General features: G+C 38.4%; 3 protein-coding genes and 1 long non-coding RNA gene across 15 annotated transcripts; 2 read left to right on the forward strand and 2 right to left on the reverse strand.

Annotated features, from left to right (window-relative positions):
• Window positions 1-3,898: 3,898 nt before the first annotated feature.
• Window positions 3,899-16,039, reverse strand: LOC117403403 (exonuclease 1-like). Its single transcript, XM_034005523.3, has 15 exons — window positions 15,910-16,039; window positions 15,588-15,719; window positions 14,375-14,539; window positions 13,787-13,906; window positions 12,795-12,918; window positions 11,945-12,082; window positions 11,491-11,703; window positions 10,988-11,175; window positions 10,662-10,758; window positions 9,770-9,998; window positions 8,920-9,190; window positions 7,997-8,555; window positions 6,917-7,009; window positions 6,381-6,571; window positions 3,899-4,108 (listed from the first exon to the last, which is right to left on the reverse strand). The coding sequence occupies exons 3-15, from the start codon at window positions 14,533-14,535 to the stop codon at window positions 3,964-3,966; spliced, it is 2,529 nt and encodes an 842-aa protein (XP_033861414.2). The 5' UTR covers window positions 14,536-14,539; window positions 15,588-15,719; window positions 15,910-16,039; the 3' UTR covers window positions 3,899-3,963.
• Window positions 16,040-17,475: 1,436 nt separating this feature from the next.
• LOC117402415 (protein YIPF4) lies at window positions 17,476-29,553 on the forward strand. The gene is made up of 6 exons (XM_034003526.3): window positions 17,476-17,774; window positions 21,409-21,559; window positions 23,774-23,945; window positions 25,902-25,979; window positions 26,466-26,579; window positions 28,565-29,553. Exons 1-6 carry the CDS (start codon window positions 17,702-17,704, stop codon window positions 28,700-28,702), a joined length of 726 nt encoding a protein of 241 aa, XP_033859417.1. The 5' UTR covers window positions 17,476-17,701; the 3' UTR covers window positions 28,703-29,553.
• Window positions 29,554-33,457: 3,904 nt separating this feature from the next.
• On the forward strand, window positions 33,458-216,933 carry LOC117402834 (baculoviral IAP repeat-containing protein 6). 12 transcript variants are annotated; one of them, XM_059023827.1, is made up of 76 exons: window positions 33,458-33,746; window positions 34,144-34,638; window positions 50,641-50,822; window positions 51,456-51,593; window positions 53,356-53,549; window positions 53,701-53,821; window positions 54,240-54,322; window positions 54,745-54,967; window positions 55,160-55,323; window positions 58,441-58,499; window positions 58,838-60,232; window positions 71,590-71,739; window positions 72,176-72,404; window positions 72,638-72,798; window positions 73,606-73,737; window positions 75,456-75,587; window positions 75,981-76,147; window positions 76,481-76,611; window positions 77,103-77,264; window positions 77,685-77,816; window positions 80,139-80,236; window positions 80,753-80,900; window positions 81,506-81,639; window positions 82,091-82,237; window positions 82,627-82,814; window positions 83,268-83,570; window positions 84,159-84,258; window positions 84,504-84,718; window positions 85,052-85,260; window positions 93,108-93,454; window positions 93,801-94,020; window positions 94,621-94,754; window positions 95,128-95,265; window positions 95,573-95,700; window positions 95,987-96,118; window positions 96,404-96,619; window positions 96,859-97,042; window positions 99,697-99,855; window positions 100,722-100,855; window positions 103,194-103,347; window positions 103,434-103,550; window positions 105,754-105,908; window positions 106,248-106,374; window positions 106,591-106,701; window positions 107,130-107,263; window positions 109,084-109,211; window positions 109,693-110,246; window positions 110,697-110,872; window positions 111,210-111,306; window positions 111,445-111,639; window positions 115,818-116,018; window positions 116,385-116,664; window positions 116,911-117,167; window positions 119,852-119,960; window positions 120,301-120,522; window positions 120,677-121,460; window positions 122,385-122,528; window positions 123,882-123,947; window positions 127,695-127,824; window positions 129,664-129,795; window positions 130,104-130,268; window positions 131,242-131,415; window positions 138,857-139,053; window positions 139,634-139,934; window positions 140,302-140,519; window positions 144,540-144,704; window positions 145,068-145,218; window positions 180,728-180,938; window positions 184,477-184,622; window positions 189,752-189,862; window positions 191,647-191,864; window positions 196,138-196,299; window positions 196,838-196,915; window positions 198,339-198,527; window positions 213,981-214,115; window positions 215,429-216,933. In XM_059023827.1, the coding sequence occupies exons 2-76, from the start codon at window positions 34,431-34,433 to the stop codon at window positions 215,612-215,614; spliced, it is 14,577 nt and encodes a 4,858-aa protein (XP_058879810.1). In that variant the 5' UTR covers window positions 33,458-33,746; window positions 34,144-34,430; the 3' UTR covers window positions 215,615-216,933. The 12 variants fall into 12 exon arrangements, with proteins under 12 accessions (XP_058879810.1, XP_058879816.1, XP_058879819.1 ...); XM_059023833.1 differs by having other exon boundaries at window positions 110,748-110,872; XM_059023836.1 differs by having other exon boundaries at window positions 100,812-100,855.
• Window positions 154,377-157,256, reverse strand: LOC117972434 (uncharacterized). Its single transcript, XR_004663486.2, has 2 exons — window positions 156,157-157,256; window positions 154,377-155,529 (listed from the first exon to the last, which is right to left on the reverse strand). It is a non-coding gene; the product is annotated as an uncharacterized LOC117972434 (long non-coding RNA).
• Window positions 216,934-220,210: the final 3,277 nt, after the last annotated feature.

The raw sequence follows: 220,210 nt of genomic DNA on the forward strand, positions 1-220,210 counted from the left end.
GATCTAAACAATGACCATTAATGTTTTTTTGGTTGTACACTGTTACAGCCTATAACAATGTACTGTATTTATTTAAATTGGCACAGAGAGAAAGTAAAATGAGAATATGGGGTTCAAATGAATGTTACAGCACAGTTAAACATAAACATTCATTCTCTGAATTCAGCTCAAACAGCAATCACTTCATTTTCTTTATTGTAAAACAGTTTCCCCAGATCTAAAATCAGTCTTCTCACCAAAGCTGCAGTCTATTAAAAAGGTGGTACCATGTGAAACTCACCACGCCTAATAATAGGGATTGATTCTCCATGTCTGCAAAGCAGCCATTGTTGTTTCTCTACACAAAGGATATACTATATCAAGTATACTCTTTCACTCCTTCCCAGTAAAAAAATAAGATTCTATGTAGCATTAGTGCCAGTAAATGCATTTGTGAGAATATGGGATTGTATCAGCCAACTGATCGTTGGCCACCTCCTTGGTGTTAGCCTGGTAGGAATACTGAACGCACAGGCTTGGTGTTTCTAAGCTTCCCTTCAGAGCCAGTGCTACCATTGGCCCTTAGTACAGAGCCATTGCATTGCCATGTTGTGTCAATACTTTTTTCTTCATGCCTTTCAAGGGTGTTTCAGGTATGGTGACAGTCACCTTGTATTAGCTAAGTGAAATCAGTATACAATTATTAAAGCATTGTACTATAAATGGCAGATTAACACTTAACCAGGTGTTGGCTGGGCTGTATACCGGTATGTACAAGTGCTGATGAGGAAACAAAGTAAGTTATAAAATAACAAGTACTTACTCTGCTCTCATATTCTTGCCTGCAGTGTGGGTGGGTAGGATTTGCATTCTGTTGATACTCAATGTACAGGGAGGCAATTAATTGTGACATGAGGAATTAACCAACTGAAACTTCTCCACAGTGTTTATGCCTACTTCATCTTATGTGTCTTTTAGTATTATTGAAGTTTGAATGTGACATATATAGTGTATACATGTAAGTATTGTGCTGTTGAGTTACTAGAGTGTAGGTGATGTCAACAGAACTGAAAGGTTGCAACCTCACATGAATGGTGTGATGAGGATTCTACAGCAGCACTTAATGCAGGTGAAAGCTACTATGAGACAGCGCTAGGGAGAATCAGGAGTCTTTCCAACTGCTCGCATGCACATCAGTTTTATATGCAAACAAAAGGCTCGATGAACGAAAGGATAAGAGGCATTAGCACAACTCGTAACTGATAGCTCATTCGAACAAAATAACACCAGAAAATATTTCCCACTTAAGACCTCACAGAATCAACAATCCCCTCCTCCCCCATTCTCTCAACTTTTATTTTATTCCCCTCTTCTACCAAACATTTTATTTCTCATGTCTTTGTTATTTATATCTGCTTTTACCTTCTGTCACTCTTGCCAACGTGATTAACCAGCCCCTCAGATCTCTGCAAGCTTAATGTCCCATTCTGAACTAATTAGCACACACCCACCTATCTTAATGTGACCATGAAGAGACCATTCACACCACTATCACTCAGGGGTGGGGTCCACACTCCAAAATAATACACACAGTGAATCTCCAACAATTCCAACATTTACAGACATTGAGACTTCTAGTCAAGATGTTTGTCTATTTAATTTTTTTTTTTTTCAATTTCTCAAATTTATATTTTATAACACTTTGAAAGTTTTTTCTTAAATTGGAAAATAACATCTATTAGCTAGTTTGGAACATTAAAAAATAGATACCATTACAACCCTGGAAAATAATTAGCAGAATAATCAACATTACTATACCAAGAAAAGCAGCAAAGTGGATTTGAAATTACATTTTGTAGTGGTCATACTGTAGCACGCTGGTATTGACACACTACCATGGTACTACAATTAATTGTCAATGTGCATTGGTTTATGACATTTACAAAACCATGGCCTCTTCTGCATTTTTAATACATCAGAAAAAGTGAGTGCTGTAAAAACTAGAATACACATGTACTGGATTCCTGTTGGAATGTTATACATTGGCAGACTATAATATCCCAGGGCAGGATTTACACAAACTAGATCAGTTCATGAGAACACATACAAATGATTACAGCCACAAAGAGTAGACTATCCAGTGTTAAAACATGAATGCTGAGACCATTAATGCATTACATTAAGTGCACCCATGTACTTTATACAGTCTATATATTCAGAAATCTGTCACTCACTCAAATGAAGTGACAAATATGAAAAGACTCCACTGATATCTGTTTCTTGCCCTTACGGCATATATCAGATATGAGTGTACCTTTATATAAGTTTACCACAGTACACACAATCATTCAAATTAGTCACTCTCATTTATCCATCAAAAATGGTTTCCTGTAAGGATATCTGAATATACAGTCGTGGCCAAAACGTTTTGCATCACCTAGAATTTTATAATTGAGACGTAATAAAAAAAATGAAAAAAAAGATATCTATATATATATATATATATATATATATATATATATATATATGAACATAATTAAGATATTTTATTTGACATCACATCATAAAAGAAACTACAAAATGATACCACAAAAGTCTACCAGAAGCCATAATAGTAGTACGGTAACAGTATTTAGACTGTAATAATACAGAAATTTGGTCATTTGAGAACCCATTTGTTTAAACAGTATGTTTCAAAAGCACTGTAATTGCAGCAATATGTAGACTATTTGAGGCAGAAAAAGCAAGTTCTGTGATAAGTGTACAATGTCTACCACAGAAACACCCAGGCCATTCCAAGTCCTTGTTCAGTGTTGTTTTTGTCTTTAAATCAATGGAACGTGAACTAGTCTGGTGATATATGTTTCCAAGTACCATCATCATCACCCTCACTATTCTGGCAGCCTATAGCTGTGGGCTCCCCACATCCATTCTGACAGCCAGACCCTGACTCAGCAGGGTATATCTATGTTTGATGAAATCCGCTGCAGAGGGGATATCGTGGAGGCAAGCACAAGTCACTCTTCACATATTTTTGCATGTATCTGGAGAGCCAGTAAGCCAACCGTCATGAAACTTAATATTAACATTATTTAGCATTATTGAAAATATCCGATTCTGGATATATATGAGGGTCTTAGTCTGTCCATACAGCTATCCAACTGTGTGCGTCGCATACATTTTTTCATAAATCTGGAAAACCACTTATACATTTGCCAGAAAACTTGGTAGTAACATTATTATCTTTATTATAAGTTATGGCAGGGATGTATGTATGACATACTTGTTTACAGTTATTAAACCAGTTTCAGTTATTTAATTTAAAACTCTGATACAGATAACTGAAACTACAATTATGCAAGAATATGAAAGACAAACTAGAAGAAACCTTACTTAAACACGAGCAACACTGTACGACAGACTCCAATGCCAATACACTACTCCTGTGCTCTTAGGATCCCCCAGAATCAGGTTTTAATTACAACCAGTTATCTTAAACTAGGTTTCGGGAGATATGTGTTCAGTAAAAGATCAAATCAGCTCTAATTTTTATACTTGTAGACGCTAGGAGAGAATTCCTTCTGCATTTCACTTGCTGGAATCTATTGTTCTCTTTACTGCTGTAGGTTTCAACCAACTACATTCAATTCCCCGCCTGTTACTGATTGTGATGAGGTGTAGTCTTGGAGAGGACAGGCAGGCGTTGTTTTGGATACCATTAGATACAGCAGACAGAATGAGGAGGAACCTGCAGCAAGCTTAGTATCATGGTATAGTATAACAATTCTACAAGCTTCCCATGGGGAAATACTGACCCAGTCTGCAGAAATAGAAGAACAGAATACCCATTCAGTAAAATAACCAGAAGGAATAAAGAACGTACATTTACTATTTTCATCAGTAAATACAGTAGCAAATATATACGAAAACATGTTTAATACAAAACATTGCATTTAACAAGGAATGCTGTATCAAGGATGACTGTCAGCATAAAATGGCTCTCTGAACATTCAAACACTCTGGGTTGTTGAAGATGTCCTCGTCAGTGTTTGGACTGAGTGCTTGACAATTGTTCTTAACTGGGGACATGGGCTCTGCTTTCTTCAAAGGACTAATCTTTTCTTTTCCTCTGCAAAAATGCATTAAAGAAAAAAAAAAATACACAGTTGTAAAATATGTTCAGTTGTATCTGATCATTTCTTTGAAATTGTTTGTCAAAAAGGTACAATCCAGGCCCTTATAATTTCCTAGTTTTACAAAAATGCATATAAATGATTGTTTTCGGTGCACTAAGTCTGTCTGATTAATGTGTCGTAGTACTGATGCAGGTTAACGTAAACAGCTTTACATTGTCACTCAGGCAGTTTGTGTTTTCCACAGCAAAAACTGTTGAGCCGAGTTCCCAATTTACATTTTTTTTTTTTTCCTGGGAAATGTTATATAAAATAAAAGCTAAGTAAAGGGCCTTGGGTATCTTATCAAAACTACCGTAGAGAATCAACTCATTGCTGTTTGGTTTTACAGACTCTGGTTAGCACAAGTCTTGGACTACCTAATGTTTTTAGGATCAGGTAGCCCAAGATTAGTACAAATCCAGGTCTGTGAAGCCAGCCTTATACATTTCCTCCACTGCACTTTACAAAAAAATACTAGTACTAATATGGCAGTTTTTTGCAGACACAGTACTGCCTATCCAGAATTTTCATTTTACTACATTCAAATTTCTGTCAAGGACATACCTTCATGATAACGTAACACAACGAAGCACAATAAAAGATACTGTTTTGACGGTGGGATTTGTAAGTTATGCCAAACTGCATTTAAGCAATACTCACAATACTAAAAGTATTTGTCAGAATCTGGAGGTGCATATCTAGCAAGAGACAATACAGTAAGTAACATTTCAAATAAACCATTTTTACTCTTGTTTAAAAAGAATGCAGAATAGCTGCTCTTTAAAATGTCAGATTATTGTTGGTATTTATTTAACTAACAAGATTTTCTATGAAAGTACAAGCTTGATTGATTTATTACATAGCCCCACCTACTGGGTAATGTGGGAAGTGCACAGAGAAGTTTCTTCATTGTTCATAAAGCTCTAAATTACTGTCTCCAAAATACAATTTGCTCCATAAACACTGGAGTATAATTTTTAAAAAGGTTACGTGCAGGGGTTAATTTGTAAACAACAACGTACCAGATCTTACAATGAAGAGGGATAGCATTTTTGTTTCTAGGCCTAATGTATTGACCTTGATTTACAGTAGCTTCCATATATGCATGAAATTCTCATCTGCTTGTGGATTTTGTGCCTTCTTGTTGGTGCTGGTAGCTGTACGCTGACCTTAGCCTAGTTAAGTTTTAACATCATCTTCAGTTTTGAACAATACCAGTGGCAGGTCGACTAATCTCACGAGTAGGAGCAACGACACCATTGTTGTTAAGAATGATTGTTTTTTGCAGTTGTAATAAAATAGTACATTTTCTAACTTGCATCATAAAACAATTCATTGCAGTACACTTTTTTCGTTCAATTCATAGGACCGGAAAGCATTTTTAAAAATTGTACAAGTTACATATAGTTTGTTTTTCGCAAAATAAATACATTTTTTGTTTTTTTCTTTTCATACGGTTCACCATTTGCAAACTGCAGAATTCTCGCCTGTCAAACAAAAGGTACTGGATCTGGGATGTAGTGCAATCCGGTACAAATTAACCCCTTGTTATGTGTTCCTGCAATCTTTTTCAACACAGTAACACTATTTATTTGTAGATAAGCTTTAGATAAGCTGGGGAATGCAGTGAAACACATTCCATACATATTATTTGCAGGGTCTTGGTTCCCTATACAACCATTGCTACAGTCAGTCAGTCCTACATATTGCGTTTCTGTCAATGACATGATGACATAACACAACGAAGCACAATAAAAGATAATGTTTTGATGGTGGAATTTGTAAGTTATGCCAAACTGCATTTGAGCAATACTCACAATACAGTAAGTAACATTTCAAATAAACCATAAATGCTGTTTTTACTCTTGTTTAAAAAGAATGCAGAATAGCTGCTCTTTAAATGTCAGATTATTGTTGGTATTTATTTAAATAACCAGATTTTCCATGAAAGTACAATCTTGAGCGATTTATTACATAGCCCCACCTACTGGGTAATGTGGGAAGTGCACAGAGAAGTTTCTTCATTGTTCATAAAGCTCTATTAAATGTAAGCCCAGGAGCCAAGCACAAACCTCTTTTATGGGACTTGATTTTATTTTTTAAAACAGGATACATCATAAATATCAGTAATACAATACTGTACTTGTCTAGATTTTGAGACAATAAACCCTTATTGCTAGTGCAGTGAGGCCCTGCTGTACTCCAGTACAGCAATACAATACTCACTTTTTAAATCCAAAATTCTTCCACAAATCACGGATTGTGACCTGCAAGGCCGGTTGGTTCTCGTCACTGACCCCGACTTTCTTCTTCTGAGAGGACCTCTTACTGAGCCCGCTTGCTTTGGCTGGTCCGGAGAGCTTGATTTTACTGGTCTTTCCTGAACCTGCAGGACTTACTCTGAGCAACCCCGAGACCTGAAACAGTGCAAGCAGATACATCAGCGCTACCTCCAATTGAACTTCCTTTGTCTGTCGTTATTCATACAATCATTTAATCCAATAGAAAAAAAGAAAGATGCATTTCCAATAATCTACATCAACAACACTAATTTTGGGCTTTGGCTTGTTCCAAGTTAGTACCAGAACTCAGCACTCAACTCAGCTAGACAGCCATGTACTACAACATACAGTATTGTACATTTACTGCTATCTTTTAAAAAGTTACTTTCTTTCATAAACATTTTATTTCCGGTCAAGTGCAAGAATGAATTCTCTCCACATAATGTCAGCTGTAGCCCTGAAAAATCCAGAGGTACATACCTTAGTTCTGGTACCGCTATGCCTTTTTTCATTCAGTTCAGGGGAGCAACTGGCATGTTCACTAGCATTTGATTCTTGACAACTCCTGATTTCCTGAAAAGCATGTGAAATTACATTTACATCCTATTGCATCAGAAAAAGCGATATACTACATACTGTTATTCACTTTCTTTTAAATAGGTTGGACATTAATTAGAATACTGCAGAAAACACTTTTGCACGAATGGTCTGTCTCTATGTTTATTTGTTATGCAAAAGCCTTCCCTGTTATGTTTTCTGGGAATAATAAAAGCTCTGTAGTTGATGCTCGGTTGCCAGGTACACAGAAAAAGATCTCTGCACTGTGTAAAAAGATTACAGATATGTTTCAAGTGACATAGAAGATTCTGTCTACGCTACCTGAAGCCGGAATGAGGCAAGCTAGTAAATGCCAAGCAAAATAATGTTGTCTTGTGTAACAGGTTTTGCATACCTCTTAGTCGGGTTTCACTTTAAAAAGTATGAAAACACATTCTAAAAAACATATCTGGACAAAATAAAAAAAATAAAAACAAACAAAGAAATAAATATTCAGCATTAACATGGAGCATCAAATCAGCAGTATTATTCAGTAGATTGTTAATCATTGTTAAAACGTTGATCAATAATCCGCAAATACAATTGGTTTGATTTGTGACTGAGTTGCCGTCGACAATGTGGGTGCGTGCATTTGCTATCAGTGACAGGCAGGAGTTTGAGACGGAGGTTAAAGTTGATACGCCCCGCAGGCAAACAGGATTTATTTACAAATCAACACGCTGAACAGCTCACATGACACTACCAGCAATGGCAGCGCACGGAGCACATACAAAAACAGTGTACGAAAACTTTGGTAGGATCTACAATACCTGAACTAATGTTCTCTGTTCAATAATAAACTAACGTTGCTGAAGAGGTTGCTCATGACAGACAAACGGTTAGGGCGGATATGTGATGGGCGGATACACAGGGTGGGTTTTTCATGCAGTGAGCATGTAGCCACATTGTCAGGCACATTCTTTTTACACACTCCATGTAGGTTAAATAAACAAATTTGCTTACAATAAAATCCATCTTCCTTTGGGATGTCTGGGAAAACAGAGGTACCCCACTGGAGCTCAGGCTGTCCCGAGATGGGTAGCCTGTACCCTGAGATTGAGGGAAGCTTCCCCGTTCGCTCCTGGGATGGTCATCATTGTCCGATTCTTCTGCTTCCTGGCATGGGCAATCCTCTTCACTCAGTTTATTTAATAATGCAGAGGGTTCTGTATGTGGTTTGCCCCAGTAGGGGCTGCTGTCCTTCATCCTATGGAACTGCTGCAGTGAAAAGATACCAGAAGAAGAGCGAGCCTCTGCTTTCACAGCTAGACTTCCTGACCAGCCAAAGACACCTGTACCTCTCCCTGAGGGAGGAGACGGAGAGCTTTGGGGAATGAGGCTAGTGACAGCAGGTGTCCTGGATTCCTCCTCTTTATTGTCAGTGTCTATCAATGTCAGTAAGTCAGGTGTCTCATTAGACTGACTGGAATTCCCCTTCTCTGGAACTAGCAGCTCCTCAGATTTTACTGCACTTTCCTGTTTGACTGCAGAACCTCCACTAGAACTTGAGTTACTGAAGAACCTGATAACAACAGAGGACAGGAAAAGGATTAATAAAAATGCGTTACCAACAGGAGTTTAAAATGGCACAAAATTTGGCAAATATGGACCATTTCAGCCTAGGGATTTGTTCCATGCTGTGCTTAAACTTCCCATTTCTAAATGTATATCTGCATGACCTGCTTGCATGTAGCTTTGTTTTTCACTGTTGTCTTTGCTGTAGGAAGTACTACTGAATTACTGTAATTCAAATCCCTGTGGAATTGGAATTACTGTAATTCAAATCCCTGTGGAATTTAATCAGCAGTGACGTCACAATGCCATGGATAAGAGAACTTGGGTTACTAACATATAGCAGTTTGTTATATAGAAAGCCTGTACTGTACCTGCTCTGTGTCCCTGGCACTCCAGTGGCCCCTTCTTCCTGGTTCCTCCTTTGCAGCAGCGTGGCAAACCTGTTTCGCACCATGGGCTGTGAGCCAGGCTTCCCAGCTGAAGGAGAGACGCTCTCGACTGGAGAGCTCGTTCCAGTCATAGAGCCTGTGCCTTGTCCAGGGGACTTAGTACTTAATGGAACTTCAGCCTCTTCTTTCTTAAACCTTTTCATGCACGAGAATGAATACTGACTAAGCAGGTCTGTCTCAGAAATACCATTTTCTGTAGAAATAATAAAGAAAACATAAAACACAGTGTTCTACTCGTTCTCAATGCTATACTAGTAATCAGCAGTTAGGGGCTCCCGAGTGGCGCATCCAGTGAAGGCGGTCCGCGTGGAGTGCAGGATCCGCCCTATAGCCTGGAGATCGCAGGTTCAAATCCAGGCTATGTCACTGCCGACAATTAGCCGAGCGCCACCCAGGTAGGAACGGCTTCGGTCAGCAGGGCAATCCACGGTTCACCGCACACCAGCGACCAGCCATTCAGATCTGTGTTGTCCTCCGGCACTATAAGTCTGATGGCTTCGCTGTGGATCCGCAGTGCAAAAGAAGACGGCTTGGCAGGGACACGTTTCAGAGGACGTGTGTGTCAGCCGCCATTTCCCAAGTCGCTAGGGGGTTGCAGCGGTGAACTGGGATTAATAATAACACAATTGCCGATTCCAAATTGGGGAGAAAAATGGGGTGAAAATCATTGGCAACGACTACATTTATTATAAAAAAAAAAAGAAAAATCTGCAGTTATAAATGCAGACAGGTTGGTGTGCAGAAGCGTATAGATACAAAGTCTAAAACTTACCCTCCCTTGTCCTCTTGGCCAGATTCTCCCTGCTTGGAAGCTTTAATCCCTTGGTGCTGATCACCTTCGCTAGTCCTTTGGTAGAGGGTTTCTCTGGAGATGCCTCCATTTTTGACTGAGATTGGAAGCTCTTTAGGAGGCTGCCAGTAGGTAAATAACCCCGACTCCATATACTGAGCTCACAAGGAGCACTCCAGTCATTCCAACCACGGCTCTTTGGTTTCACAGGCTGCAAATAAATATTTAATCGCACTTAAAAAAAACACAAGCAACAGGAGAGCATTTTGATTTATTTACCTGTAGAAAAATGTAATTTACATACATCTCCACAAATACAAAATTTGAGCCATCGGTGTCAATATATCACCACGACTTGCATCTACCGAATGCACGTGTAAAAGGTAAGTTTGACATGCAGACAGGACGATAGATGCATTAATAGCACCCTTGATTCCGATATCAAAATCCATTTTATTTTTTTTATAGTTCCTTTCATAGTGGACCACCATCACAAAGCGCTTTACAAGATACAAGACTAGGGTGTGTGAACTATGCATCAGCTGCAGAGTCACTTACAACAACGTCTCACCCGAAAGACAGAGCACAAGGAGGTTAAGGGACTTGCTCAGGGTCACACAATGAGTCAGTGGCTGAGCTGGGATTTGACCTCCTGGTTATAAGCCCGTTTCTTTAACCACTGGACCACACAGCCTCCTAAATTGCTAAAGAATGTCCTAACCATAACAATTGAATATACACTTAAGAGTGACAGAGATGGATGGACAGACAAACAGGACACCTCCATATACTCTCCAATCCTGACACTAACCAAAAAACATTCTTAACAAGTTTCATATAACTTAAGATACAAACAGACAGACAGCCACCCTACCTTCGCAGTATCTGGGTTATAATCATCAATCATTTCCATGTTGTTGATATCCACATTCCCAAGAGCAATTTGAAAAGCATCCTTATCCCCAATATGGCTAAGAATAGTGAATTAAGGAAAACGTACAAACCAAAACGTGCATACAATAGTATTCAAACAGGTACTGCAGCAATATAATTTAGCATGGTTTATTTTTTAAAAAGCACATAGCTGCCAAATTGAACAGTACACCACATGCAATACTAGCAAAGCACAGATTTTTGGAGCTAAAATTATACAATATATTAATAGAAAAACAGCCACATAAATTGCATTTCAAAGGATACTGCCCTGCATAGCTTAGTGTTTTAGGGTCCATATCATCTGGGTATGGGTTCAAAGGAACAAGTCGTCTGCTGATTGGGTCAAAGACCAGCTGGTAAAGGAAAGTGTTATTTGCCCTGGTGAAGCCTTCAATGTACTCATCTGGCACAGTTACATTCATCTTTAGGTACTGACCAGTTTTCTTAATCACCTAAGCAAAGAAAAACAGCAACAATTTTACTACTTCAACATAAATGCAAAAAAATGCCTGCATAACAAATGCAACTTGGAAATCATTGTTCTTAATTCCTATCTTAATATGAGGTAGGAACACATGCCAGAAAGATAACTACCATGTGGTAAGGTATTATCAGATTAAGGAGGCAGTATATCTTATAATACAAGTTACACGATTACATGACTTCAATGATTTTAAGAAAGCAAGAATGAGACAAACATTAAATAGAATATCGCACTGACTTTTTAAGGTAAGATTGACTAAATTAATCAGGCTGACCATAGTTACCTTTATTATGTCAGGGTTGTTGGCCATCTTCAGTAGCTTGCAGGCTTTGGCCAAACCGATACCAGAGATAGATGCCAGGTAGTCACAGCCTGAGAGGATGCACATGTATCTGAACTTTTCCTCAGTAAACATGTCTCCCAGCTGTTTGCATTTCCCAAGACAGGCCTGGTCAATCTCCAGTCCGTTTCCAAATTTGTCCATTTTCAAGAGCACCTAAAAAAAAAAAAAAAAAAAAAAGGAACAGGTCCTGTTAAATTACAGTTAGTCAGAAAGATATTGATTATGTCCTGAATTATTCATCTGTTCAGTGATCTAGACAGCAGCTAATATACTTGTTTCTCAAGCCCATCATAGTTCTATGATAGAAAATTAAAACAAACATATATTTGCAAGATTCAAAGAAGAAAACCGTGTCTCTTCCAAGACCTTTAAAAAACAAGTACAGTTTCAGTACCTTCTTGCAGCCGAAAGCCAGTAGGTCAGAGTCTTCAGTAATCACTACCTGTGCGATCCCGCTCTTGTTTAGGAAGGCCAGCTGAGAGTCTGCCTCATAAGGAGCAACAACGCAGTCCACACCACGAGCCCTGGCAACCTGTGAGAGAAAACACAAATCCCTATAGTCTACTACATTGTAAAAGCCAACAACGTTTGTGGGAAATAATTTTTTGCTGCAAATATACATCTAGTGTCATCCTAGGATGACTTTTTTGTCTTCGTGTTTTACAGAACCTAAGAGTTGAATGCAATCGCTGCGGACAATGTCTGAAAGTGAGGGAGAGGCTGGTCCACAAAGGAACAATATTAGGAAGTCCTGAAAAATTGCACCTGCAAGACAGTGGTCAAGCCTTAAGGTCAGTATTATCAAAAGCAAAGGTCCACATGAATGTTCAACAGAATAGCCTTTTTTTTTTTTGCTTGTACATCAATTACAAAATAGCATCAGAACAACATGTTTAATGATTAACATTCAACAGGTTGGTAATAATAATAATAATAATAATAATAATAATAATAATAATAATAATAATATCTTTATTTTTATATAGCGGATCTTTCATAGTGGATCTCCATCACAAAGCCCTTTACAGAGGTAGGCTTTGAACTGTGCATTATATGCAGAGTCACTTACAATAGGACATTGATTTAACATCTCATCCGAAGGATGGAGCACAAGGAGGTTAAGTGACTTGCTCAGGGTCACACAGTGACTCAGTCAGTGGCAGAGGTGGGATTTGAACCAGTTACCTTCTGGTTACAAGCCCTGGACTTTAACCACTGAATTACATGAATAAAAAGGTACTTGCTTTGATAACATCATGGGCCATGGTTGGCGTGACGTTGATGCAGCGTGTGAAGCACTCGCGGGCCTCAGACAGCTTTCCCTCTCGAAGCAGCTGCTTCCCCTTCTGCAGGTTCATCTGCCGACGCCTACAACAAGGGCGGTACCAATCACACGTCTGGCATTTCACAGAGCAGTGAACAGAAAGCAGGTGCAAGTCTGCAAACCCTTTCACTGCTTTGCATACTCAATGTTAAACAAACAGGACACAGCCCTTCACTAGTTATTTATTTATATTATAAATTAATCATTTAGCAGACGCTTTTACCCAAAGCGACTTACAGAGATTGGGGGGTGAATTATGCACCAACAACTTCTGTAGCAGAGTCACTTACAATAAGACTCATTCGAAGGACAGATCGGGTCTGTTTTATTGATCTCTAACCATACCATGATGTTTGGGTGTATATACATTTAAATTGTCACTTTTGCAGCACGGATACTGTTTTTATACTTGTATAGATGGATGTTTGTTTTACAGGAATGGGTTTTAACACAAGCTATGTGCCACAGTGTATTGATATCAAGCTCAAGTGTGTATTATTAAACTCCATCTCTATTTCTATACTTTTTGGAACAATTATAAAAGTTCTGCATTTTCTGATCTCAATGAACGACTAGGAACATATTGAGTTAGTAGTTCTTGGAGATAGGATGGCCCTAATCCACAAAGGGCCTTACAAGTTATTACACCAACTTCAAAATCAATTCGACAGATCACTGGTAACCAATGTAAGCACTGGAGTAATGTGTTGAGAACGACAGCTGCGTTCTGAACCAGCTGAGTTTAGTGGCAGGTCTACCAACAAAAAAAGAATTGCAATAATCAAGACGAGAAGTTATATATCATGTATCAACAAATCTGAATCCCTCACATCCAATACGGATTTTAATTTGGCAACATTTCTCAAATGATAAAAAGCTATTTTGACAAAACAACTCGGTTTCAGCACGTACTCTCTGCGTGACTTCTCCACTTCTTGTTTCGAAGGTAAATTGCATCCATCGAAAACCAAGATGGGTTTCACACCAGAAGTGAGGAGCATATCCACAAATTTCATGCAATAAGTTACATATCTGAAACAAGAGAAGATTACATTACCTTTTTTTAAAAATCTTTCAAGACAAAGGAACTGTTGTTTTTCTAAGACAACCGTTACAATATAAAGCAAATACAAGCTTGATAAATGTACTACAGGTACTTTTTAAAGTTGTAGTCCCACTGTAATATTAAATTTAACAGTAAAAATATAATTTATGGGTGTACTATATTCATCCAAAATTTAGCCTTCAGTAAAATCAACTATGATAACCCAGTTTTTGACCAACACCTACACATATAAAATATTCTCGCATGTACAGACAAGGCAACCTATTCATTTTCTTGTCATTTTTAAGACCTAGGGTTTTTTGGTTTTAACAATTTGAAAACTTGATAAAAAGTTTGATAGACTTAGATAGGTTGCAAAAAGGCTTATTACGGAAAAATATCAGAGGCCTAATTGATTGACTATTTCTGAAGTACCAGCAGACCCCCACACTTACTGATCTGTGGGTTCTCCTTTGGCTAACTTCTCTGCACAAGAAAAGGCTCCCTTGTGCAGCCAGCAGTAAGTATCCACAGCGACAGTCTGGCCTTTATACTTCTTCACATTGACCGACTCTGAGGCTTCACTGATAAACTGCAGCAGACCTGGAATTCCCATGTTCCTGTAAATAATCAACGAGGGATTAAATTGATCCAATGAGAGGTAAAATAATTGATGTGAAGATAATGTACATTTTTTCAACACTGCGGATCAGTAAACCCATCATGGGTTTGTTCCTGTATGCAGTATATTCATTTGCTTTGCACCCCCTTAATACAAATGTTTTTGAAAATTTAAAAAAATACTTTTCAACATTATAGAGTCCATTTTTATATAATTGTACATATTTAACACTCTCCATAAGTGAACCAGAAACTGTAACTATCTCCTTTTTTTTATCACAGAGGATGTTGTGTTTCTGTCATCTATGCAAATATGTATTGGATGGGTATGATTGAAAATGTCTAACAAATTTGGGGACTTTTATATCCAATTCATGCATCCTGGTGGGAAATCACAACAGTACTGCTGGCCAGAGAAAGGTGACAAAAGCTGTGAACCCCATGGCAACAATCTTTGCAGTGTTATAGGCCCTAGTCCCATTTCTTCAAGAGGCTACAAGTTTGAGAATCAAGGAGAGAGAGAGAGAGAGAGAGAGAGAGAGAGAGAGAGAGATTGACTGGTGTGACACCCCCACTAACTAACTAACTGGTGGTTAGCTGTTTATCTGCAGATGCACCCAATCAATTAATGTTTCGCTAGATTAACGGGATACATAATGGAGCGGAGTAATGTCTACATTGACCCCTTGACCATAAAAAGCGCCGATGTGGATTGCAAGGCCACTCTGTTAGTTTAAATTGTTAGTCAGTTCCAAAATGTGTATATTTCATTTTATGTAATATTATTAAACTGTTAATTAGCATTATTACAGGACGTTGCCACTGTTATAAAATAAAGAATATTACTGAAGTGAGGAAGCGTTTCCCGGCTGTGTTTTTAAAGCGGTTTATATTCTCAGCACATTCGATCTACAGTTTGTATTAAATTAAAAGGTATGCTATGAGGCATATATTTAAATAGCCAAATTGTATACTACATTGTGTTTAAATTCTGAATAGTGTAAATGGCAGGGTCTACATTAAATATTGTGTTTTTGAGTATCTTACCTCTACTTCTCCTATCCTTACTGCAGCCTTTTCTTGCTGTGCATTCAATTTGGCCTTCGCGCAAATTTCCAGCGACTGTAAAGAACTTTTGATTGGCTAGGTCGGTTTTTCTCATCACAGCCAACCACAGTCCTGGAGAGGGAACAAAAGGAAGAATTGGTTACATGTGCTTCCGTTTCATTAATTCTGTATTTGCAACAAACAGCCGTTTTAATTATTTTTTCTTTTTCTGTAAATGCCAAACAAAATAAACACTTGTTTACTGCTTGTTATTTATTTCCTTGAACTGTGACGGACAAATTTTACGCTCCTCCGTACTGACCGACTGTTGGTGCCTTCCCTCCATCTTCCATTCTCCATTCATTCTCCTTTCTCCCGTGCCCGCGCCTTCTCTTCCCTAGCCCACCTCTGCGGTGGAACCACCTACCGGAGAGCTTCAGGACTCCTCCGTCTGACACTGTACTAGGATTTTTTTTACTGTAAAGGTTATGTATTTAATCGCACACAGATCAGTGTAAAGCTTCCAGATATGATAAATAACAAAAAGCAAGAAAATTATCAAAATTACAAAATGTGGCATGACACCGCCGACTCCTCAAGACCCAGGTGTTTAGACTCAACTTGCTCTTGATCCACCCCTCCTATGCACTGGACTTGCCTGACCTAAGCATCACGTTGCTGGATATTCAGCTAATGCACTATTGCACTACAATGTCTTTGTAGATATAGTTGTTGTAAACCTAACTTGTTCCATCCTAGTTCATATAGTATTCTAGTAGTATTACTGCACTCATTATAAACCATACTGTATTTAAATATGAGTCCTACATTGTAACTCTGTACTGCCTTGTAGCACCTGTAAGTCGCCTTGGATAAAGGCATTTGCCAAATAAATACCGAATAATAATCAGTAATTGAGACCAAAGTCTGAATTTCACACAGTATGAATTTCTGAAATTATAGTGTGATTATTCAATTTTAAATACCATGTAAACACATGGAATAAAGGTTCATAACACAGTCAAAATTGGGTCTGTGTAATTCATATTTAACAAGCACAACATAAATGGTGAATTAATTCAATTCAATAATAGTGTACTATTCAATGTTCTCACTTGTATTGCACGTCAATTAAACAAGCAGTGGTATTGTCAAGGAAAAGGACAGTGGAATTTAATGTGCACCACCTTTGGCAAAGAAGCAAAATCACCACAGGTGTGAATAATGGGGTGCTAGTAATGAATCACATGACCTGCCTTCTCACAGTAAACACATCTTTCTCATGTTGCTAGATACCACTGTTTCAGTATGCTAGAACTACGAATAAATTGCATACTTCCACTTGATGAACTGTCCTTTTTTATAATACAGTTCTCTAAAGTAGAAATCAGTCAAAACAAGGTGATAGCGCACATTTTACAGTATGTGAGGAGAATTGGGATCTGTCTTAATTCACTTGGGGCCCGGATTCTGTGGGGGGCTGGGGAGGGGAGGGGGCATTGGACCCATGCAGCTACTGAATGACCTTACTGGTGCCTTCTTGCTTTGCATTTGGTGGTTTTATCTCCGGCTGAGTTTCAAAGCTTTACTAAAAACGTTAAGCCCAGTGATATAATTTTTTAAGTCTGTTTACAGTGTGGGCGTACTGTACTGTGGCAAGCCCTTTAAACACGATTTCATCCTCAATTTCTGTTATCGGCAATTCTAACAGTGATATCATAATGTTTTGTTGATATCAAAAATAGAATATTTGATAACAACAATTCTCAATATTATTTTTTCATATCAAAAATAGAATTGTTGAAATCAAAAACTGAGGATTCAATGTTAAAAAGGCTTGCCATATTGTACTCTGTTAGCTTAAAAGTATTTTTTGCTGCTCTTTTTGGTTGGTCTTGACGTGTCGCCTTTCCCAGCTCCCCTCTCACTTCCTGCTTTCGATCCATGATCTGTTTACAGGTTCGTTTACACTGGGAGAGGCGATCTCAACCCCACAGGATGGAGTAGGCTGTTGGAACAGTACAGGGGGAAAGATCTTGTACAGGAGTTTGTTACCACTTGGTGTAAATGTCAGTCATCGTACAGTAAAGGCGGATATCTGTTAATTATTGACAATGCATCAGCAGGCGCAGCATTTCTCCCCTACCAACGGAGATTTTACCTTTGTCTCCTCCACTGACGCCGAAGGTACAGTAGCAGTAGGCCCTGCCTTGGAAAACGTCACCAGTGTTTCTGTTATTGTCAATATTATTTGTAAAATGAAGGGTTTTTCCAAGTTGAAGTGTTTTCGCAACACAGGGGGGTTCGGTAATATAACATAAAACGTCTTAAAGATGTTGATGTTGCATTATTATTATTAACATCAGAGTCTTATTTAATATATTAATATTTACTGGAACAAGAAGAAAGAACGGTACATACAGTATGTTTGGTTCTATTCATAATTAGAAATCCTACTCATTAATATTACACACTGTAAAGTACATTGTGTATTGACAAAGAACAATACCTTCTGATTTTATCGGTGTTGATCAGATTGTTTGTGGTGAAAATAATTATATCATGTTTAAAACCGCAGTGCCCCACAATAATGTACAATTTCATACAAAAAAATGTATTTCTTTGTGCCTCGCCACGTCTTCTGTATATCAGCTTTCTTGTGTCAGAGAAGCTGGACTGCGTCGGCAGTAGACTGTTTACACACCCACTCCCATTGCTGGAAATAAGACTCCCATTTAATTGCGTAGCGGTTTGATCCATTTCTGTTTTTACTATAAGTTTAACTAAGACACCCCTGAGCTTGTTACCTATAATTAAGCGCTTTGTAAAATCTATAATGGGTGACATTTATTTGGAATTATGACAACTTATAGTTAAGGAAACAAAACAAATATGAAGTATTTTGCCTTTTTTTTTCTCCAAAATCTACCCTTGTTAAATTTTACATTTTACTAGGATCACCTGTGTGGAGATAATCTATTCCATTTATAATGTCAAGTAACAATAAACAACATTTTGTATATAGGTCCATACTGGATGCAGTGCCTTTAAAAACAAATGTATGCATCATTATATAATATTTTTTGAAAAAATGATATTTAAGTACTTCTTAGGGTTGGGTTGGGTTAAACAGTTTTCCAAGTTGGAAATTGTGTCAAATCATCTTTGATCACAGATTTCTTGCCTAACCATCGCAGTTAAATTATTACATTTGTCGTCTAGAAATTGCACCAAACACTGCTTTTTTCTTTTGGTATATGAGGATATAATTTGGACTATGGAGAAAACGTTTTTTATTGAAAATAGTGCTACGATGTATGATTTTTTAAAATAGGAATACTGCTATAAAACATGGATTTGCCATGTCACTCACCCTTTTTATTTACGTAACATTAATAATAATAATAAAAAATGGTATTAAGTCCATAGCCTGAACAATTCAAGATATATGTATAGTGCCCTAGAGAGGGCGCTGGGGAAAGTATGATGGTATCATACCTCAGGAACAGTTTTGTTTCTTATGGACCCACACCATTACCATTTTTATTCAAACAAATCCCAGCCGGGACAGCTGCTGTAGTATGGGTGAGGCTAATGTGATCGGGACCAACAGTATTGTTGCAAGGGCAGTCGTTCATTCCAATCCCTGGGTCACTGCATTGACTGATATACAATGCAGCTTTAAACCTGTGTTTATGTCCACAGTCAAAAGTATTTGGGCAGTTAAAAAAAGAGACAAAAATCATTTCTAATTGTTCTATTGAAATATATAGAGATTCAGCTTTATAATAAAACAATAAATGATTACATAACATGCATAAAATGAAAAATAACATGCAAAAACTAATTTCATACTTTGTATTTGGGCACCCTTCCATTAGTATTTGATGTGCCCACCCTTTGCGTCCGTGTTGAGTGTTTGCTGTGTAAAGCCAGTATTATTATTTAATGGTGCCAAACCGTATTAAGAAAAATGAAAGAACTGTTTGGACCGTGAACTTTGTTGTCTGTCGTTGTTTGGAGCACTGCATCGGCTACACACCTGCACACTACTAACCACTTTGACACAGTCTTCCACACCTGGAGCTAGTTGCAGTAGTTTCTATTCTCCTGTATTGGTCAACAATAGCCCACACAGTGCTTTTCGGTAAACCAAGTAAGTCATTCTGCTATTTTTGTGGTAGTTTTTCGTTTAGTTGTATCACTGCCATTTTGAGATTGTTGCTGTACTCTTTAGTTGTAACCATTTTGTTGCTTTTTTGAATCACAAATTTCCAGTTTATTTTCAGCACTTGATGATTATGTATGTATTTATTCTATAATTATCATCAGGTGTTGGTTTTCAATCATGATAATTGTCATTAATTAGCAATGAATGGGTTTCATACAAAATATGTTGATTGCCCTAATTAAATGAGTTTTTACATGTTATTTTTCAATGTATGCATGTTATGTAATCATTTGTTGTTTTATTATAAAGCTGAATCTCTACTTTTAATTTATATCTTTCAATAGAACAAGTTGTAATGATTAAAGTCACTTTCTTTGTGTTTTTTCTCTTTTTTTTTTTTTACCGCCCAAATACTTTTGTCTGTCACTGTACATCTCGTAGTAAGGAAACCCAATTTGTCAGGAGCTACATTACAGCGAACCTTCTTACTGATGGAAGCATTTGTTTTGTTCATTGTCGAATGACAACTCTGAAAGCCTTGGATCAGACCATATACAGAAAAGTAACCCACAGCGTGCTTTACAGGTTGTTTACCTTTTGTGCTTGATTTTAACTTGGTAGATAGACTGATATTTGGCTAGCAACAGCAGGTGCAGCATCGCTAGTATTGTCACCAGAATCCTGCAGTGATGTTACATCTGTTAATAATATGCTTACGGGTGCTACAAAAAGTACTACTACCAATAATAATAATAATAATTACCATATCTGCCACAGTTTCAGGTTTGTAAGTTTCAGGTTTTCCACAGTTTCAGGTTTTCCTCCTTACTTGCAGGAGCTCAAAGACCAATGCAGTACTCCCTGTGGGCCCCCAGCCAAGATTGGAAAACTTTAAACCACGTTTAAACCATGTGTCACTCGGCCTGCAGGATAGTGCTTTTACTATACGAACCACTGGAAACCACATTTCTAATGAACTCTAATTATGTAAATTAATGTCCTAAAACGGAAACATCTAATGAAATGTGCTTAACACTCCCCCATGAATCATAAACATGAATGTGGGACACTAAAATGAATAGAGACTGTGCCTGCAAGTAATTTGTAGTTTCTATTTTTAAGTTTGGGGGATGAAGTGTAGCTGGGAAAAATTTGAACCTCAAGGCTCTGGCTATTGCTGATTTTTCACTATTTTTTTTATTCTTCAAAATCTGCAATGCCCATGACAGCAGAAATACAAATCAATAGAGCAATTCATATTTGTTACAAAGGGCAAGGAATATCCCACAGGCAAACAGATAATAATATAGTTGGAGTGCTGGGCTTCTGTTTGCGTGATAAAATAAAAAATAGAACATTCTTGTTTTTGTCAGGTGCACATAATTGGTTATTGGCCCCAATAGTTTTTTTTAATAATTTAAACAAGGTTAAGATATGATTGTGACAATAAATAAAACACAGTCCCAGCCTCTTAGTAAATTAAGGAATACAAACCCCAATCACTTAACAAAAGCAAAGGTGATTAACCTGGTTATCCTGTTTCTGTGCAGTACTGTTCTAGTGAAATCCATTTGTTATATAAAGTGAGGGGATAAGAACAGATGTTTTGTTCACACGTGTGATATCTCTCTCTTTCTGTGTGATTTCCAGAGCTCAGCGGTTCAATTGAATCTCCAGATGTTAAAGTGAACATGGGCGGTGACTCTAAGGATGCCTCTGCAACTACATTCCTGAGACAGAGAGGGTACGGCTGGCTGCTGGAAGTGGAGGAAGATGACCCCGAGGACACCAAGCCTCTCCTGTGCGTAATCCCAGCTCAAAACATATGTACACTCAAAATTGTGTGTTGTAAATTTGTAAGGATTTCGTTTAGTTGATTATGATTAACAGTTAGATAGGAACTGCATATTTACCCTGCCACTGAGAGTCAAAGGGGGTTGTCTGGTTCACAGAGCAGGAGCACCAGGGTCTGGAGTTTAGGATGGTTTGATGGATCGAAATGCCTGATGTTCCAGGTTCAGAGGGAATAATAATGTAATACAGACTCCGACAGGATAAGTCTTACAGATCTCAAAGGCAAAAGTCCCTGCTTTTTGAGTGCCTGAGCAAATTCCTAAAGTACAACTTTTAGTTTTTATTTTTACATTTTCAAACAGAGTTTATAATTTACATGGTAAAATTTCTACAAAAATTACAGCAACATAAGGAGGGAAAAACTGTTTTCCAACTAATGCCGATTCTACCGAGTAAATGGGTTTTCCCTGTGACGTTTAATGTCGTCATAGCCTAATTTGTATGTGTCGCAAAATTTTCGGCCTAAGGCCTCTACACACTGGACGCGATGTGAAAAGTGATTGTGTTTTGTATGACACACCGTACCACAACAAAAAAAAAAGCCGTTCACACTGCGACGGGCAACACTGAAGTGATATTCAAGCAATGCAAAAAAAAAGAATCGGTGTCTATTTTTGCGATTTTGTCGCATGGCAGCTAGGGAACTGACCAATGAGGAACAGCTTCCCTTGCGCGCCTTCAGTAAACAATGGCAGAAGAAAAGATAATTCTTGCAGCATCAAAATACCCGGAGCTGTACAATAAAGGACACAAAAATTATAAAGACATGGCAATGAGAGATAACATTTGGCAGTCCATTTCCAGGGAACTGGATATAGCTGGTGTGTATGATTTGTTTACCTTTACTGAAATAAGTATTCTGAAAAGCTATGATGTATTCTACATTTGTATTAGCCGTATAACAGGACTATCATACGTGTGAATTTTTTCCAGCTGAAGATACAATCAGAGAACAGTCGCCTATCCCATCGTGCTCACCTGTCGCCACTGGTGTGAAAGGTAGTGTCGGCAGCGAAAGTACCATTTTATCGCAGGAAAAATCACATCACGTCCAGTGTGTGGAGACCTTTACTTACTTAGATCCCCATATAGAAAAACATCTTGACTTTAAAGAAGCATCAGTACACACTCAGATAACTCATGCATGAGAACATTAAGTTTACACCACTTTATTCATTAATGGTCTAAACTTGTTACAAAAAATACATGAAAAATGTCTTTTACATTTTAATTCTTTTACATCTTCATAAATAAAATAACTACTAAAAACAACTATCTTCCACTTGTTCTTAGCGTGTTAGAAAAACATTTCTTTAATCAAATAGTAGTACAACATTTTTTTAAATAAACAAAAATAATAAATAACTTGAAATAAATAAAAACCAACAAATGGGTAGAAAAGTCGTAAACAAATCAAGGGACTTTTGTCATCATTATATGGCTAGTGGATACACAATATCTGCTATAGGTAATGCAAATGTAAAAAAAATAATAAAAAATTGAATATTGCAGCTTTACGCTGTCTATTCCTGTAAATGCAGAGGAAACATCATACTCATTTAATAATGTATGATCACATGGGCCAAGAGCATGCACATTAGACAGTTAGACGTCACTTGAAGGGCACTAGGACTAGAAATACGCTTGCTACAATTTTCCTTGCAAATGTCGATAAAATGTCGCAGCGAGCAAAAAATAAAACCACCTCTGCCGAGCGAACTTGTGAGTAACAAGTCGAATAAAATAAAAAATGTGCTTGTGCGCATAAGCTTTAGCTTGTTAAAAAGTTGGATGGAAAAAGGGCTACAGACTTGTTTGTCATCAACTTGCAGCAAGAATGGCAGACAAGACAACTAGTCTCGCTTGTAATTGCTGCAGTCAGACCTCACCAGGGACAGTAAATCAAAAGATTTTCCAGATGTAAAAGCACAGTCGATGAGTGCTGTTCAAAATTTGGGATGTTTGAACAAAAGTGCCTTGCTTTTAGCTATGCCAAAATACAATGTTACAGTACTTAAGTATTATTTACTGTAATAACCTGTCACCTATGCAGTGTCACTTCTTATCCCTAGCAACAGTGTGCAATGTTTCTCAACTTAATTATATACAGTACTTTATATGTGTGTTCATGTAGATGGATTTTTTTTGTGGTAAATCACAGGGAGGAACTTGACATAGACCTGAAAGACATTTACTACAAAATCCGCTGTGTGCTGATGCCAATGCCATCGCTGGGGTTCAACCGGCAAGTGGTGAGGGATAACCCTGATTTCTGGGGCCCCCTGGCTGTGGTTCTCTTCTTCTCAATGATCTCACTGTACGGACAGTTCAGGGTAAGTGGAAAAGGAACTAGAATTACACACAAATAGGGGTAATTTAAATCTAAATAGTATAACCACATTTTGAATTTATTTGGTTTATTCTTTGTACTTTTTTAGTATTTTTTTATTTAGAACTATTCAGTGTTTTATAGTTATGGATGATGGTAAATTTAAAAGAGATAGAGAGAGGCTGGTTTTCGTTCTTTGATTTTATATATAAATGATCATGTGTGCCCGCTTCCAGTCACATACTACTTGTATTCATTTTCTGCTTTGGGGTGTATGTTTCTTGACCCTGTAAACATCATATGTAGCAGAGGTGGCCAAGCCGTGGCTCGCAGTTCAAGTGCAGCTCCCAATCAAATGCCAGGTGACGCACGCTTTGTGGCTCAAATGAACTGAAGAAAGAATAATAAACAAAAACGAAAAGAGAAAAGTAAAAATAATCACGTTTATTATTTGTGTTCTCTGTATTCATTTGTGTTAATTATTATTTCTTCTCTCACGTTCTCTCTCCTGTTTCTTTGAGCCTGCATGATCACTCTCAAGGATATTTCGTCACTTGATGACTTAAGACACCGCTCGCTGGCGCATGCGTATTTCGATCACCTCGAGTGAAAGGCAGATATGCAGTTGAAAGTCAGTTTCATAATTTTGAATTAAGTGCTCGTTCGATTCATGGAGACAATGGCATTGAGCAAACCCTCCACGAGTAATAAGTGAAAGTATGAGGCTTTAAACCAGACTGGGAGAAAGAGTTTGCTTTCACTGTAAACAGTGGTAAACCTGTGTCTCATCTGCAACAAATTGCTTACACACTGTAGCCTGTACAAGGCGAGCAACCTCAAACGTCAAAAAAACACATTTTCATCTGAATATCCTCCTGGATGCTGCTTTCGGCGTTCAGTAAAGAAGCCGATTTAACGACTCAAGCGAGTGTTGTATGGCAAGCATGGAATGTCGCTCGTGGCAAACGTCCTTATTCAGATTAATGAATCTTTTTATAAAATTGGAGTGTTGGCGCTAGACTAGAGAATGCATGTTTAAATGTTATATTGCAGGTCTAAAATTAATATTATATTTACGTATCTTACGTCTCGTCATGAGCAGGTACTGTAATCCCTTTCAAAATAAATACAGTGCATTTGTCATCCACAAAGCAATATTTAATACTCGCAGCACCAAAAAAAAAACTTTTTATTTATTTATTTTTAAACCCAGCATTCAGATCTTCAAGGGAAGAGCTTGTCAAAAAGAATCCTTACAAAAAATTGTGTTTTTATGTGGTGTTTTTGGTGAAATCAGGTCAGTTATTGTATTATGCTTCATAATAACTGAATATATTGTATTTCAAGTGCGTAATACATACAGTATTAAAAGAAATAATGGAAAAATACCATAGTGTTACATTTAAAGTTTAATACACTGTAGATCTACAGCACAATACAAATTACACAAACTGTATAGGCAATGTTCTATCCCTTGTTGTTGTGTATTTTGCTGCCATCAAGAGATAGCCTAACAACTACTGTACTATACAACATTCTAGTATTTAAAATGTCTTGCTTGCACACATTTCATATGACTCTTGACCATGTGAAAATTTTGGTATGCGGTTCGTAGGGACAGGAAGTTTGGCCACCCCTGATATATAGTGTACTCTAGACTGGTACTTTGGTTAGTATCTTAAGGCTGCCATATATTCTCAATGGAAACACACGTTCTGGGAAGGGGTGTTTGTATATAGTTTCAGAAGTTTACTGCATTTTATATATATTTTTGGAAAAACCAAACAATTAACGGTTAAAGGTTCACCTTGAAACTGATTGGTTTTCTAATCTGGGTCCCACTGAAAGTACCGGTAGGTGCAAGAGAACGACTGTTTAATATGAATAATGTTTCATTTCTTTGATTGATTAAACTAAGATTTTTTTCTGTTGTGTTTTTTTTTTTGTTTTTTTTTTAAAGGTGGTGTCTTGGATAATAACTATTTGGATATTTGGATCCTTGACAATTTTCCTGCTGGCTAGAGTTTTGGGTGGTGAAGTAAGTATCGATTTATTAATAAATGTGTGAAGTTATGTATTACACTTACAAAGAGAAAACAGCAGTGTGGAGTAGTGGTTAGGGCTCTGAACTCTTGACCGAAGGGTCGTGAGATCAATCCCCGGTGGGGGACACTGCTGCTGTAGGAGGGTCTTCACTCAGTCCATTCATCCTTACGTATGTCACACTTACATTTTTATATGGTGATGGAGATATACCTTTTAATGATAGTGATTAGTGTAATTTACATATAATTTAAATGTATTTTTTAATTACAGCAGTGGCAGGGGAATACCTATTTAAAATCAGTAAGGAATTTTCTCAACTGGCCTGTAATATAACTGTGCATCTATCACTAAAAGAAATACAAAACAAATAGTATAATATAAACTTTAAAAAACTGTATCTAACTCTATCAACTTTTTTTCTGTTGTTTTTAGTGATGATCGTACACATGATAATCTTTCATGTCTTGATATTATCTAGGTTTCTTATGGCCAGGTTCTTGGAGTCATTGGCTATTCCTTGCTTCCACTAATAGTAATAGCTCCGTTGCTTTTGGTAATTGGGGGATTTGAAGTGGTATCTACGCTGATAAAGGTATGTTTAATTCCATATGCAGTTAGATATTTAACTATTTTTTTTTAGCCAATCTAACTTTACACTGAAGCACAGTAGAACCTTTCATATCTGATTTAATTGGTTCCAGGGGTTCATCGGATATGTAAAAAGGTTGCATCTCAGAGGGAGTCGTTATACTACATTGTAGTTGCTTTCTTAACATTGGGGCTGTGACAGGGTAGGGTCACGACCAAGGCTGGTTATCGGCAGGAATTGGACCCAGAGACAGAAAGCTGCAGTTTAAGTGCATATGCACACATTTATTAACACAATAGCACAAAAACAGTAACAAACAAAACATGGCACGAGGGCCAAAATAAAAGGTTCAAACAAAAGAACAAAGCACTTGTAGGCTGGGCATTAGTCTTCACTACCAAGTTACACAACACCCACAGCCACAGCCACAGCCATACCCACAGCCACAGCCAAACCCAACTCCTCCAACAAACAAAGGCTTTTGCTTTCTTTTTATACATGTGGCCACTCCCCAATTAGCACTCAATTACCTAATTGATTCCCCACGTGATTGTTGGCAGAGATGGATTTAACCTCATCCCTGCCAACTTACATTCAACTTACACTTACTTACAGAGACTAGGGTGTGTGAACTATGCATCAGCTGCAGAATCACTTACAACTACGTCTCACCCGAAAGTCCTATTCTTTTCAAATAAATTTATCTTTATCGCTCTCGTTCTCGTTCCTCCTCCGAACACACACCACCTGGAGTGCAGAGAGCTGCAGGTTTATATATTGTGACCGTGGGGTTTAACTGGCTAGTAATTATTCTGTTACCCCTCGGCCACAATCTGCACAAGTTTATTAATTACTCCTGGCAGAGGACGAGCACCAACCTTGTCTCTGTCAGAACACGTTTTAAATAAAAAAACAATAACAGACACGGTGCACGGCTCTCACCGTCATATTTACACATAACGATAATTATAATAATAATACAAATACAACAAATAAATCATACACCAAAACACACGGCTGTCGTCGTCATTTAAATAAATACTAAATCATAATACAAAAATATAAAATAACACGGGGCCGGAGGGGGAGACCCCGTTCTAAAAATAAATAAACAATACATTTAAACAGCAGGGCTTTCTACCGCCTTGCAACAGTCAGATACATCACTGTGTCTAAAACACCAAAGTATGGTACTGCAAATATACTATACAAAGAAAATCACTGCACATGATTGCAAAACAAAGCAGTTAAAAACAGTTTTTTTGTACCGTGCTTGCTAACCCAAGAGAGAAACAACAAGAAAGTGTGCACACAAATATAAACTGGCTTTAGAGGTTGGTGAAAAAAATCTTGTTTCAGCATTTTAACCATACAGAAATTTTATTTGAATCCCTTGCTTTCCTGTTTTGTTTGACAGACAGTTACATGAAGTGCCAGCATGTAAAAAGTGAAGCTGAATTCCTAAACACAGTGTCTTTCTTTTAATTTAATTTTTTATTTGTAACTGAATCCATTCTGTCCTGCTAAGAGCTGAATTTACTGTTTTAGACCCATAATAAAATGTGCATTGATCAGTTTCCATCAGTACCGCTCAGTTGGTAGTAGCATGTGTAAATGACCACCGGTTAACAGTGTGTATTGTATCTTACAGGATTGGATATGCTGCATTAGTAAATTATGTGAAGCCCTGTGACTGATACTACACATATTTTATGAATATGGCTCAGTGTGCCATGCTCCAAATTCTTTTTTTCAGGAGCTAGCCAACCCTGCAGATGATTTATTCATTTAACACAGTGACCTGCTTCAGCATCTGGTTTACAATGGAGTCTTATAGTGGCAGGGAATTATACTTGTTCATTAGATTTCAGTCCAACACAGGGATTCTCGCAGCGTGAACAACTCTTTTAAATAGTAAACCTGAAAGAGAAGGAAATAGTCAGTTAAATGTGTTACTATGATTTGCATTATCGTTTGTTGTTTTTCAGCTGTTCGGCGTGTTTTGGGCTGCGTACAGTGCTGCTTCCTTGCTAGTTGGGGACGAATTCAAGACCAAGAAGCCACTTCTGATATACCCCATTTTTCTCCTGTACATCTACTTCCTGTCTCTATACACTGGGGTTTGAAACAGGAAAGACTTGGTTTGAAACTGCGCAATAAACTAGTCAAGTGGTAAACACATCAGAAATTTGCTTTACACCTGTGAGGATGGCCTTGAAGAAGAAACATATTTGGTTGTCTTTCCTTTTGATTAACAAATCACGGTCAATATTGGATCATAAAGCAAATGTGTACAGTGTATTTAATTCTTAAATGTAGCCATGATCTTTGTACTAAAATGAAAGTTCTAGGATTTGTTTAAAACCTCTTTCAACTCTGATGAACAAGTATGTTTGATACAGAATTTAAGTGATCTTTTCAAGGTGCCAGTTATAAAATCATTGGTTAGATGCAACCGAAACTTTGAAAGCATCTGTACCCATTATGTTTAATAGGTGAGTTTTTTTGATAACCCTGGTTTATGTTGGAAATGCCATCCATATGATTGCTGGGAGGAATAATCCCTTTATTAAATGCCTGTGCCAAACAGCAATGGCTTGGCCAATGGCAAAAGATTTGCAGTCCAAATTCTGTGATGTTGTTTTTATTTTGAGTGTTAATGGCATTCCTTTTTTCATGTATCTTATTACTGCATTTAATTTTTTAATTTATAAATATTGGCCCAGCTAGTTAACGGGGTTTAGATGAGTTTATGTAAAGAGAAGGATTCATTATTTTAAATTGGGTGCCTTTATATAGATGTTATATGGCTGTTATATTAAAAATATTTTATAGATGTACATTTGTAAAAACAAAAAAGGAAAGAGGTTTTTTTTTAAATGCACAAACTGACATGCTCCTTTGTTTTCCAGTACTGCAAATATAGCTATTGTATGATGTAATTCAGATGCATAAAATCAATCAAATAGGGGCTAAATCAGCCATAATTTGTTTTATTTATGAACTTCAAATGAAACTGGAAACAGTTTCAGATAGGGATTGTTAGGGGAAGGTCTAGAGAACCCTAAGCACCACTAAGTTAACATGTGTTTTCTTCAGTTATATGAAAATAACATCTTGGGACCAGAATGCACTTTTTAAAATCATAAAAATACAACTTTGTTTCTTTACCTGTATACATTTCTACAAGTCTCCAATGTTTAGCAAACACTCATATGTAACATGTATTGTTTCCAATGTTCTTGTATATTAAAGGAAAACCTTATATGCATTTATTTGCCCCTGAGTTTATCATCAAAAAAAAAAAAAAACACTAAATTATGTATGGTCAGGGTCATGCATAACAGGTATAGTCACAAATTACATGCTTTTTAAATCAGCATTTTCTTTAACTTAAATGTGTAGTGCACACCATGTCCCATGCAGTTTTAAAAATATTGTCTGCATATTTAAGAAGGATTTTCTCTTATAAGCCCATGCGAAGATCAGTAGGCATTTACTGTAAAATGTTATCCGCAAAATAAAAACATAATTTGGGATATGGGACACAAGGACACACCCCATTCCCCTTTTCTTGTTTACTTATTGTTTAACTTTCCACAGCTACAGTGGGAATTTCAGATAACCTCCCGATGCTGCAGATAGAAGCAGGAGCTGTTTAGTTGACAGGGTGTTAAGAGAGCTTCAAGGAGGAAGGAACCTTGTGTTCCTGCACCTGCAAATACCTGTAAGGAATGCAAACAAACTGAACACTGGTTTCTCATGAAGTAAAATGCACTGTAAATAAGAATATAGTAAACAGTTGACCAAATATATTTTATTATAAACCTCACTTCTCAGCCAATCAGGCTTAGGTTAGAGTGGACCCACATGTAGAAGACAGCGAACAGGACTTGAAACTTGCTTTAAACAGCGACCTACATTTCACATAGCAGATTTGTATAACTCACCCTTTATTTGCATGATCCTTTTTACTGTCCCTAATATTTGTCAGTACAACTTTCCATTCTGGTAGGTTCACTTTCAAACACCTTTGAAGGTGGTCTTCTGGTCTGCATTATAGTTCCCATATAGACTGTGCTGGAATCAGAAGATACAATGTACTGCCTTCAACTACAGTACAAGAAGTCAACTATACAGTACAACATTTTATTAAGTATATTAGAAAAGAAAAAAGAAACCAAACTGAAAACAAAGCAGAGATAAAACATAAACCTTGCACTGAGACATGCGCAGACACGTCAATAATCTTTGAAATATATTCACAAACATGTCCACAGAGGAGCTAGTGGTGATATCTCTTTCTGTTTTTTTGCGATCCAAGACTTCCCATATGGTACTGGATTCCACTGCTCCAGAGGTGGCCCATTGTTGGATAAAACAATCTGCACTTTTGGTCTGCTGTGAGCAGTGATCTCAAAGGGGAGCAAATAATGTTTGTCCTGCTGAATTCTCTTTCACATTCGGTAGTGTTGACTAGAGCTCACCATTGATGACTTCTGAGTCTCTGAAGTCTCTGCAAGAATTCTTCATAGCTGAGAACGAAAGTCCAAGATGTTCACAAATAATGTGAGGTTATGTTACTTGCGTCCTGTTTTATTTAAATGACAGTTGTTAAGATGATCCCACACAATGACAATTTAACTGTACAGTTACGTGCATTATGGTGTACTCCTCATTGTAGTTTCTCCACAAACTTTCAATGAACCTATAATATTGTTTCAAATATATTTTTTTGATACACACATTTTGCTAATGCTTAATTTATGGGTGACCTCAGAAAATATACCTTAAACTCACCAGGTGAATATGTTTCCAAATATTGCAGAGGTCACAGGTATAGTAGGTTACCTTAATACCTTATGTTGTGTATTTCCAGTTCTCAGTGGTGATCTATGCTGGGAGAGTACACAGGAGTAGTTGGAAAACTACATGTAAAATTGCCTTCAATGGCCAATACTGTGTCTTTCAATCAACTGTGGAAAACTTGACAAGAGTCTGGGGCATGACTTCTGTCTCCAAACAGAAAGTCTGCAGATTATCCAAAAAAAAAAAAAAAAAGATATCCCTAATAACATATCTAATGTTGAAAGAGATGCTATATTATCATTAAAGAATAACCACAATATAGTAATTCAACAAGCAGATATGGGAGGTGTTGTAGTCATACTAAACACCACAGATTACATTGCTGAACAAGACCATCAACTCTCTGATGTACTCCATTATAAAGAACTTTTAGATCCTACTAAAGAATATATTTTAAAAAACTAAATACCATCATAAATACCATCATAAAAGTTAATATACTTTCAAAATCTCATACCTGAAACAACTAAGCCAGGTACTTTTTACTTACTTCCCAAAATCCACAAACCTGGTAATCCTGGATGACCCATTGTGTCTGGCATAGGAACACTCACAGGAGGAATCTCAGAATTTATAAAATCCTTACTTAAGCCTAAGTACTCTTAGTTGTTACGTACAATCCATCCCTTTGACCTCTCCGCAAAATCATCCGAGAATTACACCCCATTTTAGCTGAAGATTTCACTCTCTCCAATATTTTCTTGGAAACATCTTCTACCCTACAGACAACCACCTAACCTGTCCCAGCTTATCATCCGGAACAAACTACCAACTGACCTGAACAATGCACACACTGGAACTAAACCCTGCAATACCAACAGATGCAAAACCTGTCCTCATAGGAATAGAAAGAAGACAAGCGTTGAATTGACAACAGAACTGGCAGAAGGCACAGGTGTTGTTGTCCATCCACCAACAGTCCAAAGCACCTTTGACCATTGTTTCATAGTCCAAGTTCTGTGTTCTTGTGCATATTTTAGTCTTTTAGTCTTGTTCCCCTTTCTTAACAGAGGTATTCTTACTGCAACAAGTCCTGATTTCAAGAGTGACCATGTACTATTGATTTGATGGACAACGACACCTGTGCCTTCTGCCAGTTCTGTTATCAATTCAACGCTTGTCTTCTTTCTATTCCTTAAGGATATTATTTTCAAGTATTGCTCATCCTTGTTAGACATCTTTTTGGGTCTTCCAGTTCTGGGTTTGTCAATTACAGATGATGTTTCTCTGTACTTGTTGATTATGCTTCGGATACCACACCTTGAAAATCAAGTGATGCAGGCTATTTCACTCAATGTTTTTCCTTCTTTATGCAAGTCAAGGTTGTTATAATAGTAGAAAACACTAGTGGTAGCTTTGAATAAATTGTTGATGCTCATAATGCATCAGAGTAGAAAAATGAAACATGTCTGAGACTTTTGCACAGCAGTGATTATATATATATATATATATAGTATTTACTGTTACAATTTTGGCATTTTATTCATATAATTTATTTATTTTGTCTTTGTTACTGTAATTATTTATTGTGCAGCCACTCATCCTGTTTTTTTCCTTTGCATTAGAATTGCAGTGATTCAAAATTGGTTATTTTTGTTTAAGTTCTGATGCCACCTTTGAATGTAAACATCAATCTCTCTTTCCTACTTTCACCTGAAGAAGAGACCTTTAAGGTCTTAAAACCTTTTGATTCATTTTTGTTCAGTAAGTCCCATAAAAGGTATCACATATTCTTATCTTTGTCTACCATCTCAGGACTAATACAGCTACCGTTTCATCAGCGAGCAAAACAGTGAAATTCTTATTTTTTCCAAGTAACTGCAAGATATATAATAAATAAATAAATAAAAAACCAAAGCCTTTGGTGCAGAAATCCCACAACTGTGGGCAATGTAATTAATTTTTTTTGTGCGTGTACTGTACCTTTAAGAGCATTAAAAGCATGGTGATTGGTTTCAGCCCAGAATGCACTGTCGCCGTTGAGTATTTCCCCGGTCGGCTTTATACCTGCCCATTTAGTTAGACTGAGTGAATGCGTAGTGTCAGTTGTCCTTTTACAGTTGTTTTTTATCTTCTGTTTTTGGTGTGGTTTTTGAGTTAAATCGCACTAATAGTGCAATGGTATCCTTAATGTTACTCTTTAAAATCATGTGGTAACATACTTACAGTTCCATTCCACCAGTCTTCCGAACTATATGTTCTGACCTTGTTATTTTAATGGATTAAATGATGGGAACATTATTCTAAAATTCTGCATGATTTATTTATTTTTTTCACTTGAAGAGAAATTACATTTGTGAGGTACGTAAAACACCTTTATTATTATTATTATTATTATTATTATTATTATTATTATTATATAAATCCCCTTGATTGTCGAGTCCGTAGTATAAACTCATTTTTATGATAGTGATCAACTTACTAAAACATGACGTCTTGTTTTCAAGATAAAAATAAATAATTAGACTATTTTGAAACAGAAACAGAAAGATCAATCTCAAATTACGTTGTGTAAAATGATAAGTATACCAGCCAGTAAGATTTTTTGTCTAGGAAGAACACTTGGCTTAAGATACGTCATGTCAATAAAGCAACTGTCTTGCGTTTTACGTTTTGTTTTTTTATCAGATGCGCTTGTTTCAGTGATAGTGAATGATTCCTGTGTAGACATTTCATAATCGACTTATGTTCCTCCTAGGCTACATCGCCTCTAGTGGTGTGGAGTGCGCAGGTTCTGTGTCGCTAGTTCTGCTTGCCTGACATCTCCCTGCCGGTGAGCGAAGCCTAAAGCTACCCGAATACGAAGGGTGAATAGCTTCTGCGGTATCAGGAGGAGGAGCAGCAGCAACAGTAGCAGCAGCAGTAGTAGCCGCAGAAGGAGCGCCAGCAGTGGTAGTTTGGGATTTGGTCTATTTTATTTTTACACCCACTCTGGACATCAGATCTTACCGAGACGGAGAGGGGAAGGGAAAAAAATAAAGAAAGATGGCGGCCGCGGCCTCGCCGGGCTCCTGTTCCTCCACCTCCGACTGGATTGTACTGAGAGACGGCTGTCTGCGCTGCGACGAGGAGGGCCTGCGTAGCCTTTCGTACCACCCGGCCCTCAACGCCATTCTGGCCGTCACCAGCCGGGGCAGCATCAAAGTCATCGACGGCACTTCGGGGGCCATCCTCCAGGCCTCGGCACTGCATGGTTAGTTTCCGCCCGGGGCCCGACACTTGGGTTGCGGTCTGGGTGACATAACACAACGGGCGGTTGTAGAGAAACAAGTGAATATTCTGTGTTTAGCTTCAGTCTAGCCATTTTTAAATCTGGTCCATAACGAGGTGTGTTTTTAGGAGACCTCTCAGGGAATGTCAATTTCCCATTATGCAACTAAACGAAACAATAATATTGCGATGCAGAAGCCGATTGATTGTCGTCCAGAGGGGGCTGTGACAGGTTACCTCAGCAGACCAAAATTATTTATTTATGGCTTCTTAATGTTCACAAATAAAAAGTATGCGCAAAAACAATGAGGTAGATACTAATGAGTGTGTTTATATCTGTTATATTCTTTAAAATGAGAGTGTTTATATGTGTTTATATACTATTATATTCTTTAAAATCTTAGACTTAACAGTCAGGCCCGGAATGTTTATAATGCCAGTAGTATTAATACTACTAGCACGGTTTTATATCTGTCAGTTCCTCGATATCTAGAATAGTAGAAGGGTGTGCTATGAGTTAGTGCACTGTAACAATACGACGTTTGCATACATGATGGCTGTAATATTGTCTATCTGTACACTTCGTACATGTAGTGTTAATACATTGTAGGCCTGTGCTGTAATTGGGTTTTGCTTTATCTTTACACTTTGGTATACTTAACAGTGAGAATTCAAGAGATTGCGTTCTTTTAGGGCTGTAGTAGGATGCACAAATAACTACACCCTTACACCACACACAATTTATTAAAATGCTCAGTAATTATTGTAATTATCCTGTTGAAAACTAAATAAATAGGAATGGTGATAAAGTAAGTTGTGTAGCATTATACCAATTACCTTGCTTAGTGTGTGTAATATATATACACACACACTATTGTACTTTGGACTAAAATATTAAGTCTTTATTTTTAGACCAACAATTGGACATTTACCTTAATCAATAAACTAACCCTGTAGCCCTTCTGGTAAGCGTAATGGCAGTGGTAGTTTGATCGGTTCCAGGTTAGAACATAGACAAGGTCAGGAAGGGCCAGAGTTACCCATCCCTGATGTAGGTACTGCTTTTGCACAAACCGATTATTTACAAGCAGGTGATGATATCCAGGGGAGGGTTTATGATGTTGATTGGGATAACTTGCCATTCCAACTGAAACAGTTGAAGAATTTGTTTTGATTGCTGCTCCAAAGAGCTTTCTATAGCACTGTGAATTATTCCAATCAACACCATTAACCCTCACCTGGGTATCATCACTGGCTTGCTGTAGAAAGCTCAATCTGAATAATTGCTTTGTGCAGCGCTAGCCAGGGGATGTTACTATTATACCTAGTGTAACTGAACCTTCTTAGCTAGGCATAATATTAAATGAATGTTATTAAAAAAAAAAACCCCAGGAGGTTAAATTGGTCCAATGTGTGCTTGGAAATGATTATGCTTATATTGTAAGTGGATCTTGGAGTGTTTTGGGAGAATGGTTTTACATAAAAATCTGTTACAGCGCCTTTTTCATTTCCACACCATTATTAAGGGGTCCACAAGCTTTCATAGAAACTAACATCCAGACAAAACAAAAAAAATGTGCATGATTGTTGTGTTGTGACTACAGAGAAAGAAAAAACCAAAAACAATGGCAAGACCTGAAGTGATTACACTAGTGTTGTGTTCAAAATTATTTTAAAAATGTCATATTGGTGTAAAGACTAACTATAATGTTGAAAGTATTTTATTGTATGGTAACCATAGCATTACTATAGCACTTCAGAAATTGTGGTCATGTGAAAGTGCAGTGGTTAGTAGTAATTTAGAAACCCAATATAGTTAAGCCCAGTGCACACAGCCCGACTCATCTCATCTGAGTATGCACAGATTCCGCAATCAGTTGTGCTCAGTTTTGGTTTGACTTCACAATTGAGTTTTTCCCGACTGGGTGTCGCACATTGCTAAGACTGAATTAGACTGACCACAACTAGATCCTGGTGATTACTATGTATGCAAATTTAATTAATACTGCCCAGTACACATTTTTTTTATTAACTTAGCCCAACATAGCAACCCTAACATTATGCATGGCATCGTATGCTGATTAGACAGCGGAGACAGCGCCGCGAGGCAACCAAAAGAAGCACTTAGCCTATTAATTTAGCTATTGACCATTTACACCGTGCAAACGTTTCAGGCAGTGTTTGACTTTTTGTATAGTTTGTCTACTACACTAACGTGGTAAATAAAATCCAACCTGTTGATTTTTATTTGACTTTGTAGCTGTATCTTAGGGCTTTGTGATTTGTATTGAGTTATTGTTTTAGACATTGTGGGGAAGTAAAAATATAGGCTACTATTTCACTGATATTAAAACTAAATACCACTTAAACTCGCTTGTAGTTCCAAGTGCTTTTGCAATTTCTGTTGTCACGTAGGTTCTGGAATTACGATCGGAGTACACTTTAGCACTGCAGTCGTACAAACATGGACTGTTGGTCCACATTTGGACGAACTCATCTTCACAATCTTTTGTCCAGTATTCTGCCATCTTGTATGACAAGTCACATGACAAGCCACGTCACTTAAACCTGCTTCACCATTGGTTGACACCCTTATGACTAATTGGTCTCGGTCAGTTTTGGTCGGCAACCGCCGCACACAGACAGACTGATCACACCTGAACGAAACTGCGACTGAAAAAGATTCAACATGTTCAAACTTCAAATCTGAAGACATCCAGACTGAAATCTGGATAATCTTGGTGCACACTGCTAAGATTCATCCAGACTGTGTACGGCCAGTTGAGATGAGATGAGTCGGGATGGCTTGAGTCGGGCTGTGTGCGGCGGGCTTTACTCATTCCTGTTTGAATTCTCTGCATGCATAGGTAAGAGGGGCAAAAGGTTCAGATTATATTCTTTCCTTTAGGGTGCATTTTTATTAAAACAATCCTCACATGGTATATTCATTTGTTATTGGGTAATTTGGCTAAAGATAAGTGAATAGGATGTTTTTGTTAAGATGGCACCAAGTTTTTAAAACCTTATGTCAAAATGACCTCCTGTTTTTAAACACAGCACAAAGCAGATCATGCCTGACTGTGTTATTTCTCAGCCTTTGGAAAGTGAGTTGCTTTATGAAGTGTTTACTCAGGTTCCAAACAAATGTTCTCTGAAAATGCCTCCGTGAAAGCCATCTAAAATAGGCAGCATTGATGTAAATTGCTTTCATTAGTATCTCTTGATGGTACGTGAAATTAACCCATGAGTTTCCCATTCAATTCCAGATGTAAAATGAAGGTGCATGTTGGGTACCAGATTTTGAAGTAATTAATTGCTATTTTTATCCCTGAAATTGCTATAAAATACTGTCAAATCAATGATGTATGTAACATTGCCATTAACCTTTTAAGCCCCGTGTGCCAGTAAATCAGTCAGAAAAGTGAGCCACTTACATTTGGTATGTATTTTTTAAAAATATTTATTTCTGAAGAGAATAACACAAATCTGGTGTGAATTAAAGAAGGTTAGTATCTTGTGCACATGACATCATATCTCATGCTCACAGGATACTATCTTGGTGAATGCAGCAGACACCTGGTGAATAGGTTGGAGACAATCGCTGTATTTTCCTGCTCATGGCATAACAACTATGCAAAACTGGTGTGCTTTTAGACTATTTTAACGTAAATAAATTATTTATTGCATCCAATTCTCTTACTGTGGAACATTTCACCCGATTACAAAAGCAAATGCGAAAGGAGTAATTTGAGTCGTTTCAGGATTTGTGAGTTACTTATCTCGATTTATCATGAAAATTAGCCGTTATCAATTCCTGCAATGTCCCTCAAAATGTATGTCTATTCACGACAGCTATGGCCACAGTGCCTTTTCAGCTACAGCAATTAGAGACGCCTATATTAGGAATTGTTTGGATCAAAACAATAACATGATTACATGATTTGAGTGGTTAAGTTACACCAATTCCATACACACGTATCAATGTTTCTGAATGCGCTATGACATCGGTCTGTAAAGGAAAACAAGCCGGCATATCACATGTTTTAAACTGAAGAGAGGGACGTTAACAATCTGAACGAATGCAAATGCCTGGATATCCAGAGCTGCTGTATTAACACCAGCAGAATATGGTAACCCAAGTTTCATGCAGCAGTTGTGATAGTGACCAAACGTGTGCGAGTACTGTTGTCTAAAAATAACTGTAGCTTAAAATAAAACATTGCATTCAAGACATTTAGAACAAGAAAACCTAAAATAAACACACACTTAAGGTTTGTGTGTTGGACATTAACAAAATGCCCTGAAAACTTAAAGAGAATAATTATAATGAAGGGCTGAAACGCCGCAAAAAAAATAATAATAATAAAAACACGGAAGTGAAAAGTTTACTGTATCAAGCTGAAAGGTTTTTATTTGTGAACTACAATAAACCACTGTTGTCTTTTGCCACTTGGATCGTAGGGTGCCTACATAAAGTTTTGAGTTAACATGAACAGATTTGTATAGTTTGTTGCATCTTCTTTAGCAGCTACATCTGTCCCAGATATATTCGGTTACATTACCTTCAGGAGTCTGATGATAATTTAATTGACCTGGTTACATGACGAGCTGATAATATCTCTTGACTTCACCAATGAAGCAGGCATGGTAATTTAAGCCATTACCATAATAAAAAACAATAAATGTAGCTTAGTTTTTGTACTAAAGCAGGGTCAACTGTTGCAGGGAAAACTGAGTTTATTTCTCAAACTGACCGTTTTAAGAATGGTGACAGCAGAACGCATATAAGTACTTGGGACTGTAATTAGGAAGTGTATTCCTGAAAATAAAATAAATAAATAAAATAATATAATTGAGAATTAAAAGTGAAATGTACTGCAGCTTACTTGATTCATTCAACTTATACTTCAGATTGTGATAATGAAAAAAAATGGTTTGGAAATATCTAAAATATATGATACTGTGTTTACTGTGGTGTATTTCATATCAAAATAACAGAACAAACTCACTGAAATTTAAACTTGACATGGTCACATATACAGTAAAAAAAAAAAAAACAAACATAAGAGCTGTCTGTTACATGCTGTCCGATCAGGACTCCACTAACACTGAGCATGCAAGCTGCAGCATGCTATTACCCATATTACAAGTGGACACAACTAAAGGTGCAGTCACCAATTCCCTACACAACACTTGTTAAATATAAAATGCAGAGTTCATTGCAGTCATCAGCTGCATAGATTACCTATTCAACAGAATGAGGCAACACACAAGTGAGTACGAACATAAGTTACTGTTTTAGTATCTCTTTAGTGTCTTAACAAGTTGTTATATTTTAAGAAGTTGAATATGGTAGCAGCCAACTTGCTCTTAAAGTGGCACCCAACAATTGGATTTGGCGACTAGATTTTTTGGCCTAAGCCAATGGTACTTAATGCAAAAAGTTAGTCTGGAACCCTGTCTAGTTTGATGGTTGACAAAAAAAACCCAGCATTTTCTGAATAAATATATAGTTATTAAGTTTAACTGTGTTGTTTCTTTCTGTGGCCAATAATTAACTTTATGTATGAATCCTAAGAAAAATTACACAACATACTACACTTTGGCCTTGACTTAAGTTTAGGTGCATTGGTGCCCTGTACAAATGGATTGAACTGGCCATTTTGGCCTTGCTCGTCTTGTTGCCAATTTAGAGACCTGCAGTAGGCTACATCATACAACCGTTAATAGCTCCTGAAGACTTAACTCACTAGAGAAAGTCGTTTTACCCTATGAAAGGAGTAAATTGAGTCACGTGTGTCTCAGTGATTTGCAAGTTATTACTGGGACCGACACATTGATGATCAAGCCTGATCCTGCTTTTGTTCTCAGGAAGTGGGTGCAACTGCTAATCAAAATGATGGCTCATCTACCAAGATGACAGTGTTGCAAAGTCTGATAAATTACAAAAGAAGAGAAAATCACATGAGGTTACCATAATCTCTAACAAGTATTAAGCAGTAACTTGTACTCACAAGATTAATTCACACCATGTCCCTTTAGTTTTTTTTTTTTTTTTTTGTAAATAGCAACACATGCAATGGACAATAAAATAAAGCATTTATTTGTAAATGGTGTAATACATACAAAACACAACATTAAGGTAAAGTTTTTATAAACTGGAAAACATACATATGCAAGATTTGTGATTTAAAAATAAATATAATAATAATTCTGTAAACAATAACATGCATATTATTACTATATGACGCACGTTTGCTTGTTTGTTGTTGGTGCGATCACACAGAGGAATGTGAACACCTTGAAGGCATACAGAGATGAACGGCTGAGTGTATTCCTCTATTGCTGAACACTCCAGTGCAAAATCAAAGCATGGTTTCTGCTCCAGGTCTTCTTCATCATATTTTTCACAAAATAAAACTTTTCAAAGTGTTTTCGAAACACCTCAGTCATGCATCAAACTCTTCTTCACTTCCGGTGTCTGCATCAATCTTATATGTTGACGTATTTTGTTTGCAATAATAGCAAGCAAGTTATACCAATATAAAATAAGTGAACAAGTAATACTGCAAACAAACTACCAACATGAAAGTAAATACACATATAACAAGAAAGTGAATACACATATAACATGAAAGTAAATACACATATACACACCTTTAGTTTGCTGATGGTTTGCTGCTGTATCTTCCATTCTTCTCACTGCACACAGATGAAAGGGATGCATGAAATGTGATTGGATAAAAATGTCACCAGACAAGCCCCCAACCTGCAAAACAAACATCCCACCATGCCAACACAGACTTATAGCACACATAGTGACAGAACAGGCTGAAAGAAACCCCACAGAATAGACGGCAAACCTTGACGTACGGCATGGTACTGCAAGTGCTCAAAATGTTTCGTGTATTCGATTACCCAAACTCTTATGCTCCCAAGAATAAAAGTCAAATGTGTATGTGAACTACAAGCAGACAGTGTAAGGCGATAAAGATGAGCCGGGTTCACGAAGTGTACAAACAATGTCCAAGACGAGATTTCTTTGTTCAATACTCTATTTAGGCACTGGTTTTTCCTTTTGTTTATTGAATTCAGAACTCAATGAGCAGCAACATCACAGCGCGTATCTCTTCCAATTAAAGCAACAGTAGCACAATGCTGCGCAAATAACCAAAAATGTATTTTTGCTGTATTTAGAATAAAATAACACCCTATCATATAGCAACCTAAATATTCTACATCTGTTTAATTCTAACAAATAATAACATTCATAAAATAATCAGCCAAAACAATAGAAACCAGGCCAAAACAATAGAAAATACATTCCAACATTACAATAGTTTAACATTACTGCCAATTACAACTAGCCATTAAGTACTAACCTCAGATTAATCTAATTCAATTTACTTTGTTTATTTAATAACCCCTGTAAATAATTCAAAACAAGGAACATACCTAGTTGTACTGTTAATGGTCAGTGCAAATGTTGACATTACTATCCATTCAGAGAAAGTCAACAGTAGATGTTTTACATTGAACTGCAGTCCAGAGTTAAAAAAAAGAACTTTGTTCCAACTCCAAGTATCTTGCTTTTTCTTGGTCACTGCGTTGTTCTGCTTAGCATTTAGTATGTCTTTATATTCATCATAATGTTAAATTACCTTTCTAATTTCAATGTTACCCAAGTTTGGCTTCCTTCTTTCAGCACTTGCTCTATATTTATTTCAGTTCACACATTCAAAGTTTGCCGGTGCCATGTTCCTGGAAGTTGTTTCACGATTGCCTAGCAGAAGCTGCTGTCTGCAATCATTACAGGGGAATTTAAGCAGACATCTGGGCAATAGGCTCTGCCGTGGCGCTACGTAACATAAGTTGGCTCTTATTGAACGGTGTGTTATGGAGAGAGAACTTTCTAGATAGCGGAAAATACAGCACGCAATGTTTTTGGATGAATTTATGATTGTGCAGAAAATCTGCAGTTTTTAATGGCTCTATTGCACTTGCATCGAGAGCCAACACCATTTAGCGGCAGTGAATTCAAACACATGTAAGAGTCCTGTACGGATTGAAAACTACGTTGAGAGCATTGTTCCTCAGTACTGTGATTGCTGCATATTGCATGCTTTATTTACAGGTGGTTACAGTGCAGTTTACCCTTGCAATTAAGATGTTTCTATTGTATAAGTGTTGTACAGCAAAATAAAAAAAATAAACTTTCCAAAAATAGAACAATTTATTTTTTCAACAATTATTCAACCCAGTAACATTTTTATACAGCAAATCAAAAATAAAAACTTTTGAAAGAAATGTATTTATTTTTAATAATTTAGTTATTGCCAATTATTTTTTATTATTTTCTCCCCAATTTGAAATGACCAATTATTTTTAGGCTCAGCTCAGCTCACCGCTACCACTCCTTCGCTTACTTGGGAGGGCGAAGACGAACACACGCTGTCCTCCGAAGCGTGTGCCGTCAGCCGACCGTTTTTTTTCACACTACCGAAGTCCGCAGGCACCCGGCCATACTACAGGGGTCGCTGGTGCGTGGTGAGCCGAGGACACCCTGGCCGACCTAACCCTCTCTCCCCCCGGGCGGCGTGCGGCCAATTGAGAGCCGCACCCTGGAAGCTCCCGTCCTCGGTCGGCAAAGGAATAGCCTGGACTCTAACTCGCTACGTCCAGACTATAGGGCACATCCTGCACTCCACGTGGAGCGCCTTTGCTGGATGCGCCACTCGGGAGCCCCAGAAATTATTTCTTTAAAGATTCTTTAAATACACCTGTGAATGACTTTAGCAGTTAGTTTCTTTATTTTGCAACCTTCTGCATTTCCATGAGCTCCTGCATTTGACTTTTCTGTTCCTCTGCAAAGTCTTTCAATTTAAGTACTACTTTCTCTTACAATATATCATTTTGTTTATAATGTGCTCTTGGTTTGATAGAAATGTAACACTGCAAAAGTACCTCATTTTAGTAAAGTTCTCTTATTCTAACGTCCCCTTTCTGCCACTAAAGAAAAGGTTTAAAGTTTTTGGTGTAGCCTACTACGGTGCTTTTTCAGCCGAGATACACTGTGAAGCCTAATCTCGCAGAAATAGCAAAACTATATATATATATATAAAAAACAGCGTTACATATAGTTCACCTTTAACACAGTGCTATTTGTCCATTTTTTTTTAAAATGCAGTTAAGAAAATATTCCTAATGTAAGACTGACTGAACAAACAACAATAAACTGAGTGTTTAGAATGTTGCATGTGATGCTGCAGATTCAGTTAGTTTAAAAGGAAAAATACTCAAATAATTACGCTGTTAATTTAAATAAACTATAATTTTTATGAAAAAGAATGCACACCGATAGGTCCAATATGTGGGGAAATCACACCACAGTCGCTGCACTGGTATTTTACCTACGCCATTTTGAAATGCCCACCGAGTAAGCTCCTGGGAATGTTAGCTAACGTTATGAAGCGCTCTCGGTGTGCAGGTCGTTCAATAGAAAACACCACGTAATGCTCTGGAGCGCTCTGCCTATTGAACGCACCCCTGTTAACATTAGCTAAAAACAATGCAACAAAAGTGGCGACAATTTGAAGCAGAATACATTTACTGTAGAATGTTGCTGTTACAAGCATTTAATAATTAATTAGGGTCCTTACGTTTTTAATATGCAAATATGACTTTTAACACTTGTCAAGCGTCAGCATTAAAAAAAGAAAAGATGCGTTTGCCTCTACTAGTAGCTAATATATAAGGCCTTTTCGTGTATTCAAATATGTAATATGCTATTCGAATAGTTTATTTTCATGTAATCAACTTCACTAACCCATCCCTAGTAATCAGGAAAAACAAGTGCAAATTGCCTCTGTTTGTGAGCATTGATTTCCCACAGGTAACCTTTTCATGTTTTAGTGTCTTACAAATATCAGATGTCTTGGATTCTCATTTATTACAATCTCCCTAAAAAGTTTTAAGCCACAATCACACTTAAGCTAAGTTAAAAAATGACAATAAAATAAGACTTCAACGATTGCATTTTTGTTGCACTGTAAACAAAGATGCATTAAGAGGTACTGTAGTTCTAAATGACTTAATTTCAAGTCAACTATGGTAATATCTACTGGGCCTCTGTTACACCCAACTGCTGGAGAACTTTAACATTGCATGTTTTTGTTTTGAATGGTTTCCTATCTTACATAAAAAAAAGTTGTGTCAGTTGTGTCAGTCTTCACATATTCTGTTATATATGTGTTCAGTATTCAAGCTTGGAACCACTGGGGACATTACTTGCATAGAAATGCCAGCAGAAAAGCAGTTAGTGCACCTAAAAAAAATCTATAAAATGTTATCTTAATGGTAAGGCTTTTTTGCTTTGTGATTAGAGCATTAGTATACCACAGCAGAGATATTTTAAAACCACTCTGAGGGCAGCTGAGTGTTTAATGGGAGAGAAGGACACAAACATTCTTGGTTTAGTGAAGGAGATTAAAGGGGTTTGGATGGGTCTTTGCTACCGTAAAAATGGTTTTATAGGTCGCACTGGAGTAAAAGCCACTCCCCCTTTTTGAGACTTCAAGTTTAGGAAAACACAGTTTTTGTGTTGAAATTGCTTTTTTTACAAAAGATTCTCAACACCGATAACCCAACACAAATAAAGATACACAGGTTTAGTTTTGAAATAACCCTTGTTTGCAACATTTTATTCCATTATTTTTTTTTAGGTAAGCTGCTAGAAACTATTCCGTCTTTCAAAATGTCTAAATAATTGGTCAAAGTAAATTTAAATGCACTGTCAAAATGGATCAAATATAGATATTGTAGCGATCCGTGCATTTGTGTTTATGGACTGTATCCCCTGTCTGTTTGCATGCTGTGTGTTATTCCCTCCGCGCTGTATTCTGCCATTGCTTGTTTACCTTTTGTACATGTGTTCCCTCCTGTACCATAGACAATAGTTTCAGCTGCATTGGCTTTTACAAATTCAACTAAACAGTGCACCATCTAATAACCAGTTAACAAAACATACTAGTGTTGCACACAGTGAAGTACAATTGCATTACATGTCCATATATTAAAATATATTAATTTTGTATTGTTAATCTGAACCATACACATACTTTACAAGTGTACCACTGCATTGCACCAACATGTAGAACAAGTTACAGTATGTATTAAAGTCATTATAAGTACTGCATTCAAACAATGTTTTCTACATTGGGCCATAAACAAGTTCCTGCTCCATCGGCTTGTTTTTCGTCTCCAGTCACGTACTGCGATGCATTTCAACAACAACGCGCAATTTCAAACCTGTTGTGTAGCATTTTTGTTTTTTGTCCTACTTTATCCCGTGTAACCAAGCCTTTGGCTCTCGGGATCGTTGTGTACGAGTTATTTGACCAAACACAGGAATTTTTTTTTTTAAATCGCGTACTTGCACACTTTTATTCACACAATAAAATAAACAAACAAAACAAAAACCTAACTCCAACCGGGACTGCTAAACTAAAAAAAAAAGTTTTTTTCTTTCTGATTAATCCTAATCTGACACTACTTGACGGCAGTCCCAGGTCTCCACAGTACGTTACTGATTCTGACGATTCCGAGGTCTCCTCACGGCTGTACACAGCCTTCACCACAACAGCCCTCACTAAGGCGTTTCCCCTGCCTTTATGCAGGGCCCCATTAAAACAAATTGGAGCCAGGTGCTTCGCCAGACGACTCCCCCTATTCTGCCACACCAGTCTCAAAAAGCATTGCAGTTACAACACACTCAAACGTGATCAATTTACTCGGCTTTCTAACCAATAGCTGTTTGCTACAGATCCCAGGGGCGGGTTTAGTCTGAATGTTGACAAATCAATGGCTCGGGAGGGTGGGAATAAGGAAATTCATAGAGATTGACAGCTACTGTTAACAGAGAAGCAGTATAGCTATGACGTTTTCATTCTGAAAGAGTCTGAACTCTTACCTTTAACATTCAAAGTGACTTTGGGTATTGAGAGGAACAAATTAAAAATTTTAATTAGAACAGTGGTTTTGTGTAAGATCCTGAAAAAATAATCGGGATGTTGACAGTTAAGTCGCATATGTCGCACCGGTGTATTAGCCACTCCCCCCTTTTAAGGGCCTCGAGAAAATGCCTAGAAATCATCAGTTTTCCCAAATGTGACTCTAAAATTGAAGGGAACTGGATCTAGTGTACAGTATAGTATACTGTATGGATCTTACTGTAAGTTATTGCTTAAGGCAAGGTGGTGTGACGACGATAAAAACTTATTTTTCAATTATGACACTGTCTTGCACATTTAAAATGTAAAAGGTATGTCTTTTTTTCAGAATCAGATGCAAGTTTTTTATCTGCTTTCGGAGATTGGTTTTCTCAAGACTATAAATGTTCACTCTTGGGTTTTGACTGTATTGACAGCTGAGCTCTGAGTAAGACCAAACTGTATTGTCGCAAATCTCCACATGTGGAAGGCTTCCTTTGATATTTACTGTTTATGTACATTCCAACAAACCACTGTAGTACTGTAGAATGAAAAGCATTTGTAATTGAGGCTATCTGATGCACACCACCATATATATCTGTACATACAGGTAACAGTAAAGAGCCCTGAGCATTGTGTTCCTGTCTCTATTTCCCTCTCTAGTGCAGTACAATACCAAACCAATGAAGATAGTCTCTTTTTTGCTACCTGTCAGTAGAAACAGACTTGACCTTTAGTGCGTTAGGATGACTTGATGTGCTCGGAAATTTCAGCTGTAGCAGTAAGTTCTTGACGTAAGAGAATCTTTTTTGGCTTACACAATCACACTGTACTACGTTGGTAGGAATTTTCACTTTTATCCTCTCTGTAAAACTTAAATTATACTCCTGAGAAATTATTTTAACCTTGGAACTTGCAGAAATAATTCCAATTCAGCATTTTTCTCCACTTTGGAAAAACAGATTTGGCAGTGGGCTGATGCTTTGCCTGCATCGTCAGAGTTTATTTCAGGAATTTCGGTTTCTTAATGCAAAAATAGATGCATTGAACGCTTTTATTAGCGACTGTTGTGGACGAATCATTGCTAATTGCTCTCAGGACATTTCGCGGGGACCTTGTACTGTATACTGCAATCACATGAGTCTAATGGTTCGGTTGCATAACACTGGCTCATACTGCTATGAAATATCCTTGCTACTGTATGTAGCAACAATGACAGGCTCTTTTTATACAAGATAATAGAAGCAGCAATATGAAGAATAGGGAAAGCACAGTATTGTTGTTCATAGGGCGTAACCAGTGTTCTTTTCTCATCAGTGTTTCCAAAGACATGAGTAAAACCATACTGTATATAGCAAAACCATAACCAGCACTTTCTTGTGTGATGTTCACCTGGCCCCTGCAGTACCATGGTAACAGGTAAAGGTGCATACTGGATTGAATATGGGACTCACCGGTTCTTCCTGGACAGAGATAGGACAGTCTTGCAAAACTGACAAAACTCAACAAAACTTTGACCCCTTCTGACAATAAAAATATATACTAATTGAAAAAAGAAAAATACCAGAGGGAATACCTACAATAGCTTTGTGACAGAAAGCCCTGGTTGACCCTTGTTTCTTATGTCTGTAGTGCAGTTGGTAAGTAATGTTTTCCTTTGTTATGCCATGCTGCTGAGGAGCTGATATTTTGGTGATTTATCATTATTTTCCAGCCAGGATGCGCAGTTTTAAAAAAAAAAAAATATATATATATATATATATATAAAACCATAATTTTAAATATGCCACTGTATCTGATTCTACATGCATTAAACCATTAGAGAATTCCAGAGTATTTATTTTTTTCCCCTTAATTGAAGTTGTCAATCAGTCGGTGGTTCTGGATATTCACAATTCGCAAAGTTTCCACAGGGCTTCAGTACCATGGATAGCGTCCAGTGCTGAACAGGTATGTTAATGGATGACAGGCGCTGCCTTGTTGATAAATATCACCTCCATTGGACACTGCTGATTTTTTGGCAGCCATTGATAGTCTAGGCTTCACACCGCATGTTAACTTCTCAATGCATAGCCATGGCCATACTCTTGATTTGGTTTGCACATATAGTTTGGGGATTTCTGAATTAGAAGGCCCTCTCTGATCACAAGGCTATACTACTAAATACGGGTATTCCGTTACCTCCTTGTAATAGCAAACGTATCATAACATTTCACAATCTGTTACCCCAGCTAGTCAGTCTGAGGGTTTATAAAAATGCCTCTTTGCATGGAGCAACATTATTTACAATGACACGTTAATGTCTATTCTTGACTGTTTAGCTCCTGTTAAAACTAGGACAGTCTCCTTTTCTCATTCATCCCCCTGGTATACTACAGAACTTCACACCATGAAAGCAGCAGGACGCCGGCTTGAACGGTTGAGGAGGAACACTGGACTTGCTGTTCATGCACAGGCATATGGACAACATCTACTGGCATACAGGGATGCTCTCAATGCTGCTAGATCCATCTACTATGCTAATCAAATTGAGGGTAGCAGAAGTAATTATAGAACCTTGTTCTCCACCATTAATAAATGACTTGATCCAACAAAAAACTCTGTTCTGTCTTCCTACTGAACAGTGTAATGAATTCTTACTCTTCTTTCAGGAAAAAATTAGTAACATTAACAATCAAAATGTTTTGGGTGTCACTGGCACATCTCTTTGTTGGTTCAGGTCATATCTGTCTAATAGGAAGCAATTTGTTATCTGAGACAACTATAAATGTGATACTGCCCCAGTTACACAAGGTGTCCCCCAGGGCTCTGTTCTGGGACCGTATTATTTAGTATATACATGCTTCCACTTGGCCAGATTGTTCGTCATGGTGTTGGCTTTCATTTTTATGCCGACGACACCCAGATCTACCTACACACTAAACCCAAAACTGATGTGGCGAACACTCCTCTACTCAGTTGTCTGTCTGATATCAAGCACTGGATGCAGCTTAATTTCTTAAAGTTAAATTGTGACAAGACTGAGGTTATGCTAATTGGCTCCCAAAAACTGCTGCGCAAGGTCATTGATTTTAGTTTGGCTGTGGAAGGCACTGACATTAGAGCTTCACCTCAAGTGCGGAACTTGGGTATTATTTTTTATTCCACCTTATCGTTTGAAGCTCATGTTAGAAATGTCACTAAAGTGTCATTCTTTCATCTGCGTAACATTGCCCGGTTACGATCATTTTTGTCCATCTTCTGCTGAGAAATTGATTCATGCATTCATCTCCTCAAGATTGGACTACTGCAATTATCTTTTGACTGGGGTTACTGTTTAAAGTACTAAATAGTCTTCAGTATGTGCAGAATTCTGCAGACTGGGTTTTAACTCATACCTCTTCTTGTGAGCACATAACACCTGTACTGTATAAACTGCACTGGCTCCCTGTGAGGTATCGGGTTGACTACAAAATTCTGCTCTTACCTATAAGGCCTTAAATGGTGTTGCCCCCATTTATGAGAGATCATTACATTCCAACACGCAATTTAAGATCCATGGATGCCGGATATTTTATTCAACGTAGGACTAGGCACTGTACTATAGGAGACCAAGCTTTTTGTGGTGCCGCCCCGCGACTATGGAACATGCTGCCCAGATCTATTCGGGATTCTGAGTCTCTGGATATTTTTAAATCTTGCTTAGACACACCTTTTTAAGATAGCTTTTTTCTGATTTATTTTAACTTTTTTTTTTTTTTTATTGAACTGATATTTTATATGTACCTTTGTATATTGTATGTTTGTATTGTTGTTCTTGTACAGTGCTTTGAGTCTGAGAAAAGCGCTCTATAAATAAAATGTATTATTATTACTATGACACATATAAGAATAGGCCCTGCTTTATTATTGACAGTTACTAGTCTGTCAATAATGACTGCATTGGGCCATTCCAGGTTTTATTAGCAGCTTAGTACAGTAAAGAACTAGTCCGTCATCTTTCTTTATTTCTCTTTCAGCTAAACCAGGTGGACGGGTGAAATGTCAGTACTTCCCTGCAGTGGATAAAGTTCTCTTTGTGGACGATTATGCAGTGGGATGCAGAAAGGATCTCAATGGCATTCTGCTGTTGGATACAGCTCTCCAAGCGCCCGTCACAAAGCAGGAAGATGTGGTTCAGCTAGAGTTACCGGTTACAGAGGTGTGCTTCCTTATTTATTACGTTCTGTATGTCAAAAAGGGTGCAACCTTTTTTGTTATCTGATCAGTTCACTAATTAGGAACATGGTATAACTATGCATTTGTAGGTTGCTCATTGTATGGCTGGTAATATGCACATTTGTTGTTACATGATAAAAATGCCTTTTGAAGTTGTGATTGCTTGTCTTGTTGCTGTTTTTTCTGGGAGACAGAATCTTTCCTCACTATACAGATATAATTGCATACTCTTGTAGATTTGCATCCATGAAGTTGTTTATAATTTTTACACTGTCTACTAGGAATGCTCATTACAGGTTATTTACAGAATTTTAGTACAGACATGAATAAGTATGCATAATAACTGCTGACAAGTGAAATGTTATGTGTTCATCAGAAGAATTTCATTTTAGCTAGTGACTGACTTGTTTCATATTTTATCATGATAATACCATTGGAGTACTCCCATCATAATGATGATAATTGTGTTATTGTAATGTTGTTTTTTCCAGTTTTCACTTGGCTTCTGAAATTTTATTTTACAGTTTTAGTGGTGGTGTATTTTATATTGCTCACAAAAATGTGTGATATATTACTATTTACATTTTAAATGTTTTTAATTGTTTTGTCTTTTCAGGCCCAGCAAATGCTGTCAGCTTGTTTGGAAAAGGTAGATGTATCAAATGCAGAAGGTTACGACCAGTTCATCACACAGCTTAAAGATGGGTTGAAAAATACCTCCCATGAGACGGCAGCAAATCACAAAGTTGCAAAGGCAAGTTTAAAAAAATAAAATAAAATTATAATAATAAAAAAGGTTGTAATCTGTGTTTACACTGTATTGTAAACTAGTACAGTGGCTGAAAGTGGAAGCTTTGTATATACCCTGGATAGCAGTCAGCTGATTAAATGAAAATTAAATTGCTTCATGAATTGTTTCTTAAATATTGCACCAAGCCACTTAGTTTTTTAACAACCTACAAATCGATTACAAGCCCAGTTTAACTACCAAGCCTCAAAGAAGATTACTAACCCAAAGGGAAAGGTCAGTCTTTGCTGGGTTGTGATTAATGTGCTTGAACACCATGTTAGCCAGATTTTAACTTCTTAGGGGTCTATTCATAAAAGGTTGACATCTGTCGAAATGAGAAAACAGGAGTATGTGATCGAATTTCGTCCATAGCTGCCTATTTAACAACAGTTGCTATTAATAAGAGATCATTCAGATGCGTCGTTAAGCCCCAGCGATTTTCATCTATGAAGGCATGTTTTTAACGAATTGAGAGAAAGGTTAACAATTACCTCATTAGCATAACGTTTTCATCGCTCCTGAGCGTCAACCTGCTATTCATAAGAGTGAACGACAGCAAAATGCTGTTGATAGCTCACACAGGGTAGTGCTGCGTAAACATAAACCTAAGGTTCCTGGGGTATTATGGACTCGTGGCTCGTGGTAGGGGTGTTGAGTGTTAGTGAAGCACTACGTAAATTACAAGTTGCGCACGCAGACTACGCTGTGGGAGCTACTCTGTGGGCGCTACGCTGTGGGAGCCTTCTTTCTGCAGCTATATACTCAGTGTTCGAAAGTTTTTTTTTTTGCGCACCACAAAATGAACCATTTTGTGTACAGTGTGCAATACGGCGTGAAATGTTCACTGATTCATAAACATAAACTCGCCCCTGATTGGTTCCCTGCTTTAAGTGGGGTTTTAATAATAATAATAATAATAATAATAATAATAATAATTGAATTTGTAAGATTGACATTTAAAGTTTTTAAAATGATGATTATTATTATTATTATTATTATTATTGTTATTGTTATTATTGTAATAATTACAATATTATTCAAACATCCTTTTTTTTTTGGTCCTGCAGTTAGGAATGGAAATCTTATGTGTGCGTATGGAAATGTGTTTACCAGCGTTGCCAAACAAAACAAAAATACACATTTATTTAAAAAATCCTTTTTTTTTCCTAAATTATTACTTGTCCTGTTTTTTTGGCAGACGTGATGCATCGGAATCAGGTTTTACAAACTGCCTGTGACTGGCAGCTGCAGACTCTGGTTTTGCTAGTTCTGTCGTGGATTCCATTTTTCTTTTTGCAACAGCTACCAGTGCTGCCCAGGGTACATTAATAATGCGGATGATTTTCGTTCTTGGACGACAGTATACCCCTTCATAAAGTGCTTTGCGACAGTCGCACGTTTGCTCAGATCATTTTATGAATAGCAATATTGATGACTTTCATTAGTTTTAAACAGAATTTGTTTATTACGACAATCGGCAAGTACTTTTAACCTAGTCTCCACATGATTTTCAGCGATGTGTTTAGTTCATGGCGTTTTACAGAGCAAAAAAAGAGTTGTAAATGTCTTGATCACTGCTGAGCTGTGCTGGGAAGGGATTACATTCTTGATAAGTGTAATTAAAATGATCAGGTCCCAGTAATTTGATTGATATTTTCAGATTTGTGTGGGGGTTAAGTATGATTGATACCTTTTTAATGTTACCCTTTTCCTTTTTTCTTTACAGTGGGCAACAGTTACGTTCCATCTTCCACACCATGTGCTAAAATCCGTTGCCAGTGCCATTGTGAATGAATTGAAGAAGATCAATCAGAATGTTGCTGCCTTGACTGTAGCCTCGTCAATAATGGACAGGTTATCCTACCTCTTACCAAGTGCACGGCCTGAGCTAGGGGTGGGCCCTGGGCGCTCTGTAGATAGGTAAGAACTAGAAGATATTCTATTTGAACTTTTTGAAGGTGGTTAAGCCAGGAGTTACGAAACTTTCATTGTTAAAGACCCCCCCCCCATGAAAAGAAAACCACCTGTCTATACTGCCTGCTTTTAAAGTATTCTTCATTTTATTTTCTAGATCTCTTATGTACAGTGAGGCAAACAGGAGGGAAACGTTTACATCATGGCCTCACGTAGGGTACAGGTGGGCACAGCCTGATCCCATGGCTCAAGCGGGATTTTACCACCAGGTAGGCAGTGTAAGGACCCCCGATTTTTACTACTTTTTTAATTTACTAATTCATTTTTATTTGTTTGAAGCAGGGTAGCCCATCTGAGACACTAACTGCAGTGTCCTGCTTTCAACCAGTCTTTACAGCAGTGAGGCACATGGAGATGGAAAAGGTCACGCAGTGAGTCATGGAGTCAGCTGGGAGCCTGCGAGACTCTTTATATCTGAGTCCTCTTACCACTAGAACACAATGTTTTAATTGGACCAGTTGTAGTCAAGCTGTGTAAAACAAAACGTACACATATGTAATTGTTAAGATTTTGATGGGGGGGGCAGATATTTTAAATTAGTGGGGGTGGGGGTTAAGTCTCCCCTGTTTGTTTCTGGGCTTGCTATCTTTGCATCTGTATTATTGTATTGTAACAGCTTTTCTCTCTTCATTTTAGCCTGCTTCCACTGGTGATGATAGGGCGATGTGTTTTACATGTAGTGTGTGCCTGGTGTGCTGGGAGCCTACGGATGAACCTTGGTATGTGAAAACACAAAATGCACTTGTTAGGATTTCCAGCAGTGTGGAGTAGTGGTTAGGGCTCTGGACTCTTGACTGGAGGGTCGTGGGTTCAATCCCAGGTGGGGGACACTGCTGCTGTACCCTTGAGCAAGGTACTTTACCTAGATTGCTCCAGTAAAAACCCAACTGTATAAATGGGTAATTGTATGTAAAAAAAAAAATAAAAAAAATAATGTGATATCTGTATAATGTGAAATAATGTATAATGTGATATCTTTAACAATTGTAAGTCACCCTGGATAAGGGCATCTGCTAAGAAATAAATTATATATATATATATATATATATATATATATATATATATATATATATATATATATATATATATTTATTTTTTTTTTTTTTTATAACGTTGTTTTTAAATATTTGTTTACTTTTAGGTCAGAGCATGAGAGACATTCCCCAAACTGCCCCTTTGTGAAAGGTGAACACACCCAGAATGTGCCGCTTTCTGTGACCCTGGCAACCAGCCCAGCCCAGTTTCCCAGCAGCGATGGGTCAGATAAGATCGCCTGCTTTGGATTTGGGAACTGTCCTCACTTCCTAGCTGCTGCAACAAAACGAGGGAAGATTTGTACATGGGATGTATCAAAGCTGATGAAGGTAGGATTAATAAATGTTTGCTGGTAAAACTTAAGGAATGCTGGTCAGCATTGACCTTGTTCCCATTAAAAGCAGCTGCATTTGCAAACAGGACAAATTGTTGAACTGGCTATATGGAGTTAATCAGAATTGTGAAGGGTCTATGACATTAGCATGTGGAGGTTGCTTACATGCTGATTTCTGTATTCCTAGGTTCACTTGAAGTTTGAGATCAACCCTTATGATCCAGCAATTGTACAGCAGCTTATTTTGTCAGGAGGTGAGCAAGGGTCGGGGACGGAATCCCGAAGACCGACTCTAGCCTGGTTAGAAGATTCTTCCAGCTGCTCGGATATACCAAAACTAGAAGGAGACAGGTATGTTACTGTAGTTTATATTTTTATGCAAGCATACAATGAAAGTTTTGAGATCTTTTCTCAGTTTGTTTCATACAAGTTTGTTTCATAGAGAAGTGAAAATTAGGCAGGCTTTAACCGTTTGCGGTCCTATGTCGGACATTACAATTTTCCCTTTCCGGGCCAATGTCGGACCCTGTCCAACATCATCAAAAAGACATCAAAAACAGGTCTCTAGTCGTTTTTTTTCCGGAAAAAGCCAAGAAAACCATTCAATGGCCGAGTGAGACTGATAGGAGCTGAGAGAAGCTGAAAAAAAAGGGGTGGATCTGAGCAATACACATAGCCCCGGCACCACAGAGATAACACGGCCATAAACAAACAAGATAGCTGCTTCTGCATCCAGCGCTCAAAGAATATCGCGTACATTTGCAGAGCTTTTTGAGATGTTATAGTAATAAAATAAAGACTTGGATTGCATTATTGAGGACTTTGGTGATAAAAAAACGAGTGATCAGGAGATGATTTATCGGTATGCACGACTATGAAGTGGTATGTGAAAAATACAGTGAACAAGGGGTGGTGCGGGGCTGGAGATGCAGTACTGTGTGTCCTGTTGATATGCAGTGCCTTTTAAACCTGTTTTACTGTGAAAAAAGTACTGTGAAATACTGTGAAAATAAATTGGACCTGACGCGCCTGAGACGTGCTGAATAAAGGGTTAAAGAGGTTATCAGCATGTGTGCACAGTGATAACATCAGTCTGTGTCAAAACCTGCAAGTGTAGTAAGTCTGAAGATATGACATACAAAATGGCTGACTATTTTATGTTTATCTAAAATCCTGCAAATTTGAATTGGGGGGGAAAAAAAAATGTTGCTAAGCTTTGCAAAATAAGGTAACAAGGATTTAGCAAAGATGAGGGAGCCGAGTTTCTTTACTCCTTAGAAATAGTTTTTGGTGTAGAAGTATTGCAGCCTGTTTGTTATCATGCCTTATCAGACAAGCCCATGATCCTATCAAAAGTAATGGAATTCTACAGTTGTGTAAGTTTCATGTTTAGTTGGGTTTAATGTGTACACACATTATTGAAATAGTTTGTTTAAAGTTCCTAACAGCGCAATGAACAGTGGAAATTAATACAACAGCCATGCACTATATTTTATTTTAAAATAATGTGTTATGCCCCATATTAACAGGGGTCCATATTGCTATGAAATAAAACCAAGTATTTTGGAAAAAGTAAATGCGAACACACACACACACAAGTAGGGCTTGAAGTTTTTAGGTTTTATTTTTAATCAGATGACGTCCCTTTGAACAAATTTAGCTGATTCTGTTTCATAATTAAACTGTTAAAGCGGTTAATGACAAAATAATCTTTGCTTTTACCTTCATGTCTTGCCTGATCCCTTTTTAATTTAATTTCAAACAGAGCTGATAAATTACGTGAATTGTTCATCCCCAATCCTTCTTTTAACAAGCATTTCATTTTTGCAGTCGCTTAATTTAACGTTGTGTTTTTGTTATTTTCCACACTAGTTTAACAGGGATGTCCTGACAGATTTTTTTAAGCATAAAAATGGATACCTAGTGCAGAGTGTCCACTGATAGCAAGTCAGTTGTCAATCGGAAGTTTTTTTGCTAAGCAGTCGGCATCTTCAGGGGATTCTCATGAAGGTCACCGATTTGCATCTCAGCCATCTGATTGTACGAGTAGTACAGTGACCAAAGCAGTTGCAAGCAGCAGTTATGCAGAAAAACGCAAACGAAAAATACATTCTTATAATTTTGAATGGGAGATGAAGTATCTGTGGCTTGTTTATCGAGACGGCAAGATGTACTGTAGTGTGTGAAAGAGCTGCTGGGCAAAAAAAAAAATATATATATACACGTGAATGTACAGATTTTCAAGAATCTTTGCTTAACAGACACAGACATGGCGATGCTGTTGCTGTTATTGGAATGCAGAAAAATATGAAAACACAGGTAGATGAAGGCAACAAAAGGTGCCTAGAATCTGGTCTTGGTGTCACGCGAACGGTCTACTGTTAGTATATAACAAAAAAAAAACAAAGTGTGTCTTTGTTCATGTGTATATCTATAAACAGACAGAGATTGTTTAAACTACTATATGGTGTAGAGTTTAAACTTTCATAAAAATGTACCAAAATGCACATCCCTAGTAGCCTTTGTGTTAACAATAGTTTAGTATTTGATGATTTGATGGACGGCACGCCAAAAGCAGAAAAGCTAACTCAACCTGTGAACATATATGCCTATTATGGCAGTTAGATTTATTTTTTTCTAGTTGATTTACTTCATTAATATATATTTTAAAATCTCAGGAAAATGTGCTTGTAATGATACTGTTTGCTGTTCTTATCCTGGAAGTGGATGTTTTGTCATTATTAAATGATTGTATTCCGGGGGGCTCCTGAGTGGTGCATCCGGTAAAGGCGCTCCGTGTGGAGTGCAGGATGCGCTCTATAGCCTGGACGTCGCCGGTTTGAGTCCAGGCTATTCCACAGCCGACCGTGGACGGGAGCTCCCAGGGGGTGGCGCACAATTTGCTGAGCATCGCCCGGGGGGAGGGAGGACTAGGTAGGCCAGGGTGTCCTCGGCTCACCGCACACCAGCGACCCCTGTAGTATGGCCGGCGCCTGCGGGCTTGCCTGTAAGCTGCCCGAGAGCTGCGTTGTCCTCCGACACTGTAGCTCTTGGGTGGCTGCATGGTGAGTCCGCAGTGTGAAAAAAAGCGTTCGGCTGACAGCACACGCTTCGGAGGACAGCGTGTGTTTGTCTTCGCCCTCCCGAGTCAGCGCAGCAGTGAACTGAGCTTAAAAAATAATTGGCCATTCTAAATTGGGAGAAAAAAAAAAATAATAATTGGCAACGACTAAATTTATAAAAAAGAAAAATAAAAAAAAAAATAAAAAGTTTATTGTATTCCTTGAGTTTTGACTTTTCCTTGGTGAAGGGAAGTTTGGCTTCTCACTGCGACTATGATCTCATCTTTCAAAGTATCAGGAAATTTGAGGTTTACCTTACAAATGCCAAGTATTGTCTAATTGTATGGATTCAATTATTATAAATACATTTATATGTGGTGTGTGGTTTTTTTTTTTTTCTCTACAGTGATGATCAGCTGGAAGACTCGGACAGCGAAGAGCATTCCAGATCCGAATCTGTGACAGGTATAGCCTAATACACTTTTATACTTGATTGCAGTCAGATAGAGTTTTAAGAGTATTGATCTGAATTAGTTCCACTGCACTAGGTGTGTCTGACCACACTGTTTGTGGTCAGACACACGTAATCCAATCTTCTACAAATCAGATGCCTTTTTGTCATTGCAGTTTATTTTACATAGCTTACAAGTAAAAAAGGAAAAGTGCCTAATTCTGTCTCACTTTTTTAAAATTGTATTTTAAAATATTAAATTGAAATAAGTTTATTGTATGTCATTGTACAAAGATCTGGTTTTAAATGTTTTCCCATTTCCTGCCTTAAATTTCATTTGTGTGTCCACTAGGGCATACATCTCAGAAAGAGAGCATGGAGGTGAACCTTGGCATCACAGCATTGAGTATCCTCCAGCAACCTGAGAAGCTGCAGTGGGAGGTTGTAGCAAACGTCTTGGAGGACACGGTTAAGGATCTAGAGGAGTTGGGTGCAAATCTTTCACTGGCCAATGCCAAGAGCGAGAAAGTGAAAGAGAAGCACATGGAGCACCACAACATTCCCTTCCCTTGCCTACTAGCTGGGGGGCTGCTAAGCTACAGGTCAGCTGTGGCCTCTCCCCTTGGCAGCAACTCTCGGCGCTCGCTGGACGGTTTGTTGAGGACTCCGGGTGAGAATGCATTGGAACAGTGCTCGATGGACATCGAGTCCTGCAGTAACTCGGAGCTGAGCTTACCCTTGGTCAGGAGGACTATGCCTGTACTGCTGCTCTACAGTATCAAGGAGTCGGATGAGAAAACGGGTAAGGTTTTTGCACAAATGAACAACCTGATGAGCAAGAGCTTGCACGACGAGGGCTTCACGGTGCCCCAGATCATTGAGATGGAATTTGACACCCACGAGCAGCTGCTGCTCCAGGACCCCCCTGTCACTTACATCCAGCAGTTTGCAGACGCAGCAGCTAACCTCGTCTCCATGGACTCCGACAAGTGGAGCTCTATGGTACCAAAGCCTGGGACGTTGGTCCAGTGCCTGCGGCTGCCCAAGTTTGCAGAAAAGGAGAACTTGTACGTGGACTCCATCACTCCCTGTGCTGACGGAGTCCACCTGCTCGTAGGCCTGCAGTCCTGTTCTGTGGAGTCCCTCAGTGCAATAAATCAAGTGGAGGCCTTGAATAACTTAAACAAACTGAACTCCGCCCTTTGCAGTAGACGGAAAGGTAACTTTGAACCCATCCCTACCATAGCTAATGGTATAGGTATTAATGTCATGAAACAAGAGTCCCCGACGGGCACTCAGACTCCTCTTATTATCCCGCCAGAGCAGAGGACTGTGAGTGGAGGCTATCTAGTACTGTATAAAATGAACTACTCCACACGGATAGTGACTTTGGAGGAGGAGCCGGTGAAGATCCAGCATATCAGAGACCCCCAGGATGCCATTACCTCACTCATATTGCTTCCACCTGATATTTTGGATAACAGGGAGGACGATTGCGAGGAGTCCTTGGAGGAAGCACCTCCTGTCTTTAAAAACGGGAACGGAAAGGAAAAGAAAATGGATGTGTCTGGACTTGGGCACCTAGTGGTTACAACTCAGGGAGGATTCATCATGATTTTAGATTTATCCAGTCTGGAGGTTTTGGCCAAAGTGGAACCACCTAAGAAGGAGGGCACTGAGGAGCCGGATCCCTTTGTCTCTGTGACTTACTGCTCTGGGACGGACAGACTTTGTGCTTGCACTAAAGGTAAAAACATTTGACATTCAATTGCTATTTAATTAAACAAATTTAAATTCATATCAACAGAAGTTACTATCACTTTAAACTGTTTAAGAACCAGTGACTGAGCTAATTATCCCCTGATGGGGATGCAAAAGTATGTATGTCAGACTTCTGTATATATCTAGAGAACTTGTCCAATTGTGTATGTGCATATATCAATTTCCAATATTGGTACAGTGTACATTTAAAGTGCAGAGGCTCTAGGGCAAATGACAAGCTCCTGTAATACAATGGGCAAAAGTGGCCTTTATACTTTCAGACTACAGTAATTTGTCGCATATCTGACTGTGATGGGACCAGAGTAAGGGGGTTTATGTAAAAAGTCAGATGAATTAATCTGTTTTAAATCCCATTATATGCAGCTGTAATAATTTACTGTATTCACACAATTATTGTTTTGAGATTCAGCTTTTATTAGGGAGCTCCCCTAAATCCCTTGTTTAGAAAGATGCAGGGTATTAATGCTTGTGGCAGAGTAGCTGTCTGCCCTGTGGGAACGTGGATTCGCTGCTGAGTGACAGGCAGGAGATCGAGACGGAGGTTGAAGTTGATATGACCCGCAGGCGTACAGGATTTATTTACATAACACCCTGAACAGCTTACGTGACACTACCAGCAATGGCAGTGCACGGAGCACATACAACACAGTGTACGAAAACTTTGGTAGGATCTACAATACAGAGGTCACGTTAACGCAACATTTTGCGTCCTATTTTGTCTTGCGTTCATGGGACGCACAGAATGTTAAAGGGAGGCAGACATACATATTCGCGGTAATCTATTACACTGCAGCAAAATGATCGTGAAATACTTACTTGTTTAAAAACAACTGTTCTGCAATATAACAGTCTTGATTAAGGTACACTCCATTCTGTAGGTGGCAGCAATAAGTCTCATATTTGGCTTAAGCAGCACTGTATTAAAACGGATATTTACATTTAGACGTTTTTGGCGCCAGACCAGTGTCTGTGACAATATGGCGAAGCAGTTGTCAATCGGAAGTTTTTTTGCTAAGTAGTCAGCATCTTCTGACTGTACATGTACAGTAGACTCAGCGGTACCTCCTAAGAGAACACTTTGCCTAAGGAAACGCACATTGTAAATGCTCTGGCTAAAGGAACAGTAACTTTGCTTAAAAGAACACCTATAGTGATTTGTTCACAACAGAGAAAGTACTGTTTTGTAACCTGATAACTCATTATCATCAAATTTAAATTAATGGTTTATTCAGTCTTTTCAAAAGCGACTTGCCATCACGAGAGTGTGTTGTGGCGCACCGATTAGTTTATTAAATATTAAATCATATTGACTCGTTTTGTATGTTGATTTCCATGCGTGGACCTCATTGCTACAAAATGGCATGTAAACAAAATGGTGAAATGCGCCTCTTTTCTTGCTGCAAAAAGTTGAAAATTGTTTGAGCTCTTGAAAAAAATCTGAAATCAGACACAAGTTGCAGATATACAGATTTTTAAGAATCTTCGCTTAAAAGACACAGAAATGGCGATGATGTTATTGGAATACAGAAAAAGATGAAAACACACGAAGGTGAAGGCAACAAACACTGCTTAGAATCTCGTCTCGTTGTGATGGGAAGTGTGTCAGTATTCATATGCACATCTATACACAGACCGAGATTGTTTAAACTATGATATAGCATAGCTTTTAAACGTTCGTAAAAATGTACTCAAAATGCACATCCCTGGAGTTTATTAGCCTTTGTGTTAACCACTGGTCATTTAGTATCTGATGGATGGGACACAACATTTTGGGCATGTGCGTTTCAGGAATGCATGAACAGAAAAGCTAGTGCGCCCTCTATACAATACCTTAACTAATCTTCTCTGTTCAATAATAAACTAACGTTGCTGAAGAGGTTGATCATGGTGGATAAACGGTTAGGGTGGATATGTGATGGGTGGATACGCAATGGATTACTGTATTTTAAACTTAAATTTAGGTTTTAACAGCTAAACCTATTTAAAAGGACCGGCCTGGGGAGTATATGAAGGCAGCCAATCTGTCTAGCTGTCTTTTCTGTATTATACTTGGGGGCATTTATTTTTTCGGTTTTTATCAATGTCTTAATTTTTATATACTTTATGAAACTATTGATTTTGGTTACTTTCCAGAATGCTTGGGCATTTTTTTCTGTCACTAATAGTAACTCAACAGTACTTACACACTTAGTTGTACCTTTTTTCCTTTGCTGTCTTCCACAGGCACATTCTTCTGGGGTTTTTGTGTGTCTAGGCATTTTTTTTACATTTCGCCACAATTTGCAATTCTGTTTTAAATTCTCACTATCTAACCTGTAATACAGCTTTAAATCCCATGAACACAAGCCTTGTACTGTAATTGTAATCTTGTTTTTAAATCTTGCAAGCGGAGTCTCCCAATAGAAATGTAGAATTTGCTGCCACTCATTTGAATCAATGATAGATACAAGTCAGGAAGGAGGGACATTGCCCAACTGCACGGAAAGGTAATTTTTTTTTTTTTTTAATTTTTTTTTTTTTTTAAATGAGAAAGGGTTGAAGTCAATGTGAATTGACTAACCATTTCCAGTGTTTTCCGGTGATTTCATTTTTTTTGTATCGGGTGGGGGGGGTGGTGTTTTATCGGTTTCTATCGTTTTAAAACCGAAAATCAGAAGCCCTACTTCTACTGTACTGGTTATCTAATTATGATGACGTTTGAAAAGGACATTATTGGGCAAGTTATTAAGAGTATCATAATCTAGGCACCTGTGATGAAACTTGGTTTGTAGGGCTACTGATTTTCCACGATTGCGGAATCACGTACGCAATCGCGGAATTAGGCATTGGGAACGGAATTGGCATTTTGGGAATGAAATTCTGTTTTGCAACTGCACCTTTAAAAAATAAATAAATAAATAAACAAATAAATAAAAATACTGCGCAAACAGTCTTTTACCACTGTTATTCTCCTATAAAAAATAATGGATTGCTTTGAAAACTACAACAACCAGAAGCCCAGCGATGACGCTTGTATAAAACGTTTGTGTATGTTCATTTGGATCATTGGATAATGAGAAAACAGGTGGTTTTGTGGGCGTTACGGTGATGAACTTAATTGAATTTATGTATTCATTCACTTGGTTATTGCAAATCCGTTACTCCGTCACCCATTCAACACAAGGAAACGACCCGGTGGTTGAGGTAAAACCTTTAGTTTTATAACTTATTATTTCTAATTTATCATTAACTCCTTAATACTACGTACTCAGAGTGATTTTTAGTTTTTTGTACTCGGGTTGCTATGGCTCTCTCTACTCTAGCTGCTGTAGTAAGAACAGAAAATGGTGAAAATTGTAGATTCAGCAGTGAGTGGACCAATAAATACTAACTTATTTTACCAACTGTACCGAATGCAAAGCCAATGTGTTTATTGTGCAATGAATGTGTATCAGTAGTTAAGGAATACAATATGAAAAGGCATTTTGAAACCAAACAAGGAGCTTTTGGAAATATGTATCCAGAGGGCATAGTAGTTAGAAGCTCAAAAGTAGAAGCGCTGATCACTTCCTAACAGTTATTCTGTTAATATGTCACATACATTTTAAAATGTTTGTAATGATACTCTGTTAAATGTTCACACTCTTCTATTATTAAAGTACTATTCATATGGTAAAATGTGTAAGTCTTGTTCAATATATGAACATGAAGTTATGTAATATTTATTATTGCTTAAAAATGTGCAGAGTAAAATACTTTTTTCCAATCTGGCCACCCTTAAATTAAAAAAAAAAAAAACAAGTTGAAGAGCCCATCTCTAACTAAGGCAACTCTATCTGTTCAGGGTATAGAGAAACACATGCAAGCAGTTTTACATCAAGTACAGCATAAACCAGTCTGTGTTGTTGCAGATGAAACTACAGATGGGAGTGATGTGTCCTGAACATTGTATTTAATTTGTAATTTTATGAAAATTGGATATTTTTGTAATATTGCCCCTCTTTTCAAAACAAAACACCTTTATTTGTTGACTGACTGTGAACAGGATGTGAGTGGTGCAAATATAAGGCAATGTCCAGACAAGAGTTCTCCCAAAAGGTCAGTGCTTTTATTCTAAGAAAAAACAAAAATAATAACAATAAAAACCACCCCTTTACCAGTGATGGTATCGGTGGGAACACGGCAGGTTTTACAGTCCTGAACAACAAATAAATAACACTCCTAAACCACAATCCTCCGTGCACGATACTGTGCTCTTTTCCTCCGGGGTCGTGGTGAGTGCTGGTGCTGTACTGTGCTGTGTTGTGAGGGACGTGCTCCGGGTCTAGTGCTCGCTCCGCGGCTGCAGCTCCCGACTCTCACTCCTCCTCTGCTAAAGACAAAACACAAAATAACAAACACACAGGCTCCGGCTGGATATCGTCATCAGCGCAAGGGGCCGTACTGACGTAGTTGCTTCCCCTTTGTACCCAGAACCTCCTCCTTGCAAGCAACCCGTTGGCATGGTTTCTCCAATAGGGGCCCGCAATGGAATCCTTCCAGGTACGTGCAACTACGCGCTCCCCCTAATATGGTCACCTTCCGGTTTCCGCCTACTGTCAAGGCAGTCCATCTAGGAGGAAGCATACGATCAACCTTACCCAGCGCCTTTTTTGGTTGGGAGGGAGATTTACAGTTCGAATTCTTTCTCTCTCTGTCACACTGACCTACAGTACATTGTTACTAGTGGACTGCTTTAAGAAAGATCTCAGGGACTTAAAGAAAAAAAAGGAATTCAATAGATTTTTAATGTAAAAATGTTATTTATGTTTAAATTATGTTGTCAATTTTTAATAAATTGGTAAAAACAGAAAAAACAGAATTGGTCATTTTGAAAAACGGAATTTGCCATTCCCAAGAATGGAAAATCAGGAGCCCTAGCGATTCAGCAGTAAAAGATTAGTGTAAATGTGCCACCTGTTGTGGACAAATTCAGGCTTTCCAACCAGACCTGGGGTCAGTTATAATTACAATTACAGCAGAGATGTGTGCTGAAATTGCAATTCCAATTACAAGGCCATTTTGTTCAATTCCAATTACAGTTACAATTATGCTGCAGTAATTACAATCATAATTACAATTACACTTCCAGAAACACTATGTAAAAGTTTATTCAAACAAATGGGGTCACTAAAAGTGGTTGAAAATACAAGAAGAATGATTAAGGTTGGAAAGGTGTGTAATTGAACTGCAATTGATAAAATATATGGCAATTGCAAATACAATCACGCTGGTGTGCCAAAGTCCAACTACAATGTAATTGCAATTAATTACACAATTACAATTGTAATTGACCTTAACATTTATGTTGGCAACATCTTACATAAGCAAGTATTCAGTAATGCTGGGCAGATTGTAAGCAAGTGCCAGTCATCGCTTAAATTTAAAACAAAACATGGACACAATTCAAATATAAGCAACACTCTTGTTACTAAACTGCTGTGGACAGTGGTAACTTTTTTTTAATTTGTTTTTTTTCTCTTGATTTGGTTTACTATGACTAGTTATGGATTTAAATAGCATTTTATTTTATTTATTTATTTATTTGTTAATTTATTAATTTATTAATTTTGCTTTGACCCCCCCAACTGTTAAAAATCCACATGAATATGGTAAAGAAAAAAAAAGTAATATATTTAATTACCGTAAAAACCGTTGAATAAGTCGATTTTCTAGGCATTTTTGTGGGGCCCTTAAAAGGGGAGAGCGACTAATACACTGGTGCGACGTACGCGCCGGTGTGTCTAATATTAAACTACTATACCAGTGCCACAGTGGGATTACTACAGTCACTGTTATGGCTCACACAAACATAACTGTCAACAACCCAGTTTATTTGTTAAGGGTCTACGGCATTCAGGTCATGTTGCTAGGTAGAAACACAAAACCACTGTTCTAATTAAAAGTATTACTCTCAATACAGTTAGTCATTTTGAATGTTGAACGCAAGCGTCGAGACTCTTGACTGACCTCCTCTTGAAAACGGCTCAGCTTTACTGCTTCACTTATTGTTAACACAGTAGCTGTCAGTCTCTATGAATTTGCTTATTCCCACCCTCCCGATCCATTGATTTGTCAACATTGAAACTGAACCCGCCCCTGGGATCCATATCAAACAGCAAGTCTTCCGTTCGTTGTAACTGCAATGATATAATAATGCAGGTGACTGAGACTGGAGTAGGACAGTAAGAAAAAAAAAATGTTACTCAACAGGTTTAAAATTGCGTGTTGTTGAATTTGCCGAAATACATGTTTAATCGCAATGCTGAAAAAACAGTATGTGAACAGACGAAACAAAGACAAACTTAAAATGGTGAAAGAAAATCGAGCTGATAGGAGGAAAGAGTTAATGGCCCAAGGTAGAAAACATTTTGTTTGAATGACTTTAACACATACTGTAACTAGTTCTACATGTCAGTGCAACACAGTGGTATGCTTGTAAAGTATGTGTATGGTTATGGTTCTGATTAACAAAACAAAATGAATGTGTTTGTACAGATGGAAATTCTATGCAATTGTACTGCACCGTATGCAACACTAAAATGTTTTGTTTACTAGTTATTAGATGGTGCACTGTTAAGTTTACCGTTTTTTTGCATTTTAATTGATGAAGCAGCACTGTTTAATAATACAACAAATATGTAAAAGCCAGTGCAGCTGGAACTATTGTCTAAGTATGGTTTTGGAAAGAAATGTTCAATAAAGCAAAGAAGATATGTTCTTGAACTTGTTTGGATACTTGATAAGCTAAAATAAAATCTGGTAGTTTAATACAGATGTGATGTGCGATGTATAATTTGATTTTACACTCTGTTAATTATTACTTTTTAACTAAAAACAAAAAACAACACTGTAAAATTAATGGAATAAAATGTTGCAAACAAGGGTTATTTCGAAACTAAACCATTGTATCTTTCTTTATTTATCGGTGTTGCGCATGTAGGAAAAAAATCAATTAAGTATTTTAAACAAAAAAAGGTGTTTTCCTAAAATTGAAGTTTCAAAAAGTGGGGAGCGACTTATAAAACGATTTTTACGGTATTATATGCATAAGCTGATGGAATCAGTTTAATATGCATAATCGTTTTTAAAGCCGTCCGGCTTAAAAAAAAAACCCGATCCGCCCGTCTTTCAGATGCTACTGTGCCTTTAACAATAAGGATTGATTGCGCTTCTAGCAGACTAGATCATTTGCGCGTTTCTGGGTGAAAAACAAAATCTTGGAACCACATGACAGCTGTGTTACATCGTGACACAACATTTAACCAATCAGAGAGCTGAAGGGGCGGGTTTTCTGTGTTATGCACTTTGATTTACTGATTTATTTTCAAAGCGAATATAGTCACAATGCATGCAGGGTTTTCAAAATAAGCCGGCGATCGGCGCAATCCATCGCCTAATACTATATTTGTGCCAGCTACTTTATTAAAAAAATATAAAGGCTATTTTCGGGTATTATCATTTAGTCCATTTTTTGTCATATTATTGTACTCTAAGGTTATATATAGTACATAATAGCTATACATTTTGTTCTGATATCGTAAAAAATATGTACCCAGGTGCTTGTAAGAGATATTGGTGGTTCATGTATAGAGGCTGTACGCCTTTAAGAAGAAAGCATGATGGGATATCAGCTGAACACTTGTCAGCTGACATAAATGCTTAAGTGCAGAGGTGCTGGATTATTACACACTGGTTTCATGCAACAGTTATGATGGTGACCAAACGTGTGTGAGTACTGTTGTGTAAAAAAAATAAATAATAATAAATAAATAAATGGTTAAAATGAACAGTTGCATTAAAAAAATGTAGAACAGCAAAAAACAAAAATAGACATGCATTAACAAAATGCCCTGAAAAATTCAGATAAAGAAAACAATTTAAATGAAGCAATAAGCTCAATAATTAAGCTAAAAAGGAAGTAAAGAAGTTACAGTTTTCTTTTTTTGTGAACTCCAATAAACCTACGTTATCTTTCCCCAGTCAAATCGTAGAGTGCCTAAATAAGCACGGTAATTTACCATAATAAAAAACAGAAATGAAAAACAAAGTGTAGAACATAAAAAGCGCAACCAAAGTCAACGAAAGACAACACATTATTCAAATTCTTTGTCGTATTATATATTTAAGGTAAGGCAAGCTTATTTTTCCGTTAAAAGTGCTCCCGGCTATAATGTTCTGCCACCCGGCTGTACAGAATTCCTGGGGAGAACCCTGTTACTAGCAATGTTACACAGTAATCCACAGCTCCACATGTATTACTGCATTTTTTTTTTTTTTACCCTTTCATAACTTCGATGAATCGATGCATCGGCTTTTTTGGAGAACGATGTACTGATAGTGAAAAATTATGCATCGCCCCAGCCTTAATTCTTGCAAAGCATTAACATAAGCATATTTGCGTCTATCTTGCAGTTGGTTCTTTGATTTCCCTCTGTAAAAATGTATGTCACATCCGTGCAGCTCACTCGGGCACCAGCAAATCTACTGGTACAGGGCGGGCGAAGCAGGCGTCTGGTGATTCTACCTCTATGGAGAGTACTGCTCAGGAATTTTACAGTTGTTAACTTGTCATATAATTGAATACCAGTAAGTGAAACACAATATTTCTGCATTATTTAGAAGTATAAATACTATAAAAATCACAATACTCATATTTTGACGTTTTTTGTTTTATTTCCCTTTTAAAAAACGACCATATCAGAAATATCATCATCTCAGGCGTTTGAAACTGGTAAAAATGTAATCAAAATCTAAATTTAGGGTTGAAAGTACACATTTAAGTGTATAATATAGTAATTGAATTTTGTTTTTGCAAGTTGAGTTTATTCATCATGTGACTGCAATCACGTGTGTCTGCTGAAACAACGTGGCTGTTGCATCAACGAAGGAAAAAAAATGCAATGTTTGAGTAAAAGACAGAGCTAAAAAGCACTGCATTCTTCTATGCTGAAAAACTAAGGTACTGGACTGCGCTCAGGTGGGGCTTTTCCGAAGTGACTTAGTTAGCCAGATTAATTGCGTGTTTAATTATTGTTTCGTTTATTTCTTTCCATGCTCCCTGGCTTTAATGAATCTATAATTAGCAATATTAAACCATGGCAGTTTCTTAATTCCATTATATTATCTGATGATGAAGAAACAAGCTCAAAGCTATTTTTCTAGCTATACATTCCTTAAAGGAAATTGTTCGCTTTACTGTGTAAAGGATGTAGTCACTACACTACACACCGTTTGTTTCATAAATGTTTTTCTGTCCGGAGATACACCTCTTGTTGAATTTAGCAAATAACAAGGCAGAATTAGCAAAGAAACAATTGAGAGGATTCATTATGTGTTTACATTAAAAGGGGCACTATTTAAATTACAATCGGGTGATACACAGCACTGAACCTGTGTAGAGCAATGAGTCAGTAACATCAGTACTTTTTTTTATCAGTGTTTCATATTTTATCCAGGTTATTGTAATTTCAGCAATAAACTTAATTTGTATAGGATTACTCTCACATGACATTGCTGGAGTATTACTAAACTATTCCATAATTTTTTTTGTAATGCCAGCAATATGATAAACATGTATTTTAAAAACACCTTCATGTAAATATGATTCTCACAGCTGTGCTGGACGTTTGGTTTTCTGAAGTGTTGTAATATTATTCTTAGGTTTTCCTGCTTATTTTAATGCCCGCAATGAGCCAGATGTCTATAAACATTATTACAGGTTTGAAGTGTCTTCAGGTGTGTTAAAACTAACAGCAGTCTTATTAAAAAAAAAATATATATCTTAGCTTTAATAACAAATAAGGAATTGCGGTAATATTTATTAATGTACTTAATTTAACTATCAGCATTATATTTAAATTCAAATGCCATGTTTACTTATTAATACGTTGATAAAAAGTGGGTAAAAAACCCAGAAAAAACGGAATTCGCTGTTCCCAAAAATGGAAAGTCTGTAGCCGTGGAGATGGTTACAACTGAAGACAGAGCAGACGCCAGTGTTTTATACAGTAGTATAAAGCAGTTACATGCAGGTCACCAGTTAAGAATGCCTTCAACTGACAGGGCTGCATTTATGATATGATCTCAGACAGGCTTCATAAAGGTAAATATACGCTTCATAAAAATTCTCTTTTATTTTATATATATAATCGGAGGATGATTCAGAATGAGAGGCAGAGCCACAATAAATGTCTTGTTTAATTTACCCTTTCTAGTCAAAACAGCAAGTTTCTCAGTATCTAAAAAGCTTGGAGGGAATGCTGATCTTCAGTGTGTGTGTGTGTGGGGATAGTGTCTCTTTGTTTATTTAGCAGACGCCTTTATCCAAGGCAACTTACAGAGACTAGGCTGTGTGAACTATGCATCAGCTGCAGAGTCGCATACAATTACGTCTCACCCGAAAGACGGAGCACAAGGAGGTTAAGTGACTTGCTCAGGGTCACACAATGAGTCAGTGGCTGAAGTGGGATTTGAACCCAGGACCTCCTGATTACAAGCCCGTTTCTTTAACCACTGGACCACACAGCCTCCTCTGTTGCTGAGTACTGAAATTGAAAGCCTCTCAATCAATAACAGCTTCAGTTTAGCAGGCATCTCATGTCCTGGGGAAGTTACTGTATGACTTTGGCCAATACAGCCCTTATTTGGCAGAATCTAATAAGAATTTAGACTCCACTCCCACAGAACCCCCCCCCCCCCAAAAAAAAACTTTTTATGTAGCCTACATTGTTTATTCCCTACTGTAGCCCTCCAGTAGTTTGCATGTTGGATTACTATGCTGTAACGTTTTTCTTCACCCATGTGATCTTTGTAATCTCTTCATTCTGCCAGTGAATGTGTAACAGCTATTGTGACTATTTTGTTAACATGCACAGGAAACTTGTATTTTGCAGTAATTTATGGGAGTTTTGGAGTCTTACTTTTCCTCCTCACCAAGGAATACATTGTGAAGACCATACCATTTTATAAAATAGGTCTGTTATAAAATTATTTGCCACACTTAGATTTTAGCCAAATGCAAATAACATGTCATTCAATTTTTTACCACAATTTATTGTGTATTGTAATCTCTGTGCCTGTGTGTCAAATTTAGATGAATCCCGTGCTCAGAAAATATTGAGGAGACATTTGTACATTATCCTGAGAACAGCTTATCCAAAAGTGTTAACTTTTAAAGGACATTCTTTAGCACAATCTCAGCCTCAGAGAGTTGTAGATGTAAATAGTTACATTTCCTTATGCAAAGAACAATTCTAACAATTCCATCAAGGGCTTATTTTATTTTTTTTTATTATTTTGAAGGTGGAGAACTTCATTTCCTTCAAATTGGAGGAGCCTGTGATGATATTGATGAAGCCGATATCTTCGTTGACGGTCCCCTTTCTAAAGGGGCAGAAGAGCTGTGTGAAGGGACAAAGCTGCCCTCTAACCCTTCTAGTCCTGGAATTACAGGTGAGAGATCTGTAATACTTATGTCAACACTTGAAAAGTGAAACTAGACACTATTGAAATAAGATAACAAGACATTGCAAGCAGTAATCCCAAAAGTTAGTCATCCCTAATTTGTATTGTTCCCATAAACAACAATACAATGTTAAGTGGAAAAGTCCTTTTTGACTGTGGCCCGGTATGTATGTTTGTGCTCCCTGTCTGGTCTGTTTTCTACAGTGCATCAAAATAATACAAAAAGCTAGAGACATTTTTGTTATGTACTGATGTATTTGCTATTACTTTCCTCTCGGAGCATCCTTTACATTCTGCTAAAAAAAAAAAAAAAACATTTGGAGCTATTGCCCCAGTCAGGTACATTTTGCATAATCGTAGCAGAATGTTTTTATTTATTTTATTTTTTGTAACTACATTGGCACCGTTGTGTTTGTGTGAGCAGTAGGAGTTGATCTTCTGGTGGACCAAACCTTCTGTGCGGAGAGCTTGACTTCGCTGGTGGAGCTGACACGCTTCGAGACGCTGACCCCCCGCTTTTCTGCCACCGTCCCTCCCTGCTGGGTGGAGGTGCAGCAGGAGCAGCAGCAGAGGAGACACCCGCAGCACCTTCACCAGCAGCACCACGGAGACGCAGCCCAGCACACACGCACCTGGAAACTGCAGACCGATGGGTACATTTACATGAACGCGAGGCTCTCCGAGTTGAACCGGTCTCAGACCGATCTGAGGGTTAGTCTGAACAGGCAGATCGGTCTGGAATCAGTCTCAGAAGTCTTGGAAAGTTTTAAGTAAACTAATTTGAATGCATGGGCAACTGCGTACATATTTACATAAATTTAATTGAAATAATGCGTTCTTCACATCTGTTCTTATTGACCATAACAAGCTTTTCCCTCGCCAATAGCTCCAGCTGGGATGAACATGTCTTTGAACTGGTCCTACCCAAAGCATGCATGGTCGGACATGTGGACTTCAAATTCGTCATGAACTCAAACATCACAAACATTCCACAGATTCAAGTCACACTGCTTAAAAATAAGGCTCCGGGACTTGGGAAGGTGAATGGTAAGTAAACACATCCCTGAATGTTAATCTATATATTTTTTTTGTTCTTTTTATCTGGTAGCACTGTAGAGTAACAACTTTTCAAAGTCCACAAATTTGCAGCCAAACGCAGCCTCTTGAAGCAGGCTGCAATGATGGGATCTTGTGGCTTTATTCAGTTTATGCTGCAGTAGTTTATATTGCACTATCTAGGTGGAGAGTTGATTCCATATAAAGTATTTGTTCATTTTGGTGGTGATTCTGTCAGCGTGCCATCATTCCCCGTGACCCCTATCTTACTAGAAGAGCTGCATTTTCCTTACCAGTTGCATCTGAACTGAATCTCTCTGCACAGTTTTGAACGGACTGTGCTGGGGACTGAGCACATAATGCACAGAATATGCAGGCTGAATTACACATACAGGAGTGTAGATATTGAGTAAACGTGGAAAAGATGACATTGCTGTACCTTGACGATAAATGTGTCAACCATGCAAGGTCAACAATAGTGTGGTGTTTATATAAAAAAGAAAAAAAAAATTATATATATATATTTTTTTTATTTAAAAAAAAGCTTTTATGCTCTGTAGATACTATTTATATGAGAGATTACTTGGGGAGGAAAACAGACCAGAAATGTATAGACCTCTTTGGTAAGATACCCTATACTAGAAATAGACTCAAATACAATGCTATTTAAATACATAGTGAAACTTGGAAATCTTTGCTCTGACGTGGATGAAACTTTTGAGTAAATGGTTTTAAAGATCCCTGGCTTTTGTTATCTTGTAAAGACATTTCCTGAGAGTATGCATAATGTTTTTGCAGAGTCAGCAGTAGACAGGCAGATCTGCTTCCCTTTATTGCAAGACCTGCATGCTAATGGAGAGAGGAATGGGCCATCACCGTTTGCAGACTTCGGAGATGACATGCAGTTTATGGAAATGGAAGAGACGCAAGGTTTAATTCAAGCTCTTCCCTCGTTAAAAATCTGTTTAAAATGAGTTTAAAGTCAATAGTAATAGAAAATGTAAACAACTGTAATATTAACTGCAGAGGTCGTGTTAGTTTTTCTGTTCATGCGTTCCTGAAAAGCACATGCCCAGAATGCTGCATCCCATTCATCAGATACTAAACGTTCAGTTGTTCACACAAAGGCTAATAAACTCCAGGGATGTGCATTTTAGTAAATTTCTATGAACGTTTAAACTCTACGCTAGATCATAGTTTTAAAAAATCTCTGTCTGTGTATAGATATACATACGAATACAGGCACACTTTTCTTATGCTAGTAGTATATACTAACAGTAGACTGTTCCCATGACAACGAGATGGGATTATAAACAGTGTTTGTTGCCTTGATCTACATGTGTGCATCTTTTTCTGCATTCCAATAACATCAAAGCATCGCTGTCTGTGTCTTGAGATTCTTGAAACTCTGTACGTCTGAATGTATATGCATTTTTTTTGCCCAGCAGCTCTTTCACACACTACAGTACATCTTGCCGTCTCGATAAACAAGCCACAGATACTTCATCTCCCGTTCAGAATTATAAGAACGTATTTTCTGTTTGCATTTTTCTGAATTGCTACTGCTTGCAACTGCTTTGGTCACTGTAGTACAGTCGTGTCCGGATAAGAAACCCCCCCTCGGGAAGCAAGCAAAGTGTTCTCTAAGACAGAGTTGACCACCAGACCAGACACAATATGAATCAATCAATAAATAAGTATGTATTGTTTGTCCTAATGCACGTGCATCAACATACGAAATGAACTGAATACGTATGTGTATGTTAAACTATAATAATAAAGTAACAGACAAACTAACGTTAATAAACTAACTGTCAAACTAAATTGAAACATCACCTCTATACACGTTAAAAAAAAATGCAGCAGCAATATATAAAACATGCACATTATTTAATGGTGAAGCAGCTCACCAGAAAGAGGAAACATCAAATTGACTGGTGACTTTCAAGAGCTAGAACAATTTCCAACTTTTTGCAGCAAGAGAAACAGCGGCTCATTTCGCCGTTTCGTTTACTTGCCATTTTGTAGCAATGAGGTGCACTCATGTAAATCAAAATACAAAAGAGAGTCCATAATATGCCGGCTGTTGGATTTAATAAACCAATCGGTGTGCCACAAGACACTCGCGATGACAAGTCGCTTTTGAAAAGACTGAATAAACCATTTAAATTTCAGTTTGATGATAATGAGCATTACAAGCATCCAGTCTGCAGCAAATACTACAACCCATGATGCTATCTATTTTAAGTATGTCTTGAAAGTTCTGTTTGGAATCTCGATGGATGAGGAAGCCCTGGAAATGTGAAGGCAGCTGCAATTATAGAAATATTAATGAAATATACATACAGCTGTTTAAGGCAGTTTCTTTAGAAATTCTCATCCACTTAAAATAATGCTCATTAGTTATAATATAGGTAGCATTTGTACATAGTAAAACTGTTAATATAGCGGCACCAGCCGATTGCACAGCATGCATGTGCTGACAACCGGATGAGGTTCAGTGGTGTTGATCAGCTAATGTACTATTCTAATTGAAGACACATTGGCTTGAATTTGTGTACAGAATAATCTGTTTGTGTAGCTCTACTAAATATGTACCTAAATCAATGTCTTTCTTGCAAAAAAACATATTTCTGTTTGCTTTACAGGTTCGAGATTATGTTGGTTTTTAGAAGATCACAAGGAGGATATTTTATGTGGTCCGGTGTGGCTAGCTAGTGGTCTGGATCTCTCTGGGCATGCTGGGATGTTGACCCTAACAAGCCCAAAACTTGTTAAGGGTAAGGGGCTGTAATAACACCTTCAACATTTATTTGCAGTTTTTATTCAGGCAGAAAGACCAGATTTTTAATTTGTGTACAAAACAGGCCAAAGTCTACTGTAAATTGTAAATCTTAGGCAGCATTCATAAACTAAATTGAAGGATGGTCCATATGTAGTGGTACTATGGTAGTAAAATGTCAGTTTACACACAGGAATCAGTTAACCTGATTTTATATTTAAAAAAAAAAAAATGTATCTAGCAGTAATTAATTTGCTGTATTCTGTGATTAATATATAATATAAAACACTAATAATACTAAAAAAAAAGGTTTTATTGACAGACATTTTAGACTAGAAGTGTTAATCAGTATCTTCACTGTATGATATGACTGATTTGATGCGTTCTGCAGGAATGGCAGGTGGGAAGTATCGTTCTTTCTTGGTCCACATTAAAGCAGTGAGTGAGAAAGTGGCAGAGGAGAGCTCCAGGCCAGTTGTAAGGATGCCAGCAGCCAAACCACAAAGCAGCAAAGGGCACTCGCTTTCATCACTGCTGCAAAGAGCCCAGGCAAGCAAGGTACCTCTTAACATAACATTAACTTCATATTCACTAATGTATCAGTTCTAGGTTGACATAGTGTACAGCTCTCCCCCCAGCCCACACACCCTACACACACACACACACATCCTATACTATATAAGAAGTGCCAAACTTAAGATTTGGTATGAAAAACAGTGGATTAAACAACTAGATATACTCCTTTTTTGTAGTTTTTTTTAGATAGTAAAGAAGCCTGACTACCATACAGAGAAAGCTTTTTAATTGATAACTACTGATTTATTTTCTGTAGGAGGTTTGGGTTATGCACTGTATGCAATCTGTGATTATGTTTTTTGTTGGCAATTTTAGGAGAAACCATCTACCTCCAAAGAGCCTGGCATTTCTTCTAAAAAACCTGATAACCTTCGAGGATGTGATTTGCTGCAGGAGGTTTCTGTCACCATAAGGAGATTCAAAAAAACTTCCATACCCAAAGAGCGGTAGGTATCCTGGATAACATCATACATGCAATTCCTTAAAAACATACATGAAGTATTGTACACGTGCGTATATAGGTGTTGTAGCAAGTATGGGCAGCAGTGTGGAGTAGTGGTTAGGGCTTTGGACTCCTGACCCGGAGGTGGGGGACACTGCTGCTGTACCATTGAGCAAGGTACTTTACCTAGATTGCTCCAGTAAAAACCCAACTGTATAAATGGGTAATTGTATGTAAAAATAATGTGCAGAAAATAATGTAATTGTCTGTAAAAAATAATGTGACAATTGTAAGTCGCCCTGGATAAGGGCGTCTGCTAAGGAATAAATAAAAAAAGTAAAAATGTACATAGCTTTGAGTGGGTGTTAATCTTTAAAACTGAATTTGTTCTACTAAAATACAACCTTTAGTTCCTTGTGAAGCCCCACTCCTATCCAATGTTACTCTGTTAAACGAGACCAAGTAAAAGATTACCAGTACACATGCTTCTTTTAGAGTTCAAAGGTGCGCCATGTTGCAGTTCCCAGAGTTCCACGAGAAGCTCCTGAACAGTCTCTGCAAGAAGATGGATGTGAGCTCTGTGTCTGAGCATTCTCAGAGCCTAGTGTTAGACATCCTCTGCTGGTTAGCTGGAGTTTATTCAAATGGTACATGCAGGTAAGATGGCTATTTCAATCGGCACAACAAGAAGCCAAATTTAAATAGCCTTTCGACAATGGGTCTGTGTCCTTTCTTTTCATATAGTGGAGGCATACTTCATCTCTCTATTTAGAACGGATTATCCGATAGGGGTGAAACTTGGCATGAATATTTCTTTATATGTGAAGTACATTGTTACAGTTGCCACAGTTTCTCTAGCTTTAAATACCCATTACAGGATGCAGACCATGTAATTTCGATTGATGCAGATATGATGTGAATACTTTGCTGGCGTCTGTAGATTACTGTGTTTACAAGCTAGCGCCTAATGCCAACATTTGCATATGCGATACATTATGTGTCTTGGATAGAAACAAAAGGAAAGAATTGTAAAATGCCACGTGTATTTCTTATTTTTTATTTATTTTTTTTCTTCAGTTTGCAAGAAGGAAAGGAAGGCTTGCTAACAAAAACCAGAAAACAGCTCACTGATATTATACGGGTTTGCTTCTTTGAAGCTGGTCGAAGTATAGCTCACAAGTGTGCCCGGTTTCTGGCACTTTGTATAAGGTAAGCATTTAGTGCTGTGTTTCTGTCAAATGTACGTATGTAATATCTATTAATTATATTTATAAAAGTGCTGTTGGAATTTACCAAAGGGTTGCTGTGATCAACTTATATTCTGTCAGGATAAGCTACAGGTGGATTTATTTTTTGGCACTTTACAGCACCAGGGAATCTCCCTGATTTGAATCTCTGGATAACCGCTGACAGGTGGGGTATAGCCTAATGAAGTTATAAACATCTTTATACTTTTTTTGTACTATAGTGTTTTTTTTTATTTAAACACTTTATAACATAAAAGCTATTTCTTTAACTTGCCATAATCGCAATCTCGGTTTAAAAATGTGTATATATATATATATATATATATATATATATATATATATACACAGACGTGCTCAAATTTGTTGGTACCCCTCCACAAAAAACGAAGAATGCACAATTTTCTCTGAAATAACTTGAAACTGACAAAAGTAATTGGCATCCACCATTGTTTATTCCATATTTAATAGAAATCAGACTTTGCTTTTGATTTTTTATTCCACATAATATTGTAAATAATAAAACAAATGAAAATGGCATGGACAAAAATGATGGGACCGCTAACCTAATATTTTGTTGCACAACCTTTAGAGGCAATCACTGCAATCAAACGTTTTCTGTAGCTCTCAATGAGACTTCTGCACCTGTTAACAGGTAGTTTGGCCCACTCTTCCTGAGCAAACTGCTCCAGCTGTCTCAGGTTTGATGGGTGCCTTCTCCAGACTGCAAGTTTCAGCTCTTTCCATTGATGTTCGATAGGATTCAGATCAGGACTCATAGAAGGCCACTTCAGAATAGTCCAATGTTTTGTTCTTATCCATTCTTGGGTGCTTTTAGTTGTGTGTTTTGGGTCATTATCCTGTTGGAGGACCCATGATCTGCGACTGAGACAGAGCTTTCTGACACTGGGCAGTACATTTCGCTCCAGAATGACTTGATAGTCTTGAGATTTCATTGTGCCCTGCACAGATTCAAGGCACCCTGTGCCAGGCGCAGCAAAGCAGCCCCAAAACATATCCGAGCCTCCTCCATGTTTCACTGTAGGTACAGTGTTCTTTTCTTTGAAAGCTTCATTTTTTCGTCTGTGAACATAGAGCTGATGTGACTTGCCAAAAAGCTCCAGTTTTAACTCATCTGTCCAAAGGACATTCTCCCAGAAGGATTGTGGCTTGTCAATATGCATTTTAGCAAATTCCAGTCTGGCTTTTTTATGTTTTTCTGTCAAAAGTGGAGTCCTCCTGGGTGTTCTTCCATGGAGCCCACTTTCACTCAAAAAGCGACAGATGGTGCGATCAGAAACTGACGTACCTTCACCTTGGAGTTCAGCTTGTATCTCTTTGGCAGTTATCCTTGGTTCTTTTTCTACCATTCGCACTATCCTTCTGTTCAATCTGTGGTCGATTTTCCTCTTGCGGCTGTGCCCAGGGAGGTTGGCTACAGTTCCATGGACCTTAAACTTCTTAATAATATTTGCAACTGTTGTCACAGGAACATCAAGCTGCTTGGAGATGGTCTTGTAGCCTTTATACCTTTGCCATGCTTGTCTATTATTTTCTTTCTGATCTCCTCAGACAACTCTCTCCTTTGCTTTCTCTGGTCCATGTTCAGTGTGGTGCACACAATGATACCAAACAGCATAGTGACTACTTTTCTCCATTTAAATAGGCTGAATGACTGATTACAAGATTGGAGACGTGTGATACTAATTAAAGAAACTAATTAGTTTGAAATATCACTATAATCCAATTATTTATTATCTTTTCTAAGGGGTACCAACAAATGTGTCCAGGCCATTTTAGAATATTTTTGTAGAATAAGCAATAATTCATCTCTTTTCACAGCTTCTTTGCTTTATTCTATGACATACCAAAGGCATGCAAGTATACATGATAAAATAGCTTTTAATTTCATCACTTTTCAGGAGGAATGAAGCATTATTTCAATGAGCTGTAAGGGTACCAACAAATTAGAGCACGTCTGTGTGTATATATATATATATATATATATATATATATATATAGTAAATATATATTTTTCTTTTAGATTTAGGCTTTCAGATTATTTGTAGGTAGATGAATTGGTAGCCGTATCAGTCCTCAGGTGATAGACAAAGAGAAGGAGATGACTGACTAAACAATAAGGTCTCCTGAGGTCTTGAAAGCTTGTGATTAATTATTGTTTAGTTAGTCCAATAAAAGGTATCACAGCTCCTTCTCTTTGTCTATAAATTATTTGTAAAAAGGTACGCACAATAACAATTGACCTTTTTGTTTGCTTCTTTAATAGCAATGGAAAAGGTGACCCAAGTCAGCAGGCATTTGGAGCAGCTCTGCTGAAGGCTTTGCTGGACAATATGCCTTACTTGCCTGCAGCGGCAACTGGTGGTATGTGACTGATTTGTGTTAAAAGAAAATGTAATGTTTTTTTAAGCATATTAACCTGGGTAACAAGGTAGGCAATAAAATGGATGCATTTGCTCTTAATAGATTATTTGGATACATCCTAAAATACATTCACATGATGTGTGGTTGTAATGTGTAAAGCAGTTGCTTAGGGGGAACATTTGCAAGCTTAAAAAGAATGAAGTGGTGTAGCTTCTGCTGTTATCAACATTATATTACTTGTAATATAAACCATATTGAAACATGCTGCAGAGTAAACACTACCATACTTTTGTGAATCTGCAGGCATTGCTATTCACCTTTAATATCGTTATGGGAACCATTTTTATATAAATTAAAAAAAGGCAGCCGAGGGAATTATGTGCTTGTCTTGGAAACAGTAAATGGTTCACAACATAAATGCCTTAATTGGATTGGTGTGGTGTGGTGTGGCTCCAGAGTGCAGTCTTTTGACTGGAAATAAGTTTTTTTTGGTCCTCTCTTTCACGTGTGTTGCAGGGTCTGTATTTTGGTATTTTGTGTTGCTGAACTATGTGAAGGATGAAGATCTGGCCGGATGCAGCACAGCCTGTGCCTCTCTCCTCACTGCTGTATCGAGACAGTTACAGGACAGACTAACTCCCCTAGAAGCTTTACTACAAACCAGGTGAGTAGGACTTTACCCCTCTGGAAGCCAGTCAGGCAGTGTCACTGCAAAGACATTATAATCATTAAGCATCCCTGTGAGCTTACATGAATTTGGAAATCCATCACTTCGGCTGCTAATTACTCCTGATTCATTTAAGCTAGAAACTTCACATTTTCAGTCTTGCAAAAACTGAAAATCTAGTAGCACTCTTAACTTTGACCTATGACCTAAGATGGCTGCCACACTGGGGTCTCGTTACTTTTTGCTTTCCGGGTGATGAAGTCCCAACACTTCGAGATACTGTTGTCATACTTGGTACACACGTGCTTTCTGTGATACTCTTGATGAGGTTTGATTGTGGCTAATGAATAAGAAAAATTCAGTTTCATGCCTGTTTTTTTTTTTTTACAAAACTGCTGCTAAATTTGGGCCAACCATATAATTATGTACTGAAGTAAGAATTCCTATGTGTAATAAGTACATTAAATACTGTACATGCTTTAAGGCAATGAATAGTTTAACCGTTATCTGCACAGTCAAGCAAATACCACATGACATTTTACTTTATTGTTATTATCCCAACAGCTGCCTGTTCTATCTAAGCTTTCTTTTTTCCCCTTCAGATATGGCTTGTACAGCTCCCCTTTTGATCCAGTTCTGTTTGATTTGGAAGTCAGTGGCTCCTCCTGCAAGAATGCCTTTAACAGCAGTATTGGTGTGCAGTCGGATGAGATTGACCTCTCAGATGTACTCTCGGGTAAGGACAACAAAAAGTTATAAAGTAGTAAATATGTATTGCTTCTGGTTAAACTTGCATCGTCAGCGTATTTGTAGATCACATGTAATCTGGGTACCAGCATATGTTGCTTTTGCACTACTTGTCAATAAACCTATAATGGGTGAGGGTAGGGCAAGGAAATGTAGTGGTCTTGGATATGCTCTCTACCTTCCTAGCAATCTACTGGGTTAAGTTTATTCACCAAATTGTTGTCTTTCTGACCAGATTGCTGTAAAATCTGCTTGTTGAGTAAGTTTCCATTCATAGTAACTCATTTATATGACTTTTGTGTAGTAATTGAATTATTTTCATGTTCATCTTTGTGGCTTGTTTCTTCTTTAGTTATGTTTTTTTTTAGTATACTGATTGTATATATGCAGCTCAGTGCTGCAGTAAAATGTCAGTGTTAACTCTGGTTGGTGTGTTCCAGGGAATGGTAAGGTAAGCAGCTGTGCAGCAGCAGAGGGGAGCTTCACAGCCCTAACAGGACTTCTTGAAGTCGAGCCTCTACACTTTACTTGCGTTTCCACTAGTGATGGTACTAGGGTGGAAAGGGATGATGCAAGTATGTTTACCGGTATATAACATTTTACTTACTTCTTTTATTGTTTTTTTGCCAGTAGGGCTACTCGAGAAATTGTTCTGGTTATTTGTCTATCACAGACCCAAAAAGAGCGTGAAATTATGAAACAAATAGCACACATTCAAATTTCTGTCAACAGTTTTTATTGTACAATATATGGTCTTATTAGTAGAGCACCCTCTCTGTAGTATACTATCTGCAAGTGCTCTTGCTAAAACTGCAGTGCATTATTGCTGAGATACCATTATCTGATATTGGAAGGTCAGGTTCCAATATCTAATGATAGCATGGTGGCTTACCTGATGTATCTACTGGATCTGTTTCCAATTAAAGTCACAATTCTGTACTGATGTCTAAGCCATTCTGTTTCTTATTTGGTGCAGTGAGTACGTTTGGAGTGACGCCAGCGGTGGGCGGCCTGTCTGCCGGGACGGTGGGCGAGGCCTCGACGGCGCTGAGCTCTGCCGCTCAAGTGGCCTTGCAGTCTCTCTCACATGCCATGGTCTCTGCAGAGCAGCAGCTCCAGGTCCTTCAGGAGAAGCAGCAGCAACTCCTCAAGTTGCAGCAGCAGGTCAGTCCACACTCGGGAGGTCTACATTTCACTGTTACTTGATTTTAAATATAAAAATTCCCCTTGAATATTTTTAGGCATATTATGTCAGATTGCAGCTTGAAGCTAGACTACAAAAAAAACAAAACAAAATTATAAACTTAAATTCTCTACCAATTGGGTTCCAAGTAGAGCAGTCATTATTCCACAGGTAAGTGCCCTCTAAAGCTAACTTTACACGTTATACATTTTGAGCAGCCTATGTGATCCAGTCCGAAATAATATAAACAGAACACGTTTTAAAAAAAGTTGTCTGGTTTATTATTGAATTCATATCACCCAGGCCATTACCTGCTAGATAAGAATCGTAAAAGAAAAAAAAAATGAACTTGTCATGAAATGTATTCATAGATAGATGATGGTTCATCTCTAATCTTAATTACATTTAATGGCTTATACTTTTGTTTGGCACAGAAGGCCAAGCTGGAAGCCAAATTACATCAGACTACATCAGCAGCATCGGCAGTAGGACCCATCCACAACTCTGTGCCTTCTAATCCCTCTACTGCACCTGGATTCTTCATTCATCCCTCTGATGTTATTCCTCCCACTCCCAAGACCACCCCTCTGTTCATGACGCCCCCTTTGACGCCTCCCAATGAGTCTGTTTCTGCTGCAATCAGTGTGGAGCTGGCCCAACTCTTCCCTGGGTCTGTGATAGACCCCCCTCCAGTCAACTTAGCTGCTCATAACAAAAATGCACACAAAGCCAAAACGGTAAGATGGGGGGCAGCAGGATGATGGTCTTACATTACAGTTACCAAAGTAGTTTTAGCTTAAAATAAATATAAAAATAAATGTACATTTCAGTTCTTGGAAATCCCACTACCTCTGAACTCAGTCCTTGGTTTTAATTACCATACATTTAGAATATAATTCGATCAGAGTTTGAGCTGTCAGGCCCCTGTTTTAATACATCTGTTACTTCTGTATCCATACTGTGATAAGAGCGATCAGTTCAGAATATAGAACGGGCTCCTGGCACCTGGTCGTTTCACTGATAAACAAGGGACTTTTTTTCTTTCTTCAAATTAAAGTACAGTATTTAAACAGTGTTGTGTATATTATATATATTATTAAAAATGTGAAAATCAATGAGATTAATAATGCAGTATCTTTTTCAGTTTACTTATCAGTGTTTAAACTTTTAATCTTACTGTGTTTCTCTTAATGTCAGACTGAGTTATCCCACATCATAATACATTGAGTTATTGTGAAAATTAAACTGCTAATATTGTTGTTTTTTATTTATTTATTTATTTATTTATTTATTTATTTAATTAATTAATTTTGCTAATTTTATAGAATCCAATTGGAAGTGGTTTGGCACTTGCAATCTCCCATGCCTCTCACTTTCTACAACCTCCACCTCACCAGTCCATCATCATAGAGAGAATGCACTCTGGTAAGAAACAAGGCACTTGGATGTTTTTATATCACTGTTTGTTGGTTCTGAAATGTGGTTGTCTGTTCATAGTCTTTTGTAAAATAAATAATTATTAGGAGTTTTTCTACTTTATAAAATAAAATGCATATTTCCTAATAACCTAAACAGATATGTATACAATTGTCAAAGCATATCCAATGCAAAAGGCTTGTTTGATTTAGTCCTTATGTTTTTATTTATTTATTTAATTTTATTGTTTATAGGAGCCCGGCGGTTTGTGACTTTAGATTTTGGCAGGCCTGTCCTCCTCACAGACGTATTGATCCCAACATGTGGGGACCTGGCTTCTCTGTCTATTGACATCTGGACTCTAGGCGAAGAGGTTGATGGAAGACGTCTGGTGGTGGCCACGGATATTAGCACACATTCCCTCATTTTGCATGACTTGTTACCGCCTCCGGTCTGCAGGTTTATGAAGGTATGAATGTGTGCCATGTTATGATTCCATCTCTGCTTTACTTTTTTTTTTTTTACCTGCTCTGCTTATCTATTGTTATTGTAAAGCGTCACCATAGTCCTACTTTAGTGAGTAATCATACTAATTTTTGCAGGGGGTTACTGACTTTGTCTCTGAAGACAAATTGTACATTAGCTGTTTGCCTCAATCATATATCTTCATTGTTACATTTGTAGGACAAAAAAAAAGCATCTTGCACTTAATTCTCATATATTGTACCCAATATTTAATTAATTATACATTTTTGAAACTGTAAACTGTTCTTTTGAAAGTGTGTTTGTTTGTTTCTTTCAGATCACTGTTATTGGACGATATGGTAGTACTAATGCACGAGCAAAGATCCCCTTGGGATTTTACTATGGGCACACATACATCTTGCCGTGGGAGAGTGAACTAAAATTAATGCATGACCCATTGAGAGGAGAAAGTGACTCTGCTAATCAACCAGAGGTAGAACAACATCTAGCGATGATGGTGGCACTGCAGGAGGATATACAGTGCAGGTCAGTCATTAAAAAGAGCGATGATGATATATTGTAGCTGAATGCATCTGTTTCTCCTTTGAAGCAAGTGTGTCTCAGTTTTCTGCATGAACATGTGTGACATTAACAAGTGAAAGCAAGGTAAAAATGGATTAGTGGGCTGTAAGACATTGCTGTTATGGTAGTATGGAAGTTGGATACATTTGTGTTGCTTCTTTAGAATAAAGTAACTTGCATTTTAATTATTATTATTTTTATTTAAGGCATGTAAAAAAAAAAAAAAAGTTTCTAGTTGGTGGTTCTGGGCTGGGTTGTCTGTAAGTTAACACATAAAGCCTTCACTAAGTGCTTAGTAGTTACTAGTTAGTTGATAACTAAACAGTGTCCTATTTTTGGTTGCACCACACATACTTAAGGCAGATCTTGGCTAGTTTGTTACTAAGAGCAGAGACTCCAAGTCGATCGCGTGTTCCCTTTACAATAACCAATCGGCACTGAGGATGTTGGAGCACAGATGCTGCTGATCAAAACAACTCCAACATAATAAACTTGAACGTACAACCGACTAGTCATAGTGCCTGGCTTTAAACTGTTATTATTAGTAATATAGGTGACCGATTACAGGTACCAATAATACGCATATCATTTAGTTGGGAATGTTTTATATTAAAGATTAATTTATTTAAATTATTAAAATTAAATCAGTGCATTTTGAGTCGGGATATCGGCACTGTAGACTTTTCCTGTTCACACAGATAACACTGTAATGAACAGCTTACCTCTCCACTCAGTGTTGATGGTGGTTGTTGTGGTTATTAATGTTGAATACAGTATTTACATACACTGTATATATTTTCCAAATGTATTCAATTTTCAATGGAAACTGTTTAAAATACTGCCTAATCTAAGGTTAAAATATACACCGGTACCTACATTACAATATATGGAAGTACTTATTGTAATGAGTTGTACATTTCAGTAAATGAAATTGCATCCGCATTACACCTATTAGATGAAGCTTATAGTAATACCGGTCTGAGTGTGTTGTTACTTGCTGAAATTGTTTATGTGGTATTTGTTGAGAAAAGGGATAATTAACCACTTTCTTAATGGATAACCTGAATCTCTGAGTAATTTTCCTTTAAATCGACATACTTCAGATTCATCCCACAGATATGAATGCTTTAGAATAAAACTGTCATGTTTGGATCCGGGCCACTATAACACAATTCGTGATTAACAAATCTGCATTGCACACAATTTGTGTATATGAAGAGTGGAAACCCTTTCTATTCATGTATTCTGCTGCATGCATGGAAGGTGTTTTTATTTTTATATGCATCCCATCTATGCAGCCAACATCAGGAAAACCAGCGATCTGGAAAAACATCTGATGAGTTTCATCCAGTCTTTTGGTGTCAGTGGGGGGAAGTATACATACTTCTGCCACAGTTTACACAGAGAGAGTGCAATGAAACGGACTGTTCTGCAGACTGTGGATTTATGCACCTGTATCGAGTCGTCTACCAGGTTTTGAAAAGGTCCGGTAGCGAAATGCCTTAAAGCGAGGCAAACCTGTAGAGATGGAGGAAGTGCTCTATTTCTGGAAGATTAATGTTTTATGTTACTTTTGAGTTCATCAGTGATCTTCAGAATATGCTCATGTCTAAATCTAAAATGGGCACAAAGGTTAATATCATCGTAATTGTCAAGAGGATGTACAATTTTGGCTGACGCCTAAAACTTCGAACACAATTATCTTCAAACAGAAGTTCACGTAGTAACACTTGTCGTGCCATCTTGGAATGTGATTCTATGAACAGCTTACACCTACCCGAAGGTATGCGTAAAGTTTAAGTAACAACTAAGCCTTACGCTAATAACTATCTTACCTGGTGCAACCCATGTAAATTTAGTAATGTGTAAAACTAAAGTTAGTAAAGACTTATGTTATAAATAAGCTAAGTAAGAATAGCTGGTGCAAGCCAGCCCTGGTCTTTTAAGTTATTTTAATCTTCACTATGGCTACTGCATTATAATTATGTTGTACCACAGAATATAAGGGGTTTGCAATTCATATCGCCAGATGAACAGGACAACAAGATTTGTGTGGGGGACAACAAGTTTTACCATTATACTTTTCCCGTCGGACAAGTACTTTTTTTTTTTTTTTTTTCTTCTCCTAGAAAAACTCCCGTAGATTTCTAGGAAGTCACGCAAGGTCCTGAAAGCTCTAAACTGCAGAAGTCTTGCACATACAAATGAAAATGTGTAAAAAAAAAAAAAAAAAAAAAAAAAAAAAAATGCGTAACTCTAAACCTCAAAATTACAAAAACCTTTAAACTATTTTATATGTAACGGTTTAGCAAAAAAATACAACTTGGAAATGACTCCTCAGCATTGTACTAACTAAACTGCTACTTTCTTCGAATTCTGACTCGACTGTCTGCTGAGTACACTCAGTCGCTCACAACTCTTTATCCAGTGGCCATATAGGAAACCAAAACGTATTGAACAAGTGTCATCACTGTTCTTCTGGGTAATGTAGTTTAGAAACCAATCCTTTAACCCATTCTACCTGTTTAGCATGACTTTCGGCTTGTGTATCAGGACAAATATCCGCCCAAGTATTATTACCTTTTTAAACAGCTGAGAATCTGAAGATTATAAGGAGAATAACCACTTGAAAACCCCAGAGATGTACCCTACTTAGCTCAATCCAGACGGTTGTCATGCTGATGCGCTGGGGAGGCCGCACTTTGGTTGATCCCCGGAGCCAGCATCGCAGCCGTTGTGTGTGCTGATGCGCCAGGGAGGCAAAATAAGCTGATCCCTGGAGCCAGCATTACACTTCAGCCATTAACACCAGACAGAAGGATATCTACATCATCATATGGAAGGAAACGTAAATGGATGGAGACGCATATGGATCACATTAGTTTACTGTAAAGCTACGTCTTAGTTGGTGCTTATCTTGGCGAGAGCCGAGTTCAAATCAGCATGAAGTTTTAACATCTACTCTCGTGTAATGGAAATCATGAAGATCTGGATACGTCCAGTGACTGCTGTGAATAGTGCAGCTGGCAACAAGGGAAAGACCTTGTGACAGCCTGGAGAGACAGCTGACAGGAGGAAAGAGACCCCATTGGGGCTGGTAAGGGTTAGCTACCCTTGTCGGCAGTATCCAGCTCTGTGTTTACAGGATGCTGGAGACACCCGCCCAAGGCTTCTAAGAAATTAAAGAGAAAAATACCCCTAGAGTCTGCGAGAGCGGGGGCGGAAGATGACTCAACGTTGGACAACACGGTTAACGACTTAGGAACGGAAACGGATATGAGTATGGAGAGTACTTCACAAAAGACTAGTTCAAGATCTGCAGTTAACAAAGACATGGAACTCCAGGTTTGTGTCTGCGGCTGGAGCAAGGCGACAACGGTCAGGGGTTTGAAGATTCATCAAGGGAGAATGAAATGCTTGAGGGAGAAGGGACAAGGGCCTCGCATTGATCAGTACTTCTTACGAAGTCAGTCAAGTCAGTCGAATGAAATCCAGCGACAGGAAGCAAACCACAGTTCGCAGGATATCAGCACCTCTGTCATAGATGTGAGGAGGACTTGCATGGACACAGTTAGTGATGAACCTAATGATCCTTGTGAACCCGGTCAGACAAACCAGCATAAGAGAGAAAAGAACCTCAACGGGCACAAGCCTGGAGTTAAATGGCCAAGAGCTTGTGAGAAAACTGCATGGGACACAGTAAACACAGATCTCTGCGTTGCATTGGAAAGATTAAGTGGAACAGTTGAAAAGAAGCTGGATAAATTTGGGGACATCATCTACGCATATGGAAGTGAGAGGTTTGGAGTTGAAAAAAGGAAGGAAAAAGTACAAACTATTCCTGGAAAGTCTAGACGGCAGCAGGAGATTGAACGCTTAGTTAGAGAAAGGAGACAGCTGAGGAACCAATGGAGAAGAGCAGAACAAAGTCAGAAGGAGGGACTCAATCTCTTACAAAGGGTCATAAAAGATAAGCTTGCAACATTGCGCAGAGCTGAGCGCCTACGGAAACGCTACAAAAAGAAGGAGCGTGCGAGAGCTAACTTTTATAAAGACCCATTCAAATTTGTAAAGAAGTTATTCACCAGTGAGAAGAATGGCACACTAAAAGCATCTAAGGTTGAGCTGGAGAGATATTTGGAGGAAACACATACAGATTCAAAAAGGCAGGAGCCTATGTCAATTCCGTCAGACATCCCACCTATCAATCCACCAGAATACCAAATGGAGGACTGTGCACCTAAGTGGAAAGAAATAGAGCAAGCTGTGAAAAAAGCAAGGGCTTCATCATCTCCAGGGCCTAATGGAGTTCCGTACAGAGTGTACAAGAGTGCTTCAGGAGTTCTACGAATTCTGTGGAAATTGATGAAAGTGGCATGGGAAAAACAGGTTGTACCAAGAGCATGGCGCCGAGCAGGTGGAGTCTTTATACCTAAAGAAAAAGATTCTACAAGCATCAGTCAGTTTCGTCCCATTTCCCTATTAAACGTAGAAGGCAAGATTTTCTTCAGCATTATTGCTCAGAGATTGTCAGCTTACCTATTAAAGAACTGCTTCATTGACACTTCAATACAAAAAGCGGGCATTCCAGGTTTCCCAGGTTGCTTAGAACACATCAATGTGATCTGGCAACAAATTCAATCAGCTAAAAAGGAGAGGAAGGAGCTCCATGTGACATTCCTGGATTTGGCTAATGCATATGGTTCAGTGCCACATGAACTACTTTGGGCAGCATTTGATTTTTTCAGTGTACCGATGACAATAACAAATTTAGTGAAAGCCTATTTTGAAGATTTGCAATTCAGTTTTTCAACTTCAGAATTCAGCACTACATGGCAATGCCTAGAGGTTGGAATAATGGCAGGATGCACCATTTCTCCACTGGCTTTTACCATGGCAATGGAAGTAATCATTAGGGCATCAAAATGGGTAGTAGGAGGAGAGCGCTTGGCTTCTGGAATGCGACTACCACCAATTCGAGCATACATGGATGACATGACAACCATGACTACAACAGTAGCCTGCACTAATCGATTATTGGGCAAATTAACCAATAACATTGAATGGGCACGAATGCAATTCAAGCCCACTAAATCAAGGAGCATCTCTATAATTAAAGGCAAAGTAGTAGATAAAACATTCTTCATTAATGGTGAGGCAATACCAACAGTGTCTGAGAAGCCAGTGAAGAGTCTTGGGAGATGGTACGACGGGGATCTAAAGGACACAGTTCGTGTGGGAGAAGTTAGACAACAAGCAGTGGAAGGGTTGAAGAGCATAGACAGCTGCGCTCTACCAGGTAAACTAAAACTCTGGTGCTTTCAGTTTGGTCTACTGCCGAGGTTGCTGTGGCCACTGACTGTGTACGAGGTTTCTTTGACAACAGTAGAGAAGCTGGAAGCTTTAATCAGTTCATACATCAGGAAATGGTTGGGAGTTCCACGCTGCCTCAGCAGAGTGGGACTTTATGGTAAAGGAATACTGCAGCTACCAGTCTCTGCTCTAACCGAGGAGTTTAAGTGCGCCAAGGTCAGACTGGAAATGACATTAGTAGAGTCACGGGATAAATGCGTAAGGGAGGCAGCACCTGTGTTGAAAACTGGAAGAAAGTGGGCGGCAAAGAAAGCTGTGGAAGATGCAAAGGCTGCCCTTCGAATTGGTGATATCATGGGGCAAGTTCAGCATGGAAGAGGGGGTCTTGGTTTCAGTTCAACTCCTCCTACATGGCACAAGGCGGCCCCAGCTCAAAGAAGGAAGCTGGTAGTCAACGAGGTGCAAAAGCAGGAGGAGAGGATGAGGTGTATAAAGGCCATTTCCCAGGCCAAACAGGGAGAATGGATGAGATGGGAGAGTGTGGAACAACGCAAGATTGGCTGGCAAGACCTATGGTCAATGGAACAGAGCAGGATCAGTTTCCTCATCAGGTCAACATATGATGTTCTCCCATCACCACAGAACCTAAACCTCTGGGTAGGAGAGGATCCCTCATGTCCTTTGTGTTCATCACCTGCAACATTAAGGCACATTTTGACAGGATGTAAGGTGGCTCTTAGCCAAGGACGGTTTACTTGGCGCCAAGACCAGGTGCTGCGATGTTTGGCCTTAGCATTGGAAGACAAGCGTAACATGACCAATAAGTTGCCACCTGTTCCATCAAAACATTACACACAAAAGACAACATTCCTCCGCCCAGGAGAGCAACCACCAAGAAAAGGTGTTAAAACCAATCCTCGCCCAGGACAACTGGAAGCTGCTAGAGACTGGAATATGCTGGCAGATTTTGGTCAACGGCTTATTTTTCCACCTGAGATTGCCACCACTAACCTTCGACCAGATATTGTCTTGTGGTCTGGATCAGCACGCCTTGTTCACCTGGTAGAGTTAACAGTGCCATGGGAGGACGCTGTAGATGAGGCGTATGAGAGGAAGAAACTGCGGTATGCTCAACTAGCCACTGAAGCGGAACAGCGAGGATGGAGAGTTCGGGTTTACCCAGTGGAAGTGGGTTGTCGAGGATTTGTGGCACACTCTACAACCCGGTTTCTCAGAGACGTCGGATTCAGTGGCCAAGAGTTGCGTCGCACAGTGAAGAACTTATCTGAAGCAGCAGAGAGGAGCAGCAACTGGCTGTGGTTGAGACGGAAAGATTCTGGCTGGGGACAGGTAAGTAAGCTGGGCTGAGTTGAGTGGGGGACGGAGGGGGGTGATGCTGGGACGCCAGAATCACCGTCGAGCCCTCTTGAGGTGTCGTGGGCTAGTCGACGAAACACTGAGGATGGAAGGTGCCCACTTGAAAACCCCAGAGATGTACCCTACTTAGCTCAATCCAGACGGTTGTCATGCTGATGCGCTGGGGAGGCCGCACTGTGGTTGATCCCCGGAGCCAGCATCGCAGCCGTTGTGTGTGCTGATGCGCCAGGGAGGCAAAATAAGCTGATCCCTGGAGCCAGCATTACACTTCAGCCATTAACACCAGACAGAAGGATATCTACATCATCATATGGAAGGAAACGTAAATGGATGGAGACGCATATGGATCACATTAGTTTACTGTAAAGCTACGTCTTAGTTGGTGCTTATCTTGGCGAGAGCCGAGTTCAAATCAGCATGAAGTTTTAACATCTACTCTCGTGTAATGGAAATCATCATTTTTTCATTCTGTGATGAAATATATCCTAGGATTGCCTAGTTTTTAATGTAAAAAATAAGTTTTAAAATTTCTTTAGAATCATTTGTTTCATTATTTTTGTTTTGCCATGCACAAAAATGAGATGATCTCAGTTTTGGCAAGTGTATTTGGACTGACTTAAGTTTTCATTTTTTTATTTCATGAAGCCAAAATTATTATTAATCACTAATTGATTGTGTTCATTGTTTAATAAAAGGAAAATCCTAAGTTATATTTAGTGTGTTTTGTGTGATGGGAAGAGGGGGCAAATAGATTTTTAAGAAGGATAAGTAGATTTTTCTAGAATTGTGTCCCTTGGACAAGAATTTGTTTTAAAAAATTGCACACCCCTGAGCCCTACTGGTTGCGATTTGTATCTCTGAGCCAGTAAACACATTAAGTAGTCTGAATAAATCAGACCGGTCATGGAACTGGCTAACAGCCCATGTGCTTACTAAGGCTAAATTCTGAAGATTAAATGAAAATGCATAGAAATGGGTTCAGTAAGCTAAAAAACAGAATTGGCCCTGCCCGCCTGTAATTTTGTGTCATCTAACCAGGCACCTCGAAGGTATTAAGATGAGAATGGTCATCTGTTTTAATTTCGCTGAATTCGCTCTTTTTTTTTTCTTATTCTCTTTAGATATAACCTAGCGTGCCACAGGCTGGAGACCTTGTTGCAGAATATTGATCTCCCCCCACTGAACAGTGCCAACAACGCCCAGTACTTTCTGCGAAAGCCTGACAAAGCGGTGGAGGAGGACACCAGGGTCTTTTCAGCCTATCAAGACTGCATTCAACTGCAGCTCCAGCTGAACCTGGCCCACCATGCTGTGCAGAGGCTGCGCGTCTCCCTGGGAGCCAACAGGAAGGTGCTTCCCGAGGCATTCGACCCCAAGGAGCTGATCCAGAACTCCTCCACTGAACAGCTGCGTACCATCATCCGCTACCTGCTGGACACGCTGCTCAGTCTGCTACATTCATCCAATGGTAAGAGTGTCTTGGATACATTTGTACTGCATGTCTTCACGTACAGATGTCATTAATCACATATTGTATTGTTAGTTAGATCCTGGGGGTCACTATGTTTCACTGTATAAATACAGTTAATGCATATATCTACTTCCTGTACCAAACAATGTATTTCACATGAAAAAACATGTAAAGATTAATTTACAAGATTAAAAAATCATGTGCAAAGTTCGAAACTCACATTGCTGTATGTATTTATTCTTGTGAGAAATCATTATTTGTTAACATAGCTTTTGCATTAAGTTATGCCTGCATGTGCTGTAAATGCATTGTGACTCACATAGTTTATCACCATTGCTTTCAGGTCATTCTGTTCCATCTGTTCTTCAAAGCACATTTCATGCTCAGGCCTGCGAGGAGCTGTTCAAGCACTTGTGCATTAGTGGGACCCCCAAGATCCGGTTACATGCCGGGCTCCTGCTGGTCCAGTTGTGTGGGGGAGAGAGATGGTGGGGTCAGTTTCTCTCTAATGTCTTACAGGAACTGTACAATTCGGAACAACTCCTCATCTTCCCTCAGGACAGGTTTGTCATTCAGATCATATCTACAGTACCACTGTATCAAGATCACTAGTTAAGAGACGTCTTTTGCGTTCTGTCTTGCAGTGAGAATGCTAGTGCTGGCGGAATGAGAATCATAGCTTATAACAGATTCTGCTGTATAAAGGGTTGCCCTTCTAACGCAGTAATAGCTTGATGTAAGAAAAGCTGCATGCCTAAGCTTTGACAGATTAAAATGTACTCGCAATGCCCTAGATTGTCATTAGAACAGCGACCTTGAAAACAAGCCAGACATGCACTCTGATGAAATTAGGTTGTTCTATGATCTAATGCAGTTTGGAGTTAAAGTATTGTAATCACGGAGCAGAGAAGATGTTATAATAGAGGTGAAGGTACTGCAAAAAAAAAATGTTTCTTTGCATGCTGCTTTGAAGAGCAATCCTGTTATTTGTATTTAATTTATGAGAACTCCAACTGTAACTTACTGCCTGGATATTAAATATTATTGATGGCAGGGAGTAATTGAAATCATATGAATGAACAAAGGCAAACTGAGTTAAAGTATGGCAAACTGTGCTTAAGCCAGCATTGGAATTGGGACTGACTTATGTTTTTATATTTCAGGGTTTTCATGCTTTTGTCCTGCATTGGCCAAAGATCTCTCGGCAACAGTGGAGTGTTGGAAAGTTTGCTCAACCTTTTAGATAACTTGCTGTCTCCTCTTCAACAAGCAGCCGCAGTACAGAGGCGGAGAGAAGGTAGGTGTTTAGGATGTTGAGAATATAAACCTTGTTTTGGTCAAACACCACAACAAAGCATTTTAATATTGGTACAGCTTATTGAGCTCCATTTTTGGAACCTTATTAAAAGATATTTCCCATAACAACAACAAAATGGAACGGGTAATATAAGTACAATTTTAAAGTCTTTTTAATGGATTGATCTTGTACAACATGATATACCGTGGCTGGCCTATTTTATTGGCAAAGCTGTTCCACACTTGATGGTGGCGCAGTAATTTGTGACGTGTCAACTGCCATGTGTTCATCTATAACTTAAATACTCAGTAATAAGTTAAGATGTGTGTATTTAAAGAAAAAGTAATGTTCACAGTTATCGACTTGGTGTTAGGTGTGTTGGACATTCCCATGATCAGCTGGGTAGTGATGCTGGTGTCTCGGCTGTTGGACTATGTGGCGAGTGTAGAGGATGAGGTAGCCTCTGCCAAGAAACATCTGAATGGGAAGGACCGGGACAGGATAATGTCAGGTATTCATCTTCCTTAGAAATACTTTGCATTCTATCTTGAGGAAAATAAATTATACATGTATGTGTTGCACCTACATTTTTACATGTACGTATTGTGGATATAGGACTACTTTAGCCCTAACTTTGTTTGCACCTGTTGTTTGGGTATGTATGGTACTTAAATACTTGTTTTATGCACCCAAAATGTTTCTGCAGGCTACTGTGTTTATGTATTTATTAATTAAGATGTGTTTTACTTCATATGTAAGAAGAAAAAGACAGAAGGATATATGTATACTGACAATATATATTTTTTTTGTTCCAAAAGGAAACCAGTGGAGCTTTATTAATAACAGTCTTCAGTCCCAGAGCCAGAGTAGATCAACAAAAGGCAACAGCAGCTTAGATCGGTTATATTCAAGGAAAATCAGAAAACAGCTTGTTCATCATAAACAGGTAATGTGTGGTATTGAAATATTATTACTGACTAGATGAGATGCTAGTACGGATTTGATGTATGTTTTTTATTTTCTAGCTGTCTACATTGTAGCATTTTCCATGACTCTTTAAATATGAAAAAACAGGCATATACTGTTACTATAATACCGTTATATTACACATATATTTTGTTGTGTATCAGAATGCCCATGTGGTATATAGTGTACAATAGGCAGCTGCATGACAATGGTGTATGTTTGTCTGTAGAGTTCTCAGAACTTTTATACTTTCCTTTTCATTACAGCAGTTAAACTTGCTGAAAGCAAAGCAGAAAGCCCTAGTGGAGCAAATTGAGAAGGAGAAAATCCAGAGCAACAAAGGGTCATCATACAAACTGTTGGTGGAGCAGGCGAAGCTGAAGCAAGCCACATCAAAGGTAAAAATATTAGTCCTCTATTCTAGTCCTCCTGTGATTTACTCGCCCACACCAATATGGTATCGCTGTGTGCTGACCTGCCATCTAAACGTATGTAATTAAATCTGTATATTTGACTATTTTATAGTAATGTCTCAGATTAACTTTTGTTACTGTCAAATCAAATTTTTGGTCATGTTTAACTTAACCATAAAATAGCTGCAGTTTTAAATAACTTCTATTTGGTAAACATACTTGTAGTTTGTATGGTATAATAGTGATGCTAATTTAGAATTTTCTGTGCAGCACTTCAAAGACCTGATCCGGCTGCGTCGCACTGCTGAATGGCCCCGCTCCACGCTGGACACAGAGGCGTCGGCAGCCAAGGAGACCCCAGAAGTGGAGCCTCTGCCGTTCACTCTGGCACACGAGCGCTGCATCTCTGTAGTGCAGAAACTGTCTCTCTTCGTCCTCTCTATGGATTTCACCTGCCATGCAGACCTCTTGCTCTTTGTGTGCAAGGTAAAAATGCATTTACACAGTATATTGGAGTGTGGTCCAGTAGAAATGGAAAAACTGAGTGCTCTCTTGCTTCGTAACTTTGGATATTTGATGAGAAAAGTACAGCGATTTTTGTTGCACAAAGCTGATGTGCCTTAATTGGTGCTTACTGCTTGTGAGTAGATATTGTGATTTAATGTCTTTAAAAACGCGTGTGAAATAAAATAGAAATTTAACAGTACTTGACATTTATTTTGTAGGTTCTTGCAAGAATTGCAAATGCTACAAGGCCCACCATACATTTGTGTGAAATTGTGAATGAGCAGCAGCTGGAGAGACTGCTCCTCCTGCTGGTGGGAACAGACTTCAACCGGGGAGACATCTCCTGGGGAGGGGCCTGGGCTCAGTACTCTCTGACTTGTATGGTGCAGGATATCCTGGCAGGTAATGGAAACAACTTATTTAAATAAAGGATTTGTTTCCTTTTTGACTCCAAATTAAATAAGTAACTATAAGGAAAAAAAATCAACAACTTTGCTTTAAAGCTGTCATGGGCGGGCCACTATTTACTGGGCAAATTTGTTTACAAATGCATTCTGATAATTAGTGGAGACAATTCACTGCCAATTTAAAAAAAATGTTCTTGCCACACTCTGGAAGTGCCTCAACCATTGCACATTCTCATTCCTTACTTTGAATATTGTGGATTTTTCATAGCTTATTACAGGAGTATGTACAAGGTAAGTGGTGCACAACTTTTTTGCTGGCCAGGCCAGATTGAAAACTTAACTCACTTCTGTGGGCCAGTAATACGTGTTGTTGTATAACCCAGAGACCAACATATATGTGTTTGTTAACGGGTTAATTTATTTTAAGCTTCCTACAAAAACAAAATACAACTAGAACTGCCAGGCAGTTTTACAGCTTCCAAGCTCAGTACCAGTTGGAAATTTTGGCAAGCTGTAGCACTGCAGCACAAGTGTCCGCACAGATCATTTTTATGGAGCAGTTTCAATTCAAAATCCTGCATTAGTTCATTATCTCACGACTCTTTATAACTTTTAAACACTATAGTAACCATGACCCTATCTACTCACTGTAGGCGTTATAATCAAATTTTACATTTAACATTAAGGAGAGGTCAAAGGTCACGATCAAGGTAATTTGGATAGCGCATATATGGGTTCCTAAATGTGATATCTAGTAACCATAACTCTATGTGCACTATAAGGAGTTATAAGCTAGTTTTACATTTGATCTTAGAGAGGTCAAAGGTCACAGACAAGGTGATTTTTGGATAGAGCACATATGATTTCCTTTAGGTGTTCCATGGTAACCATTACCCTCTCTGCACTTTGTAAGGAGTTCTAAGCTAGTTTTACATTTGACCGAAGATTTTGAAAGGTTTTTAAAGAAATGCGTCAGGTGGCCATATTGGTTTACGCACAAACACAATTTTTGAAAAAGTCAATTGTGTTGACACAAGGATGATGCTTATCAACTTTAGAGTTAATCAAATAAACCATTTTTCAACTGAAGCAGATTTAAATTAAGAAGAAAATGTAGGTCTAGCAGCCATCTTGTTTTATAAAAGAACACCATTTTTCCCTATTTGAATTCCATTGTCCCCAGGATGATGCCTACCAAGTTAGCTGGTTAAACAGTTTGCAAACAAAAGCAGTTTGATGTTTGGGGCGCATTTTGGCAAATGTGGTGGCAGCCATTTTGATAGTAAAATTTATCCGCAGCAACTTCTGCTTCGCAAACTTGAAGCGAGTTTGGTTGCTGATGACATAAGCGAAGTTTCAGATCAATCGGTTCACCGGTTCCCAAGAAGATTTTGAAAGGTTTTTCCAAAAAATGCATCATGCCGCCATCTTGGTTTACACAGAAGCACAATATTTTTGCATCTGAACTGTAATCTACACGGGATGATGCATCCCAAGTGTCATGTTGATTGGCTACACCACCAGTTTAACGTTTTGGGAGGAACGACAATAAGAAAAAAATCTTTACAATAACAATAGGCTTCCCAAGCCAGCTTGGAAGCCTAATTATTCATATATTGTTATGTAACACAACATTCAGGAATGATTGTTTCATTTCAGAGAACCTGTGGGTGTTTGACAGCATGTATAAATAGCTTGACTAAACAAAACAAGGCGTTACTTACCACTTGGATGCTCTGTTAATGGGACATGTTGCACTGCTTCTGGGATACCAAATTAGGAATGTCAGGCTTTATTTTTGATGTTGACAGCCACATAACAGCTTGGACAGCTTGTGGATCATCTGAAAATTAATTAAGCTATTTCATAGCTTACCTTTGTGGCACTTTTAGTTTCTTTCTGCGCCTTTCAGAAGACATCTTTCTGGGCAGACAGCTGTCATCTAAGATCTGCAATTTTTTTGATTTCGCAGTTCTCCTGTGTACTCATTAAAACTTGAATGCTTTGTGTCGTAATGCCTCTTAAACGGTATATAAGGACCTTTTTATTGTTCCCATGTGTTGCTACAACTGTTTAAGTAAGGTGTGTGTGTGTTGTGTGATTTTTTTTTTTTTTTTTTTTTTTTACATTTTGACCACTTTAAACTTTTAAATTGCATTCCCTTGCCTCAAGATGGCTTCACATGTACTTGCATGGACCTCTCAGAACTACATTTCCCGTCCTCCTCCTGCTCACATATGTAACTGAGATGGATTTACCAATGAGCAGGAGGATGACAGGAAATGTAGTTCTGAGATGTCACAAATGTAAAAGTCTGAAAAGGAAAGACGGGCCCTTGCTACACAACTACAATGATTATTACAGTAGTCAGATTATAAATTGTGACCTTGTATAAACTCTGGATTGTTCTATTTCTACTTGCAGTTTGTAAAGGTTAATGTATAATTTATAAACCACATTATTTAGAATGCTGTGATGACATTCCTTTTTTTTTTAGGACTGGTTAGATTCCTTTTTCAGGCGCACGAACATCTGGCTTGTTCACATTTCTGTCTTTTTTTTGGTTTTGGTTTTTTTAGTTGCAGATTTTAAGGTTTTCCCATAATATCCTAATTGGCAGTGTTCCTTTGCAATTTGAACTATCCACAGGGGAGTTGCTGTCACCAGTGGCGTCAGAGGCTATGGAGGAAGGGGCGATGGGAGAGGAGGCTGGGGCCTCAGCAGGAGACTCTGACGATTCCCTTCAGCAGCCAGCTTCCATTCCACTAGTGGAAACCATAGATGATGCTCTGACTCCTGACATCGCAGGTACACCAGGGGTTTACTTTTCTCTAACAACAGTGTGGCACGTAATGATAATCTAGTGGAGAAACGGAGAACTGTTCTTAATAGTTATAACAAAAGGTCTGTTGCATGTTTTGAAACTCGCATTTCCTTAAGATAATTAAAAACATATCTATATATATTTTTCAAAGGTTTTTGGCATAAATGACTTGTGGATAAAGCAAATCAAGTAACTGCTAATAAGTTATTTCTGATAAAGATTATTGGGATTTAATTTTTTCAGTGTTCGTAATCTGTTAAACTGGAAAGGTTCTTAGAACATCAGTACACTTTTGTAGACTTTTTACAGAAATGTACAGTGGTTGTGAAACAAATATATACTGAGACTTATCATAAGTAAATAGACGTCCCATCTTGTTTAATTCTGTATATATTTAAAATGTGATTTAATGTTTAAGTATTGGCTGACTACACAATGGGCAATGTCTTTTTCCATGTATTAAGAATTAATTTGTGTTTATTATGGTAACATGCTTTAGGCTCTTAGATATTGTATGCCAGTTCAGAACAGCCAAATGAGTTGGGGGGGTCTAAGTGGTAGAAATAATGCCTGTTGGTAATTTTGGAAAAACCTGCTGTACTGCATCACATTTTAAACAGATTTAGATTAGATACCAGTGTGTGTTATTGGAAAGGGTTCAGTATTAAACCTGTGGTCACCCAAATCAGGTACTTGGCGAGAAAGTGGTGAACAGGCTATTGTTGGACCCCTTCCGCTGCTAAAAATAATGCACAGCCTTAAAATTGCCCAGTACACATCATTTGACTTTTTTGTTTGCTGCACTAGTTTGCTTGCTTGGCAATATTAAAGCTGTTTTCATTATCCAAAGGTGCTCCACCTCTATCATCTTTGGAAAAAGATAAAGACATAGACTTTGACTTGCTACAAGACCTCATGGATGTTGATATTGATCCTTTAGATATTGATTTGGAAAAAGATCCCCTTGCAGCCAAAGTGTTTAAGGTATGGTATGCATGACTTTTACAATCTATCTATCTATGTATGTATTTATTTATTTATATATACACATATATATATATATATAAACAAGTAGCTTTCGAGTTAAGGTGAGAGAAAGCAATAAATTCAAAAACAAATGGGTTGTAGGGAGATATGCAAATAAAGCATTACAAGAGCCAATTAAATCGCATGAAAGTTGCCCAACAGCTTCTACATTCACAGCGTTTTAAAAGTGAGCCCCAAAAAGGGCGACACGTGTATGCAGCTACTGTATTTTGACTTTTAAAACGCTGTGAATGTAGAAGCCGTTAGGCAACTTTCACGCGATTTGATTGGCTCTTGTAATGCTTTATTTGCATATCTCCCTACAACCCATTTGTGTGTGTGTGTGTGTGTATATATATATATATATATATATATATATATATATATATAATATAATATCAAATATATTGTTTTTGCATTAAACACTGTTCCCTAACCATTAAAGATACCTAGTTTATTTTCCTGTTTGGCGTTATTATATGCTTCACACTATTAGCAGACTATTTTTGTTTTCTAAGTTTATACTTATGTAGCTATCTAATATCTCTATCTGGACAATACTGTTTCAGTTTATTGCCTTGAAAATGTCAATTTTGTACAGAGTGAAGATGTTGTGAAATGTTACATTTTTTATTTCTTTAAGATTTGATGAAGGTAAGCCCTGTTTATATTGCAATGTGATTCTCAGCTGCTGCTTGTTGATACCCACCTTAAGGAATGAGTGTGTTCATATTTTCTGTGGACATTGTTTTCTTCAGCCCTGAACAATCCAGCCGCACACTTAAGTTATACGTATTGCATTTAGAACGGTTTGTAAAGAAGGAAATCTGTCTGTCCTGATTCCTCAGACCAGATCCCTGCTCTTTAACGAAGTGCTCCATGGTTCCTGGTTATCCAAGGCAGATGACCAATAGGTCTTCTTGGGGTGATATTTGTGTCACTGTAGCTCATTGTTGCTGCAGTAAAGTCACCATTGCCACAGACACAATCACACCTGTATGCAGCATCAGAGGATGGCTGCATTATCCAAACCCCTCCATTTTAGGCCAGCAAAATAGTTTTCATGTACTTTTGAGTTGTTTTATATGTGTGTAAATATATAAATAAGTAAATGTACCTTTCTGTATAAGCAGGGACCCATAAAATTTAGATCATTAAAGCATGTATCAGAAGATAAGTAGGCTTGCTACTATTCGATTTTTATTTTTTTGCCAAATCAACGATTAATATCGACGTTTATTTTAGAAAGAATTTACCGTTTTTTTCCCCGATCTTTATTTTTCAATTCAAGCAAGGAATGGGTGAAATCGACCTTTATGCTTTAAAAAAAAAAAAAACAACTTTTTATGCCACTGAAAAATGTCTCATTTAGCGAAACCCCTTTATCATATTCAACATGCAACAAAACCATGGTTACCAACATTCTAATTGAAATAATGTTTGGTCACAGCTGAGCTATACATTTAAAAATTGTTTCAAATAAACCGTAGTAAACACAGCATATAAAAATGTGTTACACATACCTGTACAGCATAAATTTATGAGTAAAAATAATATGCACAGAACAAAACATTAGATAGTTGAACAGAACTAACTTATTATTTGAAGTCTGCGCTCCCCCTATCCTGCTTTAGCACAGCCGGACACAGAGTCACAGGCAAGGCAGACGGGCCCGCTTCATCCTGCCGTGGAGACTTCAGCCGTCGGACAGGCTATTCGGCACAATATTCATTAAGTGTTTTTCTCTTGCGCCCCATTTTCAGATCAAACTAGTAACTGTCACCGTATACCTAAAGCAAAAGCTTATCTACACCTTAACCCGCTAATTTCAAAGTAGACGCTTGGAATGACAGGCGCTGTAGCTGGCAAATGAGAGCATTCTAGCACTGCTTCAGTCAGAACAGGGTGAAACTACGGTACTAACGGACCACTGAGATGACTGACAGCGACCCCCAGCCATTCAGAGCGGAATGGAGACGGGACAGACAGCAAGTATAAAAACTACACAAACTAGAGATGATTTCTAATGATTATTTTTGGTGAAAAATTAAAAATAGCGAGTGGTTTTATCGACGTTTATCGTATATATAAATTTATTTGAGTCAAACTCATATTTTTTGGGAATGCAACGTTTAACGAGCTTTACCGATTAATATCGAAAAGTAGCAAGCCTAAAGATAAGTTATAATTTGCATACAGGTGGTCGTGTTCTCCTGTCTAAAGATCTGCAGTACTGCAGTAGAAAACAAATGAATTAAAAATGTAATGATAACTTTATATGCTTCCTTTGGAAAAGCCCATAAGCAGTACCTGGTATGATTACTGGGGTGCTGACTATGGCACTTACAGTTACAACCCTTACATTGGTGGTGTTGGAATCCCTGTGTCAAAACCACCAGCTGCCACTGAGAAGCCTGGATCCCAAAGCGTCTCTGTTTCAGTGTCTCAAGGTATCAGCTTCCTTATTATTTGATAGAGTTGCCAGATATTTAGAAACTTTAAAGGACAATACAGAGCTAACTTTCTTTTGCTGCAGCACTGGATGCCCGTCTGGAGGTTGGACTGGAGCAGCAAGCTGAGCTGATGTTGAAAATGATGGCCACGTTGGAGGCAGACTCTGTCTTGCAGGCTCTGACCACAACATCCCCGACAGGTATGCAAGGAGATACACAAACAAATATCTTAGACATTTTTTGTTTCCTTGGTTCCTACTTTTTGACTTCGTGCTAAGGTTGCAAGATGGTCAGCATTTGTTTTCACAAATACATTGTTACAGTATCTGTTTTGAATCATTTAGACACAAAAATAACTTTGCTTTTTTAAAATCACGATGATTAAAAGTTTATATCAACCTAGTGCAATATTAAGATTCAGGGAGACAAAATACACCTTAAGCAAACAGTTTTTGATTCCTTTTAAACTTCAATGTTTAAAACAAAAAAGGCACTCTTGTATGTAGCAAGGAAAGCGGTAGTTTGCAGTGTTCTGTTTTGGCAGCTATGCTGTGTCTTTTGAAAGAAGTCTTTCTGGATCTGCATCTGAATAGGCTCCTTGCACAGCATACTTCCGTATTTAGCTATACCGGTAAAGCAGCTTCCAGTCACTGCAAATTCTGTGGTGTTTGCTGCTGCAACGGCTCAATCTTTCGATCTTTTATTTTCACCAGCGAGTTCAAATTTATCATTCAATATTATAATGGTCTTTTATACGAGATTTCTTCGAGACCTTCCGACATTAACAATAAATGACATGCACAGGATTGCAAAAGCCTCATGCAGAGCTCCATCAAACAAGTTAGAAAAGGGGTTCAAGTTGTATCTCCAGCTACCTCTGTGACTGAAGGGGGAGTTATTACATTTTTGTCGATTTTCATTTATTTTTTTCTTAAGATTTTTTTTTTTTTTTTTAATTCAACATTGCTCAACTGAATTTTAAACTGTTTCAGATAGCATGTGTTACTTCTTGTCTGTCATTATTTTTGTGGTGCATATTGTGTTTAACTAAATTGACAATCTGCAGGCCATTGAACACTTTTCCAAAAGACTCTGAAAATGTTGACATTTAAAAAAAAACAAAAAAAAAACAAACAAACAAACATTTAAACATTTTTTTTTAAAATTGGCATTCCAGCCTACTTAATTATGCATTTGTTGAACTTGTGTGTGCTGTGTTTAATATGCAACGTCTGCGGTGGTTATGTATGTTTTATATTGTAAAGCGCTTTGAGGTGTGCTACATAAATTGCGATATATAAAATAAAGATTATTATTATAAAAGTACTCTCCAAACTCGTCAAATTCCTTTTTCTGTTGGTGTCAAACAAAGACAAGGTGACAGCAGAAATCTGGATAAGGCCTCCCTGTTTTAAATCCTTGAAGAATGAGAAGCCGCACAGTTTAACAGTAGGGTCTAAAGTTCAAAGTTCCAGTTCGTGTAGCTTGCAAAACTGTTTTGTATATAAGAATAACAATGAATACAAAATTGTACAGTTTCACGACATTATCATTAAAAACAATCTACTGTGAGCATTTGTAAATATTTGCATGCTCCGAATTTAAATAGCGAACGCCCGGTACACAAATTTGTGCATATAAACATACTTGATCAAGACCATGCACATTATATAAATGTATAAACTCTGAATTAGTAGAAAATATTTTTCGCTTACATTAAGTGAATAATACTAACAGTGTGTACAATCGGACTCGTCCAGAGCCTGCAAACCTTTGGAGACCAAAACTTTTGACTCTGGGCTATCTCTACTAGATTGAGCTTTAAAACCTTGATCTCATTTGACAGCTCTTTGTTTTTAGAAATTGACAAATCAAGGGCTGATGGCTCGGGCTTCAAACAATAATCGTAACACTGCACTGCAGATGTACAGTCCATTTCTTCTTCTGGATCCTGTGCTGGCTTTTCTCTTCGGTCCCACACACCAAGCCTTTGGGCCGGCAAGGAGATTCCAGTAAAACAGAACTGGAACAGCTCCTAATGCAGTCTCCGACAGTCTCCTGGTGTTGGTTTAATTTAGGTCTTTCTTAACAAAATGCTTTTTGTTAACAAAAAACGAGAATAGTGATCACTACCATTTCCTTCTTATCGCTGAGAATTAAAGGTTTTCACAGTTGTGCCTGAAGTACAACTCATTCTCTTTCTCTCGGCACATAAAAAATCAAGTGATACATCTTTGTAAGTCATTCAGTGCAACAGACAAAATGTAAACAGAATTACACCCCGGTCACTCTCCGGAAGCTGAGATACTGGTATAGCTGAAACGTGATGTCGTTAGCTGCAAGTAGCCTATTATTTATCAGAAACAGTTGATTTTAATACAAATACATGTCATCTTTTTCCAGTATCTCCTGCTTCCAATGGAACTGACGATTCCTTACTTCAAGGGCTACATGCCTCTAATCAGGGCAGCCAGCTCATTGTGCAGTCCTCTTCCATCCCCATGTTGAGTGCCTGCTTCAATAAGCTCTTCTCCATGCTACAGGTCCATCATGTCCAGGTAGGAAATAATTACTTTCAAATTAGGCCTGTACATGCATACACTGTTTATGATTGGGATTTCTATAGAACACCATTGAGTTGTCCATGTCAAATACTTTACACGTTTTTTTTTTTACCTGGTAATTTGAAAGAATAAAAAAAACAAACTGATAATATTGTTCATTCATCCACCAGCTTTAGACTTCAAATACAAAATGGTTTTTCTTTTAAATTCAGCTGACCTGTTTTTTCATTAAATATATTCAAAACTATATTTGAGCATTTAAATTAGTAATGCATAGATTTCTAAATTGTATTGAATAAAGACCCTAATGAGTTATTATTCCCTTTTTTTTAGCTTGAATCTCTTCTTCAGTTGTGGCTCACTTTGAGCTTGAATTCTAGCTCTATGGGAAATGAAGAGTGTGGCTCTGATGTCTTCTTATTTAATGCAAGCAGAGTCCCCACCATTGCGCTCAATCAAGGTCAGAAATATCTAGGTTTAAAGGCCAGTTACTGTTGTAAAGTTTTAAATCAATGTGTGAAAACAATTACTGTCTTGGATGACAAATTACTCTGTCAAACAACGTATGTCAGTTATTATTTACTTAGTTCTAATCTTGTTTTAACTGTTTTCTTGTTTTATATGTATGCATATTGTGATCTGTTGTGTTTTATTGTTTCTTGTTCTCAATCCACAGCTTCAATAACTAGCTTTTTGACAGTCCTGGCCTGGTACCCAAACACCTCACTGCGGACATGGTGCCTTGTGCTTCATAGCCTGACTCTCATGACCAACATGCAACTTAATTGTGAGTTATTTAAAGTCAATGTATCTCTTGACTTGCTTATGTCTTCTCAAATCCCCCCCCCCAAAAAAAATAAAAATAAAAATAAAATAAATTTGGAGATTATTATTATTATTATTATTATTATTATTATTATTATTTATTTCTTAGCAGACGCCCTTATCTAGGGCGACTTACAATTGTTACAAGATCACATTATTTTTACATACAATTACATTATTTTTTACACATTATTTTTACATACAATTACCCATTTATACAGTTGGGTTTTTACTGGAGCAATCTAGTACCTTGCTAAAGGGTACAGCAGCCGTGTCCCCCACCTGGGATTGAACCCACGACCCTCCGGTCAAGAGTCCAGAGCACTAACCACTACTGCACACTGCTGCTCATAATTATCAGATTATGTAATCGTATACATTTTATTTCAGCTGCACTGAGCAATGCCATGGGGGGTCATGAGAGCACAGCCCAGTTGATGGTGTCGGATCCCAATTTGATTCACGTTCTTGTGAGATTCCTTTCAGGAACAAATCCACATGGAACCAGTCAGCACAGCCCACAGGTTTGAGAGCATTTTGTCCTTCATTCTTCTTTTGGATCGCTGCGTGCTCCTTTGCTGTTTCATAACCATACTGATGGAGGAAATTTGTGTTCTCTTTTACTGTAGGGCAGGGGTTCCCAAACTTTTTTACCTGAGGCCCACCTGTTCAGCTGCATTAGGCACTGCTGCCCACTATTAGCACTCCTTGGGGAAAATGTCAAATTAAAAACATTTTATATGTTTAATTAAACCTGTAACATTATAAATAAACCTAATCTAAACTGTCCTTTATTCATTTAAATAAATATAGTGAAAGATGGAAATCACATGGAATATGCACGGAGTGAAAAAAACATTTGAAACACTTTAGTTTTAGTAAATAAAATAAATTGAAAAAACTAAACAGATGTTTTTATCAAACCTTTAAATTAGGTACCTTTGTATAATTGAATGTTATTTTTCTTGGTCACCAAACAAGAAAAGTGCATGTCTCTTATTATTCCCATTCATAAATACCTGAACAGGAATCATGTTTTGAGTAAAACCAGTACAACGTGCACAAAAACATAACTCTGAAATCCTAATTTCTGAACACTGTTTAACTAAAACGTCCAGCCGTTACCACTCACGCTGAACTGCCATGCACAAAAAAGACGAATGTGCACAATACAGAAGGAAACGAGAGCCTTGCAGAAGTTACTTTTTTCGCCACTCCTCTGTACAACCAAATACAACTTGCAAAATCACATTCACTTCTGAAAATAAATCCATCTGCAGCGAAATTTGAATCAGTCAAAAAACGTTTATTATTATTATTATTATTATTATTATTATTATTATTATTATTATTATTATTATTATTATTATTATTATTATTATTTTCAAACAAAACAAATTTGAGCGTTATTTTAAGATGACTGTGAATGAGCCAGTAAGCAATAAAATAGCAGTATATCCAAACATTTTAATAAATCAATTACCGGTATGTAACAAGATTTATCAGTTTAATTAATAACTTGATTTTGTTAATATTGAAACATATATCAAAGTACTCAATATTTTAAATGTTAATAGCTACTTAGTCACAAAAACGTATTCACCATAGGCATCCAATTGAATTTTATCAAGTACAAAAGTTAGTATGAAAACGTTTCTACAAAAGAAAAAATCCATTCCAGCACCTCAAAAACTGAGCCACGGTACATATGCTTTAAAACTCCTCTAGCTGCCTTTTTTGTTCTTTTATACTTTGCAAAACTTATTCTTTGGCAGAGGATTCGACATATCGTAATTTTATTAATAGGCCTACTGAACACACTGTTTACATCTGCCAGCAGAGTGATCACATGACCTTAACGCTGCCCTATTGATCAGAGCTCTTGCTCTACTTCCCGCTTATACATGTAGGCAATCTGTTAGCTCTTATTTGTGAATTTCTGCTTTGATTGACAGTCCGCATATACTGCCTTGCTACACTTTATTTTCCTACGGTTACAGCGGACACCCGGCACCTGCTTTTCACTATTAACAGAAAAAAATACTGTACATAAAATGTCATTGCTCCCGTGGCCCACCCAGGACTGTGTCAGTTTGGGAACCCCTGCTGTAGGGAGTACGTTATCATAAAATAGTATTTTGTGGCATCACCTGAGCCTTTTTAGACATTACATGTACTGAATGTGTCTTCAGGAGCTTGGATGATAATAGGGGTACCCAGTGATTCAATTGTAATGCAAGGTGCTAATGTCTACAGTCTTCCTTTTAATTAATTGTGTGCTGTGTACAAGATATTCTGCTATAAAAATTATTCTAAGTGTGTATTTGTCATTGTGTTTTTTTAGGTTGGGCCAACAGCCACACAAGCTATGCAAGAATTTCTCACCAGATTGCAAGTGCACCTTTCTTCAACTTGTCCACAGATGTTCAGTGAATTCTTACTGAAGCTTATGCACATACTGTCAACAGAGAGGTATGTTCTGTAGTATTATGGATGTTGAAATGTCAATTGAAAGGCTACAGAAGATAGCATTTTGTCTTCTCAGCATAATAGTTTTACAAATTTGCAGCAAAAGGGGGCAGCATTGTCTGTACTATCACAAAACAGAGTAGAGGTTGCTGTGCAAATATCTAGTGACATCTAGTGGCAAAGATGCATAATTTTTAAGGCTTAACATTGCATTAGTTCACATTAGTATGTTGCATAATAAACCTAAGCAGTAATGTGTGTTTTTTAGTTTTGCTTTTTTTTTTGTTAACTGGGACATTATGGATATGGAGTTACTGATGGCTTTAATGTAAAAAAAAATGCTGTAAACCAAAAAATATATACATAATAAACAACACATAATAGAACTGTGCATGTCATTTACTAAGTTCATGGTATAGAACGTTGTTGGATCTTTCAGTAGTTTTTCAGTTATTTATTTGATCTTCTCTCATCTTTTTTCTAGGGGGCCTTTCCAGTCTGGGCAGGGTCCTCTGGACGCCCAGGTCAAGCTGCTGGAGTTCACACTGGAGCAGAACTTCGAGGTGGTGTCAGTCGGCACGATTTCCGCTGTCATAGAGTCCATCACCTTCCTGGTGCACCACTATATCACCTGCTCTGACAAGGTGGTGTCACGCAGCGGCTCCGACAGCACTGTGGGTGCGCGCGCTTGTTTCGGGGGCCTCTTTGCCAACATCATCCGTCCGGGTGATGCTAAAGCAGTATGTGGGGAGGTGACCCGCGACCAGCTCATGTTCGACCTGCTCAAGCTGGTCAACATCCTCGTGCAGCTGCCCCTTTCCAGCGACAGAGAGTTCAGTGCCAGGATGCCAGCTGTGGGCAGCAGTGCCTCCGATGAGGAGAAGGTCTGTGGGAGTAAGGAGAGCAATGGGGACACTTCGGCCAACCAGGGCCCAGCCGCCGGGGTGGCAGACTTTGTACTGGCCAACCAGCAAATTATGAGTCAGATCCTGTCTGCACTGGGGCAGTGCAATAGCAGTGCAATGGCCATGATAATAGGTGGGTGTTTTTTTTTTTTTTTTTCTTATTGATTTGAATTGTATATCGTCGACCTGATTTTGTTTTATTTTAGAAAACAAACTCAGGCTCTGCTTAAGGTTATGTTCTCAAGTAATCAAACAAAACTAAGTATTTCTGCAAATAAGAAGCGGTCAATTTTCTCTTGCTTTTGATCTTCTTTCCCTGTACAGAAAATAAGCATCTGACTTAACATTTAAGTGTCTGTTGTGTGAAAGGATTAAAATAAATTATTTGAGGTTAAACTATACAAATCCAGATCAGGCAACTGTTTCAGTGTTTTAATGAAATGTTCATCAGAAAAGTTTTATCTTGTGTTATGGAACAGACACATTTGTATCCATGTTAGTGCTGGTATGGATGCTCTGTTCTACACCTTATAGCATTTCAAATATTACCACCATAAATGGTCTTATGTGCACATATTTTAAGGCGCTAGTGGACTGCATCTAACCAAACATGAAAACTTTCACGGTGGATTAGATGCAATCTCAGTTGGGGATGGACTGTTCACTATCCTGACAACGCTGAGTAAGAAAGCCACTTCGGTTCAAGTGATGCTGCAACCCATTCTCACGTATATGGCATGTGGCTACATGGGAAGACAGGTGAGCATGTTTCCCTTGTTTTTGTTTTTTTTTGTCATTCAAATTAACTTTTCTAGTTTATTAGTCACCGATCCAGTGAAATCACAAGTTATTTATAAGATGTCTGCAGATTTTATATTTTTTCTTTTCATTATTGGGTTGTGTTTAAATTAAAAAAATAAAAAAAAAATCATGCATTTATACCTGATCTAGTTTTAAAATTCAATAGCAAACATCAATAGCAGGAGAATTGCTCAATTATTTTTGGTTTTAAATGAGCATATGTATGTTCCTTAAATGGCAAACTCTTATAATCTTTAGTCTGTAACCTATTTTTTTTTAATATTTCTGTATTCAGGGGTCACTGTCGACATGCCAGCTGTCTGAACCCCTCTTATGGTTTATCCTGAGAGTCTTGGACACAAGTGAGGCACTGAAAGCATTCCATGACATGGGTATGTAATATTTAATAAATTAACTATTTTTTTCTGTTTTACATTCTTGTTAAATGTTCAACTGTTTGTTTTTTTTTGTTTGTTTGTTTTATATTGCTCTGTCCTTTTAACCAATTGGTGTGGATTTCTGTGTTCCAGGAGGAGTTCAGCTCATCTGTAACAACATGGTGACCAGCACCAGAGCAATTGTGAACACAGCTCGGAGTATGGTGTCAACCATCATGAAATTCCTGGACTCTGGACCAGGCAAGTCTGCCGACGGCAGTCTAAAGTCAAGAGTGTTGACTTCCGAACCGGACAATGCAGAAGGACTTCACAACTTTGCACCATTAGGTATGTGTAATCTGGGGGATTTTGGTTTCTGGGGGCTTCAACTTAGATTTTTGTAATTTCATATTTTATATTCAGTGAAGGAATAGCACATGCATTTCTTAAGCTTGCCCTGTTGGGATCATCCTATTAGGGGGTGAAAGATGTCATGCCCATCTGACTCCCTTTCAAGTATGAAATGTAACCATTACCAAATGGATATTTACATCCTAAAGACCCGAATCCGGAATATTATATACAAAAGCTGCTCTATGAGCCTGTGACGCAGTTGTGGCCCGTCCCCAAAGGAACTAAAGTATTGCTCACAGATCTTGGCTGCATTTTACCTTTCAAGACTGACCTGATGGAGATCCTTGTTCAGATAAGTACAATTGTTGTTTATATCTGTATATATTTCACATGTTCTGTGTTTTTACACATTTTGTATGTGATAATTTAAACAAATCGCTGTAATAGTTTTTATATTTACGTGTATTGTGTGCACTACAGCCTGTTGCTAGTTAAGTTGCGCTGCGGCTTTGTGCCCCACATGAAACCAGCAGCTCGAGTCGCTCCTTCCCAGCGATCCAGCAACATAAGTCGACTGACTTTGTGCTCTCCCCCCAGGCTGCATAGCTCCGGCTGGATCTTATATATTTTTTTTAGTTTTACACCAAGTGTCTTACCATTTGGCCTTTCTCTAGCTCCACATGCCTCCTCAAAGTGCATTGACGCCATTTGGCCCCATTGAGACTCAAATGCATCAGAGTACTCAACTATCTGGACCACTGGCTATTATGCCTAGTCTCCACCTCAGGCAGAGGCCCACACGGAACTTGTCACTGGCCGCCTTCAGTGGTTGGGCCTTACGGTGAGTCGTGAAGAGCCAGCTCACACCATTCCGGACAGCCTCCCAGACCCAAATATTGTGTCTCCTGCATATGCGCCCTCTGTAGGCCTGGTTCAATCGCAGGGTCTTCCAGCCTATGTTGAACTGTGACCGCCTGTCTGTCTAAGGGCACTCTCTTGGTGGAAACAACCGGCCCATCTACACCTAGGCGTAGCTCTGGGCAGTGTCACCAGAGAGGAGGTATTCACCACGGACACATCCAGCCTGGGATGGGGCGCTGTGTGAAACCCCCCATTGAAGAGCTCCACGTCAGATTTTTAGGGCTGCAGGCAGTTTACCTGGTCCGCAACCACCAGGGCGGTCTGCAGTCACCCAGTATCAATCGCATGGCTCACAAGCTTTGCTGTTGGTGCACGAGAACCTCCTGTCACTTTGGGCAGTTCATCTGCCCAGGATGATGAAATGGGCTGCGGACCCCCCTTTTCACCTGGGGGAAGTTCAGGAGAGCAGAGATAAACCTCTTTGCCTCCCAGGAATCAACCCACTGTCTCCTCTGGTTCTCCATAATAGGTGGGGAACCGCTGGGAATAGATGCTTTGGCACACCAGTGGCCCAGGCATCTGTTCTACACCTTCCCATCGCTCGCGTTGCTCCAGCTGTGTTTGAAGGAAATCAGGCAGGACCGGGCCAAGGTGCTCTTAGTAGCCCTATACAGTTAAACTGTAATTTTGCAGAACCTTTTTGGACAAGGGGAAATCCCCCTTCACGTTAAAGGACCATCTGGCAGCTATTTCAACATGCCATGTCAAGATTGACTCTGTCTTCTCGGGTGCTAGCTTCCTCACAGGGCAATTTTTTAAAGGGGCTTGGCGGCTTCGTCAGCCTATGAAGGACGTTGTTCCTCGCATGGGGCTAAACTTGGTGCTTAATGCAGTCATGAAACCTCAGTTTGAACCCCTGCATTCAGCTGAGCTGAAATTACTATCTTTTAACACTAGAACCGCTGGGTTTATGCTACTACCTAGAACTGTTGGCAGCAGTCATTTTGACTGGTACATTTTAAACAGCTTCAATATGAAAGTGAGACAAACTATCAGATACAGCTTAAAAGATGTATTCATGAACATCATATCTAACATTTGCACAGCAGACACACCGTATTTAAATGAAAAAAATTAACATAAAAGGCTTTATTTTCAAAATTAGCACATATATAACGCATGACTTCAAAAAATGAAAAGCTATAATAAAATAAACATTTGAAAAGGAAATATTGTGTAAACAGGTGTAAACTGCTATATGTACATACAACATTGTAAAAACAAAGTAATTATTTACAAAAATAACAGAAGGCTTTTTTCCCCCCACATTACCACATAGAACGCGTGACTTATTACTAATTACAGTGAAATAAAAAAAATTATCATTGGGTAACAATGTGGTATTTAGGCTGATGTAACCATACTTAGGAAAAAGGATGAATGTTACCAGTCTCTGACCAGCTGGGCAAATTTGATCTTTGCACAGGTAGGGGTAGGGTCCGCTGTCAGCCAAAACTTGATCCCAAATTTGACAGGTTTGTCTGACATGTATTGTGTCCAGTGACACAGTGCTTATGTCGGAAACAGCTGCCTGTCCATGTAATGCTTTATGTTTAGCTTGAAACAGGCAATGCTGTTTTCAGTGAAGTCGTTCCAAATGTCTGATGCCAAGGCAAATATATCTGTAGTTGCTCTCAAACCAAACGCAAAAATATCAAGATTTGTCGAAAATATTTTGTAATAGTAATATTATAAGTCAGCAGACTATATATGCCAGATGGCAGTTCTCTAAGGAATTGATAAGATTACAATAGATATTTGGATAACATGTATCTAGACTTCAAGAGCAATATTCTATTCAAATACATACTGCTGTAAACTTAGTGGAGGTAGAGATAACGAACTGGCTTGTATACATATAAAAAGTAGCGTATTGTATATTAACAACAATAAAAGCAAGTATTGTGATAGTCAAAGTGACGGCTTTTGGCGGTACTAACGAAGTGCTAATAACATTTTTTTTATTTTTGCGATTCTGACTTTCAAACGCCGTTGGGGTATTTAATACATGTATTTAGGAAAAATCAAGAAGACAACCGCAGATCTTTAACACACTCAGAGTAATTTACATTTTAAAAGTTAAAAAAACGTCAAAATGACTGCCTTGACGGTTCTAGTGTTAAAGCAGCTTCTTGCTGACTCACCTCTGCAAAGCGGGTGAGTGAGATGCAGGCATTCTCTATTGCTAAAGCCTGCTTATTTTGTTACAGAGGCCAGGACAAAGGTCACGCTCAGTTACCAATCCTGCCTTCTTGCCGAAGACTCGGCTTTCCATGTCAACCAGTCTGTGGATTTGAAGGCTTGCATCCACCTTTCCAGTCTGACAGGGAGCGACAGCCCCATACTCTATGCCCAGTTGGGGCCCTGGCGTATTATGTAGACAGGACAAAAAAGTTGGAGGCAGTTTGAACAGTTTTTGTCTGCTATGGGGCAACGTCCTGTGGTCAAGCCCTGTCTAAGCAGCAGCTCCAAATGGAAAGCAGACACGGTCAAGACTGCCTATGAGCTGGCCAACTTGCTCCCTCCAGAAAAGCTGAAGGCCCATTCAGCCAGGGTCCTTGCAACTTCGTGGACTTTATTCTGTCAAGGACATATGCAATGCGGCGGTGTGGGCTACTCCCCATACCTTTACTAGGTTCTGCAGGCTAAATGTCGTGGAACCTCATTATACTGGTTTTGAAATAGTGTTAAAGACGGCTTCCCAGTCGACCCTTACAACACAGGCATTGAGGTGAAACTCCATCAGTTGTTTCACCCTAGCTACTTATTACTGGGGTTCTGAATGGTAACGCACAAGGCAACCTTTGGCTTAGCCTTGTAGCATTCCGGTCATTCCGCAATCTTGCCCTTGCGACAGCTTTGATACACTCACACATTCGGTAATGGTTACATTTTGTACTTGAAAGAGAACATTAGGTTATTATCATAACCCTGGTTCCCAAAAATAGAAATGTAACCATTAACCTTCAAGGGCACTGCGTCCATGATTTCAGCAGGCTTGGAAGGATAAATGATGGCGAGATTGGTGAGCACAGTCCTTTTGTTCCCTCGGGGGCGAGGCCATGACCGTCACAGGCTCAAAGAGCAGCTTTGGTATTCAGGATTCGGGCCTTTAGGAGGTAAATACCCATTTGGTAATGGTTACATTTCCATTTCAGGGAACGTGCGATCCAATAAAGTGCTCAGTGACATATCTACCAAATTTTGTGTTGGTTTAGTTAAGCTTGAAGTCTTCTGTTCTGCTCTTGCAGGTACCATCACATCCAGCAGTCCCACAGCCCAGCCAGCGGAGGTGCTGTTACAGGCTACTCCGCCCCATCGCAGGGCGCGCTCGGCAGCCTGGTCCTACATCTTCCTGCCAGAAGAGGCTTGGTGCGACCTCACCATCCATCTCCCTGCGGCCGTGCTGCTTAAAGAGATACACATCCAGCCTCATCTTGCGTCTCTGGCTAGTAAGTGCTGCTGTAGTCAGCCGCACCTCTAATAATGCAAATTTCTTCCAGTTTCCCTTACACCAACTTATACTGTATGACTTCATATTTGGAATCAATGATTCAAACAAAGACCTTAAGGGTTTCAATGAGTGATAACTGTTTTTAAACCTGTGAACCAGTTTATTTCTGGATACATTTGGCATCCTTTTTGTAATAACACCTTTTTAAGATGGAGTGGGATATTTGTAAGCCGGTATAGCTGAGAGGTTGGTAAAATCGCTTTGAGGAAAAAAAAAAAAAAAAAAAGAATCTGCAAAAGATTATAAATAGGATCCAATATGTACAATTGTGCAGGGTTTCATTCTAACTGCTTTCCCCTTGCAGCCTGCCCCTCTTCGGTGTCAGTGGAAATCAGTGCAGACGGAGTGAACATGCTGCCCCTGTCGACACCAGTGATCACCAGCGGCCTCACCTACATCAAGATCCAGCTGGTGAAGGCAGAGGTGGCGTCGGCGGTGTGCCTGCGCCTGCACCGGCCGCGGGATGCCAGCACCCTGGGGCTGTCCCAGATCAAACTGCTGGGCCTCACCGCCTTCGGTAACACCTCGTCCGCCACCGTCAACAACCCTTTCCTGCCCTCCGAGGACCAGGTCTCCAAAACAAGGTACCCAGCTCAGTTTCCTTCATGTTCATCCAAAACAGTAATTTTAGCGTGATTGTGATTATCAGATTTAAAATGAGTACAACATTACTATGTAACCACTTGTAATAGCAGTAACCATGCAAACACAATTTACAATATGAAGTTGTATGGGAACAGACCAGATCTTAGTTCAATTTAGAGCAGCACAAAGATAAATCTCTTTTGACTTTCCTGGGTGGTCTCCTTCATCTTTTCCTTGTATTTCAGTATCGGCTGGCTGAGGCTTCTCCACCACTGCCTGACTCACGTTGGTGACCTGGAGTCCATGATGGCTAGTGCAGCAGCCCCCACTGCCAATCTCTTGCAGACATGCGCAGCCCTGCTCATGTCCCCATACTGCGGGATGCACTCACCCAACATTGAGGCTGTGCTGGTGAAGATCGGGCTACAGTCTACACGCATAGGACTCAAACTGATTGACATTCTTCTGAGGAATTGTGCTGCATCTGGCACGGACCCTGCAGGTACTAGTTTGCATTATCGACGCTGAACAAGAGCATTTTAAAGCTGCTACTTTTGTTTATTGATGCATACTGTAGTTGTCTGCAGATGTGTACTACAGTAGACGCTCGTTAGTAGCAACATAACAATGCCCTTTGCTTGTTGCTTTTAAGTGGCGGTTGCTGTTATGGGGAGTGACGTCTGAACAAAGGCAGCCTGCTTTTTCTGATACTTAAAACGGCTACAGTACATGGTACATTCTTTTCAAGTATATTTGTAGCTGGGACACTTTCTAAAACATTTCTAAAAGATTTGATCCTCTACCGGTACATTTATTTTCTTTACTTTTTTAAATGTAGGTTACATGTTTACAGATAAAATATCATTGTCATTATGAAGGAAACAAAGCCCAATTGCACAAATAGATACTATGTAATAGCATACAATAAGTAAGCTTTGTACAGCATTTACATTCACTTCCCTTGCTCTTTTCTGTCTATTCTTTTGTATGATCCTTATTCAGATGTATTTTCTTCTAGTTGCCATCACGTCGAAGCAAACAGGTTTTTTGGAGTTTTCTTTTTTTTTACACATTGCTGGAAGTAAACGCTGGAATGATCAAGCAGAGAACGAATTTGCCTTGTAAAACAAACTGATAAGTGCACTGTACAGATTTTGTGCATTCGTGGGCGATTTAATGAAAGTTTTACGGTATCTGGATAAGGGCGACTGCTGAGGATGTGATGTCAAAACGACATAGTGGTTTGCAGAAGCATTCACCCCCCTGCAAAGTTTTCACATTTTGTTGGCACCTGAGCATCCTCGTGTAGAATCTACACAAACTCCTCCACATTGATAAAGTTAAAAAATGTATATATTATATAAATAAGTATGATTTACAGATAAAAACAGATTAATCTCAGTTGCATAAGTATTCAACCCCTTTGCTACTGCAGCCCTAAATTAACTCAGGTGTAAATGGTTTCAGTCTGTGTGTACTCAAAGTGGTTTAACTTGTAGATAATTTCCCTCAGGTATATAAAGACTTTCAAGCTGCAACTCACATAGTGATCCAACAAAGCAACCATGAAGAACAAGGAGTTTTTGAAACAAGTCAGGGATAAAGTGGTAGAGAGGCACAGAGCAGGAGAAGTGTACAAGAACATTTCAAAGGTGCTGTTTATCCCTCTCAGCACAGTGAGGTCCATCATTAAGAAGCGGAAGATGCATCATACCACCCAGACACTACCCAGATCAGGTCACCCTCCCAAACTGAGCAGCCGGGCAAACAGGAAACTGGTTCGGGGTGTCACTCTGAAGCCAACAATAACCTTGAGAGATCTGCAAAGTTCTGTGTCTGAAATGGGAGTCAGTGTTCACACATCAACAATAAGCCGGTCCCTACACAAAGCTGGCCTGTATGGACGGGGGGGAAGAAAGAAGCCATTACTCAAAAAGCCTCCTCTTAAAGCACGTATGGAGTTTGCGAAAAGGCATGTAGATGATACTGCAGACATGTGGAAAAAGGTTTTGTGGTCAGACAAGACAAAAATTGAACTTTTCGGTCTAAATTCCAAGCGTTACGTCTGGTGCAAGCCCAACAATGCACATCACCCAGTCAGCACCATCCCAACTGTCAAGCATGGTGGTGGCAGCATCATGTTATGAGGATACTTCTCTTCATCAGGGACTGGGAAACTTGTCAGGATAGAGGTAAGAATGGATGGTGCAAAGTACAGGCAAATCCTTGAGGAAAACCTGTTTGAGTGAGCCAAGACTCTGAAACTGGGGAGGAAGTTCACATTTCAGTAGAACAATGACCCGAAGCACAAAGCCAAAAACACAGTGATTGAACAAGATAATTAATGTTCTTGAGTGGCCCAGTCAAAGTCCTGACTTGAATCCAATCGGAAATTTATGGCGAGACTTGAAAATTGCAGTCCATTGCATATCCCCAACAAACTTATCAGAACTGGAGCAAATTTCCTGTGAAGAATGGGCAAAAATGTCACCATCCTACTGTGCAAAGCTAGTAGAGACCTATCCAAAAGACTCATAGCAGTAATTGCTGCAGAAGGTGCTTCTACCAAGTACTGTCTTAAGGGGCTAAATACTTATGCAACCAGTAAATTTCATTTTGTACATTTTCTTTGCAAGTTTTGCTGACATTTAACCTCCTCCTACAGCTTTGAATAAAAAAAGTTTGTTTGAAAAACTGTGCATAAATTATTTATAATTCAACAAAATGTGACATTATTGGAAGGGGGTGAATACTGTAAGTGTTGCTGTTAAGCGACGGCTATGTTGCTGTTACAGAGTGGATTTTTAATGGTAAGGAAAGTGTTCCCAGGGAAATGGTGCTCGTAAGCGGCGGTTGCTCTTACCATGTTTTGCTACTAACAGGCGTCTACTGTATTTGGTTTAATAAATATTAAATAACTCAATTCTCCAAAACCAACTTTAAAGAACTTTCTCTTGAATATGTATTAAGGTTTCTGGTAGTTTTATAATAATGTTCTTAAACCATCTATCTGTAGTATATTTTTAATTCGATATCTGTTTAATAAAATTCAGCGGTTTACAACCGACATATGAAGCATCACTAAAATATTAATTCATTCTCAACTAAATAATCTCAATTACAAAAAGAGAAAAGTAATTGGACATTATTAGGTAATGATCCCCCCCCCCCCTTTTTTTTTAATAGACTTAAACAGTCCCTTGCTCTTTGGAAGACTAAATGGCCTTTCTTCTGACTCTACAATTGATATCCTCTACCAGCTTGGAACAACTCAGGATCCTGGTACCAAGGACAGGTATAATCTTGTCTCCTGGAAATCAATCAGTACAGGGCTTACGATTTAAAGGAAGGTTTGCAAATAGTGTTTCTGAATGTATTGTAAACACTTTTTATTACTATTCCCACAGAAAATATTAGCATTTTCTGTAATTAAAGGTGTATCGGGCAATTACTGGGTTATTACATTTGAGACCCATTATTATTATTATTATTATGATTATGATCGTTGATCTAGTTTGATCTAAACCAAGTGGGTCATGTCAATTAATGTGCAAAAGGTGCAGTTGGTTATGAACTATATTCTTGTTATATTGGCATGTCATTTGACTAATTTCATCTATGTCTGTCTCCCATAGAATTCAGGCTTTGCTTCAGTGGGTACACGATTCATCGAGAGTGGCTGCCCTGAAAAGAGGTGGCCATATTAGTTACATCAATCCCAACAGCTCGCCCAGAGAGTATGGACTTCTCATGCCTTCACCTTCCCATTTGCACTGTGTAGCTGCAATCCTGTGGCACAGCTATGAACTGCCTGTGGATTATGACCTTCCGGTTTTGCTAAACAGGGACCTATTTGAGTAAGTGCTATGGTTTAACAAACAGATTATTTATGAACAATATAGTACAGCTCATCTCAGTTCTTGACCTCCATGAAAGCACCAGTTGCAGTAGTAGTTTGCAAATGCTTAGCCATGAGGTGACACTTTTCTGAAAATCTCTTCTCTCTTGCAGGTTGTTATACAACTGGTCCATGTCCCTCCCATGCAACATGGTGCTGAAGAAAGCTGTGGACAGTTTGCTGTGCTCTATGTGCCACATCCACCCCAACTACTTCTCCTTATTGATGGCCTGGATGGGCATCACAACCCTGCCTGTGCAGAGCCAGCACCGTCTCTCCATGACTGATGACAGTAAAAAGCAGGACCTGAGTGCTGGGCTGACGGATGACTCCAAGAATGCACAGGCCCCTATCACACTCACCGAATCCTACCTGGCCACCTTAGCGGCTGCCTCTCAGTCCCCGGAAGCTATAAAGCAATTGTTAGACTCTGGCCTGCCCTCCTTGCTTGTGAGAAGCTTGGCCAGCTTCTGTTTTGACCTCCTGTCCAATTCTGATTTCTCAGTGCCTTCTGTGGAGGTTCCTGCAGATAGAAACAGGAGGCAACACCCCCCGCAGCACCCGGCTAACAAAGTGCCCCTGACTGCGGACTTGGTGGCTCCGGTGCTCCGGTTCCTGACTGATGTCGGGAACAGCCACGCAATGAAAGACTGGCTGGGTGGGCCAGAGGTAAACCCCCTGTGGACAGCACTCCTGTTCCTGCTCTGCCACTCCAGTGCCAGTGCAGGAGGCCATCAGGCCAGAGCCCAACCCTCAGGCTCCAGATATTCTCTGGCATCTTCGATGAGTGGGAACGGTCTGACTACCCAGCAAAGAACAGCTACTGAGAATGCAACAGTGGCATTCTTCTTACAGTGCATCTCCTGTCATCCTTGTAATCAAAGGTTGATGGCTCAGGTTAGTCAAACTTTATTTTATTCCAGGAGGAATATTTTGCATTTTTTAAATTAAACTGTTGTTAAGTAGGGTAGCTTAACTAATATGTTTGTATTAGAGCTGAAAGGTACTGAGGCATGAGGATCTCCCCCACCAGGGCCACACAGTAAATGAGAGATTAAGCCAGGATTAGAAAATGTGGATCTCCTGCCTCCTAGTCCTCGGGTGATGCCACTGGGCTGTAGTGATAACTCGGAGAACCATTTTTACAGGATGACTTGCCAAAAAAGTAGCTTGTCAGGATGTCTTTGTATAAGCAATCGTATACAATGTGTTATTTCTTAAAAGTTGTAAGCAGCTGCTGATGGCAATGCACTGAATTCTTAAACAAATGTCTTTCCTTAAGGGCTTTCTTGGTTTCCTTTTATTTTTGAGAATTTTTTTTATTTTCATAGGGTTAACTTGTGCTTATTAGCAAAAGATAATTGGAGATATGCTGGGTGAAATTTAATGAGTTTAACTTGGCTCCCAATGGACAGATCCACAGGGATGGAAATAAGACCTATTATATAGCAGTTTCACCCATGCTAGGTTTTGCTACAAGCTTGATTAGCCACAGTGGATAGGTAGCAAGCCCAGGTATGTCTTATTAAACTTATAGTAAAACCAGGAATGGAAACTGTTATGCAATGGGAGTCTTATTTGCATCCCTGAATCCATTTATATAACCACCACAAATTCTGCACTATTGGCTTTTGACTGAATGGCAATACTGGCAGAAATACAAGGGAAAGCGAAGCCCATTGTACCAAAAAAAGGTACAATGTGTGTTTTTGGTTTGTTTTTTACATTCCTAGATTGTTTTTACTAGTGATTTTAGCAGTACAGTACCTTGTATTGTACAAATTAGGGTAGCCAGGTTGTAATCCCACTGTTTTATCACAGGTGCTTTGCGAGCTGTTCCAGTCAGCACCCCAGCGAGGAAACGTGCCCACATCCGGGAATATATCTGGGTTTATCCGAAGGCTCTTCTTGCAACTAATGCTGGAGGATGAGAAGGTCACTGTCTTCTTGCAGTCTCCCTGTCCGGTGAGTACTTCTTACTGTATCTCAGTAATTGACTACTTTGTGGAATTACAGGTTAATCCCAGTAAATCTCACATTTACTCCATCACTATGGACTGGTTACACAGACCCTGACTTTGCACTAATGTAACATTATGATGTATGGGTTACTCTGCAAAAACAGCTGTGAAGTTGAGTTAAAACTATTTTTGTGACAATTTCTTGAAACCACGTTCAATTTCCAAGAATCTGCAGGGTTTGCAATAATTATTTTTATTGGGCAGGATGGGACATGCCATTTAAAATGGCATTTAATTTGTAGAAGTGACCTTAATTAGGAGTTTTATTAGGTTTTTATGTACATGAATCTTATCCCTGAAATATGTATATAGATAGATCTATCTATGTAATTATATGTAAAAATAATGTGATATCTTGTAACAATTGTAAGTCGCCCTGGATAAGGGTGTCTGCTAAGAAATAAATAATAATGATAGATAGATAGATAGAAATGTAAACGGCAAATGTAAAAAAAAATAATAATAATAATCTAGTCTACAATGAATGTAATTACATGAAGCTTAAAGAATGTAATACATTCGATTGTGAGATTCAATCGATCTTACTCGTTATATTTTTGTTGGAAATGTACAGAATTTCACGTTGAGTAAATAGGCGAGTAACTGTAACTGAAAGCTAATCAGGTGATGCGAATTGTGACATCAGTCGTTCCTGATGCGCATGTGTGAACTCAGAGGGTCTCCACAAAGATTTCAATGAGGCTTACAGAAATCCCCCTGTAACAGCTGATCTGTTCAACAGATCCATAAACAAATCACAAGCACACCCCAGACATACTGTAGCTACCTAACCTGTAAATTTTCACGTTGATAGCATCAAAGCTACAGGACTAGAAGCAAGTTTCGACGGAAATGAGAATGAAGTAGAAGGAGAAAGATCCCAAACCTAGAACAGCATGTCTGCGTTGCCACGCTGACATAAATATGCAAATTGTATTTATGAGACATGCGTCATTGGTTAACCCTGTAATGCACATTTGTGTTTAGCCACCACTTCAACTCTTTCTATTATTATTAAAACATGTTTGATTTATTCATGTAAGACAAGTTGGGCATAATTTAAAAGGTTGTGCATTTCTCTTCAAAATAAAATAGATTGCAGAGTGGCACAAACGGGCATTCGTATTTACTGGCATACCGTGCGAATCCCCGTTTGTGCCGCTCTGCAATCTATTTTATTTTGAAGAGAAATGCACAACATTTTAAATTAACTTGTGGTGGCACATCCAGGCCATGAATGTGATTTCACCTGTAGAATACGATCATATTCAATTAGAAGTTTCTGGTGTTACGCTAGGACCCTGGGAATCGAAGCAGCAGCATTTTCAAAATGTCCACAGGAACTGTCAATGCATTAACAAAGGTAAGGCGTCTCCAAATAAACAAATATTAACAATACTACACAAAGACTGAAGAAACTGTCTTTTGCTTCTATGTTTTGTTGTTTTCCTGTTCATTTCGCAATGTGTAAATAGCTTTGCACAAAGACCGATGCAGCTTTCTATTTTCTCCGATTTGCTCTTTGATTGTCATTTTCCAATTCACAATTTGTTTAAATCACTTCATACAAAGACCGATGCAGATGTTTTTGTCTTCTGCTTCAATCTTTTCTTAGTCTGTATTTTACATTTCGCAATTTGAGCAAAATAATTTTCTCAAACACCGAAAAAACATTTCATTTATGTCTTTCCAAATTTGGTCATGTTTAAATAGCGAAATGGTTATTTTTTTCGGTCAATGCCAGAAATCGCTGATTTGAATGTACAGTGTCTTGCATAAGTATTCACCCCCTTGGACTTTTCCACATTTTGTAGTGTTACAAACTGGAATTACACATCTACACAAAATAGTCCATAATGTCGAAGTGGGGAAAAAAATCTACATATTTTTCAAAATTATTTACAAATAAAAAACTGAAAACTCTTGATTGCATAAGTATTCACCCCCTTTGCTGCGACACACCTAAATAAGCTCTGGTGCAACCAATTGCCTTCAGAAGTCACATAATTAGTTGAATGGAGTCCACCTATGTGCAATTAAAGTGTCACATGATCTCAGATTAAATATACCTGTTTCTGGAAGGAGTTTGTTAGAGAGCATATCTGAACAAACAGCATCATGAAGACCAAGGAGCTAGCAAAACAAGTCCGGGATAAAGTTCTGGAGAAGCACCAATCAGGGTTGGGTTATAAAACAATATCCCAAACTTTGAACCTCCCCCAGAGCACCGTTAAATCCATTATTAAATAATGGAAAGAATATGGCACAACCGCGACTCTGCCTAGAGAAGGCCGTCCACCAAAACTCAGTGACCAGGTAAGGAGGGCATTAGTCAGAGAAGCAACCAAGAGGCCAATGGTAACTCTGAAGGAGCTGGAGATGGGAGAAACCGTCCATTGGACAACTATAACCCAGACGTTCCACAAAGCTGGGCTTTATGGAAGAGTGGCGAGAAGAAAGCCATTGCTGAAAAAAAAACATATCAAATCCTGTTTGGATTTTGCCAAAAGGCATGTGGGAGACACAGCAAACATGTGGAAAAAGGTTCTCTGGTCTTGATGAGACCAAATTTGAACTTTTTGGCCTTAGCGCAAAACGCTATGTGTGGCGCAAAGCCAACACTGCTCATCAGCCTGAGAAGCATGGTGGAGGCAGCATAATGTTATGGGGATGCTTTTCATCGGCAGGGACTGGGAAACTGGTCAGGATTGAGGGCAAGATGGATGGAGCCAAATACAGGGAAATTCTAGAGGAAAACCTGTTTGTCTGCAAGAGACCTGGGACTGGGGCGGAGGTTCACCTTCCAGCAGGACAATGACCCTAAACACACAGCCAAAGCTACACTGGAGTGGTTTAAAAACAAGAACCTGAATGTCTTAATGGCCCAGTCAAAGCCCAGACCTCAATCCAATTGAGAATCTGTGGCAAGACTTGAAGATTGCTGTTCACCAACGGTCCCCATCCAACTTGACAGAGCTTGAGCAATTTTGCCAAGAAGAATGGGCAAAGATTGTAGGATCCAGATGTGCAAAGGTGGTAGAGACTTACCCAAAAAGACTCACAGCTGTAATTGCTGCCAAAGGTGCTTCTACCAAGTATTGACTCAGGGGAGTGAATTATGCAACCAACAAATGTCTTTTTTTTGTTTAATTAAGTTTTGTGTCACAATAAAAAATATTTTGCACCTTCAAAGTATGTTGTGTAAATCAAATGGTAAAAATCCCAATTAAATCCATTTTAATTCCAGGTTGTAACACAACAAAATGTGGTAAAGTCCAAGGGGGGTGAATACTTATGCAAGGCACTGTGTGTGTGTATGTGTATAATATATATATATATATATATATATGGGCAGCAGTGTGGAGTAGTGGTTAGGGCTTTAGACTCTTGACCGGAGGGTCATGGGTTCAATCCCAGGTGGGGGACACTGCTGCTGTACCCTTCACCTAGATTGCTCCAGTAAAAACCCAACTATATAAATGGGTAATTATATGTAAAAATAATGTGATATCTTGTAACAATTGTAAGTCACCCTTATATATATTGTAAGAATTGTTTTATAGGTCGCACAGGTGTAAAAGTTTCATCTCCCCCCCCCTTTTTTTGAGACTTCAGTTTTAGGAAAACCTTTTTGTGTGTGAAATACTTTTTTACAATTGATTTTTTCTTACGTGCTCAACACCGATAAATAAAGAGTTACACAGGCTTAGTTTAGAAATAACCCTTGTTTGCAACATTTTATTCCATTAATTTTACAGTGTTTTGTTTTTAGTTAAAAAACTAGAAACTATTCCGTTTTTCAAAATTTCTGAAATTGAAAAAGTAATAATTAACAGAGCGTAAAATCACATCTGTATTTAGCTTATCAAGTACCCAAACAAGTTCAAGAACATATCATCTTTGCTTTACTGAGCATTTCTTTCCAAAACCATACTTAGACCATAGTTTCCGCTGCATTGGCTTTTACAAATTAGTTGTATTAATTCAAATTTAAAAGAAAAGTATTAGACAGTGCTACTTGCATCAATTAAAAAAGAAAAAAAAACAATAAACTTAACAGTGCACCATCTAATAAACTGGTAAACAAAACATTTTAGTGTTGCATACGGTGCAGTACAATTGCATTCAATTTCCAGCTGTACAAATACATTCATTTTGTTTTGTTAATCAGAACCATAACCATACACATACTTTACAAGTGTACCACTAAGTTGCACTGACATGTAGAACAAGTTACAGTATGTATTAAAGTCATTCAAAGTACTCCATTCAACATAAACACTTTCGTCCTCGATCAGCTCGTTTTTCTTTTGCCATTTTAAGTTTGTCTTTGTTTCGTCTCCCAGTCATGTACTGTTTTTTCAGCATTGCGATTAACATGTATTTCGGCAAATTAAACAGCACGCAATTTCAAACCTGTGGAGTAGCATTTTAGTTTTTTGTCTGACTGTCCTACTTTATCCGCTCTCAAAGTCACCTGCATTATTATATTGCAATTCCAGTGAACGGAAGACTTGATAAGTTTACTCGGCTTTCTAATCAATAGCTGTTTGCTGCTGATCCCAGGGGCGGGTTCAGTCTGAATGTTAACAAATCAATGGCCCGTAGGTGGGAATAAGGAAATTCATAGAGATTGACAGCTATTGTGTTAACAGTGAAGCAGTATAGCTGTGACGTTTTCATATTCCGAAGATTGATAACTTTAACCACAGTGTTTTTTTGAGGTCAGTCATGAGTCTGACAGCTTGCGTTTAACATTCAAAATGACCAAGTGTATTGAGAGTAAGAAATTAATACTTTTAATTAGAACAGCGTTTTTGTGTTTCTACCTAGCAACATGACATTATATATATATATATATATATATATACATATATATATACATATATATATATATATATACATATACATATTTATATATACACATATATATTTATATATATATATGTATACATACATACATACAATTGTTAGTATTTTAATTGTTAATTAATGTTTTAATTTGTGCTTATTTTGTAAAGCACTTTGGGATGGCTTGCCATGAAAGGCACTATATAAAAGTAATTTAATTGAATTGATCTCAAATGTGATTTGTGTTAATTTTTTTCAGTTGTACAAAGGAAGAATTAATGCCACCAGCCATGTGATTCAACATCCAATGTATGGAGCTGGGCATAAATTCCGCACTCTTCACCTCCCTATTTCTACTACCCTAGCTGAGGTCCTTGACAGAGTGTCAGGTAAGTGTATGCCACATACAACATGAACTGGAACACACCAATGCAGTACTACAGCTATGTCTTGATTTATATATGTGGAAAAAAGGGGCGGATCTGAGCAATACACATAGCCCCGGCACCACAGAGATAACACGGCCATAAACAAACAAGATAGCTGCTTCTGCATCCAGCACTCAAAGAATATCACAGACATTTGCCAAGCTTTTTGAGATGTTATAATAATCAAATAATGACTTGGATCGCATTATTGAGGAGTTTGGTGATAAAACGAGTGATCATGAGATGATTTATCGGTATGCACAACTATGAAGAGGTATGTGAAAAATACAGCGAACAAGGGGTGGGCGGGGCTGGAGATGCATTACTGAGTGTCCTATTGATATGCAGTGCCTTTTAAACCTGTTTTACTGAGAAAAAATACTTTTAAACAACGAGTCTAAAATAAACTGCGCGTGTGAAAATAAATTGGACCTGACGCGCCTGAGACGCACTGAATAAATGGATCGCAAAGGGTTAAACAAAGCAATTACCTGATTAGTACTTTTAAGCACAGAGAGTGGGCTTCAAATTTGCCATTACACACTTACTGCTTTTGTGTGCGCATGACTCATTATGGGACAAAAATTCACAACATTTTCATTTAAATACCATTTCTCAATAAAGGAAGTCTCTGATCCTTTTTGTAAAGAATATAGATCTCCAATCTGTTATTTTGTAAAAGCACTGCCAAGCTGCCAATCTTGGCTGGGGGAACTTGTGGAGTGCTGCATCGACCTTTTTGCTTTCTAGAGGGATTTGGTAGGAAAATAGAACAGGCCAAGAGTAGTCTGACTTATGGCATTTCAACAACCACTACTGATCAGGTGCCAGATGAGTCCAGGTAAAGACTTCCAAGCAACAATTTAATTTAACATTTAACAAATAAAACGGTTCAATTGCAATGCAATTTGCCACTAGAGATGAGTGTTTGTTTACTGGAAAATAATGCTATCCGGTTCCTTTTGATAAATACACTGTGGCAATAAAGAAAGAAAAACCATTAGCACTTTAAGAAGCACCACTTCTTATCAGCATTATGACACTGGTGTTGATCTAAACACATTTGTCTGTTGCGAGTAGGAGAGTTGCTGATGTCAAGAGTATGTCTTCAGGGTCTTAAGATCTTGTGGCTCCTTTTATTTATCAAATACTCATTGATTTAACAAGCCTTGTTATAATTTTGAATCCCTTTTTTGTTATAGGGTAAGGGACCCATATCAATCTATGTCTAAACTGAAATGGTGCCATAATATACAGAGGCGATTTATAGAAGTAGCAGAGTGACGACAGCTCAGTCTGAAAAATATATTCGAGATGTTATCCAAAAGTCAAGGTCATTCTGTTTTAAAGGAAATGGTTTGTACTGCAGGCGCATGAAAGTAATAGATTTAGCAACTAATGTGTACAGTGATATCACTAAGAAGTCTGTTTTGTTGATGAATGGCTCTTTGTGCAGGACCTTGGAGAACGTGGTGTGGTGTTTAACCCTTCCCTCCTGAAACTGAAAGATCATAATGGGACCGCATGTGACCAGACAGAGAATGGGGTTTATTTATTTTATCTTAAGTGTTGTATCTTATTACCACCGCCATTACAAATGAATACAAAAACTACTACCTGAAGCTTGTTGCTGACACAAATATGCTACAAGAAACTAACATGTACTGTGAGAATTGTTAGTTGTCATTGAACAGTCCTTTTTTAATTATATCAGCAATGATGGTGTTATGATCAAACAGCTGAATACAGTGTCCCCATGATTGTTAAGGTTTCTTTCTAACATACACTCCAAACTTTTAGATACTCCAAGTATAACAGCAAAGCTGATCAGCGAGCAAAAGGAGGACAAGGAGAAGAAGAATCACGAGGAGAAGGAGAAGATGAAAGCAGACAATGGATTTCAGGACAATTACAGTGTTGTTGTTGCTTCAGGTAGGGTGGTGTTTTAGGATGAAATAATCAAAGACTAGATTGCTTTCAGTTCTTCTAGTTGTCTGCAGCCACAGAAAGCAAAGTATGCTAACATAAATGTACAGTTATGCAGTTAAGTAATATAGTGACCCATACACAGCATTTGCACTGTGCCTTAAGGAAGATAATACTTGTGTGTTGGAACCCTATTCATTACTGTGTTGTCTTGTGGAATTATTTTAGCAAATTACTTACTCAGTTACCTTTCTGAAAAGAGAAGCAAGTCTGCATGTAAAGTATTAAGCTGTTTTTGTGTTCATGTTTTACAGGTCTGAAATCTCAGTCAAAGAGAGCAGTATCCACTCCCCCCCGCCCCCCCTCCAGAAGAGGAAGGGTCATGACTGACAAGCTGACTACCTCTTCTGCCGGGGCGGAGTCATCTGGTAAAACTATCAGTGTTCCAGTCTTTTATCTGTATCATAAACTGCTACCAGGTAAGCTTCCAAGTGTGATTGCAGGTAAAAGCAGACCAGTCCAAATCAAAGTAATAAAAACAGATTCTAGATTTACAAAGTGTAGGGCACATCTATTTTCAAAGATTCTTGAGCTTAGTAAGAAAAATATCTGGCACATTTTTCTTTATGGACCTTGCAAACCTCTTGTATGATCTGTATGTGGGGGAAGATGCTCCATCCTCATCTCTATTGCCAGCACATGGGCCAGATGGTCTGTGTTGCCTGAAGCATTGGCAGTTGTATCAAATTTGAGAGGGCCGGTTTTACTTTGTTTAGCACTAAAGCACAAGGTTTGACTACTTATTTTTATTTATGCATTCTGGTGTGCAGGAGTTACCGATACAAATTGCCAACCACGCACAAGCTTAATGCATTTAGCTCAATTCTAGCAATAAAAAGAGTAATTTTATTTAAAGCAGCAGATGGCTGACTGACATTAACTGATTGTATGGCCTGTTTTTGACTTCATGCTGCCAGAGTACCAAAATTATGTGTATGAATTACAGCATAAATAATAGCTAACATCACAGCTTTCATTTTTTTTTTTATTCAACTGTGTACACTGAAAATCACATGATTTAAAAAAAAAAAAAGAACTTTGAATCGTCACTGTGTCAACCTGTACATCTTGGAGGCTGTGTGGTCCAGTGTTTAAAGAAAAGGGCTTGTAACCAGGAGGTCCCCGGTTCAAATCCCACCTCAGCCACTGGCTCATTGTGTGACCCTGAGCAAGTCACTTAACCTCCTTGTGCTCCGTCTTTCGGGTGAGATGTAATTGTAAGTGACTCTGCAGCTGATGCATAGTTCATACACCCTAGTCTCTGTAAGTCGCCTTGGATAAAGGTGTCTGCTAAATAAACAAATAATAATAATAATCTTGATTGGAAATAAGGTGCTGCTTTCTTATCATTGATTTTGCTGCCAGAAAGTGACCTGATGATGTTTTCCTCAGGCCAGCCTCTGCCAGCGGAGATGACACTTGCCCAGCTGCTAACTTTGCTGTATGACCGCAAGCTCCCTCAGGGTTACCGATCAATAGACTTGACAGTAAAGCTTGGTTCCAAAGTAATCTCTGACCCAAGTCTGTCGAAAACGGACTCGTTCAAGCGTCTCCGAACAGAAAAAGGTAACAGTTAATTTATTTAGACGGCTCTATTTTAATTAATTACTTCTTAAGTCACTTCTGTCTTCTTCCAAGCCCCTGATCTCTGATAACCTATTGGGGGAGGACAACACTTTATAGCCCTGTCTAGAAATGTTTATACTATCCTCATTCTGCAAAGATAAATACCACTAAATCAAGCACCTAGGGGAATGGGTTCCCTGACAGTCGGTATCCAGTGATTTTATAGAAAAGAAAAATAAGAAACTTTTTTTTTTTTTTAAGACTAGAAATGACACTACAGTTAACTTTTTCAGCTATGTGAATGCAGAATAGCTATATAGCCACTCTGTCTTCTGTGTGTGTGTGTGTGTGTGTTTTGCACTGCAGTCTAGAGGGTTCTACAGGATGCACATTGCAGCTTCATACTAACTTAAATACCAGTCTCAATATCTTGCAGACTGCAGGTTATTTCTCTTTTGCCTTCCCACTGCACCCTTGCTACAGACCGTTCAAATTCACGGCCAAGTAAACAATTAGACTGTGTTTTTGGACTTGCCATCCCAACGGTGTATGTCAAGGATTACAAATAAGTGAATCGATTTAAGAATCTGAACATATTTGCCAGACCGTCCACCCTGGAATAAAACTTTGCCTGCTGACACTTGTATTGATGGTTAGCCGACTGGAGCATGACTGTTCGTGAATGTGCATACTTTACTGGTTCTGGCTCAGCAGAAAATACCTATAAATCCCTTAAAGCTTTAAGTATTAAAGTCAGCTAATAACATATTCCTGCACTCTGCAGAAGTCAACTTTCTTAATTCTGTTGCACCTGAAGTGTGCTGCTGAATTTTCAAAACTGTTAATGTTCTGGTTCCTTTTGTATTTCTGAAGGAGGTGTAACAGTGCAATCAAAACTGCAGACTGCTCTAATAATATAGGAAAGATAACCTTTTTTGTTTATTTTTCATTGTAAAAATAAATCGTTTATTGAAGACATTCTGTTTTAATTAGTGGTGCTGTTTCCTCAATACATTGAATGATTTAGTTCCATTTAAAAATATATATATATATCTGCAAGGAGGACTCTCACATTGGTATCCATGCATAAAAATAATAAAAAGGAATATGCCAATACCATGCTTTAGAATAAAAAAGAAAAGGTTGCATTTTTGGATAACAAGTAGTAAGTTTGCCTGCTGACACTTGTATTGAAGTAAGCCACTAAAAAGTGATCTTTTGGAAGATTAAAAAGAAAAGGCAGATCATCTTAAATTTGGTCTAACCTTTTATTTTTGACAACCTTGTGTTCTACTACATCATTTTTGTTGTGTTGGTGCACTTTTAATATTCGTGTGTGTGTATATGAACTAAAAAGGTTTCTAGCATAACAGAATATTATATAGAGAACAGTATATATCAAACTATGTATTATTTTTAATGTTTGAGTTGTCACAACACTTGTGAATGTATCTGTAATGTCCCTACTGATTTAGCTGTAATATCTGGTGATCCTGTTCCAAGCTTCATAACCAAGATTTTATGAGAATTGTGGAGCGTTACACCAAGGTTAAAAATAACTTTAATGGCTTAAGTAATGTCTCAAAATGATGACTTCTGTCAGTGGAATATTAAGTAAATCAGCCTGGAGAAGGCAGTCAGGAGAGCGATATGAAAAAATAATCCTCCTGAGCTACATCCCAGATTCCATACTAGTACAAGCAGCACAATTGGCATTGGTCACCTATTTGATTACAGAATGTTTTACTTTATTGATTTCAGTCTGATCCACACAATTTTATTTGACATGCTGAACTGAGAAACGTACCAGCTGTAATTTACTGGTTTATCACTATGATGTAAAAATTATTAAACTACTTGGTTTCTGTTGAAAAATGCAATCGGCGCTCCCATGTTTTTTAATCCCAAGTGACAAGTTAAATTGTATTTCCCTATTGTCACTGTAGCACGGCAGTAATAATGATTGGTTTAACTAGAGACATAATAAGCAATGGAGCATGCCAGTAATACCATATCTGGAAAAAGGATACGTTTGCATGAAATGATTGAAATTCTGAGGGAAGATCATCCTACAGAAGCATGCCTGTCGCTTTGCTTCTTGTAATTATGTTTTGAACTGCGGATTGCATCTGAATTACCTCTGACAATAACTGCAAATAGTTTCAACTAAATATATGACCACTACTGAACTGCTTTGGTGGGAAGTAATTATTAAAAGAGTGTGCGTGTTTATGCTAATTTATTTACAGTTTATAGGGTTTAAATGTCAATAATTACTTTGCACTGTCGTTGGAGCATTTTGGTAAATGCAGCTGCTGCAGGATTAAGTGGACTTTCAAGACACCCTTGGCTTCATCTTGTCATAATCAGGGATTGATGTTAACAAGTAGTTGTGTGGTGACTCTGTGTTCTAATAATGGGATAAGAAAGGATAACGCATTTGCTTCACTGAATTACAAGCCATCAATAAAACAAATTCAACTGAGCAAGGGAGAGGTTTTATCTTTGGGTGTCATTTTTTAAAGATAGGAGGAAAATGATATACATTGCTTTAGATTAAGAAGCAGAATTTCAGTAGAAACAATAGGTAGTTTTTAAATTCCCACATAGGATAGCTATTCTTTATCTAGATTGGAACCCAGTTTGCAGGCCAGTATTGCAATACACTTTAATACATAGTCCTTTTGAAATACATATGATAAGTTTAATAGTTTAGCAGAACACCAGCCATAACTAGATAATGAAAAACGTGAGTTGGGCTAAGAAGGCTCTGTCTATCATAATGCCTTGCAATCCAATTTAGCAGTCTGGACTGCATAGATTGTTGGATCCCTTACTACAGTAGACATAACCCCAATAACTTTAATACAACATGCACATTCCTTTAGAAATGCAATAAAATGTGCATATTTGTGGTTTCTGAATTGATTCCTTAATATAAATGATCTGCTTGTTTTTAGGAAGACATGTGATGGTTATTCAGGGATTAAGAGAAGCAGCTTTATAATATATATAATATATATATATATATATATATATATACACAAACACACACTGCTGTGCAAAAGTCTGACATGTTGCATTTTTCTACTCTGATGCATTATGAGCATCAACAAGTTATTCAAAGCCTCCACTAGTGTTTTCTTCTATTATAACAACCTTGACAACAGAACTGGCAGAAGACACAGGTGTCGTTGTCCATCAAAACAACAGTACGAAGGTCACTCTTGAAATCAGGACTTAAAGGATGTGTTGCAGTAAGAATACCTCTGTTAAAGGGGAACAAATATGCATAAGAACACAGAACTTGGACTATGGAACAATGGTCAGAGGTGCTTTGGACTGTTGATGGATGGACAACACCACCTGTGCCTTCTGCCAGTTTTGTTGTCAGTTCATCGCTTGTCTTCTTTCTATTCCTTAAGGATATTATCTTCAAGTATTGCTTATCCTTGTTAGACAGCTTTTTGTGTCTCCTAGTCCTGGGTTTGTCAATTACAGATGATGTTTCTCTGTACTTGTTGATTATGCTTCGGATACCGCACCTTGAAAATCGAGTGGTGCGAGCTATTTCAGTCAATGTTTTTCCTTGTTTATGCAAGTCAATGTTGTTATAATAGTTAAACTGTAGCGGAGGCTTTGAGTAAATTGTTGATGCTCATAAAGCATCAGAGTAGAAAAATGCAACGTCTTTAAGACTTTTGCACAGCAGTGTGTGTGTGTGTGTGTGTGTACGTACACATACAGTGCCTATAGAAAGTCTACACCCCCTTTCAAAAGTGCACCTTTTGTTGCCTTATAGCCTGGAATTAAAATGCATTAAAATAATTTTGTTTTTTTTTTCCATTTATGTACACATCCTACCCCACAACTTCCAAGTTAAAAAAAATGTAGAAATGTGTAGAAAATTAATTAAAAATAAAAACTGAAATAGCTTGGTTGGATAAGTGTCCACCCCCCTTGTAATAGCAATCCTAAATTAGCTCAGGTGTAACCAATCGCCTTCAAAATCACACGCCAAGTTAAGTGGCCTCCACCTGTGTTAAATTGTAGTGATTCACATGATTTCAGGATAAATTCAGCAGTTCCTGTAGGTTCCCTCTGCTGGGTACTGCATTTCAAAGCAAAGACTCAACCATGAGCACCAAGGCGCTTTCAAAAGAACTCCAGGACAAAGTTGTTGAAACGCACAGATCAGGGGATGGGTATAAAAAAAATACCAAAGGCCTTGAATATCCCTTGGAGCACGGTCAAGACGATTATTAAGAAGTGGAAGGTGTATGGCACCACCAAGAACCTGCCTAGGCCGTCCCTCCAAACTGGATGACCGAGCAAGAAGGAGACTGATCAGAGAGGCTACCAAGAGGCCAATGGCAACTTTGCAAGAGCTACAGGCTTTTATTGCCAAGACTGATCAAAGTGTGCTTGTGACAACCATATCCCATGCACTCCACAAATCTGGCCTGTATGGTAGGGTGGCAAGAAGGTAGCCCTTACTCAAGAAAGCCCACCTTGAATCCCGTTTTGAAGTATGCAAAAAAACACCTCAGGAGATTCTGTAGCCATGTGGCAAAAAGTTTTGTGGTCTGACGAAACTAAAATGGAACTTTTTGGCCTACATGCAAAGCGTTATGTTTGGCGCAAACCCAACACAGCGCATCACCCAAAGAACACCATCCTTGCTGTGAAGCATGGTGGTGGCAGCATCATGTTATGGGGATGTTTCTCATCGGCAGGGATTGGGTCACTTGTCAGGATAGAAGGGAAAATGAATGGAGCAAAGTACAGAGAAGTCCTTGAGGAAAACCTGCTGCCCTCTGCAAGAAAGCTGAAACTGGGATGGAAGTTCACCTTTCAGCATGACACTGACCCAAAGCACACAGCAAAAGCTATACTGGAGTGGCTAAGGAACAAAAAGGTAAATGTCCTTGAGTGGCCCAGTCAGAGCCCCGACCTAAATCCAATCGAAAATTTGTGGCATGATTTGAAGATTGCTGTCCATCAACGCTCCCCAAGGAACTTGACAGAGCTTGAACAGTTTTGTGAAGAAGAATGGTAAAATATTGCCAAATCTAGGTGTGCAAAGTTGGTAGAGACCTATCCCAACAGACTCACAGCTGTAATTGCTGCCAAAGGTGCTTCCACCAAGTATTAACTCATGGGGGTGGAAACTTATCCAATTATGATCTTTTCAGTTTTGTATTTTTAATATAGTCTCCTTTTCTCAATAAAAACTTTTTTCCCCTTAACAGTGTGGAGTATGGTGTTTAGATAAGTGGAAAAAAACCATCATTTAAATGCATGAAACTTTGAGGCACTGACATAAAATGTGAAAAAAGTTCAAGGGGGTGTAGACTTTCTATAGGCACAATTTGTATGTGTGTGTATATATATATATATATATATATATATATATATATATATAAACTGAACACTGTTATATGAGGTGGAGGTTAAATGTCAGCAAAACTTGCAAAGAAAATAAGTATTCAGCACCTTAAGTCAGTACTTGGTAGAAGCACCTTTTGCAGCAATTACTGCTATGAGTCTTTTTGGATAGGTCTCTACTAGCTTTGCACAGTAGGATGGTGAAATTTTTGCCCTTTCTTCACGGGAAAATTGCTCCAGTTCTGATCAGTTTGTTGGGGAATCGTCGATGGACTGCAATCTTCAAGTCTCACCATAAATTTTCGATTGGATTCAAGTCAGGACTTTGACTGGGCCACTCAAGAACATTAATTCTCTTGTTCAACCACTGTGGCTTTGGCCTTGTGCTTCGGGTCATTTTCCTGCTGAAATGTGAATTTCTGCCCCAGTTTGAGTCTTGGCTGACTCAAACAGGTTTTCCTCAAGGATTCGCCTGTACTTTGCACCGTCCATTCTTACCTCTATCCTGACAAGCTTCCCAGTCCCTGCTGAAGAGAAGCATCCTCATAACATGATGCTGCCACCACCATGCTTGACAGTTGGGATGGTGCAGTGCTAGGCTTGCGCCAGACGTAACGCTTGGAATTTAGACCGAAAGGTTCATTTTTTGTCTTGTCTGATCACAAAACCTTTTTCCACATGTCTGCAGTATTTACATGCTTTTTCGCAACCTCCATACGTGCTTTAAGAGGAGGCTTTTTGAGTAATGGCTTCTTTCTTGCCACCCATCCATACAGGTCAGCTTTGTGTAGGGACCGGCTTATTGTTGATGTGTGAACACTGACTCCCATCTCAGACACCGAACTTTGCAGATCTCTCAAGGTCATTGTTGGCTTCAGAGTGACATCCCAAACCAGTTTCCTGTTTGCCCGGCTGCTCAGTTTGGGAGGGTGACCTGATCTGGGTAGTGTCTGGGTGGTATGATGCATCTTCCACTTCTTAATGATGAACTTCACTGTGCTGAGAGGGATAATCAGTGCCTTTTGAAATTTTTCTTTTACCCTTCTCCTGCTCTGTGCCTCTCTACCACTTTATCCGTGACTTGTTTCAAAAACTCCTTGGTCTTCATGGTTGCTTTGTTGGATCACTATGTGAGTTGCAGCTTGAAAGTCTTTATATACCTGAGGGAAATTATCTACAAGTTAAACCACTGAATACACACAGGCTGAAACCATTTCACTAATTTTGTGGCCTTTCAAACAAATAATTTGCACCTGAGCTGATTTAGGACTGCAGTAGCAAAGGGGTTGAATACTTATGCAACTGAGATGAATCTGTTTTTCTCTGCAAATCTTACTTATTTATGTTCTATATGCATTTTTTAACTTGATCAATGTGGAGTAGTTTGTGTAGATTTTACATGTAAAGTCTAATTTGAAAGCGTCGTGGAGTACGCTCAGGTGCCAGCAAAATGTGAAAACTTTGCAGGGGGGTGAATACTTCTGCAAACCACTGTATGTGTGTATATATGTGTGTGTGTATGTGTATATATATGTATATATATATGTATGTATGTATGTGTGTATATATATATATATATATATATATATAATGCGTGTGTGTGTATATATGGATAGATAGATAGATAGACAGACAATTTTCCAATTAAAACTAATTCGTTCTTCCTTATACAGCGACATAAAGGGGACTGTATGTACATATATCGCACTTTCATAGTTTTACTTTTATCAAGATAACCGATTATCCAGTTGTGATGAAACTTGCTGATAACGCTATTGATAATATCAAAATCTGTGCGGATATGCCAAACTTTCCTTTTTACAAGTGTATCCAAGTCATGATGTTTTACTTTTTCGTTATACTGATGGTTCTAATTTTGTAGACCGTGGCTTTTGTATGCTGATACATTTAATTAGGTAAATTCCTTTTTCTAGAAATGTTTATACATCTTTATATCATTATTTACAGGATGTTATAGTATTTCATTCCACCTATAATAAATCAGATTACTAAAAATTGCATTTTCTTTTTCTTTTTCTTTCTTTCTTTATAGAACATGGGGAGCTTTTAAATAGCTGTCCTGAAGATGAGCCTATGGCACAAGGAGACGAGTGCATTGATGCTGCCATCGATGAGTCCCTCCTGGAAACCAACCCAATTCAGTCTCCCCTTCAAGTATTTGCAGGAATGGGTGGCCTGGCACTCATAGCTGAGAGATTACCAATGTTGTACCCTGATGTCATCCAACAGGCAAGTCACTTTGCTTGACTTCCAGACATTTTCATAATGCTAAAAGCTCTTTATTTTATAAAGCCAGATAACATCACCTTTTTTATGACTGCTTCTGCTCATTTCATGAGTCTCTGTTGAAGAAGGAAATCCAGTCAGGTATTGTTGTACCAAATTTAATGATGGCTTTAGAGGGTTAGTGTGCAAAACTTGGCAGTAAGAACAATTTTTGTTCCATTTGTCGAAGGACTTGAAGGGCAAATGTGGTGTTCTGGAGTTCTTGAGGGAATAATGTTATAGACCAGTGCCTTGAGAGCCAAAGACAACAGTAAAATCTGCATCAAAATGAAATAGTGTTTCATGTTAGCATTCTAATAAAATATGAAAATATTAGCATGATTGGCAGATAATATATTTCCTAAACAAATTAAGTGCTTTTGTGCCAGCCATGTATTATAGGTGGTCAACTTTTTGACGCAGAACATTTTCAAAATAAATATGAAATGAACAGCATTAGTTCCCCTTTTAAGCAATTACATTTTTACCATATACAGATGTTATCCTGCTTTACTTAATGCATGCGTTCATTTGTAAATTCAAGGTGAGTGCTCCAGTGGTAGGCTCCAGCACCCAAGAGAAGCCAAAGGACAGTGACCAGTTTGAGTGGGTCACCATTGAGCAGTCTGGAGAGCTAGTCTATGAGGCCCCGGAAACAATAGCTGCTGAACCCCCGCCCATCAAATCTTCTGTACAGACCATGTCTCCCATTCCCGCCCACTCGCTCGCGGCCTTCGGACTCTTCCTCCGCTTGCCTGGCTACGCAGAAGTGCTGCTTAAAGAGAGAAAACACGCTCAGTGTCTCCTGCGATTGGTGCTGGGAGTGACTGACGATGGAGAAGGCAGTAAGTGATATTCATGAAATTCTGCTTCAAAACTTTTTCACACAAATGTCTTGCATGCAAAAAAAGCTGACAAAACTAAAATAATTTTGTAATGAAGACATTTTTTGCTATGTGAATGCAGTGTTATTGCGAAGTAAGAGATGTTTGTAAAGACTTGGAATGTGAATCATGTAATGTGGTAATATTTACAACTGTAACTAGCCTTTGATACTCGTACTTTTTCATACGTGTTTTATGTGGTAACATTTTACCAACATACTGAAAGTACCCAGCAGCAGTTCATTCTGAGAATTGCCTCATTAGTATAGGGATGCAGTGTGGTAGCATGTACTTGATTTGTTTTCTGTCATGTTCTTTTACCACCCAGGTCACATTCTGCAGTCCCCATCGGCAAACGTTCTCCCCACTCTCCCATTCCACGTCCTGCGCACTTTATTCAGCACCACACCATTGACTACAGATGATGGAGTTCTCCTAAGGCGCATGGCTTTGGAGATCGGTGCAATCCATCTTATCCTGGCCTGTCTGTCTGCACTAAGCCACCATGCCCCTAGAGTGCCTAATGCGAGTCCCAACCATACGGAGGTGAGTTCAGGCCGAGGTTAACAATCTACTCTCAGATTATCATAGGACTTTAATTACTGCAGGTCTCAAGCCATGGTGACAATGCAAATTATTCAAAACCACTGTTACAATCCAAGCAGATGCTTGGGAATTAATTTCTAATACGACAGAAATTAATTCCCTCTCTCCTAGTCATCTGGTTCCCTTTCAAATACGAAATGTAACCATTACCGTATGGGTATTTACCTCTTAAAGACCCGAAACCTGAATAAGATATATCAAAGCTGCTCGATGAGCCTGTGATGCAGTCATGGCCAGTCCTAGAGGACATAAAGGGACTGCGCTCCCAGATCTCAGTGCCATTTTTCCTTTCACGACTGACCTGAAAGAGGAGAGCCTAATTCAGATAAGTACTTGTTACTTTTTCTGCCTTTTATATTCACATTTATTGTATTTTACACAAAATATATGTGATACTGAGAATAATCGCTGTATTAGTTTTACTAATCGCGCGTATTTGTGCTCTACAGCCTGTTGTTTGTTGCGTCCCACTGTGGCCTTGTGCCCCATGTGAAGCCAGTGACTGGAGTCGCTCCTTCCCAGGGGTCAAGCAACACAGGCTGCAATAGCTCCGGCTGGAGTTGATTTATTCTTGTTTTGGCTTCGGCTAAAATTACGAGACGGTTTGTATATTTTTAGTAATTGTTATTGCTGTATTTTGTTAAGAAAAAATACATTTTTTCTCATTCTGTTTTTACAGAGACTAAGCGCAGGCCTGTCAGCAATGTATTACTACGGTACACTTGTAGCGACAGCTGCTAGTTTCAGCAGCGCTATGCAGGACCAAGATACTTGCTTCAGTTGTGGTTGCTTGCAATCGCTCTCACAGTATCTTGATGCTGTTTTGGTGACAGCTTTTGCATTACCATTACAAGGGCTGTTGGTTCATTCTAAGAAGCTGGCTTTTCTCAGTCTTGTGTGAGTACTGACTGAGTAGTTTTGCCATTAGCTTACACAGGTGGACATCCCTGTACAGTGCGACCCGTTCCGTTCCGGGACCGCACCGGTGCCGACCCCTTACCGTGCCCGTACAGTACCAGTACCGTACCGTACTGACCCAGTGGTAAAGTCACCGAACCGACCCGGTACCATCCTGGTTCCGATCCAGTACAGTCATCTGGTACCGTACCGACCCGGTGCTAAACTCACCTAGCCTGTACCAAACCGACCTGGTCCTACGCGCCCTGCTACCGACCAGTGCTCACGCCCCTCTTCCTACCTGGGGCCAGAGCACGCCAAGGAGGCACTGACGAACCACAGTTTTTGTGAGTTTTGTGCATCTTTCTCCAAGCACACGCTGGAGAAACATTTCTCCCGCAGCTGTACAGTACGCTGCCCTAGTCCAGCCTCCAACATGCCCATTGCACGAAGGCACTGCTCTCTTGACACGTAGCATATTGTTTTTTTTTTCTGTGATTCTTTTGTTGCTTTTATTCAAGCTTGCAATTAAACAGCTGAAATCACTCCATATCCAGTGTCCAATCAACTGTCTCACTAATTAGGTGACTAAGTGCATATGCTTCAGTCGTAGTCACTCAAGTGTGTCATGGTCAAGGATGAATGATTGAGTGATTAAAAAGAAACCAAAAACATTTCGTCAATGTCCATCATTTATATGCGTTATAATAGTGATAAGTTTCTTTAGATACTCGTATATCTTGTTCAAGTTTCGGGTTTTTAAGAGGTAAATGCCCATACGGTAATGGTTACATTTCTATTTCTGGGAACCAGGGTTATGATAATAACCTAATGTTTCCATTTATTTATTTTTTGACAGTGCTTTTGCTTGTAGACAAGAGGAAAATAACTGCTACATTTTGCTTCTAAAGACAACACTTTATGCTGATGAATGCAGAATAAAATACAGTTTTCTTCTTAAACAAATGTAGAGATTTAGATTTGGAGCATATCACTTGCTGCTTGTGTCTATATCTAGGTGACTGCTTTAGTTTGCTACCTTCATCCAAAGTATAACTGCTCTTTGGAGAGAAGATAGCCAGGTGTTAAGTTTGGATCCCTGGGTTAATTTGATCCAGGTGCATTTCTTTTTTTTTTTTTTTTTTTTTTTAAAAGACAATTTTCAATGTTTCATCTTAATTATTTCAATAATGATCCTCAGGCATGACTGCCTTATAGTAACACACAAGCCTGTTATTGCTAATGTAAACTCATCATGAGTGTTACATGTCGTGTTGAGCTATCACAAAATGCCCAGAATCAGCTCTGAAAATATATCAGATTTCAGTCTGAAAGGGGTCCCAGTTTAGCCGTGGCAGAGAGATCAAGAAGTTTACATACACAGTCAGCACAAATTTCAACATTGCAAAATATGCACAGTGGCATTATTCCCTAAAAAAAGAGCCAGAGAAACAAATACAATTTTTTTTATGCAACATTAAGAAATGTTTGGTTTGTTCTTGTTCTACACATACATATTTAAGAGGCTGAGAAACCAATTGAACGTGTAAGTAGAGTCTCTGATTTCAAGTGCCTGCTAGAAGGGCTTGTACACAAAGGACGTATTCATTCAGGAACGGGGAGTCATTTATGTTTCTGCTGTATCTAGTACACATAGTAGATGGATCTAACTAGTCGACTAGGAGAAAAGGCTTTGCTTATATAGATGATGAAAACACTCCCTCTCGGGAAGGTGACCTATATCTTGCACCTGATTTATACCCCTCTCAGGTTATTGGGCTTTGGGACTATAGGACTAGTGGAATATCTAATTTACATAATAAACAGAAGGGTTGAGATGTCTTTCCAAGGTATTAAGGGTCTTGAAAGTGAGATGTACTCAACTGAAACTATAATTTCCGCCCCACTTTATAAGGGAAAATGCCAGTGCTTATAAAGAAGGTTTGAGTTGTTTAGTTGGCGGGTTTAATTTGTTGCTCTTGCAGTGTAGGGTGGCAGAAATCAATTTTAAAGAGATGTTTACAGATCTCCCATCAGTCCTTTCTGGCCTTGTGTAAATAAGGTGGGTTGTCAGAAATGTTATGTATACAAAATAAACTTGTCACCCTGGGTTTTTTGAGGTTGCTTTACTTTTACACTAATATCAAACCGTTTCTTGTTTATACTGATACAGTATTTTACAGACTACCTGCTTAATTCTAGATCATTTTAATTATTCTTAATGGGGAATTAAAATTGTCTAGAAGGTCCACAAAAATGGCAAACACTATTTGACATGGAAAGTGTGCAAGTCTTTCTAGATTTTACTTCTGTCTGCTTTGCCTTGGCTTACTAGAAAAAGTTGCTTCCCTCGAAGTGTAAATATGCTTAACCACCCAGCTGCCCATTTCCATGTTGTTAATGCGCTCTCCTTTTTTTTTTTGTAGATTTTTCATTCTTAGCCCTCAAATAAGCAATTTGAACAAGTTTTCAATACAATTTTTGCTATATATTTTTTTTAAATACACATCACTTTTTTATTGTGATTATGATAAACAGAAATACAGTATTTCAACAGAACTTAAATAACAACAATGTGTTTACAATTGTAGCATTATAATATAGATCACAACATAACAACATTTATTTTTCCCCAATGGCAGCATTATATAAGTATAAATAACATTTGTTTTCAATGGCAGCATTATAATAACATTATAATACTTGTGCAGGCGTATCACTTTTTAGAAAAAATTTGTGTGATAGATTTCAAAGCAGACGCACTTCACGTCCTCGTCAATGCTAACGTCTTTATCTAGCACATATACATTTCAGGCATGGTGTATAGCGCCGTAATATGAATTCTCTGTGAAGTGTAGGTACAGTGTAGGACAAATTTGGACTCGCATGCGCTCCACGTGGAAATCACGGGATGAGCAGCTGGGTGGTTAACAAATATGGTTTAAGTGTTGTGTTATCTCAACAAACTCTTCTGCCTGATCTTATTTAGCTTTACCTGCTGTGAGTGTAACTTGCTGATCACCAGACCACTGAATCACTTACAAGTGTCCGTCTGTGATTTAGACTCAGGTGTCAAGTGGACACGCAAGTGCTTCCAGTGAAGAGCAGCAGCTATACTGGGCCAAGGGAACAGGCTTCGGGACTGGCTCCACAGCGTCTGGGTGGGACGTGGAACAGGCCTTAACCAAACAGAGGCTGGAGGAAGAGCATGTCACTTGCCTGCTGCAGGTAAGCACAGGGGATTGCGTCTAGCGCACACGGAACAGCAGGATTTGTCCTAACATCCTGTACTGGCACTTAATGTCACACACAAACACACTTGTGCTAATGTTTTGGACTGTATTTTTGGACACCCATAAGTCTATAATAAAGAAATAATGTTATCAGATCATGGTCCCAGAAATGACCTTATAACAGTTAAAAGGACTCAAGTCAACCAATATTCTTGATGACCTAAAGATTTTGAGAAAGTTCTGACTTTCTGATTACACCTAGCCAAGGCTACAAGGCTGATCAACAGGTGTGAAAAAAACACAAAACAACCTAGTATGCTTTCTGAGGACGAACCAGTTTACTGTTGTCTTTTCTCAGGTCCTTGCAAGTTACATCAACCCGGTAGGTAGCGCAGCATCGGGAGAGGTCAGAGGGCAGAATAACAACGCACTCCCGTCTGTGCTTCAGGAGTTACTCAGCCAATCCTGTCTTATCCCTGCAATGTCATCCTACCTACGCAATGACTCAGGTACTGCACTTTATGATACATCAGACAGATCGCTGTTCTATACATAGCCTCGAATTCTATTGGAGACTCTTGTTATGAAGACGGTTTAATTTTCCTTGGCTGATTTATAGATCTCTTGATCTTGGTAAAGTAGCAGCAGCAGGTGCTTTGCTCTAGCTTTTTATTTAAAGAGCCGCCAGTCATATTGGGAGATGTCGAGGAGCTGAGAACAAATCAGTGATTTATCAGGGATGATTTATTATTATTATTATTATTATTATTATTATTATTATTATTATTATTATTATTATTATGTACCATATTCCTTCAAATATAAGATGCACTTTTTAAACCAATTTCTTCTTCTAAAAAATGTCCTGTGTCTTACATTCGAGTATAATGATGTGTGTGTTAAAATCACCAACAAAAGCCAAGTACACAAACAGCAATGTGACTGATTGCCGAGAAAAGGTAAACCAAAGATGTCACTGCCCAGTCTCGAATCATCCATGACAATACAGGCAGCCATTTTCAAAGCGTAGTCATTAGCTTCCTGAGGAATTCGAAGAGAAGCTTTTACAATTTCAGCGTTTTGTTATTGGGCTTCATTCTAACAAACAGTACCAGATTGGACAGATCAGAAATGCTGCTCAGACCCCTGTATTTTTTGTCATGCCAGCAATACCACAGTTCACAAAAAGATAGAAAAACAGGTGTGAGTAATCACGATTGTGTATAGTGCAGGTTAGCAACTATGTGCTTTAGAAAACATTGTCTCTAATATTGAAATTCTGTTGGAACTACACAGCATATACTACACATTTCGACTGTGTTTTTGGAGTTCCACAAGGTCCTAATTTTAAGTAATCCCTTCTAGCCTACAGTATAGTGTTTTTTCTAGAAGTTTTATACTTTTGTCATCCCAGCATTTTTATTTAATTTCAAGTATGTCATTTGGTTTTTAAGGTCATGTTGGTAAGAATAGTTATGTTGCTATAGTAATAAACGTTTTCATTTCAATTCCATCCATTGTATTGTGGTTTGATATAGATTGCCTTGGGTAGGTAGGCTGAGACCTTCACAAACCCAGTAAGGTCATTCCCTAATGTTAAGGCCCACATCTATCAAGTTTATTGCAATGTTAAAGCCTATAAATTGTTACTGTTTTTCTGCTTTTTTGAATGCAGTGTATGGCTTGGTAAATGTTTGGGTAAAATGCTGATTTAAGTGAATTATTACATGAAAGGGAAATAATTTTCACCTACAAATCTTCTGGTGTTGGGTTTTTTTTTTGTTTTTTTTTTAAATACAATTTTGTCTAATCTAAGTCTATTTAAAAAATAAAAAAACGGTCAATTTAATTCATTCTGGTCATGTCGTTGCTGTTTTGATCTGGTTGGGAAGTTGTGATCTTGTGAGATACAGATGAGGCTGGGTACTGCAGTGCTAGGTGTGATCAGACCTGTGCTTCAGAAAATGTTGATGGTGGTAGTATAACCATGTAAAGAGCACATTTTTTAAATGGTATTTTTTTTACAATATAGTTTGTTATATATTTATTTGTAAGCAATGTTTTCTCACACTGAAGATGCAATGCATTTAAACTATCCTGCTGCTACAAGATTTCTGAAATAAGTATTCTACGTATGTAAAAGCATTCAACTTGGCTTGGGAGTGTAAAGGTTAATCATTTATTTTAAGGCTTCTCCATTTATAAATGTCTTTTTCATATTTAATTTTATTAAGAGGTTTGTTCTTTATTTTATTTAAGTATTACTGATAAGTCTTAATGTGGGCTTCAATATGAAAGGTAGAAATTGGTTGCGTTGTAGGTTACAGTGAAGTGATTGGCTCCTACAGTATGCAGATCAACCGCTATGAATTGTGGGTTTCCTGCTGAAATGACGGTCTGTCTATAGCAATAGTGCAGCTGCAAGTATTGCAGACCACACAAAGCATAAAACCACTCAATTAATTATTCCTTTTCAGTTGGTACAGGACAGATCTACCCTGGAAAATCTAATTTAGAATATATTGGTTATCAATGCTTCTTGAGTTCCAGTGTTGTTGCTAAATATATTTATTTATATTTCTAAAATGGGTATTTTAAATACTCTATCTTGATTGGTCAAAACTGGTCACATGGGTGTGTTACTGTTACAGCATATCACCATGGGTCGGCACTTCTTTTCAGAAAGGGGCAAATCACTGGTTGATCTCCATATACCACTGGAAATTTGTGGAAAAAAGGGTAGACGTATTGGAATTTATGGCAATAAGCATTACTGACAAGATTTATGTAGATGCTGACCTTTTGGGAAACCAAAGTATACATTGGATAGAGTGAGTCTGAATCAGACACCAGTGATTAATTAAAGTAGTGAAAAAAGGCAAAAGTAAGTATTAAAATCAATTCTCCATGAACTGCAGCGTTTCCCTACACCCATTCTGGAAATAAATAGTTTATATATATATATATATATATATATATAAACTTTGGTTAAAAACATATTTGGATTGCTTTTAAGAGACTTTGGTGGTTAAATCAGGGCTAGAAGTTAACATTAAGGCAGTAGTGAGAATTTGCTACCTGCCTGGAAAGTAGGTAGCAAAATGGTCTTATTCAGTAGCAGTTACTGTTGTAAATAGACTGAATATCCCAAACTATCACATAGTAGGCCTGTATTTGTCATTTAAATCATTTAAAGTATACGTTGTGCTCAACTAAGTAATGGAACTAATGTAATTCCATGTTGAAAGAAATGCATTTTGTTTTATCCTGAAGTTCTACAAGAATGCAACCATATCTGTCATCTAAACATTTGATATGCCATCAATATGGTTAACCAGGTTATGTTTCATTGGTGCAAATTAAGTGGTACAAAATTATGTCTTCAGTTGTTGACTAAGATTTTGATAACTAACAAATCATACACACCTATAAAGCGGTAAAAAAAAAAAAAAAAAAGTAACGTTTGCCACAAAATCGTTGATTCCTGCATTGTATGACGTTATAAATTATAAGGTTACAACCACAACCAAGCTGCTTTGAAAATGAAAGCTAATTCCTGCATGGTACCGCTACATACATTTAAGTCATGCAACATGTTACACTAACTGTTTTTTTCATAAATATGTATGCTCCCCCCCTGCTTTTTCACTGCATTTTTAAATGCTTTACAATTTTGAAGAAATTAACTTATAATTAATAACAGAATAAGGGATATCAACCAAGATTAAAAAAAAAAAAAAAAAAACTTGCTGGGTTCATTTTATTAAACAGTGACATTAGTTAGCTATGTGTGTAAGTTTTATAGTTTGAACAGGAGAAGTACGCAAGGTAAAAAGAAAAAGTATAAATTAATGCACCTCAAGATTATATTTTGTCTATTATTCGTACTGTTAAAACCATTACTTGGATCATGGTAATGTTATAGCTGTTTGCACCTTTTTTTTCATAGTCAGAATTTTGATAAAGTAATAATTATGAGTTAATTTTTAGCTTGGGTGAAACCATGGTTAACATTATAACAAAACCACAGCCACAATTCTCCATGACAGATTAATTTAGCATTTTATAGACACTGAATAAACTTAATATCCTGTTAGGTCATTGACTGTTCTCTTGAAAAATCACAAGGTTTTTACAGTCACTTAATTTTACTTTTGGTCTATAACATAAACTTCATACCTTGAAATTATATGATTTGTGACAGTATTTGTACGCCACTGTCCAGTACGATTTGCATTGTGGCCTCGCGTGTATCTACATGGGGCAGTACTAACCTCAGCCATCTATCGGGAAGCTCTATTGGCAATGGTTTATCGCTTCAGTACCAGTAATTATGTACATATTATGTACATATTTAATACAATAACTTTTTTGTTAATTAAAAAAAGTGTTTTTCATTTTTTTTTTTTTTCATTTTAATTAGTTAACCCATAAGTGCAATAAGGCACTTCAGTGTGTGTGATATACTCCAATATCACCACGCCCCGGGCGGTTGAAGCCATTCACCTCGTGACTTAACGGACCTGGGGCATAGTGATATAGTGATATTAGAGATATCACACACCCTGTCGTGCCTTAATGCTTGTTGTGATAATTTAATGAACCCCCTGAGAAATAAATTTTATGATAAAGTAATTGTAACATTAAACTTTAAGCTATCTCAAGACAAGTAAACATGTATTTGAATACCATGTCAAGACACACCTTTAGCGATTGTATAAACAATATTTTACTATAAAATAATCTAGGGTGTTACCACAATATCCTTCTATCCTACCATCAAAACTACATTCATATCCAAATGCAATCAAGTTAGACAATATATTTTACAGTAATAGAATTATGATTGTTTCATTCGGCATATGATTTAAAGTTTAGACAATATTCAACTTCAATTCAATGTTATCGTGCATCCTAGTTTTACGCAAAATGTAATTCTCAGATTTAAAAAAAAACAAAACTGTTATTCTGCAATTAAAATCTTGTTGAAAGTAAATACCCTTTATTAAAGTTAGAGTAGATTGTAGTAATTCATTTTCAATGTATAATCAAGTATTATATTAAGTATGTTCAAGACAAATTAACCATATATTCAGTTGTAATTAAGATTCTAAATATATTCAACATTCAGCAATGCATTCATATTCGATCATGTAATTCAACATAGGTTAATATTACTTCATACTCAATTTAAACAAAGTTAATCGTACAATCCATTTATGCGCCATGGAAATTCATAAGTTGTTTAGTTACCAGTCCTTATATGTGAAGAAAGTTGTTATTGTTGTTATTATTATTATTATTATTATTATTATTATTATTATTATTATTATTTATTTCTTAGCAGACGCCCTTATCCAGGGCAACAATCGTAAGCAAATACATTTCAAGTGTTACAATACAAGTAATACAATAAGAGCAAGAAATACAATAACTTTTGTTCAAGTGTGACAAACCACAATTCAATAATACAGCAGATAATAGTGATAGTTACATCAGGATATGATTAAATAGTGATAGTTACATCAGGATATGATTAAATACAAAATACTACAGGTTAAACACTTGGCAGATTACAGTATTCTGAAGTACAGGATTAAATGCAGTAAAATGGGGGGCAGATAAGAGCAAAATAAAGCACATTTACATGAAGGGTGATAGTGTCCTAGGATACAAACAGAGGAGTTCTACAGGTGCTGTTTGAAGAGGTGAGTCTTAAGGAGGCACCGGAATGTGGTCAGGGACTGGGAAACAGTTGAAACAGTCTTGCAAGGAAGAATTATATAGCTTTCTCAGCATGGATAAAACATTTCAAGTTAAGAAACTTGAGATCTGAAGTGTAGTCAATGAAGAAAACTAGATAAGGGATCTGTGGTATTTGTAGGTCGCAGGGCGACTGAAAGGGCTGTTATTCAGTCATAGTGTGCTTTCTCATCACAGGGATAAAAAAGACAGTGTGTTACAAAATAGAGAACCTTGGATTCGGCTTGAAGGAAATAAGTAAAAGTCAACCTGAAAAAAATGTTTTTCTTAATTAACAAAAAGTCAATTATATATTGTCAGGATATATGGCAGCTTAAGGTCTCAATCTCAGTGTTTTTCCAGTTTCTAAACATTCTGAAGCAGCAGTTTAGCTCCATCCATCCATTCATCCATCCATCCATTACAATCTTTTATGAATTGTCATGCTTAGACATAATTCAAGATAGCAAAGTTTAATAAGGAAACTCTGCAATGACATTCATTCAGGTGTAAATGAAGAATATTACAGTGGCAGGAAAAACTTATGAAAACTGCGAAAGCTTTTCTACACTCTAAAAGGGTGCATTAATGGTCAGGAACCCCATTGCTATTAAACCATATTCAATCTAAGAAAAAGAAAAAAGAATTGTGCATTACATAGATAAGGGGTTACCTTAATTCACTAAAAAAAAACTGGTCCAGTATGTGGGGATTAAAAACTCCGGCTGTACATGCTACACAAGTTTTTAATTGTTTGGTAAATTGATATACCAAAAACTTTTTCTAACAGTTTTCAATTTGGAGATCAGGCATTTGTGATCAAAAGTACTCCTGATGCAGAGCACGGAATGAATTGTTTACATAATGGAAGTGGTCCTTTGCTTCACAGCAAGTGATTGTCTCATTACCATGAAAATTCAGATTCCAGCAATGCGCATGAAAGGCAATTTGTCTCCTTTATGAAGGAAAGTGATCCCTATTTTAAGTGAATTTGGTGAAGCACAAGCTTTTTTGAGATTGTCTCTGCATCAAGAACGGAATGCTTTGTTAATGATCCCTGGTGTGCTTTTTTTCACCAGAGTACTCTTATTGTTTATGGTGTTATTATTATTATTATTATTATTATTATTATTATTATTATTATTATTATTATTATTATTAGGCAGTGTTATTTGCAAATATGAAGCTAACAGGTCAAGTCCCTTTGGATGACCAAATTCATCATTACAAAATTACTACCTTTACTACCTGATTCTGAAAGTCTCAAAATGACTTTATATTCATGTGTTACTATTTAGCATACTTACCAATACACTTAAATGGTAACTACAGTAAATGTTTTCTTGTAGGTATTGAAAGCTGTGTCTCTTGCATATGCTAGTAATGCTGTATATGTTGGTAAAATATATTTTTTTCTTTTTTTTTATCGAAACAATGTCTATTTTATTAACAAAATAACAGAAACTACACTTGTATATTTATCCAGGGCAATAGGGTTACCCATTACCTAATGATCAATAAACATGACACACATAAAATACACATTTCGTGTTTTTGATATTTTTATTATATTGACGTAATGTTCATTAGTATCATACTCATACTTGGCAGGTCTAGCCATCCCAAGGGGATACACGTCTGTCTGGGTACAGTATGTGGATATTCACAATCTGTACAGTGTTTGCTTCATCTCGTGTACCTGTATGTCCCTTGCTGCTGGATGGGTATTTATAAACGAGTATATATGTAACAAGTTCTTGTGGGTTTTTTTTCTGTTTTTGTCCCAGTAGTTCCACAATCAAGAAGCAGGTTTAATTTATAGTTCATGTGTTAGTTATTTTTTTAATTTTTTTTTCACAAGGCTATATCAATATCTGCATTAATCTTGAAAATATGAAATGAAACATGGAGTGGTCCTCATTAGTCACTGCTGTCTTTGCAATCCTTTTGGGAAGCATTACAACACTATTACATATTCCATCATTCCTGTAGTTAAGCCATTAGACAGTAATGCTTTTGAAAGGCAATGCTTTTTAATGCCACTCTGAAGCCCATTTATTGTAATTGAAATCTTCATTTATATGTAAAAGCCGAAGCTGAACGGCCTTAAATGCAGAGTAGCAATTAGAAGAAACCTTATGAGGCAACAGTAAAACCAGAAACTAGTCAAAGTGCTGTGTACAGAAACTATTACTGTAGACCATTAAGCTAAATGTAATATAATTTGCATTTTTTTGTTAGTTATTTTACAATGGCACCTAATCTTCACAGCTGTGGATAATTTATTGTCCCATTGTGTGCTTGCCCCACCTCTAGCCATTAAATCTTTTTCATGCCTGTAGGCTAAAAATGCACACAGTTAACAGATGCATGTTCTGAGTCTGTTTACAGATAACTAAGCTGACGACTTAACCAGAGACACCAGGCTGGTTAACTGGTAAACATGCTGATGACTTAACCAGAGACCCCAGGCTGGTTAAAACATAACAGTTTCAACCAGGAAGAACATTCATTGAACAGGATCGGTGCATTTTGAACCCAGCAATGACTTTTTGTATTAGTCTAGTGCTGTAGCTGCTGTGTTTCCACATCAAATCATTTTAAATTCATTCATTTCAGTCCTATACCATGGTACAAACATGCTGGATGTTGGAAACACCCAGGTTTCCACTGTCTTTGATTTTTGTACAGCTTTTTGTTTCTGTGTATAGTGTAAATTAGGACTCATGTACAATCTGCTTACAAATCAGGAGTCATTTTAAATGGCCCAATAACAGTGGAACTTCTTTGATCTTTTCATCATCTGTTAATTTTGTAAGCATGTCTGTATAGCCAAGCCCAATTAACACATGTTTACAGCCTTTTTGACTTTAAGGGGGTGGCTATTCTACAGGTTAGATAAGAATAGTTCCACTGTAAAGGCAGGTGGATGTTTGTTTCCGATTTGTACTGTCTATTTAGGTTGAGTGCACATTCAACATACTTTTGACTGCAGTGATTTTAGGCTGTCTTCTATATTCACCCTACTATATCATTGACTTACACAGGTTTGTCTCAAGAACATTCTTATATACACAATTGGATTAAAACAAAACATTGTACTGTAGTTCTTGTACTAAATTATTTTTTATAGTTAAGCTATAACATATCATGTTAACTTATCAAATAATCAGTATCATCATAATTGACATTGATTGTATTATGCAAACATTTGGATTAAAAGTAATGAAGATTAGAATCCACAATATATTCTAAGCAAATATTGTTGGGGCCACTGTTTCTGGGCATAAGAACATAAGAAAGTTTACAAACGATAGGAGGCCATTCAGCCCATCTTGCTCGTTTGGTTGTTAGTAGCTTATTGATCCCAGAATCTCATCAAGCAGCTTCTTGAAGGATCCTAGGGTGTCAGCTTCAACAACATTAAGCATACCTCTGAATTTCCAACTAGTCGTCTGTCTTGGTGGAAAGCCCCTGTTAACCCTTAGCAGAGTGTTATTGAATTTTCACACCAGTCATCTGTGTGAGGATTTCTACAGGTCCTGCCATTTCTCTGTTTTTAAAGGTTTTTACAAGTTTTATTATGAAAATAAACAAACCTACTCCTCCAGGTCATTGTACAAAGTTCTTACTTCACCGGTACAAATGGTATATAAACACAAGGTTATCCTTAATGTAAGCTAAATAGGCATGCTGAATCAATGGCTATTAGATTACAGATTTTAATGTAATGGCATAAGGAGAGCAGTGATTGCACATGTAATACACTCCTGGAGAACCACATTGGCACATCTTTTAAATATGTATATTTCTCTCATTCAGTGTTTGCTATAAAAATATATATATGTAGGCTTTTTATTTAAAAAATAATAATAATAATAATAATAATAATAATAATAATAATAATAATAATAATAATAATAATAATAATAATAATAATAATTAAAAGTGAACCCAAAGTTTTACATTAATTGAAAATCGGCAACTCTGTTTTTGTAGTTTTCACATCTTTTTGACTTTCCCAACCCCCAAGAATTTTAAATGAAATAATTGTATTCCTTTTTTATTTTTATTTATTTATTTTTTTATTTTTTTATTTGTTTATTTATTTTTATATGTGATTCTAATGCAGAAAATACATACTCTGCAGCTGGCCCTACCCCAGAAAGCTTTTCATAAAATTTAAGGCTTTAGTTTCTTCTTCTGACAGGAAAGACAGGAAAGTCGTACTTGCCAAAATCCATCTTGTAGTTTAAGAAATACATAATCGACCAGCGGCATGTCAAAAATATGGTATTCTTGGAAATACTATAAATTGCTTGGTATTTAAATACAAGTCCTCAAAGTGGACATTCTGACATGTCATTGGACAGAACATTTCACAATCAGTACAAATCTTGTTGTTTTTCATTGTCTACCCCTGCGGTCTCATATGCTTTGCATTCTTATCCATGTGTATCCGCATTGATAACTCCCTAACAAAAATAAATATATATATATATCCCAGTCACAGTAACAATCTTTACTTACTAGCATTTACAAAAATCTCATTCCATTTAAGGGCGGCATCTCTGTGTCTACAGGTACAATCCATTTCCAGCTGATCCCTTAACAGTCATTTGAACATTGTATTTCTGCAGCTTATAGTCTGTTCCCAAGCAGTGGCAAGTAGAATATTTTCTCCAAGTTTGAACAATAGCAGAATGCAAAATAATTGTCTGATCTGGACCTTTGTTGGTATTCCCATGGTACTCACAGCAGCTTCCCTGGTGAGCCAGCGAATGGTCTGGATAACAAGCAGACACTCTCCCTTTTGTTGAGAGGCTGTTTGTTCTGGTGAAGGCAACACTGCTAACCCCTTTGTGCCTGGGCTGGCTGGTCGCCTTGGCAGCTCTTCATAGAGTGGTGTGGATGTACACAAACACGATCACAAAGAGGTTCAGAATCGTCCCAACAATCCCCAGCATAGCCAATATTGATTCCTCTTTTTCTTCTTTCTCCTCGAGTTGTTTTACGTCTTCTATGGTTATGACAGTAGTGCCCATTTTGTAGCAAATAACCAGGACCCTGGTAGTTATCTCAAGTAAAAAATAAAGAATACATGTTGCTTTTTAAAACCATATTTCTTTAACCACAGGTAAATAATATTGAAGCAGGTGAATGGCAGTCTATATGTACAGAATCATTTTCCCACATCTAGCAAACAACATCCCCTGCAGAATACTGCATTAGTCCATCTTTATTAGCTAGATCAGCGGAATATGAACAATAAGGAGGTAATACTTATTTTTAACTTGAGGTGCCTGATTGTTTTATTTCCTTTGGAAAGAAGCATGCTCCTAGAAGTTTCTCAATTTTAAGTGGTTTGAAATTTCAGTAAAACAATTTTTTTTGTTATTTTGAGCTTACATTTTTTGGGTGGCGGGGAGGCATACTTTGTACATTTTCCTTTGCTATATAAATCATTTGTGCATGCAACATATTCAAATACATTTTTTTTTTTTGTATTTGACCATGTAAATGTGATTAGAATGCATAATTTGCTTCAGCTACATATTGTTTTAGTCATCAAGCAAAAAAAGGTTTTATTTTGTTGCATTCCTTTTTTTAAACAATGAGAGGGCAGAAACACAAAACACATTTTAATCATAAATAAGCCGTTTTTAAATTTTGTGCTGCATTAAAAAAGGGAAAGAGGTGCTTACCCTACACCGCATCAGGAATAAAATGACATCAAGCATGCTTCTGAGTCCCCGAATAAGGATGTGTAGCAGCTTTGTATCTTCATGGAGAGAGCTGCTGTTCCATAATGGGGAGGGAGGTAAAAACAGGATAGCTCAGCAGTCCCAGAGAAAAGAAAAATGGTTTTAAAGGTTCAAAACACAGGTCTAGACATCAATAATCCTTTGTGGAAAAGATGACCTCTTCCAATATTGATTCTTTGGTACAGTTCTTCTCCCTCCTTAAGCAAGAGCTTCTTTCACCTTCGATAGATAATTGTTTTCATTCACTGCTGGTAGAACACCCCCCCCCCCCCCAGTCTTCTCTTCGAGAAAGCAGCTGTCTCTCTGGTCCCAACCCCTCTCCGAGGTGTACAATTAGCAGTCTTTTGAAGAGTTTGCCTCCAGTTGAACCCTGTGACCAACATGCATCTTTGCAGTACTCAGCCTCTTGTTCCGGGTTGCGTGCTGTGCCTCCGAGCAGAATATATTTGGGGGAAGGGTGGAAAGAAGAAGGGAAGAATAAAAGTAATTTATTTACACAGTGTCACTGCTGTCCAGCTCAAGAAAAAGAAACTGAAGTTTATAGCCAGAGAATGCTACCCAGTGTGCTGCACCTTCATGTAATAATTCTGTAGCAAACCCTTTCATTCCAGAGATCTCTGAGCATTGCATAACTTAGCAGTCAGTTGCATCCGTGCTGAGGAATGACAATGGCTTTACTTGTGTTACCATAGCTAGCTGTGACATTGATTAAATATGCTTTTGGCACTGACTGAATAAGAAACATGCTACGAGCCACACTTTGCAGACACTGCAAGTGGCATAAAATGCACGTAGCTTTCTGGATTCGTTGTCAGGCAAGGCGCATTTTCAACCTGTGAGGAGAAGGCGGGCGGTTTACTGTTTGAGGGGAGAGCTAAACTGCAGGGTTCTTGTGTGGATCCTGTCACAAAAATTGTGGCGTTAAAACATTCAGGCTGAAGAAGTGTTTCTGCCTTTTGTTTTGCTTTGCCAGACAGGCTAATATGTTTTTGAAGTCTTTCTAGATTAATACACTATCCTTGTTATCCACGGCAAGCTAAGTAATGAAACAAGTGAGATTTCTACCAGGGGTATATGTTTAGCCTGTTTGGAATTTCAAATGGTGTGCCCTTGGCTATTTATTTTCTTTCTCTCTGTGTCTGATACTAAAACGCACACAAACACAACCTGAAATACTTGCAGGGAATTTTAGAAAAAAAATCCAGTCAGATATGTTAAACTGGGTTTTATTTTTGTGCACGGTGGGTTATGACTGCTTATTAGCAAGTCGTGTATTTAACTGGTTTTCAGTGTCTGTACAGTAATCTAATCCCATTACTTTCCATTGCCCAGAGCATGCAAAAAGCCATGCTTGAAAAATCAGAATTATTTTTTTTAATAATTTCTTTTTCACTTGCAATGTCAGATTACGTTCTATTTGTTCTTGTTTTTACAAGCTGGAATCATGCTAAAATACAACCTACATTTACATTCCATTTCATTTTGTAGAAAATGTAGAACAGCAGTTTGACAAACTAAGTGGTACTGTAGCACTTATGATGGGATACGCATAACTACAAGTGTTAAATTTGTATTAAAAAAATAAGAATACAAATGATTACCTTTACATACACCTTGCCTTAAGGGTTAAAAAAAAAAGTAACCTGTTATTGTATTGCAGTCTATGTCATTGCCCGCAGCCTTTGCCTGGGTCGTCTTGTCCTGCTGCCGATTTTTCTTTCTTTTGTTGGGAACTTAATACAATGTATTGTGGTAGATGTGTCTTCAATAGAGGACTGAAGACAGTTAAGACAGATGGTTAATGCATTTGATATCCTGAGGGAATAGGAAAGAAGAGGCGTATGAGCCAATGTTGCATTTTATTACCAGTACCCGAGTCCAGATATTACAAAGTCATACATGAAAACATTCGTAGTAATGAGGAGGTAGTCGAGTACTGGTCTGCTACCCGAACACGGGCTGTTTTCCCTTTTAAGTTGGGGGATCGAGGTTCTGCTGGGTTTCAGACAGCTGTCAGCTGCAGTATCTGGCATTTCGAATCGGATTCACTTAGTCAAAGCAAATGACTAAGTGAAATGACAGTGTTAATTCTTTAATAGTAATTGTCAGCTGAACCAAACTAGGCAATTTACAGCCAGTGTTCGGTGTGTTAAAACAATGGCTGGTGAAATATAAGTACCATTTCTATACTGGGGTTCTTGCCTGTCCTCTCAAACAAGCAGGCAAGCCAGAGTGGCCAAACTTTTTTTTTATTGAATTTTTTTTTACTAAATACTAATACTTGGATTTCTTTGACATACTAAAAAAAACTCACTAATTATTTCTGATGATTTGAGTGTCCTGTTAGATCCTGATTCCCCTTGGATATAAAGCTGTTGCTGTTTTTGAATTCTCTGTACATTCTCTCCCTCTATCTCTAATGCTTTTGAATTCTCTGTACATTCTCTCCCTCTCTCTCTAATGTTTTTGAATGCTCTGTACATTCTCTCCCTCTCTCTAATGTTTTTGAATTCTCTGTACATTCTCTCCCTCTCTCTCTAATGTTTTTGAATGCTCTGTACATTCTCTCCCTCTCTCTAATGTTTTTGAATTCTCTGTACATTCTCTCCCCCTCTCTAATGTTTTTGAATTCTCTGTAAATTCTCTCCCCCTCTCTAATGTTTTTGAATTCTCTGTACATTCTCTCCCTCTCTCTAATGTTTTTGAATTCTCTGTACATTCTCTCCCTCTCTCTCTAATGTTTTTGAATGCTCTGTACATTCTCTCCCTCTCTCTAATGTTTTTGAATGCTCTGTACATTCTCTCCCTCTCTCTCTAATGTTTTTGAATGCTCTGTACATTCTCTCCCTCTCTCTAATGTTTTTGAATTCTCTGTACATTCTCTCCCTCTCTCTCTAATGTTTTTGAATGCTCTGTACATTCTCTCCCTCTCTCTAATGTTTTTGAATGCTCTGTACATTCTCTCCCCCTCTCTAATGTTTTTGAATTCTCTGTACATTCTCTCCCTCTCTCTAATGTTTTTGAATTCTCTGTACATTCTCTCCCTCTCTCTCTAATGTTTTTGAATGCTCTGTACATTCTCTCCCTCTCTCTAATGTTTTTGAATTCTCTGTACATTCTCTCCCTCTCTCGAATGTTTTTGAATGCTCTGTACATCCTCTCTCTCTCTCTAATGTTTTTGAATGCTCTGTACATTCTCTCCCTCTCTCTCTAATGTTTTTGAATGCTCTGTACATTCTCTCCCTCTCTAATGTTTTTGAATGCTCTGTACATTCTCTCCCCCTCTAATGTTTTTGAATTCTCTGTACATTCTCTCCCCCTCTCTAATGTTTTTGAATTCTCTGTACATTCTCTCCCTCTCTCGAATGTTTTTGAATGCTCTGTACATTCTCTCCCTCTCTCTAATGTTTTTGAATGCTCTGTACATTCTCTCTCTCTCTCTAATGTTTTTGAATTCTCTGTACATTATCTCCCTCTCTAATGTTTTTGAATTCTCTGTACATTCTCTCCCTCTCTCTAATGTTTTTGAATGCTCTGTACATTCTCTCCCTCTCTAATGTTTTTGAATGCTCTGTACATTCTCTCCCCCTCTAATGTTTTTGAATTCTCTGTACATTCTCTCCCTCTCTCTCTAATGTTTTATTTTAATAGTTAGTATTATTATTATTATTATTAGTTACAAACAAAGTTTAAATTATACAGGTTATAAAAATAATGTAATACCCTTTTTGAGATGCATTGTATGTACAGAGGGAAGGCTTTATAATTACAAGCTGATTTTCATAAAGGACATCACCAATTAATTAATGTATCGAGTACAAGAATTCCTGATGTTTTGCTGCTTTCTCTGAGCACTTTTAGTTTTAGTAGTCTCAGTAGTCTTTATATAAATAGTATTCACAGCATGAATTAAAAAATCGTTGCACCATAAAAATGTAATGGCATGATATTGGCATTTTGGAAATTGTCTGTGCAAAACAGGATAAGGGTAATTAAGATTACTTATGTGTGTGTGTTCTCTGTAAACTGCCCTTCCCACATTATTCAGAATTAGGATTACTTTATATAAGGTGGCAAAGTTCATTACTGTTGCTTCAATTATAAATGGCCAGGCTTTGACAAAGTAGCAAGCTTCTAATTTGAGTGTCTCATCACCCTAGCTATGAAGCTTGAAGGTTTGTCAGTGCATCTTTATAAGGAATTTTAATAAATCTAAAGAAAACTGTGTAGTCAAGCAATTATGGATGCTGTACATTTGTTGGCTCTCCTTTGACGATTGAAGTTATTGAAATATAGAAATATATAAACTGAAGAAAACCCCCATAGCCCACAGCGGGCCTATCTCAGAAGTGATAACTCATTAAATTTATCAGACTTGCAGTGCCTGGTTCTCTTTTCAAGTATGAAATGTAACCATTACGTATGGGTATTTTGCCTCCTAAAGACCTGAAACCTGAATAAGATATATCAAAGCTGCTCTCTAAGCCAGTGACGCAGTGATGGCTCGGCCCCGAGAGCACACAGATCTTTTCCTTTCACGACTGACCTGACCGGAGCATTGTTCAGATAAGTACTTGTTACTTCTATCTGCTATATATATATATTTCACATTTATTGTGTTCACACAAATTATATGTGATATTAACATAATCGCTGCAATAGTTTTTACTAATTGCGCATATTTTGTGCACTACAGCTTGTTGCTTGTTAAGTCCCACTGCGACCTCGTGCCCCGCGTGAATCCAGTGGCTCAAGTCGCTCCTTCACAAGGATCCAGCAACATACGTCGGTTTACTCTTTGCTCTCCTCCCAAGCTGCAATATTTTTCTCGTTTTGGCTTTGGCTAAAAGTACGAGACGTTTTAATATTATTTATGTATTGTTTTAATTACTGTATTTGTTGAGTTTTTTTCTCTTGGGGTGTGTGCTGCTGTTTTTTTCCAAGAGACTACGCGCAGGCATGTCTGCAAAGTGGTGCTATAGCACCTGTGCAGCAAGAGCAACTGCTGGGCTCAGCAGCACTACGCAGGACCAAGATACTTGCTCGGTTGTGATTGCTTGCAATCTCTTCCACAGTATCTTGCTGCCGTTTTGGTGACAGCTTTAGCATCACCATTACGAAGGCTGTTAGTACCATTCTAACAAGTAGGCTTCCCTCAGTCTCGTGTGTGGTACTGACTGAGTGGTTTTGCCAGTGGCTTGTACGGGTGGGCATCCCTGTATGCTGCTACCCACGGTGACTGCAAACCGGTGGACCCTTACCGTACTGGTACCAAGGTCACCATTCCACTGCCAACACGGGACCGAGGTTACCGCACCGGTCCCAGCACCGTCCCGGACCGTACCCGTACAGACTTTTTGCTAAAGTCACCGAATTGACCTGGTACTGACTCTGTACCGTATCCGTACTGACCCAGTGCTAAAGTCACCGACCTGTTGTCATCCCAGTACCATAACCGTACTAACCCGGTGCTAAAGTCACCGAACGGGTACCGACCCGGTACTACAGTCACCGAACTGCTACCGACCCAATGCGACATGGTGCAAAAACCACCAAACCTGTACCGAACGGACCTGGTGCCAACCAGGTTTTGAACCAGTACTGCAGCGGTCCTGAACCAGTATCGACCCGGTGTTAAATACAACAAACTGGTACCAAAACAACCCTATACCTTCTAGGTACCAATCCCGTTCCATTCTGCTACTGACCGGTGCTCAACTCACTGGTCCGGCACCAAACCGGTCCCACTCGTGTCTTGACCCACCCGGTCAATATCTATAAGCAGATTGAGGCAACAACTGTATACTGTACACTGCATTGCTTGCTTCTTGCATTATGTCTAGGTTTTATCCCTGTGAGACATGCAAAGCCAGTCTGCCTATTGAGGACAAGCAGAGCAGATGCTCTCCGTGCCTGGGGCCAGAGCTCGCCAAAGAGGCACTAGCTAATCGTAGCTTCTGTGCACCTTTCTCCAAGAAGAAGAAGAAGAAGAAGAAGAAATAATGAGCAACTGGAAAAGCTCTTTCCCACCAAGGAACTGTTCTCGCAGAATTACTGCAGAAACGTTCAGCACTGCCTGCCCCATCTGTCCCCTTGGGGCCCCAGGGCACTACGAGCACACTGTCCCATCCTGAGGATGTGGAGTCTGATGGCATGTCTCCTGCAGTTAAGCTCTCCTACAGAAGGCGAAACAAGGCAGTCAATCATCGATGACGTCTCTACCATCTCTCCCGTGTCCCCCCTAGTGCACCCGGCAACAGCTCCTGCTGTTTCCCGGTCGATGGACATCCTATACAGGGTACATGATGCAAAGAAGCTGGGCCTGGCCCAATTTCCACCGGTGGAGGCTTCTATTGCCGCCTTGGTCCAAGATCCTAATTTAGCACTCCTGTCTAAGGACGCTACCTGCCCCAACAAGCAGTGCCGGGTCTTTTGAGGTGATCCTCAAGCACGCCTTTTCAGCCAGTGCATTCGCCGCAAGGCTGGGCGGTTATAATAGCATCCTGGTAGCTTACCAGTGCCATTTGCTGAGATCCCTTTCTGAGAACCACAGGCCTTGACCACAACAGTTGGATGAGCTGCACCTGGTTAACAAGAACCTGCTATGTGTGTCCAAACTCAACGGGCAGGCTGTGGGTAGGAACCTGGCTGTGCTGGTAGCTGCATGTAGGCAGCTTTGGCTTTCCCAGGCACGCGTGCCTGACGTGGACAAGGCATCGCTGTTAGACCCCTGATTACACCAGGGCATACATTTGGACCAGTGGTGGACGAGATTCTGCAGCGCTCTCACTGCGAGCGGGAATCCAGGAAGTACCTGCGGTTCGCCATTCAGGGAACTGCGTATGGGTTCCATGTCTTGCCATTTGGCCTCTCCCTAGCTCCCTGTGCGTTCTCGAAGTGCATGGAAGCTATCCTGGCCCCATTGAGACTCAAAGGCATCAGAGTGCTCAATTATCTGGACGACAGGCTCATTTGTGCCCAGTCCCCAGCACATGCAGAGGCCCACACAGAACTTGTCACTGGCCACCTTCAACAGTTGGGCCTTACGGTAAATAATGCGAAAGGGCCAGCTAACGCCTTCTCAGACAGCCTCCTATCTAGGAGTGTGCTTGGACTCCACGGCCATGCTGGCCACTCTGTCGGACAGCAGAGTGCAGAGAATAGCCGCCTGTTTGGAGCTCTTTCAGCTCAACGGAGCGTTCACGGTAGTGATGTACCAGAAACTTCCATTGGGTCTCCTGTGCATGCGCTGTCTGCAGGCCTGGTTCAACAGCAAGGTTTTTCAGCCCACGTTGAACCGCGACCACCTATTGACAGTGTCTCATCACTGTCTAAAGGCACTCTCTTGGTTTAAACAGCTGTGTCACCAGAAGACAGGTTGTCACCACGGACGCATCCAGCCTGGGCTGGGGCGTTGTGTGAAACGGCAGGATTGTGCAAGGTTTGTGGGAACCCCCCTTGGCAGGGTCTCCACATCAATGTTTTAGAGCTGCAGGCAGTTTACCTGGCCTTGCAGAATTTTCTGCAGGAGGTTCGAGGGAGACATGTGCTTTGCTATACAGACAACACAATAGTGGTGGCTTACATCAACCACCAGGGTAGCCTCAGGTCTCCCAGTCTCCATCGTGTGGTCTGCAAGCTTTTGCTCTGGGGGCACGAGAACCTCCTCCCACTATGGGCAGTACATCTGCCCCAGGTGACAAACTGGGTGGTGGACCTCTCAAGGAGAGTCCCCAGCGCCTCAGAGTGGAGGCATCACCCCAAGGTGGTGAGCCTCATTTAGGAGAGGTTCAGTAAAGCAGAGATAGATCTCTGCCTCCCAGGAATCAACCCACTGTCCCCTCCGGTTCTCCATAATAGGAGGCGGGGACCCGCTGGCAGTAGATGCCTTAGCACACTCGCCCTGCTCCCGCTGTGTCTGTAGAAAATCAGGCAGGACTGGGCCAAGGTGCTCCTAGTAGCCTCTTATTGCCCAGGAGACCCTGATGCAGCTCCTAAACGGCCAGTCATGGAGCCGTGACCTGCTCAGTCAGGCACAGGATACCTTATGGCATCCCCTACTCATCAAGCCTGCAGCTATGGGTCTGGCACCTGAACGACTGCATTTGAGCTGTCTGGGGCTTTCTATTAGGGTCACTGACACCCTGCAGAATGCCAGAGCACCGTCCACGCGTTCCCAGTATGTTTTTCAGATGTGGTGTCTGCCTCGTGGAATTGACCCCGCGACCTGTCCCATGGCAATTTTTGAAAGGGGCTCGGCAGCTTCAGTCACCTATGAAGGGCTTTGTTCCTCGCTGGAAGCTAAACGTGGTGCTTAGTGCACTCGTGAAGCCTCCATTTGAGCCCATGCATTCAGCTGAGCTGAAAATTGTGCCTCTCAAAGTGCCTTTCTTGCTTACTATTACCTCCGCAAAGCGGGAGAGTGAGATACAGGCATTCTCCATAGCGAAAGCCTGCTTAATATTTACAGAGGCCAGGACAAGGGTTACACTCTGTACCAATCCTGCCTTTTTGCTGAAGACGATCTCAGCATTGCATGTCAACCAATTTGTGGAATTGGAGGCTTTCCATCCACCTCCTTTCCAGTCTGACAGAGCGACAGCTCCATATGCTTGTACTACGTTGACAGGAAGAAAGGTTTGAGGCAGTCCGAACAATTCTTTGTCTGCTATGGGGCGAAGTCCCATGGTCAAGTCCTGTCCAAGCAGCGGCTATCCAAGTGGATAGCAGACATGGTCAGGACTGCCTATGAGCTGGCCAACTTGCCCCCTCCAGAAAAGCTCACTGCCCCAACCACCAGGGGCATGGCAACTTTGTGAGCTTTGCTCCAGGGTGCATCTGTCGGAGACATTTGCAATGCAGCAGTGTGGGCTACTCTCCATACCTTTACTAGGTTCTACAGCCTTAATGTTGTGGATCGTCATAACCCTGGTTTTTGGACTAGAGTGTTAAGGGCAGCTTCTCAGTCAACCCTTACAACATAATATAGAGGTGAGTTTCTCTATTACACCTAATATTGTGATGACTGATATATTCTTGCAGTTACATTTTGCCCTAAAAAAAAGACCTAAGCACTTTAAATATTAGAGTTATATCTGTAGGACACAGTGAATAAAACCAGAGAGAGAGTAGATGATGATATAATAGCAAGGGAGACTTGACTCGTCGTACACTCGATTTAATATGCAACTATTAACGATAGAAGTATAAACCTAGCTAGAATAGCAGGAAAGTTGTGAATAATATCTTGGTAACATTAATTAAAAAAAGAAAATTAGCCTAAAGGACATACAATACCAGGTGCAAAATTTGGATTTGGCATTTAGACAAAGATTCAGACAACGAGACAGTCCATGTTTGCTGACCCTTGGGAAGTCCTTTTCTGTTTGACTTTTTATTTGCTGGATGGCAGCGCTCCTTTTTCAGTGTCTGGTGTCGATTTCATTGGGAATTGATTTATGCCACGTCCCCAGAGCCCAGCAAATCCAGCTGATTAGAGGTCGTTCCCTTCATTATGGCTGACATTTGAGCATCTGTACTTTTTACTCTAGTGGAATGGATGACATGAGTGGAAAGCATATTTAAGTATGCATTTAAAGAAAATTGATAATTCAAGAGTAGGATGTGCTGATGCTGTGAAGAGAATAGTTGCTGTAATATGATTTTTTTTATTATAATTATTATTTGAGCTTGATGGAAATTAAGCTTAGTCCACCAATCTAGTTTTGCATGTACTTTTTGCAAAAACTGAACTAATTTCCTTTCAGATTATATCTGTTGCTGTGCAGTTTTACGATCATTAGAGATGCTGCGGTTCCCCGGCCTTAAAGCACTCTGATTTAGATGAACCTCCACCCATTCATTTAGGGCACTTTTCTGACCAAAATTTAGCAAGCATCTCTGGGTTGCCGTAAAAGAAAAAGTTTATCAAATGTGTATAGGGCTAATTGTTCAGATAAGGGTCCCCAATGGTTCACCGAGTAAAAAGCACTGCCAATGGAAGAGTCGGGTGACTCGTGGGACGGCAAGTTTAATGCAAGTTTGAGTTTACATAGAAATGCTCATTCATTGTTGTTCCTGAACAAAACTGGCTTTTATATGCATTTACATGCATTTCTGTTTTCAAAACTGCCATCAGATCATTATTTTTTTCAACCACCAGCTCCAGGATGTACATCACATGAAAGAGCACTTGCGTACGTCAAGATTTGACGTCTGTTCATTGGGGGTTTTTTTATTTCAATCTGATCTCTTTGTTTACATGCCCTAAGGCAGTGTTAGTAATGTGATATGTGTTTTGAAGTTGGTAAAGAGAGATCAAAATCATCAGGTGACTTTATTATCCAATTGCGTTTCCGTGCAAAAATCCCTCTCTATTTGTGAAAACATTGAGAAGAGTTGGAGATACTGCAGCAAACAATCAACGATCTAAAGTATATACATAGTATTTCATTTTAATATTTTTGCAGTGAATTAACTACAAAACACAGGATGCCAAATAGCCGTTCAAGTTAAACGTTGTTTTGTTTATTCCTGAAATAAATAGTACATAAAGTTGACAACGCATTTTATTTACTTTTTACTTTTTTTCATTCCTTGCCATTGCCATTTCTTCACAGTAAACAGTGGCCATCGAAACGTTTTCATAAAGTAATAACATGAGGTTTACTTGTGCCTTTTTGTAGCTGAACAAGCAAATGAAAACTGAAATTCAACTTAAACACTTCAAATATAACAAACATGGAAATGGCATTGTAAAACGAAGTTAGAAAATAAACCTTTAAAGAAAAAAATGTAATTGTTCATTTAAATACAGTGTTTCGGCTGTGCAGATGTTTGATATGACGTGCTTGAATAAAACTTGTGAGTTGTATCCGATAGTTTCTTTCTTTTAATATTTGTTTAAAACGTAACCGTCATAATAACTGCCTGCGGCGGTTTTAAGTATGAGTATAACCGCGGCGATTAAAGATGTGGACGCATGCATATTCTTTCCAGTTGTTAAACACTCAAGTCCTTTGTTTTAATTTTTTTTAATAAGTGTTCTAAGTTGAATGCAAGTTGTGCCTTTTTATTTAATTATTATGCACAACAGTGTTTTTATTTATTGGATCGTCTGTTAAAAAAACAGTGTTTTGTTCTTTATTTTGAAAAATAAAACGTCAGTGCATCGATTATAAATGCCTATACGATAATCGAATACGAAATCAGGATGCCGATTGCACAACTGCTTTTTCAAAGTGTTATTTACAAAGACAGTGCACTATAGTACATGAGATATTAGTCTTGTAATAATGAATAGCTTTCTGATGAAAAGGGGTTATATTTACAGATTTTTATAACATGAGAAAATGGTCAGTCCATCATTGTGCGTGCTGTCAAATATGAAAACACAAATCTCGATTTAAAGGCCTATGCAAAAATACAGTATTTCCAGTAGAAAATCTTAATCCATATGCCAGTATTCAAAGTCTTGAAAGTATACCTTTAGCATCCTATTGGTGTATATAGTATGTTCCACATGTTGATAAAAGTGAGAATTTACCAGTTCCTGGTAATGTGTCGGAAGTTTAGTGGTATTGTCATTTCTATCCAATTAAGCTGTACTGATGTTAAATGATATGGAAAGAGAATTCAGTGCTGCTTAATATTACCTATTTAATGGGCCATTAGGTCTGGCTATTCTTGGACTGAGGATTTTGGAATATTATAGGGAGGCAAAAGAATCATTAAACAACATTAAGATGTTGCCTTTTAAAGGAGGTACATTCATTAAAACCTTTTGTTGGTGTTTTGTGTACAGTGGGAGCCATGTGTTATTTATGTAACTGCTTTATTGTTGTTTAGCAGTCGCTGGGCATTCTTGAGTGAATTCAGAGGCGAGTTCTTTGATTAAATAAACTGAAATATTGTTTCCAGAGGAATAATCCGTTCCTCCCCCTCAATTTCCATGAGGAATGCTGCTTTGGCAGGCCAGTTTGAAGGAGCAACGCATTGCTGCTGCTGTGTATTTCCTGTTTTAATGTACCAGTACAACTTCCGCCAGCCCAACGTTGTTTTCTAAAAAATCATAATGTAATTTTTGAATTATAAACCGTTTTTTGTGTGAACGATATTATCTAGCTTAATATCCATAAATAAATTAATATAGTGTTTGGTAGTTCTGCAGTGTAGAATGGTAGATATATTGCTTAAGAAATATGTGATAAGGCTGCAGATTTTACCAGCACTGAACCTTACCAATGATAAAAGAGAACCTGGAAGAAATATTTGAATAAGCCTTTGTTTTTTACGTAAAACATTTTCATCATGGGGATCCCCGAGTTGCTCACCTGGTAGAAGCGCAGCCGCATGGTGTGCAGGGTGGGTCATACAGCGCAGGTTTGCATCCTGGCTGCGTGAAGTAGGTCGGTCTTCGCTGAGGACTCCAAAGGGAGTGTCGCATTCGCTCTGGTGCTCCCGTGGGTTAGGGAGGTAATACCGGCAGGGACTGTTTCTCCTCATTGCTCTAGAGCGAACCCTGCTGGCCAGACGCCCAGTGAGCTCAGAGCGGACACCTGTAGGGTTGGCCATTGTTCTCCAGAGGTCGGTAGTTTGTTAACATCCGCTCTTGAGTTCCTGGGTGAAAAAAGCAAGCTGGCTTGGTCGTGGGATCGGAGGACGCCCACTGAACACTGAATCTTCGGGTCTCCTGGGCCATGTGGGGAATTGTTGTGGTGAGGGGAAAAGTGATGAAGCATTCCAAATTGGGAGAAAATCGAGGGGAAAATTATAATTGTACACACTAAATTTAAAATGAAAAATAACATTTTCATCACATCTTTTCAGCTTGAGGAATCAAAAAAATCTGCTTAAGGTTTTAGTGCTTATGCTCATATCAAGTCAACTTTTAAAATTGTTACCTGCCCCATTTGCATTAAAAAAAAAAAATGCCAAAAGGCTTTTTCAAATGACTTTCTGGTATTTGATTACTGTCCTGAAATAGAATATAGAAGTGACCTTTATTTCTGGATAGGTTGCTTGAGATTGTGGAGCTGGAGTTGTTTACTACAGAGCTGTGATCACACACCCTACAGCCAGGCTTGCAATCTCAACAGCACTGTATTGCTATTGCCAATCAAACATACATTGCATCCTTTCCATAAAATACTGATAATGTTTTAAATTAGTTGGTCAAATTACTGTAAATGTAGTTAGGGCTTTCTGACATTATACTCAAACTGAAATGAGGCTTCATTTGTTTGTTTGTTTGTTTTCCAATTCAATTCATGAGGATAGCAAGTAAAACCATAAATGGATCTGCAGTTTGTTTAAGAAAATGTATTTCCCTCTATTGGTGACAATGTGGGAAAGGGCTGTTGAATTATGTATATCCGGTTACATTACACATCTAATGTTTAAAAAAAAAAAAAAAACTCATCCTTACGCATTATTTTTAGGTCTATTTTTAAAGTAATACATTTAGCAGATTATAAAGAAATGCATAAAATACAGTTTTTTGGGTTTTTTTAACCTTACCTTTGCTGAACGTCGGATCTCAGTGGTTAAACATTTAAAAAGATGCTCCTGTGCCAGGTGTTCGCGTGGAATGGTTAAGGTCAGGGTGTTCTTTGGGTGCTTGCGAAGTCATTCAGCACGAGCGCAATGAAACACGTTGATGTATCTTGTACATTTAGAATATATTTTGCTAGTTTTGTAAATATGTTTAATTTATTTATAATCTGCAAACTATTAATTATGTCAACCTAATAAACCTTAAGGATTACGAGTCTGGCAGAATTTTGTGTACATTACTTAAGTGTAACATAACTGTATATCAAACCACTAAAGCCAAATAAAAAAAAATGTGTGGTTCGGGTTACCCGACCGACCCCTGTTTTTTCCACCCGACCCTAAATACTTTTTGCTGATTAACATGCAAAACTTTGCTATCAATCTGAAAAACTGACCATGTGCGTGGTCATGTTTTTGCTCATGCGATTTTCCGGAAGCCGCATAGCAAACAAGATCTTCAGTTCATATAAAATGTTGGGATCTTAGCAGCATGGTTACAGCGTATCGCCAAGAAATTGTTTTGCACTATTGAAAAATGCGACCATGTACCAGAAACAATAATTATAACCAGTGTTAGACTCATGACATTTTTCACACTCCATCTTCATTGTTTTTTATCTTGAATAGTAGCCTATTTTATTTCTCACCAGTACTTCATCGTTTAATGTTCCCGACGCATTTTTTCCTTGTACTGCGTCTGCGTGTTCTCTCTGGCTAAACAATACTGAAATTGACAAGCGACATCGGGAACAGAAATTGATGTGGCAACTGGTTTTTAAAGGTCGATGGCATTTTAGTTTTTTAAAAATGTTATCACATAACATTAAAATAAACTAAGTAGAAATTAGTACAATAGCTGACAAGCTAAACACTATCCGACAACTCGATGAAGAACAGTACACAACAGGCACTGCTAACCTCATCGATCCTGCGTTCCTAACAAGATCTCTCGATTTGCTGGAAATAATTGTGAAAGCTTACAATACAAAGCGAAAGTTGTTTATTATCATATTAGTGTTTACAAAGAAACCATGCACCTGTTTTTACTAGGCTATAATATAAAGCCGTTCTTTATATTATTGCATAGATTTTGTCGTTAATTTTTTTTTGTGACCTGCTATTTTGTCTAATTTATTTTTTAATGTCTTTTTTTAACTCCAGTTTTCTCCCCAATTTGGAATCGCCAATTGTGTTATTAAATCCCAGTTCACCGCTACAACCCCCCGACGACTCGGGAAACAGAGGCTGAAACACGCGTCCTCCGAAATGTGTTCCTGCCAAGCCGTCTTTTTTCGCACTGCGGATCCACAGCTAAGCCATCAGACCTATAGTGCCGGAGGACAACACAAATCTGAATGGCTCCACTGCAGAACCACAGGCGCCCTATTGGCCACAGGGGTCGCTGATGCGCAGTGAGCCGTGGATTCCCCTGCCGACCTAAGCCCTCCCTACCCGGGCAGCGCTCAGCCAATTGTGCGCCACCCCTAGGAACTCCCGGTCACGGTCGGCTGTGACATAGCCTGCATTCGAACTTGCGATCTCCAGGCATAGGGCACATCCTGCACTCCGCACGGAGCGCCTTTACTGGATGCGCCACTCGGGAGCCCTATTATTTCTAAATTCTTTCTCACTGAGAAATTTTCGCTGACATTTTTGTGATGGTTTATTGTATGTAATTCAGTCAATATCTAGCAGAGGGCAAAAGAGACCAATAAAAGGTGTTACAGAAACCTAGTGCTACAATATCTTATCACAAGTTTTGTAGGCTCAGTAATTCAAGTTTAAAGTTGCAGAACGTACCGTTACATTAGTAATCCCTGGGGACCAGAGAGCAGTGAACGTGCCAGTACATTCGTACTATTCAAAGGGTTCATGAAGATGCACCCTCAAAATAAGACCGAGCCAGCTGTGAGGTGGAGATGGTGGGAGAATGAAGCAAGATGACAGTGTAACTAATGAAAGTACAATAGGGGTACCTATTAACAATGTACTGTAAACTAACACTTGCCACTTTTACCATGCTCACACTGCTTATTCGGGAAATAAAATAAATAAATAAAAAGGTTTTACCTACCTACCTACCTTAGTTTTTTTTTTTCCCCCAGCGTAACCAGAACCACACTTTTTTTTTTTTATTTGGCCTAAGATGTTTCACGTCTCACAAAGCAGCCAAGCATGCCATGCATCAAACACCTGCAACAATCTTCTGTTCCTTATTTCATTTTTTTTCTGCTCTGGTTTTTATTGCCTTGGGAAAGGGGAGCAAGATTGGATGGCAAAGGAACGCTGTCCAGCCGCAGAATTGATGGCCCATTCGTTGTCACAGTCAACGGATTGATTCTCTTTTGAGCTGCACAGTACCTCAGCAGTCATTTCCCAACATTTTTTTTTTTTCTTCTCAGGTGTATTTATGATTCTAGCACAGTCTCTCTCTTCTATTATGTTTCCAGAACTGCTGTTCAAAAAATCTGATTTGTTGTTGCAGGTTAAGTGTCTCCTATTTTTGTTGTTGCAAGCATCTCGGTAGGGGATCTTATGTTTACTAGTGTAGTGCTAGCTTATGTTTTTGTTATTCCACCACCACTTGGACAACGGCTCATATCATGAACCATTTGAGATACAGACTGCATATTTTCAACATTATGTAAAGACCAAACACTTTAAAATACTAGCTTAATATGGGACACAACCTTGGATTCTCTAGGTTTGTTTCTAGGTATCCTTTTTTTGTTTTGTTTTTGCTTTTTTAAACTTGAAGCTGGTGCAGTACAACTCAAAGTACGTTTTCAGAGAGGAATAGAATAGTTTCAGCTGTAACAAAATAGCAAACTTTCTATTTCAAGTACTAGAATTGTCAGCAAACCTTATTGATTTTAAACAAACATAATCCTGTAAATCCATAAAACACAGCAAGCAGCAATGGTTTCTGTAGCCGGTCTACTGAATATGTAGTTTGAAGCAAATGGTGGTTCTGATGTTAATTGTCTGTGCCTTTTTCCAAGCTGTGTTTAATTCTCATACGCTATTCCAGTCATGTACTCCTCAGTCTATTTTATAATAGGCTGATGTAACTATTCCTTACCATCCTCCCATAGTTTATAGCCTTGTTTGCTCTACACTAAGCTTGGACTGAATTTTCTACAGGAAAGACTTTTTTTTTCTCTGTGTAGTAAATCATGGGTAATTAAATGAATGTTAAGTGGCCAGAGCGTCCACAGCCCGAGCGGGAGGAGCCTGAGCGTCCACAGCCCGAGCGGGAGGAGCCTGAGCGTCCACAGCCCGAGCGGGAGGAGCCTGAGCGTCCACAGCCTGAGCGGGAGGAGCCCGAACGTCCTACGCCTGAGCGGGGGGAGCCCGAACGTCCTACGCCTGAGCGGGGGGAGCCCGAGCGTCCACAGCCCAAGAGGGGGGAGTCGGTGCGTCCACAGCCCAAAAGGGAGGAGTCGGTGCGTCCACAGCCCAAAGAGAGGGAAGTCGGGGCTTCCATAGCCCTAGGACCCAAGCTGCCAGCAGAGGGAGAATGCCTGCTGGTCCCACCTCCACCAGCAGAGGGAGAATGCCTGCTGGTCCCACCTCCACCAGCAGAGGGAGAATGCCTGCTGTCCCCATCTCCACCAGCAGAGGGAAAATGCCTGCTGTCCCCATCTCCACCAGCAGAGGAAGAATGCCTGCTGGTTTCCCCTTCAGAGGCAGAGCCGCACCAGTCCCCTGCAAGAAAGGCAGAGCCGCACCAGTCCCCTGCAAGAGAGGCAGAGCAGCACCAGTCCCCTGCAAAAGGGGGAGACTACACGCTGCTCCCACCTTCGTCGCCAGGAGACTACACGCTGCTCCCACCTTCGTCGCCAGGAGACTACACGCTGCTCCCACCTTCGTCGCCAGGAGACTACACGCTGCTCCCACCTTCGTCGCCAGGAGACTACACGCTGCTCCCACCTTCACCGGCAGGAGCAGAGCAGCCGGAGCTGCCTCTGCCTCCGCCACCTTCACCGGCAGGAGCAGAGCAGCAGGAGCTGCCTCTACCTCCACCACCTCCACCACCAGGAGCAGAGCAGCAGGAGCTGCCTCTGCCTCCATCACCATCAGAGGGAGAGGAGCAGGAGCTGCCTCTCCCTTCACCAGAAGGACCAGGACGTGAAGCTGGCGGTCCTCAGCAGCCCTTGCATAGGCTGCTGAGGGAAGCATGGGGAAGAACCGCCCGGCCGCAGAGGCCGAGAAGAGGGCCAACACCCGCACCCCAGCTTGTCCTGACTGCCTGCCTCGCATCGCCTGGGGTTGCCAGCCGCTCCGCATCGCCTGGGGTTGCCAGCCGCTCCGCATCGCCTGGGGTTGCCAGCCGCTCCGCATCGCCTGGGGTTGCCAGCCGCTCCGCATCGCCTGGGGTTGCCAGCCGCTCCGCATCGCCTGGGGCTGCCAGTTGCTCCGCATCGCAGCAGGAAGTACTATGGCCAGAACCCCACCAAGGGAAGCTGCCGGCCACGAAGAAGGTGGGGGAGGTCAGGAGGCTTGCTCCCACTGCAGCAGTTTCGCTGCCGGAGATCGTGGGGGAGGTCAGGAGACCTGCTCCCACTGCAGCAGTTTCGCTGCCGGAGATCGTGGGGGAGGTCCGGAGACCTGCTCCCACTGCAGCTTCTTCGCTGCCGGAAGTACTGTGGTCGGAGCCCCACCAAGGGGAGCTACCGGCTACGAAGAAAGGGGGAGAGGTCAGGAGACCAGCATCCCCCGCAGCAATTTCGCTGCAGGCGTGGACCAGCAGGCTGTCAGCCGTGCCACTACCGGCAGGGGTGCTGACAGCATGGCCAGCCATGGGCCCATTGAAGCCTCCCTTCCCAGCCCGAGACTTTGTTCTGGACTGCTGGGTTTTTAAGGGGGGAGGTGGCCATTGAGGCCATGTGTGCTTTGCACAGGGGGGGGGGGTATATGTGACGAAGTGCCCGCCCCTGTGTGTATTTTGTGTGTTATGTGTTGTATGTTGCGTGTGTTAATGTTGGTGTATAGTCATTGGTACACGGGATATAAACGGGTCTGTGTTTCACGTGTATTTAAAAATGTAGATTTATATTTAGGCACGAGGAGGGCACAAATCACTTCACGTGCTGGTTAAATGTAATATGTGAGCACGGGGTTGCACAGAATTAATTCACGTGCTGGGATTCAAGTGAATAATTAATTAGTAATTGAATCCCAGCACAACAATATATATAGATGCACATTTCTTTCACTCGGGGTTGGGTGTTCAGTGAGTGGAGAACGGGATTGGAGACGGAGGTAATAATAATAATAATAGTTAAAATCTGCTCACCGTGTTTTGTCGGTATAGTTCGTTTTGTTTGTCTTTTTATTTTGGCGTATAGTGCCGTGTCCTGTTTTGTGTTTGTTTGTTCAACCTTTTTATTTTCTGTTCTGTTTATTAAATGCTGAGCGAAACCATTCGCTCAGCTCCACCAAACCACACCTCTCTGTTGTTTTATTTCCTGCATCTGGTCTGACGCCACCCACTCCGGCCGTCTTTGTGACAAATGTATCAATAAAAGACAGAAAGACTTATCTAAGTTTTGCTGTCATTCCATTGGTCATGTATGAGTCAATACCATTAAAAGATCATATTATTGGCAGTCGTAAACACGTAGAGAACAAGAATGCAAATAAGACGGCAGCAATGGGAAAGCACTGCATTCTTCTGTGATGAAAAACAAAGGTACTTTACTGCGCTCAGACGGCTTTCACGAAGCATGTTTAATTATTGCTTTAGTTTATTTCTTTCCATGCTACCTGCCTTTTAATAAAGCTATAATTAGCAGTATTAAACCATGGCCATTTCTTAATTATATTATATTATTTGACGATCTAGCTATACATTCCTTAAAGGAAATTGATGACTTTACTGTGTAAAGGATGTAGTCACTGCACTACACACTCTTTGTTTCATAATTGTTGAATTTAGCAAATAAGGCAGAATTAGCAAAGAAACACTTGGGAGGATGAATTATGAATTTACATTTAAAGGAGCGCTAGTTAAATTACAATTGGGTGATACACAGCACTGAACCTGTGTAGAGCAACGAGTCAGTCAACGCGCCTTTTTTTATCAAAGCGTGATTATCAAGTGATGTCTATAAATGTTATGGCAGGTTTGAAGTGTCTTCAGGTGCTTTACTTACTATTACAGCAACAAGAGTCTTAGGCTGTGTTCACACTAGGTCAGTTTAGAAGGTTTGGTCCGCACTCGGTACCTTTGTTGTGAAGTGTGAACAACAAAGTCCACTTGGGAATGAACCGTACCGAGACCACCTAAAGAGCTGGTCTCGGTCCGTTTGGTAAACACACCGAGTCTGGTTCGCTTGTTAAACATCAATGTGAACAACTGCTGGACTCTGTCCTTTTGCACATAAGAAACAAACTATGTAAGGTAACTTGACTCGGTTGGAAACATTTTGCACATAGCTTAGTTCTTATTCTGAGGAAATAAGTTGGTCAAAAAACAAAAAATGTCTTTGGGAACTACATTAGGGTTACTTAGCAGACATCCCGTGAAAATGGGAATGTCACAGTTTCAGCCTATTTGTTGTCCTGGTCAGAAAACAGTAAAATTGTTCATCGTCCTGGTTTTGCTATTGTATTTTTATTATTATTATTATTATTATTATTATTATTATTATTATTATTATTATTATTATTAAGTATAAAACTGCATCAGTGTGCTCTCCAAGTTAATAACAGAGTATTGCGTTGTGTTAGCGCCATTCAAAAATAAAATAAACAATGGTATGGATTATTTGTTTAATTATTCTGATTCTGTTGACTAGATGACAATATAAAGAAAATAATGAGTTATGATCTGCAATAAATTCGCCCGATGTTTAATTTTTAAACTATTATTGTGTTATATACTGTTATTTTAACAGCTTCAGAGTTGCTACAGAGTCAGTGAATTGAAGAAAAAATGTCCCAGTTTTTCAATGGAAATCTGGGCAGTGGGAGAAACTGAAGTTCTGACAGAAATTTGGTCAGACACCAAAATCCAAGCCGACCTAGACAAAATAGTAAAATATATTCAGTCTTTTCTTAAATTACTTTGTTTAATGCAGACATTAGGAGAACCGTGCAGAATTGCATGAACTGCATTATTCTCTGCATTATTAATACATGTATTAATTAAATTAGCGAAGTGCTCCCCCAGTGCAATACATCAATAGCTGCCATCTTTCAATATGCCTTGCAGGATATTGTATACATCCAGTTCACACACCATATAAACAAACCAAGTTCACTTGAAAACTGCATTGTGAACACAAACAGACTCGTTCCTGAAAAAAATGGAAAAGGAAAAAAAACCAAAAAAAACTTTAGTTTGCATCCAAACGAACTCGGTCCCTTTGGTCGCAGATAAGTGTGAACAGCAAGCACATTGATACATTGTTTCAAACTAAACGAACCAGACCGAGTTCGTTTGAAATGGACCCGGTGTGAATGCAGCCTTACTGAATAACTCTTGGCTTTAATAAAAATAAAGAATTGTAGTAATATTTATTAGTTTACTTATTTTAACAATCATCATTATATTTATGTTCAAATGCCATGTTTAATTATTAATACATTGATAAAAAGATGGGGGAGGGGGAAACGGAATTGGCCATTTTTTAAAAATGGAATTTGCTATTCCCAAAAATGGAAAATCAGTAGCCCTATTTACAATTGAAGGCAGCGCAGACGTCAGTGTTTTATACAGTAGTATAAAGCAATTATATACAGGCCACCAGTTAAGCATGCAGTTTATAGCTATGATAACAATGTCTTGTTTAAATTTAAAGCAAATTGTAAAATTGTTGAGATACTTGTGTTGGAATGTTGTTTTAAAATTGTATAATGCAACAAAAATAATATATTAAAAGGGTTAATGTGTGGCCGAAGGTTTCTCATTGATAATTTACCCTTTCTCAGTCAAAATGGCAAGTTTCTCAGTATCTAAAAAGCTTAGAGGGAACGCTAGTTGTGACATTAAAAGATCCAGCTGCCATGACCGGTGAAGGATAGATTAGGAGCAGATGCGGACAGAAATGTTGCAGCATCAATCATAAATGTTACTGTCATTTAGCAGTAATTGCTGAAATGCATTCAGCACTTTAGGAGTGGAAGGGCTGTCGTGGTTTCTTAAGGAGGGGGTTCCAATGATTGGAATACAGATTACAGTGGGAGATCAGATGTACAGACAATCCTTGTACAGAGTTACACTGAATTCCAATTTAAATGTAAAGCAGGCAAGTTAAGCCGTGGATCCACATTACACTGGTAAAGCTGGAGAATAAGCACTTCATACATATAATAACTGTTTGTTTGAGACCTGTTTTTTGTTTCCGCTTTCTAAAACTGTTCAACGGCTTCCGAAGTTGAAGGTGACAGTGGTCAAGTGTCAAGTATGGATTCGTTTGTTGGTTTCAGCAGGGTGGATTCAAAGCTAGTGCATGTAGGCTTATGTATATTGGTCCCCTTTTCACCCACTGTTATCTCATAAGATGCCAGCAGAAGTCAACCTTTCTGGATACACAACAGGAAAATTAGCTGCAACATTTATAAATGTAAATGGCCTTTTACTTGCATGCTGTTCATTTTTGTAGTTTCATATCAGTTTCATTGGCTGCTAATTGTTTAGTATACCATTTTACTGTTTGTATTGCTAAAATTAATGCAGTGTCATTTTCAGGTTCTTAAAGTGTTAGGGTTTATTTTACAGTATGTTACATTGAAAGACATTTTATCTGTTAAATACACTGGAAGACGATAGGTAAATGTTTTGACATTCCAAATTCTTCAGCTGGCACACAAAAAGCTGGAGGTCGATTAGGAGTGAATCTGTTCAGAAGGTTCTACCAGGAATAACACTACTGCACACCACTATCAATGGGCAACTTCACAGATGTTCTATGCTTCTGAATTATTATTTTTTTGTTGCACACCAGCAATTGCCTTGCGTCGAGCAATGTAGCTCTTGTGAACCAGTTCAAATTTGAAGCTGCTCAGCTACTTAACTTCTTGCCAGGATCATGGCCGTTTTGCTTTTCAAAACTTTTTACTAAAGCTGCATACTGTAGCAGTGCAAAAGCAAGCTCTGAAGTATCCCTTGTCAGTGATCAGTGCTGCATAGCAACTTATTCAAGAATGCTTTAATTGGAAGATTTCGGGGTAAACTATTTGCCAGTTCAGAGGTTTCCAAAGTGTACTGTGTTTTTGGAAAGTGTAGATTGTGTAATACTCTGAAATTAACAAAAGAGAAGATTCTTCAGCTTGTCATTGGTGTGCGTTACACAGCAGGCATCTGCAGCAAAGCAATCAAAGCAAAGAACTGAACGGCATGCAAATGTGAGAAGGGTCCATTTAAATGTTGTCTTTGCGCACCCCACCGGGACACTGAACCTGCTATCAGATTGCTTGTGTGCTGTGGGAGATATTAATGGGGGAATTATGTAGCAGAATGCAAGCTACATAATTATGACAAAATATTCAAAATTCCAACAAGGAGTCCTCTCCAGGGTATTTAGAACAGCATAGTATGGGACCACTTGTAGTTTTCAGTCATCCAAGCAAAATCAGCTCATTGCTGATTGAGGAAAAATGTTGACTTAATGAGGCATAAGCAATCATATATTATTTTAGTTCAATCTGACATACACTGCATGAATATACTGTAATTGCAGTAATAAGATGTACAAGGTGAGAAGCAATGTACAAGTATTCACAAGAACAAAACCTCTCAGTATGCAATTTTTGTGTTCTCATTTTCCAACCTTGTTCACGGTTTTTGCAATTAATTATCAAACCAGGGCCCCCCGAGCTGTAAACACTTGTCTTTCAAAGCTGACACATGCTTCCAAATGTGTGGCAATGTGTATATTGTGCAATTAGGAGAAAACCCCAAATTAAACTGCCAGTAATCCTATTTCCAAGTGGCAAAGAGATTTGTTCCAATTAATGTGTTTGCACCTCTACAAATTCCCACATGGAGATTGAGAGAGAAAAAAAAAGTATCCCCTTTATTTCAAAATATGGACTATATGTTGATGATAGTATGCAATGCATCAGAATGCTTCTGAAAGACAGGCAAAAGACTTTGAAGCATTTGATATCCTACTACTGTAGCTATAGACACATTTTTGCCTGTCACTTCTGTGAAGGGTGGAGAACCAGGATTTAACTGAATGTGAGTGGCAGCAAGTTCAGCCAAGCCGAATGTCTTCAACTAGGAATTGGCTGATCGATCAGTAAGAAATTTCTCTATGATTGATCTGTCCAAATCATTGCTGACATTGACTAAGTGAGACAAATTGTCAGGGTTTAGAGCTGTTGCAGGTCCCAGAGCTGTGGGTTTGTGTGTGGAGGAATCTGGGAATCCAGGAATTCACTAGGGCTGTACTGTAGTCTGTATGGATGTAGATGGTTAGGTGATCAAGCAATAAGATACAATAGGATCGCAACGTTGGTGTAACACCACAAGATAGAGAAAGGGGATGGACAGAAGAATCACTGATTGGAGCACTTGTTGGTGATTACAATATGTAGCATTAGCTTATTCATTCAGCAAAATTTAGCAAATCAGTGTAAAAAAAGAATACCAATTTTAAGTAGTCCTCCTAAAAGTATCTGTTTCAATTACTTTAATTTGAAACCACAAATAGCCATGAAAAAGCAGTCTTTACAAGATGGATTGAAGAGCCGTTTTAAGTGCGGGTTACGCTATACGGTATATAGGTATTTTCAAATGTCTGTATTGTGATTTTTTATTATTATTATTTATTATTATTATCATTTGACCTTAACCAGCCTATCCAAACATGGTCAGTTAGAGAGTGACCATTAGTGGGAATATTAAAGAACAAAAAGTTGATGCAATTGAAGGTGTATTCACTTAAGTGGTTCTTAACGTAGCGTGGACATCCTAACCAAGTGTTTTTGTCTGCCCGGGCAGTGCTGGACATGGCGAGGCACGTTCCCCTGTACAGAGCCCTCCTGGAGCTGCTGCGTGCGATCTCATCCTGCGCCTCACTGGTCCCGCTCCTGCTTCCGCTGTCTGGAGACCATGGAGAAGAGGAGGAGGAGCGCTTGGAGTGCCAGACCTCCGTGGGAACTCTGCTTGCAAAGATGAAGACCTGCGTCGACACCTACACCAACAGACTGAGGTATGTAAGCTCTTCTTTACTTGTAGAGAGGATCGAAGCTTGACGCACTATTTAGGAAGTTACAAAAAGCAATTTGATTCTGTCCTGTGTAGTTACATTAGATTCCTTTAGATAAGCCTTAACGGGCTTCATAGCTGCTTCTCCTTTCCAAAATGTTATTACTAAGATTATCACTTTCAGCTTTTATTCTCTGGATAAAATGTGAGAACAATTCCTTGGCCAGGGTTAGAACAATCTTGCTTAAAGTTCCCTATCCATGGTTTGGAAAATGTGTTGCGGGAAACTGCTTTAAGCTACTTAGTTCCCTACTATTAACTACTGGCCCTTTGGGCCACTGAGCTAGTCTAGTGTTTTTACTGGCTCAGATGTACTTGTGTCTGGCCCTATATATATATATATATATATATATATATATATATATATATATATATATATATATATGTGTGTGTTTTCATGATGGTTTTTATTTTCAGTATGTTTCTAACTAAGCGAAAAGCCTTTCAATATACATTATTTCCACCATTAACATCCACACATTTGTACAATCTTTTTTTCAGCTTTTTAGCGCACATGCCTATTTTCCTGGATTCATGAAATGGAATCCATGTGCTTTAAATTAGTTTTATGTATATGTATGTTAAAGTATAAGATGTGACCAGAAAGAAAGAAAAGAAAGTTTTAAGCCTTGAAAGACTTTAAATGTAAACCTCTAGTGTTACAGACCCCGATTTAACACTGACCTTGGACTACCTAATATTAGTTTAGGTAAACTTCCAAATGTTTGTAGTTTTTGTAAGTTTGCATTAGCTTAACAAATGTGTACTGTAACAATGTTTTATTCAGAATTGGATTTAAAAGGAAATTTAAAAATAGCGACAAAGCACCAACTCCCTTGAGATATGGTGTCCATAAATAAATAGATACAATACATACAACCATACATACATACATTAAATAGAGAATAGTGAGCACCAAATACTTCCCAAATGATTTACTTTTCAAGCTTTCACTAGACAAAATTTTACTTATTAGAAACGTTTTAAATGCATTCATTACCTTTATTTGTGTGCTTACAAAACCTGAAAAATAACTCCTAATTGGTGCTTTTTCTGCCGTGTTGTTTAATTTGCCCTGGCATTATTTTTTAATTTTTTTAAATATCTAATATCGACTACCTATTCATTTTGGAAAAATACAGCTGTTGCATTGTGCCTGAGTTTTTAATTAATTCTGATTCTCATTTTAGCCGTTGAAAAAAACTATGTTTTGAATGCAGTTTATTCATATTGTCGCTTTACTGCTGGCAGGATGCAACCTGCTTGTTTCATATCCCGGTCGACTGTATAATTATTAAAAGCGAACTCCACCACCGCAGGTACATTTTGTGTACTCTCCATGTTGTTGTTGTTTAGTTTTTTTCGTGTCTGTGATAAAATTCAAAAATCACTATTTTCCTCAGGATTTTCTGTAATCAGTGATCAGAAATCTGTCTTTGCTTCCCGCCTACACATTTTGATATCCTGGGCTCCCTGCTGCTAGAACGGTGCTATAGGCTAGAAAGGTGTTTTCTATTTCTTTAGCAACGGTCTTAATAACCATGGCAGGAACCTGTTTATATGCATGTGTTAGAGCGGCTGTATGTATTGAAAATTAAATAAGTTATTGATTTTATCATAAAGACAATGACTCAAGTCAGATAGACTTTTTTGCGTGAGTCGAGTCTTTTGAGCAGAGTCTCGACTCTTTGCTTGCAGGGACTTGTCAAGTCGAGTCATTTGATGGAGTCGAGGTACAAAAAATTGCGATTTGATTCTGAGTTGAGAACTCTTCCTCCAATATCCCAAAATGCTTTCTGATTTGTTTTGGCACGTGGACATTACCAATACAGTACTTGGTGCAGGTGCCTGAAGGAGTTGAGAACGACTCAATACTGCTGTGCTGTATACAATTTCTAAGGCATTTTGTAAAATGGTGGATCAAGGAGCGACGTGGTCAGATGCCGAAATCAAGGCACATTGATATCTGGAGCGATGAAATCGGTCAAGGAGAACTTCAGAGTTCAAAACGAAAAGCACACATTATGATAAAATGTACCTTGTATTTAAGAAACAAAGCCATAACATTCATGCTAAGAAGCGCTATGTCTCCATATTTGCAGGGTTGTAAACATAAAATACATTGCACGGTGAGATAATGTCATATTAAGTCCCACAGTCCATTGTGCTGCTAGGAACTATAACCCGACTATTTTAATAATGTTTGTATACATTAAGCCTGACGAAACATGAAATGGTACTTTAGTGAGAACACTTTGAGCTGGATTAATTTAAACGTTTTTGATTCCAGTTCTTGAGATCAGTTATGTAGTGTGGACAGGGCCTTTGTTTCCAAAACTGAACAAACTGGGAATCTGCTGGGTAAGCTTGGTGTGTCATCCATCTCCATGTGCATATGACAGGAACATCTTTTTAGAAGCTCGTCTTCATAAGAGCTGGTATTTATCCACTGGGATTCAGGCTTGCTGCTTTGAAAGTGCTTCAGCCCTTGTGTTCACTTACTGCACTGAAGCGCTATGCTTCAAAACCCCACTGGTAGAACTTGAGTCTTACTTGTAGCATAGATGCAATAAACTCAGGCTTTCATCACATGGTTTATTGCCATTTCTATCTGTAAAACAAGGTTTTTACCTAGAGTGCTGTTGCTTTTTTTGGGTGCTGTTGTGACAAACCCAACCTAAACGATCGTGGCTTGCAAGATCAAGAGAACCTGAGGATAAGAACCCCTTCCAAAACATAGCTCAGTTATAGACAACCATTCAGAAAAATGAATGAATAAACTAACATTGTGATTTCAATGTTGTTCATTGGTATGTCCTATTAAAGGAATTTAGAAGTGCCTGTATTCCCTCTGAGCAGATTTCAGAATGTTCAGGTTTGAACTACATTTCTCTTGTGGAGCATAACATTTGCATATGTGCATGGAGGAGTGCCACTCAGAAATAAGTATTTTAAGTAATATTACTTCAAAAATTTCACTCAACTCCATGACCTTAAAACACTAATACATGATACAGTACATAGTCAACCTGTGTTTACAACCAGTTTAATTGCTTGTCTGTGAATTGACAATTGAAAAAGTTTAAATGCTCTTATTTTTCATGTGATTCTACTGTTGAGTCTGAGTAGCTGTAAACACTGTAGTTTTTGATTCATTGTTTGGTTTATAATTTAAGGATTCATGTGTTACCAGGCTGATAAAATAGCCAACAAAGATGCAGAAATGACCACTGAATACTACAATAAGAAGACTGCAGTACTCTAAAACTAAACTGAAATACAAATCCAGTGCAATATTAGGAGTGTAAGACAAGTTCACACATGTATTCACTGTGATACAGTTAGCACCTCCTGATTTAGTTAGGTACTGTAACTAGATTATACACATGCTCATGAGTGATCTATTATATTAGCTATGATTTTCAGGTTGATGCAGTGTGTGTGTGTGTTTCTTTTAATGATTGTCTGATTGATTCTAACAGGTCCAAGAAAGATAAAAGCAAAGGAACTGTTAAGGCAGAGGCATCAGACCCAGAACCAGAAGGCCTTACTCTGCTGGTCCCAGACATCCAGAAGACGGCAGAGATTGTTTATGCTGCCACTACTAGTCTGCGGCAGGCAAATCAAGGTACAGAGCATTGTGAATCTCTGAACTCCCTTTGCCAGTTTGTGGTTAGCAGTCATCCAAGGTTGTACCTCAATATTGTGTAAATATGTGAGTGTGTGTGTGTGTATGTATGTATGTATGTATGTATGTATGTGTATGAGTCCACTAATATCAGTAAACCTCATGTGGCACAACCTAAAACCATTGATTTTTAGAGATCAATGAAGGGGCATTAGACCAACATGTCGTTTTTTAGGTTTAAATCATATTGTTAGTCATTTCAAACTCCACTTCTACTTTTCATTTAATGTCTGTAGAGTCTGATAGAGATATTAATCAGAAGTCGGCAATTCCCTTGAAAATGGGATCAGGTTCATTAATCAGGTTCATTAAGGGGACTGGCTAAAAAGCAAACACAATTTAATTTTTGTTTTGTTTTCAAAGAATAAAAGCAATACATTGTCATTGTCCCTTGTAACAGTATCCTGAGAGTGCTATGTTCTTGCATACCCATTGATCCTTGGAACAGCAATTATGGAATTAGTGCAACATAACATTTCCTAAAAAAATTTTCGCACCTGATATAACTAGGAACCCGAACTAAACACATTTAAAATTATCCATCCATGTAACATTTTTTATGTAAATAAAAACTTAGCAGTTTGAAGCATGGCACCCCAAATATATCTGGTGACGTCTCCTTTATTTTGTCACATTTTATTTGCTCTCTCTTTTTGGTCTCGAACAGCTCAATCAACCCCACCCTTTTGATACAATTTGGTAATTTTTCATATAGAATCTCACAAACTTGTTTAACAATTTTTTTTTTTTTTTTACATAATCCAAATTTTTACCCCAAAAAAACATTATAACGATAACCCCCCCCCCCCCCCCCCTCCCCCAGATACAAAAAAATGAAATCAGTGGATATCCAATAAACACTGGAAAAACTGCGGAAATGGTTTATCAATTCACGTTGACTTTACCATTTTCCCATTAAAAAATAAAACCTACTACAAAAATAATAATAAATACATTTCCCAGTGCTGCTGGGAAATGTCCCGCCTTCCTGACTGTATCTATCATTGATTTGTTCTGAATACTTTAAACCCACCCCAACTACTGAGTGACAGCACATTCCTACATTTCTATTGGAGACTCCACTTGCAAGATTTAAAACGAGATTACAATCAGGAATGGAGGCTTGTTAATGGGATTTAAAGCTGTATTACAGTTAAGATATGGATGATTTAAAACAGAATTGTGGCGAAATGTACAAAAATGCGTTCACACAAAAACCCCAGAAGAATGTGCCCGTGACCATAGGGATTTTGTTGTGGAAGACAGCAGAGGAAAGAAGGTACAACTTAAGTGTGGAAGTACTGTCGAGTTACTATTATACATATTTTGACAGCAAAAAAACGCGCAAGCATAGGGCTCCCAAGTGGCGCATACAGTAAAGGCGCTCCACGTGGAGTGCAGGATGCGCTCTATAGTCTGGACGTCGCGATTTAGAGTCCAGGCTATTCCTTTGCCGACCGAGGACGGGAGTTTCCAGGGGGCGGCGCTCAATTGGCCGAGCGCTGCCCGGGGGGAGGGAGGGCTAGGTCGGCCAGGGTGTCCTCGGCTCAACGCGCACCAGCGACCCCTGTAGTCTGGCTGTGCGCCTGCGGGTTTGCCTGTAAGCTGCCCAGGGCTGTGTAGTCCTCCGACGTTGTAGCTCTTGGGTGGCTGCATGGTGAGTCCGCAGTGTGAAAAAAAGCGGTCGGCTGACAGCACACGCTTCGGAGGTCAGTGTGTGTTCGTCTTCGCCCTCCCGAGTCAGCGCAGGGGTGGTAGCGGTGAGCTGAGCTTAAAAAATAATTGGCCATTTCCAAATTGGGGAGAAAATAATACAAAATAATTGGCAACGACTAAATTTATAAAAAAAAAACAAAAAAAAAAACCGCGCAAGCATTTTGGAAAGTAACCGAAAACACTAATTTCATACAGTATATCAAAAATGAAATCCCTGAAAACAACCGATTTACATAAAACTCGAAAAAAATAAGCACCAAAAAATACAATTAATTAAAAACCAAAAAACAGAAGCCCTAATTATAATGTAACATGCTGACACTCCCTTTGGTTTGGGATTGGGAAAAGGCTTATCTGTATGTCTGTAATGTTCTCCCCCCTCCCCACCATTACAGACATTATTTATTAGCCCCTCTACATCCTAGTCAGTCATGACACAGAGACCAACTGAAGTAAAAGGCAAGTAAGTAAATGTCGAGGACTACATTGATCTAAAACCTCAAATCAATATGCTGTCATTTTAAATCAGAAAATCTATGTGATTAAGTTAGGTACATTCTTTGGCACTTTTTCCAAAATTCCCTGTAGAGTAAGTGCAGAATGTGTTTGATTAAATCCTTTAATTACTACTGCATCCTTTAAATGTACAAGACAGGCTGAATAATATCATATTGACATTTAGGATACATATTAAATAGATTTGAAAAAAATGAAAGATTCAGTGCATGACGTTAATCTGTGATGCATGTTATCTGTATATTAGTGGTGCAGTCGGCACCCTAATTTTGTATTCGATTTATCGTATAGGCATTTATCAATGATAATCGATGCATTTACGTTTTATTTTTCAAAATAATGAACAATGTTTTATTTTTCAAAATAATGAATAATGTTTTTTATTATTATTTTTTTTTTAACAGAAGACCAATAACTAAAAGTACTGTTGTGCACAATAGTTAAACAAAAAGACACCACTTGCATTCAAATTAGAACACTATTAAAAAAGAAATACAAAGGACTTGAGTTTTTAACATCTGGAAAGAATTTGCATCTGTCTGCATCAGATGTCCCTTTAACACTAGAACCGTGTGGTTATACTCATACCTAAAACCACCACAGGCAGTCTTTATGACGGTACATTTTAAACATCATCAATATTAAAATGAAAGACGAACTATCGCATACAACGCAAAAGTTTGATTCAAGCACCTCATGTCAAACATCTGCACTGCCGAAACACTGTATTTAAATGAACAATTAAACATAAAAGGGTTCATTTTCTAACTTACCATGATAAAGCATTACTTCAAAAAATTAAAAACTATAATAAAATAAACATTTCAAAAGAAACTAGTGTGTAAACAGTTATATGTACATACAAAACTGTAAAAACTAATGTATTTTGTCATTTAAAAAGAAAGTAACATGTTTTCTTTGCGTGTGTCACTCTAGCACTGAATCCAGGATGCAGAAGCGCTGTGGCTAACTTCAAGATCTCTCCTATGATATTTTCCCTGGTGCATTCCTTGTACAAAACAAAGGAATTGGTGGCTGCCAGTCTGTTGTTATCTCTACTGGACCTGGCAGCCACCAATTCCTTAGTTTTGTACAAGGAATGCACCAGGGAAATTATCAGGAGATGTTATCTTGAACAGTGCTTCGGCAGAAACATTTTGATCAGAAAACTGCAAAAGCAGCAGGCTGCTTCAGCTCAACCTGGATTCAGTGCTACAAAAATTAATTCGTTTTTACAGTTTTGTATGTACATATACCTGTTTACACACTAGTTTCTTTTTAAATGTTTATTTTACTATAGTTTTGAATTATTATTATTTTTTTTTTTTTAAGTGATGCTTTATCGTGGTAAGTTAAAAAATAAACCCCTTTATGTTTAATTGTTCATTTTAAATACTGTTTCGGCTGTGCAGATTCTTGAATAAAACTTGTAGTTTGTCTTTCATTTTAATACTGATGTTTAAAATGTAACCGTCATAATGACTGCGTGCAGCAGTTTAACGGCGGTGGTTCTAGTGTTAACGTTGTAATAATAATAAAAAATACTATTTTAACAGAAGTAATTTCTATCTGAACTATCATTGTTCATTATTGTTAACATTTTATGTCCTAAAGCAAAGCAAAACATTTGAATTAATCTCACAAATCCTGACTAATTTAACTATCGTACTAAATTCAGCTTCTTTTTAAATATTGCCATATAATTCAAACACAACATGCTTTAAAGCAAAAGCTAAATCGGTAGATTTAAAAAAAAAAAAAAAGTTTTGCTTACATTTTTAAATCAAGAAAACTTGAATACAGTATGCCCAATTCTGATCCAGCGCAAATGTAGAGGCCTAAAGTGTATCCTAGCAACGCACTAATCTACCATACTATTACTAAAAGGCGCGCACTCACACACTCAAGGTTTTAACGCAAACCGACAACAGGAGACTTCAAACTGGGTTCTAATTTGATGCATCGATTCACCAATATGTAATCGAAGCTCAGGTAATCTAAGGCCAGATGATCAATAATCAATACATTGATTTAGTTGTTGCACCCCTAATGTATATCGATATGTGTGTCATTATAGACCCACACAGTACAGTTAAGTGTACTGAGATTTTATAAATCTAATGGTGAGAGAATTCACTTTTTGATAAATTGATGTCTTGAAATTCAGGACCAAAATCAATTATGCTCCTGGAAAAAGAATGCTTTGGAATTGTAGGCCAGCCTACTTTAATAACATTTTTTTTTTTTCACCAAAACATCTGTGTCGTTTTAACCTTGATAGAGGACAACTTAAAAGCTCTGTATATAAATCAAGGAATAGACATAATAACTAGGTATAACTGATCTGTTTAATGTCACTATAAAAGTTGTCTGTAAAAATTGTTGTTTACCTTTTAGTTTATTATACAGCGATAACGTTGTGGAACACTGGTACATATGATATGTGCAATGCATTGACCCCCTGCCCTATATTACATCAGTGTGACCCGTAACACAGGTTGTGCCCAAGGGAGAGGCGTGCTGTGTCTTTCTCTATGTGCAGGGCACTAACGTTTTAATGACCTAAGTGATTTAACCATGGTGCAATATTAGCAGACCCCAGGCATTCAAAAAATACTATTGTGAATCAGTCAAATATAAAGCAGTGTGCATTGAATAGACTAGAGATTTTAAATGGAAGTTGTGGGCAGTGATCAGGTCACATGTTTTCTATGATTTAAGCTTACAAGAACTATTAATTGGTTAAGAGACATCTGATACTGTAGCATCGCACAAATCCACTACCTCTACTTTCTTCTCACTGATTTACTGATTTTGATCTTGTTTTTTTTTTACAGAAAAGAAGCTGGCAGAGTCTTCCAAGAAAGTTGCTACAAGACCTAAGCCGTTGTCTGTGTTGAGATCTCTGGAGGAAAAATATGTTGCTGCCATGAGAAAACTGCAGTTTGGTGAGTGGAAGGATTTTCATCTTTAAATGTATATAATTCTTACTGTCACACTGTTGTGATCAAGATAATACTGTGTAACTAAAGTGACTTAAAAGAAATAAGACAGAGGCCCCCTTTTTAAATACACCTATCAATTTCCTGACTGCTTTTAACTAGTATCGATATGGGCAACATTGGTGAGCTGTGAAAAAAATGAATGATTATGAATCTCAACCAAAAAAAAACAAAACACTTTTTTCACATGTGAGCTCATGATGTTGAACTAGCTTGGTTGCTTACTTTGTATTGTAGCCATTCACACTACTCAATACTTTGCCACATTGCAAACTTTTTAAAATGAACAAAACAGCAAAAATAATTGCACAGTTAGGAGCTGCACAATACCCCATGAAAGCGGAGGTTTATTGTTTTTGTTCAACATGCAACATACCGGTAGATTGCAGTCATAAAACCAGCTGTGATAAACATTTGGAGACAATGTGTCACAAATGTAAAACAGACTCTACTGCCTGATTTTGTCAACCTGTATTTTTCAATGCCTGTCAGGTCTTTGACCCAAATCAAGTGAAGTAGCTCAGCATAGCTGAAGAAGAAGTGTTTGAGGCCATTCCACTGTTTTGAAGACAACTGTGTAACACAGCATGAATACCGTGCTTACTACGAAATTGTCAGTGAAATGAAATGCAGCATCATTTACCAGTTCAGGAAAAACATGGAAACGAGATTCCCAACTCTTGCTGTAATTGCTGTCAGGTGCTGGACAGTACCAGTAAATAGCGTTGACGCAGAAAGATCATTTTCTGCATACAAAAATGTACTTGGGGATGACCGGTGCTCAATAATATCATCAAACCTCTCAATGTACAACATGCTGTATCAGAATAATATGTAAACAAACCAAAATGTAAAATCACTGCAAACTGCACCACAGTGGAAGCAACAGATGCACACAGAGACAGTATTTTTTAACTTAAAACATCATTTTTTAAAGGTATGTAAAACCTACAGTTTTTATTTGCTGTCCTGTAGAAATCCCACCAAATGTTATGTAAAGCTTACCGATTTACAGGATTAAAACTTGAACCATGATGTTGTGAAAACCATAATATATAAAAACATATTTAGATACATTTCCTTTTTTCCTACTTGTATAGACAGACTAATTTAATTTTTATGTAGGTATATTGTATTTAAATAAAACCTAATAAACCTAATTTTTCCTAATAAACTTCACACACTATTTCAACCTTCCTCCGTGATTTTAAGCAAATTTACCGTGACTGCTCTGTGATTTTTAGTACAAATTTCTGTGACAAAATCCTAGCCCTACTCATTACCCATATGTTGTACAGCTCCATGATGCTTAGTGCAACCATTGATTAGTTTGTTGACTTAGATGACAGCCGCTCAAGCGCCTATAGACAAACAAATAATAATTTTTAAAAAATTATCTAAATGTCAGATATTTTTGTTGAGGAACTCCACAATTATGCAGCAGCTAATAAATGCTAGCACTAAGAAAGGTAAGAGTTAGAATTGTTCCTGTTTGTTTGTGGTTTTGGAACTTTTACAATTAAATCAGGGTTTCACAGACCCTGAATAGCACTAATCTTCGACCTACTTAATGTTACTGTATTTAAGGGAGCCCACAATTAGCACGTCTCTGGTTTTGTGAATTCAGCTGTTGATGAATGACCATGATGAGTCTGAACCCTTGTCTCTGCCTTAATAGTTATGAGTTTTCCTGCCCTACAAGTGACCATTTCTTACTCTTTCTGTTGCAGACACGTTTGAAATGGTTTCTGAAGACGATGACGGCAAGCTGGTGTTCAAAGTGAATTACCATTACATGTCTCAGGTGAAGAATGCCAGCGATGCCAACAGTGCAGCCCGTGCCCGCCGGCTCGCCCAGGAAGCCGTGACACTGTCCACCTCCCTGCCACTCTCCTCTTCCTCCAGCGTCTTTGTGCGATGTGATGAAGAGCGACTGGATATCATGAAGGTAATGGGGTAGACCTTGTATTCTCTGTCTCCTGTAGTGCTTGGCTAGCTCGTATGTCAGTGGGGTTGACAAGTGCATAAAATACTGTAATAAATTCCTCACCTAATGAATCCTTTTATTGTGCAAGAAGTTTTATGCGCTTTTCCACTTAAAGGGTACATCAGCACTACATAAAAAATAAATCATAAACTATCCCACCTTGCTGTTCCGAATGTATTTGGTCATTGTATAATAATCCGTATGCGTCCAAATATTTGCATAATGCCGCACTGCCAATGTCCAAAGTCATTCTTCTGGAGCATCTCTTCTGAGCCAAAAAACTTGACTTCCGCGTGTACTGTCAGATGTACCGCCGCATGCCCAATGAAGCATTGTGTAAGCTATATTACCTCCGTGTGGAAACACACTAGTCTGTGTGACAAACATGGGCTGTCTAATTTTCCATAAGGAAGGAACTTGTACCTGCTTTTGTTTTGTGTAGTAGGTGTCTTTCACACTGTACATGTTTCCTTCACATATTGTATATTGATGTATTATTATGATTAATGTTGCACTCAATTAAAAAAAAAAAAAAAAAAAAAAAAGTCTGTGCTTTGTAAGTGGTTGCAGGGGAAAGAAAACCCAAGATGGAGTTGTTCTCATTTCTATCTAATGAAGGGACCTACGCACAATTATAGCAGCACTATGTTATTTCAATATACGTCCCCAAAGTCTCAGCTATATCTCCAGCTGATTCAGAATGTTTGCACATATCATATAAACTAGCAAATGAGATTTGGAAGCAATGTATTTCCTTTCGGAATTAGGTCTTTGAGGATGATCCAACCTAAAAAAATAAAATTGTATTTTTTCATCCTTCGTATTTGGTTTTGATTTGCATTTCATGACACAACACATGCACAATCATCTACACATCGTTGAGTGGGAAAGACAAATTTGGCCACAAATTTCATCTCCCTAGCAGTTTCATTCAATCTGATGTTGAAATACTGTCTGGCATTATTTCGGACGTTCTCTGTGTACAGTCACACTGTTGCTGAGGAAAGTTTGAATTTAAACTGTTAATGACACAACTTCGATATGGCAGTGGAATGGTATGTTTTTCTTTCCATTGTAACTGTGTCTGTTTGGGGATTTTTGTTATCAGACACCTTGGGGTATACAGAAATAACAAAAACACACACAGTACAATGACAAGCAAAAATCTACAAACGGAAAGAAAAACATACCGCTCCACTGCCACAAGTTCCAAATTATGCGTCATGTGCGCTTTTGTTGTTAAATATCGAAGTTGTGTCATTAACAGTTTCAATTCTTTTTTTTTTTTTATTATTATTTTTTTTTTTTTTTTTTTTTAATTGTCGTCGCCAATTTATTTATTTATTTATTTATTACCCCGGTTTTCTCCCCACTTTAGAATGCCCAATTATTATCTGTGTCCTCGGCTCACCGCTTTACTGGATGCGCCACTCGGGAGCCATTAACAGTTTCAATTCTAATTTTCCTCAGCAACACAGTGTGACTGTACACAGGGAACTTTCAAAGTAATGCAAGACAATATTTCAACATCAGATTAAGAAACTGATGGAGAGATGGAGTTTGTGGCCGAATTCGACTTACCCACTCAACGGTGTGTTGACAATTTGTGTTGTGTCAGGAAATGAAAATGAAAACCAAATACGAAGGATGAAAAAATGCAATATGTATTTTTTTAGGTTGGATCATCCTCAAAAACCTCATTCCAAAAGGAAATGCATAGTCTCTGAATCTCATTTGCTAGTTTATTTGATACAACATTAATCATAATAATACATCAAAATACAAGATGCGAAGGAAACATGTGCAATGTGAAAGATTACTACAAGTTCCTTCCTTATGGAAAATTAGACAGCCCATGTTTGTCACACAGACTAGTGTGTTTCCACACGGAGGTAATATAGCTTACACAATGCTTCATTGGGCATGCGGCAGTACATCTGACAGTACACGAGGAAGTCAAGTTTTTTGGCTCAGAAGAGATGCTCCAAAAGAATGGTTGTGGACATTGGCAGTGCAGCATTATTCAAATGTTTGGACGCATACGGATTATTATACAATGATCAAATACATTCGGAACAGCAAGGTTGGGATGGTTTTATGTTTTATTTTTCATGTAGTGCTGATGTAACCCTTAATGTGATAACTGAAATGTAGAGCTGTCTAAGCGTTAGATTTAAATCACTTCAGTTAAATCAGTTATTTTCTACAATATCACAAATGCTTTGCAAATTATAGTAACATTCTTTATTTATCCAGGTTTTAAAATAAATACATTATCTGTAAATTTGATAGTAATTCAAATGTTTTATAGTCCTGCTGGGCCTATGCATCTTGACGTCTCTTTTAATTAAACTTAAATCATAAATAATTTGTGCAGATGTGGCTCTTTGTAGAGAGAAAAGGGAAATAATATTTACTGCCATACTAGAAGTTCTTGTACTGAAAGAGTGATTTACTCACTCTTCACAATTGTGTACAAGAATGTTATCAGCATTGTGCCACAGCCGCATCCCAGTTGCCACTCCAGCTGTCGAGAGAAGCTTGCATCCTCAGTGACACAGTTGCCTTTAAGTAATGTAAATGTCAAGCGTTAATTGCTATTGGAATTTAGAAGCGATTACCTACCGCCACCATGGTTTAATGTCTGACACTGATAGGTATTTTCTTTTGTAACGTGTTTGTCCCCTTTTAATGTTAGCATCTTGAACTAAAATGTGACACTTGCATCTGTGTTTAATTTAATTATCCCACTAGTACTTTCAGTGTTCCTGTTTTGTCTGTTCTTACATCACAGAACTCTTCAGATACCACCATTAGATAAGTTGGTAATTCAACGAAGAACCACTGTCTGTTTCTTATTGCATTGCATTATGCTGTATCCCAATATACGGTTCCCCATTTTAATTATGAATGAAGTATTTTTAAACACATGGCACTAGAGCACAATTGTTAATACAGAAAGGAGACAAGTTTTTAATCCAATGGCACTGATCTCGGCAGGGGTGCCTGGTGCTTCTTAACTGTATTGGACAGCATCATCTTGTTGTGCGAGAATGGGATTGAGGAGCAAGAAGTTCTGCTTTTAATCCAATTTTTCTCGTCTTGGGTCAAATGACTACACCTCATAGAGTGACTCGGTTCCACCCAGCTATTCAGTTGAGTAACCACAATAACCCATTGTAAATCTTAGTTGCTGTAGCAAGGCTCATTAATTTAAATTACAACTAGAAGTTGCAAGCAACTTTTACGGTTTCCAAGGCGTTATTGTGAAATTTAAGCATTTTGATTGGTTGCCAGCCATTAGTTGCAGACATCACTTTCCATAGGCTGCTTTTTTTTTTTTTTTTTTTTAAAACATTTGACCTTAAGTAGAGGTCAGAGGTCACAATCAACGGATGGGTTCCTGTCTGTGTTCCATAGTAACCATGACCCTATCTACACTGTAATGAGTTAAGATAGTTTTACATTTGATCTTAAGGAGAGGTCAGAGGTCAATATCAAGGTATTTTTGAATAGAGAATACATTAATTCCCATAGGCCTCCAATACTCTGAAGTGTCAAAAGTTTTTGTTCAACTGTGTTCATTTTATGCGCAACCAGAGCAATGCTGAAATTTGATTGGCCCACAGCAGCCATGATTTTTACTGTAGCAACTGAAAAAGAAACCATACTTTAAAGAAAACCATACTTGGATCATGTATGCCAAGTTTTGCTTCGATCAGATTAGCGGTTTTGGAGAAGACATTTGTGTGTTAACTAGGTTATCCAACATGGCCGCCATACCACTGAACCAATCAGCATCATTTCAAGCACCGTGCATCTTGGACAATCCCTAACCATGTATACCAAGTTTCAGAACTCTGCGATAAGTGGTTTCTGACAAGATGTTTGTAAATTGTCCAAAATGTGTCTTAAAATCCAATATGGCTTCCAAACCATGTGACCAATCACGTTCATTCAGCTGTGCAACGGTTTTAATTTTATGCAACTTTAAGGTTTTTTTTGGTGGAAAGAAAAATAATAATAATAATCTCAACAACAACAATAGGCTTCCCAGCCGTGGGCTTGGAAGCATAATTAGTGTAAGAAAGCATTTTTACCAAGGTAATGAATATTTCTTCATAGCAATTGGAAAACCCATTCTCTTATAAACAATAGTCTTGTATTTTTATAATTTGGAATTGTGGCACTTAAAAACATTAATGATTAATTACTTTGTTTTGTGTTGTATTAGGTTCTTATCACTGGTCCTGCAGATACCCCTTATGCAAATGGATGTTTTGAATTTGACGTGTATTTCCCACAAGATTATCCTAATTCACCTCCCCTTGTCAACCTGGAGACAACAGGAGGACACAGCGTGCGATTTAACCCAAATCTGTACAATGACGGCAAAGTAAGTGGGATTTTCATTGCATTTCTCAACATGACCAGTGTTCAGATGTTTGTTATTTTGTTTTATCTGCACACACTCACTCTGGCCAATTAGGGGCAATTCACTGTGAAATTGAAAATATGACTTCAGATTTTATAATTAACATAACCCAACCCAATTAACAGGAATAGTAAAGAAAGATTAACCCAAATGTTTATTATGCAGCGTGTCTTAAAAATAAATAATTGTATATACAGTAAAAGTATTTATCAGTAGGCTCCTAATTCTACAAGATTTTTGGCCAATAGCCTGTTCATAATTTGTGAACATGCAGTAATTACTGGTAAGTAGGTAATAGATAATCAGATACAGAATGTGAATTTGGAGGGAAACTTCTCCAATGTCAAATAGTAGTACAAACAGTAGGGTTTTTTCTAAATCTTTTGTATTAAAGATTATTAATCTATATGTTTTTGTTTTTCAAACTGTTCCCTTTTGATTTCTAAAGCTCATCTGTGTTCCTTTCCTGTTAATTGATTTTTTTCTGTTATGTTTTTAGGTGTGTTTAAGTATACTTAACACTTGGCATGGAAGACCAGAGGAAAAGTGGAACCCTCATACCTCAAGCTTTTTACAAGTATGTTAGTTGTTAACTAGGTGTTTCCTGTATATTTCAATAGGATATCTGTGTTACATTTGTTTTACAATGTAGGTTTTGAGTTTTAGCTTGTATTGCTTGAGTGGTGTTTTTGTAGTTCAAAGCTGTCCAGAAGTTTAGTGATAAATAAGAGCCCCGAAAACAAGCCTGGTTGGTACAAGCAGACAGGCACCATAAAATCACTAAAAACCTTTGCAACTATGGCAACCCTGGTGGTTGGCTAAGACGGATATTGCCCAGTGATTCCTTTTATACTGCAAGTTGATGTGCTTCTCTATGCACATCCAGTACCAAATAGCGCATTTGCTGTAAATGTACTGATATCACAGAATGTTGCACATTTTCATTACCTCTACACTTTAATGATATTTTGCTATGTAATAGGTGTTCAGGAGCAAAAGGAAATGCCTTTTGTTTGTTATGAATTGCTTTTAAAATATGTATCTAGTGATGATGGCCCATGACATCTTAATTGTGAATTATATGCCAGATATGATATCTCCTGATGGGCACTTTGTGTGATGAGTAATGAGATTACATTATCATTAATGATATGGACTATTTTGTTTAAAGCCAAATCAGTAATTTCGCAAATCATTCTTACCTGTTATAAGTCCTGATTATTCAACCATTTGATGCTGCTTGTGTGCCTGAGTCACAATTATTACTACATTCTTCTGTGGAGTCAGAAGTAGTTGTTGGGTTTCTAACAAAAAGCTGCAGTTTGTGGGAAGGTTTTTTTCATAAATTGTAAAACTGCAGGACTTTGGATCAGCACTGGTATGCACACAGAATGCAACGACTGCTGTCTTGTTCCCTTAACTCAATTTGCATAATAAAGATAAAAGCAGTCTTTCTGCTAGGGGCAGGATGTTAATTGAAAACATGATGCATGTATTTTTCCATGTTTCCCCTGCCTTGTGTGTATAGTAATTTAATCAGTATTAAGAATTCATCCCGAAGACAATAGAAATTAAGCCTTACATCTTCAAAATCTGTTCATAAACTGTGCATTTGCTCAAAGCACATTTCACAATTTGATTATATCGCTTTACTCAAAGACCAAAGTGTGTATATATATATATATATATATATATATATATATATGTGTGTGTGTGTGTGTATACATATATATATATATTTTTTTTTTTGTTTGTTTGTTTGTTTGTTTTATCCCTGACATTACCAAACCCTTTTCCTATTTTATTGACAGAATGTCTTTCCTTTTAAAACATTTCAGCAAATGAGAAGATTGGACACTTCAGAAAAATATGTATTTGCAAGTTTTAAAGAGATGCATGCAAGTTTAAAATGCTTGATTAGCCCTTGAACATAATAGGAAGTTAAGGTACTAACCCTGAAGTCAATTATTAATTATAACCCCCCCCCCCCCTTTCCTCAGGTCTTGGTGTCAGTGCAGTCTCTCATTCTGGTAGCAGAGCCCTACTTCAATGAGCCGGGATATGAGAGATCAAGAGGCACCCCCAGTGGAACGCAGAGCTCCAGAGAGTACGATGGAAACATACGGCAAGCCACAGTGAAGTGGGCCATGCTGGAGCAAATCCGCAATCCTTCTCCCTGCTTCAAAGAGGTACAGGCTGCTTGTTGGAAGTGTTGCTTTTTGCCAAATTAATTTGTGTTTAACCACATCATTGCCACTAGCTAGCCTAGGTGGTTAACAGGGTGAGGGTTCTCTGATGTGTTATAATGGAAGGGACAGTAGTTTAGGTGAAGTACTACAATTCCAGGATTCTGTTGAAACAGCTAGGATAGTGACAGTAGGGATTTGCAAGTGAGGGATGCGTTCTTAATCCCCCACTGTGGAAACAGTGGCAGCTCATGGGATAAATGTATCTCAAGAATCGCTTATCCAATTGTGATAAATCTTGATTAGGACATCATGTTTTGACAGTGTCAGAATTTTGTGATATATTTTATCGAAAGCCCAGGTGTAAGTAATGGTTTTCATGATTCCGGGTGGCTCTTATTTTGTCGGAAACAGTAATATCCAACAATTTGTGCTGCATTTCATAATTATAAATCCTGATCATTTATTAACAGTTCTAGGTGGACCATATCCTTTACATCTAGGTTTGTTTCTTCTTCTCCGTAAGGTTTCCTCTTGTCCTTGACACTGGATAATATAGACAGATTGTGATCAGTTAGTTTCAGCCTCTACAACTGTGATGCTTCTAATGGCTTTTACAAGGAAGGCGGCACACAGGCTGATACCCTGTAGTCATGGGGAACATGTGGGAACCAGATAAATCCCAGTGCAGTTAGTCTCTGAGTGGTATAATCACTCAAAGGACAGCAGATAACAAGTTCCACCCTCTGCAGTCTACATTGCAGGCTTTTGTTGGAAATGTAATAGAAAAATGAATGTCTAAAAACCTGAGTTCTAGTTGAATTGCATTGTCTAAAGTAGTTTGTTATAATCTTGCAAATGTTTAATCCCCAGAATCCCGACTAAGTAAGTGAGACTGGACATTACTTCTAGTTTAGAACTGTTTCTACCCAGAATTAGGGTTACAGGACATGACTGCGCGTCTATTACCGTGAACCCCACCACCGCGTGACCCAGTACAGCGCAACCCCACCACTGCGTGACCTAGTACAGCGCAACCCCACAAGACCTGTTACAGCCCATCACCGCGCACAACTTTGTAGCTATACTTGCTGCCTGCCCGAGATGCAATAATAATAATCCTGACTTCTTTTCAAATAAACATGGTTCCTCTTTTTTGTGCTACTTTACAATATGCTATGGTAAATTAAGATTAAGCATTGAACAAACGAATAACGAAAACAATGTTAACCCTTTGCGGTCCGACATCGGACCCTGACCGACATCATCAAAAAGAAGTAAAGCACAGGTCTCTAGTCGTTTTTTCTCCGGAAAAAGCAGAGTACTATTCAATGGACGAGTGAGACAGATAGGAGCCGAGAGAAGCGGATCTGAGGGGGCGGATCTGAGCAATACACATAGCCCCAGCACCACAGAGATAACACAAAAACAAACAAACAAACAAGATAGCTGCTTCCGCATCAAGGGCTCAAAGAATATCAGACATTTGCAGAGCTTTTTGAGATAGTAATAAAATAATGACTTGGATCGCATTATTGAGGAGTTTGGTGATAAAACGAGTGATCAGGAGATGATTTAACAGTATGCACGACTATGAAGAGGTATGTGAAAAATACAGCGAACAAGGGGTGGGGCGGGGCTGGAGATGCAGTACTGAGTGTCCTGTTGATATGCAGTGCCTTTTAAACCTGTTTTACTGTGGGGGAAAAAAAAAACAGAGCGTCTAAAATAAACTGCGCGTGTGAAAATAAATTGGACCGGATGCGCCTGAGACGCGCTGAATAAATTGACCGCAAAGGGTTAAAAAACAATATCTCAGAAGATTTCTATTTAACTGCTAACTTTAGCCGTCTGATATGCAGGACTTCTTTTCTCCAACAAAAAGAGGAACCATGTTTATTTGAAAAAAGCCAGGATTACTATATATTGTTGTTGTTGTTGTTGTTGTTGATGTGTTTTTTTTTTTTATTTTTATTTTCCAACCAAGCAGATATTAGTGTGACACTGGAACTATTTTTGTTAGAGAGGGAAGCAGAATGTCATTTCACATTACTGTGCCAAATAATAAGTGCTTTGAACATGAATTGCTTCTGAAGTGTCCTTTATCAAAACTGCATGGAAAATACGTATTTACTGAAGAGCAACTTGTTAAGGTAATGTGTAAAAATAAATAATAAATAATAACAATAACTTGAAACAAACCATGCAGCTACTTCACAATACCTTAAGACCCTGGCCCTCAGGCAGGCAGCAAGTATAGCTACAAAGTTGTGCACGGTGATGCGCTGTAACAGGGCTTGCTGTGGTGGTCTGTCGCTGTAAAGGTGTCCTGCGGTAAGGGATCCTGCAGTGGTGGGGTTGCACTGTACTGGGTCACGCGGTGATGGGGTTGCACTGTACTGGGTCACGCGGTGATGGGGTTGCGCTGTACTGGGTCACGCGGTGGTGGGGTTGCGCTGTACTGGGTCACGCGGTGGTGGGGTTGCGCTGTACTGGGTCACGCGGTGATGGGGTTGCGCTGTACTGGGTCACGCGGTGGTGGGGTTGCGCTGTACTGGGTCACGCGGTGGTGGGGTTGCGCTGTACTGGGTCACGCGGTGGTGGGGTTGCGCTGTACTGGGTCACGCGGTGGTGGGGTTGCGCTGTACTGGGTCACGCGGTGGTGGGGTTGCGCTGTACTGGGTCACGCGGTGGTGGGGTTGCGCTGTACTGGGTCACGCGGTGGTGGGGTTGCGCTGTACTGGGTCACGCGGTGATGGGGTTGCGCTGTACTGGGTCACGCGGTGGTGGGGTTGCGCTGTACTGGGTCACGCGGTGGTGGGGTTGCGCTGTACTGGGTCGCGCGGTGGTGGGGTTGCACTGTATTGGGTCGCACAGTGGTGGGTTCACAGTAATAGACACGCTGTAGGGTCCGGATACGCAGAATTAGAACTGGGTGGGACTGAGAAGCAAGTAGGTCAAGTAGAAGTAGTGCTCAAGGTCACACAGTAAATCAGTGCAATTGAAATCCAGGATCTCCTGACTCCTTGCTCAAACCATTAGACCATACTGCATCCCTGTGGAAATGAGAGTAATACAACTGCAACTAAAGAAAGATATGAAAGAGATAATTATATAGGTTAATGGATTTAAAAACCAAAACACCCACATCCACCTTCTTACTATTATTTTTTTTTTTTAATCGTTATTTCCGTTTGTTTATTTTTGTTTTGTTATTTGCACAACACCTGTGATGATTCATACTTTTCTTTTGGGATTTACATAACCCAAGGACAATCATTTACAAACTGGTTAATAATTCTTACTGTAGCTTTTGAAATTCTCAAAAGGGATTTTTTATCTCAATCGCATTAGAAATAGACTAGAAGAAGGAGGGGGTGCCTGAGTGGTTCACCTGGTAAAAGCACGTGTTGTGCAGGGTGTCATACAGTCAAGGGAGTGCAGGTTGGCATCCTGGCTGTGCGAAGTCTCCGGTCTTCGCTGAGGATTCCAGAGGGAGCTTCACATTGACTCTGGGAGGCAAAACCGGCAGGGACTGTTTCTCCTCATCGTGCTACAGCAGACACTACCAGCCAGGTCACTCACTGAACCTTCAGTTCTCCTGAGATCTGTGGGAGATTGCTGTGGTGAGGGGGAAAACTAATTGGAAATGTTAAATTCGGGAGAAAATCAGGGGTAAAATAATTGGTGGCAATTTTTTCTCTGAGAAATTGAGGTGCTGACTGATACTATCTATCCCAAGTTAATATATTTGCTGAATTTAATTTCACCTAATTGCAGCCCGAAACAAAGAGCAATACAATTCTGACAATTTTTTGAGGGCAATGAATCTATCAGTTTTTGGCAACGCAATGCAGGCTACTGTACACACACTCATAATTTTTTAAAAAATTAAGGGTTTGTTGTTTTTTTTCAGAAATATAGGAACATGTCAGTCCTTGAGCCTGTCCTGATCATGTATTAAGTCATGTATTAATCACCAATGTAATACATAAATCCAAAAGAGACTTATTAGTACTGGGAAAAACAATTCAGGATGATAAAAAGCTTTCTGTATGCCAAGACATTTGCTTTTGCCAAAGATGTATTTTCCAGCAATACTTCATCTTTAAAAAATGAATACATTTAAAGCCACAGGGTTTCAAAGCTAATTTGTATTACTTTCTTCCATTTCAGATTTTATATATAAAACCCCACCCTGGTCGCTCTGCCTGCAAGCACAGACAAACAAGGCCTAAAATTAATTAGTTTGCTGCAGTCCAGATGTAATTGAATGGGATTTAACGCTAAATGTTAAATTAGGTTTATAAATTTAAACAAAATGATCCTGGTTCTCAGCGGTAGAATGTTGAACTGGCTGAAAGCTCCCTTACGTAACCTATTGATGTCGTTTTCAATTACTGTAAATTCAGAAATATTTGCGGACAAAATATTTGGCAAATCACACCCAGAAGACCAATTTCGCTCCAGAAATGTTGGCGACCTGTTGCCCTGAAAGTTCCATACTATTTCATAATACTGTATGTACAACATGAAGACCTGATGATGGTTAATATTACTCTATATATATATATATATATATAATAAAAATAAATAAAATAAAAACATTTTAGTGCATTTATACAGTGTATTTACATGTAGGCTAATGTAACACAATAGGTTATCACAGGGTTTGAAAGAAACAAAGAGACACACAATACTGCATACAAAATATAATTTACTGACAGGAAAATTATATGAAAATGAATCAACCAAAACTGTTTCTAATGCAAGAACTACACAAACAACTTCAGAGACATTTAAAGTGCTGTATGCAGTGTATAGGCCTACTAGTGCAATATTAACTCCAAAACAACTGAATGCTAGTAATATAATAGTAAATCAACAGAAATACTACTAGAAAGTATTTACCAAAGTTAAAACGGATAAGTACAGTTTTTATAATTTCTTGCTGTACTTTCATTTAGTTTAATTTTTAGTTCTTGGAAGAACTTTCTAGCTGCATTTGAGTTCCCATTTACAGCTGCATAGCGCCCTATTTTAGCGTGACTCTCACCAGTGAGACTGTTGTACGGACCTCGTTTAGCCCCAGATTTGCTTCGCTGTGTTTCAATGACGGCTTGATTTACAGATTCTGTCAAGTCTTTGTCAGGACCATCATTTGGATCGGGAAGGCCAGGATGAGTGGCAGGGGTCCTTTTGACCCAGGACAAAGTAGATTTTTGTGACATTACTCTCCAGTCAGGCCTGTTTTCCAGTCACGCTCCATTTGAAGTCACTAGATACACACGCAGTAAGAGGAGGCTACTTACGCCCTCTAGTGGTTGGGTGATATCACACAATGACGATTTATGAAAAAAAACAACACACAGTACTTTCAAACAGTAAAATTGACAATCAAAACACAATCCTCCAATAAAATGAACAAGGCGATTACCGATTTATGAAAACCAAAAGAAAAATACAAAAATATTAAGGAAACTTACACAACACAAATCAGCAAAAAGTCCACTGTCCCTTTATATATATATATATATATGTATATATATATATATATATATATATATATATATATATATATATATATATATATATATATACAGACGTGCTCAAATTTGTTGGTACCCTTACAGCTCATTGAAATAATGCTTCATTCCTCCTGGAAAGTGATGAAATTAAAAGCTAATTTATCATGTATACTTGCATGCCTTTGGTATGTCATAGAATAAAGCAAAGAAGCTGTGAAAAGAGATGAATTATTGTTTATTCTACAAAGATATTCTAAAATGGCCTGGACACATTTGTTGGTACCCCTTAGAAAAGATAATAAATAATTTGATTATAGTGATATTTCAAACTAATTAGTTTCTTTAATTAGTATCACACATGTCTCCAATCTTGTAAATCAGTCATTCAGCCTATTTAAATGGAGAATAGTAGTCACTGTGCTGTTTGGTATCATTGTGTGCACCACACTGAACATGGACCAGAGAAAGCAAAGGAGAGAGTTGTCTGAGGAGATCAGAAAGAAAATAATAGACAAGCATGGTAAAGGTAAAGGCTACAAGACCATCTCCAAGCAGCTTGATGTTCCTGTGACAACAGTTGCAAATATTATTAAGAAGTTTAAGGTCCATGGAACTGTAGCCAACCTCCCTGGGCGCGGCCGCAAGAGGAAAATCGACCCCAGAGTGAACAGAAGGATAGTGCGAATGGTAGAAAAAGAACCAAGGATAACTGCCAAAGAGATACAAGCTGAACTCCATGGTGAAGGTACGTCAGTTTCTGATCGCACCATCCATCGCTTTTTGAGCGAAAGTAGGCTCCATGGAAGAAGACCCAGGAGGACTCCACTTTTGAAAGAAAAACATAAAAAAGCCAGACTGGAATTTGCTAAAATGCATATTGACAAGCCACAATCCTTCTGGGAGAATGTCCTTTGGACAGATGAGTCAAAACTGGAGCTTTTTGGCAAGTCACATCAGCTCTATGTTCACAGACGAAAAAATGAAGCTTTCAAAGAAAAGAACACCATACCTACAGTGAAACATGGAGGAGGCTCGGTTATGTTTTGGGGCTGCTCTGCTGCGCCTGGCACAGGGTGCATTGAATCTGTGCAGGGCACAATGAAATCTCAAGACTATCAAGGCATTCTGGAGCGAAACGTACTGCCCAGTGTCAGAAAGCTCTGTCTTAGTCGCAGGTCATGGGTCCTCCAACAGGATAATGACCCAAAACACACAGCTAAAAGCACCCAAGAATGGATAGGAACAAAACATTGGACTATTCTGAAGTGGCCTTCTATGAGTCCTGATCTGAATCCTATCGAACATCTATGGAAAGAGCTGAAACTTGCAGTCTGGAGAAGGCACCCATCAAACCTGAGACAGCTGGAGCAGTTTGCTCAGGAAGAGTGGGCCAGACTACTTGTTAACAGGTGCAGAAGTCTCATTGAGAGCTACAGAAAACGTTTGATTGCAGTGATTGCCTCTAAAGGTTGTGCAACAAAATATTAGGTTAGCGGTCCCATCATTTTTGTCCATGCCATTTTCATTTGTTTTCTTATTTACAATATTATGTTGAATAAAAAATCAAAAGCAAAGTCTGATTTCTATTAAATATGGAATAAACAATGGTGGATGCCAATTACTTTTGTCAGTTTCAAGTTATTTCAGAGAATATTGTGCATTCTTCCTTTTTTGTGGAGGGGTACCAACAAATTTGTATATATATATATATATATATATATATGTATATATATATATATATATATATATAATTACAGTCCTAATTAAATTAAAGCACTTCAATTTTATTGGTACAGTTAGTCCTCTTGACGAGAAGAAAATAGTTGGAGGTCCCAGAAAGTATTTAAAACTTTGTAATCCACAAAAATGTTAACGATGACCACAACAAAACAGTCCTATTCTGCCTCTTTTGCATTAAACACAGTTCCTAAGAGGGCTAAAAAAAATCTCCAGCAGCACAGAACAGCAATAAAAAATATTAAAACTTCCTTCTTATTTACACACAAAAAAAAAAAAAACATCATTACAAAATTAACTGTACATACAAAAAAATGATGGAAGATAAAAAAAAAAAAAAAAAAAGAACAACCCGTTCACTCATGACACCGGTTCTCTCACTCTCGGTCGAGATGATCAGACAGCAACTCCAGCTTCACAGCTACAGCAGAACAGTTAACAGCCAGGCTCCAGACAAACAAAAGAAGAAAAGTTAAGCTCCCTGAAGAAAAGGAAAAACCAGCACTGACGAAATGCAGAATTAACAAGTCACAGCCTTGCAAAGAATACTGTACACTTTAAAGAAAATAAAATCGTCAGATGGCAAGATTTTCACGGTCTTTTCCTGGTCACAACCTGGTCATAAGGAGGCAGTGTGGTCCAGTGGTTAAAGTCTAGGGCTTGTAACCAGAAGATCACCGGTTCAAATCCTGCCTCTTCCACTGACTGACTCACTGTGTGACCCTGAGCAAGTCACTTAGCCTCCTTGTGCTCCATCCTGCGGATGAGATGTTAAATCCAATGTTCTATTGTAAGTGACTCTGCATATAATGCACAGTTCACAGCCCATCTCTGTAAAACGCTTTGTGATGGTGGTCCACTATGAAAAGCGATATATAAAAATAAAGATATTGTTGTTATTATTAGTATCTTTATACTTCCCGCTAGAAAAGAAAATAATAAAAGGGCTCTGGTAAGAGTCTCCTAACACTATACTGGCTAAAAGGGTACAGAAAGAACTGTCTCGCGTTCTGTTAGTCTGCCTCATTCATCTGACTGCCTCTGTTTTGTGGGGTCACAAGTTTTTATTAACGTCCCAGGCAACGGTTGCTATGCATGGGCACTCTGGGCTCAGATTGGTTTATGTAAAATGTATTCCATAACTATTAATATTATTGGACCACAAAAACACAGGCAACGTTCTATTGAAACCCTGTGAAAAAGGAGAACAAAGGGGTTGAGCGGGGGCGCTCAAAGTACGCTCTGCCCAGGAAAAGACAAAGATACATTTGCTTGATCACGCACAGTAATCCATTCCATCCATTCGGCCCATCTTGCCTGTTTGGTTGTTAGTAGCTTATTGATCCCAGAATCTCATCAAGCAGCTTCTTGAAGGATCCCAGGGTGTCAGCTTCAACAACATTACTGGGGAGTTGGTTCCAGACCCTCACAATTCTCTGTGTAAAAAAGTGACTCCTGTTTTCTGTTCTGAATGCTCCTTTATCTAATCTCCATTTGTGACCCCTGGTCCTTGTTTCTTTTTTCAGGTCGAAAAAGTCTCCTGGGTCGACATTGTCAATACCTTTTAGAATTCTGAATGCTTGAATCAGATCACCGCGTACCTGCTTATTTTCAGATCTTTTATCAGTGACTTAGTTTCAAGATAGCATCCAAAATTATATTTGCCAACCTACTTGTCAACCATTCATTATGGTATCTCATACAACTAATTGCACATACAATGTAATGGCATTGCCCCCTGGTAGGGTCTACTACAAGAAATGTAATTCTCTAGATAATGGTGTACTGTTATGTAAGGAAAAATTGATGAAAACTGAAAAACAGTATTAGTGAAAGTCAAAAATATGTTTATTGCTGTAATACAAGAATAGAACTATTGAGTCGCGTCACTCTGGGCTGCAGTGAGATTGGTAGAACTGAGCACCACACAATGCATTCACTTCAGTTTTGTAGATTCCAAAACACACATGATGTCATTTATGACCCCTCCTCACTATACCTGTAAGTGGCAAGTCTCCAAGCCTCACACACATTCCTTTACTTCTGTTATCACCCAGATGCTCCCATCCCCCCATGCAATCAAGCAGAGCAGAACAGGAGACCTTCTTCAGAAATGCCCTTAAATGGTCATATTTGCTCTCCCTCTAGTCAAATCTGCAATGTATTGAGACAGACCCTGCATTCCAAAATGCCCCACCTAAACTCTGTGCTCAATATCTCTCCATTGAAAGTACCATACATACAATATTCTAACAATATGAATATGGACTATCAAATTTCCTTACAGTTAATATCTACTAGTAATATCTTTGTCTGATGCCCAGAAGGTCACGATTTTCTCCGATTTCATTTGAAAAACATGACAGTATTGAGTGACTTTATATTTGTTCTTAATAGTTTTTATATATATAGTATAACAAATATATTTATTCACATGCCCTCAAGGTACAAAAGAAAAATCACATTTCGAAGTAGAAAATCGTGAAGATAAAGACTTTGAGTGGATGGATGCCTGTCTTTTTAACATCTAATTTATATACTAGCTGTAATTAGAAGATTAATTGATGAATTGCTGTTTAACCTGTTTTATGTATATTTTCTATTTCAATTATTTGTCTTTTTCATGAAATGGACGACTTATGTTGGTGGAGAAGGACTGTAGAGCTCCTTGTTTGTGTTCTGTTTTAAATACAAAGCAAGCAAAGAAAGGTCTAGTTCAGTGCAAGTCTGTGAAAAATGAGTCACTGATGTTGGAGCGCCTCCTGGAAACATATTAGATATTAACGGGAAGGAGCAGGTACTCCAAGAGCCTCGGAACAATATTACTTGGATGCCTCCTGAAATTCAGTTAGTCTGCTGTGTCATTCCCATATGATTTCCTCGCTGTCCTTGCCGCCTTAGAGGCTGTATGTATGTGTGTGTGTGTGTGTTTGATATATATATAGTATATGTACTGTATATTTATGTATATATGTGTATATATTGTGTAAGTTTATTGCTTTCTATTGTACATCCAGTGCTTGATAATGCTTGGTGATTTTGTTAAATATCTTAGTCGCTTACCACCTTTTAGACAAGATATCGGTAGTCTCAGGATCAGTGCTAATCAGAGTAATTCAGATAACTCAGAACACTGGATTAATGTAGATGTGCTTCATGTACAAAAACAAATCGAAGCATCCTTTAATTTGTCACGTGAAAATGTATTGCAGTAGCCATTGAAGCAGCTGATAAGTTCACTTCAGGTAGAGCAGTTAGGACTAAATTAAATGTGCTGAGCTGAAAACTTTTTTCCTCGTCACAAATTCCTGGAAATTTAATTTTCATTCCATACTCCGTTACGGTGTTGCGCCAAAGTTACATACGTAAAGCCAAGTCTTCCCTATGACATCAGACAAAAATAAATCCCATTCCTTAGGATTTTGGGAGGGTTTGTTCACTGCCCAGTAGTTTTAATTGTGTAAGGAGTAACACATTAGAGCTCATATGCAACCAGGCTTTTCAATGTGTTTTCAAGATAACGTACAGATCTATTTGTCAAATTGTCTAGCTACTCCGTGTCACTCCCTGGAGCTCCAGATTGATCTGATTTTAGGGCTACTTTTTATCTAAAAGCACTTGAAAAGCAGGATGCAGGCACAGTAGGTTGTAGTTCAAGTGAGACCTGCGGTGCTGGAATGTAGAAGCTTCAGGCTGTGCAGTTAATAATAGGTGCAAGGGGAGTGTTTGCAATCCTTTTTACCGAGGGAACCCTGTGATACTCTCTTCGACTTGGGTGACAGTTTGTGAGGAGATTTTGAACCTTTGTTGCTGATCCATAGCCTCCAGGGTTTCCATGGCAACGGAAGAAAAAAAAAAACTGTTCTTTCTTTCCTTGGTCTGTGTCTCTCACAGCTATATGTCATACAACCTAAACAATAAAAACAATGTCACTTCATGTTAGGGTGAATGCACTTTAATCCAAAATTTAGACTGACAGGAGGTTTATTCAAAATCTGACTTCAGGGTTCAGGGTTTTGCACTGTGATATTAGTACAGTTTGATAGCAAAAGAATAGAACTGCATTGAAAATATATATAGATAAAGAATATATAGTGTTTTGTTTTTTACAGTCTGGTTTGTGAAGCACGTAAAAACCTCCAGTTTTGTGCTCTGCAGTTTTGAAATTGCATTGGCTGAAGATGACTACAGGAAGTTCTGTTTTTTCTCTCTCAATGTCAGTTAAGAAATCTTGCCTGGTTAGAATCTGTTGTTTATCTAAACATGGAGATAGAAAAATACATGTAGGGCTACACCAGTAAATTCTACCGTGTCACTTCCCAATTGGAACCTATTACCAGCAAATCCACTTATAATTTCATTCAGTGTAGCTCTCTCACACAGTGTCAATGACAAAGCATTCTAAACTTAACAACAGGTTCTATATAAATAGATTTAGTGTATTAATATCAGGGTTTTCTCATTTTATTTAATAATGACTTATAATATGTTTATATGTTTGGTGGCTACCTCTAGTATACTGTCTGACAAAGCAAAGAGTGTGCGAGAAATACATTCTCAACATGAATATGAACATAAACATACAGTAAATTAATGTCAAGGAATACTTCCGGGCTGCAAACAGCACCAGTATCATGGTATATATTGGTTATCCAATCGTTGTTTGTATTCCATTAACAAAAAAAAAACATCTAAGTAACGAAACTTAATCATACTATTTTATTTTGTCTCACATTATTGTGGGATTGTCAACATCTGACATATTAAAGTCATAAATCATGACTACTTTTATTGACAAGCTCAATGTAAGCATACCTACTCAAGTGTGGCCCCATAGGAAATACATGGTGGCCTGGCCTCAGTTTACAACCTGAATATGTTTTGTGCAGCTGTTTCTGTATGCTGAACAAAAAACAATAAAATACTGTCATTAGTTTTACAGGAATCATATTTCCATTGCAGCTATTTGGGAAATCCAACTGAATTATAAAATCTCTGGTCCTGTCGGGTTAGGAGGAGAGGAGGAGGGCATTCCGCCCATCTTGCTTGTTTGGTTGTTAGTAGCTTATTGATCCCATCAAGCAGCTTCTTAAAGGATCCCAGGGTGTCGGCTTCAACAACATTACTGGGTAGTTGGACCCTCACAATTCTCTGTGTAAAAAAATGCCTCCTATGTTCTGTTCTGAATGCCCCTTTATCTAATCTCCCTTTGTGACCCCTGGTGCTTGTTTCTTTTTTCAGGTCGAAAAAGGCTCCTGGGTTGAGATTGTCAATACTTTTTAGAATTTTGAATGCTTGAATCAGATCACCGCGTAGTCTTCTTTGTTCAAGACTGAACAGATTCAATTCTTTGAGCCTGTCTGCATACAACATGCCTTTTGAACCCGGGATAATTCTGGTCGCTCTTCTTTGCACTCTTTCTAGAGCAGCAATATCCTTTTTGTAACGAGGTGACCAGAACTGAACACAATATTCTAGATGAGGTCTTACTAATACGTTGTAAAGTTTTAACATTACTTCCCTTGATTTAAATTCAACACTTTTCACAATATATCCGAGCATCTTGTTGGCCTTGTTTATAGCTTCCCCACATTGTCTAGAATGAAGACATTTCTGAGTCAACATAAACTCCTAGGTCTTTTTCAGATTCCTTCTTCAATTTCAGTATCTCCCATATGATATTTATAATGCACATTTATATAGCCTGTGTGCAGTACCTTACACTTTTCTCTATTAAATGTAATTTGCCATATGTCTGCCCAGTTCTGAATGCTTTCTAGTTGATTTTGAATGACCTTTGCTGCTGCAACAGTGTTTGCCATTCCTCCTATTTTTGTGTCGTCTGCAAATTTAACAAGTTTGCTTACTATACCACAATCTAAATCATTAATGTAGATTAGGAATAGCAGAGGACCTAATACTGATCCCTGTGGTACACCATTGGTTACCTTGCTCCATTTTGAGGTTTCTCCTCTAATCAGTACTTTTTGTTTTCTACATGTTGACCACTCCCTAATATATATATATATATATATATGGTTTTATTTTTTTATTTTTTATTGAGCTGTAGTATTGTGTATATGAGATGATTAGTTATAAATTAAATGTACTTACTAGGATTTGTGATGTGTTCCCAAATGAATATTTAGGAAACCATTCAAAAGTTGCATCACACATAGTGATGCTAAAAGCTGGGTACACAGGGTGATTTTTATGAAGCTGTCAGAATTAATAATTTATGGGTTGGGGGCTCCCAAGTGGCGCATCCAGTAAAGGCGCTCCGCGCGGAGTGCAGGATGTGCCCTATAGCCTGGAGATCACAGGTTCGAATCCAGGCTATGTCACAGCCGACCGTGACCGGGAGTTCCTAGGGGGCGACGCACAATTGGCTGAGCGCTGCCCGGGTAGGGAGGGCCTAGGTCGGCAGGGGAATCCACGGCTCACCGCGCATCAGCGACCCCTGTGGCCAATAGGGCGCCTGTGGCTCTGCAGCGGAGCCACCAGATCTGTGTTGTCCTCCGGCACTATAGGTCTGGTGGCATTGCTGTGGATCTGTAGTGCGAAAAATGACAGCTTGGCAGGAGCACGTTTCGGAGGACGCGTGTTCCAGCCTCCGTTTCCCGAGTCGGCGCGGGGGTTGTGAGCGGTGAGCCGGGGATACAGATAATAATTGGGCATGCTAAATTGGGGTGAAAATCGGGGTAAAATAATTGGTGACGACTAAATTTTTTTAAAAAAAGAGAAAAAATAATTTATGGGTTGATTAATTGTTTCTGGGTAAAGTGGCTTTCTCATGAAATAAATATATTTAGAGATATGGATTCCGGAGTCTGCATCAGATCCCTGTTGACATTGGTAACTTAAACCATCTGCTAGGAAGGTAGAGAATCATCAGTGGTCATTATTTGTTATCGGAGGGGGGGGTGACTCAAATTACAAAACTATCATTGGCTTTCTTCCCCATACAGAATATGAGAAGCAAAACATTTAGAAAAGTGTTTATAAAGTATTAGCAAATTTATTAAGATATGGAATGAGAAAAGAATCCCTTGTACACTACAGTACTGAGTACTCTATATAATTGGTATAACCACATGAGATTAATCATTTCCAGGAGAATACACACTGAAATAAATCATGTGTTCCAGAAGCTGTAAGAACAGGTAAAGCATGAAGTCAATTATGTTTTCAAATTGATGCACTCATTAAAAAAATGTATTTGTAAGAATTGAAAATGAAGTAGAGTTATCACACTCCACATTAGCTGCTTGGAGACAGTTGCTAGGGAACATCAACTTTTACATCATCGGAGATCAGCGAGATTGGCACAGAGCTACAAAGTTCCAGTTTTATTGCCAGTGGGATTGATGTATGTCAGTGGCTGTTTTAACTTATGTCCTTCGTTGCATAAGCAATCTTCCTGCTATCTTGATGGGTAAGGCCCTGTGTGACATCTGTTAAGGGTAGGAGACTAATCAACACTTGGGTTTGAAAGATATGAATCAGATGTATGTTTGGTGGGATTCATAAGAGACCTGCAGCATTTGCAATTATATTTAATGCAAAAATAGAAAAAAAATTGCCAAATAACAATCCTTAGCTGAGCCTTTTGATCAAAATCAAGCTACAGTGAACCCCAAAGCACATAAAATCTGCTTTCTTGCTGAGAACATGTTTGCCTGTAAGATGTATAGCAGATCTCAATCAAAACAATGCCTTAACAAACCAAATTGTCTCTGTAATTCACCACGGGCTATGTTGGTATTTTGTTACCGACTGAATTGGACTATATGCTTGAAGTGTGATGATGAACTCCAAAAGTTAGAAAGTTTGGAATGAGTCATGAAAATTTTTTTACCTTGGGATTCAAATTTATGGCTGGCCTATTCAGTAGATTTTGCAGCTATGTAAGCTGAGTTGCATATGCCATATACTTCAGAGGTTACACCATTGCAATGGTGGACATTACTGGCTTGAGCATTTTCTCTTTGTATTATTATTTCCATGAAAAAGTCACAGAAGGGGTTTTAGGAATTTGTGCTCCTGTTTGTGAAAAATCAGGTTATTGCATAGCCATTAAAACTGCGTGGGTTTGTGTCTGTTTTATACAGACCTATTTTGTTGTTTGACAGGCCAATGCTTGGCTTTTTGATTGACGGCAGATTTATCCATTTTGATCTGCCCCCCCCAGGTGATACAAAAACACTTCTACTTGAAGAGAGCTGAGATAATGATCCAATGCGAGGAATGGATTTCCGACATTCAGCAGTATAGCAGTGATAAGCGGGTCGGCCGGACTATGTCTCATCACGCAGCTGCTCTGAAGGTAACAAAAACAAAACACAAATTTAAAAAAAGTTGGGGTTATTTGCATTGTTTTGGGATATTCAGGACAAATGTCAATCTTTTTGGTAGTGTGTTTAACAGACCAGGGCTTCTGGGTTGATGCATTAGTTACAGTTAGTATTAAATGTTGCATGTATGGAAAACAGACCTTGTGTTTGTTTAAAGTATGTCCTGGATTTCCCAAGACAGTTATTGGATGCATTGCCTTCTTGCCCATGTCCTACCCTGATAGATCCCAACATGCTGCATGAGAGGAATACAAAAGTACAGAAACTACCCAATGACTTTTAAATGCTTTCTGTTGTGCACCAGACAATACCTAACACACTCAAACTGCTGGGAAAGAATATAACAAATGTTAAATGCATAAAATCCCATTGAACTAGAGTGGTTTCAGCTTTGGTTAACAGCAAAAAACTGTTGAAAACTGAAGGATGTCAAGTAGCTGTTGATAATTGCATTAAAAACAAATAGATCCAGAATAAAACTTGTTCAAGTTTTCATGACTTCCCATGCAATTTACCAAGTCTTTAGTTAATTATGGTTAAATTGCCAACTTGGGAAACATTACAAATTGTCGTCACTTATCTTCTATATCCTGTCAAGATTGATTCATGCTTGTGTTACAATTCTGACAGTCATAAGTATCTTCTGAACAGAATGAGCTGTGTAGATAGCTGATTTTATGTCAGTTTAATTTCGTTTGAAAGTCTATGAAAGAACACTTATTGCATTTTTAAAATGCAATTGAATTACTGATATTTTTTGATGGACGAAATGTCTTGTGAAAGCAGAGTGCATGGTATTACAAAATTTGAGTTGTGATGCTTAACTTTTATATTGACAATACTTTGTCATTTCCAGTCAACACGTGTAACATTCCATTATAATGGGCTACAGGGACATTCTATGAACATTTAACATTGGATAAGTCAATGATCTCTCTTCAGTGTGTATTAGAATATACACATCGCCACAAAAAAACAAATTGGCCTTGCCTTTAGTCTGATATTGATGATTTTTCAATGTAACAAAAAACAATCTTCATGGCATGCCCCTATACTTGCACTCCATACAGATGATGTTGGATAACATTTTCAACTTTATCTTCTGGACCAGAGGCTAGCGCACGAAGTGTGCTTCAAGCTTAGCAACCAACACCTGAGGCTTAAATAAAAAAAATTAAAAAGATGAAATATTGAGTTTAACTCTGTTCCTAAAATCCAATATCCTAACCAATGTGGCTGAAAGTGAAGTTGAATTGATTCTGTGTTTTTTATGATTGTCTTCCAGCGTCACACGGCCCAGCTACGTGAGGAACTGTTAAGGCTCCCCTGCCCTGAAGGGCTGGAACCGGATGGTGATGAATTCTCTGAGAAGAGCGCCACAATATTGAGTTTGGCAAAGGAACCTCCCTCCCACGAGCAGGACAAACCAAGCGGTAGCAAGGACTCTCACTCCAGCGACATCCAACTTTAAGCTGCGCTGACATGAAACTATTAATATTGTTATTATTACTATTAAATAGACTTGACGGCTTTGAAGCACAAGCCAAATTTTGTCAATATTTGTATGTAAGAAGCTAATTATGTAATAGGTGAAAAACAAAAAAAAAACCTGAAACTATGCTATGCCCTTAAGGAAATGCAATTTAATTCCAAATTATCTTTTATTTACCTGTAAAAGACTGTAAACTTTTTGTGCTTTTAGTTTTCAATTGTGAAATAACCACTGATTGGTATGGTATTAAAACATGTTTATGTATACATAAGGACAGAGACGAAATCACTGATTATATGAGGGAACTGCCTTTAGAAAATGTTTACTGAATGTTCATTTTCATTTTTGACTTTAGAGCAAGGACAGTTGCAACCAAGAATATATTGCTCATTCTTTTTAAGGATACTATTTAAAAAATAAAATAAAAATAAAAAAAACTACACTTCAATTTGAGAGATCTTATGTTTGGCCATTTACATTGCTCATATTTGATTTCTACAGACTCCTGTAAACTTCAATAAAAGCTAAATGGACATTCTATACTGCTATGATTGATTACTTGTTACCTTTTTACTGGCTGGAATACATGTTTATTGAATACATTCACTTGTAATTATTGAGTTTGATTTCATTTTATGCTTATACTAATTTTAAAATGCAAGTTTAATAAATGCAATTTGTTTTACTGTATGCAGATGTATGAATCTCAGGATGCTTGAGTTGTTGGAGATTGTATATGATGAAACATTTGAGTGGTGTGATTATTCTTGCAGTGCCTATTTGTTGGTGTCTTTCTAAATGCGTTGCATGAGACTTATTGAGACACCATCGGAAGGTCCATTTTTTTTTTAATCCATTGTTTTAAATCATTCATTAACACTGAATTGCTACTGACAATGTTATTGTAAATTGTAAAGGTGTGTGCATGGTAAAACAGTTACAGGGTAACTATACAATAGAAATCAGATTCAGAAATGTAACATATCCGAATCAGTGTTTGGCTTACAGCTTTGAACATTCTTCTCTGCCATCAATAAAGCATGTTAAGAATCTGTCTACTTTTGCACACTATAAGAAGTCACAATACTCTGCTTTTATTGTTTTGTGCTGAAAATGTTAAAATCACTCGCACACTCCCACAGGTTACAACTAACTATAAAGCTTTAACACGTTTGCTGGAAATGTGTTGATTTAAAAAAAAATGCTTTTAAATATTGATTTTGAATCCCTTCTGGCAGGGGATTAAATGTGTTTTTGTTTCACCGGAATCAATCTCTAATAAAAAATAAAAGTAACTATTTCGTGGTAGATTTATATTTCACAGCAGGACCAACAATTGAATTGTAATAAATTGCATATTGTCAGTATTCTGCAGTTTTTGGGGGCTTCATGTGGAATATTGTTTTGGAATTTAATGACCATGAATGTGTCACAAAAAATATATATATATAATATTACAGTGCGTATAATAAGTATTCACCTCCCTTGGACGTTTTCACAGTTGAAAATCTTGAAATCTTGATGCATTTAAATGGGATTTTTTTTTCCCCCCTTTGATGTATACAACCTACTCAACACTTTCAATGTGTGAAAAAATGTGGGGGGGGGGGGGGTGAAAAAACAAATCAATTAAAAATAAAAACCTGAAAAGTCTTCATTAGAGAAGTATTCAACCCCTTTGCTATTACACTCCTAAATAAGCTCAGGTGCAACCAATTGCCTTCAGAATTCACACAATAAGTTAAATGGAGTCCATCTGTGTGCAATAAAAGTGGTTCACATGATTTCAGATTAAATACACCTGTCTCTGTAAGGCCCCACAGTTGGGTAGTGCATTCAAAGCAAAGATACTACCATGAAGACCAAGGAGCTTTCAAAACAACTCTGGGATAAAGTTGTGGAAAGGCACAGATCAGGGGAGGGGTATAAAAAGATTTCAGAGGCATTGAATATCCCTTGGAGCACAGTCAAGTCGATCATTAAGAAGTGGAAGGTATACAGCACCACCCAGAATCTGCTGAGAGCAGGCCGTCCAAACTGAGCAGCCGGGTAAGAAGGGCAGTGGTCAGAGAAGCCAGCAAGAGGCCAATGACAACTCTGAAAGACCTACAGCGTTCCATGGCTGAGATGGAAGAAACTGTCCATGTGTCAACAATAGCTCAGGTACTCCACAAATCTGGCCTGTATGGAAGAGTGGCAAGAAGGAAGCCGTTTCTGAAAAACGCCCATGTAAAATCCTGCTTGGAATTTGCAAAAAGGCATGTGGGAGACTGAAAAGATGTGGCAAAAGATTCTGTGGTCCGATGAAACAAAAATTGAACTATTTGGCCTAAATGCAAAGTGTTATGTCTGGCGCAAACCCAACACAGCACATCACCCAGGTAACACCATCCCTACTGTGAAGCATGATGGTGGCAGCATCATGTTATGGGGATGCTTATCATCGGCAGGGACTGGGAAGTTTGTCAGGGTAGAGGGCAAAATGGATGGAGCTAAATACAGGCAAATCCTTGAGAAAAACCTGCTTCAGTCTGCAAAAGACCTAAGACTGGGATGGAGATTCACCTTTCAACAGGACAATGACCCCAAGCACACAGCCAAAGCAACACTGGAGTGGCTTAAAAACAAGAAAGTGAATGTCCTAGAGTGGCCCAGTCAAAGCCAGGACTTGAATCCGATTCTGTGGAAATCTGTGGAAAGACTTGAAGATTGCTGTCCACCAAGGATCCCCATCCAACTTGACAGAGCTTGAACTATTTTGCCAAGAATATTGGGCGAATATTGCACGATCCAGAAATGCAAACCTGGTAGAGACTTAACCCAAAAGACTCACAGCTGTAATTGCTGCCAAAGGTGGTTCTACCAAGTATTGACTCGGGGTGAATACTTATCTAACCAGGACATTTCAGTTTTTTTTATTTTTCATTAACTTATTTCACAATAAAAATTCTCTTGCCTCTTCAAAGTGTTGAGTAGGTTGTGTAAATCAAGGTGGGTGAATACTTCTATAGGCACTGTATATATGGGGGTCCCAACCTGTAATTCTGCATTGGTAGTAAATGGATAATGACTGAAGCACAGAATGATAATTCTAAGTATTCAGAAAGCACGGTCTTAAATCGGCAGAAGGTGGGGGGGGGGGTTGCAGCAGTTTTCAGGAATAAATAATTTTTGAGAATGCACATCTCAAAAACTAAAAGTATACGCAGAGTGTAAACTAAACGTTGTGTGCCAGTGGTTCCGTCAAGAATAAAATAAAATAAAAAGTGGGAGGTCCAAAATGTTGGATGAATAGATCTGTGCATAAAGTTGCAAAACACAAGGGTAGCTCTTCCAGTGACATTCTTTAAATGGGTCCATGCAAAGCATTTGACTTTACCTGAGACTGGGTCAATCTACACATTTGTTACTGTATAGACAACATTCACCGAACTGATGCATGTATAATCTACTGTGGACTCTAATTAGCTATTAGATTTGTTTTAGCGACATAAAACAAATTGGGTTCTATCACACATCATCTAATATTGTTTATTTTAAAATAATTGCCACAATTTACTGAAAAACATTTTCGAAAACATTGCAAAGCCAAAAAAAAAGAAAAGGTGAAATGTTGTTATATTTAAATACACTTTTTGTATAGCTTACCAAAGTAGGTTGTTTCGAAAAAGTGCAAGGTTTCATTCAGTTCAGATATCCTACAAAACTGCATGCACTTATTGCCCTGAATAAACGGATTACCGCAGCCTTGTTTCTTAAACGCAAAAACAAACATGGCTATGTAAACCATAACGGTGAGATCAATTATTTTAATTAAAGAGCATTACTACACAGCAGTAGAACAAGTGGTTGGGGGGGGGGGGGGGGGGGCAGGCAATACCTCCAAGTCAACTCACTGTGGAGTTAAACCATTATTACTACCTATTTCTTTTCCCATAAGATGTATGTGTTATTACTTATTATTGCTGGTTTTAAAACTCAGATTTAGTACAGTATGCCATTATTTATAGCCTGAACTGCCGGTAGATAAATCTAGAATTATAATGTGAAGAAAGCGTGCTCTGCAGGGTTTGGATCTTTGATGACTTGGTTGTCTGGAAGTTCAGTATAGGATCTTCATTTTGTTTCTTGAATATATTTGGGGAGTATTTCTTAATTGTCCCAACTGCAGTCCTGACTTCATACTAGTGACAAGAGCCTCTAGTGGTTCAATAGAGACAATCCAAAGGAACCATCATGCTGCAATGATGGGGGAGCTCAAGGTTCCCATCTATAGGGCATTTTGGTCTCATGTGCAGGAGAATGATGTCCCAACAAACCTGGCAACACATGGCTGTATGTGCTAGGAAAGTAGGGAGACACTCAGATACTATATGATCGCCACCACAGTTCCTGGATGAATTTTAAAGCCATTCTATCCAAAATACTGCCCTATTAGTTAGAATCCTTGGGATTAAAACAAAAAAAGACGATCCGTTGGGACAGCAAGACCGTATTCTTGAAATATTTTTATTGTAAGGATACAGTACTTTGGCAAATGAAAAATGCATTTTAAGTACAAAGGCTTGTTCTCTG

Source organism: Acipenser ruthenus, chromosome 5, assembly GCF_902713425.1.
Source record: "Acipenser ruthenus chromosome 5, fAciRut3.2 maternal haplotype, whole genome shotgun sequence".
In the NCBI taxonomy this organism is placed as follows: domain Eukaryota; kingdom Metazoa; phylum Chordata; class Actinopteri; order Acipenseriformes; family Acipenseridae; genus Acipenser; species Acipenser ruthenus.

What these genes read in the sequence shown, in the direction of transcription:
- LOC117403403 (XM_034005523.3), bottom strand. Translation starts at nt 14,535, where the DNA reads ATGGGAATTCCAGGTCTGCTGCAGTTTATCAGTGAAGCCTCAGAGTCG. An exon ending in ACAACCCTGACATAATAAAG is followed by an intron (nt 11,176 to 11,490) that starts GTAACTATGGTC and finishes TTCTTTGCTTAG; the next exon opens with GTGATTAAGAAAACTGGTCA. An exon ending in ATAACCCAGATACTGCGAAG is followed by an intron (nt 9,999 to 10,661) that starts GTAGGGTGGCTG and finishes ATTTATTTGCAG; the next exon opens with CCTGTGAAACCAAAGAGCCG.
- LOC117402415 (XM_034003526.3), top strand. Translation starts at nt 17,702, where the DNA reads ATGCATCAGCAGGCGCAGCATTTCTCCCCTACCAACGGAGATTTTACC. An exon ending in CACTGTACGGACAGTTCAGG is followed by an intron (nt 23,946 to 25,901) that starts GTAAGTGGAAAA and finishes TTTTTTTTAAAG; the next exon opens with GTGGTGTCTTGGATAATAAC. An exon ending in TGGTATCTACGCTGATAAAG is followed by an intron (nt 26,580 to 28,564) that starts GTATGTTTAATT and finishes GTTGTTTTTCAG; the next exon opens with CTGTTCGGCGTGTTTTGGGC.
- LOC117402834 (XM_059023827.1), top strand. Translation starts at nt 34,431, where the DNA reads ATGGCGGCCGCGGCCTCGCCGGGCTCCTGTTCCTCCACCTCCGACTGG. An exon ending in CAGATCCGAATCTGTGACAG is followed by an intron (nt 58,500 to 58,837) that starts GTATAGCCTAAT and finishes TGTGTCCACTAG; the next exon opens with GGCATACATCTCAGAAAGAG. An exon ending in CTCTGTTTCAGTGTCTCAAG is followed by an intron (nt 103,348 to 103,433) that starts GTATCAGCTTCC and finishes CTTTTGCTGCAG; the next exon opens with CACTGGATGCCCGTCTGGAG.